At 45.0% G+C, this 243,793-nt stretch overlaps 2 protein-coding genes across 4 annotated transcripts; both read right to left on the reverse strand.

The window, feature by feature from the left end:
• Nucleotides 1-45,478: 45,478 nt before the first annotated feature.
• On the reverse strand, nt 45,479-46,812 carry RASSF10 (Ras association domain family member 10). The gene has a single exon (XM_066186815.1). The coding sequence runs from the start codon at nt 46,810-46,812 to the stop codon at nt 45,487-45,489; it is 1,326 nt and encodes a 441-aa protein (XP_066042912.1). The 3' UTR covers nt 45,479-45,486.
• A 38,001-nt stretch (nt 46,813-84,813) lies between these two features.
• Nucleotides 84,814-240,820, reverse strand: TEAD1 (TEA domain transcription factor 1). Of its 3 annotated transcripts, XM_066187197.1 has the most exons (14): nt 240,811-240,820; nt 184,703-184,956; nt 128,169-128,233; nt 125,379-125,441; nt 125,228-125,290; nt 116,805-116,816; nt 115,405-115,539; nt 115,162-115,208; nt 114,763-114,824; nt 112,689-112,813; nt 103,120-103,293; nt 92,487-92,627; nt 91,453-91,605; nt 84,814-90,797 (listed from the first exon to the last, which is right to left on the reverse strand). In XM_066187197.1, the coding sequence occupies exons 2-14, from the start codon at nt 184,848-184,850 to the stop codon at nt 90,684-90,686; spliced, it is 1,302 nt and encodes a 433-aa protein (XP_066043294.1). In that variant the 5' UTR covers nt 184,851-184,956; nt 240,811-240,820; the 3' UTR covers nt 84,814-90,683. The 3 variants fall into 3 exon arrangements, with proteins under 3 accessions (XP_066043294.1, XP_066043293.1, XP_066043292.1); XM_066187196.1 differs by lacking the exons at nt 116,805-116,816; nt 125,379-125,441; nt 240,811-240,820 and adding an exon at nt 186,761-186,950; XM_066187195.1 differs by lacking the exons at nt 116,805-116,816; nt 240,811-240,820 and having other exon boundaries at nt 184,703-184,936.
• Nucleotides 240,821-243,793: the final 2,973 nt, after the last annotated feature.

Below are 243,793 nucleotides of genomic sequence, written 5' to 3' on the forward strand. Positions count from 1 at the left end.
AGCTAAATGTTGTTGTGAGCAACTTTACAATTTGACACAGAAGTTGTCATCTTGGATTGCACCACTGGCAGTCCTCGCAGATGATTGAGCCAATTCCCTTTCCCAGAGTGTCTTAAAAATAGAATATCTTGTCTACTAACATCTTCTGATTAGAAAGGATTGTTTTACAGCAGTAAAAAAAAAAAAAAAAAAGAAATTGTTTAAAACTCAGATTGAAAACACATGTTCAGCTGGAGAGAATGCAGGGATAAATTCAACAGCTGTGGATTTTCCATATATTTAGGGCTATGGCCATGAAAACAACAAAAAAAGAGTAGAATTTTTGGTTTGGGTTTTGTTGGTGTTTGTTTTTTGCCTTATTCCTTTTAGATAGGCAGATCTCAATAAAAAACCTCCGAGTTTTTTTCCTCTCCTTAAAACATTCATGATGAATGTGACACCGTGAGGGGCAAACTGGTTGCAGTGCACATGCTGAGGAGGGAGGCCTAGGCCACGAGTCAAACATTCCACATCAGCCTACAAGATTAAAAATACTTGTAGCTGAGCGTTTTACACGGTTTTGATTGGAGTCTCTCCAGATATTTGCATGCAAAGAATTGTTGCTCAATGACAAATTGCGTTGATACAATCTCGTGTGTCGGGAAATTTCCACTCTAGTATGGCCGTGTGCCAAGTATGATACCTCTTGGGAATGATACAGTAAAGGATGTATTTTGGCCTTGAAAGATCACTGGACAGCAAAAACTAAGTTCTATAACCTGGAAGAACCACAGTTTCTATATCTCTAATCAGAGGTGATTATCATATTTGCAAGCTTGTGCTAAGATTTTAATACAAAAAAAAGCTGAAACCATGAACCCTCTTGCAAGGTTTGTAGAATACTCCTACCCTTAGGAAGAAGGGTCTGTGCAAATAGCATTACTTGGGTTATCTGTGCTCCAAAGTGTGATTCTGCAAACGTGCTGCTAAATAGCACCTTCTTCCTAGAAAGATCAGATACCACTGAGAATTTTTCTGGTAGCGAACAATTCCTTTGAAAACCTGATCTTCTCCCCTTTATCCTGTGTATATCCTACCTGAAACCAGCACAATTTCCTGCTCTATAAATACTATTGTGGAGTTTGTTCGTGGACACGTGTTTCTCAGCCTCACTCACCTGCCAGAGCTCTCCTTCTCATCATGACAAAGCTCCTGAAACCTTGGGGTGACAATGACCTGCTCTTAAAAGTAAGTGCAACTTGTCTGGCAGCACAGAGAGGTTATTCCATGAAGTTTCGAATGAACCCCGGAGAAGATGCAGTACTGTGAGGAACACTCTGATGCTGGAGTAGAGTCTCTGTAGAAATATTCTGCTTTAGAAAGCCTGAGTTTGCTGGCACTGGTGTGTATTTGACAGAAGTCATTCGAAGGAATGCAGATCTGACTGCTCAGGATTTTAGCACCAGCTACTGAAAAGAAATAAGGCAAGATCAGTCAGGAAGTTTCGGTGTGAAGTACTTGAGAGCTCCTCAATGAGCCAGGCTTAGAGCTGGTAGTAAAAGGTTTCCTACAGTTTTCCTTTCTCCTCTTTCCTTTGCAGCAGAATCTGCATGGAGGAAACTAAGCCAGAAAGAGATACGTGAAAATTAAGTGTGCTTGTTGTATATAACAGTAGCAAGTAGCATTCGTCTGCCTTTTTGATAAAGGAAACATGTCCATCACATAAAAAGCTAGTTTTCAAGCTGACTGGCTACAAACGAAGGAGTCTCAAACTTTTCAAATCGAGTTTTGAGGCTGAAAATTTCATTTTTCTTAACTGGACAGGTGGTGTCTGGAATTTCAGTACTAACTCCAGCGGGAATCTTCCAGATTATTTAATTCACTCGTACTCTTTGCAGAGTTTTTTTTTTTGATTTGGCAGTAAACCAGCTGTAGGAACAAGGATTACTTTGTGTGTTTTGTGATGAGATTACACTTAGCATTTATGGCATTTCATGTTTCTGTTGGAATATCACTGACATCATGAAGCAAGTTGAAAAGGCTTAACTTTTAAAAATGACAGCTGAAGTCTTAACACCGAAATCTCTTGGATGATTAGATGAAATGCTTTCCGTTGAGAAAGAGCGATATGGGAAAGGAGAAAGGTGCTAGGGGGATTTAGGCCTCTGTCAACGTTTTAATTGCACAGCTCACGGGTTTTAGTCACCCTCCCTAATCTTGCTTTGTGCACAGCTTCTCTTTGCTTCCGTTACATCCTCGTGTAGCTGCTGCCTGCTGATCTCTGGGCAAGTCGCACTAACGCAGCAAACAACGGTGTGAGTGCTCCTTAAAAAGGAGCCAGGGTTTGTTTTGCTCTTGGTTTGGTGTTTTTGGGGGGGGGGTTATTCTTTTTTAGGAACAGGGAAGGGAAAAGTTTTCAAAGTAACCTCTCAGTAGTTGGCAGGCAGAGCATTATAAACGTTTTGCGGAGTCCTGTGTGAGCTCCCACTTTGTGGACTGTTGCTGTGTGATGAGTTTTATTTTGTGGGCTGGTCTGAATGGTGATAGCTCTTTTGTGGTGTGTCCCATGGTTGCATTTGTTGATTAAAACACAGGCCTTGTGAGGAAAAGAAGTGTCTTTGGTCTCAACGGTTAGTTTTGTCTCTACAGAGACAGTGATAACACGTTTAACCTGTTCAATACCTTCGTGAAAACAACCCCCCAGCCCACAGGTGGGCTCTCTGCCCGTCATGGAGCACTTTGGCTCTGCTAAGAACACAGAAACAGCTAATAAATCTGTCAGGCTCTTAGGACACTGTTTTTAATGATAAATATAAGCATAAATATGTGCAGTCCTGAGTCTCTTCTTGAAATCCTGAAAGGCTGGAAATACTCACATTCAAACTCAGTAAATGCATCACTTGCGTAAGTGGAAATACAGTTTTAGTAGCTCTCCAACTGTTCAATGTAGTTTATTTACACACTGAACTCCACAAACAATTTCATCTATTCATAAACAGGATGTAAAGATACTGCTGCAGAAATCTCTGTGAGAGTGATGGAAAGTGGCTAAAAGACAGAAGAAAATTAGAATGATGGTGGTTTACTGTGTTTAGTAGCTTAGAGTCAGTCAATCTCATCATTCTGATGATGTGAGCACAAAGAACTTGTATTTTCGCAGGCTGGGCTGAGCTTTCTTGTAACACAATGCGTTCTTCCATTCATGCTGCCCTTCGAACTGTGAATTTTTTTTTCTTAATTTGCATTGCTTTTTTACTCTGTTATCTTAATTTTTCACGTCTTCCCCCCAAATCCTGCTGCCCCATTATTTCTTCCCCAACTCTTGTCATTCCTCTGTGTCTACTGAGAAGATTTTGCTGTGTGCTGGTTCAAAGGCTCATGTGAAATGAGTTCCTGACTTTTCCACTTCCTTCCAGGCAGCGGTCACTTCCCAGCTGCCATGGACTGTGTAAATAAAATAGCTGGGAGCTCTAGGAACAGAGGGAGGGAGCAGCAAACCTCCATGAGCATGTGGTTGAGCCCAGGGTGTAGGAATTGGGTTTTTTTTTTGTCTTTCCATCTGCTTCAGGAGCTGGAGTGAGCAGCCTCGTGCCTTGCCCTCCAGAGCGTGCAGGCTGTGAAAAAACCCAACATCCAACCTCCTTGGTCTGCAGATGGCATCATAAAGTGCTGGGGTATCTCCACGTGGTGTTATTTCACAGACATTGCTGCAGGATGTTTCAGTAAGAGGCATAATAACTGGTTTGGGCTGATTGTTTTAATATCTGGTTTTGTTATGGACTGAATGACCAGCTGCAATTTTCTTTAATTGCCTGCAGTTTTCCTTGGACTTACACAAGCTCTTTTCAATTAGTCTGCTTTCTGAAGATTTTTCAGGAAAAAAAAATCTCTTTATGTGCAAGGAGAACAAGAAGTCAGATCTGCGAGAAACTGAGAAACAGAAATCCCCCAAACTCTTACAATAAACCAGCAATAACCCAACATTTTGTGTAATGCAAAACACTGCTGCTGCTGTTTTTGCTGGATATCGTGGGAGGATGTGACAGGGATACATAAATCAAAGATGCTTATTTTTCAATAGCAGATCTCATAGTATTTTTCTTGGAGATTGAACTCGTCCTCCTCTTGCAGATAATTATTTTTAGACAAATACCTTAGCTGCTTCAGCATACAATTTCTTCTTTAGTGGGCTCAACCTAGAATGACCTAGCATTTCTTCCTGCAGAAGTTGGTAACGCTATCAAAACTTCCCTCGGTTACTCACTCTTATGAAGAATTGTTGCTCTGTTTTTTCTTCCCGCTGTGGGGGTTTGTCAGTGATTCATTTCTCTTTGGAAGTATTATTGGGCTTGATCTCATCCTTAATTTGCTCTGCACTTCTCATAAACTCACAGCCTGTTGGTTTCAGAAAGGTGCCAGTGTTCATTTTTCATTTGAGTTGGTTGCTGTTTACAAGCCAAATGCTGACAGATGTGGTTACGAGAGCCTCGCTGTTTTCTTTATGCACGGAATGTTGATTTTTTTCTCCGTGGTGTTTACGGGTGTATTGATACCAGGCCTGTTGGTGTGCACAGCAGAGCTTACACAAGGGATGCAGGACAACACCTCCACAGACTTCCAAGACCTTTTGAGAGAGCTTCCAGCTCCTTGACGAAGGCCTTGACGAAATTGCTCACTGGTAAAACTTCCACAAGTGGAAACTTGTTGGGAGGAAAGCAGATCCAGGTGGCTATTGTGTAAATGTGGGGAGACCTTGTCTGAAAGGTTGTTAAATGGAGGGAAAATTAGCAGAGGGTAAGTAGATGTTTTAGCTTGTCCTCAGTTCCAGGCTGTTTGCACGTAGAGAGAGTTGTCTGTGAGAAATTGGATACGAAGGTAATTTTGCACTCGTGTCTGAATAAATTTAATTCAAGCGATCTATTCCTCTTTCTCCCACAAACCTTTAGTCTCTCAGTGTGTCTGTTGCAGGGCCATTAGAGTAGAAGCATGTCATATATTCCCCCTTTCTCTTTTACTGGAATGAATACAAATGCCAGATTTCACATGCGCTCCAAAACACCGAGGACATGGGAGTGATCACTGATGGGGAAATGGCTTCTCCTTGTTCCTGTCTGTTGGATAGAGCAGTTTCTCAATTCCTTTTGATCAGAAATTTTTGGAGGAAACTTTTCTTACTACTGAATTTTTTTTTAGGATTAGTTGGAGAGATCATACTGTTTGTAGGGTTTTTTTAATTTTTTTTTTTTTTTGAGAACTACTCAGCTTCATCCCTCAGTGAGGTTCTGTTCCATCGGGGTGGTTGCAGTTTCATTTTGTGCAAAATATGGGTTTTTACTTTGGTCTGTTCGAGGAAGTGTCACCTCACACACAAATACTCACATCAGCTTTAAGGCAAAATATCGCTTTACCTTCCAGAATCTTAGAGTCAGAGGATGATACTCCTCCTGCCCCAGCCACAAAGCTGTCAGGACTTCAGCATTTTCCTTACATCTGTGTTGTTGATTTTCCTTCCTACAGCATGGAGAATTTGGATATGAAAAGTCTTCATTCCTAAAAGAAATTTTGATGAGTTTTGTATCGATTTGATTTTGAGGGAATAAAAATGCTTGAGTAAATGAAAAAGGCACCAGAAATATTTTTTTTATAATAGATTTCTGAACATATTCCAAAGTATTAACAAATTGACTTAATTTTGGCTTCACACAACGAATTAATAGTGAGAGAATGTATGAATGTTGACTTTGTTAATTTTTTAAGCATTCTGAGAGCGGAGTTTATCCCGTGATATTTAGTAGCAAACTAGTTCTGCCTTTTCTTCATGTCTTTTTGGATTGTGGAGTAGACTCCCTGTGGCGTTACCTTCAGAGACCTGTGGGCTGTAGATTCCAGGTTACCCCACTCTGGTTTGGGTTCATCAGCTTCACTTTTTGCTCCTGTTTATCTTGCAGGAGGGTGGGGAAAGGAGGAACAGCTCCAGCTGTGCTCAGTACCTGCCAAATTAAAAGAAATCTCCCTTATCACTGAGATGAGCACAATTAAAGCACTCTGCTCAGGTTCCCCCCGGTTTGGGGTGAACCTGTGCAGCGTGTGGCTGCCTCTGTGCTGAGCAGCAGCTGTGGCATTCCCTGAGAACCCCAGTTTCAGGACAATAGCCCCGTGCATGCCATCTCACCAGTCCTGGGTGAGCTGAAATCAATATGGGCTCCGGCACTTTCGAGCAATATGCTGAATAAGGAACCATGCAAGGCAATCTCCTGGGGGAGGCGGGGAGCAGTGTTTGGTTATCACTCAAACTATTTGTAACAAGAACCAGAGGGAAAACCCCAGCTTCTCAAAGAACGCATTCACTGCACTTCTCGGTGGGTTTCAGCATTCCCTTGAAGGCCAGGGTGAAAATGATCTTTAAAATAGGGGGGGAAGAGGGAGGCACACAGAAGCAGGATTGTACCCAGTCATCTGAGACAAATGTCAACGGCTCCACGCTACACGACTCAGGTATTTGTGTTGTGATTCCTACATTAGTGAAAAATAACTGTTTTCTTTCAGGATGGTGTATACAAGGTACAGCAAGATTAAATCACTGGCTGCAATTGCTATTAAAAAAATAAATACAAGTGCAGCAAGACAAAGCACTACTGCACTATCCTTTCGTTCACGTCCCACAGACAAAAGTACTTCCGTCTGTTGACGCTAAAGGTTGGACTCACTGATCTTGGAGGTCTTTTCCCACCTAAACGTTTCTAGAAGTTCTGTGTTAAAAGGGATCATGTAATTAGATTTATAGAAACAAAGTGAATTTAAACGAAAGACATCAGCTGTTTCTCAAATTCTTCCAAAACTTGAGTTTTGAGGAGGTACAGAGCTGTTAACAGCGGGTAGAAATGAGTGCTCTTTCATCTGATAATCCCATTTGAGCCTTGTAGGAGCAAACTTGAACACTGTCACTTGAGCAGAGATGCAGAATGCAGGTTTTTATAGCTCTGAAAGGGCATTTTGCTATGGTAGTAACTACTGCAACATGCAACTTTTATTTCTTTTTACGGTGGTGGTTTTGAATCCTTTTCGTTTGTTGTATTTCCGGCCGTACTCATGCTCTGCCCTTCAGACAGCCATTCCCCAACAGGCAAACACGTGGCTTGCGTATCTGATGCAACTGGGAATTTTTGACAACAAAGCTGTTTTCTTGCATCAGGAGAACGAGTTGTTTCCAAACAAGTTCTATTCACACAAATGGCTCGGCCTTGGAGATAGGTGGTGTGGCTGTAAATTTACATTTCTGGCTAACTGGTGAGTTCCCACTGGACACAAGATGTGGAACTGTGGGACAGCGTCTCCGTTTGTTACTCTCCTGAGAAAACGTTTTTCCAGAGTTGATGTATCCGATCAAATCTGAAATTTTCAAGAAAATTTTCTTCCAGTTAGTAAAAAGCCACTTGATTTTTCAAAACTTGTTCTGGGCATTTGGGGAATAAAAAAATTTCATTTGAACGTACGGATTTTCTTTTGTGAAATATTGGAAGGCAATATGTAGAAGCTGGTACTGTTCTCCCTGTGATTTTTCTTATGCTAAGACTTCGGCTTGTTTCCAAAAAATGTTTTTCTATTTCTCATATGTGGAAATATTTCAATCTGTTCTTTAATACATTTTTTAAATTATGCTGGCTCACCATCCTCTTTTTCCCTGGAGGTCACATATTTTAGCTCTTAGATACTAAATTATGTCTGTGTAGACATTCAGATCATGCTTTCTTGTGTTTGTCATTGCATGGGAAAATATGGGGTCCCTGTTGATAACTGCAAAAATTTACCACAGCTTTGATTTTGGAAAGTGGAGAATTAATTACTTCATTTCTCTCGTGAAACTTCTCCGTTTTGTGGTGTAAATGCTTTCCCTATGTTATTCATACTGCTTTGAGAAGAAGAAGGATCAATTAAGGATTTGAAAGATTGGGACTTCAGTGATAGAAGCATCTTCCATCAGCAAAAATAGACTGGCAATAAGATAATCAATATGACAACCAAATGCAATTTGTTGCAAAAGAAATTATTCATAAAATAGAACCTTAAGCCAAATAATTTCTATTCAGGTTCATGAATAACTTATGAAAATACAGAAGGACTTTGTGATATTTGGGTTATTTCAGTTGTGAAAGTGAGATGAGTGAGTTCTTAATGGGTTCTTTAGGAGAGAAAAAAATTATTATGATAATGCGAATATCGGTGGTTTGAAAGGAATCCCGAATGTGTTGCTCACGTCATGCTCTTTCTCTGTGTATGTTTTTGGGGGTTAGATTTTCTCACTATTTTCTCTCTTCAGTATTTCCAAATATTAAGTGTTTTTCACAAATTGACTGCTGTAATGCAGTCAGAAATATATATTCTATACTGGTGTTGTTGGAATAATAGAAAATTGGAATAATATAAACCAGCAAATATATGTTTTGCCTTGAAATGAAGTTCCCCCTTTCATCGTGCTCGGCAAACATCAGAACGTTTTTTCCCAGCAGTCTTGGACATGAAGCTATAAAATCATGAATTCTCATAGGCATTTCCTGCTAATAATCTTCAATACAGCTGTATCAGGAAAATAAAACCTTTCCTATTAGGTTTGGCAGAATGGCAGAAAATAATCTAGTGAGTATAAAATCAGCTGAAGTGTATTTATGTAGGTTAATTATGTAGGTTAATTTTTAGGAAATAAAAGATACACTTTGGTCAGGCCGGAAAATTAAAGGCAGTGTGCATGCATGGTGCATCTTTTGGGGCTTGTTTGGCTTTTTTTTTTTTCTCTCATTCATCACAGTCTCTGGGTCTGAGCATTAGTTGTGTTTATCCTTTAATCCTACTGTCTAGGTTTGCTTATGTAAGATTTATTATATAGCCAGGGTGGGTAGTTAAATGAAAAACCAAACCTGACCCTCAGTCAGTGCAAGAATACCTACAGATTGCTTTGCTTTACATGGACAAGTTAAATTTATTCTCAATCCATTATGTAAGAGCTGGGCTCCATATTTCCTGAGCCACCAAGAGGCTAAAAATTGCTGCCAGTTGCCTCTGTCTTTTTGCCCTTCATTCTCTAGAGCAAGGAGAAAAAGAAGCTGGGTACCTTCTCTACAAGTATTTCCTTGAGACGGAAACTCACTTGGTGGCCATGTTTCATTGTGCAGTTAAGTCAACACACTGTCATAATTGAATGTGCTTGCTGCTGGCTGTGTACAAATCTTACCCAGCAGGAGGTTTTTTTTTTGGTCCCTGGTAAACTTTACAGAAAAGAATTGATAGATACCAGTAGCACAGGGCTTGGGTGAACGATTCTGAAAATCACCACATTGTGAGCGCTCCCACATTTTTTGGACACAGACCTGCTTTCAATATGTATAAATACATTCAATCCCTAATATAATTTATTTTCAAATACTGGTTGTTGTTACAGCTTGTTCTGCTAGGGCACTGTAGTTGGAGGATGGCTTCCTGGTGCTTTCCATTGTTTTTCCCCTTTATTTGATGAATGTGCTGAAGCAGACTGGAAGTAACTAGATTCCCTAGTTGTCTGGACAGTGACTGAATTAACAGTTGTGGAAATCACAGATGTTTTCACTCCCTGCGTGTTGTATTCTGTACTCCCAGGGCGAGCATAGAAAAACTGTAGTGGGCTTGTCCTGATGTGCTGCTGGGAACTGCAGATTCAATTCATCCTGGTTTAAAAGACCTACATGAGGTTTATTAATCTCTAAAATCCCACTTAAATCCTGTTTTAATGTCTTAAGTAGGATTTAAATGATGTCTAGTTCAGGCCATTTGTAAAAAGGGGAAAGAAGTGACCCTGCAGGTTACTAGGAACAGAGTATTTTGCAGTTTCATCAAGCCATATATAACAGGATTCCAGGGCCATCGAAGGACTGACCTTTTGTGAAATCCAAACCGCATATTTTATGAGGAAATATATAATTTCTGCCTCAACAAAAAGCCTAAGGGAATGCCAGTGATTAAATGACCAATCTTAGGCTCTTAAAAAATGCTTATTGCCAGCTCCAAATATTTGGCTACTCCCTGTGGCTCCCTGCACATTTATTTAATTTTGAAATGTTTCAGCTTGGTTTAATATAATGTTTTGGGAGTTTTCTTGTTCCTGGGAGTTTTTTGTTGCTGCTTGTGAAGCATCTCTCCAAGCAAAAGACAAAGTACATTGATTCCAGCATTTCTCCTGCAGTTTTTAAAGCTGTAAGAAGTAACTTGTGTAAAAAAAAAAATAAATGAGGAATTCTCCTTTCCCCCAGCTCACTTGCTTTCATGCCTCTATCATTGCATATTCATACAGTTCGTGGAAAATCGAGGTGGAAATGTCAGTTTTCAGTCGTAGCGCCTTTTTTTTTTTTTTAAACTGGGGTACAAAGAGGCTAAAAATTCTGGAGAACACTCTAAATCTGAGAGCAAATATGCAGCTGTGCCCTTGTTCTCGGCTGTGGGATTGTCTGCACGGGGGAGATTTAGCAAAAGCTTGTTCTGAAAATCCATTTTGACTCCTTTCACTTTGTGGGGTGGCGTGGGTGTGCGGTCCTGTGGTCAGGGCAGGAGAGTACAGGCACGGCAGGAGCTCTGACTCTGCTCCAGCTCTGCCATTAGCTCTGGGCAAACCACCAACCCTCTGCTGCCCATTGCAACTGCACCAAACGCTGACTGCAGAAAGGTCCAACCACCTTACTGAGCACACCTTTGGCATGCTGAAATTTTCAAAGTGCGCATAATTATATATGTAATGCGGGCTATAAAATTTTCTGATATCCCAGCGCAGCTATGCAGTGAACCACACTGAATTTTTCTTGCTGTATCAAGAGTCGGTAGTTTTGGCTTTCAAAAGCCAGAGTAGTGTTTGATTGGCAGTTTTGAGAAATTAAACACTAAGGCCCCCATCAGTGCAGTGCATTGTTACTATTACAAAAAAATATTTGGGTTAATACTGAGTACTTTTTGTCAGCTCATGGTTCATTACAAAGTAGGTCTAATTAATTGCTGTCACACTCTCTAAGGTGCGCATGAGTGCAGGTTTAATTAATTTCCCCCCATAGGCAAAATATTTTTACCTAATTATGTGTAATTTTCTACTTTTTTTTGCTCATCATCTTGTACTAACAGACAAACCAGGACATATGGTTGTCAGAAGGAGCGTGAACTGACAGGAGAACAACAAATCGGTGGGTGGGGAGGTGTGGAAAATGGGGTTTTTGAGACTTTCTAGGCAGATAGATTTGAATTCCGCCCGAAAACATTCCTGAAGTAATGAATCAATCTTGAGGCATAATTTAAGGGAGGGTGATTTTAACACAACGTAACAGGCCTGCTAGGAAAACTTGGGTTTGGGGGGGATCTCCAAAATAAAAATGAAGTATGGTGGGATTTTTTTTTCCTCCAGGAATTATTCTGCTGAGATGGAAAAATATACATTTAATCAAATTGTCACTAAGGTGTTCCTTTGGTCAGGGCATAAAATAAGAAGAAGATGAAGCCATTACATCTGCAGAGAGTGATTAAATTTACGTGTTACTTGCTAAATGCAAATATTTTATGGGTGAGGTGGGGAAAATGTTGCTGACAAGTATTATTAAAACAGGAGAGTAAAATAGGTGTTCTCCACCGCTGCCTCTGTTTGCTAATTAGTTAGAAAAGTGTGTTGCTGATTGTCTTACAAAATTGGGCTGTAAATCATTAAAGTTTCAGATTCCCAGGAAGCCCATGTTCTAAATATGGGCTGTCATTTGCAGCGTCTCTGTTTGTGCCCTGCGCGGCAATCGAAAGCAATTTGGATTTGGAAGGCTTGAAGCTGCATTCCCTCCGTGACAACGGGAACCTACAGCTTCAATTAGTGCTCAAGCCACCCTGGGAGCACATTTTTGGGAGTAAGCACAGAGTAAAGTCTCCTGCCTCTGCCTTGAGGAGCCTAAAACTGAAAATGGACTGGCAGACCACGGGCAAGACAGCAAAGTGCTGCAGACGGGGGGTTGATACGAAATGCAGACGTGTTCGCAAGAAAAAAATTGTTTTATTTTCTGTTTTGTTATAATTTCACTAGGGCAGTCAGTCTGTTGGCACTCATGTGTTCCTGACCAGGGTTGAGTCGAGGAAAATGAGAATGGGGATGTCAGGAAACACAGATTTTGGGAGGGGCAAACATTTAGTGAGATCTGATGGCACTGATGTCCTGAGCTAGATGGCAGAGACCTTTGCATTGCATGGTTAGATCAATGTCATTTCCACAAAAGGTCTGACAGCAGCATTAGGGTAAGAGGGAGATCTTCGATTATCCAGCAGATACTAATAATTTGAAATCCAAACTAATAATTGGAAACCAGCTTGACATTTTCTGGGAAAATGTGGGGGTGGCTTGGATAGCAGAGCTCCCCTCAGTACCAGGGAAGGTTTTTTATACCATCTTGCATCCTCAGCAGGCGCCATCTCGTTTGTTACATGGACTTGCTGAGATGATTCTGAAATGCACATCCTGGTTGGCTGGCAAAGCCTGTTCAAGATTTTGCTGTCAGCGATCCTTTGCCAAATGAGAAAGTTGTTTTGTTGGCATTTCTGCAGGGTTTCCCTTTTGGTTCTTGTACAGTTCCATGGTTCCCTTGATGAGAGGGATGGTAACATAGAAAGGGTGCTAATTAATTGACAGGTGGCATCATGCTACAAGCAATTGGAAAAAACAGGAACAGCTTGGAAAACAATGTAGTAAAATAACATTGAGAAAAAGAAAACAAAGTTATTTAGAGAAAGTGTCAGATTATGCCCTTAGGAACAGCTAGATGGTTATTTTGAAGAAAAAATGCATTAAGGATTGCTGGGGCTTCTGGTGGATTGTGATGCAAACAGCGTTTAACGTATTTTTTTTGTAAAAATCACAAATCGGGATGTTTGAGTAGATTTCTCATTTGTAGCAGATGTAATCTCCCCCTCCATTAAGTGCTCCTACAGCTTCATCTGAGCTACAGTTTCCTGATGTTAGCCTCAGGTAGCTGAGACAGGAGGGGGTTAAACATGGGGAAAGGTTTTTGTTAATGCTTAGAGCAGTGTGGTGCTGGAATGATTGCCAGGTTGTGGAGCTCCCACTGGAGATCCCCAGAACTTGTTACTTCTTTGCTAGCCAGGTGTGAGTTGACTCCACCTGAAAAGAAAGGGTGGGGGCAGCCCAACTGAAAATTTAAACCTCCTCCGTCCCTGTCTTCTGTGGTTCTGGATATCATTCATACAGAGGTATGAAAACCCTGCTGTGGAGTTATCTTTTTATCCCCTGTGTGTGCTTAGCCCGTTGATTTGTGATTTTAGCAGGATGTAAAGTGGGAATGCTGCCTGCATTGCCAGCAGGCACTGATATTTTGACACTTCCATTCAGTAACATTGCCTGAGAACATTTTTGAGGAACGAAAGCCCTACACACCTTGGATTGCATACGTATTTACTGACTCTGCATGGTACAAGCTGGGTGTGTTTAGCTCGTGGCTCAGTGCATCGTGGTACACAAAGTTCTTTCATCGGTTCTGTGATGCCTAAGAACTTGCTAAGGGAATCCACCAACAATCACGTTTTTTTTCTGGGGTGTGACTGTCTGGAGAAAGCCGGAATCAGAACCAAATCAGGTCTGAAGTTGGGATTTCGTTAACATAGTGACATACGTTCCAGATAACTAAGATTTGCTGCATTCTGAGGAAGGTGTGATTCTGTATCTAGTTCCCGTGGGAAGGGAATGGAAATTTCCTTATGTTTTCGCTCAATCTCAAGTGTAAATTTTCAGGTATTTCAACAGAGCAGCACTGAAGTTGTGTCAGGGGAGGTTTAGGTTGGATAGCAGGAAAAGGTTCTTCAGCCAGAGGGTGGTCAGGCAGTGGAACAGGCTCCCCAGGGCAGTGGTCACAGCATCAAGCCTGACAGAGTTCAGGAAGTGTTTGGACAGTGTTGTCAGGCATGTGGTGTGACTCTTGTGGTGTCCTGTGCAGGGCCAAGGGTTGGACTTTTGATGATCCTTGGGGATTCCTTCCAACTCAGGATATTCTGTGACTGAAGGTCTCGTCCAGCATTGATGATTCTGTGAAATACCATCAAATAAATTGTAGTTTTCAACTGTAATTTCATGCCTCCTGGATAATCCCAGGGGAACTATGTCATTTCAAACAGTGAGGAGTTTCTGAGATGTTTTCACATCGCGTCTCTAATATCAGCCAAGAAACTCGAGCAGAAATCCTTGTAAAGAAAGAATACAAGGAAGGCCAAGATGTGAAAAACTGGCTGGATGGTGGCTGACCTGACAAAGCTCTCGAGAGCTCTGTCTTGTGCCAGGGAAGGGGAACTGCTAAGAAATTGTGTTTAACAAGAAGCCAGAAACTCTTTCCTAGCTCTGCGTCAGGTTTTTAGGTGGAGTTGCACGAACTAGTCTGTCATTGTGTCCCTACTGCATCCTCCCAACCTTCTCCATAATCCAGCCCATTAATTATAGATGATTTTACAGCCATTGTTTCAAAGGACTCCTTATCCCCTAATAATTACCTGCAGACATGCTGATACATATTGAGCTCTAAACACAAAAAAAAAAAAAAACCAAACCAGCACATGGAACATGGATATGACCTGAAGGAAGAAGACCTTTGGGCTGCTTTCATTCAGGTTACATGGGGTAATACTCTGCTGCATTATGTCAATTGTTAGGAAGCTTAGGATGACACCACTTCCTAGGGTTTAAATGATTAATTAGTAGCCTGGGTTCAGATGTAAAATTAAATGCTTTTACCAGTACAATCAGCTTTACTTTTTGCGCACTGGAACTGTAATGAGCTGCTTCGTAAGGCCAGACATTTCCTCTAGCAAAAGTGGAAATTCAGCTGGTATGCAGCGCTTTGGCAAGAGATTAAATAAAACCCAATTGCTTAAGTTATATTTGCAAAATAATTCTAAACCACAGGACTGTTTCCCTTTTCATTTTCGCTACAAAATTTAAAGCTCTTTTGAGTGGGGTTTTTTGTTCCTCTTATCCCTTTACTTTTATAATATCTGATACATGTTTAAAATGTCGAATTTCATCATCTTTATCTCCATTGAGGTGGCCTTGATTTCCAACATGGAAAGCCAAAGGAAAGAAAACTGGAGAAAATGAATGAAGAAATTTCTTAAATTTTATTGAGGCTTATGTTTTCCCTAGTTAATTCCTAATGGGAAAAACCCAATGGGAGCTGATAGTCACGGGATTTGCATTTTTTTGTTTCTTTTTTAAATCATTATTTTATTTTACCAGAATAAAATAATATTTATTAGTATATTTTTGGTTTTTGTTATATTTTATTATTTTTATTTTTACTATGTTTTTTATATTTTTATTTTAAATTACATTTTTATTTGATCAGAAATGACGTCTAGATCAGGCAACATAAATTTCAAAGGAAGTATTTTATTTATCTCTTTTTTAAAAAGTTGGGATTTTTTAATGTACACAATGTGATGATGCTGGTCACGGGTTTTAGAGGTGGCCTCTCCAAGCAAAACTTTGGACAAGTTTTCCAGGACACAAACACGGCTCCTTTTCCCTGCCTGATGTTTTCAGTGAAAAGCTAGATGAGGGCAGACGGGTATTCTTGTCATGCTGAGGAAGGGCAGCATGACAAAACTAAAATCCATCCCCATTTAGTCTCTTCCCAACATCCCCCCCAGCAGTAAAGGAACCTAGCCGAAGGTTTTTCTACAATTACTAGCTTTTTTCCAATTTAAAAATCTACCTTGAGCTTCCAGGCAAGCCTCATTCAAACGCAATATTAAACCACACTAGAATGTCTGTTCCCGTTTAAATAACCACAGAAGTAGCACACCAGAAGGTCTGCACTGCAGAAACGGTGATTTTTTGAACAAGTAGTAGTTAATTTACATGACTAGCTTTTACCAAACTGCCCCAGGGAAATTATCACTAGCAATTAAATATACTTCATGCTAGTGAATACATTTTCAAATATCAAAACGTTACTTAACTATCAGGTATGCTTCATTTAGTGGCTCTTGTTGAATTCATCAGCTAAATTAAACTTCATTAACTGATTCTTGCAGTATCATTCAGAAATATTATAATTATTTCTCTTTTAAATAGAGGGAAACCAAGGTAGACAATTCAGGTGGTTTGCTGATGGCCACATTCAGAATTTACTCTATAAACAAAATTGAAGGTTAGGTTCCCACGGCTTCTCCTCCGGTATTAAAACCACTAGCCCTGATTGAAAACCTATTAAAAAAAAAACAACAAAAAACCCCCCTCCAAAAAAACCACCAAAGGAAAACACCACTGCCAAGATATGACACAACAAACAGAACCCAAACACACTCCACAGAAAAACCCCAACCAAACCAACCAGCCTTCAAACTTTCTCTACAAAATCATCAATTTCTGTACTGGCTACTCTAACAATATCTGAAAAATATTCCAATTAAATATGTTTTAGGAGTCTTTGAAACCCAATAGAAATTAAACCAATAGGCTTTTGGTTTTCAGACCTCTTTTTATTAGTTCATGGTTTTCCCGTTTGTTGACCCTATAGTGTTAGGCATCTGGCTTTTAGGCTGGAAATGGAACAGCTTTTCTGTCAGGAATATTTCTGTAAAGTATGCATTTTAACCTTTCCCAGGTCATCACAGTAGTGAATCCAACCTATTTCCCGATTTTAAAAGTCCCTGTGGCTGCATAAAAACACCCACCACAGAACTCACCAGCACTCTAGTGGAATGACCTGCAGAACTGGTAGTATAGAAGAGCTGAGAAACAGCATCCTAAATTTCATTTCCCCTACCACCCCTTTCAGATTTCCAGCTTGCTGTAAAAAAGACAGCAGGACTGAACTTGTGCAGGCAGGCTGATGTCTTTGAGTGGGGCAGAGAAGTGCTGGGGAAAAAGAAAGATGAATAGAATTTCTCTGGTTCTTGCGTAAGCGCATCAGACCCGCTGGTATGTGCTTCCGCCAGTCCCCGGGCCAGCTGGGCCAGAGGAGCACAGCTGGAATACTCCCCCTGCTCAGCCAGCAGTGGCAGGATTGCCTTCTGCCCCTGACTCTCTCTTCCACACCAGGAAATCCGCTCCTTGCTGAGGGCCTACTCAAAAGCACAATTTAAACCACAAATCAAGGCTGAGTCTGTCCTTATCTAGTGACTAATATCGCTGTTTTCTAGAGCAGGGGGAGGCGGCAGCCTTTCAAAGCCGAGTCATTTGACCCCAAACTCAAATAAAAGTGTATAGTCATATCCTTAAGTTTTAGCTCTCATGTTTTCAGATTCTGTGCCGCCCAGGGGTGCAGTTCTGAGCCTCATATTCAGTGCTAGTAAACTCCCTTCACAGAGTAGGGAGATAAAACAAATCCTTTTCCTGCTGAGGACCAAGGACAACTTTCAGGCCCAAAAGCACAAACAAGGGTGGGCTGAAGGGAGGAACAAGAAGGATGGGACCTCACAACCTGAAGCTGGAATTGGACAATTAAACCCCAATATGCAAATGGACCAAAACTTATAAAAATGTAAGACCTTGTGACCGGTTGGGCATTTTGTGACAGATATTGAATACTGCGTAGAAAACAATAATCCTTTCTTCTCCTGACCAGTGCTGCCAGTTGAATATTCCCCACGTTGCCTGAAGCTGTTCTTGCTCCAGCTGTTTACATGTAAATCATTTTATGCTTTGTTATTAGTGGAGATGGAGGGGGATGAGGGGACAGCCAAGGCAGACACAAGACTTGTTTTCTTCTAAGTGGGAAGGAATTTTACTGTTCTCGGAGCCCTGGGGTTCGATACTTTACAGTGTTGACATCTCCGTATTTCAACACTGCCCTTCTTATCAGGATGTTTTTCTTCGACACTGATGAGGGTAAAGTATCTGGAAAAGTCTATCACTTTGTAAAAAGTCATCTGAAAGAGAACTAAGCATTTAAAGGCTTCGTGGGTAGATTGGTGAAACACAGCTGCTATGCCTCTAGTAGAGATGCTTCTCACTCCATCATGTCTTTGTCAGTGCCTGTTTCTAATGAAGGGAAGGAGAACTTAAGTCCCACAGAAATTACTAATATTCTTTTGCATGGAGTTCTTCCAGAGGTAGTGCTTGTATATTAATATGATCCCCTTAAACCTTCCCAAAAGGCACTTAGCAGACCTCAGCTCCTCTGACTTGTACAGCTAAAAATGAGAATACCAAAGACCTGGAGTGTTTCCTCACGCCTGATACCATGACTAGTGACATTCTAAATGTTACTAGTGACATTCTAATTATTACTGCAGCCAAGATGGATGCAGCACTCGTAATTGAAAGGAGCTACATGTTTGCAGACACAACGTTTACATTTCCTTAAGTGTTCTGGAATAATGTTTCATGCATTAGGAGTCGTGGTGTGCTCTTAGGAAGTCTGCAGACTTCTGCAGCAGACCTGTCTGGACCAAGGCAGGAATACTGAAATCCATAAAGGATGTCAGTGTTCTGGAAAAAAAAGGGAAATAGCAAAGTGCGCTTGTTCAGCCCCATTGCTGCTTTAGTTGTCTGATATTCTGAAGCAGCCTGAAAAATTGCAGGTTGCTAATTGTCTGTATTTTTGTTCACTGTGTTTCCACAGTGTCTGACATTTGATCTTCAAAGACTGTTGGATGTTAGGTGCTCTGGTGTTAGGTGAAATCCCACTGCTTTCATCTCCTGTTGCTTCCACCATGTACAGGGATCCCTCTTGCATGGCGGTGTGGTTGAAACACTTCAAACAGAAGCTGTGGAAGATGTTTCCTAAGCTTCAGGAAGAGGGTGCTTTGCCTCCAAGGAACAAAATGGTTTGCTGCCCTTTCCTTGCCAACAGAAACGTTAGAAAGTTAAAATGACGTTTCCTTTGCATCCTTACCCTGAGTCAGTGACGTACCCAATTGATGATCTTGAGCTAAATTGCTGTAAATAAATCAGCTGCCATAGGACTGGGGACAAAACTTGGTAGACGTCCTAGTTTCTTTCCATTCTCTTTCTATTTTAAAGGAATTAAGCAGTCGGTGTTTTCCATCTGACTGAAAGTGGCCTTTTACACATGCTTTTACTGTGCAGTTTCGATTTAATGAAAAAGGAGTAAATTATTGTTGTTGTGATTCTGGTTTCTGCTGTTAAAGCCAGGCTTGCAGTGCCGAGCTGAATCAAAACAACTTTTCTTTTAAGTAGCTGCTTGAAAAATCCAGATTATGAAGTGATATGCGGTATTAAATGTCTCAGAAACACCTGAAGATGCTGCAAGAGCTGATTCAGATGCCCTTAAATCTGACAAGTTGAATTTGCTCTGTTGAATGCCTTGAAGAAGAGCTGTCAATCCTTTCCGTCTGACTGGATTGACTTGGAAGGCTGTGAAGATCACTCTTAAAAGACAAGTAAAAAGATATTCAGGTTGAACTGTAGGGATGAATTGCTTCAACAGATCTAGTTACAAATGCAAGTTCCTTCTATCTGCATTATTTTTGAAGATTGGAGGTCTCAGCAGTTGGAGCTTAAAAGCAAACCCCGTATTTTTTCTTCTGCATGGCTTTTCAATGGTTTATGTGTTACAGCCGAGCTGTATTTCTTAATAATTCGAGGATAATTTTGGAGGATGCCACTTGCAGAGGAACTGTAACTTACCCAGCCATCATTACATGTTTATGGACAGGAATCCTTTCCGTGCCCTGATTACTACGGAGCAGTTAGGATGAGGCAATAAATGCTGTTTGCCCAAAGTTTACTTTTGCTTGAATGTTTGTAGAAAGGAGTAAGCCAAAGGGGGATTATCTGGCACTCTATTGATCTTAAAGCCTGTAGTGTGGCACAGAGAGCACGAGGACTTTGCAGCTGGCTCACAGTGGGGTGCTGCTCTGGGCCTCTATTTAAGCTCCTTAGGTCACCACTTACAAAATAATGTCACCGGCCTTCTGCCCCCGAGGGTCCCCGGGCTTTGTCCCCTCCTTACTCAGCTTTTAGGGCAACAAAAGGCAAAGGAAGGCGTGGAAGCTCCTCGGTGTGTCCCTAATGACCTGGTGGAACTTCCCCACTTTCGCCTTTGTGCCTGGGCTCTCTTAGGAAACCACTGGCCACCCCGGGAGGAGTGCCAGCAGCCAGGGTGTCGCAGTGAGGGTGGCTGTGACAAACCTTTATGTCCCCTGACTTCAGGGCAGAGGGTGGCAAGAAAAGAATTAGAAGCAGGAACAACGGTTGGGGCTAGAAAAAGAACATTTTAATAAAGGGTAAAAGAAAATAGGGACAGTGCCCCAAAACCAGGCACAGTATCCAGGAGAACTCCATGGGGGTAATCCAACCAAAGACCTGGAAGTGAGGAAAACATGACAATAGGTAGGGTAGGTCTGAGGGTAAGGGTCCAGCCAGGAACTCCAACTGGGAACAAAAGCGTACTTGTACAACAAAACTGATCAATCATCACAACATAACCTTACATGGAACCTCTTCATTAACATGCAAACTCCCATGAACCTTTGCTACTCGCCACAACTAGAAAGGGTTTTCCCGTGGCCTTAGGTTTAGAGTTGCTTCAGCTTGGTCAACTCCCACACCAGAGGATGGAGAGGTAAAACCAGGGACGTCAGCCTGGAAAAACTGATTGCTCTCATGTCTGCTGATGGGCGTGTGCACATGGGAGCGTTGGACCCTACCTGTTGTAAGCCAGGCTTTGGCATCGTTGAATCCCTTTAATTAGCTTTGAGAATCAAAAATACTACCCAAGAATAAAATAGAATCTTAAATAAAGCGAATAAAGAAAATACTGCTATGAATCAAAGTTATTTTACGTATTTGGGATGCAGTGTGTTTGTTTATTGTTTGCCCTTCTAGTGCTGGTAGTGTTTTTCAGAAGTTTCTAATGAAGGCAGAAAAGTTTTGGTGGCTGTAAAATATCTCTCAAAAGCTGTAAAATATCTCAAAAGCTCAAGGCACTTTATGTCATTGGTCTGGGAGGTGGGAGCAGGAAAAGGAAAACACCTGTCTCGTTGTCTTAACTGAATAAAGGACAAAAATAATGAATGAGCATGGGAAATGGAGGAGTTTTTTCAGCATTTTAATTTTAATAAACCCATGCTAGTGGTATTAGAAATTATTATTGTACAGCTAAGATTCTGATTTGATTTTATTCACAGAATGTTATGTTCAGAGTGAGAAGACTTGGAACCAAAATTTCATCGCCATTCTTGCTTCTGTGCTTTGGAAAAAAAATTGCCATTAATTTTTAGGGAAGAGTTACCAACTTCAGTTTGTTCTTTCTCGCATAAAAATAAATGCAGTGATTGTTCTGTGGAAAATATGTCTCTGGCCAGATGCTGTGTTTCCAGTTCAAGGTTTTGGAGGCAGTCTCCCTTGCATAAGGACTGTAGAATTTCGATTGGTGTTTAAAGCATGGCTATATATATAAATTGTCCTGCTTGCATGCAAAGCTTACGATTGATTTGTTGTCTTTGCTCCAAGTAGTTCATCTGTTCAAATATCTTTCCAGAAATGGAGCTCTTTGATATTTAATATATTATTCATTATACTTCTCCAAGAGCAAATATTTCATTTACATAACTCATGCAAAAAACATAGAAAATAGGTGGTGATTCTTCTGATCAAGTGTTTTGAGTTAATTCTAGTGAAGATAAAATCATTCTGGAGTGTTTTAAATTAAGAAATGAAAACCAGACCCTGGCCTTAATTTTAAAGATAAATAAACATGAACACGACTTATGGAGCGTCTGTGAAAACTCCATCTCTTTATATCAAGAAGTCCTCTCTGTCCACAGCAGTGCCATTCTCCACCTAGTTAAATCAAGTTAAGTATACTCAAGTCGTTGTGCTGTGAGTTTTATCTGATTAAAGACCTGATGTGTGACCTCGGACACCACTTGAGGTATTTTTAAAATTATAGTAGAGAAAACACAATACGACTGGCAAAACTTTGTAAATTAGACAGTCCTTCTCTTTCAGTCAGACTTTCTTAGGGGGTGAGTCAATTCTCAAATCGTTCACTTGTTCCTTTTCAGTTTTGGAAATTGGTTCCCACGGCTTCTCCTCTGGTATTAAAAACACTAGCCCTGATTTGATACCTATTTTAAAAAAAAAAGACAACAAAGAAAAACACCACCACCAACACACATCAAAACAAACCGACAAAACCCAAACACACTCCACAGAAAAACCCCAGCCAAACCATCCGACCTTCAATCTTCAATCTCAATAAATGGTTTTTAACTGAAACTATTACAATAGTTTCAAGTCTGGTGTTTTTAGTGGTGTTAATATTGTTGAACTTGGATTGTTGTTTACTGCCTGGGTGCAAAGTAGCAGCAAGAAGGATCGGCAGGCACTGGCACAGCAGCTCTGGCAACCCAGCAAACAAATGTGCCTGCATTCCTTGTTTCTCCTTTAGAGAAAGGTGCAGAGCTTGTTGGCTGGGTGGTGTTCACTGCACGAGGAGTGTCAGATCCAGGCTCTGGATATCCCAAAAGCAATCTCCTCGAGTGGGTTGTTAGTTCATCACCACCGTGGCATTCATGAGCTGTTAGAGTGATAAAAGCTCAACCCATCCCCACTCCCACGTGCTGCCTGCAGAGCGTTTTGTTCGGCAGATCCTTAGATACTGTGAGAAGATTCATGGGGGTGGCCGGGGAGGGCTCACTAAAGGAAACCCATCTTGGGCATTTTCTGATTCTCAGCTGGGTCTCAGGAAGCTGCTGTCTCTGCAGGAGGCAGGAGGGGTCTGTCCCTTCCGGGGCAGCTGTGGCCAGGGCAGCCTGAGGTACTGGGCAAAGAGTGACTCTGGGCACCTCTCTGTGCCACACTTCCAGTAACAAAAAGGAGAGGAAGGATCTGACACTGGCAGAATCTGCTGGGATGTGCTGAGGAGAGCTGAGAACAACGGGCGCTGTTTTTACTGCAGTTCTCCCCCCACATGCAAGCACAGGCAGTGGTGGTGGGATTGAGGCAGTGGTGGTGGGATTGATTTCACAGGTTAGCAATGTTGGTCAGAGGCAGGTCTCAAGTAGAAACACTAGGAAAAAAAAAAATACAGATCTGGGTTTCTTCCGTTATAAAATTCTGCTCCTAAGTTCATTCTCCTGGCTATTCCTCGGTGGCAGGGCTGCAGGCCCTTGCCTACTGCAGAACCATAGATAGGTAGAACCACAGAATCATTGCTCGGTTGCTGTTTGCAGTGTTACCATGAGAACACTCTCAAACGCAAAAGACTGAAAAGAGCTGCGTGAAATGTTATCAGTTTGTCATCATTCTGTCATTCAAAATGACTGCGTTTGACACTGGTCTATTCCACAGACCACACTGGGACAGATGAATCCTGTAAGACCTGTTGCTTTATCTTAGCATTAGTTCACAAATTTTGCCTGATTTTGAAGTATTTGTGGCAGAGATTTTCTTTCCTATCTCTCTCAATCCCTGCTGCTAGGTGATGAAGGCTACTGACAGTAATCTTATGTTACGATGGGCAGAATTTCTGCGTCAGTTCACTTCTGATCTGCACGTGAAGATGTGCCCAACTTGCCTTCAGCACTTGGTTGTCTAAATTACACAATGTGAAACCCAAAGAGCTGAAGAGAATGTACCATCCTGCTAGAGAAGTGTTAACTGGAGTCTGCAGTATGTTTTTAGACTAATCTTTGCTTGTGGGTGATCAACTGTGACAATGCAGTGGCCTTCCTGAGGTAGCCAACAAGTTCTTCATATTGCTGCTTATTAAATGCTCAGTGCTCTACAACAAACATGACATTCGTTCTCTTTGCTCACTCCGGGTTCTCCTGACAGCTTTCACTCCTCTCTGAGTGGCCAGCCCTTCTCTGCAGCTGTTAAAAAATGGGGCATCAACTGCAGGAAATTATCCATAGACTCAGTCACCACAACTCTACCAATTTTAGCAAATATTACAATTAAAATGCCATTCAATGTGCTAATGAACTCTTAACCTGCTAGTGAAGTTGCTGCAAACACCATTCTTATCTTGAGCCTCTCTTACATGCGTTAAAGAGGGTTCTTTAGTGTGTGAAAACAATGTATAAATTATATAGTCAATGTTGTGTCTATAATTCACAATTTCCTGTTTCACGCTGAGCTTTTGTTGCATCTTTGTATTCATGTGCGCCATTTAATGCTTTACTGAGCAATATTAAAATGAAAGAACCATCCAACAATACAAATCATTCAGCAGAAGCAGCCAGAGCCTGTTCACGTTTCACTGGAACCAAACATTTCCCAGCTTGTTTGTTACCAGCTGTTTGTGATGCTTCCAACCTCTGTATGGCATCTATTGCTATTTGTATTTGAGTGGTATGCAAGAGAATACCAAATTTAGCAGATGTGGATGAGAATTTTCCGACCAAAGTACAGAAGACAGTTTGCATTCTCTCATTTTCTGTTCTTGAGGTGTTTACATGTTTCTTGGCGTTTTTGCTTATTGGCCTTCTCTGTGTTCCTCCAGATTCACAGGATTCGTTTCACACAGAATCAGTAAGATTAAAATATCAAAATCAGCCACTGTTTCTAGTTTTTTTCACTATTTCTCAGGAGCTGATCAATAAACAAATGAAAGCTGACCAATCTTTACAGCTGTTGAAATCCAAAGAATATTTATACTCACGCAAAACATTCATTCTTTCAGGGTTTAAGCAAAACGCTTGGGACCAGCCTGTGAAAACATCTCACGACAACTGAAACGAGTGAATTGATTTCCTACTTCATTTCACACAGCCGCGAGCCTCATGCCAACCCTGACTGTGACATCTCCATCGCTGTTTCCATTTAACCTCAGCCAAGGGTTTGTCACAATGGAACAGCTGGAGCAGACTTCATCTACGTGATCCTTGCCACCATCAAGGCCACCAGTGCCACGTTCCTTTCCTTGATGGAAAGTGCATCCTTTGTAAGAATCAGGGCAGCGGAAGAACAATGTACACACTGTGGCCTGACAAAGACCTCTTTCATCACGCTGTAATGCTGTGCGTTTCACCGTGCTGAAAGGGTTAAAAGTAGCTGTTCTCCGCTGCGAAAACAAATCAGAAATTTCTTGCTCAAAAATTATTAGAAATTTCTTTAAAGAAACCCCTCCAAAAAAAAAAAAAAAAAACCAACCTCCTTAACACTTTGCCATTCTGGGGTTCTTTTTGTGTTTCGTATTTCAAATGGAATATTTTTGTCAGAATTGGCAAAATTAGCAGAATTAATGTTTCAGAATTTGCAGTTTTGTTCTGCGTGTAACAGGACTTTTATTTCTTTTGCACATTACTTGGCATTCTCATTTATTCATCCCTTTTGTTTTTTCCCAGTTTCTTTCATTACAGTTACAGCCATTTGTCACCTGTTTGTTTCCAGAATCTGCACAAATCCCAGGCCAAAATGTTATCAATCGCTTTTTTTTCCTAACATCAGTGAACAAGATGTTGTTCCAATATATCCATTTTTTTCTTACACTCAAGGCGAAAAGGAGATTTTTGGTGTCTGCTGGATGCTGCAGCATCCAAGTTCTAAGCAGCACTGAATGAATTCATCTTGGGAGGTTTTAGGAGTCTTGGTCTAAGCTCTGGGCTTGCTCTTGGAGAATGTTTTCCTGGATTTCCTGGATTCTGACCAGCGTTTCTTTTTTTCCTGTTTTGGGGATTGACAAATGTCATACCTGAAGAGTGGCACTTTTTTTTTTTCTCTGAGATTGTACCATGCATCTGATGTTTTTCCTTCCATTTTGAAACTCCCTTACTACAGAGTACTGCAGATGAAAACACAAGAAAGGTGGGGTTTCGGTTTTTTTTTTAAAAAAAAAGGCTTGGAAATGATTTTGTGGGAAGATATCCAGTTCCCGAGTGTGAAGGGGTTTATTCAATGCAAAGAAGTAATTTCTGTTGTTGTATTTTTTAACAGCCATACAAAGAGTGAGTGATGGGGGAAAGCATGTGGCTCCAGTAAGAAATCTGGGACACTGACTGCTGCTCCTGAGTTACCTCAGCAGCCACTCATCTCTGTTCTTCGTTCTGTTTTTCCTGTTTTTCCATTTGACAATGCCTTGCTCACTCAAGGAACTCCATTGTGACTGCATTTCTTCAACCTCTTGTATCCACTACTTCTCCTTACCAGGTTTGTCTTGTCTGTGCAAGCATCTTGAATAGATGAAAAATATGACTGAAGGCAGGAGATACTGTTGGAAATGACCTAGTACAAATGGATTTTAAACACTGCACATCAGTGTATTTGTGTCAGTGACTTCTGAAGCACAGGAAACAACCACTTTTGTGATAATGATGTAAATTCAAATAAATACATCCCCCAGGTTCAGTAGAGAGGTTTTGTGTAGAAGGCTTCAGTTTTGCCTAGGACTGATTCGAAAGATTTGTTCTATATTTTGGAGACCCTCACATAAACTTAGCTCTGATCTGGAGAAGTAGGTGCAGGAATTCTGGGTGTGTAATACCTAAAATGCTTTGTAATTAATAATCAATGATACAATCAATCAAAGCAGCCTGAAAGCAAGATAAAATCAGGCACGCTATGGCAAAACATTGATCTCTGAATGAGAGTTATTTCAAGCTCTCGGTTTCGTAAGGTTTTAAACTGGAGATGGGGGAGGGAATAAATTGCCAACGCTTCAGATCTCATCTAGAAGTAATTCTTTCAAGCAGGTCTGTACTACCCTGGTTGTGAATTCTAACTGCTGGAAGCTGATCTTCATTACACCACAGCTTTATTAGACAGATTGTTCTAGGATCTGAATGTCAGCTCAGTGTCCAGGGCAGGACATTTCTGCCTCTGTACCTGCCTCATTGTAAGAGTTGAAAGGACGGTTGTCTGTTTAAAATCCTTTCCCTTGCTCCTCTATTCAGAATCATCTTGTCCTTCTGCCATGTCAGATGGTAAGATTTCAGTTCCTGGCCATTGCCAAATGAAAGGTATTCAGACAAGTTGTGGACAGTTACCAAGCAGAGGAACAATGAAATATCTGTTCTCTGGGTGGGAGCAAATGGATTCATCCTCTTTCCTTTGTCAACTGGAGAAACACACTAAGCTCTTGCAATTCAAATCTTGTGCTTTCTCCTTTGTCAGTAATCTTTTAAGTATAGCAAGAAAGAAGCTTGCTAGAGAGTTCATCTACATGACTGTGTCATTTGGACTGAGTAATAAATCTTTCGAGCCTGTTAACATATTTGTTTATGGGCACTAATAAAAGAGTACTACAAAGGAATAAAACCCCCCCTTTTGATTTCCAGTGTACAAATCCTTGACAGGAAAAGCAGTGAACCTACTGGGAAAAACTGGGTTCTGTTAAGATTGAGACATACCTTATTCAAAATGTCTTTCTTTTTTTTTTTTTAATAGTAGTAGTAGTAGTTTTTTATATTCGTGTGGGGGCCTGAACTTGTACTCAGTAACAACAATTTTGCCATTGACTTCGGTGGGAACAGATTAGTACCAATAACTATTGGAGCAGATCAGTACATTTGATGGTGGATGGTGTCAGTAAACTGGGAGAAGTTCAGTGAGTGAAATATATTCCTGAAGTTTTCAAAAGATGAAAAAAAATCGGAAGTCATATCTCACAATACCTATATTTTATTATGGCTGCTAAGCAGAGCTAAAGGGTAAGCACCGAGTCCATTAGTGGTACTTAACCCTTGACCAGACTTTTTCAAAACAAATTGGAGAAAAGAAATGCAATGTGTCCAAAGGAAAGCTCTCCTGTTGTAAGCAGAACACTTCCTTGTCCTAAACGTTTTGTGGGCTTCCTCACTGCAGTTACATCACTTAAGGAGATTGTGTCTGAGGTAAACTGAACTTACACTAATTAGCAGTCTCCATTTTGCATTCAGCAAAGCATATTGGCACAGAGAATAATCAGCCTGTGCAATTCGATGCCCTCAGAGGTGCTCCCGGGAACCTGAGAGCTGCTTTACATTCCCCCCCCTCCCAATAAGACTTGATGCAATTAACTCCGTGGGCTCGGATCTCCCCCAGGATGGCAGCTCCAAGGCTCCCTGGATCCCTGCCGGCACCTCTGCTCAGAGCCAGAGTGGTTTGGAGGTGCCATGCGAGGCGCCTCGCGTCTCTCAATCCATCAGTCCCGTGAATATCGTCCGGTTTCGTGCTCTGAGAGCCTTTAGAGTATTTTATCTGCAGAAAACCTTGTTATCTGAGCCAAGGGCTATTTCCTCTCAATAGGAGGGTCCTGAGGCACACAGCAAGGTGAGTTGCAGAACTGGGGGGGTCTGGAGTGGAGTGCGTGAGGGCGCCTGGAGCTGGGGAAAGAGCCCACCCCAGGGCTCAGGCCCTGTGCACAGCCCTTAGGAAGAGCCATCAGGAAGCCCTGCGTGAGGGGTGTGTGTAAAACCACACCTCAGGGCGTGTGAGTGGGAGAGCAGGAGCAGTCCCAGCTTTGAAGTCTCATCCAGAAAGCAGGTTACCCAGGTTTAGGGCCCTCCTTTGCCTGAGGGGATCCAAACCCACTGCTCCCACCTCCTTTTGGAGCTCCTTAATCTCTGCGCTCCTGGGTGGCAGTCCCCTCCACCCTTCCTGCTGAAGCTGTGCCCACACCAGGTCCTCCAGGAAGCATCCTGACCTTTCTCTTCTGCCAGGCCTTCAGCGAGGACCAGAAGCTGACCCTATCCCAGTGTCCTGGAGGAGGTGGTTGGAGATGGCCTCACCGAGCAGGATGCCAGCCTGGGAGGAGTTGTAGCATGGCAGCTGTGCATGGAAAAATTGGGAAAAGATAGCATTTACGGGCAGCACAGTGTTAAAGGCATCCTTCAAGCATCTTTTTTTTTTTCAGTGAAAAAGATGTGACAAAACCAGAAGTGCTCCCCTTCCCGAGGCCTCAGAAGAACGAGCATTTTTTTGCGAAGCATCTATGCAAACAAAGCCTTTTGGCTTCTTCGCGTACTGTATCCACACAGAGATGCGGCTTCGAGTACCTTGTTGCTCAGGTGGAACCCTGCAGTCTCAGGTTATTGATGCCACTGTGGGAAAGGAAATACATCCAGCACCTTGTTCCGAGCACAGAGTTAATGTAGGTCTGGATACTGAATGCCTTGGATGGGGCACTGGGTGAAAACTTTTGCCAGTAATATTGCTTAAACCATGACATTGAACTCACGGTACGGCTGTTCTGGCTGATATTATACACATATTAGGCTGCTCATGTGAAGACCTAAGAGTGCTACACAAACAGTAACTTATTTGAACTTTCCTATGGCCTGAGAACTTTCAAACTGCAGCTTTTTAAGAAATAAAAGCCAGAAGGTATACATTTCTCTAGCAAGTAGTTCAAACATACAACCTTAGTGACGCCATGGCAAAGTTCTATTTTGGTTCATGTTGAAAAGAAGTACATAGTGAGGGAAAGGGATTCTTCTTCCCTTCACAACCATCCTCTTAAAATCAGAAGAGGTTAGCAGTTAATTGTGGAATATTCTGTCTGATTTCTCTTGGCAAGAGCCACATATTTCTTCTGTCCAAGTTGTATCTAATTCACTTCTGGGCCCATGAACGGGTATCCAGCCTTTTCCCCAGGTGGGAGCACAGAGTAACACAATAAATGGCTTAATAAAAGGAGTTCTTGTTCCTTCTTGAGTTTTTCTTGCTGTTACTTCTCTCAGGTCCTAGAAACTCCTGCATGATCCTCAGGGATGTTTTGCATAGTCCTATAAGCACAGCCTGTTTGCATGGCTAGAGCTCATCTGTGCATGGCAGGGATGCAAATGTTCAAAATGAGAATGTGTTTTGATCGTAAGATCAAAGTGTGTCTGGTGTAGAGCAACTAAAGGAGCTGGTATGCAAACTGCCTGTCACAAAGATCTCGCCCAATGGCCAAGGATTGATTCCCTGCCTGTGCTCAGGGAGGGGAAAGGCAGGGCTTGTTTTTATAGCAAGCTGTAGGGAGAGGCTGCTTCTTCCTTTTTTTTTCCCTTGGAGCTGAGTTTATTGACGGTCTCTAGCGTGAGAGAAGAAATGTAAAAATTTCTTGAGATTAATTGATAAAAATGCGTTCGCCTAGACTACTGTGAAAAGCCAACACAACTGGCGTGCATGTCCACCTCTTTTCAGCTCTCTGCTTTTCATGGCTTGCGAAACAGCACACCCCAAAAATCACCAATCCAAGCTATGTCAGGGAAGGAAGGAAGGAAGGAAGGAAGGAAGGAAGGAAGGAAGGAAGGAAGGAAGGAAGGAAGGAAGGAAGGAAGGAAGGAAGGAAGGAAGGAAGGAAGGAAGGAAGGAAGGAAGGAAGGAAGGAAGGAAGGAAGGAAGGAAGGAAGGAAGGAAGGAAGGAAGGAAGGAAGGAAGGAAGGAAGGAAGGAAGGAAGGAAGGAAGGATATATCCAGCCACTAGCCACTTTTGTTTAAGCTACATAAATATTTAAGCTACTGTGCTGAAATCAAACCAAGTTAGAGTTATGGATTGGTTTTATGGACCATAAATTCCACCTTGGATATATCCTCGAGATTGATTGGGAGTAGTGCCAGTGCCAGCACTTTGCTACTGAGTTCCTTTTTTTTAGGTGAATCTTTGTGATTGGTTCAAGAGCTGCCACCTTTGTATCATATTATAGTTAGCAACCATTGTCCATCCTGTGAAAGAAAGGGTCATAACTTTTTGGTGCAGGAGGGGAAAAAAAAAGGAATTTTGGCTAAAACCATAAGTTGATTCAATAATACTCCTAAGGCTTGCTTTTCCTAAGGAGGTGTATTTGAAAAATGCTCACCAAGACATGTTATATCATCTTTGTAGTTTCCTGTGGTTTCCCTCTCAACCCTTGCAGGAATGAAGTCATGAGACTGAGCTGCAGACAGCGCTGCTCCAGGTCTGGAGCTCAATTAAGTGCCTGGTAAATTGCTCAGTTATGTGGTTCTGTTCCTGGTTTTACAGCAACAAAGTGGAGCTAAAAAGCATCTTAATGAATAATTAACATGCTCCCATAAATGTGGAATCTCCTAGGGGGAGAGTCTCTCTTCAGAAGAAGAAATATTGCTATGGCACTTGCACTGTGCTGTTCCAAGGCCTTGAATTTCTGAAGAAACCCAGTGCTCCGGTCGAAGGAGCTTCCCCTCCTACTGCTCACCTTCCCACAGGTTTCCTGCCTCCTTCTCCCCGCTCCCAGTCCCCCGAGGTCACTGGCACCCAGTGGAGTTTGAGCCAGAGACATGCTGAGGGAACTGGAGACCTGCAGCTGGAGAAGGCCTGGAAAAGCAGGGACCGGAGACAGAAAGGGAAAACACGTAGGAGGGAGAGACCACGCAGAGGAAAGCAACTGCAAGGAGAAGATGCAGCCATGTGAAGGCAGCAGATGTTATCCCTGCTGGCAGGGTGCTGGATGAGCAGATTCCATCGTTCAGTGGAGATTGTATCTTGTAGGAAATCATCTCAGCTCCTAACCCCATGTCAAAGTTCCCTGCAACACAGCGGATGTTTTATGTAAAAAGGTTAATATGAGTTTGTTTGCCTAGTAAGGGCCCTTGCCAAGATGCTGCAGCTCCTTTATGTCTTGCCTTGGCTTCCCTGCTGAAAGGAGATGAAGAGGAGGGCAGCTGTCAGTGTAACACACTCATGACGAAACAGTTGGCCCACAGGGCTGCTCCGTGCCGGGAAGGAGGAGGAGAAGTCCTCGGACACGCTGTGTTGGAGGCTAGTTCGCAGCAGCTCACTTTCGTCAGAAAAGCCAGGACTTTTTCCAGGCACTGGAACAATTAGCTGATGAGATTCCTAATAAGGAAGGAATAGTTTGAAACATGTTAATACTGCTGCTGTGAATCCTACCCTGTCGTGCTCCTTCTCCACATTTCCTCCCTTGAAGAAACGCTGCTGTGCAGTTGCATGGGAAGAGGGCATCAAGTCCCACAATACCTGTTGGCCACTTTTTGCTTTGCTGCTATGAGGACCCATTTCTTCCCTTGTGGCTCCTCTTAGGACAATGCATCTTCTCCAGGCTTCCCAGGCTTTCTGCTCTCAGCCTCAGTTCCCCTCTCAGCCCAAGGGAATGAAGCACAGCCTGGATTTGGCCATGTCTGTGGTGCAGTTCCACCTTGAGTTAAGTGTTTGTTGTTTAGAAAGGCCAGGTTGGGCGCTCCCTGAATGTTTGTTTTCAGGCTACAAATGTTTGTTCTTGCTGAAGATGAGGATTCACGAACTGTCAGTATTCATAAAATTGACTAGTTATTTATATATGAATTAGTGGTGATATGTCTTGCCTCTTTTAACTTGCTGACATAAACTTCTGGCAGTATTTTTTCTTCTGTGACTTTTTTTTCTGAGCTAAGAGGGATTTTTTTTTTTAAATGTTTCTAGAAATCAGTTTTGGCTAGAAGTCCATCCAGCAGTAATGACTAAGATTCTCCTCTTCCCTTTGCCAAGTGATAGAGGAAAAAGAAAAAAAAAAAAAGGAGATTGATATCAATGCCTTACATCTGAGTGTAAGTCGATTTCTTCCCTCTAGCATAATTTACCAGCGTAAGATCAATGTCAAGGCTTACTATAAACATCTGTTTTCATGCAGTTTAACACCGTGAGCATCTCAAAACTATCTATGCAGCACATCTTAGAGCTCTCTGTGTGCATTTCTCCTTCCAGCTTTCACGCAGTGTAGTAAAGTCAGGACAAAAATGATGATGAAGATAAACGTGGCACGCTACATAGCGTGGCTCTACAAAGTCAGATGGCTCTGGCAGTAATGTGTGGCTGTTGTGGGGATCCATTCCTGATCTCACTCCTTCAAGGAGGGTGGATCTGCCTACACCGCAGAAGCAATTCTGTTATCAGTGCCAGCACTGAGTGATGCTAATTGCAGCAGGTTAAAACCATAGCAGGCCTGAATGCAGGATTGCACAGCTGAGGTTTCTTCCTTGATCAAAGGCAGCGATAGGTTTCCAAAGCCGGGGAACCAGCGGCTGAGGGTTCATGTGCAGTGCTGCTGCCTCCAACCACCTTTGGATATGTCTCATGTTCATCCTGGTGGACTATTAAACTGATGTCCTTAGTTAGTTGTGGCAGCTCCTCACTTGGGTTTCGTTCTGTGGAAGTGAATTGGATGCAGGAGCACTTCCTGGAAAGAGGTCAGGAATTGACCAACTGTGACAATTGTTGGGTTTTTTTTCCTTCCTGCAAATTTCACGTCAGCTGAGCATCAGCTAGGTCAGGGAGCTGGGTTTGTGGAAATTTAGGCTTTCACAATAAATCTTTGAGATTGTCTTGCTCAGTTCCTCAGTGGAGCAGGTGAGATGTGGCATGAGATGTGGATGCTCAGCCAGGAGAATGCTACAGTGTTGTGAATTGAACAAACAGTTCAATGGGACAGTGTTGGCTTAGTTCACTTTCTACTCATGTATTACTATGACCTAGAAAATCTAGGCCGAAGGAAATAGCCTAAAAATTTCCATGTTTAACTTCAGTCTCTGTTTTAATCAGAACTGGATGCACTTCTTCAGAATTGCAAGAAAGCCACGAGTGGTAGCTCTGGGCAGGTTTCAGTGCATGAAATTGCAGAAGTTTTGTCCTGGTCTAAATCCATATGCTTCCCTTCTTATTAGTTTACAGCTTTAAGTAAGCTTTAAGGCGTTTGAATTCTGTAGCAGGGCTACAGTTTTCAAGAAGAGTCAGAGTGATTTTTTTTTCAGACTGTATCCACGTGTGGTTTTCTAAAGCAACCCCCTTTTGGGCGACAGCTCTCACTGAAAGTCCCAGGCCCTTAAACCTGAACCTCTCCTGCGAGCAGGACTGGGCTCCCAGGGGAGAGGTGGCTTTCGGTGCCTCATCCACACCCTCCCTCCCCTCGGCAAATCCTGCAAAGGAAGCGCCTGCGGGCCCGTTCTGGGGTGGAGGTGATGTTTGATTTGAAGGCAACGTCTGTCAGTCCTGCCAGGCTGGTTGGCTTGTGCTGATGCTGTTCCAGAAGCAGGGCCGTGCTTAGGCACATCCCCCGAGTGACGGTGTTTGCTCAGCGCCACGGACGACGGCTGAACGGGGACTGCTGTGCTGTTAGTTCTTGAAATGAGTAATTGCCTCAAAGCTCAGGGGGTACAGGGGATAACGCTGTTTGCTGAAAAGAAGATTGGGCATGGGCGTGTGCCCAAGTGGCAAGTGAGTGACAGACTCCTCAAACAGCACGGGAGAAGGTCTCGTTGCAGCCTTGTGTTTGTTTATGGATAGACCGTGCTCAAACGTCAGCGCACGACGCTCATGGATGGCATCAGAATTTTTTTAGGTTTGTACCTTGGGCTTGGATTTGACCCTCCTTACACCTAGTGAAACATGCAGAGGATTGTTCAGCTGAGTTTCATGCCGCTGGGGATTTTTAAAAATATGAAACAACTCCCCCAAAAAGCTCCCCCAGACAAAAATATATTTTTGGCCAATGTTTTTGTACGAAAAATTCTTTGTATTTGAATGCGGACTGGAGCTGAATCTTTTAGACTTCGCTCTTGTACATGTTTAGGCTCGATTTGCCAGTGCACATAATAATAGATTATTTAATTAAGAGTCATTTAAACTGAAGACTGATTACACACTGCTTACAAACATTCCACTCTGAAATTAACTCAATTTTGCTCCTTAGTAATTTGAATTTTTACTTGCCCTTCATTGACATACTTTTTATCTACTGATGTCTAAATGATATTCATACTTTAATTATGACATCAGGAAGAAAAATCAAATTAACCTTAGTCATCTTGTGTTTACCTGAGTCGATTATGAGCATGTGTTCTGTTTTTTTGCAAACATTACACTGTTGAAAGAATTTGTTGAGAATTGTGAGGTACTCCTGAAGCCTCTTTATGCAATTTGAAGTGCATGTTACCATGCAAAGAAATTTTTCACTTCTAAAGAAGTCTTTGACCACCTGTCAAATTTAAAGCAAGGGATAAAAATAAGATCTTCTTTTCATTTCATCTCTTCTTATGACTGAGCATGGTTTTAGTTCTTTTGCTCAATAATTGACTACATCACGATTAATATGAATAGTTATATTAATGCTCATGTTCAGTTAATCAAGATTCAGATACGTTTCTCGTATTTGAGGCTAATTGTTTATAAAGCTTTTGCAAGGCTCTAATCTCTTTTAGGCAGTGTCTCTGCTGTAAGAGGAGACACGAAGCAGTAGGAAAAGGGCATATGCATGTCGTGTGCTAAATATTTATAAAGCCATGTGAAATGTTGAAAGAAAGTTCCAGTTGCATCCTTTTCCCATGACTTCCATTATTTCTGCTTTTCCATCCAGTCAGTAACTATTAAGGGCCTGCTCTTATTAAAGCTCATAATTCAATATCTGAAATACTTTCAGACTTAGACACCGGGTTTGGTACTTTCCATTCTTGTGTCTGATATTATTTTGTTCATTAGCAATTTGAATAAAATGTAAATTTCTCCAGTTAATTACATACTTTGTATCACAGCTACCTTCCCACGTACAAGCTTTTGGTGAGGGACCAAACTGTTTGGAACTTGTGGAGCACTAATCACAGTGGGATTCTAGACAACAGAACCAGCCCTAATGTTCACTTATACTCCATAATAGCTAAGGCTTTCATCTAGGCAGATCAAAAAACACATGATAAAATGTCTTTGGAGCTCTTCCTTTTGAGCCCTAATGACAGATGCATTCTTTCTCAACATCAAATATTTGTGTAATAAAGCCTTTTGTGGCAATGCAGATCTCCCTAGCACTGGCCTTCAGTAATCTAAACCACTCTGTTTATATGGGTTTTTTGGAAGTAAAGATGAAAACCTCAGGACTGAGCTCAGTTCAAAATGCTGCACTGCCAATAGACTGCCTGAAGGAGATAATCTAAAGTGCCGTAGTTCTCCTCACCTGAAACTGCCAGGTATGGCATATGGAAAAGGAGAATCTTTTCATGTTGGCTGCCATGTCCCAGGCAGACAGCGATGTCTGGAGAGCTCACCTGAGAGGAAGCCAGGCAGGTTTTGGAGCAGTACCTGCCCACCAGGTGAAGCACCTTCGTCAGAGCCGCTCTTCACAAAGTGTTTTACTTCTGTTAAATAGGAAAATTAAAATACACTTATCAATATTAGGAAAAACATCGTTGGAAAATTTTGCTCGTGGACAGGTCTTTACAGTACGTGTGGTTTTGTTTATTGCAGAAAGAAATGCAGATATCCAGGAAATGGAGAAGGGGACCCCTTTATAGATAGAGCAGTGATTTAGGCCACTAACACATAAATGAACCAAAAATATTCCTGAAATCATAAATTCTCAGGCTATAAAATTTTGGACTTGAGACTATCAAGAAATGTGGATGTGAAGTGCAGTAGTCTAGGGCAATGCTTTCCTTACACTCCTGTATTCTTCAAATATTCAAATATTCTTCAAATATTCTTCAAATATTCTTCAAATCTCCACACCTTACAGGGGTACTGCTACTGCGGCAGTAAGGGGTGGAGACAGATTTATGCCTCCTCCTCCACTGCCTGTACCACACCACAGGCTGGAAGTGTGGGTCTAGCAGGGAGGAAAATGGATTTGGAACTGGGAGAGTCGGGCAAAAGAGTGGAGCTCGTGCCCTTTTGCATGAGCCAATTATCTTACCCGTTTTTGAACTAGGAAAACGCCCATTCTTCCCATTCTTTAGTTTCATAAGTAAAAGAAATGGCAGAACACTGGTGTGGCATCCTAGGCAGAGCAGCTGTGACTCAGCACTCATGAGCCTTGAGCTGAAAGTGTGTGGCAGATTTCTGAACAGGCTGTGTCTCTCACCCCTGCTAATTGCAAAGGTGAAGCCCAGCTGCTGGTGGCTGGAGGAGAAGAAAAAGGCTTGGAAGGGGAAATGAAAGAGAAGTTAATGATGAAATCCACGTTCTATAAAAGTAAACTCTTCCTCCAGGTGTGCTAAAGCTGTAGAGTTGCTAATTATGGAGGTGGTTATGAAGGTAAAATACAGAAAGGAATATAAATAGAGGCCCAATTAATATTGTCAAAAATGGTAATTGTGTTCATTAACTAGGTTTGGTGATGTACATGTGAATCACCCTGGTGACACATGGTGAGAGACTTTAAACAACTGAAATTTCAGTCTCGTTCAGCTGGCTTGTTTTACCCAAACTAGTTTACAAAACATACTTCCAAACCACGTGCAATGGCCTTTCTAATCTGCCTTGTGTAAACTGGATAATAATAGGTCTGGCTTTGCTTTTTTCCTTAAGCTTGCCCATTAAATTAACCTAAAATTGCCCATTTTCTTAGTGCCACACTTTTTTGGCAAATCAGATAGGTAAGCAGAGCAACATGACAACATCCCAAGTTATAAAAGCAGCAGCTCTATGAAAGGAGTGTATTGCAGAGAAACTGATGATATAAACTATGTATCATCTAGGGGAACACTCATTCCTCCATATTTACCAAATATAACCCAAAAGAAAAAGAAAGAAAGAAATTGAGAATGGCATCTCATCCTCAAATTCTCAGTACACTTGTGTGTTCCAAATTCAGCAGCCACTGGCCTTTACAACTGGGTGAACAGGACCTCAGGAAAACACAAGCGTTTCAGTGATGCCTCTTTCCCCCTGTGTTTATAATTTTGTTGACATGCAGCGCTGTTATGCTGTGGAGATGCTGTGGCTGGCTCTCCTGTCCCTCCCAGTCACATGGTGACAGTGGGACAGCTCGATAACCACAAGGTGTGGTGGCTGTGACAAACTCTTTGGTATTGTGTAGGAGCTCGCTCCTGCTCCCTGCTGCTTTCCTATTGCCCAGGCTTCCTGTGGGCTTTCGGTCCTTTCTTGTTGGTTGCCTTCAGGAAACTCTTCTCCAGCTGGTGAGGTCTGGGCTCCGTTCACTTCTCCTCTGACGCAGTTTCACTCTCCACACTCTTGGCTCTGTCCACCCGCTCTTCACTTAGGCAGTGCAGAGGCAGGAAAGCTTTCATTCCCCACCAGAACAGAAAGCAGCAAGGCCCATGCTCATTACCACCCTGACTGGTTCATAAATCCCCCTAAGCCAGAATGCCATTTTCCCTTCTAACTGTACACCTGACGGGTAGGGAGCAGGAGATTCTGTTATTAAAAATCCACAGCCTGAAATCAGGGACTCTGTCGAAATGAATTCAAAATATTCAGATGATTAGATTACTTTATTTCACACTGGAATCACCTGCTGGAGAGCCTTAGCCACCCCTGCTAGGGCTCAGAATGAGCAATTTACAGTGTAGTGACTTTAAACCTTTGTCTGTAGGAGCTGAGGAAAGGCAGTTCTGATCAGCTCATTCCTGTGGATGGTGATGCCTTGGGAGGGCTGACCTGAAACAGAGACTGGACAGAGCTAGAGAATAAAGGATTTACTGAAAGGCCTTTAAGGGTACACCTGGGGCAGGACAAGAGCCTGGTGTAGGGCTTAGAATGGTCACAGAAATGGGTCCCCCGTCACCAGGTCTTACACTTTTATAAGTTTTGGTTCGTTTGCATATTGGGTTTTAATTGTCCAATTCCAGCTTCAGGTTGTGAGGTCCCATCCTGCTTGTTCCTCCCTTCAGCCCACCCTTGTTTGTGCTTTTGGGCCTGAAAGCTGTCCTTGGTGTCCAGCAGGAGAAGGATTTGTTTTATCTCCCTACTCTGTGAAGGGAACTTACTGGCACTTAATATGAGGCTCAGAACTGCACCCCTGGGCAGCACAGAATCTAGAAATCATGAGAGTTAAAACTGAAGGCATCAATGGGCAGAGCTGCATGGACCATTCTGGGTGTTGCAGGACGCCTGGAGCTCTCTGTGCTCCGTCTTCCTTGGAAGGATGTCAGAATTTGAGTGCCTGACACTATTTCCTGGCCAGGGTAATACTTTTTTGAAATGAAGGATGGAAAGTCAGGGACACAGAGAATGTGCAGGAACAGAATTAGAGAAAAAGATGACAGCCTGGCTTTGAACTTTTAACCTCCTGGTGATTCATGATTCCTGTCATCGGTCACTCCAAAAAGGAAACTGGTAATAGAATCATGGAGAAACCTCTCAGTGAGGAAGTGAGGAGCAACTCTGAAAGAAAGGGAAACAGAAATACCAGATATCTGCAGTTAAAAGCAAGTATTTTTCTTCTATGCTTGTGGTAGGAAGAACAAGCGCCAGTGTTTTGAGAAGGTGATCCATGTCTCTCCTAATTTCCAAAGTCACTTTTCATCTGTTCTTAGGATGTGTCTGTCAAGGGGAGATTCAGTGGAAGGCAGAAAATAACCATATAAGGCTACACTGATAATTAAATGCATAAACTAATAGCCTGATTACATGTAAAAAACTACACTGTAAGAGATTGAAACAAGGGGATTAGATCAAATTGAAACAAGGATTAAATATTTTTCCTAGAGGCTTTTAACACATATTTCATGAGCACAATTTGACTGATGAAAAGAACTTCTTTTGGATATAATAGACTAAATAATCACATAATTAAGGCATGTGAAGTGCAGTGCTAGTAAGCTGATGATAGTATGTTTCAGACATGTAAGAGCTCCTTCCATGAGTCATGGATAATTTTTGTTCTTTTTTTTTTCTGTTGTTGTTGTTGTTTTGGTTCCTTTTTCCCCGGTAAACTCGATAAAATGCTGAGAGTGACTGAGCAGGACAGGTGTCCTTAAATCACCACTGAGCTGCTAAATGGGAAAGGCTGTTCGTAACCATCCAGAAAAGGGCAGAGCACACACTCCAGAAAAGGGGAGCCGAGAAGCAGAAGACAGGCATTGTTAAATATTTTCACTACAGCGGTACCTAGTCTGCCTTGAGCAGAGCAGGCCTCCTTCTGCCAGGTGGTGCAAGGGATCACACGGTAAATGCCTGCATCAAAAGCTTTACTCTGCCAGGGAAATAAGACACCACTCCCTGCTCAGGTTATTCTTCAATAGAAACTGTATCTTCCCACCCCAATGCTCCACAGCAATGTCACCCCGGAGTGTCACCCGAGGAGATGTGCTCCCTTCCTCTGTGAGAAGGGCTCGCCTCCAGGTAGGAGAAGGGGAAAATTCCAAAGGTAGCTTGGAAATATGTTAAAAAAAAAAAAAGTGAGAGGAGAGGGGACAAGGGGGGTTGAGCAACACACATACCAGAGCTGGTGGGAGTGTGTCCTTCCTCCATATGGCAGCTACAAAAATACTGCTGAGCTTGCCAGGTACTACACAGATGTGGACTTCTTGCCAAGACACAGAAACACACGCAGTCTTTTCTTTTCTTTTCTTTTCTTTTCTTTTCTTTTCTTTTCTTTTCTTTTCTTTTCTTTTCTTTTCTTTTCTTTTCTTTTCTTTTCTTTCTTTCTTTCTTTCTTTCTTTCTTTCTTTCTTTCTTTCTTTCTTTCTTTCTTTCTTTCTTTCTTTCTTTCTTTCTTTCTTTCTTTCTTTCTTTCTTTCTTTCTTTCTTTCTCTCTCCCTCTCCCTCTCCCTCTCCCTCTCTCTCTCCCTCTCCCTCTCCCTCTCCCTCTCCCTCTCCATTTTCTTACCAAGTAGGATTCCAATTCTGAAGCCACGGAGTTCCAGAAATTTGAACAAAGTTATACACGAAATTCAGAGCAGGTGCTGATGAATCAGGGAGGAACAGGTTGGATGGAGGGATAAAAAAAAATGTTATTGAGAGTGAAAATTCTTTTTTCAGGGAACATCAATGACTTTCTGGAACATTTTTGAAACTGAGGTAAAGGGATTGTATTAAAACTTTCCAAATAAAGCTTGAAGTGTAAACAAGCTGACATGAAGGGAGTGTGTAGAGGGTGCAGAAGCTGTATTTTGAGGGTACACTGTAATGCCCCAGCAGAGCTAGTGCTGTAACACTCTAAGAAATCAATGGCCAGCTCTGTGTGTTATTCAACATGTGACAGACAGTGTGTGACAATCCTCCCTGCATGGAAGGTTCTGCTCTGATGCATTTACACAAGTGATGTAGTAAATTATACAAGGAGTGTTTCTCAAAATACTATTCGACAATTCTGCTTCAAGATAGTTGGCTAATTTGAGTGCAGAGCCCAAATTGTCTTTGAGTTTATTAATTTTTTTCCCTTTCTGTTAAGCTTCCAAGTTCATTTAGCAACGAGAGTTTGTAGAAAAGGAGTGACATCCGTGTAGGCTCCCTGCATTTTGCCATGCTCATTTCTCTAAACTTTGTGTGCCAGCTCAGGAGCAATAATATCAAGTGACTTCAAAGAACAACTGCTCCCAACAATCCACAATGGCTTGTATTTCAACTCGTTAACCAACACAGCTCACCAGACCTGTTATTTCAAGGCCTCTGCTGCTCTTTTCATGTAGTGAGCTACATTCCCAGCTCAGTGCAAATGAAAGGGGGGGAAAAAAATCCCAAAGTCGTGTAGAACTTGGGAGGGAGGTCGATTTCTGCACATGTGTCTCCAGACATAGGAAGACAGACTATTTCTAAAGCAAAGCTGGAGCATATGTTTCATGCAAGGAGTCAATAATAAAGCTTAATGACACGTTTTCCTTTTCTCACACCCACCCATCTGCCTCCCTCCTTTGACTGTATCTTGTCTGAAACCTGGACCGTAGGTTCTTTGGAAAAGGATCTGTCACAACGAAACAACCAGACCGTGATTTGGCTGCCTACATGCTGGTTTGGAATCTATGGCAATAATTAATAGGCCACTCATTTTGCATGTCAGTGGTGTTCATTACAGTAAATGTGTTTTCCTCCCCGTCTTGAAGGCATCAAACGATATCCCCACAAAGTGCTTATTCAAACTGGCAGATCTCTTACACAGGCTGAGAACCAGAAATAGATCAAATTCGACACGGGGTTTTCATTCTGATAATATTTCTTGATAGTGGGGTTTTGAAACAAGGTCGCGGCTAAGAGCTGCACTATTTGGCTTATTTTGGGGTTAACAGAGGTGAGTGTAATTGATGTCAAAGAAGTTTCGGCTCCAGCCTCGGTTTTCTGCTCTCCAAACCTTCACTTAGACTGTGAGTGGGGGATATTTACAGCCTGGAGGAAGCTTTTGCCAGCGTGAGAGTCAGCATAAAACAGTGCCCATTGCTGAAAGGATCAGTTCCACCTTTCCAAGGGCCTTCAATTTCTCATTTTTAGCACCGTACCTTGTCGTTGCCAAAAACATTTGTGTGACTGTGCATTGAGCCCCATCAGGGCCTCGCCTAAATTAAAGTTCATCTTTTTTTTTTTTTTTTCACTACTTGGTCCCACAAATTCCTATATAGGCACAACAGAAGGTGCCATGTAGGGTCAGAAAAAACGTGGCCAAGGGCAGGAAACACGCACAGGACCTGTGTTGGAGCGCTTTGAAATGCTTGTTTAAAGGAGGCCTGAAACTAAGGCCTGCTGCTACTCTGATTTATATCTCCTGGACAAAACTTTTGATTCCTGTAGCTATTGTCTGAGAAAAGCCTGGTGGCCTCAGTCCGTGATGATTCCTTTGAGAAGCAGGCTGCTGAATAAAGAGGGCAACCTGATACCATACATAATTTACATAAATTGTTGTGCTGTTAGGTTTTTATTTAATTCATGGCTACCCGTATCTGGTTTAGGAAGACAGAAAGATTAGGTTGGAATTGACTCTGGAAGATAGAAGAGAATGGTATTGAAACATCCCCAAAGCCTGTGTTTGTTGGATCTCTCACCTCTCTCCTGGTGGTGCCGGAAGGTAGATTTCCGTCATCGTGTTGGTCAGGGCTTTTTTTTTCTTCTGCTATCTCCCTCTCTCATTCCGTCTGAACTGCAAAGGAGATAAAAATCCTGCCCTTCTACCTGTGATTCTGAATCAGCTCTCCTAACCTTTGACTATGTGCCCAGCAAAACCCTAGAGCCAAATTCCCTGACAAGCATCCTGTGGCTTGTCTCTATTATCTGAGTGAGGATCCACAAGCCCAGAAGAAGGGAAGGGAGAAGGGCCTGCTCCAATGCAAACAGTGATTTCCTCTTCTGTAGGAACGTTTTAATAATGGTTTGAGAGCGATAGGGATTTGTGAGGATGTTGGAGGTCAGTCCATGGGCCTATTGCACTTGTAACTGTTTAAACATCGAATAAATTTATTGAATTTGACCTGCACGATACGGGAACACATTAGGTTCCTATGGGTGCTCCCAAGAATTCACTCTAGCTCCCACCAAACCCTTGAGACCACAGTGGCACCTGCATCATTCTCACCCCTGTCCTCACGGGATGGAGCCAGCAGCTCTGCAGGGCCATGATCTTATCGGGGCTGTGGGCAAGCCAAGAGCAAGCACCACAGTGCCCACAAGCATGGCCCTCAGCAGCCTAAGGCAAAAATGGGTTTGCCCTGATTTTATGGATTTTCCTGGCTGAGGATGAGTAGGCAGACTCATTTACAACTTTGAATCCCCTGCCTTCCTTCACCTCCTGCCTCACAGCCTGCCTGATGCCTCTATCAGCCGCACAGCCTGTTGCAGCCCATTTCTTTTTATTTGCTGGGCGTGGTGATGGCAGAACTTCGGCAAAGGCAGCTCGGGTTTCTCGCTCGCATCAGCCCCTGGGGAAGCTGCGAGCAGGTCCCTGCACCTCCCACCCGTTACATCCACACTGCTGAAGGCAAGGCAGCAGTGGGACTCCCCACACCCCAGCTTGTTCTTCGGCTCTGCATCCACGAAAATCCAAATTCCTCACTCTGGACTGTGCTGATGATCCTAAACGCCACCGCACTGCTGCCTGTACCTGAGGGAGGCCCTTGTGCCACCAGAAAGTGAAGGGACGATACTGGTCATCCCTTGGTGTATCTTTCTACTTGCTTTACACACAAGGTAACACCACAGAATCCCGGCCCTGGCACGATTTTAAAATCACACTCAATTGGGAATACTTGGTTAGCCTTATTAAGAGTTTTATTAGCTCTAAAAATAGGTTCTTAAATATTTTCCAAGGTTGGCTAAAACATGAAAAACAATTATATAATCAGTGTTTAAAATAAACCACAGTTTGTTACAACTGAGACCCATTCAGTGGAATAGCATTTATCAAGAGTCATAGCATGTAGAAAATTGTACAGCCTCTGCAAATCCACAACAGTACTTCTCTGCTTGCTTTCAAACTGAGCAGCTCCTGAACCTAATTTTCTGATGTCCATCAGAATTCTAACCAACAAGAACACCGCAAGAGTGGAGCACAGTCTTTGGGTGAGAAGGCTGCGAGGTTTTTAATGAAAATAAAGAACTGGTCTATTGGTGTACCCCTTTTTTTAATATAATTTCTTATTGTTAACTGAAAACTTTTATAAATAATCTTACATAAATAATAATCTCAGAAGATTTAAAAAGTTCACGCCATCAGTCGGACCTGACTCAACATTCTCTGGTCTCTCACTGCTTAAACTATTTCTGCAATTATTCTGGAACACAAGAATCCTTAATGTCTCTTACTGCAAGAGCAGATCATATATTTCGGGCAAGAGTTAAGCTGCAGAGGAAGATTTGGCAGTTAAGTGAAATGCATGTTACAGCTGATGGCTGCTTTTTTGTTTTATGGGAATAACTGAAAAGATTAAGCTGTAGTGCAGGTAGGGCTTGAGTCATGCTTTTATCGTTGCATCTCTTGGCCTGACATGAACTACGTTATTAGAAACGGTAGCTCAAGCTGATTCTGTACTTTGTTTATCTACAACCAAGCTCAGCCAAAGATCAGCTAGCCGAGTGAAAAAACGTTGTTGAAGGCTGTGTACATACAGGCACTGCTAATTGCCTTCCACGGCTGTCAAACGACTACAGATACTAACAGATTTCTCAGTATGCCTTTAAACAAAGCACTCTTATCTATGCATAAGGAAAAGCACTACGCAGAGCAGGGTTAATACGTGTTAACCTACGTCTCGATTTAGTCCGTTCTTTAGAAAAAGGGAAAAAAAAAAAAAAAAAAAAAAAAAGGAAGTGATTTATCACCCCTTTTCGTTGCCAAAAGGAACTGCAGTACCGTCCAAAGGCTGGGAGACCCCAGTGTCAGCGGGACTGACGCCCCTTCCCCTCCGCGGTGTTTAAATCATCAGCAGCTTTGGTGTCGCGACTTTCTGCCTGTAAAGGGGCCGGGTGTGTTTGTGACGGCCAGTAGAGCCCAGTACAACCCACCACAAGCCACCATCTGACTCTGCAATGCCGAGAACCTGTTCGGGGGACACTGACCCCCGCTCCGGAGAGCGTCCTGGCCCTTTGCTCGTGAAGAGCTTACCCGGAGAAGCCTTGGACTACAGCGAGGAGAAGGTGAGCAGCCGGAGGATTAAAAGGCCCGGCAGCAGAAGCTTCGGAGGGAAGCAAGCGGCAGGATTTAAGGAGCGAGCAACCCCAGACGTGAATGAAACACAAACACGCTGTGGGTTTTCTCCTCCACGGATAAAAAGTACCGGCGAGCCAGCCTAAACGCTGCCCGCGGATGACTAGTCAGAACAAGTTCAAACTCCAGAGCTCAAATTAAAATGTTTCCTCTGTGTGACTGCCTCCCGCGCCGGGAGTTTCCTCGCCTGCCCCACACCTGCCCGCAGCGCTCCGCCGCCCTCCGCCCCGGCAGCCCCGCTCCTGCTCCCGGGGCGGCTGCGGCGGGGCCGGGCGGGCGCTACACGAGCGACTCGCAGACGGGCAGCGAGTCCGAGTCCTGGCTGTGCATGGAGCTCAGCCCCGTGTCCGAGTCCTCGTCGTTGTCGGCGCGGTCCTTGCGCAGCGCCCGCGCCTGCTCCACCCAGCCGCCCGCCGCCGGCCGCCCCCCGCCCGCCGCCCCGCGGGGCTCCGCCGGCGCCTCCGCCACGTCCAGGGTGCCCAGCGTCTCCAGCAGGCGCTGCAGCTCCCGCTCCTTGTCCTCCCAAGCCCGCTGCGTGCAGTCCAGGTCGCTCTTGACGGCCTCCAGGTCCGTGCTCAGCTTGAGGCCGATGTAGAGGCTGGTGCTCAGCTGCGTCTTGACCCGCTCGTGCTCCAGGTGCAGCTCGCCCTCGCCGCCGCCGCCGCCGCTCAGCTCCGTGGTGTCGCAGTCCGTGTCGGCCAGCCCGGGCCCCGCCGCCAGCTCCAGCTCCTCCCGCCGCCGCTTCATCCAGCGCTCGTTGAGCTCCTCCTGGATCTCGGCGGCCAGGTGCTCCAGCAGCTCCTCCTGCTGCGCCCGCTGCTCCTGCAGCTGCAGCACCTCCTCGCACTTCCTGGCGTAGTCCTCCTCGGGGCGGCCGGCGGCGGGCTGGCCCGGCTCGGGCTCGCCGCCCGTGCCCACCAGGTAGGTGTCCTGCACGTAGTTGACGCCGTGCCGCTTCATGCGGTCCAGGTGGATCTTAGCCTCGTACCTGTCGATCTCGCGGTCCAGCTCGCGGAGCCGCTGGATCTGCTGTCGGATGGTGTGGTCCTGCGAGAGCACCAGGTGCACCAGCGTCTCCATCCTCTCCGCCGACGAGGCCTCCCGGGCCAGCGGCTGCTGCCGCTTCTTGTTGATCTTGGCCAGTTTGCGGAAGGCTTTCCGCACCACCCGCCGCTGCCGCTCCTGCGTGAGCGCCAGGCTGGCTCGGGCCGCCCCCAGGCCGCGGCCGGGGCGCTCCTTGCTCAGCACCACCCGCGCCTCGGCGCTGCGCGGCCCCGCGTTGGGCAGCGAAGCCTCGCTGCGCACCAGCACGAAGCGCACGTTCTCCTGCTCGTCCCCCCACGCCACCCAGAGCCGCAGGATCTTCGTCTTGTTGGGCAGGATCCTCTCGAAGCCGCGCCACTTCTCCACGATGCAGTAGGAGTGCGGCGGCCCCGACAGCATCCCGCCGGCGGGCTCGGGCGGCGCCGGCCGCTGCCGCCGGTGGTGGCTGTCCTCCAGCAGCACCCGCACCACGTCCGAGCAGGTGGTCCGCCGGGAGAGCCCGGAGATCAGCTTCTCCTCCTGGCAGATCCACACCGAGATCTTCCGCTCCTCGGGCTCCATCGGGGCCGGCTGCGGGCGGCCGGCCGGGGCCGCGGGCTGCTCAGGGCTGGCCGGGCAGCCGCTCCATGGGGAGCGCTCGGCGGAGGCGCGGCGCTGCCCGCCCGCCCGGCTTCAGCGCGGCCGGGATGCCTTGCCGTCCCCTCCCCGCCCGCGGCACCCCGCCCGTGCGCTCCGCCGGCCGCTCCACCCCTTCCTGCCCGGTGCGGCGGGGCCGCCGGGGGCGGGGGGGGCCAGCCCGGTGCGCCGGGAGCCGCCGCGGTCCCGGCCGCTGCCCGCGCCCCGCCGGGACTCGCTGTGCCCGCGGCTCACGGCCCGCGGAGATCCGCCGGCGCGGACACTTCGGGGCGGCTCGCCGTCTCCTCCGTGTCCTCCTTCTCCTGTGCCGCGGACGGGGGAGCGAGCGGCGTCGGGGACCTTCCAAAGTGCCGAGGGACAAGAGCGAGTCGTGGAGCTTCAAAGGGAAAGCCAGAAGTAGTGAGGAATTTCCAGTTTTAGTAAATCATCCGCCTGTAATTAGGAAATTCATGTTTGTGAAGCGCTTCGCAGGTGAAATATGCAAAGGACGGGAATGTCTAAGTGTTATTAAAATACTAGCTGAGCCAGATTTTAATGGGAGCTTGCCGTGTACTTTGATGGGAACGGGATCTGTCTCGGAGTGCGGATTAAAACGAGAAGATGTGAAAAATGGTAATAAAACGCAGGGTTGTGGCACCGATTTTCACTGATTGCATCACAGGGTTCACGGACCTAGGCTTTTCTAAACGATTAAAGAAGTGCTATAATGGGCAAAGCAAGAAAACTCTCTCAAACCTGAAGGCTGATGTGTACCTTCCCAGGGAGTTTTAGAGCCAATAAAATCGGCGTGCCGTGTAGAGAGGGCTTTTGTCCGGAAAAGGTTTGTGTTCCAGCCAGTGGAACGGAACGGAGCCGTGGCACTGGAGCCCAACTCCTGTCATTCTGCTGTCAGGAACAGCGGCGCTGGGGCACACCAAACAGCGAGGGAGCAATCATGTAGCCTAATGTCCTCTTTCCCCCTAAAGTAACAGGCTCGGCGTGGGCAGTGCCTGTGCGAGCTTCCCCTGTATTTCCATGGAAGGAGCAGTCCTGGGGAGGAAAGCCTGCCCCTGCTGTGGCTGCGTAATTCAGCTAATTACGAGGGTGGTTTGTGACGTGCAGCCTCCTGTCCCCTGAGGAAGTGGGCTGAGGGACCACCGACTGCCAGCATTCCTGCAGCTGCAGGTCACAGGGGTCATGCTCCTGCTGCCGACGTCCCTTTCCTGTATTGCTGCAGGTTAAAGGATTCCAAACCCAGCTGGCCACGGCGTGCTGCAACAAGGGCACGCAAGACAGGGGTGATGGTAACAGGCTGGATTTGCTTCCTGACCACAGCCACCTCAGTTAAAGCTGTGTATTTCTGTCCGACGGCAAAGCCTGGCACTGCCAGTTCCAAGGGCAAGGAGCTTTGCTCTCAGGATGTGTCAGAAGAGCTGGATCGCTGTGCTTTGTGCAGAGGAAAGCGTTTGCTGATGGCAGGTTATTCCCGAGGTGTGCAGGTTTTGTGCTCAGCGGGCTGGTGATGCCTAAAAACATCATCCACTCCAGGTCGGAGGAAGGTGGGTCCAGCAGTGGCAGTAAGAGAACAAAATGACCTTAACAACGGGGGTGGTCAGGACTCTGGGACACCCCTGATGGATCACACTGCCCCAGAATAATGGGGTGTTGAACAGGACGGGGATGTGAAACGGGACTCTGGGATTCAGCTTTGACTCTGAGGTTCAAGATTTAAAAAAAAAAAACCCTTCAGGAGAGTAGAAACCTTGCTGCTTTCATCAGGCTGGTATAAAGTTGGAAAAACAGACCATTTCTTGTTGTCTTCCGAAGAATCAGGTGCAGCAAAGGGATTAACTAGGCAGTGAGAAAATCTCCAACTCCTTTACTGGTGGTTCCTTGCCTTTCCCATTTAATTTTGATCTTGTTTTACATGTGTTTCCTATGAGGATGTCTGTACCTATTTTCTTTTGGCAAAGAAACAGTACAGGTAGAGCAGGTTGTGATGTGAAGAGGCATCTTATGCTCCCCACAGGTCAAGCTGCTCCAACTAGTCTGACTGCCTGTATCTATCCGGTATCCCAGCCTGGCTTTGTGCAATGAAATTGGAAGATGATCATTCCATCTTTCCTTGACCGTATCTCTGTGTATGGAAAGCTGGCTCTGCCTCCCCACTGAAGCCCCCAAGGCAGCATTGCCAGAGAGAGGATGAAGGTGTTGGCAGTTTGCTTGGAAGCAGTAAGAGTACAATTAAGATTAAGAAAGACAACCCTTGATTTTGGTAGGATATCCCTGTTAGATGTGTGTGTATATGACCCATGGTTAAAAAGATGGCATTCAAAATTCACACTGCTGCATCTCAAGTTTAACCCTCAGGAATTTGGGTTTAGTCTGTCTGCAAACTCAGGAAACTGCTGGCAAAGCTTCAAAACTTTGACGTGCTGTATCTGAAGCAAAGTTTGGGCCCTGCTGTGCTGAATCCCAAAAGGCAACTGCTCTTATCTAATTTTAAAGATAAGAATGGCATCTTTAAAGATCCCCTGGCATAAAGGAGTCGAGTGCCTTGCCTAAAATTGTACAGCAAGGCAGTGGCAGTGCCACGAAGCAAATCAGGTTCCTTCACTCTGGCACCATTAGTCACTGAGCTCCATCCTCTCCTCCTCTCCTTCTTTTAATTACCCCATGAGAAAGGGAGATGAGGAGGAATGCATTAGTTGGACAGCTACAGATGGTGATAAAAGGAAAGTGCAGGCTCAGCAGACAGTATTTACCTGTGGGGAAGCAATGGCAGGCAGTGGCACACGGGCTCCTTCAAACCTCCCCTCCCTGAGGGAGGCAGGGCCCCCTGTGCCTGCAAACCAGCAGCACTCAACAGTGTCTATGGAACATCAAACTGGAGGGAAGGACAGCTGCTCCTCTCTCCACTCCCTTCCCCACAGAGCAGTGGTGCACGAGTCTTCTATAACTTCTGCAACAAGCGTATCACGTCATTAAAATTTAAAATGTAGTAACTGTGGTCTCTGTAATGCGGAGGCTGTTTCTGCGCTGCCTTATCAATGCACAGCTGACAGCATGCTCTTTTTCAGAAGCACAAACTTCCTTGACAGAATGATATCCAGAACTTACTCCGTGGCCTGTATTTTTTTGGTTGGTTTTAAATTGCAAAAATTCGAAGTTGATACTCTTAAGAGCTGCCTAAGCCCCAAAAGGAGATTTATGAGCTTAATATTTTCGGCTGTATTGAAAAGTTCAAGTCCAAGTATAGACTGGTTTATTTTTATCCACTACAGGAGAATTACAAGGCCAAGTGATGAGAAATCAGATATATTTTAGCATTTCACATGAAGTTCTTTCTATTCTTTCCTTTTCATTGAAGTGTGCAAATAAATTACCCAGTCTTTTGTAATAAAAAGAGCGTTCCTATTATGGGGTTGGATAGCAAGGTGTCTGTTTTGTTGGTTTTTTAGAATTTGAGCTGAACTATCAGAATGAAATTGCAGCCCTGATATTTTTAAGAAATAAAAGGATGCAAGACCTCATCTTTAATTCTTTGAAACAAAACCAGATAAATACAAATTTATTTCCCGCTTCCATTATTCATGTGGCAGGAAAGAAGGAGAAGTCTTAGAACACTCTATTTGAGACACAGATTTCATTTCTTTCAAATGCACCTAAATGGAGAAAGCGTACAGATTCACATTTAGGGTGCTTTTCTTTTTTTCCACAGTGAAGCTGCTTTTACCTTTTAAGCTCACTCTCAGGACAATTTACTTATTTTTCCTGAGGTTACAGTTCAAAAGAATACAGCCTAGGTGGATGAGCAAAGGCAGGCTGGAACTGGTAATCTTTTGAGCCATCACTGTCTGGAGAAGCTGCTCTTTGTTGTGATGCTGAACAGCAACGCTGCTTTCCCAGCTCCTCTTCCTCGGTTCCTGTTAATCTCATTTTGTCAGGTTGAGCTCTCAGTCCCTTTTATTTGTTGCTTTCTAACATTTTGCCCCAACAAACACGGATGAAGTCCCAGGACAGAATCTGACTGGGAGTGCTACAAACTTCTGCAATGGCTGCTGGCCTTTACCGGTTGATGAACAGGGAAGGGGCTACTTGAACTTACAGGTCACTCTCCCACGGGTCCTTTTCTTTTTCGTACCCAGTTTTTCCTGATGGTATAAAGCTGAATAACCAAATCATGCTGTGAATAACCAAATCATCCCTAGTTAGCAGGCACGGAATGAAACACTTGAAAAACTACCCCTGTCTTAGCAGCAGTGTGCAGACTCCAGTCCGAACAGTTTGTAGTCTTAGACTTCGACTTGGAAGAAAGTTGTTCTGTTTGTATCTGAGCAGCTTTAGACAGGAGAGTGCTTTACACTTTCAGTTGTTCTGTTGAAGACAATGAAGGAACTGGCATTTTTGTTAAAGATGACTTGTAAGGAGTGTAATGGACTGTTGAAGAGCTTCTGTAAGCAATAAATTCTGCGACCTCTTGACCCATTTCCTTCAGTTCCTAGCAGCTGATTGGTGCTGTCCTGCTTCTGAACGCCACCTGTGCAACCAGTGCAGGTGGCGTATCGGGAAATCTGGAGTCATGCCTTGCCTCACATGGCTGGTGGTACCCCCATCCTCCTGAGATCCATTTGGGAAGACTGTGGTGTGGCCTGTTTGCATAATGGCAGCCAATACTGGGTTCTATTGCTATGACTGCTTCATTCAACTTCTCCTTCTTCCATGTGCACACACCCAGAGTACAAACAGGTATGTCAGGAGGAAACTATCTCCAGTGAAATCAGTGGGGGCTGCATGGGTAAATCCCTCTGCAGTGTTTCAAAGGAAACATATGTCTATAGACTGCCATTAAAGAAAATTGTCAGGACGTATATTTATATTGAAGTGCAGCCTGGCAGTCTTGATGTGCTAGATGTGATGTGAATGCATGGGAGGAGACTATCCCTGCCTCGAAGGCTCAGCCAGTGTCATGCAGCAGGGTGGGGAAACAGCAGAGGTCGGTGCTAAGAATACAGATTTCCAGCTTCTCCTCTTTGAACAGAACCTTTAGCAATTTGGGTTTGTTTCTTTGTTATGTATGCTCTTAGGACAGAAAAGAATCCTTCTCCTTTCACACCTTCTGTTTCGGATTTTCTTTTGATATAAATGAAGAGGACAGAAATAGTTGAACAGAGCAGAAAACTTGTTTCCTTCTCATGTGTGTAATAGATACACAAATAAATACACAAAGCTTTGATCCTAAGGAAGTCAGCAGATCTGCACCAGTAAGCTTTGGGGAAAAATGCAGAAAAGATCTGACTCAAATGATGGCTATAACCTTCCTTTTCCAAAAACTATTAAGTATATTTGAAAATGGTTTACTATTACTCTAATAGATTGTTTTGGTTTGAATACCGGAGCCTTGGCTGCAGTCATCATGAGATGGTGGAAGGCAGCAAGGAGGGTGTGCTGCAAGTTCAAAATCCTGGATTTCAGGAGAGTAGAATTTGGCCTTTTCAGGGATCTTCCTGGTAAAGTCCCATGGGACAAAGCCCTGAAAGCAAGACGGGCCCAAAGAGACTGGTTAATATGCAAGGATTGCCTCCTCAAAGCTGAGGTGTGATGCATCCCAACAAATTAAAAATCAGGCAAAAAATACCAGGACACCTGCTTGGATGAACAAGGAGCTCCTGGACAAACTCAAATGCCAAAAGGAAGCCTACAGAGGGCAGAAACAAGGACAGGTTGTCTGTGAGGAATGCAGAGAGACTGCCCAAGCATCCAGGGGCCAGGTTAAGAAAGCCAAAGCCCTGATAGAATTAAAGATGACCAGGGACATCAAGGACAACAAGAAGAAGTTGTTGGAGCTTCTATAGGTACGTTGGTGATAAAAGGCATACTGGGGAAATGTGGGTCATCTCCATAAGAAGAAGGACAGCTGGTTACCCGGAACATGGAGAAGGCATGGGGCATCCAGTGACGCTTCTGCCTTGGTGTTCCCCAGAAAGAGCTCCAGCCACCCTCCTGAGCTGCAGGAGGCAAAGGGACTGGGGATGATGTTGAACCTCCCACTGCAGGAGACCAGTTTCAAGACCATTAAGGAACCTGGAGGTGGGCAAGTCCACAGGACTGGCTGAGATGCAGAGACAGGTCCCAAGGGAACTGGCAGATGAAGCTGTTCATTCACTGTCCATCAGATTTGAGAAGCCATGGCTAGTCCAGTGAAGTTGCCACTGACGGAAAACAGGGAAGTGTAACCCACATACTCTGCTACTAAGGGCAAATTGTGCCGGAAGAGTGACTGTGTCATCTTCTACCTGGGCCTGTGCAGAGCACCTGACTCTGTCCCACACAGCACCCTGATGGCCTTCCCCAAGGGTCAGTAAAGGCACAGGTATCATTTTACATCTTCCTTGGCAACATGGGCAGCGGGACTGAGTGCACTCTCAGCAGGTTTGACCACAACACCCGCTGTGTGGTGGAGTCAGAGGGCTGGAGGGAAGGGATTTCATCCAAAGGGACCTTGACAGTTTGAGGAGTGGGCTCAGGCATCCCTTTCATCCCTTCCCTTGACAGCTTGAGGGGTGGGCTCACGCAAACCTCCTGAGGTTCAACAGGGCCACGTACCCAGTCCTACAGGGCAATCCCAAGGAAAAATACAGGCTGGGAGGAGAGCAGCCCTGACTTGGGGATGCTGGTGGATGAGAAGCTCGCCAGTAGCCAGCCCTGTGCACTTGCAGCCCAGAAAGCCAAACAGTCTGGGCTGCATCCACAGCAGCCTGGCCAGCAGGTGCAGGGAGGGGATCCTGCCCCTCTGCTCTGCTGAGATCCCAGCTGCAACACTGCATCCAGCTCTGGGGTCTCCAACATAAGGACACGGACCTGTTGGAGCAAGCCCAGAGGAGGGTGGTGATGATGCTCAGAGGGCTGGAGCACCTCTTCTATGGAGGCAGGCTGGGAGAGCTGGGGCTGCTCAGCCTGCAGAAGACTCCAGGGAGACCTTCCAGAACCTTTCAGGGCTAAAGGGCAACAAGAGAGCTGGAGAAGGACCTTTTACAAGGTCGTGCAGTGATAGGACGTGGGGTAATGGCTTTAAACTGAAAGAGAGTGGAATTAGATGAATGGAAGAAGTTCTGCACTGTGAGACTGGTGTGGCACTGACACAAGTTGCCCAGAGAAGCTGTGGCTGCATCATTCCTGGAACTGTTCATGGCCAGGTCGGATGAAGTTGCCAGCAACCTGGTCTAGAGGAAGGTGTCCCTGCTCATGGCAGAAGTGTTGGAATTAGATGGTCTGTAAGATCCTTTCCAACCCAAAACGTTCTACAATTCTGAAACACTCAGTGCAAATATGATGATTTTAATTATTTAGTGCTTGTAACTTCTTTGCTTTCACATTAAACAGTTCTCTAATGCCTTGAGAACGTGCTCACTTCTTGAGTGCTTCTTTCTTTAGTTTTGACCACAAAGCTCAAAAGATATGAACTAGGTCTGTCATTATCTTCTTGAGATTTATCATGAAGGCTTTAAACTACTCCAAAAACTCTTGTGGATTCCCCCCACACCAACTTGTGAATGTCCTTTGGAATACACCTTGTCTTCTGAGAAAGGAAACACTGTGTTCTCAGTAGCACAGAGGATACAGAGTTTCCCATATAAATACTCAGATGAACTCTTTTCCATGTCACTTTTACACTTGTGGAAGGGACTGGAGCTTTCTGGCCTTAATAGGGGTGGAAGTGAAAAATTCTCCTGTTTTGGGTTTTTTTTTTTGTTTTGTTTTGGTTTGGTTTGTTTTTTTGGGGGGGGTTTTGGGGGGATTTTTTGGTTTTTTTGGTTTTTTTTCTCTAGAGGCTGGGTAGAGGAGCTGCTCTGTCTGCTGGGATCAATGACAGAGCTCTTCACTTTTGGCTTTAGGCTTTGCTGGGAGCTGGCCCTGGAGTGCTGAGGGCTGGAACCATCAGTTAGGCATGAACAAACATCTGTTTTCATGCTGGCAGCGTGAGTAATGTGGCTCCCCAACACCACTGCCACGAAGGAAGAGATCACCCTTGGCATCGGGTCCTGGCAAACGTGTCCAGCCCGCGTGTGCTCACAGGCAGGCTCTGTGCACTGCATTCTGTGAGGCAATTCCTGCAGGTACAAAGAGAGGGTTTGGGTTTAATTATATATTATTTGAGCTGGAGAACAGTCAGTGACGTGTGTTCCTGTCTGTGACTCTGAAATGTGCATGCTCATCCTATCACCCCACAAACCCGCTCACGTGGAGATCTGTAAGGATCAAAAGCTTTGTGTGCAAACGGGGCCCTGTTTCTACATCATGTGGGGACCTCTCTTGTGTTTAGATCAGTGTCACCCTTTTCTCCAGAGAAATATCTCACAGGAATCTTTCTAAAAGCTCTGAAACCACCCTGAAGCGAGTTATGGTACAAGCAGGATGTGTTATTGCAGCACGATGTTTTGGCAGACTGGAATGAGGTCAAATGAATTCTCAGCGTTTGAATGAACAGAACTTTCAGTATTGCCACGAAATTGTTAGAAGTCTGTCCTATAAAGGTAGTGAGCAGGCAATCTGTTTTACCTGTTCTGTTTCTATGATCAGTAGTTGATTTCAGCTTTTATAGCACAGAGGGGCATTCAGATAAGGTTTAAATACCAGCTATGAATCCATAGGTAAGAGGTGTAATTTACTCTTCAGTTATAAAGAAATCCTTACTGAATTAAGACTGTGTGGTTATTATGTTCTCCAGCCTCATTCTCTCCATTTGTGATCTTCTAACTCTTTGCAGAAAACATTCCCAAAGCCTTTCCTCTGAACTTGTGCATTATTTCTTCAAGACATTTGTATCTTTGACCCATTTCAAAACACTTTTCTTTTTTATTCTTGGCAGTTCATCATGCTAACCCTTGAATCAAACCTTTATGAGGAGTTTGAATGAGTAAATAGAATCTGTAGGTGAATAAATAAGTACGCTTTAAAAATTATTTCAACAAAACATAATGCAAAAGGGCTTAAAGAGAGTATTAACTGGATACAGACAGTGTATATTCACTGACCCCATTCTGACACTGACAGCGCCAACAGAATTAGGACCAGAGGCCAGAAGTCTCTTTAGAAATCAAGAAGACTTCTATGATGCCTTTCTTTCCCTTGAGCAAACACGTCCTGAATGGCAGAAAATAAAATGCGGGGCAACTCAAGCTGGTGAAAAAACCAGGAGTGGTAATATGCAGCATGAGAAAGGAACCAAAGTCATATGGGAAAAGCCCTGGAGTTGGGTGCATGCAGCAGGGAAAATAAGAGGTGTTATTCTTTGAAGCATGGCTTTCCTGAGAGCCCCAAGAAGATGGTGAGATCTCAGGAAATTATGGATTTTCCTCGGGATGGCCCAGCACAGGCCTGAACAAGAACATTGTAGGAGACACCTGAACTGTTTAGAACTCGTGGCATTGCTATTTAGAATAAAAAACATTTTGCTTTGTCCTTTAGCTTAATAAGACAGCGTGAACCCTAGCTGAGGTGTAGGTGCGAAATTGCAATGGAAGTGAGGGAGAAATGACATGAACTGCAGTGCAAGGAAAATAAGAAAAGAGAAATTCAGGGGATGTCAAGAAAATCAGTCTGCTCTGACACTTTCTAGAGCTTTGTTTTAAAGAAAGTGACAGCAACATTGATGGGAACAAGAATTGACACAGCCCTGTAGAACACAGTGAATGATCTTGGCAGAAATGGGGACCAGATCGAGAGCCTGAGTGTCTGCAATGGCAAATCCTCACAAAACCACGCAGGTATCACATGCAGCAAGTGAAGAGGCTGATCACCACTGTGCCTGCATTTCTGTGCAACACTGGGCTTTTTCGCACAAGGGTCTTTTCAGCCGGGCTTACGAACTGACGACAGCGTTAAAAGGAAGAATGTGTCCACCTCATTCACTTGTCACTGGGGAAAGAAGGATGCTCCATCCATCACCAGCTCCTCGAGCCGCAGTGGTCTCTGCATTGTGGTTCCCTTGTGTTTGTGAAGAGGCTCCAGCCTCAGCCTTTGCTTTACAAACAATTCCCGGGGAGTCCCGTGGGGCTTCTGAGGTGGGCGTAGGTTCTGCCGGCAGCAGATTGCTCTGGGTGCCTTGCATGCATTTCTTCTCAGTGCTTATAAAGTCAGCTGTCAAAATCTGACTCTTCAGTGGGAAAAAGTAGCACCAGAAGGCCACATTTCTGGTGCTTCCTGGCCATTAATGACTGAAGAGCGGTGATTTTTCAATGATTTAATATGTGCCATAAAAGCAAAAGCTGCTGTTGTAACGGCCCATATATATTTTACATTCAGGGTGGACTTGAGACTTGTGTGTCACTTATGAGTACATAAAATAATAAATAAAGTTAATTTGGGTGCGTTTTATATGCAGAGAACAAATGAGTCTGTTCCTTCTGCTAGGAATATTCATCATAAATCAGATTTTTAGTAGCTTAAAGTCAATTAACTTCTTAAAGCTGTCATGGCTTCCATCAGCCTAAGCTTTGGCTCAGGCATCTTTCTGAAGATGTACTGCCCACAGTTTTTTGTTGTAACTCATGGCAACTTTTGAATCCCATGTACTTCGTTCTAGCAAGGAAACTTCATTTCATTTATCATGGGAAAAGGCAATTTTCACTCCAAAGCTCGCTCAGCTAGTTGTTTTAAAGTAAGAGGCACTGTATAAACTGAGACTAAAGAATTCTTGACCTCAAAACTTAAATCCCTCGTTGTTATGACAAGTCCTCTATTCTTTTCAGCCTTTCATTACTCCATTTCGTTTCTATCCTCCTTGTACCAACATCAGTCATTGGTTTTGGCAGAGTTTCTTAACCTTTGAACAGGAAAAGCTAAGTGATCTTTCTCCATCTTAGAATTTTAGCACTCCTGACAGCTCGAGGCCTGTTTTTCCTAAGGAACTTGTCAGTGTTCAATGTTCTGCTCAGAGGCACAACCTCAGGCTTGTCAGGTTGTTTATGGCTTTGGAGCTCTGTGCTTTGGGTGTCCAGTCTCAGAACACACTGTTCAGTCCCTGCTGTGCGTGATCCAGCTTCACTCAAACTCTCCTCCTGGGGCCTGGGAAAGGTGCTACACAAAACCAACGAGGCAAACCAATCAACTAAAAAAAAAAAAAGAAAAAAAAAAAAAAAGGGAAAACTGAACTGAAGCCTTCACTGTGGGGTTTGGGTTTTTTGAAAAGAAAAGGAGGATGAAAAGAGAGAAGCCACACATATTTGGCAGAAAAGCTGACATTAGTAGCATAGGAGCAGTGTCAGGAGTGAAAAATAGACCTCGTTGAAAATCCCAGGAGAATTACATTCTGAATAACTGAAGGCTGGATCCTGGGTTGCTGCCACGGGCTTCAAGGAAAGCTGGCGGTGCTCAGAGCTATGTGGCACAATCCTCCAATCTTCATAGCCTAGGACAGGTTCCAGTCTCATCTTTCCCTTATTAGAATACCTGCTTACTCATCCTGCAGCCCAAATCAGTGATATGAAGCCTTTTGGCTGGAAGCTGCAAGGAAGCTGAAATCCTAGATCAGCATGTTTGACACTGAGGGTCTTAGAGTGCAGCAAACTAAATGCTGGGAACTGGAGCAGCTGGTTGGTGCGGTAGAAATATCTGGATATCCACAAAGCTCCCACCGTCTTTAATTAGAGTGGATTTGGATGAAAACTTTTAATCCAAGGATTGAAATGAAACCTGAGAGCAGGATTTGCTCAATTCTTAAACTTTCTGTTGGATTCCGTGTTTTTTTCATTCGCTGATAGGGCCAATTATGGTTTCCAAATGGGAGGCTGGAGGCCTCCAGGTAAGCAGAGCTCTGGAAAGGTCATGGCCAAGGCCAGGGTCCTGTCAGGCTGTGTAGGCAGAAAATTGACTTGAATTCTCTCTAGCATTATTTGGCTCCCACCTCCCTTCTCCTTTTCAATCAGTACAGTAGGAAGTTTGTTTGAAGGGAGATAATTTTACAAAGTGCTGAGTTCAGTGTTCCAGAGCCTCTGGCATTCAGCATGAGACCTGCATGCTTTTCATCTATCTCCTGTGCTCCAATATTAAAGGAAATGTGTTTAAAGTGATCTGAGCAAGTTACCTGTGTGAAACCTGCTAACGAAGAATAGGAGATGTGCATGTGACAGTTACTTCACTTTCAAAGTTTGCCCTTAGGAGCAGAAAAGATTTCTCATTGCTAGAAATACTTTTGTTCTCTTAGGAAGAAAAAAAAAATTAAAGAAAAGGAAGAGAAGAAAAGAAAGGCTCTTGTATGTGATTTTTCACTGCTGTCTCTCCTCTGCTGGCTTTAGTAGTGTAAGCCTCCCACCAAGGTCAAGGCGAGTTCTGGCTGATTTACAGGCTACAGGAACTGGGAAGCTGATGCAGATTTAGTGACTGTTTCCATAGGACCAAAGGAAACAGTGGAGGCAAGGAGCAAATCTCAAACCCAGGAACCTCCTCAGCCATTTCCTCTTCACCAGTGTTTCACTCCTTGAGACAGAAGATGCCCACTGATCTGAAGGGTGAATCCTTTGAGAGATCCTGCCCATGACTGCAGCATTCTGCACTGAGCAGATCAAGAGCAGATCCAGCCACTGGCTGTGGGCTGGTGAACACTCCCTTTTCCCAGTGGCTTGGAGAATGCTGAAGAGATCCAGGCAGTCGTAGCTCTGAGCTAAGACTTTGCTGAGCCCCAGCACTCAGCAGGATCTCATTTATTCCGTATAGTGCAAACCTGCAGACCTGTGGCCAGTCTTAGAGCACTGTGATTCTGAGTCCCCTTTAATTTCCTTAAGCTGGTGGAATCCTCTCTAGGGAGCAACAGTGGGGCACAGAGCTGTTTGCTGCTCAGCCTTGTCCTTCTGCTCTCAGGAACTCCCTCTGCTGCCCTTACCTGCCTGTGCTCAGCGCTGTGCTCTGCTCGGGGCTTGTCTCACGCTCCAGCAGCCAGGCTGAGGCCAGGTTTGGCTCCGGAAAAAGCGACGTGGCAGAGCCCAGGAGAGTCTTGTGTGTGACAGAGGTGGCCATGCAGGGAATGAACAGTCTGATCAGCACAGCGTGATGCTGCCCCTGCAACTTCGGTATAGTCGTAAGAGAAAAGTGAAGGGTCCACAGAGAAAAAGAAAAAAAAAATAATAATAAAAAGGGAGAGAAAGGGATATTGCTGCTTGGGAATTTGGACTATGATCTTCTGCTGAGTGGTGTGTAAGCACTGTTGTTTAACTATTTTTGCATGAGTGATTTGATCTTTACAGTTAGTTTTGCCCAGGTATAAATGTGGTGACAAAACGTGGCAATGTAACTCATCAGTCCTTCCACCTGGAAACATGATTTCCTTATTTCACTTTCCTTCAGCACCTCTGCTACCACTGTTTTGTGTCAAAGTAATTTTTCTGCAAGTCTCTTCCATCACGAAAGCTCCTTCTAATTTGAACAGCTGCTTGCACTGGTTGGGCTAAGATTTAGGCCCACAGTAATAGGATCTCCTTCCTAACAGCTACTGGGAGAGGATTTCCCCCATCTTCCCTTCCACTCTGTTGGACCTGGCTCCTTCATCCCACCTTGTTCTGCTCTGTTGTGTTCAGCTCCTGCTGTCCGGATGTTTTTTTCACATTGGCTTGGTGTGAGTTAAGATAGACACGATCTGCTCCGTTTCAGGTGTCAGAACAAGTGGTGTCACTCCGTGGCTCCCAGAGGGTGTTGACCTCTCACCAAGCCTGCTCCCAAGCCTGGCGTGGTCACTGCGAGTCTGGGGGTGGTTGGATCCACAGTCCTCCTGTTGCTGTGGAATTAATACATCAGTTCTGAGGTTTGTGTTTCAAAGGTTATGAAATGCTTTTACTGGTGTGTTACAAATTACACTGGGACGCCCTCAGCGGACCTCACTCCCCCTAATTTTCCAGTTGTGTCCCAGCCAGGCGTAGGGCGGGCTCCCAGCACCACACCAGCGTGGGTGGCACTGGCATGTCTCCCTCCCAGGGCAGGAGGCAGCGGCTCTGGTTGCTGCTGCTCTCCAGCCCCTTCTAACACCATCAGCCAACAGGTTCCTCTGACCCTCTGCTCAGAGGGGTTTTTGCTAATTTGGTGAAATGCATTCCTTACAGATGGGTGGTGGGAGCTGCCTTCCCAGGGGCAGTGCCCCACAGATCTTTAACTCGCTCCCTGTCCTTTTGAGATTGCTGATGGCTGGATCCCCGCAGCTCTGATTTCACATTCCTGACAGAGTTTTGTGGCTCCTGCCTGCAGCCCCTCGTTTGCCTCCTGCGGAGTCACCAACTCCGTGATCACCCATGTGATTCCTCACGGTCGCTGCTGTCCTCAGAGGTCTGGAGGGTTAGATGGGACTCAGAGGTCTGGAGGGTTAGATGGGACTCAGAGGTCTGGAGGGTTAGATGGGATTTTGGGAAGAAATTCTTTACTGTGGCTGCGGCGAGACCGTGGCACAGGTTTGCCCAGAGAAGCCGCGGCTGCCCCATCCCTCGAAGTGTCCAAGGCCAGGTTGGATGGGGCTCTGAGCAACGTGGAAGGTGTCCCTGCCCATGGGAGGGGGCAGGATCTGCATGATGTCCCTTCCGACCCAGCCTAAGGGTGACCCTGGCGGGTGCCAGCCCTGCCGCCGGCTGTGACGACGTCGAGCTGTCAGCGCCCGCCTGTCGCGACAGCGGGAGCGGCCCGGGCAGCGCGGTCTCTGTCGGCCCCTGCCGGGCGCTGCGGGCTCCGCTGGCTCCTGGGTTTCCCTCCTCTGCTTCCATCCAAGGGTAAAAACAGGGCAATGCCCTTCAAAGAGGAGCGCCGGGCAGGAAAACCTGCACACCCACACCCCGTGATGGACAGCGGGCAGGCGTCGGTCCGGGTCGGGCTGAGCCTTTGCAGCGCTCACAGGCTGCGCTGAAACAGCAGGAAAAGTCGTTTCCTGGTGCGACGGGAACAGCTTTTCCTAGCAGAGTGCCCAAACTTCAGAGGGCTGGTTCCTTGGTTTCTTTTTCAAGGCTGAGAAAGGCAGAGGATCAGCCGACAGCCAAGGGAAGGGGTGACTTGACGTGCTGGGAGAGTTCCAAACTCTGTCTCCTCACAGGACCCCAAAAGGGTTTGTGTTGGCTCAGGAGGCTCTCTGCTCAGGTAGAGTTTCCCACTGCAACCCGGCCTGGAGAAAGCTCTGGACGTTGAAAGCTGTGTTTTGTCCTCAGTGTATCTTCATGTTACTGAGAATAAACCTTGAGCACGAACCACATCATCTTCTGGCATCCATGAGCAGCCACAAGGGTTAACTGAAAAGAGCACATTTCCATCCAAACTCTTTCACCAAAGACGTTCATTCGGAGGCCTTGCAAGGATGGGTAACTGGCTGCAGGTGACGAGGGAAGGTCAAGACAGTCATTAGGGCACACTGGAGCCAGCTCTGCCAGATCCCAGAAGCAGGATCCACCCACATTCAGCAAATCAGCTGCAGGTTCCCACAGCTCCATCAGGCACACACCGACTGCAGGGAGATTGGCATCCGTTTTACTGGTAATGAAGTGGAATAAAATAAAATATATGAACAGGGAAAGAAATTAAGGGTGGTCAATGCGATTGCAAGAGAGAATTTATTCATGGAAGTAGAGAAGTGAAGCAAATCCATTTCTCATTTCGTTTTCCTTGTGTTTTGCTCTGGTCAGCTCAGTTGCAGACTGCTTTGATGGTAAGCTGATTCTTACTTTACAATATATCACCTGTAAATCAAAGTGGGCTCTTGGAATTTGTGAACCACATATTAAAGTTAAGGATTTGGTCAAATATTTTGACAGGAAGCCACTTTTTATGGTTTTCTCTTCAGCACCTGTAGGTGTTTTCTATGTGTTGAAAGTGAACTCTGTGCTTCTTAGAGCTCGTGGTGGTTAAAGGAAGTGATTTTACTCTCCCAATCATCTCTCTCACTCATTCTTCTAAGCCTCTCTGACCTCTGCCATATGGACAATAATATTTATGTAGCTCCAAGCTTCGTGTCCCTAGGGAGTTCTATATAATAAGAGTCGAAAAAATTTTGAGGATTTCTCCCTCATACAGTATCTCTGCGTAAATCTGGGTACAGCAAAGTGATGGCAGGATGTTTCTTGGAACTGGTAAATGGAGAAGCACCAGAAAAAAAAAATCTTTATTTTGTTACAGAACAGGTGAGGTTTCCAACCGTTTCTTACCCCTTCTCCAAATCAAACACAACTTTCTAAGAAACTCTGTTTAGGATCTTAACTCAGGAAAGGACAGGAATATCTGCAAAGACGTATCAAGTGACTTTCTCTCTACAGTTAAAGATTTATACTCTGGTGCCTCTCCCAGATAGTGGAATGTTTCTCTCACAGTCCTTAGCTATGGCGCAGATCATTTCCTTTGTGCACACAGGCTTTCATCTGCTTCCAAATCCGTCCTGTTTTGCGGCAGTGTCTAACACCTGACAGTGGACTCGCTGTCACACAAAATTAACCTCTCCTCTTCCATGTGTTGTTGTGGAAAAACACAGAACCGAGCAAATTTCGTGGTAACTATTCAGATGTAGTACTCCACGTGGCCAGGGAGTACCCCTTCCTTTATTTAGCTGGCCCTTTCCCTGCTTTCTGCTTCTATTAATTTTATTTAGATTTTCTAACTGAGACAGGCGCTAGCAGTGCCTGCTGTGCTGCATTAGACTCTCACCTCCTCTAACACTTCCCTGCTGATCATTATCCTTTGTTTATAGAGCTTCTGCCAGTTTTCCATCCTCTGACTGCTTGTGTCTGAGGCAGTTTGAACCGAGTACAACAGGGAGCTGCTGCAGGAAATGCCTCAATAAAAACCCCGGCTCACAAGCCTGTCCTATTCTCTGCACCCACTAATTTTGCAGTCCGGTAGAAACTGAAGTTTGTGCAACAGTATTTCTCCACGAGTGCACTTTGTTCATTGCTCAGAGCAGTCTCTGCTGGAGGGTTTGCAGATTTTGGTTCCAGGTACTGCTGATGTTTTTTTGTAACTCCGGGGACTGCTGGTGCTGTCCTGGCTTTGTTCCTCTGTGGCTCGTGCTGCAGTGAAGGTAATTTCTGTAGGGAGATTCCAGAGAGATTTACAGTGATGCACTTCAAGGCTGGTGGAATTTTTAGGAGCTGACATTAGTGTGAGGTCAGAATTTCATCCCCTGGTGCACAAGTGTTTATTTCCTGTGAATTTTACAGCGTTTTTCACCTGAAACAGTTTTGGACGTGAAGCAGAATTCCCACGCTTGTGCCCACAAGCCTTATCAACAGTTCTTATTCACAATTTTTTGTTAGTTACTCTGTTGGGTGGTTTTTCATGACCATCTCACAAGTGGTCAGACACAAGCAAAACAAGCTTAATAGTCAGACACGCAGAGAAGAAAAATCCCTGCTGTTATCCCGTGATCTGCCCCACTTCAAGGGTTTGAATTATTTGATACTATTTTGGCTCATGTACTTCTCATCTGAAAGCACTTTATAAAAGTTATTTATTCCTACTGCTGGTAACCAATGTAATCTTTTTCTATTTCCAACCCCTTCTTCTCTCCACCCACCAAGACATGGGGATCAGTTGAAAGACTAGAATAGGAGCTGCAGGGACTAAGCAGGCAAAATATTTGCATGACAGGTTTACCAATCTGCTCTGCCAAGAAAACACCCACCCTTTTCTTGGAATATAAGGCACAAAGGTGAAAAAACTGAGTGCAAGTTGCTTTGGTTTGGTGTCACCAGAGAAAAGTCTAATAAGTACATTCTTTGATGGCTGGCTCATAATTTGCATGGGAGCGAATTGCTCAGCTTGTACCTTAAGGCAGACACAATTTCATTGTGGCTGTCGCTGCTGCACCTTTATATAAACCCCCTCTTCTGTTTTGTTTGTTGGGGGCTTTTAAAGTAGAAATTGGGCCTTGCTAAATTAAACTTGGGTAAAAATAACCTATACTTTCTTTAAAAAAAAAAACGTTAAAGTTGTGATAAAAGACCTAATTATGCTAAAGGAAAGAATATTTCCTGTGTGTTTGTTCTGACATCGTACCTCGTCAGAGCTGGAGTGGGGATTTGCTGCTCTCTTTCTCTGCTGACATCCACAGCAGGATGTCATAGCTGGGGATGCCTGTGAGGTAACTGTTCCTGGACACCTGGATAGGGCAGGTTAGGGAAGAGAGTGGGACCACCACTGCTAGGAAAGTTAAATAGATCATCAGAGCACAGTACCTTTTTTTTTTTCTTTTTAACTACAGCATCTCTATTAGAAAACGCAACCTATTTTTAATTTATCATTTGTAACAAGGTCAAGTCATAAATGCTGGTATGCTCTTCCAAAGGTTTATACTTGCTTAAGAAAACTGTAATGGACTTTTAGTGCGGAAGAAATATGCAACAGCCTGTATTTAGCTAATGACCCATCACAGCCCAAGTGATTTTCAGTTTCACTGCTTCTTGAGAGGAAATCTACTGTCTGTAACACTTGGACTCAACCAGTAAAACTCCTGGGTGGTACAACTGGGTTCCAACACCTAATATTAAGTTAGATTTAACTATGAGCCGTGTTCTTCTCTGTAATACCTCAAGCATGCTGGCTGTAAGGTTTTTAGGAGCTCTGGGTAGGACACCTCTGCAGTCTCACGTCTCGTGAGCAGGTCAGCTGTGCAGAGGAGCCTAAAGCCCAAGCCAGATGCACCTGAGCAGTCGGACTGTGCTGTGTCCCTGCAGGTGTGAGCTTGCAGAGGCCGCTCTGCAGGGTGCCTGGCAAAGCAGGAAAGCGAGCATCCAAATCAGCAGGCAGTTGCTGTGAAAAGAGAAGAACAATGCATCCTGCTTGACGTTTCGGCTCAGATTTAGGATTTCACTCCAGAGTAAGAGAGAGCAATGCCATGTGAGATGTCCGACAGTCCGTGCTGTGGTTTTGAAGTGAGGGCTCAGAGTGCAGGAGTGTGCATGTCGTGCTCATTTCTTCCTGCTGTTATCACCTCCACCTCAGGAAAAAACTGCCCTGCACCACAGTCATTGAGCAAGGGCTCCTTCTGACGTGGTTTCCCCATTAATTCCCAGAGCACAGCAGTGACTGGACATAGATTCTTTCAACGCCCACACTTGACAAGCACGAATGATTTCCCTCCTGGAAACGAGGACCCTGAGGGACATAGGCAGGCTCCAGCACGTCAGAGGATGCTGCCCACTGAAAACCTGCAGCATCTCAGGGTTAGGAGCTAGGAATGTCCTTTTAACCCTTCTCTGTGTGCTCACCCAGACAGTTTGCAGAAGGGACAGGGTGCTTTAGAAAGCGGCCCAAACCTGAGGATCTAATTGCACCTAAGCGGACTCATGGAAGGAACAGGCTGGAGTGTGCTGCTGACGGGTCAGGGTGGGCAGTGGTGGGAGCAGCCTCAGAGTCACACGGCATGGGATGCAGCATTCTGCAGGGTTTCCATGGTGTTTTGTGTTTCTGTTCCCAGCTTGATTGATTCCTGTGTGCATAAACTGTGGGAGGACGGGCAGACCTCAGGCGTTTGGAGAGCTCAGTACAGTGAGTTCTTCATTTTTGGGGTTTTGTTTTTGGAATTTTTGAACATTAGGCGTATCTGTATGTGGGTGTTGGGAGCTCTTCATGTCTTCCTGACTCCGTTGAAGTCTGCTGCGCTGGTGCATTTTGGTCAGCTCAGAGAACTTCCCATCTTTCAGCACAGAGAAAAAGGTGGGAAAACTTTTCTCAGGAAAAACATTAAGAGACACCACCTTTGATGTTTCCTTCATCAAGCCATGTAGTAACCACGGGGCTCAGTCCAGCCCCCCTCACTGTCCTCCCCTGCACGGTTCAGGGCTCTTCACAGCCTCAGCTGCATCACAAAAGTTGCTGGAGGTGGGAGGGAAGAACTCTCCCTCCCAGCCCTTTGACTGAAGAGCCTCCGAAGGGTTTTCAGAGGATGACAGCTAGCAGGCCAAACTCAGAACCCAAATGCAGACGTTTACCGCACGGCTCCTGCCGAGGACAGACTCCGGAATTTGGCACTGCTGCCTTGGGCTCTCCAGGATTTCAACAGATGTAGTGCATTGATTTAATGTCTAAAAGGGAACCCTGCTGTGGCTTCCACAGCTTGTTTCATCGCTTTAGAAATCAAGCAGTAACATACAAACAATACAAGCAATTTTGTGTTATAAACAACATCCAATGCTTGGGGAATTTGGATTAAAATAAAACATCTTCAAGACTTTTGGCATTCTCCTGCCCTCCATCTGTAGATCGTTTTCTTTCTTCCAGACTCTTCCCACTTTTGTCTGTATTTGAATTTTCAGTATTTTCCCTGCAGCTTGGAAATACCTCAGTTTGCTCTTTTTTAAGCCACGCAACAACCTTGATAGGGCTTGTTGTTTGCCTCAAGTAATTCAGAGCTAATAAAAACTCTTAACTTCACACCTCTGAGAGAGCAGGGTTTGTGCAACGTGCAGTCTGTGCACACAGTGCTCCCTGCACTGTGCAGTGTTCATGTGCCATAAGGCAGCCCATAATAAGACCGTTTCTGGGTTGACATCCGTGCTTTTGTTTGTACATTCTGGGACCTGATGCTCATCCTAGGCTCCCACTTTGTATGTGGGATGGGGAGGAGGTCATTGTGCTTCTGAAAACACTTCCAGAAACATAAAAGTGTGGTGATTTACCTGATCTTCTACTATTTGGTTTCAAGGAATCGCTTTTCAGAAGCAACCAGAGGAATGTGAGGAAATAAATTGAGGTTCCTTTACCTCTACTGCTGTGCTATTGACATGATTGCACCTCCAAAGAAAGTCTGCAGAGCTCGAAAAGGTACAGGCAGAGAGAGTAGTAAAAGATATGGCCTCCTTTCTGTGTTGACCATTACGTGAAGTTTTTACCTTAGGAAAAAACCAACTGAATGGGCGCGAGATAAATGGTATAAAAATTCATGAATGGGGTACAGGATGAATGTGATTAGAAAAACATCCTTTAGGATTTCTCGTCTTTCAAGAAATACGTGGCAAACCTGAAAGAAATTAAGACACGCTTTTTGAAAAGCAGTGTAGGTACACTTGTCAGCATTCCTGCCAGGGGGTGTTGTCAATGCCAAAAGTTTACCTGGATTCAGAGTAGAAGCAAACTCCACCGAAAGCTATTAAACACACGTTGCTATCTCTGGTTCTGAGATTATTACCTTGTGTATCTTGAAGCAGAAAGAGTTTGTCGGGGAGAGAGTGCATAAACTTCTGTTTTCTTACTCTGCCATCAGTCATTCAGCCCTGCTGAAACAGGAGACTGGGCTGCACTCTGCTGTAAAGTCCAGCAGTTCTTATGTTTTTAGTCTAAAACTTCACTTCCTTCAAGTCAGCTTATTTTCTCATTGTCTTATGCTTTTTCTATCACTCCTTTTGGGTTTCCCATCTGTCAGGCTGTGTTCTGTGCCACCCTAACTACCTCTGCTATTTTCTACTTCCTTTAGGTCCTCTTCAGAGATTAATTTTTTGCTCTGCAGTATATCCCTACTGTGAGACCTGGAAAAGACCTAGAAAAGATTTTTATCAGCTTGTCACCCGTCTACAATTTCTAGTTACCAGTGATTTGGGGGTTAAGAATGAAGCACCTCAAAGAGCAGTTGAAGCATTGCCTCCCTGACAAAGTAGGTTTGTTTAAGGAGTTTCTAACCACTTACTAAGTGCCATTACTATAATGGTAATATGCAAGAATTTTGTTGCTGCCACTATTTCACTTGTTCAAGTGCTTGTTACATTTTATGCCTTTGGCTGAGTGGTGGTTTTCAAAAAGAGAGGTGTTGTGCCTGCAATATTGGGCACAGCGGGGATCATGAGAGATGCCAGATGGAACAAAATTATTCTGATTTTTGATCCACAAAGAGCCTAACTGTCAGTCATGCTGGGCATCCAGCAGCTCCCATTGAAATCAGTGGCCCCAGGCCAATGCTGCAAGAAGTGCTTGGTTTAGTTCACTGGATTGGCATTGCTGCAGAACCTGCCTCACACCACAGCTGAGCTTTTAGAATACAGAAGGAGATGATAGTGTCAATAAAATCAGGACATGCAAAGAAGCCCTGGGGAAAGGCAAGAGGCTGATGCCCTACTGTTCCCTCCTTTTTCTTTTGAAGCTTTTTTTTTTGCATTTTTCATTCAAGTGCTGAGTGTCTTTCCTGTTAACCACAGCTCCACTCTGTCAGCTCTATTTTGATTTAGTCGGGCCTGGCAGGAAACTGATTTGGAAGTATAAATTTGCATCTCGGGTCTCAATCTGAAGTCATACTTCCTGAATCTTTTCTCTATTCTGTAGCACGTTCTTATGGGGGGGAAAAAAAATCCTTGTGATCATTTTTACTTGTGGAACACTGAAGGGCACGGCTACAACCAGTGGAACAGTTCCTGAAAATACACTTGGGATTCACTCATGAAGTTTGTTCAGGGGAATGATTAGTCTTCTGGTTTGGCTTCGAGTGTTTTTTCAGCCAGCAGCTCATTTTATTCTGAAGCACATCAAAGTTCAAATCAAAGCACCTGAAATTAAAATAGCAAACTTCCAACCCAAAAGTGAGATTATTTGGATGTTTGTATCCATGTCTGGATTTAGCCCACTCCTGAGCACAGCAGAGCTGTGAAGCACATTTGAAGCCCAACCTACTGGTTTTATTTGAATCTCTCTCTGTATTAAGACAGTAAACAAGTTACTGATATGTTTAGAAGAGTAGGAGTGCATTCCCTGTTGAAGGTGGTCCGCTGCTCTCTCTGCATGAAAATAAAGTGTTTGCAGAACAGGAAGATCTCTTCAAAAGATTCACAAGCAGCAGAGGATAGATGAGCTTCAAAGAATGAGGCTGGAATAATAAAGAAGGAGAAAATGAAAAGAGCAAATAACCTGAAAACCTTGGTCCCTGCAGCTTCTGGGTGTAATTCTCTTCCCCAGATGCACTCCATTGTACTGATAGGTTCAGACCCTTTGCTAACAGAACTGTAATCCTGTGCCTCCCCTGTGAGCAGGGAAGGACGCAAATCTACAACTCAGTGAACAGAAGGCTTTCTTTTAGTACAAGCTGGTTTGAATTCTGCCATCCACACAGCAAGACCCTCACCTGGGATGATACCATCATTCCATGGAACTCCTGCAAAAGCGTTAAAGCGGTGGAACAGATTTTCACTACATTAGGATTTGAATTGCTTACAAATATAGATGTTTAAGCTTCTGCCTTCCAGTCTGGACCACAATGCGCTTAGGTTTGTGAGGCAAAAGTCTCCTGTTTTGTGTCGCTTGGTGGGGCTGTCTGGAGGGTGACAGAGGTGCTGCCAGCCCAGGTGTGTGTTCTGCGTGTGCTGGAGACCAGGGCACCGTGGCAGGGGGAGGCTGCCACCAAAGCCAGCAGATGGGATTGTCCCCAGAGCAAAGCAAACCCTGAAGCCAGGTGGCTGAGAATTCCCAGCTGGCCACCTGTAGCTAGGGATGGCCTGGCTGGAGGAGCTAAACCTGCTGCTTTATCCCAACGTTTTTTGGAAGCTCACGTGCAGCTCCACAAAAGGGAAAACTAGGGGGAATCAGCATGGTAGCGGGTTTGTGTTTTGCCAAGCTGTTTGCTCTATTTTTTGATGTCACAGAACATTATGAACAATTTCTCCAGATGGTCAGACCTCCTTCCAACTGTCCTTTGAAGGTGGACTGTCGGAGAATGGGATCTTCTGGCAAGCGGCTGCAACACAGGAAGCCTATACTGGAAACCTCTCACTGTCCATTTGCAGCTTTCAGCCGCTGAGCTCACGCTGGATACTTTGGGTGTGCTGGTGCCAATTTGCAGCTTGGTGTCAAAACTCACCTTGGTCTTTAGCTTTCCTCCAGCCTTGCTCTGAATCTGGAGGAGGTGGTCTGTGCAAACTGCTGTTGTCACAGTGTTGCTAATGAGCTTTTACTCCAGTGGGAGGCATTGAAAGGGCCGGGCTTTTTTTCACCTGGCTTTAATAAGTGCGTCTACAGATGGAACACAGATGAGAGGTGTGATGGCTAAAGCCAATTTACAATACTGATAGTTGGCTGCAGATAAAGAGGTGATGTGTTCAGAACAAGGCTTTGTATCATCCCAGTTTGGAGTTTATTTTTCTACAGCAAATGAACAATTTATGCTACCAGGCAGGCTTTTATTTTTTTCTTTTTGTGGGGGCATGATGCAGCATTTTCACTTTGTGGGCAGTGTTTTGAACATTCAGAACCATTTCTTCTGACTCTTAGCTAGCTGAAGTTTTCTATGTATAATAAGTATCCATCCAGCCAGCTGCCACGAGTGGCTGTTGAAATATCCAGACACAAATCCTGAAGAGAGTAAACAGAGAAAAACATGCTCTTTATTTCATGAATAGATGAGCCCTGACCTCTTCACATAGCCAAGTAAATGTGGCATCTCCTTTGAAGTGCTCTAGCTGTCCTGCTTGCACCGACACACTGTACTCTGACTATTGCTCTGGGCTGATGGTTTTTCGGGCTCTCAACACTGAGTCTAGAGCTTGGAAGAGGCACTTGCCGATGAACTGGCTGCTGCCCAGCAAAGAAAGGGGGTTATTTGTGTCTGCCTGCATGGGGTTGTTTGTCTCCATAAATGCGCACTCTATTCAGTGCTGACAATTCCCACAGTTTTATGGTGTGGCTCAATATTTAAGAGCCAGGCCTTAGGGATGTTGTGTGGGATGTGCAGAGGTCATGTGGTTACAAATGTAAAATGGAATGGTTTCCATTCTGGGGTAAAGTGATTTGGAAGCACCAAAAGGTAACAGCAGAGTTTTCCTTGAAATTTTTCATTGTAAAATTCTACCACGCGTTTTTTGGGGTGCATGAGATGGTTTCTGACAGGGTGAAGCTGACAATACTTCACTCATCTGAAGGGCTTGCACTGGCCCCATCCCACGGTGGCTGCAGCTTCTGCTCAGCACAAACGAGGCTGCTGGATGTGATTGCTTTGAGGGCAGGCAGGACACGGGGAGAGGGAGGACAAGGCCTGCTGACCTGGTGGAGGAAGCAGTGCCACTCACGGCGGGAATTTGTTAGCTCCTCAGCCTGCAGTTCGTGCCAGGAGGATGAGGGTTGAGCAGGGTGGCCAGAGGGCACGGGGTGTACTGCAGTAAAGAGAGTGAGCACCACAAAACACGTCTGTGGGCCGTGCAGGGAGGGTTTCACTCTTGCGAGGGGGGAGGCAGGAGCTGTAAACCTGCCAGCTGATTCACAGCTTTAAGCCCTGTAGCATCCTCAGCCATAATCTAACCTGATTTCCCGTATAATACAAACTGTGGAATTTCCCTGCCATAGCTCCTGCCTCGTGCTCTCCCTCGATGCCAGCGAGAAGGCGCCCGTTAGAGACGTGTCTAGTGGCGATTTCCACGCTTCCCCGTGGACCTCGCTGGTCGCGGGCAGCGCGGTGTCACTGCGGAGCTGCGGGAGATGCGGGAGACGCGAGAGATGCGGGAGATGCGGGAGATGGGAGAGATGCGGGAGATGCGGGAGATGCGGGAGATGCGGGAGATGCGGGAGATGCGGGAGATGCGGGAGATGCGGGAGATGCGGGAGATGGGAGAGATGCGGGAGATGGGAGAGATGCAGGAGATGCGGGAGATGCGGGAGATGCGGGAGATGCGGGAGATGCGGGAGATGCAGGAGATGCAGGAGATGCGGGAGATGCGCTCAGCCGCGCTCCGCTCTGCCGTTCCCACTCTGGAGAAGCGCCCAGCAGGGAAGGTTTTGAACAACAGGGAAGCGCTGCAGAGGGTTTGCACGGTCCGTTTGTTAGGTCCATGGCCTGCTCTCCGTTGTTCCAGGAAGCTCAGAAATTGTCTCTTTTTCCAACACCTGGTCAGGAGATTTTGATGTGACGTTTTTGCCAGTGTCGTGATTTTTTGACTCGGAAGTCCGTCTGCTTTTGCACTGAGGTAGTTTATCCATCACCCCTGTGATGTCGTAAAGCATAAGACGGGATAATAACCCGATGGGGAGCACATGCTTAGCCCATTCATTCCCAGGAGGTTTTCCGGCTCTGAGTAGCAGTGAAACAAATGTCTCAAGTGACATGCCACGTTGGGGATGCTGACGATCCGGCTGCAGAGGGAGCCAGTCTCCAGGTAAAGCTCTTCCTCCGCACACCCTTTCCCTGTCAGGTTGTTCTCAATGACGCAGAGACTACTGAAAATCTAGTTTTCCCCGAATATATCTTGTCCTGCTCCCCACACGACCGTTTTCCAGGCCGAGTTGGAGGAGTGAGGCTGTTTGTTTGGGATTTTGCTACAAAGGAGGGGGTGAAGCAGCAGCTTTGAGTGATGAGCCAGTCAGCCAAAGGTCTTGGCTGAGCACTGCAAATGTGAGCACCAGCACAGAGTGCAGGTCCAGAGGGTCTGGAGCAGCCTTGGCTGGGTTGGACGGTTGCTGCACAGATGGCTGGAGCTTGCCCAGCACATGTGATGCAGTCAGAGCTAACCAGACCCACCTCACGTGCTCCAACTTCTGTGGGCAAATGCAGCAACTTGGAGACCCACTGAGGGCCACAGGGGCAAGCTGGGGATCCCAGAGTCAGCAGAGCTCGGCCCTCTGGGCAGCTTCACAGTTTCTTCGCTTCTTCCTTCTACAGCGTGGTGGTGGCAACTTGCTTTGTGTCCCTCGTCTTAGAACCTGGTTGCTCCACAGCCCCAGTCCAGAGCAATGTGTTTGCTTCACTAGCTCTTAAAAAGCAAAAGGAGCAGAAAGCAGAGAAAAGTGCTCTCAGCTGGGCAGCTCTCAAGCTGCGCTCTTAGGGGTGGTGGTGGCTGCCAGCTCCATGTCCCTGTTCTGCATCCTGGGCTCTGCTCAAGCAGAAAGCTGTGGAGAAAGAGTCTGTATCAGATCCCAACCCACGGCACCAGGCAGCACTTAGTTTTCCTCTGGCTTTGGTTTCTTGGCTCCTGACCATGTGTCTGTATGCAAAGCGTTTTAAATCTACGTGGGCTTGGATTCCTCCTCACCATGGAAACACCTAAAATGACAAGTGAGCAAAGGCTGATAGTGCCAGCAATAGGGAATAAGGTGCAAATATTTTGTCCTCAGCTAGGAGGGTGCTGTTCCTGTTTGACGAGGCTCCTGTGGCCCACCTGAGAGGACTCAGTGCCGTAAGGTCGTGGTCTGCCCCACAGCCAGCGGGCCTTTGCAAACAGCGCACTGGGAGGAGTTTGAGGTATGCTGGGCTGAAGGGATTTCTGTGGTCACACAGGTGGTCAGAGATAAGAGCAGATCTCTGTATCTCAGCCCCAGCCCGGTGCTGTAGTTCCCACTGTGTGCTTGTCTCATGGCTTTGCACAGGTGAGCACAGCTGTGCTGGGATTTCAAAACCTTCCCTCATGTTCTTCCAGCATGAGCAAGCTGATAGAACCTCTTTTCCATTTTGTCTCAGTCCCCCACCCACGAAATCATCATTTTTGTTCTGTGCTTTTTAACCTCAGCTTAAACTTTTGCTTAAAAGGGTTGAAAAAAAAACATAATACACATGTCACTATTTATCGCAGTCTAGTTTTCTGTTTATATCATTAATAGCGATTAACTATTGAAAAGAAAGCTTTTAATGGAAAGGCAAACAGTCTTGGGAATAGTTTGTTTCAGTCTGTGGTATTATATGTATGTGTGAATAGAAACCTGAATGCAAAGGAGTTGAAGCAGGAGACCTCGGTGGACAAGCACGCCTCGGTCACGTTGTTAAACGAAACCCATTTCTCAGCGAGCCCTGCGCTCTGGCTGGTGGGCAGAGCTCGGGGAGCACGAAAGGAACTCGGCACAACCCGCAGCACTCGGGGAGCGCCGGGCTCCCGGAGCCGGGGCAGCGCTGCTGGCACCCGCTCCGCGCTCTGCTCCCGAACAAAGCCCCTCGGCATCTGCGCCGGGAAGTCACCAATTGCCATATGTCACCCTGCTCTGCATATGTTCGGAGGGCCCAGCCACCGGCGCTGTCCCACACAAAGGGGCCGGGGCCGGATGCTCGGCAAGCTGCTCGCCCGCAGAGCAGCCGCGCTCGCCGCGTCTCCGAGTTGGGGCACGGCAGCAGCGCGGCCCCGGCCCGGCCGGATGCTCGGCAATCTGTCGCCCTGGGAGCCCGCTCCGGGGCCCGGCTGTCGCCGTCTCCGCAGCCCGGGAAGGAGCAGGAGGGACGCGACGGGGCAGTGCCCGGCTCGGCGGCTGCGATGCTCGGCCGGGACCGCGCTCCGAGCGCCCGAACCGCGCCCCGAGCTGATCCTGCCACTGCCTCGAGGAGTTCTCTTCGCGTTTGTGTTTGCTTCGCGCATCACCGAGTCGCTCGGACTCCCACAGCGGGAAGAAACGGGATATTTCCCTAAGTTACCTGAAGCACATCCCATGCAAACGGCTGATACAGGTGAGGTGAAGTCGTGGTGCAATGTTTTGCCCAAAAACAGGGCTCGCTGCAAGACTTCCCTCCGAAACCCCTCAGTTCAAGCCTAGGAGGCATGAAAAGTGTCAGCATTGTGCAGTTCTCTCCAGCAAGCCTTCGAGTGGCACAGCCTTGCTGGGGATTGCAGGCCGAGCTGCTGCTCAGAGGAGCCCCAGGAAAATAAACACCTGAAGGATTCACATCCCACAGAGATCTTCCTCAGGAAACAGTTAATGGAACCAGGGCCACCTGTTGAGCTGTGAGGTTTGATAAAGTATTGAAGTTCTGTGCCTTCGGATGTACTACCCGCCCCACTAGCATCCACTTGGAGACTGTAGAATAGTGTGTGTATACACAGAACCGAAATTAAGTCGCGGAAGAGAGTTTTATTTGACTATTTATTTTGTTCTGTCTTTATTTTTTTAAATCTAGGGAGGACTGGGTGCTTATTTCACAAACTGTAATTGCTTATGTTAACTTCTCTCACTTTGGCCCTCTGGACTGAAGTGTCATTTGACATACGACTTGTACAAAGCCATAAAAAACCCCTGATGTAGCAGCATAATTTTATAACACTCACACATCTGTTTCCACTGACGGCTTTGAAGCCCAGTAATATGGCTAAGATAGAAAAGAAAAAGAGGAAAAAAAATACCACCATGTTTGTAGAAATGTGACTAATGCCCAGACCTGCCTGTACTTGTTAAAATGTGCTAGAATGACAATGTTAACAGCTTGGCCAAACATCAGAAAAATCCCTGCTTCATCTGATGCTATTAGCTGGGCTATTCAGTAAAGGCAGAGCTGGAAAAGTAGTGATGCTTCCCTGGGCCTCAGGGTGGAGTGGCAGAGAGAGATCTCTCACTGGAGACTGAGAAATGCTGGTGGGAGCCTGACCCCTTGCCCACGCTGCCCGTGCTGCTGCCACCCTGTTGTGAGTGTCCTGGAAAGCTTCCTGCATCTATCAGTCAGGAATCTGGAAGGTGTGCACACGAGGGGCCCTTCCTGGATGGCACCCCCAAAAAAAGCCAAAATGACACTTTATATTTTGCTTGTGAAGCCGTCTTCGGGCTGCACGAGGTAAGCTCCGGGTGAGTGGCCAGCCACTGAAAATGCATGCCTGATAATCACTTTCAAATTGCCCCACTTCCCCCAGGGTGGGATTGTGTTCATAAGTCCCCATAAGCTTCTGTGGTGTATTTCTGCAGCGTTGACACCGACAGCAGGGCCTGTCTCTTTGGTGTTTATCTTGGCACACCTTCGGGAGGTGAAGGAATAGGTCTTGGGATTTTTGCCTCACAGTTGTCCCTCAAATGCTGTGCTCTGCCTTCAGGTGACAGGCTCTGTCACGCCTGTCTTCCAGTGAGGCACAGCTCCCACCAGCCTGGCTGAGAGAGGGGACATCCACAGGGCTGTGTTTGTGCTAAATGCTGTCCACCCAAGTGTCGTCCCCTGAGCACAGAGTGACACCGCAGAGGGGATTTGGGATAAAACCAGAGGTGCTCTACACTGCAGCTTCACCTTTGCTGGAAGTGGCTCTAGGAATAAAGGACAGCGTTTCAAACAGCCCTTGCCGTAGGCATGTAATTCATTATGCTCTTCATGCAAGGACACATTGAAATCCAGTTCAAAGAGAGAGGGAAACCCTTTTGCACTGAGCAGAGATCAGATTATTCGGTAAGCACAAAAACCTTTTGAGTAATAACTTCTCTGTGGAGAGTCAGATGGTTTCTATATGCTTAGTAGTGCTAGTTTCCCTTGAACTGTGTAATTCAATTGAGGTGTCTAGTTCAGCTGTTAAACCATCCCGTGTACAGCTGCATTCCCAGGCTGGCAAAGCCACTGAGCATCTCTTGCAGGGCCAGGGTCTGTGGCATTTGGCCTCAGCCTTGGAGGGGTGCGAGGGTAGTCTGACTCAAATTGAGGTCAGTCTCCTCCAGTGACCTACCTTACCTCCAGCGGGAGGTAAACAGGCACTTTAAATTTCTTTTTATTCATGGAGGTCTCCAGGAGAGGCAGAGCCTCTGTCACTGTACGTGCACAGGGTATCACACAGGCCAGGTGACAGAAAATTCGGATCGAAGCCAGCAGAGTACGTGGCTTACTGTACTGGCAGTGGAGAAATAGAGAGAAATAAGCAATTGACCTGAAATAGAATTAGCAGAAGTCAAGAAGTCAAGAGGTTAAGGGAACTGGTACGGTTTCCCCTCTTTTTTAGCAGAGCTGAATGTTTAATTCATTTAGCAACTGAAAAGTGACTGAAAGGGAGGATACTGATAGTTCAGAGGAGAGATTTTCAAGAGAATGGGAAAGACAGTGTATTGCATTTATTTATATTGGTAGCCTCCTAAAAATACACATAGACTGGGGTAGCAGATACAAGCTGTTCCCAAGTACTAAACTCTGTTTCTGGCCCAGGTGAGAGCAAGAAAGGGGAGCACAAACAGGCATTTTTGTATTTTTTGTTCAGGTGAATCAAACCATTCCAATCTTGGGGCCTAATTTATGTTGATGGATGAATTTCTACTTTATGTATTCAGACTGTGCACCAGCGAAGACTGAGAAGTCGAAAAATCTTACCAAATCCCTTTTGTTGAGAATCCTACTTGATAGTCTCTTAATCAGGCAGGAAGGAATAAGTCCCTCTCCTAAGGAGACTCAGAAGGACTTGCTGAGCATAATTCTTCATGATGAATGCCGCAGCTCTTCTTTCTGAACACAGATCCAGAGAGGAGAAGGAGACAAACTTCCAGGTTTACAGCAGATCAGAGGAGAGTCAGCGGCTGGCAGGAATATGGGAGGGGGGAAGAAAGGTGAGAACTTAAGAATCTCTCAAAAACCAGCGACTTAAAAATCAGTAGCCTCTGCCTACAGGTCACAAGCATCCCTAAATTGGTAGTTCTTTTCTCTTCTGCTAATTAGTTGTGGCTACAGTGGAAGTGCATATTCTGTCAGCCTGAATTTAGTTAGCTGAGAAGGTAGACTGTGCCTTTTAGGTGTTCTTTTTAGGGTAAACTCTTCCTATTGGGCATGCTTCATTATCCCGGGATCCATCCTTCAACGACCTGATGTTGTGGCAAATTTCCTGTATCCCAGCTGGGATCACAAGTGTGTCCAGTAAAGCCTATTGCTTTCCAGGATGTCCTAGCATTGAGGGCACACTGAACACATGGGTCATGATTTGTTTGTACAATCTAGATATATCTTTCTGTATAGTCCTATATATCTCTACGCTTCTTCTTTATCTTTATATATATTTATTAATTCGAAGACCATTTACAATGATTCCCTTTACTTAAACCTCCTCTGGATTCTATCCGCTTGTTTGTGCCTCCAGGAAAATCAATCTGTGCGGGGCGCTGAGCACAGCTGCAATAAAGGAGAAAGAAATAAAGCGGACAGTGAAATACGACGTGTTCTCTCCAGAAGGGAAAGTAGAAGCCTCAAGCCAAAGTCCAAAGGTTGCACATGCTGGTAATGCTCTTATCTAACCTGGTTATACCTGGTGCTCGCAGGTAAACAGATTGAGCCATTCTGCAGCCGTGAGACGAGCGCAGCAGGGAGGGCCTGATGAGCCCCACTGCCACCCCGTGCTCTGCCTGACACTGCAGGGCAGCAGCACACACCAGAATCCTTCAGGGTACAGCTGCTGTCTGGGGCCACATCCTTTCCTCGGGTGGGAGGTTTTTGTCTTCTTTTCTTCATGTTAGAGACAGGATTAATACACGGGAGTCGCAGGTTTTGTCTTTGGACTCAGTGTTTATTAATTCTTATCTATAAAACAGCCTCCTCATGAGCAGTGAGCGCTCACAATGTAGAAAATGGAGATGTCTCTAACTCTTTCCAAGGACTTTTAAGCATAAACTATCCAATAATGAGATGGCAGCTATATTATTTATACTTTTAACCCAAAATCTGACCATTCAAGGGCCGCAATGCAGACTTTTTCATCCAATTAGAAAAAACCACACAAAACCATAAAGAAGAAGGTGAAGAAGGACTTAGACAGTGCCATAAATCCTCCATATTGCCCCATATATATTACTATATACTAAACCCTTGAATTTTAAGTTTTTCACCTTCTGAGATCACACAATACTATTCAAACTATACACCCACAATCTCAGTGCTGTCACTCAATTTTGGAAGCCTGTTCCACGGCCTCAAGTCAAAAGTAGTGTTTCCTTGAGGGTCAGTGCCTTTTAGCACAGAAAGCCTGAAATTTTCAGCCTCCAGGCTTCCAACACTTGGGCATCCCCAAATATCGGGGCCTCTTCAGTGGAAGGGCTGAGGAGAAAATGTGGGGCCTTCTGGGCTCCTGTCTGAGGGACTTCTGTCAGATGTTCGGATCACAGACTGATGCTTCATACAAGCACTTGACTTGGTTATCATATGGAGAGATCAATCCAGTTGCTACAGGGATTGATACAAACTAGAAATGGAAGGATGGAAGAATGGACGTTTCTTTTAAAGACATTTTGGCTTGTTTCTTGGTCTGACTTTCAAGCTTTTTCATTCACTTGCTGGCAGAGAAGTTTCTACTCCTTTGGCTCTTGCCAAGGCCTCTCTAAGCCTAGTGTTTCCTATGCTATATTTTCCTACATATTTCCTGTATTTTCCCTTGCGTGGGGCTGTGCACACTCTCAACACCAGGGCTGTTTCCTAGTTTTCAGCAGAGCTGAGCAGCACGTGCACTGAGTCCAGAGTTCCAGCTTCTCCTTGGGTCCTTCTCTAACGGCTGAGCAGCATCCTCATGTCTCACCTTTGAACAAAAAAAGCTTAAATATTATACAGAATTCCTCTAATCCTACTTGTTCAAGAAACTGGGCACCCCCACTCCCCCCTGCCTGCTTGCATGCCTGTTATTTGGGCGCTCCGAGGGTGACAAAAACCCAGGGACCATCTCTTATGCAGAAATACTCGTCTGTCCTGCTGATGGGCGGCCGAGCACGAGCTGCAGGCGACGTCTTGTTCCTTGTCTCCACCCCCTCCCAGACCTTTCTTACCTGTAAATCTGTCTGCTGCTGCGTCCACAGCTTTCCCATGCAGGGACATACCCAAGAAAGCCTCATTTTTGCAGGAACTTCTGATGTTGGCAGTGGTCACCTGCAACGATCCCTCTACTCAAACACAGGGAGCTCTGCACCCGTTCTCTCAGTATTTCAGGTGTTATCTGATGTTCTTCTCCCCTTCCAGCACTCTGGTTCCCTACCGGCTTATTGGTCATACCCATATTCATTCATAATAATGAGCACCCTGTACTCTTTCCTCAGGCAGGTCCTCTGGGTTCATTGCTCTTTCTCAGATACATTTCCAGCGGCCTCTGGCTGAGCAACACTGACTTTGGCTCTGCCTTTTTATGCATCTGACCAGAAGTAGTGGAAAATCCTTCTCCTCTGCAGCTTTCTGGAACGGCCTTTACCCTATCTCCTGCTTCATCAGCTTCAGATCATGGGTAACTCTTCCTTTCCATTACTATTCCAGTACCTTCAAGCTAAATTCCTCCACTGTGCTTGTACTTATTCCCTGGGTGCTACAGGTTGCAGGGGTAGAGGGTTCTCCTCCCACCTCCTCCCCAGCTGAGAATCCACACTGGCCTGGAGCAGAACACATGGAGAGCCTTCCTGGCCACCTGTGTGGGCCCCCTCAGTGGCTCTTCAACCCTTGGCCTTGCTCTCTTAGAGTTCCCGTTACCTTTGCACCACTTCCAGCACTGGTGTTCTCAATGGGAAGATGTTTTGTTTGCATGGGATGAGAAAAACGCTCAGCTGATGCCACAGCTCCGTCTGAGTGCTCTGCATGCACTGCAGTGAAGAGGAATTGTGGAGCCTGGTGATCAGGGAATAGCCTTTCAGAGAAGGGCCCACTTGCAGAGAGAGATTCTGCAAAAACAGGGAGGAGGGGGCTGTCCAAGGTCTCAAGACACCTCTTCCATGTAATTACTGCTCACAGGACACTGTGTCCCTTGTCATCTGGGAAATGTGTGAAAGCAGGCCAGGACAACAAGAGTCTGGAGGAAGTTTGGGGTTTGCTTGTTCCTGTCCCACATCTCCCCGTTCCTTCATGCTTACCCAGAGCCTGTCCCTGGCGAGTCTCGGGGCACCTCCCAGGTATTACTCACCATCTCCTCCCTCCAAGCAGGAGATCACTGCAGGAGATAGGCAGTGTGAACCCTGCTGAGACTGGCGTTCCCTCTCCTTAACTCTGGAGGTGAACTGCTCCGTCGAGTTTCCACCCGTCGTGGTGTTCTGGCGATAGAGCTTAGCTTAAACCTTTTTGATAATAATCAAAAGTATCATATAATCACAGCAAAACCAATAGAGATATTTCACAGAGAAGCCATCAGATCCTCTGTGATGTGTGTGCAGTGTGGTCCAATCTAGTACTTCGCCGCCTGAGTTTTTCACGTGGGTTCATGTTAAACCTAATGGAGGGGCCAAACAATAAGAAGACGCCATTCCCCACTTCATCTCCTCCAAGTAACATTAATCTGTGTCAAGAAGGAAGTGGTTATTACCTGGATGCTGTTCTTGTCCATTTTGCCAAGCAGGAACATTCGTTCGCTAAGAAGTTCAACATCACAGGTGAAAGGATAAGAAAAGACAAGTATCTTGGAAAAAAAGAAATTAAATCTCTGATAACACTGCAGAGAACATATGAGTTAAGCTGAAAGGAACTTTTAGAAGTCTTGGAAAAAAAAAAAAACTAATTCTTTGGTCTCTGCCAACAGAAAAAAAAAATGAAGAAGTACCTTTAAATATGGCTAATAAACTCACCTGCTTGGGGCAGGAAAAGAAATCAGTTTGTAGTTTGTCAAGCCCCTGGCAAAGTCAGCTGCTCATGCAGCTCAGTGCTCCGTTCAAAGAGAGGGTAAGTTTGAAAGCTGCTGCCATACCTTGTCTGCTGGAGGTCCAGAGGGCAGAGCAGCACTAAGGTGCATTGCAAGACAAGGACTAATCCTCTCATCGACCTGCACAAGTAAGAGGAATGAAAATGGACTTAGAAATACTAATCCCAGTTTCTGAACCTTTTTCTCTGGTGGCCCCAACCACCATCCATAGTGGGACACTGCCTTGAACAGAGCTAGGAGACAGCTATGATGCCAAGGGCTCCAAAACTGTGTGTGTGGACATCTCTTGAAGCTGATAAAGAGGTTTAAAAGCAGATTTATGAAAAAGAAAAACATTTGTTTTTTGGCTTTCTGCTCCCGTTTGATAACATCAAGGTTACACATTTATGCTCTTAGCTCTAGGAACTGAGCTGTATGGAAATCAATATTTTTGAAATTTATCAACCTAAAACCTATAATGGACTCTGTGCATGCACCCAAAAGCCACACATCTGTGGGAAGAAGGTGGCTTGAGAAGTCCCCAGTGATGGGTAACCTGGGAGCAGTCACTTGCACTCAGGTGTCTTTGCGCACCTGGTTGTTTCAGATACTCTTCTGGCCATTGCTCATTTTGCTCTTTCTCTCTCCCACAAATGGAGCTGACAGCTCTTCATCTGTCAGGGAGGAGGATACAGGGTGCCTTGCTGAGCTTTTCCGGGCTTTATTGAGCCTCCCCAGTGAAGCCGACAAGAAACAGTCTCCAGCAGCCCTTTCCCTTAAGCTTAGAGAGGATATGTCCCTTACTAGAAAGGGCTAATAAAAGGAGGGAAAAAACCCCCCCAAACCCAAACCCAAACCCAAAACCAGCAAATTATATTTACCTAAGTGAATGTTTGTCTGTTTTGTTGTAGCTTTTATTTTACTCTGATTCTCCTGCCTCCTCCTGATGGACAGCGTTTTGATGGCGGTGGTCTTTAAATGCTCCTTTTCCTCCCTTTTTCCTACTCTGTCCTGCCTTCAGCTTTGCATTTTCTTTGAAAAGCAATGCCCTGCTATTTATTTTCTCACAGTCACTTGCACGCTGGGTTTGCACAGTTTTCCTTTTCCTTCCACTCCCCGCACAGTGCTTCTCCCCACTCCCTTCTGCCCTTACCACCTTCTAGTGTCCCCAGCACAGCTCTGAGGGAACATCAGCAACCCCAGGACAATCCACGGCCGTTTACCAGTGAAGTGTCACACCTCCCCACAAGGCAGGTAATTATTTATGAGCATTTCCAAGCTGCCTCTGTTTGGGGTAACAGATTGCTCAGCTGCTCCTGCTCAAGGGGCCCCTCACAACAATGGTGAGGCTGCAAAAGGTCAGGGATGGAATGAACAGCTAGAGCTGTGTGTGGGGACTGCAGACATCTGCTAACACATTGCTGAGCTCTGAGCCCTCCCGTTACTGAAATGTCTCCTGGATTCGCAGGCTCTACCTTGAAACAAGAACTAAAAGTGCACAGAAGAGTCCGTGGACCACCTATGGATTGTGTGCTCCATAAAATGGCACGGAGTGACGGCTCTGGCTTCTTTGTTCCCTGTCCCTGCAAACCAGCCTGGTGCCACACTCCAGCAGGGAGGGGCTGTGGCTCCCACCGAAACCAGCTCCCCCAATAAACTCCTGGTGACACGACGTGGGGACTCCCAGCCCAAAACGCTGCATGTTGTTTTCCCAGAGGTGGAAGATTTATGGGTTTAACCTACATTAATTAAGAAGCAGAACCTTAATTAAGAAGCAGGTTGCTTCTGTAACAGAGAACACACTTCAAAGGGCTGAAGCCATATACTTAATGGGAACAAAGAAGGGAAAACGGGGTCAAAACAGACCATATCTGTGCCTTGTTCTCACCCCATTCATTCATCTTGCACGGGGAGGGGAGGGGTGCTCTGCCGGCATTTCAAAAATAGCAGTGGAACATCTGCCACCCAAAGGAGAACTGGGGACTGTGGGAGGGACACGTGGTTTATTCAAAAGCCATTGCTCCCCCATGGAAGCAGAGGATGAGCCAGATGTACTTTTTTTTTCCTCTACCAAGTCCTGGTCTTTTTCCCATTGATTTCATTTGATCCAGGATATCCCTCTTATTCTCTTTTTCTTTTTTTTTTTTTTCCCCCCCCAGCTAGGCGGATTCACTTCATGAATGCAGGAGGCAAATTGATCCTGTTTCATCCTCTCATCATACCAGGTACAGCTGTCAGCTGAGGGGCAGGTGGTTTAAGAAAAACAAGAAATGAGTCTCTTGAAAACATGGCCCATTTTTAGGACCTCTGTTCCCACAGTGCTCACTTCTTCCAGTGTCCCGGAAGAAACAACCTCAGATAACTCCTGTGCTCCTCAGTCACTTCTAGTTGCTCAGTTAAGGATGTATTTGTACCATTTATTCTGCAATATTTTGAACAGGTCATTCCTGCTTCTGGAATTAAGAGAGACGGGTGGCTTTTCCCATTGCAACGGTGCGGTTTAAAAGGTGTCTCACGAGAATCCGCCACCGTTTCTTTAGGAAGACACACAGACAAGAACTGGGATGCTGGATTCTTCATTGAACACAGCTTCCAGGTGTGCCAGCCTCGAGTGCCGTCCCTCCAGGCTTCTGTAAATCCTGCTGGATCTCCCCTGCATCTTTAGGAAGGTACACAGGCATTGTCTGGCCTTGTGCTATTTTGGAGAAGGGTTTTGAAAGGTACACGCAACATGAAGAAGAGATCGATGTAAGAGATTACGCCCAATGCACAAAACACTTTCATTTTTCTTTATTTTCAATTGATACTGTATGAATACAAAGTTTCTAGAAAGCTACAAAAATTCTACCACTTTATCAAGAAGGCATCAAAATGTGTCACTTTGCAAAGACATGAAAACACCTGCAGTAACCGACACAAAAATAGCATTTTTAGAGTGATGAAATAATTGCACTTAACTGTCATGGATATTAAAGTTATCACACATATGTACCGCGAAAGCTAGAATACATTTTTTTTTTTTTTACAAAGCACTTTATAAAAAAATTCTCTGCACACAAAACCTATAATTTTCATATTACTATCATACTAAAGATAAATTCACTTTAAAGCCAACACTTAAAACATTTTAAACAAAAAAAAAAAAAAAGGTACCAGTACCTACACACAGACAATAACAAATACAAGAATACTGTACTGCCAAGAGGTTTGACTGAAACTCCTTTTGAAAGCTTCTGCAAATATGTTAAGAAAACATTGGAGAACATTCAGTTTTTTTCCAAGAGCCTTCCCTCACTGTCTAACCTAGAGGTACTTTATCATCAAAAGGCAAGTTCTACATCAAAAGTTACCAGCAGCAGTACAATATTAAAGTAACCACTGACCATATATGAATATGCTTAAGTCACAAACCCATTTTATACACATTACACAAATAAACATAAAGTGAGAATTCCATTAAGTCATTTACAAATGTGAACAAATGCACATGGCAAAAAAACCCCAAAACAAAACAAAAACCCAACCTGTTTTACATAAAATGTACTGAAGAATTAAAGGCTATTCAGGTTTTCAATGTTATAAAATTCTTTTGTCTTTTTTTTTTTTTTTTTTTCAGGCACATATTGTATTTTTTGTCTGCAGTCATGAGCCTGAATCAAGAGGCCCATTAAACAAAACAAAACAAAAACAAAAACACATATTCTGTAAGGAGGTAACAGGGATCCATCTCCTTTCAGTCAACTGAGTGCATTTAAGATTTAATTTACACACTAAAACTAATTACATGATCTCAGCAAGAATGACCTGAAAAGTTAAAAGATGAAGATGTCCAGAGTGTTTCTTGTACTTTGACTTATCCAGCCTCAATCTTTCTTGGGGGGGGGGGGGGAGGGCTAAATATCTGGTTATGAAAGATAAGAGGGGGAAAGGAGATCATCCTGAGCAAAGGACAAAGCCGGGCTCTACTCCTCACATCCGCCTGTGCCCAGGCACGTGTATCCTCACGGGAAAAGGAAAGGGGAGGGGGGGGACACAACATCAGGGCTCTCAGTGTGAGTGACTGAGGGCTCCAGGAAACTCCCCGGGGCACTGCTTCAGGCAGCAGGCGTGCCCCGGGACTCGCAGTGGAAAAATAAATAGATACGGATTAGCACATAGTCAAATGTCGTATCTGCCTCGGACTGGCCAGTTACTTACATTCAACATTAATGTACACCCTTCATTATTCCCAGCAGCCCGTCCCGTGGGGGCTCCACGGGACAAGCTACTGCCAAGCTGAGCTGTAGCTGTGGTGGAGAGGGAAAGTGAGAAACAGGCATTGGATCTGCGATTCCTTCAAAATAGTGGTGCAGTACCTAAACAAAATCAGTTTGGAATTCAAGTAAGTCAAACTACATTTGTTAGTAGTAATTTTTTAAGAGCCCCAAACGGTACCATTATGCTTGTTTGAACGAGACAGAGGTGTCGTTTATCACAAACATCGACCAGTACAGCCAAAATGTTTGGCAATAACTGGAAAAGTATGTTCTGCTTGTGGGCCAAAAGTGTCTTCGCCCCACCTCAGTCTCATCGAGTTCAACTTGTCTTATTAGAGGTAAGTGAGATTTAGACCTTGAAGGAATAACAAAAATAATATTTTAGAGAAAGGGAATTTGAATTATCACAATATTTACCACACAGTGTCACAATATTTCTCTATATAAAAAGTTAATCTTAGTTTTCATCAAATACTTTAAAAATCAAGTTAACGTTGTATTCACAACTATATAATCCCTCTGACAGCTTTTGGTTTTGCTGATATTCGTTCTTTCTAAAATTGTTAACATGTTGCTCCTCTTCCCATCGATTTCAGTTGTGGTGGAGAGTACGGCCCCCGTTCACAGAAGGTATCAAATACAGACACATTAATAAGAGGAGCTAATTTTGTTGGGTTTGTTTTGGTTTTTTTTGTTGTTTATTTTTTGTTTTTTTTTTCTGTCCCCAAGACATCATCTGGGAGGAAAACAAAACAACCCTGCGTTTTGAGTCGTGCTGGCCAGAGTTTCCCCACCAGCACCTTCATCCACAACGCTCACACTCAGCATTTCAATGCTTAAACCCACACGATCGCATTTACCCTCGCTCAGTTCTCCACGTTCCTCTTGTTTTATGCATCTGACCTTCAGCATGCACAACTCTGTAAACAAAATCTTCTGTCTAAGCAAAGAATCTTCACAGATACCAAAATGTCATTAGAGGAGATCGAAGAAGCCGTGTTCGTCCACTGAAATTCTGTAGGATACGGATCTCTCGTTATGCAGATGCGTGACCGGATGAAGAGAATGTAAATGGGAATATTTTCATTTTTATGTCACAGACGAATCAGTTGCTGGTTTGCAATGCTGTTAGGAACGGCAAACAGTAGATTTTTCTTCAGCAGGCTGATCATTAGCAAAATCCCTTTGCTATGAATGGTGCTCTTTTGTGAATGGAGGCCTGTAGATTCAACTTATTCCAATAAACCAAAGGCATTACGGTGATAACTAAATATTTTTGGTCTCTCTACAAATTGTCATTATTATGGCAGCACTTTTCTAAGCTGGAATTTCAAACCAAAGGCACTTTCATGCTAGAGTGCAGAAGAGTCACAATTAATTATTTGGTCATGAAATTTAAAAAGGCAGCATTCATTAATACAATTCACTTTTCACGGAGAACTAGGGATCTGTAACCTTTCCTTTTGGTATAGGCATCTCACTGCAGTGGGACTGACTTGTACAGACAGCTGGTTTAGACCAAGCAGTCAAAGAGCGTTTCTGCGGGGGAAAAATACGGATATTTTAAAAATGGAACCAATTAATAAAACAATGTATAAAATTTAACGCTAAGAGGCTAAAAGGTACTTCTAATATCATGCTAAGGCACTGCATATTGTAATGCTTTGGCAGCTCTCAATTAAAAGGTTCCTACAAAAAAGTAACAGTAACAAGATAAGTACTTCCAGCTTACAAAAGAGCTCACAGTTTACAGGCAGCCTGTTGGACTACACACCCCACACTCAACAGTTGAAGGATTAAGGCTTTTAAGAATTAACATATACAGGGTATGGATCATTTACAGAAGTGTAAAGAAAAGACGATGGAAGCAATTTCCCTAACATGACGTATGTGAACACCAATAAACATTGTGACCGTTTATACCCTATAGTTATGGCATATGTAGTGTGCCAGATCCTACTAAAAAAAAAAAAAACACAAACAAAAACCTGTACCTGGTTTTGCAAATTGACTTACATACTTTATATGCCTCAAAGAGTTTGCTTGTTATTTAAAAAAAAAAAAAAATTAAAATAAAAAAATCACCAAACCCACAATTCAAACCCTAAGTAAAAGACAACTTTAGAACAAAAACCAAGAAGTAGTTTTTGACTTGTAACACCAAGTGCTTAGAATAAAGGGCTACCGTTAGGCTGTTACAATGCAGTGCTTTTCCTGACGTGATCGTTAGTGTTAAAAATGAGCGTTAAAAGAGACCTTGCCATGGACACGTTTCTCTGTTCACTTCGCAGAGCATCAACTGAAAGATCATCAGCCCTAGTATCAACAAGCAGGTAACAGCTAGACATCACAGCAACCATCCAAACCATCCACCTCATGGAGTCGGATCAGGCTGAGGGATTAAAGCAGTCTCCCTTCCCCTCGGTGGTGTTTGCACCCTCCTCAAACCCAAGATCTCACGAGTGTTAGGGATGGCCCTGGTCTGACCCACGACCTCGCCTAGACCACAGCCTAGTCCAGACATTCCAACAGCGGGCAATTCTAAAAGAAAGGACTATGCAGGGATATAATTTAAAGACAAGAATAAGACTTGCTTGTTTGAAGACTACAGCACTGGGCCCAAAGGGGAGTACATTCTACACTTAAACCGTGCATGGGAACTGTGCTGGTTTTGTGTTAAATCGGCTGTTGGTAACGAGGAAAAAGTATGATACTGGAGGAACGTATCATAAGGGGTAGGGAGGTGGGGCCTGCTAAACGTGAACTTCGAGTCAGGACTGCAAAAGCCTCTGCTAAGAACCCTCTTTGCTGATAACTCGTCACTGATCCCTAAGGTGGCTTGTGCTTGGTCAGCCTTTCAGACAAATGTTCTGCCTGAGAGGCCTCTGCTGGCCCAGCAGCTGCCCAAACAACTTCTGCTTGGGCGACGAGGGGCGGCAGGAGGAGAGGAGCTGAGCACCACCCTCTGCCCTGAACGGCAGGGGTGAGGCTGCTGCTGTCACTAGTGCGGACCCCAGACAGCCGCTCACACCCATGGCTGTGGTGAGAAGCCTTACAGTATGAATACATCTCCAGCTGTGCTTCACTTCCTGGAGTCTTCCCTGAATTTATCAGAAGGATGAACACTACCACATCCAAGAGGACAGCAGACCCCACGTGGTAGGTGTGTGTTTGTTTCGGATAAGGTCCTTGCCAGACCCGGGGAGACAACTGGGAGAGGTGTAAGAGCACCGTGATTAAGAGGAAAAGGAGAAAAAAAAAGGCAATTCTCCACTTTCCAATCTTCTTTGCCTGATGCTGGTTGCGATTTTTCTAGCGTCTCACAGATATTAAAGCTGCTGATCCTTTCAGAGGTGTTACGCACTTCTTTCGAACACATCAGTGTTTTGCTCTCTGTTTGCGAATGACTCGATGCTGTCACAATGTCAGTTGTTTCCGTACATCTCTTGATTTCAGAGCTGCAAGTTTTTTGCTCAACTTATTAGAAAACATAGTTGTCCATATAAAATATAACCGCACACACGAGACTACATATAATGCAAGTCTAAATCTTCAGTATTTACCTACTTATTGCAAAATGAGCCATCTTTATCATTAAATAATCAAATTTTCATATTAGTACAATACAACTTTATACTCTTTTAAAATACACTAGATATGTTAGGGGTAAGGGGTGATGTTTTCTTTCTCTGCAATACCTGTTTGAAAGTTTAATGGATTAGAAGATTAGTTTTAGCGTTGAGAAAAAAATACAAAATTTGCCTAATTTTAGGACCTGTCTGTTTCTATCAGGCATTTCTTAAGGCTATATTTTTCATTTGGTTTCAAACAGAAAAATGTTTCCTTTTAAAAAATAATTTAGTGAATTACATTCGTCCATATCTTCCACCCTAATTAGTTACAAAGATAATTCTATAGAGATTATTAACTTTGTGTACTCATTTACAGTTATAGCTAAAGATTCATTTCAATTCCACTTGCATTGTAAAACAAGTATTTCGTGTTGGAAAAAAACCCAAAATAAATTCTTATAAATGCTGTCAGTTTTTCCCCATGGCAAATGCTCTGTCATACATTTTTCTATCAGAATTAAAAATAGGCCTCCACAGACAGAGGCGTTAGGTTCTTAAATACAGTCTTCCCAAAGAACTGCGGTTTACAAATTTGAAGAACACTTAAGTTTTAGAAATAATTTTTACAACTGTACCAGAATTTCACAGCTACAATTATATATGAACACATTAAAAATGACTTCACTAAAACAGGATTTAGAAAAATGTGGGTGAAAGTTGGGCCAGAGGCACTGCCACTTAGTGTTGAGGTTTACAGTCTGTGTTTTGATAAAGAAGTGAAATGAAGTGTATATATAAATAACTGCTCAGTCCTTTACAAGCCTGTAGATGTGATGCTGTGCTCCATGTTCGCTGTTTGACACTTCGAATACACAAGCCATGCAGAGCAGGGTTTCTTGTGTATCCCTGTTTGTTACCACCTGTGCGGGGGAAGGAAGAGGCAGACAGAACATCACACACCTGGAAACAGCAGGGCTGAAATAAGAAGGGACCCGTGTCACCTCGGTCCTGCCCCAGTCCCCGGGCAGCGGCAGCGCACAGCTCTGAGAACTGGCTGAGGTGCCACCACAGAGCAACAGGGGAAGCAAGCTGGGGCACGGGATGAAACCGGCTCAAAGGCCTCCACGTGGGCCATTCCCTGTGCTTTAGGTCACCTGTTGGGCGTTTGCTGCCTGTTTTCTCCGCCCAAGAACTAATTAACACCACTAACCTCTGCAGCACTGTAACCCAGCCCCGGCAAGGACACATTAGATGAACACTGATGGTTCAAAGTCACTGCCTCAGGCTCCCTACAAACCCCAGACTCGAATGGGGAAAAAAAACGGAATAGTAAGCTGAAATTTGTGGAAAATGACAAAGATGTTTGCTCACACTCCCAGCCAGCTGAGCCTTTTCATCCTGAGCGTCTATAGCGCCCAGTTCCAGGAGAATTATTCTGAAGTCAGTGGGATGGTTTGTTTGGCAAGCAACAGTGACTAAGGGGTTTGGAAACTGGTTCCCGACATTACGAGCTGAGCAAGCCACACAAAGCCTGAGAGCATCTTAGAAGTGGAAAAATAAAAAGCCAGTCCATACCAATAAAATTGTGAAGTTTTCCAAGACGCTGTTCATCATGTATTTCTCTGGTAAATGCTTCAGCTTGTGTATGAAGTTGATCATATATTCACACATGGGAGAGCGGTTTATCCTGTACACAAACCGGCCGTTCTCAAACCTTGCATATTCAGTCTGAAAAAAAGATAAAAACCATTCAGAATGAGATAATTCAGAGACAGAAAAAAAAGTAACTGGTAAATCTGTTTTTCCCGTTTTTTTGTGTGTAGACAGGAAAAAAAGAAAGCGGCTCAGACACACAGACACGTCTGCTTGCTGACACCCTGCCTCACCTATGCAAGGCCTTGCTAAAAATGCAAGGGATCTTAATTATCAAAAGTTATAATATCACTACTAGTTCTCTAGCCTGCAAATTAACAAACTAAATAGATGAGGAGTATAAAGTCCCAAACTGAGTAAAAATTAATTAAGCCAATAACTGTGGCGAGATGATTTTACAGGAGTTTTGAACAGCAAAAATAAGCTTATATATTTACGCTTAAGTGCGCACATACAAGCATAGATATATTATTTCGTGACTTAATAGGCAACTTATGAACTACAGAAAGATGTAGGACCACAGCTACAAGAAAACCAGACTGACTGAGGGAGGGTATGGCTGAAAATCTTGGACTTCTGCTCTCCAGCTACCAATCGCTCAGATGGTGGTTTATGGGGATTTTTGGCTTTCCCTAAACTTGGAATAATGGAAATTATTAAAACCTTTTTTTTTTTTTTTTTTTTTTTTTAAATGGTCACCATGGTTAGAACACATACTTAGTTTAAGAAGGACATAAACAGTGACCAGGACATCTGTAAAAGCTCAGCCTTCAGCTCTAGGCTAAAATTCCCCCACAAAAACTGTTTTGTAGGTGACAGATGTGGGCCTGGGGCTTAATCCCCATCTGCAATATCACTGTACAGCAAACCAACCAGAGACCTGACCACACCACACAGCTCTGTGTGTAGGACAGGTAAAAAATGATTAAAGGCACATATCCCATCACAACACCCACCTCTACTTTTTCTACTACTTGCTTTCCAAACGAGCAGACTTTGGTGGAACAGGTGATTGTCATGTTTTCTGAGCTCTCGTACTGACTGGTGACTCCGTAAAACGCTCCTGTATCATCTTGGATGTTGCAGTTTAAGTCAGCCTGTGGGGAAAAAGGAATGCATGGTGAAGACTGGATTTTTCATTTGACAGGGTGAACAGCTTAAGCTGTCACTAGATCACCATTCTTTTCAGAAATCAGAGAGGGAGCTTAATGGTGATGACAGCGACAGTAGAAAAAGCCTGTCAGGGAAGTGGCCGCCTAATTGTTGCAGTAAAAACCTTAGGAAACCAACAATTTATCGAAAACTTTAGACAATAAAAGGTGTCCCGGTATTTCTGTGAGCTACAGGTGACGTTCTTGTCCGGCAGATACTCCGGACTCCCTGGAGCAAAGGAATGATCAGCTGCGAGGAGCCTGGCTCCACAGCCCACCCCTCCGAAGTGAACCTGCCTCGCCGTCCCAAATTCAGCCGAGCCACCTCACTCCAGAGAAGCCACAGCTCACTTTCTCCTTTTCCCGTCTTAAAGCGGTGCAATCCTCGTGGCAGAGGGAGACAGCTGGGCACCGCAGGATCGGTCTCCGATAAGGCTCTGCCGGGCCATATGGCATTGGTTCAGCAAAACACTCGCCTCCACGGAGCAGAGTGACACAGCCCCCCAGGCTGCCCGTGCGCACAGCGCCGTGCCCACCGCCAGCAAGCACTGCTGGAAGGATTTGCTGGCTCCCAGCACTTCCCTGCAGCCTCAGTAACCCCCCAGCCGCCTTTGATAGGCAGCATCAGAGACCAAGACGCGCCGGATCAAGTGAGGAACAGCGCTACCTTCAATTATTCATGTCTGAATCTAAGCCCCGTGCACAGCAGGATTAATTTGGCTACAAAGCAACCGCACAGGTCACCTGCTGAATCCAGCCTCCCCGGGCCTGCAGCAGTGCTGCCGCTCTGCTCTTTGACATCATGGACCCATTTTCAAAAGCCCTCCACTTAAAAGCACGCTAATATGGACACAGGCAGGCTTTAGGGATATGCACAGCTGGATTTGTTGATTCAGGCATTAGCTCTGCTGACATCTTTGATGCCCAGGGAGACAGTGGGCAGGGTTTTCCTTTTATGTGGAAATAGCTGATCAGCTACTGCAGCGTGACAGCAAAGAATCACCTGAACATGAAAGTTACGCCGAGGTGAGCATTTTAGCAGGGAAAGGCACTTCTGCAGCTGTTTCACTTGCAAGTCTAGCTCTGCTTGGTTCTATTCCAAATAAAGAAATGGAACACAAAATGCTTGACTGGCACCTTCATGTTTACTGTCAGACTTTTTAAAAATCCTGCTTATTGGTATGCTTACCTATGCCCCATCCCTGGAAGTGTTCAAGGTCAGAGCGACTGGGGCTTAGCGTGACCAGGTCTGGTGGAAGGTGTTGGATTTAGGTGACCTCTAAGGCTCCTTATGACCAAACCATTCTATGATTCTATTTCGGAGCACTACCCGCTGTTCAGGTCATTTTTAACTCCTACTTAATTTTTAACTTGGCAACAACTCATTAATCCTCCTTAGTGTCTGCAGTCCTTGTTTGTGGTACGGCCTTGTCAGGCAATATTCCAGCACACACTGAGCTGGTCTGTGGCGCAGAGAAGACACAGGTCTAAGATTACTTGGGGCTGGCTTTGTAAATTAATCAGTGGAGCAGCCTCCTGAGGTTTGCAAACAGTGACACGAACAGCCCCACACTCACGTATTTTGCATAAGAGGAAGAAATCCTACCGCCGTTCCACCTTGCTTCTTGCACCTGCCTCGCACCAGGTCAGCAGTTAATGTTTAATGTGCATCTAAAGCAGGGCTGTCACAGGGAGCCGTGAGGAATTGGTCAGGGCTGAGAGTAAATATGCCATTTTCCATCACAGCTGGCCTGCAATCAAAGCGTGGCAAACATCTAAACACGGCAAACTGCAGCACCAACGGCCACACCACCACTGCTCCGCCGGAATTTCTGAAGAAGAGGCATTTCTGGTAAAACAATTGCACTGCTGCAATTAATGATAATAATAACAGAAGTGATCCCTTAAAAATTTTAGCAAAGCATTTTCTTTCAGATAGGAGCAAAACATTGAAGAAATCAAAACTAAATCGCCCCTCACAATTTCACGTGGTCAAAAATCGACCGCACAGACCCTGCATTTCGAGCTGCAGTAGCAAATGTTTGGAGAGTTTAAAAAGGGTGACTTTTTATCTGCTGCCTTCTGATTTTTGAAGCCCATTGAAAAAAAACCCAATCTAATTGTTCTATTTACATGCTGACATTTAACCTGGAAAAGTAACACATGTGGCCATCTGTCACCCTGTTGTTCACTCCCACCGCTCTTCCAGCCCTTGCTGAAATCGCCGGGAGGTCTGTGCACACAACACATCCTGGCTGGGGCCTGATGTTACAGTGAGGAACCCTTCAAACGATCACTCAATTGTCATGATTTACTCTTAAGCAATCACAACATGGTTGCAAAAGTCCCATGACGATCATATAGATGAAAATTATCTTTAGGTACTTGTTTGCTCTTCAATTTTTTGAGTCTAGCACACAGTGAAGGTGTTTTCAAGGAAGGACAGAATTCTCTTTGTAAACAGTTCTCACATTCAACTAATTGCTGAGATTGCTGAGACCTGAAGACTCTTCATAAAAGTCTAACACCAGCATTAAAAAATCATAGGAGTTGGCAAGCACATGCTCTTAAAGGAAGGCTTCGCCAAAGCCTCTTTTAGTACTATGACAATTTTCTCTTAAGGACTTAAGAATATTATTATGGTTTAAACAGTAAGGGATTTGTCTAAACATACACATCTGAAAGCTGAATTGCATTTTTCAAACTGACGAAATTAAAAAAAAAAATTTTGCTGTTTTTTTTTTTTCCTTCTCCAAAAGGTTATGACAAAAAAAAAAAAATAAGCTACCTTTTTGTCTGTGAGACTTGGGAATAAAGTGATGTGTTATAAATGAATGCCCTGGCATTCAGCTTTAGCTCCTTACTACAGCATTGATTCCAGGGCTCGTGTCTACATTTTAGAAGGGATGTTGGAAAATTGGAAAGTGTTCAGCAAAGAGTTACAAGAATGATTTCAGGTCTGGAAAACATCCTTTGTACTGAATGACTAATGAAACTCCATCTACATACTTTTTCCAAGGGAAGTTTTTCCACAACCTTGTCATAGCCTACAAGTTGCTACATGGGGAAGAGCCCTCTCCTAGATTAAATCTTGCAGAAAAGGGCATTAAAAGGCAGAAAGCTAAAGCTAAGCAAGAGCAAAATGAGCAACAAAGCAGGGGCTGGTAACCCTGACGGCCATGGAATGCTGACACAATTCTCAGGTGAGGAGAAATCCCCTTACTTGGGGTCTTTTTTTGACCCAACTGAGTATCTGACAGGGATGCTCTAGTTCCAGTAGGCTTGGTGTTGTCCAAAGGCAAACATTACTTAGCGAGGATCACTGCCTGAGCTACATGACAGGCAAGACTACATAAATATAATAACAACAAAAACTGAAATGCAGAAATACATCTTATTAGGCTTCTCCCTGTAATTTTCTGTTTCAATGATCCTGGGGAAAAAGGTGACAACAGCCAAGCCTCTGGAGTGCTGCTACCAGCTCTGGCGCATTATTTCCGTGGTGCTCTGTCTCCAGCTGTTCTCCTGCATTTCAGGCACAGGTTGCAAGCTTTCCTGAGCTGTGAAACAGCTTTCCCTCCTGTACAGCTTCTCAGGCAGCGGTGCTCTGGGCTCCAGGCACTGGGGAGCACTGTTGCTGCCTACAGAGGTAAATAACTTTTTGAATGGTGACTTCAAATATATTGGCATGAGTTCAAATCTTATGGCATTTCAAACATTATGGGATGATCACATGTGATGAGCAGGAGTCTGTTTACTCACTGAGTTTTAAAGATCGATACAATTTAGGGGGGGGAAAAAACCCCAAAACCACAAATGGAATTTTAATTTTTTTTTTCTCTTTACTTTCAAGAGTAAAACTCTAATTTAGATTTATTTCTGAGCACTGAGTTTTATATTAGCTGAATGCACTTAGAGGTGGAAGAGGCACTCAGATTTCTGGCACCCTATCCCCAGTGCAAGAGCACGATTAATTCATTAATAAAGCACAGCTTCTCAATGGGTGACGCTGGAAATATTACATATTAAGAGCACCAAGTCTTTGACCCACTGGATGGAGAAGCCTCTGCCAGTGTGCTGGAGCCTGCACCTAAAGAGAGATGGCTGCAACCAAAATAAAGAGCAAAAATAAATTTAAAAAACCATCTTCCCATTCCCTTCCCAAGAGCTCTCAGGCTCTGTGCTAGAGGCAGGGGCAGAGGGTAGAGCGCTTGTGTAATAATAACAGCTTTGGCTAACAGAAAAGCAACTCCAGCAAAAACTGCTGAGAAGAGTCTAAACCCATCCTGCTGAGCAGAAGGAAAACAGCACCTACTGGAAACTGCGGGATGTGGGGAGGGCCAGAGCAGTTTGCACTGGCACCCAGTAGCTAACATTAAGCACACAAGGTCGCTTATTAACAACATATAGGTCTGAGCAGCCGCTGGCTGTGGGGAGGTGTGCTGCTCATGTGCCTCCCCTCCTCCTCTCCAGAGCTCCACCAAAGAGCAGGGATTCCAAACTGTGAAGCAATTTTTTCCAGCGGGAGCATCTGGGCCGTTGGCACGTTGCTGCGCAGCTCAGGAATTGTGTCCAGGTCTGCCACATGGTTGGGCTGGTGATGGACAGGCCAAGCTGCTCCGGCCTCCCAGCCCCTTTCCACTCGTAATCCAGCATCAGTCTGCACAGGGGTCCTCCTCAGCACCACGCCAGCTCCCTGTGCCAGAGGGCTGAGATGGGGAAAAGCAAATGGGTGTCTGCTTTCTTCCATATCTAATTTGTTTTGCATACATTTGCATGCTGGCCATGGAGCCATTCATGTTCCGGGCCCCATTTGTGAGCTGCAGATCATTTGCCAGTCAAGCTGCGTGTGTGTGTCTGCGTGTGGAGGGAACTCCAAGATTCTGGATTATGCAATATAAATTACACGTAAAAATAGAAAGAAAGAGGGGGGAAAAAAAAAAAAAAAAAGGCAGTACCACAATTGTGTGTGTGTGAATGAAGGGCACAAAGAATCTCTGCACCTTTTTAAGACGGCTGGAGGCACATGGGGATAAATTCAGGAGGGGGTGGGAGGAGACCACAGGCACAAGCCATTTCTGAACACTGATTACATGGGTAAATTGTTTGTTCCAGTGTATCACAAAGAGAAGGAGCATTATTTTTCATGCCACAGCTGTTTTGAATAAGAATAGGAATAAACTTAACTATCCTCCTCATGTTACTTACCACTAATTATGGCATATATTTACATCTATAAAACAGTGAAATTTTGGGAGACATAATTTAATGCCCCTTTATTGTGTAGATTCCTTTATTTCCATCCCACATTTGAATTTCAAAAATGTTTAGGACTTCAAAGCATCTTTAAAAGCTTGCCCTAATTATAATATGCATTACTTTCTGAAACTCCTAGTTTGCATTGCAGATTCCTGCAAATAGAGGCATTCATTTTAAACATCAATTAATATCATCCACGCATCTTCAGATGAGTTTGGGTCTTTGTTTTGGAGTTGCAGTGAGCCCTGGCTACGCTTTCCTCAGTTAGAAGAATAGTTCAAGCTACTGCAAACACTTAAAATTAAGCCAGTGGATCAGGTCCATAGAAAGCCTGACAGGCCAACATTCATTTATATCCGCTGTTTTTTCTCCTGTGTCACCAGCGGGAGAACTTCCATCTTCCTTTCAGATGTTCCCAAACCTGTCCCTGTAGCTGCAGAAATCAGAGTTCAGGTTGGCGCAGAGCACTCGGCAGCGTGAGAGACACAAAATGCCAGTGTGCTATTGCAAGGTGTGCTTACACCAGCATTAAGGATCCCAATGGAGGCAGGACCCACTGCGCAGTGCGGTAGGTTACATGGAAAAGTCCTGCAAAATTTGCCCCAAAATTTGCAGCTGGGGGGGTGTTGAGGCAAAACCTGAGAGAGAAATAACGAAGTAGCAGCAGCAGAATTTAATCTAGGAGGCCTAAGTGTATTTAGAATTAGAGGATTCAAGAATAGTAGTGAGCAATCAGTGGGGCTAGCACTAGATGTGAACATGGATAGAAACAAAAAAAGAAACCAGCACAGGCACCCCGTGTTGACTCAGCTTTTGGACAGGCTAATTGGAACTTCAAAGAGCAGAAAACTCTGGGGCTATTCCCAAGTCACAAAAACAGTTTAAACACAAACTGACCACCAACAACATTGACCATAGTCAGATGAAGGTTAGATGGCACAAATCATTCCTGGTTGTTTTCCAGAGATTTGGCTTAGCCCCATAAGGTGAGGGAAGCAGGACTGCACAATCAACTGCACCCGGGGAAAGGTTTCCTCTGCAGATATTCTCCAGCCCTTCCTGAATTCTGCATCAGTGTTCTAGGACAGCTTTCACATTTATTTAGGAACCTTTATTTTTGCTTTCATTCTATAACCCTGTCATCTCGAGCCTCATATCCCTGTCACACAAACTTCCTGTGCCACACCATTAGGACGTTGTTCCTTATTTACAACATACCAAGCAAACTCTCCCTGTTATTGTAAAAGTCTGTCTCTGCGGCAATTTCTCTGAGCTCTGTCGTTCCCAGTGACTACCGGGGATAAAGCAGAGGAACAGTCACTGCATTGCAGGTGCAAGACAAGGACCAGAGCTTTGCATTGCAGGGCGTAAGGTTGGTTGGTTGAGGTGGTGGAGGAGGAGGAGGAGTCTCTTCCTTTTGTACCTCCTGCCCTGGTAGGTAGGAAGAGGCCCAAAAGTGTGACATCCAGATGTGTCACCAGGACCAGGGCCAGAAGCTCATCCATTCCCAGCATCAGCTTGTGTTTCCCATGAGATACAATCTGCATGAACCAATAAAGCTCTGCAAAGCAAAGCAAACTTTGCTTTGTACTCCGTCCCGGCGCTGCCTTGCTAAGTCAACTCCACAGCTGGCAAGTGTCTTCTTGCAAGATCTCAGACCATTCCCTCCCACTTTTTTTGTAATCAGACCTTATTACCGAAACCAGGACAAGAGAGAAAACTCTGCTGGTGAGCAGCCTGAAGGAGAACTAAATGGGGAAGAGCCAGAGGAGTATTCTTTCCAGCTACCAGAGCTCAGCTGCTTTCTGCCTTAGTCATCCTCAGCACAAGTGCTCATCTGTGGTCCTCCTGTTTCCCATGTACCCATTCCACAGCACGATTAATGACTGAACAAAATACCCTTTGTGCTGCCTCCAGTGGCACGCTGACTCCCCTTAAGTCCACTTGCAGGGTGACCATCCCTTCTGGCACCAAATCCTCACCTTCACTCTCAAGTTTTCCACGTCATGACACTCTCCCACTTTCCTTCTCTGGTTTGCCTTGACTTCTTTCCCACAGATCCTGCCTTTGCTTCAGTGATTCTCCTCAGAGTGCTTTCACACCTGTACTGATTTGCCCAACAAAAATTCACTTTCCTCTTTCACCCACTGAAACAAAAAACCTGCCACGATCACCTGGGATGCAGCAGCTTACAGTGCTGAGCAAATGATCGACGGCTACATGGTAATGGAGGAGGAAGACAACAGAGAGGATGGGAAAGGGGAAATGGGAAAATAAATGGTGAGACAGAGTATTGGGGTTATTGCAATAACCGCACATCATGAACAGAACCCGGGGGGAGGTGAACTCAGAGAGTAGGAGGAGGCAGCAGATGAGGAGAGAGTAGATGCTTATTCAGAACCAGATACTGAATTCAGCCAAAATTAATCTGTCTTCATGTGAATAAATCTGAGGCAACTTATAGGGCCAAAAACACTGTCAGCAACCTGTGCCAGCTTTCCCCTGGTGGTATTATGCCTGTTTAAAACACTTTTTCAACACTCCCCATAAAAATGGGAACAGCATCCTTTTTTTTTTTTTTGAAGAAATGCCCCATTGGGGTGAAAGAAATAAAGGACAATGAGCTGACAGTTTAGGATGTAATTCTCATACCCAATTAGACAGCTATCTTCTGTTTTTCCTATACATATTTCTACACATGTTTCGGACTGGGGGCCACTGGTGTGAAGTTTATTCCTAGAAGACCACTCACTGTGACTCTTGCAACACTCAAACACTACCCCAGGCTCCTTCTCTATGCCTCACTCACTCGATGATGGTCTATTTTAAGATCACGGCTCAGGAAAGTGTTCTCACCACATTTTTAATGTATAACTCAGAAGGATGTTAGCACTGCATGTTTTTTAATCTCTAAGTTAATACAGCACAAAATTGTATTAAAAAGCCATTATGTTGGAAGGCATGGTGAGGGTAGGAAATGTTGGATTGAAGTTGCCTGCACATCCTGACTGCTGAACTTATCTTGTCGCAGGCTTTAGCTACACAACTGCACACCCGCCCCTCTGAACATCTACACAGCGTTTCTTTGTCCTCGCTGTTCACTGTGGCCCGGTCCCTGTTTCCTGAACACTGCTCAGAACCTGCACTGAGCACAGAATTATACATTTCGTCACCTTGAGACCTTCTATTTGTCTGATCTGTCAGTGAGTACTTGAGGTGAAGGACTGGTATCACCCCCACGTCACAGACGTGGGACTGAGACAGGAGTGTTAAAGGTGTGCACTGCCTGTAGGAGACAAAGCAGAGAAGGCTGGCACTCGAGTTTTCAAATCCGAGAACGACAGGAGAACAACGCAGACCTCAAAGATCCAAAGAAGGTCTCTACTGGCTTTAGGTATGCCTCTGAGCATCCAGCATGCCTGAAAATCGATTTCCACATGGAGAAAAAGCAGAACATAAAATACATCAATTACCATATCACAAATCTCTGCTGTGTCCACGTCTAGTATAAAGTCTGAGACTTATCATCCTCTGTGGGAAATGAGAACAGGCATGTGAGGTGACATTCATTTTTGCCGGTGTGTTTTGCAAATATTTATTATGCGGAGTGGGTCAGTGAGATGATGGTCTTCAGCTCAAGACAAATTCCACAAGGAAAGATATTTAGTGGTCACAGACCCTTAACTCTGAGCTCTGTTCGTCTACAGCCAGATTTCTCCTGCCGTTACGTTTGTCCTGTTCCCACCTCTCAGAAATCTTTTTTTTTCGCTGTACCTCATCCCTACGCTTCCCTGCAGGCTCCTTATCCCAAATGCTCCCTCTTCCCACTGCCTCCCTCTTTTTGACCCCACATTCTCACCAGGCCACTGGTGCTCACTGTGTTTCAGCTCCCACTCCTCTGCTGTCTCCTCCTTCTGGCCTCTTTGCTCAGCCAGCCCTCAAATATTTGGTCTACAGCCCCCAGGCCCAGTTTTAAGCCCCATGAATTTCTCAGTGGGATTCTTCCGCAGTCCAGCACAAGCTTCTGCTCAGTGGCTTAGTCCTTCTACATCTAGATTTGAGAAAAAAAAAAAGAGCTTCCCTCATTCCAGTTTCCACTCCTGAATCTGGTGCCACAGAAGCTCTTGGAAAGATACGAAGTCCGGGGGATTTATGAGCTGCAGAGTATTTCTAATCCCATAGATAAATGCCAGGAAATCTGATCATAAGCAGTGGTTCCAGATCAGCCTTTTTTGGTTCCAGCCTCAACCTGTCCACCCTGTAATTAAACCTTCAATATGCCCCTTCTACTGAAGTTTTAAAAGAAAAAAATTAAATACTTAGAAGTTAATTGATGCTGTATAAAAGTAGTAAACCACAAAAAAGCACCTCAACAGATTAGTGAGTTAAAAGCTTTAGTACAAGCATGAGGCTCAGCCTGCAGATTTACTGATCCTTTTGGGTGAATCTTTTAGCAGTTTAGAGGTGGACTTGGCTGATGGTTGGACTCCACGATCTTAGAGGCCTTTTCCAACCTAAGTGATTTCATTATTTTGTGATTATATCGCTAACACGAGATTTTGCAAATACAATAAGAAAAACCTGTCTTATCAACGACATGTATCACGACTAGATCAACACGCAGCATCCCAGCCCTCCATCCAAATTACTTTTTTTCACCCTTGCTCTGAATATGGTAAGTTATGGAGCAGAGTCCGATGGCTGACTAACGAAAAGGCAAGGAGAAAGCAGATGTGCTCCAAGAAGACCCTCCCAGGCTCACAGCTCTCTCAGCTCCCATCCTGCTTGGTCCTCCCTGCACGAGTGTGAGCGGATGGCAGGACTGATCCTCTCACTACTCGCACTTGGCAGAGGCTGCACCTGGAAAACGCTCAAAGGCAGGCTCCATTCCCTTGCTTTTCCTTGGACCACTAGATGGCAGTTCCCCATCTCCAAAGGGGGCTCTGGGTACCTGCTGGCTGCTGCCCAGCAGCTGCAGAGCCAGGCAGAGCTGGGGCACATCTGCCTCTGCTGCCCTGGCTCCTGGGGAGCTGTCAGCGATGGGGACACCAGAAGGGCAAACAGCTTTGCTCCCGTGCACGGTAACAGAGGGAATATCCACAGGCGCCCCCAGGGTGCTGAGCACCCTCACACAGCCCTCCAGGACAGGAGAGGTCCCCCCCCACCACGCCTTACTCACCCAGAATTTTACGAGGAAGAAAGCGTTTTGAGGCCCCTTCCCAAAGAGCTCCTTCAGGCCGCCCTTCTTTTCAGGGAATTTGTCATAAATCTGACGAATGTCCACCGACTCGAGCAAGGGGTCGCTGTAAGAATGGTTGGCGTGTCCAATGTGCACGAAGAGGTGTTTATTGTACTGCAAGGGAGAAACGGGAAAATCAGCGCTGTGGGAGAAGAGGAGCGGAGGGTTGTGAGGGCGGGGGGCTGGGCTTTGATGGATTAAACGACTCGCACGGCGCTCCCGGGACTGGGATTTTCTGCAGTTATGGTTTCCACGAACAGCTCCACTGATTGTGTCACGGACCCTCGTGAACAAGGGTCAACATCAAAAAAGAGAACAACCCTGTGTCCCCACTGCAAACCCCAAAGCACGGGCCTCTGCAAGGGGGTAATTTACACTGCGAGACCCAGTGGCAGCACAGCGATAAAAAACCCTTCGCTGAGCATAAAAAGATGAACGTGCGCAGGAGGAAAGCCTATTTTTGCTCCTTTAAACAATGCCTTTTAATGGCCTGTGTCCTCAGAGCCTGAATTTTCGCTCGCGCCGCAGAGCCCACTCATGCACGCCGCCTGCTTGTCTACTAAAAAGCCCCAAACCTCTATCTGCAGCACATCTCAACTAAACGAGACGGAAGGGATTTCCTTTGAACTGCAGGGTGACAGTAACAAGAAGGCCAGTTACTCTGTGATGCTGTTCCTACAGACAGCGTCCTCCTGTATTTTGCCCCATGTAATATTAAAGAGCCCAACTTTTCCCCCTTCCCTTGGGAGCCGGCTCTGTAGATGGCCACCCCTCCCCAAACACATCCAGCTTCAATTTCCTATATCTTAACTTCATCCCATCACACCTCATTATAATCACAGGAATCACCTGGGCAGTGCCACTCCTGCCTGGGGGAAATCCTTGGCCCAGTGAAGTCCACTCCAAAGGAGCCCAACATGATCTTTTAGGGGCTGCCATTCCTCCAAGAGAACCTTTCAGCACCCGAAACCAAAGTGGAAGGATGAACACCAACACCCTCCACCAGTCAATCAGCGCCTCCCAGGGTCATGAGAGCAGAGTGAAGGAGCTCCAGGGTGGCGGGATTAAAACACTGAGAGCTTTTCACCACGCAGATCACAAAACATTTGGCTAACTCAGTTAAGGGAAAGCTGATACGCAGTCAATGAACACTAGAGAACCCTGTCACATTGAACAGATGCTGTATATAAGGGGCAATTCCCAAAAGCTAGGCACAAATAAAATATTTAAAACCCCAAAGCAAACCTCATTTAAGCTATTTTGTTTACAATGTACCTGCTGAATGAACAAATTGAAGTGACAAATCTAAATGAATTGGGCAACCACTCAGAGCCTTCCTTCGGTGTGAGCAGAGTCTTCCCTAGCAGATGTCCAAAACTCTGGGGACAAGGAAATGGACTGGCTAGATTTCTGCACTTAGGAAATGAAATTGTAATCTATTAAAAAATCATCTAGCACAGTGAAATCTGAATTTAGAACCAGAGAACACTCATCTGGGTATGGGACCAAAATTGAGAGACGGCGTGTGTTTTTTTCGCAGGGTTGTATTTCTCTCTAAATTTTGCGGAAGGGGAAAGGAAAACGTAACATCTCATTAAGTCATTTCCACAAACAAAAAAATTCGGGGATTGTTTCTTCTCAGTCTTCTCTGCTGGAGTTGGTCCAGGTTGTACAAATAACCACGCTTTTATTTCGAGGGCTCGGATTCTCCTGTAAATTGTCCTCCTCCCCAAAAGCATTGTCTCTCTCTCCTAGCCCAAAGACGGCCGCGGAGGGAAGGGGGAAGGGAGAGCTGTATTCTACAGTTTGGCCACTGCAAACTCCCAAGACAATCCACACACTGTACCTTATTCTGCAAGCCAGGCAAATATACAAATTGCTCAGTATCCCAACTTCAGGAAAAGCAAACACGTTTACAGGGGCTTGGCGCGTGAAGTCTTAATACTCTTTAAATATAAAAGCAGAGCTGGAGGCAGCTGCAAAGCTGCCACAGTTGTCTGCTGAGCTCGCCAAAGCACCAGATGCTGCTGCAGCAAAATTTCTGAGCGGGTACAGTAGGACAGATGGTATGACATCACCTGACAACATTCTTAGGACAGAAATGTTTATTTTGATATTGCAATGTGTGATTATTTTCCCCTTATGTTGCTGCAATTCCTATGCTAAGTACAATCATTACTAAGCTAATTAGACACGACATATTTCTGCGAACTAACAAACGAAAATGCAATCCTGGAGCAGGGTAAATGGATACTGAAACGATCCCTAACGTTTTTAGACAAACACGCGCCACGACAGGAATTGATGCGTAGATAAAGGCAAAGGAGCAAAGTTTTCTGCCTATATTTTTGAGCCCATTAGTGTCTGGAAAGCTTGAAAACATCCTCATTACACTGAGAATTCATTGTTGATTCAGACTGAGTATTCCAGAGTCATTGAAGTACATTAGTTGCTGAGGAATTTACTCACTCCGCAGCATTTAAAGGATTTGCATCTGGCATCGGGGCAATAATGTGCTTTAGACGCCATAAACCGTCACAAGTCCAATCCTGTATTTTCTAATTTTCACGAGCGCACAAAAACAGGAAGAACATTTTCAGCTCTGTCTCCTGTGTCTGCACTACACGATATGCCCTGGAGATGGCCGCCTCTTAAAGCTGAGCCCCTTCCCTTAGAAAAATCCTAACTATCCAAAGAATGCAGTAAAGCCATGAAATATGACTGTTGTCAAATAATACCACGAGAAAAATTATAATCCACTTAGGAATTTAAAAGAACCAAGACAAATTGCCAATGGCAGGCGATGCAAGCATTTAAGCTGGTGCAGAACAAAGACAAACCACCTACATCTGCTTTGCCAGCCAGCACATATATCTGTGGGAGCTCCTCACCGGTTTTGTACTTATATCCTGGCACAACCACACAGATCAGCACATGGGGGGGGTGAATGCTTCCCCATCCACAGGGTGACGGAGGTGCTAAGCAAGGTGGAAAGCAGGCGGCCTGGGAGGGGGCAGCTGTTTCTGCGGGAATGACCTTGCCCATGGGCACAGCACCCTGCGGCACCCTCCTGCTGCCCCCGGGGGCACAGCCATGATTTAACCCTCCCAAATCCCACTGGCACGACTGGCAGGATCTGCCTCAGCAGTGATTGTGCTTCTGGGGGGAACGGGAGCCAGGTGGGGTGCGCTGCCTGGAACCCAGGCACTGGTGTACCAGCAGTTTGTGTGCAGCTCTAACCCAAACCCTGCCCAGCCTCAGCCCTGCTGCCTCACCGTATCTCGTAAATCTGAAACTCTTTAATTTCCTGCTGATGTAAGAAAATCACTCGGTCTGCCAACAAGTTTTCTTATTTCTACCAAAACACTAGTAACCGAATATTTAACTCTTGCTGCTGTTGTCCTCCACTGAAGCAGACTGGGAGTTATAAACATGGCATTTTAATGCTATAACTGGAGTCTGTACCAAGTCAAGGTTTTTAACACTTTCCTGTGAAATGTTAACTGAACTTTCTGTGCTGTATGCTGTGACACAGCTGCACGGGCGACCCGGTCTTTCATGGACCTCCCTGCCTGAATCCGCCCAGGGATTGAATCAGAAACGCCAAGTAAAAGGGGATTTTGGGTGACTTTATGGTTGCAAATGTGGAGAGGTAGGTGATGAGGGAAGGCAGTTCCCTGACAGCTTAACGTTGCCCAGCACCTCCCAGCTACTGCCACAGGAGTCCCAGGATGAAACCAGGACTTTCTGGTTGGGCAAGGTGCTTACACAACGTTTCCATCAGCTTTTCTGCAACAGTGACCAGGCATCGTTCAGTTCTGCCCTGTCTGATCTAAGACCCTGCAGTCCCAGTTCCAGAAGTGCTGAGTGCTCAAATGGGAAAATTATGCCTGACTATAGGAAGCTCTCAATAACATTAAGTATTCCGCAAAATCAAGCTCATGACAAATCAAAGGGGACCCTCAAAATCAGCGGCCCATTCATTCTTTTGCACCTGAACTTCTTGGTTTGTCAATTGTGAGTAATAATGCTCCTTCATCCAAAAAGACTGCGCTAGCACATCTGTGAAATGCAAATGGAGGGAATTAATAATTCCATTTGGAAGGGAGGTTAGACAGTGCACAGCGAGCAGGGCACGGGGCCACGCATTTCAACAGCAGAAGAAAACAAACTACTGAATAGTTGCTTATCAAAGAAGGGCCATCTACATCTCCACTGAATGCGGCAGAGGAACAAATAAACACGTGAGCATGTCATTATCTGCTCTCGGCAGAGCAGAGCAGAGCAGAGCAGAGCAGGGGGATGTTTCCCAACCTCTGAGATCCCGGCTCTGCAGCCGGGACGAGCGGGTTTGGGGTGGGTGTAGGGGCGGGGGAAGCTGTTGGACGAGTTGGGGAGATGCAGGGCAGAGGCACAGCCCTTGGGGCGAGCCAGGATGGGTGCTCAGGGCAGGCAGAGTGGGGAATTCACAGCCACAGCCCACCCCACTCTGGTGCCAACCCAACCCACGCGTCCCCTTGCACGTCCAATTTCGCCGGGAAATTTCCCCGGCAGCGGATCTGGGGAAAGGACGAGAGGTCTGTGAGGGCAGCAGGCTTTCCACCCTGGGCTGACTTTGGGGGATAAATGGTGCTGGTCTCCCCACACACCCAACCACGCTCTGGCCCCAGCACCCTCCCTGCAAAGTCCACGCCCAGCTACAGCTGGGCTGGGGAAGCTGGCCTGGCATTTCCATGGTGTCTCCATGGGGTCCCCCAGGAATCCGGCGGGATGGGAAGTCTGCTGCCACGCCACAGTTTCACCACAGGAGCCTGTGTCAATACTGGACCTCTTAAAAGTGCTTTCTTGGGACTTCTAACTACAGACACTCGAAAATGAACTCTTCACGGAGTATGACATTTGCTTCCCAGGGGCAACATGCAGCTCTCCAGCACGGCAAGACAAATGAGCCTTGTGTTCAGCAAAACTTTTCCTGATTCCAGATTAAAATGACCTCAAATCCTGGGTCTGTGCCTCTGAGACATTCATCCTAATGCGGGTTTGCTTTCTTGTCCTTTCACATCACAAAGACACTAAACCAAGGACTTCCTTGCGAGTGAAATGCTGGACTGATTTTTATACTGTGTACAGGGAGTATGAAAGGATAAACAATCCTTGCAACAATAGATATTGTTCAAGGACGGAAGGCTTCTTTTGAAAAGATCTCATTTATTTTTCATCACTTAGGTGGTTTGATTAACTTTGGTGAATTTTACTGCATTTGGCTAATGATGGCAGGCTGTTTTTATGGCCCTTGAGCAATTGCTTTCCCTTTCTGGTTCTCAGGCACAATTCTCCCCGGGCTCACAAAGTCCTTTTACAACAACAATAAAACCTGAATTAAAACATAAAGAATGTTTTATTTCTTCACCACTTTTTAAAATACATTTTGAGATTTGGACCTAACGCAATCTGACAGTTTGGATGGGTGGACTAATACCGAAAATGTCCATCAGCCATCTTCTTCATAGCTCCGTATAGATATTTTAAATGTACAGCTGTCTGAAGTGCTCACAATTTAAATAAATGTGACAGCAAGAGCCAGAAACCTTGAAAAGGAAGAGAAGAAAGGGATTTTTTTGTTGGGTGGTGATAGGGTTTTTTTCTCTGATTCAAAATCATGCTTGAGTGTATATACATACATACATATATACATATATATTCAAAAGATTATGAATGATTCTTATTTCAGTCACAGTCTTTGAATTTTATATCGACTTGTGTAGCAGTCAGTTGCTTAGATCCTTTCCAACCTGCTTGCACACTCAGTTCATATTTGTTAGGGAACATGGGATTGCTTGGTTTAGGTATTTGTCCTGAACTTTCACAGAACCACTGCAATAAAAATGGAAAGCCCCCATTAAGGAAAACCTGTCTTGGAAGCAACAGATGGGCACAAAACCTGCTCCATCTGCTGAGAATAAAGTTATACAGGGCAGGCAATAATCAAAGGTAACTGAAATGCTGCCGCATGGACCTGCAAGGGAAACTTCTACGCACCTTTTAGGAATTGTACTCAAGCACAAAATGCCACGTAAGGAAAATACAGCTGGACATTTGCAAGCTGAATTGATTTTCATGTCGAAGGAGGGGCAATTTTACCCATCCTCAGCAGCAGAGTCAGTACCCCAATATTTTTGCAACTGTGCCATCTTGTGTTCTCCAGACTATCTTCTGCCATGCAGAGTTACAGTGAGGGTTGCTTATTGCTTCCCTCCTATATTTTTCTCTTTTGCAAACGGAACAGTTTTGAGTCTGGACAAGGGAAAAGATCAACAGGTGTCCACAAGTGAGAGGACTATGGAGCAGATTTCCAGAATGCCCACTCTAAACTAAACTTCTAAACTGCTTGGCATTGAGTGTTTTGTTGTTGTTGTTTTTTTTTTTTTTCTACTTTTAAACACCAATTGCCACTGGAGGAGCCACAGAAATGCTGAATGCCCCACTCCTACCAGGAATTCCCCGTGGGTGGACCTGTGTGCCCATGCACAATCCCACTCCAGGCCATGGGAGTCACCATGGCTGACAAACCTAAATTTCTAATTTCTGCAGGAATAGGGACTGCAAGGGGCCTGCCAGGACCATCCTGTCCCCAGATGCCACGCCAAGTACACCTTTTTCAATAAAGGTATTTCAATAACTTCCAGGTTACATTTTAAGGTGGAATTGGGCTACTTGCCTCTACTACTATGAGGCTTTCTGGCCTGATTTTGTGTTGGGAGAGAGAGGGAGGGAGGGTCACCTTTCTTTTTTTAAATGAAATGTTGGAAGCACATCTGACGAAGATAATATTTTATGCAATTTTCTGTGAAAAGTCAGCAATGTAATGAATATATAACTGTCCTATTTCAGAAGATCCAGTAGAACTCCTGTAGCAGCTCACCAATACATTCATTTCTGAGGTCAGCAAAGGCACAAAGAAGATGCTGCAATCACAGCACGTGCCTACGTGACCTCATGTGCACATTGTGCAAACACACACACGCACGTCACCTGCCTCGCTGATTTCATCTGAAAAGTAATAAAACCCCATCCTTCCTCTGCTGTGCAAACCATACCTGCAATAAAACATCTCAGCCACACGAAGATAGGTGTGCAAAGCTGCAGGCAGAACATTTTCTGCAATGGCACTACAGGAGGCACTAGAGTAAACCACTACAGGGTTTGCTCTCACCTCCAAGAACTCTTGGTGCTTGTTGGAGAGGTCTGTTCATCAGAGACAGGGCAGGCTGGCAGGAGGCACAGAGCTGCCCCTGCACACCAGTGCCTCTACAGCAAAAATCCTTCTTCCTTTGCCCTGGGAAGTGCCCACACTGCCTTGAGGGTTGGTTTTTTTTTTTTCCCAGTGCCATTTCAATGCCGAATAATCAAACTTACTTAATTCAATGTAAGCAACACTTCCCCTTCTCCTGACTCCCCTTCCCCAGGCAGCGATGCCCACACAGTGCCATAGGGGCTCATCCCGTGGGTCCCCATGGCACCTGTCTGGGTGCTGCAGGCTGTCCCCACGCAGAGCCCTCCCCACTTGGATGCAAGAATGAACTAAATTGGGAACCGCCTTTTCCTAGAGTCTCATTTTTGCAGTGTTACAGCACACGAGTAGCTGCTTTTTTTAAAAACAAGTCCGGGTAGTTTGACGCTCTCGCTCGTCCTGTAAACCCTCTTGCGCGAACGCGCTCGAAAGGTGGGTTTCTCAGCAGTCTTCTTGCAAGCTGGGACAAGACCCAGTGGGCCTCTGCACCCTCAGGAATTCCAAATAATATCAGTTTCCTCCAAAGAAGGCTTTACACTACCTGTGGGGCCATCCTGGGTAGCCATGCTTCTGTTCAGACCTCCGCTCTCTCCCTGCGATGCCAAAGCTACTCAGTTCTCAGCCCCTGCTTGCTCCCTTTAGCACAAAACCCCACAGATACAGGGGAACTACACCACATCATCCCACAACATCTAGATTTATGCTCCAAAAACCTACAGAAAAGGGATAATTAGGTGCCAAAACAGCCAATGGGACCGCACAGAAATGAGATTTTGTTCACACACAGACGGCAAGGCAAAGCGTCACATGGACACATCCTGTTTTCCCGGTAACCTGGAGCACACACACACACACACATCCTGGCGTGGGGCAGGCTGGGGATGGCAGAGCCCCGAAATCAGCAGGACGCGTTACACGGGGTCAGCAAGGGCTGGGAAATCTGTGCGTGGCTGAGGGTGATTGACGGGGAAACCTGGATGTTGTGCTTCGGCAGCAGAAATCCAAACTGCTGCCTGGACGGACTCGGGGCTGGGCGTGGAGGAGACCTTCCAGAGCGGTCTGGAGGACACTAAGGTGAAGCCCACCAGAGCCAGGAATGCCACGACACCATGGGAAGGCAAAGGGGTTCCAGGGAAGCCGTGAATGCCCCACAGTCAGGTGAGCGCTGAGAGATCCGCACCTGCTGCCAAACGTTCCCTGCGCCTCAAAGCTAAATCAGCCTGGCAAAGTGTGACACTTGGCAAATCAACATGCTGCCACGTGTTTGGTGCATGAATAGCTGAGATATGGTGCACTTTCACAGGGATGTGTCTCTGCCAGGAGCATTCCTCTGTTGTAAGGTTTCTGGGCTATGTCTCCAATCCCCATTGTGCGGGGTAAACACTCCTCGGATAACATCCCTGGCCGGAGCCCATAAATGCTATGGTTTCCAGTGCTGGATTATAAAAAAGAAAATGATAGCTTCTCTCTTCTCCAGGCTACTGTGTTTTACCAGGAATCCGAACAAGAATGGCCTGTCCATATCACCCATTCAGGAAAGTATTTGCTTTTCAGAAATTATCTCGGAAAAAAATTCTCAGGTTCGAGCTGAAAGAAGTTCTTTCCGTCTATTTGCGATGCAGTAGAACCAGTGCTAGGCTACTGAGAAATGCTCTCGGTAAATACATGGTGATTAATGTCAGGGTTCAAGGCTTACTGGAGTAAATGAAATATTACAGCCAGCTTCAGAAACTACCCTCGCAGGTACAGTGTGCAGACTAAAAATTAAAAGTAAATTAAAAACTTCGTAAGGAAAAAAAAAATCCAGTACGCAATATGCACGCTTTCTGTGCGAGTCCTTAATTTTGTTTTGGTTAGGAAACAGATTAGGCTTTAACTTAGAGTTCAAGCACTGAATTCTTGCCAAGAACACAATGCAATTTGGTACACCTGCTAAACTAGGTCAGCAGCGAGGCAGGCGCCGGAGCAAACCCTGCCTGCTTTCACAGAGGCCTCTCGCTGCTGCAAATGGGCAAAAAGAGGGCAAGAAAGGAAAATACAGTCCTAGGGTGAAAGGAGAATTGCACAGAGCAGCAGTGAACACGGAGACACCGGGGGTATCCCACCAGACATGATGGAAGGCAAGCCCTGAGGGTGGCGGGCAAAGGAGAAAAGCTGAAGATCAGGAGTAAAGGAGCAAAGCTGAGCATCAGTGGACACGAGGGCAATAAATACTTACTGATTCAGGATCCCTCTGCTGCTCAAGGAAAGCTGAAAACTCCACCAGCCTGAGCTTGGTCGTACCAATCGATCGGCCCTGCCACGCAGGGACTGAGGGAGCTGGAGCTGATGTGGGCTCAAAGCCTGAAACAGAGGAAACGTGTTCATGAAGAAGCTGACGCTTCCTCGGTTTATATTTTCTCAATTAAATATAATTGGGAATTATGCACGTAGCCCTTGGATATTTATATTCATTTTAGCGAGTAATTAATTCAGAATGAGTTAAAATTGGAAAAACTCAGGCCAATACGTAGAAAAAGAGGTGCCAGCCCAGCAATCTAATAACGGCAGAAAGAAAAGATCTACTACTTCGTTTCCTGGGGGATGTAACTCACCGTAGAATTTTAGTTGAAATTATATACTAGATTACAGAGATTTATAGAGACTTCACCTGGACCTACAGCTGCACCCTTCCTTGGAAATCGACATTACTGCCTTGGGAGTCAAGAGAACTGGCCCCTACTTCTGGCTCCTAATGTGCCACACGTTACAAGTAAATCACCCCTCTTTTTGCCTATTTCTACTGCCACTCACAATTCCCCTCTCCTATTCAGAGGACAAGCTTTCCAAGGCAGGGACTGTCTCTTACTATGTATTTGCACATTGGGTCTTGACTTCTTTTGGGGCTTTTAGGCATCATTATGCTACAGCTAATAATAAATAATTACTGTAGAGAGCTGAATCATACCCTAGAAAGAAAAAAATAAAAGGTTTTAAATTGAAAATAAAGAGAGAATGACATGATCTAGATAGAGAAGGGATGTTAACCACCCTCTCTAATTCACCTCAAGAGAAGGAATAAATGCTATCTCTTGGTCCTCATTGCAGAAAATTGGAGGAGAAGGAAAGAAAACTGTAAAGGAAGAGGAAAAGGCAGCAGCTTAAAGGCAAAACTCATCTTGGGAGAGACACAGGCACAAGAAAGGCAGGGGAGAGGCACCAAAGGTATGAGAACAAAGATTATCCTGAGAAGCAGGGACAGGTCAGAGGCAGCGTGTGTCCATATCCCATAATGGGAATGTGGTACCTGACCCCCAACCCTCAAATTTAGGCAATGAAGGTGTGAGGCTTGTGCAAAGCAGGGAATTACAAATGTCACCGGCTAGACACAAACGGGAATTCTAATGCATGCAAAAACTCACGCACGAGTTTTGTCTGATGCAGAAATACTAATATTCCTATTCTGTGAGAAAACATGGAAGGATAAAAGAAGGTGACAGAAAAGACCTGTCTCAGAACATAATGTTATAAATTAGGGGCGTCAAGAAAAAGACATTCTCATGAATGCAGAAAAAATAGCTTTAGTGCAGAGCATTAAATAGCGGCAAGTTAGAAAATCATAAAGAACTGGGTAAGGGTCAAAAACTTGCAGCACAGAGTCAGAAGCATTGGGGACATTTGGCAAGGGAGACGTAACGTGAGAAAAATCATCTGCAAAGGAATAAAGCCCTTTCCTGAAATCAGGCGTGGAAGGAACCTGGGAAAAGGAGCAGGGAAGTAGCCATGGGAAGGGCTTGATCAATCTGAGCAATGGAATTCAGAATAAAATTAAGTGCTTATCGAAGTGGTACCGGGCAAAAGCAGGACCTCCAGGAGGGGATGAGTTATAAACAACCTGACACATAGAGAAGTTTGATACTTAAAGACTAAGGATATATGATTTTGGAAAGGGTTTTAGGCTCAGTTTAAAAAAAAATAAGGTGTATTCTTGGTACATAGCTATTCTAAAAGAAACCATCATCCTATTACTCATTTTTTACAGTCATTCCTACAATATGGGGTGCTGACTGGAAATCACACATCACAACTCCCTGCATACGCATTAGTGCTCCCTGCCTAAAAAAAAAAACCCAAACACAATGATTTTCCCTAAGACCCAACCACGTGATGATAGGACACTGGGATTGGTGTTTCCTTTGGCTGGAGGGAACGTGAGATCCTGAGTAGTGGCTCTGCCCAGGTCAGAAGTTAATACATCACATTCAGTACAAAATTCCAGTATTTTTAAGGCAGAGGATAAATGGGAGAATTACCTGAAATGGGAGCTGTGACTGATGGCTGTATAGGATAGGCCTGCTGAACGAATGGCTTGACGCTGGAATAAAGAGGTACACAAAAATCACACACTGTGCCATCCACAGGAAATTCCATCAGACACACACAGTCTAGGAAAATAGGTGGCACAGTGACACTGAACTACAGGGACACAAAGGAGGGTGCCCGTCCGGTATTCAGCCTCAGTTTTGAGGTCTGGGATCCCTTATAACTGTTTGGATGTGAGTTCACATTACTATAAAGACTCTTTCTTTCCCTAAAACGATCTTTACCTCCTTTTTGGAAAAATTAACAAGTTCTTGCCTCCCTGATCTCCCGGAGTGCACGAGCCACCCTTCACACTGCGTAAAGAAATACATTTGAATTTTCAGACTTACTCTTGCGAGGATCCAGGCTGCCCCGTTTGAATCATGCCCGGCCAAAACTGAAAGAGGAAAAACAAACAAACAGGCCCACAGTTGTTCTCTTTGTTGGAAGGAACTTTGGGTATTTTTCAACAAGCGTGATTCCTTTTGCAAACTCAAGTCAAAGCAGTAATCCATTCATTCCGTCTTAGTTTTCGACTGAGCATTTTTAGGGAATACAGGGATTTTTTGGGGGGGACTTGGCTGATGACTTACCCCAGGTGCCCCAGGAAATGTAGGACGAGGAATTCCTGGCAGGCCCAGCTTGTTGTGAATAGCAGTAGCTGAGACTATCTGAGCTGATGACATTGCTGCCATGTGCTGGAGTGCTTTGTCCTTTGCTGTCTGATCCTTTAATATGACAATTACATGGAGTCTTAAAACATTTGGCACAACAAACAACGTTAAAGAACTGCAGCTACAAGCACACAACTAAAAACTTAAAAAGCCACACAGAAAATGCAAAAATAGCAAACCATGCAGGGGGGAAAAAAAAAAAATACAGCACGGAGGCTAACACTCCAACTACCTCAAGGCAAAACCTCCTCTCAGACATGCATGGCAGACCTGAATTCTCACAGTCTGCTCTGCCAACACACAGGAAATCTCTGGGAGAGCAAACTACTGCCCACTTGTTTATCTGGGCAAATTCTGATTTTAAATCAGGCTGGGCTAAACAGGGCGTGCTCCTGAGGCTCAGCTCTGCCTGCAGGACGGGGAGCACTGAGATTTGAGCTCTACCATTTCCATCTAAGAGAAGCTTGCCTTTCGTACTGCACCGTAAAATGAGAACACAGAACTGCGTCTGACTCGCAAACAGGGACAGAGTTTTCTTCATGCTTATGGGCTTAGAGACATTTTGGATTCAGCTTTATGACAAGCATTTCGAAAGTTAGGTCACAAACACGGAAACAATAACGTTTTTAAATTTTCAGTTGTGGCGTTTTACTGGTTTACAGTGTTCTCAAAGAAAGACATCAGGCATAAAATTCCTGCTTTTTTTTTTTTTTTTTTTTTTTTTTTTTTTTTTTTTTTGAGCACACAGGAATGAGTTTAGGAAAAGGTGGGTCGTTATTGGTTACTTGCATTAGAGCAGCACTTGGAGTCCCAGCCACTGCCAGTCAGGTATGGTCACAGGACAGAAAGGGAAGGCCTCTTAATGCAACAGAGTTAACCAGGGGGATGTCTCAGGCCAGGGAAAATGAGTAAACACAGATTGTTACACGCTGGTAAAGCAGGGCTCCTCATCCAGAAGTACTGGATTAATAAGTATCAATATTTAGGTGTGTCACTTAGAATGAAGGAACACAAGCAGTATTAGGCAAGGATGTTTTGGGGTTGGTTTTTGTTTTGTTTTGGTTTTTTTTTTCTGGTTTTACTTTACAAGCAAAGTAGCAAGCATGCTGGCAAGAGGTGCATGCTCTTATGTACGATACATGACTTTGCACATATGCTCCCTCTTAAGCTTGTACGTAGTAGTACTATAGGTGAGCAGTTTCTCCCTTTGAATAGCTCCTTTAGAAACAGCACAGGCTGAAAGTACAGGAAAAGCTAGCCAAAAAATTCTGCCAAGCACAGCTAAGGTACATAATACTTGGTTTAGTCAAAATACTTACCATGCTTGTTACCTGGATACAACAACAAACAGTTTATTAAAATGCTTGTGTAGAATAGCAGACTCTTAGCAAAATATGAACAAAATAGTAAGAGACAAAGGAAGAGCAGTTTGCTCAGCATTAAATACCAGATTTAAACAAAAGCATTATTTTCACCCAGGGTCTGATTCATTAAAAGGGGGAGAAAAAAGGATTAAAAAAAAAAAAAACCACACCAAAAAACCAACAAAACCCCGGGGAGAAACAACCCTCAGGGCCCTGTGTGAAAGCTGTGGATACAGAAGGAGAGGGATTGTTGCTGAGTGTGTTTCCCTGAGCTGTGCAAGGAGCCCCTGTGGGACACAGCCTGGAGAGCAGCAGGTGGAGCAGGGCAGGAGCTGCTCCAGCATCATTCCCTCTGCACCCTGCAGGGTGTGAGCCTGAAGAACAGCCCTGTGCTCAGCTGCCCGAGCAGCTCCAACACCCTGTGCTGGGGGGACGCATCCCTCAGTGCTGGGACAAACTCAGTCCTCCCTCAAAACTTGCAGCTTTGCAAAATAACCACAACCAGCTCTCCGATTAAGAGCTGGAGGTCAGCCCTGGCTCTCAGCCCTGCCTGCCCCAGGGTGGGAGGGTGTGCACAGGAGGTTTGCGCACGGCGCGTTTTGCTGGCTGCCTTTGGGTGTCTGCAGTCCACCAGGCTAAAAAGACGTTTTGCTGGGTGCTGAGAAGTGGCAGAATCCTAAGGTTCATGCAGCTCCTACACCACTACACCCTCACACAGCAAGGAGGAGCCCCCATCATGAAAAGATGAAAGTGAGATGTCCTGAAGCACTTACGGAGATCTAGCCCTACCAGATTTCTGTTTCATCCTTTTGTTTGTAAGCAGAGCCGGCTTGAAAATGCCAAACCGTGAGAATCTCACACAGCCTGCCGAACCCTACCAAACACCAACATTCAGGGGATCTGTACCCTGTGTGTGAAATAAATGATACGAGAGACACATGCCTCTGGGTCCTAGTAACCTCCAAAACCGTGTGAGTGCTGCTTTTGTGACTGCTCTTGTAATTCTCCAGACATGCTGGGCACTACAGGCTCCTCTCCTGCACTGCCTCCTGCCTGCCACCAGCCGTCCTGTGCCACCACATGAAGACGCAGCCAGTGCCTGTGCCTCTGCCAAGGTGCCAAACTCCTCTGGATCCACTATTAGATGGAACTAAACTAAGGGAGAATTTAAAAGTAAAAGCTTTGCCAGGGCTATTGAAGTCCTCTTCTGGGAGCTGGACGAGCCCGGGGTAGGTTACGTGCCTATGAAATTGTTCATCTTGCCTTGCTTTATCCCTCTAAAGTCTCTGGCCAATTCCCTGCTAGTGTTAGTGCAGCTCCAGGAGAAGCTGGAGCATTTCTTTCTGCCTTGTGAGGCACTGAAACCAATTAAAGTGCATTACTTTCTGTAACGTTATTGCCATCCAAGGACTAGAATAGGAGCCTGGACACCCAGCAACAGTTACAGCAGGCAAATCCCACCCCAACAGACGAACTAGGCAAAATTTTTGAAGATTTACACTTCCTTCAAAATCTTCTGGGGAGCTCTTAGTCACTATTACAGTGAATCTGATGATCCTGAATTTTAGGGACAGTGACAGGGATTTTCAGAGGGAGAAAACATCTTTTGTTTTGTGACACGAAATGGTTTGTGCCTTCCTTCTTGCCGATTGCTGCTTTTCACCCTAGAATGATCTGTGTTTTGTGGGGCCATTCATCTCATCCTCTTCGACTGATTACATTTTCAGGAGGATGGGGAGAAAGGAAAAAACCTTTCAGAATGACAGCTCAGAAAGGCAATCCTCGCAGCAATTAGGGCTAGTTTGGAGCTGTTTCAACAACCCCCGCAGAGTTTCCCACTGGTGACAAAGTCTGATCTGGGACATCAGGCCAATACACTGCAATGGGAAGTTTCATCTTTTGTAGGCTTAGGGATCTTTAGACAGTGGGAAGGTCAGCTTTTCTCAGAGCAACTTTCCATTCAAACGTGACAGAAATCAAATTCAATGCCAGATACAGATACTTATGAGATCCTGAGTTGCATTGGAAAAAAAGCAGCTCCAGGTACTTTTGGAGAGCTGCAAGGTGGTTGCCTGTGCTCGTATTATCAAGCAGACTTCATGGTCTCCAGACATAAATGGGATAACCACATCTTAAAGCTGTTTATTTAGATTGCAATATCAGCTTGTCTGCCACTTAAAAACAAGTACATGTTGGGGTTTTTCATGCTGTAACAGAGAGCACTCGTGACCAGGAGGGAACGAGGCTCTACCTATCACCGCGAGGCGGCCGCTTCTGGGATGAAACTCGGTAACTGATTAATAACACACAATGGTATTACATCAACGTTTAGGCAGCAAGAGAAGTAATATATCCAATTAAAACGGCAGGGGTAATTTACACAGGCAGATTACAGTAATTACCCAAGTTGGAATTTGGCCAGGACAAATGGGTTAACACCCCTACTCTAAAACAGGAACGTTGTGGGATTTTTAATGACTGCAAAGAGTTAAGATTTTGATTTCCTATCTTGTCCAAGACAGAAGGGGGTTGGTTTAGCTCTCACTCGTACTGGTTTGTAAAGCTGGAATAATTTCTTTCAGCTCAATGTGGTTTACACTGATGTAGTAAAATCAAAGTTTGGCCCAGCGTGCTGCAGTCCTGCGCTGAGGTTCAGCAGAGGCTTGGGGGCACAGCATCTCCTACTGAATTATTAAATCCTGCTGGAGCTTAAGGTATTCCTTGGATAGATCCCATCTGGCCCTGACCTGGTTTGACCCTACTTAATTGATGAGCTCAGATGGGATTGCTGCTGCCCAGGAACGACACTGGAGTGAGCAACAGGCTCCAGCTTCACTCCCACCCCTGCCTTCCCCTCCTCTTCTAAAAGTCCCCTGCACTGTGGCACATACTGAGTAATGAATGTTACCAGGGTGGATTTACGGTACAGCCAGTGGAAAACTGGTCTAGTTCCACTAAATCCCTAAAGTATCATCTCTGTAGTGGAGATCAAGATGTGTCTCACGTTTTAGCTGACTGCTCCCGGCTGCAGTTGCCACACACTTTTGTTTCTGGAAGATGTAAGCTCTAAGCATCTCATGCAAGGAGAATACAACTTTTAATGAATCAGGCCCTTGAGGTTTGCTTTTCACAATTTGCTTTGGAATGCAAAATACATAGTTAAATTAGATAATAATAATTCCCCGGTATCATCCAATTATAAATCTTAATATCTATAAAAGCCCCACATGAAACAAGCGTTCTACATGACAAGCACAAAAGGATTTGTGCCTGACTTTCTTTTAATCCAACATAAACAGAAGAATAATTCAATCAATCAGTTCAAACAAGTCCTTAAGCAAAAAATAAAAACTGTTATGCTAGAATGATAAATGGGGCTTTGAATACCATGTTATCTATGACTTTGGGAGAAAAAAAAAATATCTAAGACAGCATGAGGAAAAGTAAGCACAACAAAACAGTATTAATCAAGAAGCCCTAAAACCTCTACGAGTATTTAAAATGCAAACTTTTCATGAAAGAAAAAAAAAAAAAAGACATAAGAAACAACAAGTTGTTCACAAAATGGATGTTACAGTAACACTAGCATAAAACAGCTTCCTAATAAGCAATTTTGCAGATGTTATTTCTGCTCAGATCTCGCATTGATTCAAATAACCTTTACAATAATTAGCTGTAGCTCAAAAAAGATAAACAAATCATGACAATATACAATTGTTCTGGACAAAAGATAGAGAGCACTTCAGTGTTTCTAGCCCTGATCTCCAATTTGCTTATTATTAGAGAAGACAGGAGTAAATACAAAAGCCGGCTATTTCAGCCAGGCAATAGCTAATGCCAAGAAGAGAATGCGCATTCAAAGCTGTCCCAACTTGCTGCCTAATGAGTAGCAATTAATCCATCTTATTGTATTTCAAAATGCTGAAGACTCCATTCACATCAAAGGGAATTTTTCAAGGCTTTTATCATTGTTCATTTAAAGAAGTATAGAGCTATCTTTAGCATTTTATAATTGACAACAATATTTTCTTTCTATCCCTAAATGCGGAATGTAGAATAATGGATTTAAAAACGTGTAATAGATGTGAACTGTAGGCATTTTAATGTGAGGGGTTTTGTCTCTAATTAATCTTGCACTGTGAAAAAAATCTGATATGAAAGCCTAAGATGGATGCACATCCTGCTGTGAACACCTTTGCTCTCTGTTTACGTACGACTTCCAATTCATCTTTTGTCCTGAACGGACAGAGGTGACTTCGGCTCCCTGTCAGTGCAAAGGTGGGAAAGGCTGTGACCTGGCACTACGGACTGGTGTATTTGACACAGAAACACAACACTGGAGTGTAAAACTCTGCTTTGCCTCCTCCAGCCTCTGTGTGAGAGGAAATGCCACGAAGAGGAGCCGCCTTTCGGATCTGTCTCCAAGGACAACTTTATCTCAGCCTCTCTTCCCGTTCTCATGAGATTAATATTTCTCCAACTTCAGGAAGATTTTAATAACCCCAGTATATTAAGATTAAAATCTCTAAAATAGGTGCGTTTTCCTGCTGCAAAGAGAATTAAAATGTAGGACATCCCTGGTAGGGCTGAGGGGACATTCTTTGTCCTGGTGGTCTTGAAAGGCAGCAATAGCATTTATGGGTGAAACTTCCCTTCCTTGCGGGCTAAGGATCTATACATCCACAGCGACTGCAGGCACTTCTCTTTGTAGAAAAGGGACTTTGCTGGACCAAGCAGACTTCATGGCATGCAGGTGAGTCTTCTGCCTCTAAGGAAAGCTTCCACTGCCGTGTGTGCGGGTAGCTCTGAGGCCCTTCCATCCTTGTGGACTTTTGCAGAAGATTAACACAAGGAGATTTGCCCAAGTCCCCTCCTCGCCATGAGCAGGTTTCAGACCAAGGCAGGACAGTAAGATCTCTTGGTACAAAATAAATTCAGCCGCTTCTTGGGGGAAAAGGATGGTTTCTATAAACACTGTGTCAAACTAAGAGGCCAGGAGCTGGGGCCGATGAGACAGATCAGATCGGACACATCTCAAAAGAAAATTGACACCAGATGCATATGGGATTTTTTTTTTTTTTTAGAGCAGTAACTGCTTCCTTGGGTGCCACCAATCACAGGTTTTACAAGTGGCAGCTCGCTGTTAAAGGGGTGAGTTGACCTGGGTGGGAAGCATAGAATCATTGAATGGTTTGGGTTGGAAGGGACCTTAAATATCTTCTAGCTCCAAGCCCACTGCTAGTGGGACTCTTTTAAAAGGTCACCTCCCACTAGACCAGGTTACTCCAAACACCATCCAGCCTGGCCCTGAACACTGCCAAGGCTGAGGCACCCACAGCTTCTCTGGGCAACCTTTTCTAGAGCCTCACCACCCTCACAGAAATTTTTTTTTCCTCCTAAAATCTAATCTAAACCTATTCTCTTTCTGTTTGAAGCCATTCCTCCTTGCCCTGTCAGTACGTGCTCGTGTAAAAAATCACAGGTGTAAAACACTGGGCATTTTATCTTCTCCTTGGTCACCCCTTCACCAGGCAATGCAGACAGCACTCACTCCAGGACAGCAAAAGCCCGTCGTCTTCCCAAGGATATTGATGGAGCTTTTCAGGCTGCTGCCAGAATTGGTCCCCGTTGAAACAATGAGAACTCAGAGGTGCTGGAGTGTATCCATCTGTCTTCCTCTGGCGCCAGTGATGTCCTTCTCAGGCAGCTTTTGAAGTCCTCCGCAAGCTCCTTTGGCAGGTGGGAATTGGACTAAATGATCTCCGGAGGTCTCTTTCAGTCCCAACTAGCTCATGATTCTGGGTGACTCTGGGTGACAGTGGGCCGTACAAATGGTTCAACACGGGAAGAAGAAATAGGAAAAACGGGCAGTGTCACTAACAAAATGTCTGCAGAAGCAAAGTTCCATCTTGGGTTCAAAGCCAGCAGCTTCTACCACCTCCAGGGAGGAATTGCAGCAGGCAAGAGGAATGAGAGCTCTCTTCTTCATACAGCAGCTCCCTTACGGCACCTTCTTCCATCAAAGTTTCACCTCTTCTGCGTGGGGAGGAAAAAGACCTGTGGGAGGCTGCCCCTCCTCCAGCAGGGACCAGTGCTGGGGCAGGTGCCATGCCACAGCTCCTGGTTCACTGAGACCAACACGGGCAAGGAAAAGAAGAGGGAGGTGGGGAGAGCCTGGCTCCTTCACCCTTCCTGGGCTGTGCAGGAGGAGCTGGGGCAGTGCCAGGGCTCCTGAGGGAGCTCATCCCGTGGGCAGCATGGGGACTCAGGAGCAAGGACAAGCAGCTCAGGACCCGCAGGCCAGCAAGACCCACTGGGAGAGGATCCACTGCGGGAGCAACTTCTGCCAGCAAGGCCAGGGGCCAGCAAAGCTCTGTCACCCGTGTGCCCTCTGTCCTCGCCGTGGTGTGGCAGAGAGGTGAAGCAAACACCCCTGTGCAGAGTGTCGGGGCCTGGAGCTGGGGAATCTTCCTGAGGCCGTCAGCTCCTAGCAGGGAAATGGCAGCTGCTCCACTTCGCAGTCAGTGCTGGGGGAGCTGCAGCCCACGGGCAGGCGGGAAAGGGCAACAGGGTATGAAGCCCTTACAAAATACTTTGTCGTCCGAGCAGATCTTCCCTTCTTCGGGCGACTCCTCAAAACGAAAATTCCTTCCAGATCTCTGTTTACTGCAAATGTCATCTCTAGACTAGATGAAATAATCTCAGGGTTTGGCTACTTCTGTTCTTTGGAAAGCTTCAACATAAATCAGACAGCAGGTGCAGTACTTAGAAATGTTTTTTGCTTTGTAAGTGGTGTAACATTTTAAGGTGTTTTGGTCTTTCAGAAAGAGAAATGTTTTAGAACAGTAAATCCAATAATTTTGTTCGGCTCCTAGGCCTGTATTTTGTTACCTACGTGTTCTTCCTGATTTTTGCAGCCCTGAGCTCTCACCAGTCCTCTAAAACACCAGGAGCTGCTGGTGCTGAGCACCTCTGAAAGTAAGGCCACCTACTTACATACTTAATTTTAGGCACCAAGGCTTGACAATTCGAGCTTAAAATGCTACATATCTCTGTCTTATTGCACCCTCGGTTAAAAAGCAGTACGTTTAAGTTGTCTTAGCCGTTCTTTACGAACCCCAACTGCTCAGCCAGTGCAGCTAAAAAGCCAGCCACCAACAGCCAGACAAGCTTGCCAGCATGCTGCCCTTGAAAAACCCAGTGCTTCTGTCAGGGAGGCCTGTTACAAAGCCAGGCTGTTATTCCTACACTGCAGTTCCAGGATGGGGGTGAGCATCCGCAGCGCTCACCGCTCAGGACCGGGAAGGCACTGCCCGAAATGTTTTGCCTTCCAGCTAGAACAAAAACGTGATTTGTTCTCGCATCTGAGTGAAGAAAAAATAAAAAAAATAAAAAAAATCCACTCGCATTAAATAAGGAAAAAAAAAAAAAAGAGGGAAGTAAAAGGTTTACAAGTTCCTTCCCTTTTTATTTAAAAAAAAAAAATCTACAGCAAAACCTGCAAATTTCCCTCTTCCACTTTTACATGGTGTGGAAAAAAACCCCAAAAAACCTCAAGGTCTCTGCTGGAAAGCCTGAAAAACCAAGCAATCCAAGAAAGCCCTATGAAGCATTTCCAAGAGGTTCGTTTTAGCCTTAGAATATATTTTATGGAAGGCAGAGAAAACGGGGACATGCACAATTCATCATGTCAGATTAAGCAAACATACTTAATATTCCCTGAACAGGACTCTGACTGAGGCTCTCCAAAGATTAAACATCAATAATTTACTTAAAAAAAAAAAAAAATGAAATTTCAGGGGATCTTGCAAATAGTGTGCAACTTGAGGTGATACTAGATCATAGTCTAGAAACACCACAGAGCAATCTGGACAAACTGTGCTCTCTGGCACTTGGAATAAATGATCTGGTTTAAGTATTCTTGACAGCAGTTCAGAAGCACAGACAAAAAACATTTGGGAATGCAAAACAATTACTCCAATTACCCCTCTGGAAAAAAAAAAAAAAAAAAAAGGTAAAAAGATAAAAAGCATCTACACAACTGTGAAAAACCCTGTGTATTTAAATACGCTCCTAGCACTCAACTGTTAAAAAGTAAAACAAAACAAAAAAAAATGGACTAATGGGTTAAAAATCAGATTTAGGCGCTGAGCTGTTACAAAGAGGAGTTCACTTGGCATTTGGACAGTGTTAAAACAATGTTTTTAATGTGGATGCTAGTGCAGAACCCGGGGATTAAACACAAAGAGACACAGACAGCTCCCACATGCAGGAAAAGGAGGTTACAGGCACAGCAGCCCCAGCGCTCGCCCATCACCGCGGGGAGGAGGAAGGGACAGGCATAGCAACCACAAGCCCAAAAGCAGAAAAGCGCATACCTTCAGCTTGGAATGAAAATCACGAGATTTCCTTCTGGCAAGAACCTGAATGTGACTAGACACCTGCAGGGTAGGGGAAGGGAGGAAACAAAGGAAAAGCCTGTAACCATGGAGATGAAAAGCCCCCTACAACTGGGCAAGCCAAACGTACCTTAATGGCGGCTTGAATTTCTCGAACTTTCTTTCTTGCTAAGACCTGTATGTGACTAGACACCTACATTGTTCAGGTTTATAGGGGGGGGGGGGGGGGAAAACAACAAACAAAAGAAAAACAAAAAGCAAATCAAATTTTAAATGTCTATTTTTTTTCTTAAAAAAAAAAAAAAAGAAAAAAAAAAAAGAGAAACTTTTCTGAGGGGAGGAAGTTATTTGCATCTTCAGTAAGCTCTGCTGTTAAAGATACCACATTCCCAGCCAGATACCAAGCTCTTAGCACCAAGGCTTAACAATACAGGTCATCACTGCAGTGATTTGATTAAGGAAATAAAAAAAAAAAAAAGAGAGAGAGAAAGGGGGAAAAAAAAAAAAGTGTAACCCACCAGGTTGTGCATTCAGCTACAAGACAGAAGACACAGCTCACAGCTGGACGCAGCCCACATGCTTTGGTACCGATCCCATCCGTGCCCAGGCCCTGAGCTTTCATGTGGGGAACCCAAAGGATTTCTACCCCATCTGCTGGGGATGCAGATGCCCACTCTGACCATTTGCCACTAGGCTTGAGACATAACTTGGCGCCATGAAATTTTATCCATTATTTATTGTGCTCTGCAGCTCCAATGAGGAGGTTCAAGCTGCATTTTGAGTCCAGTGAAATGCTTTAAATTCTGGCACAAATGATAAAATACTGGCACAACAAAGGTCCCTGAACCCCTGCTGGTTTCCTTGGTAATTTCAGCATCAAGTCTGCCCACAAAACATTCGTGTAACTGGGGACCAGCAACTTGACATCATCTCGAGTGATGCCCAAGTCTGCCCCATGGCTGTTTTGCTCAGAAATTTGTGCAAACCCAGTCCTGCACTACACCAGTTATTGCTCAGAAGTTGCTGCCTGTGCAGTGAAGGGTCTGCGCCCAAATTCACATTCCTGTTTACCCAGGGACATACTGAAATCCATGCTGTTGCTGATGAGGGGTTAATGATGGTGCCCAGCATCACCTGGTGGCACTCAGCATCCTTCAGCCTTCTGTGTGAAGGTTTAAAACCTGCAGTGATGGCAAAAACCACTAAAGGGAAATCTCTGACTCTCATTTGACCCACGGCATGTCGTATAAAGTGGCGCACATTTTCCCCACATTAGTTAAAAATGCTGTCTGGGAAAGAAGAAGGCAAAAGAAAAGGAGAAACAATGATTTCCTCCTCTGTAAGACTCCTCTGTGTCAATAGCACCAAAAAGCCCGTATTTTAGTAGGGAAGCAAACAGTGATGCATCAATGAGCACAGTCCCCGAAGGCCACCTTCGAGAAGCAGCTCAGGAAGCAGTCTGCAGTAATTCAGAGTTACACTGCTGCTTACTGAGCGATTTTGCAAACACCTAGACCGAGTTTTCACGCACGTTCATTCGTTTTGCTTTCAGTGGAATATTAGTGGCGTTAAGGGTTACACGAGAAGAACAACGGTAACATTTAATCACTCGGTCAAAACTCCAGAGCAGCGACAAACCCAACTTCATTAAGCACTCAGTTTAAAGTGATTTTTGCATCACTGCAGAGGGATGTACAAGTACGGAGGCAGACGTTGCCACACGTAAGCCACCACAGCCCCCCTGCTTTCTTGGCACGTGCTGGCCGAGGATCTAACCCCAAGCTCTGCATTTTTACCCCTGAGGCAACTTTATGACCCCAGCACAACTTCCAGCTCCTGGAGCTCGCGTGGGCAAGGCAGGGCAGAAGTGGGGACTCTGCCTCTAGTTTGGGAATTTTTTTGCCAGTCTTTGGTTTGTTCCTTCTCCCCGCTGCAGTTCTCCTCCTTTCTGCTGCCTTTTTTCATCCCTTACACAGGTGCTTTCTTCCCGACTGACAAGGGACAGCACCCAGGGCAAAACAGCACCCAAAATGCTTCGAATCCAAGTGCTGGCAGCTTTGTGTGACCCAGTGCCACCTTCCCCTGCACTGCAGGACATGCAGAGCCTGCCCTTTGTCACACACGTGCAGGGGGAGAAGGTGAATCTCACACCTGACAGTAAAGTAAGGGACCTCTGCCATTTGCGGGGCGTTTTTCAACAGTGCAGTAAGCGCTGCATAAACGACACACAGACTGTGCTTTTCTGCAAGGCTGCTGATTGCTGTGAATATTATGAATTAAAGGGTTTAGCAATATGAGATAAATTAATGGTTATGTGGTAATCATCTAAAAAAAAAAAAAAAAAACTTAAGGTGGTTTTAAGGTTTATTCTGACTCTAGGATGAATGAAATCTTACCATGGCCAAAGACCAGGAGCCTGCAGGCTCTCAGGGAAATTTTAAAATTATTTTTATATCCTGTAGCAACTACTGGCCATCAGCTGAGAGCACGATTATGAGCGGTTCATTGTTATATATTTACCTCTCATATCCAAGAATCATAACCTCTTTTATACAGCCAAATTCTCTTAACTTTTAAGAAGTTCCATTATTTACCATCTTAAAATAATAATTATGGATCAATATGATAGAGAGAAATAAGGCACGATGCTTGATGGTTTTCCTTCAACTTTTGAATTTTTTCATGAAATATGGGGGGAGAGTAGCTTCATTTACAGACACATTAATAAAAAAACGAATCCTCACACCACCACAACATAAACCCCAGAGTTTCGAATACTCTCTGAACAGCATGTCTTTAATCTGAACAGTGAAGTCAATACATCATCCCATCAGAGCTGAAGCACAGACAGCCACTGCAGCCAAAAATGCCAAGTTTTGTCATTCATTGACATGCATACTTCCCCACAGGGTTATTTTACCTGCTTCCTGGTCCGTGTCTTCCCTGTTCTAAGTTTGATGTATCTGGCTATCAATTCATTCCTACCTGAAACAAAGAAAAATTCACGGTAAGGGACAAGCAGCATCACACCCAGGAACACCATCAAAATCCCACACTTGAACACACGAGCCCCTCGCCTATCGGGTTTGTTTTCTCACACGTACTCCACTTTTCTTTGCAAACAATTTGGCAGTATTTCTCATTGTTCACCCGTATTTCTCTTCCATCTCCTCCACAGGCACGGCATGGGCCACAGGAACTCTGCAGAGCACCACGAGTTCAGTGCTTCCCCACCAAAGTCCTGCAGCGGTTTACAGGCAGAGAGGCAACTCCTGGGCCAGCAGCAGTGCCCAGAATGATCTCTCACAGGAGAACCTCCCATGCTGGGGCTGACACAAGGTCTGGGCTGCTCTGGTTTCGCTTCCAACTGCTCCAGGTGCTGTTTGTCCCCCTGGACCCCCGTGGGGAGGAGTGGCTGCTCTGGAGAAGGTCTTGTGCTGCCTGAGCCCAAGCGTCAATCACCCAGATGTGCCAGCTTCTCTCCAAGTTTTAATTCTGCAAGGAAGACAGCAAAATCTGTCCTTCCTGCCAGAAAGCCTCCCCCAGAGATGGAAATCACTGTCCCAGTCCAGCAGGTTATCAATCACAGCCTTAACTCTACTGGTAAGAATGGCTGCCCTGCAGTGCTGATGTTCCTGTGGGAGCTGGGCCGATCAGCGCGGTGGTTTGTTATTCAGAGCTCTGTTTCTCTTGGAAATGTGAAATACTTCCCAGTCTCTAAAATGGCTATTTGACTCTTCTTCAGTCACACATTATGCTACCTAATGCAAACTAACATTTTCTATCCAAATAATTTCCCTCCTAAGTATTGCTGACATGGAAGATAACACAAGTTTTATGTGGTGTCCTGTTTATTTTCACTCCATATTACGTTTCTTGCCTGTGAGTTGTAATAACTTAAATATACTTGTTCAACAAGTCCTAAGTTACAGAGCTATTTGCATTCAGCACAGGGGAAAAGCAGCCTGCGTGCAGAAAATGAGAAAGCTGATTTAGCAGTGAGCTGAAAACGGGGAGGTTAAGAAAATACCGTCACCCACCAAGCTATTTTGAAGTGGATGAGTACATAACTGGGGAATGCAGAAAATTATTTTATCAGCCAGGGTTTCAAACCCCTACAGCTTTAATGTTGTGGGGGAGAGATGAGGAAGTTTTGAAGTAGCCTGCATATGCTTGAAGTGCATTTTATTGACTGAGAGATTGAACACATTTAGTCAAACTAGACTTTTTTTCCTCCGTCTCCCCCTCTGAGCCTTGTTTTGCACCCTTTGTATCAAATGCCTCATGGTTCCTGCCTCCTTCATTTTGCCAAATGGGTACCAGAACATGAAATATCAAGGTGCTTCAGAGCAGAGCTGCATTTTTGTTTTGGTCTGGACCGTGTGCCACGTTTCCCACAACATGCCACTGGTTTGTAACTCTCCAGCAGGTCTCTTCAGGACAAACTTCAAGAGGTAAATTTTGCGTGAGCAAACAGTTACACAAACCAGCCACATTTCTGCACACAAATGAGGGATTTCCGTATGCAAACAGAGGAGCAGGTAGTTACCTAATTTCATGCAAAGGCCCTGTCTTTAGGCTGAACACGAGTTCTGCAGCCTGTAGTGCTCACAAAATACTTGCCATTTGCAGCGAACAGGTGCCTTTGTGCGCATGGGGCGAAAGCAGGGAATGCTCCACCTCTGTATCCCCCTGTTCTCGTGTTCTTTCTCATGACCCAAACAGAAGCCTGCAAGGGCAACCCTCTGCGGCCTGGTGAGGTGCAGAGATCACCACGTTCCTGCAATCACCAGCGTGATAGCTGGTATGGACATTTTCGTATTTCTAAATTCACGTTTTGATTTAATTGGGGAATGTCCCCCCTGCCCCACGAAAGTACCTCCTTGGCCTATGTTTAAGTATCTGCACAAATTAATACCCAGAATGGGGGTTTTTTTTCTGCAAAAAGATCAGCAGCTGGTGACTGTACAAGGTCAGCGATGCTATAAAGTGGTATAAAGGATGTGATGCCATCTCTTGTCCCTCTGTCTGTGCTGCGGATGTTTCAAATACCTGGGCACAGCAGAGGTCACTGCAGCCACCCCTTGCCCATTAAGGCAGCCCTATGCAGCCACAGCTGAGGTTTCACAATTCTCCTCCCAGACAAGAGAGCTAAAAAGCTATTTTTAAATGAAAGCTCAGGTTCCCAGGCAGCTACTTGACAAAAAAAAAAAAAAAAGCATCTTTATTAAAAACACCAAGCACTGAAAGTCTAGACTGTATTATTCGAGTGCTGTCTCTGGTTGAGCCCCAGTCCACCCATGAAATACTCTGGCTTCACTCAAGGGAGGTTTTTGTAGCCGTTATCTACCTGGCCAGGGCTATGACGAACAAGATTGCAGTTCTGGCAAGTGACTGCTTCTCTTAAGCTGAAAGCTACCCAGGGCCTAACTTCAGAAGAGTCAACAGGGTGGAATAATTTGCCTTAACTTGCGGGGAGGAGGAACTCCACAAGGAACCGTAAAAAGTGGCCGAGGTAAAAGCCTAACACACGTTTTCCTTACCATCGTGTTTTCAACACAGCAAAGACACATGCATCAGGTTTAGCCAGAGCAGGAGACACTGAAGGCTCACTAAATACCTTCTCCCTGGCCACAACGATCTGAAAAGACATAAATTCTTTCTTGGGCTACCAAAAGCCATAAACACGAACAGAAGCACTGCCTGATGTAAACAAGATAGATGCCCCCAACTAGAAGTTTACAGCCTTAATGTTATCTACCAAACACTGGTGCTCTTCTTTACCAACTCTGACAGATAGGGACAGAAATTATCTTATCTCCGGATCAACTAAAGCCCAAAGAGGATTTTAATTTAAAAGGAAAGCTCAGTAATCCTAAAAACACCCTTTCCTGTTCTTGGGAATGAGAAGAGCCTGAAACAAAAGGCGGCCCATGGAACTTCTTTACCTGGCCATCAGAAACCTTAGGGTGAAAAATGCTCATTAATAAATAGATCTGTTTTCTCTAGAAGAGCTCAGCTGTGGAAATTCTTTCCATACACACCCTCCCTCTGTCTCCTTGTCATATATATCTGAGAAATTGCCTGGCAGAAGAGAAGAGGTCAGATTTATGAACTGTAAATTTTCAGCTCTTTCTTCCTGTCATTCGCTGTGACAGTCTCCTGCCTTGAATGTTTTGGTTCAGGTATCAAAGAGAGGCATGGGAAGGTGCCTGGTTAGATAAAACATCTTCACGGCACAGGAATCTTTTCTAAGGATCTTGAAAAGTTCAGGAGAGAACCACAACAAATATTTTACATAGGGTGCTCCTTAGAGTTTGCTTCTTTCCCCGTTAATTCAAGCTCTATCTGTCGTGTCCTCCTGTGTCGTCAGTGCAACTGCAAACTATAATTCTCCCTGGACTGATGCTGAGGAAGAGGCATTTTGTGCAAAGGAACATCTTTTTTAATCGTGGCATGCAGCAGAAAGGGAGTTCGGCTAGAAAACGGCGCAGGTGCTGAAAACCTGTGAGGCTTTGTGGACAGCCAAAGCTCTCAAAGCTCCACCGTGGCCCCTCCAAGGGCACAGCTGAGTCCTCAGGGCAGCCCTGCTCCAGCCAACCCTTGGCACACAGGCTCCCACCACCTCCCCAATCCACCGCCCCATCCCCGAGCACCAACACCCTCAACAGGGGAGCGTGTGGTGATCCTGGACACCTCTCAGGCAGCAGAGCGCTGACACTCCTGCCCCTCTTGCTCAAAACAAGCAGGAGCAGCTGCGAAGTGGGGCAGCTCCCACCGCCTCTCCCCGGGGGAGGCAGTTGTTGCTCTAACAGAGGGCCCTTGTGCAGGGAGCCTCCCCCGCCAGCACTTTTTCCAAGAACGGCCTAAAGCAGCCGAGCGTCAGCCCCCACAAAGGTCTGCCCGAGGCTCCCTGGTCCGCCCTTGAGGCTCAGGGTGTGTTTGTCCCCACTCACCCAGCGCCAGCAAGACCCTCAAAGGTGAAAATCCACCCCTGACTGAGGAAGGGTCACTGGCAACCCCTTGCTGGGCCAGGAACAGCACCACCACCTCTGCAGGGGAGCCACCACGGGCAGCTCGACCAGCACCTGCACCAGCTGTGCACACGCTCCTGGCCACCCCATGTCCCTTTTTCCTGTTTCCTGGCCACGGGCGTCAGTGCTCAAACCCAGGGAGTGGTGCATCGCGTCCCTGAGCAGCCGCGAGGCCGGCGGGCGTCTTTATTTAGAGCATTAATGACACAAATCAAACCTCTGCCCTCCCAGCTCCCAGTAATAGGCACTGTCCAAACGGGATAAAAATAGGCAAGTCTGGGAAATAAAGCTGGCTAGCAACTTGCAAATGAGCAGCTAGTTTTAAAGAGTTTTCATACTCAGCCACGTAATTGAAGTAATGATCAAGTAGAAAAGCCGGGTTTTTTACAGACAATGAAACAGCATGAATTTCTTCAAATTCTACAAGACTGTGGCTTGGAACAGGTACTTCCCATCCTGACTGAGAAGTCTGGGGACAGACCCGCACAATTTCATCTCCCAAATCGTTCTCACAGCCACAATTACAGCATAGCAAAGGTTTGTTCAGCCAGTTTCGGTAAACTCCACTTCTGCTTGGCCTGGTGATCACACACTGCTGCCCGCGTGCCTGGGGGCCAAATTCGGAGAGCTGGTGGGGCTTTTGCTTGATGGGGAAGTAGCTGTGAGGGCTCTCCTGGGACTGCCCCTGTGAGCAGCACCCAGCTCTTTGTCCAGCTATGGGCTGGATGCAGATCCCAACCCAGGCATGGACACGATCAGCAGGGACGTGCTGCTATGAACCCCTTCCTCACCAGAAGGTGGGCACGGGGCCCTTGGGCAGCAGAGAGGGGGAAAAGCTGCTCTGTCATGGAGCTCAGCCCCAGCACTTTTCCGTTCCGTTCTGCCAGCGGAATATCCGGCTTTGGGAGATCTCGCCTCAGATTCGGCGGCGCCGCTTTCCGAAGGCGCCTCACGGCTCAACTGGCCAACAAAAAGCCTCTCGTAGATAAAAGGAGTTCTGCGAGTCAACAACTGGCTAAGCAGTTTAAACCTCTAAGCAAGGCATCCCCTATTTAAACGTTGTAGGCAAATCTAATTTGAGCTTTTAAAAATATTACGGGCAGGTGTTTAAGTGGCGGGCACACTGGGCCTTGCCGGGCTGGGAGGGGGCTGGGCGCCGCTTCCCAGGCGGGCAGCATTTTGTTCAGCCAGGCTTTTCTGCAGAAGGGCCACGTGATAGAGGCCAAATAAACAGCATCTGGGGATTTTCAATTACAGACCTTCACCCAGCATGCCTGCACTGTAATCTCTACCAGATGAGGCTCAGGCCTCACTATTTTCAATAATTCACACACTGTGTACACATAACATGACAATAAGGGCATTCATGCAACCGCCTGATTCGCACATCAAAGCTCCCAAATGGCCAGCTGTAAGCATGCTTACTGCTGAATAATTCATTCTTTTCACAGGCTTGAAAAAACGCTCAGCGGGAGTTGGCAAGCTTGTGTTCTTTCCTGTGTGGTATGCTAAACTCAAATTTTGAAAGAGGTACAGCCCCGCTAAAAAAGGAGTCAGAGATACAACTATTTAAATGTGCATTTGCGAGCTTTCGGATGGCTGCTCCCAGAAAAAAAAAAAAAAGAAAAAAGGAAAAAAAAAAAAGAGAAAAAAGCAGCTCTACATTTCCAAGTGGATAACGGAGATAAGAGGAAATAACCTACATGTCCTCTGAGGCAGGTGGTTAATAGAAATAAAGTGATAAAGCTGTTTTCTGGCTGGTAAAATATTTTTTACACATATTATTCCTGGCTAAAAAACTTGGATATACCAGGCGCATAATAGTCAACAAGTTCAGCAGACTTGAAATTTCCTCATGCTTAGCATAAATTTTCGACTGGATGGCAAAGAGGGTTTTTGTTAAGACTAACACATATGAAAAAGGCAAACACAGAAACACCAGAGCTAATTCTGTAACTCCTATTTACTGTTCTCACCGATACGGGTTGAATACTAATTCCTACATGATATTTTAACAACTCCAAACTTGCAGCTGTGTCTCTCTGAACATTGAGCTTGCAACAAGTGAGAGTGTTCCAGATTTTGTAATACTTTAACACAACAGAACCATCATTTCTTTAGGAGATTAAAAAAAAAAAAAGGGGGGGGGAGAAAAAAAGAAGGGTCTGCTCCATAATATCAAGTTTTCTTGACTGTCAATCAGTGCCTGAACCAGCAGGATCAACTAGTCATGACCTCTCCTTATAGCAAACACATGCTGCTTACCAGCTGTGGGCTGTGTTTTTTACATCCTTTTCTCTATCATTCAGAATGGCTTCCTCCTAATCACAATAATCCCAAAAGTGCTAAAACATATCAATCGTCCTCTAAGCCCTGCCTACAAAAGGCCAGCCGTCCGACCTTTATGGGCTTGTCCAACAGCAGCTGATACTTCATTCAACTACAAATCCAATTTAGCAGTTACAAGAGGTTTAGCATCACTGGAAAAATATTGGTGTTGATCCTGCACTCTTAAGTCAGCAAATATTCCTTTGCCATATTGTTTAGCTTTTTCTGCCATATTTACACTTCTGCTGGATTTCCCTGAGTGACTTCAACAGCAGCATTTAACCTCTGAACTGGTAATATTTACAGTTGATCAAACGGCGATTTTTAAAATACGTTCACCACAATTACAGAAACGTAAGCCTATTTCAATTCTAACTGTTCTAACTTTGAAAACAACCCCAGCCGACAATGCTAAAAACAAACACAGTCATTGCACTCAAAACCATCGAGCACACTTTATGCACCGGTTATGCAGGATGTTATTTATTAGAGCCCTTTGGGCAAGTTCATGGCAATTCTCTCACTTATGCATTTTTAATTGCCAAGCGAGCCAAGGCAAACACTCCCTTGTTCCCCCCCGTTTTCTCTTTCTTTTATTTTTTTCCCACTATTTTCCTGGGTTGTTTCGTTATGGTTTTTTCCTCTTTTTCCCCTCTTTAAGCAGCAGTATGTGTTGGAGGGCTGGGGCCCAGGCAGGTCTCACAGTCCCCAGGGAATGGGATGGGAGGCAAAAAAAAAAAAAAAAAAAAAAAAAAAAAAAAAAAAAAAAAGAACTGTGTGTCTTTGACTTGTGGGAGCTTGTTGGTGCTCTGAATCCTTTAGGAGCCAAGGGTCCGGCTCAGAATTTAGGTAAGGACCATGCACAGAAGAGGCCACGCAAGGACAGGACCGGGAAGGGACAAAGAACTCAGGGCTCCTAAAACAGGTTGCAAGGGCTGCCCCAGTGGGGTGTGTGTATGTACATATACATGAAACTACAAAAAAACACTTAAATATTATTATACACAAATTAACTGCTTGCAAGGCGCACCCTAACTGGGCTGCCCAAAAGGAGAGGGGAAAGAAAAGATCCCAGACACAAAATAACCTAAATAATCCCTTCAGATGCTAATGAGTGAACAATTACAATGACTCATTTTAGTTATATCATAACGATACTTCCAAAGAAAAGAACTTTTTGCGCATTGTATTAAAACCAACAACAATAAAATGATCCCAGGCTGAATCAAGACCCACAATTTAATTTACACAGCAAAAGGGAAATGACCTAATAGTAGCAAAGAAAGAGATTCTACTCATGACAAGTCTTAATCTTTGGGTTTTATCCCAGCTTCAGTTTTAGAGAAAACAATGAAAAAGACCCATAGACACATCTGGTTCAGAAGTGTTCATTGACATTAATGCAATGCATTGGATTCTGTTTGGCAGGTCTTCATGCTGGGAAATATTCCACATAAGCAATGTTTATTAATTTTCTTCTGATTTTTTAAAAACGGAGGCAGAATATATTTCAAAAAGAGAGAGGCAATCCAGAGAGCTCTCTGAATATTCATTAATTAATATTTTGTCAGTGTTGGTTGTCTCAACAAAAGAAGGTTTTACAATTTACTCTAAGCCTCATTTAATTAAAATCTAAATGCTACAAAAATACATGGCTTTTTTTTTTTTTCTTTCCCTAGCAATCATTTTCTACTTGCAATAAACCGTATTCTACTGCAACCAAAAATGCATTTCAAAACAAACAGCAATTTTTAGGCTTCGGAATATACAAAGAAATCCCCACGGGAGAAAAAAAAAAAAAGAAATCCCCAAACTTTGACCTTTGCCATCTCTCTGGATCAGCTACGGATGTTTAGTAGATTATATAAAAACCTAGATGTCCTTAATCTGACACTGTGGGGTGTTTTCCCCCCTGTTCTGATGGGAACAGTCAGTAACCTCTCTGCAAAAGCCCCGTGCCAATTCCCTGCGCAATTCCCGGTGGTTGCAGTTTCTCAGGGACAGGAGCAGTTCAAGAAAGGAGCAGACTCTTGCCCAACGCTGCTGACAGAAAGTCTGATTTGGACAGGAATCCTTCAAACACACAGACAATGGGGCTGGCTGACCTGTCATGCATGATGGATGAGTTAAGGGGATTAAAACCACTATTTGCATTCGAATAGATAAAAATTAGCAAAATAGAATTTCTCAGTAGGTGGCTTCAGTTCTGCTTGTTCTCGTAGGCAAAATGAAGCCCATTTTTAAAGGAATTATGATTGTTTAAGTAACACTTATTTGCAGAGAAGAAATTCTGGGTGTTGGTTATTCTTTAAGACACTCACTTTAGCTATCACAAAAGTATCCTTTTCTCCCCATGTTTATTATTAGAGCATTACACAACCGCACTGCTCTAACCACTTTAAATTCTACGTATACCTTAATGCTTACATGTTTCTAAGCTGCATATACCCCCCAAAAAAGTGGTCTGAGTTCAGGGAGAGGTGATCAAAAAGGCCAAAAAATTACATTAAATTGTGCATTGATGCTTCAGTGAGGTCCTGGGTACGAGCCTGTGACTCAGGAACCGTAAAAGACAGATACTTGAAACCCTGCAGGTTCCTTTTGACCAGATTCATACTGCACACAGTGATGGTACTTAAAATACTGAGAGATGGCTGCACGAAGTGACCTAATGAAAGGCTGGCCTGACAACAGCAATATATTGTTTATGCAGCATATCCATGAGAGAAATCCATACGGACAAATGTCAGGAGCTGCAGAAACACCCACGGACCGTCTGAGAGCAACCAAGATCTGTCTGGCTGTCTGTCAGGCCGGAGCTGTGGAGGTCCTGCTCCTTGCAGGAGTGTTTGGGGTTTTTTTCTTCTCCTTTCCTTTCTTTTTAAGCCGGATGGGAGAGGGCAGTGCAGCACTCCCAGGGGCACAGTGCTGATCGTGCTGATGTTGACAGTGCTGATCACCTTAGAGGCTGACTGCAGCCAGGAGCCTCCAGAAATTCCAGCCCTTTTGAAAACACACTGCCAAACACGTTGCTGAGCTCTGCCTGTTGTACCAGTGAACTGCAGGCAGAGCAATGACAAATTGCACCATGCCCTACAGCAGCACCAGCAGGAAGCAAAGCCGAGGCATCGAGGAGGCACGTTTCTCCCAGAGATGACATTAACCAACAGGAAAAGCTGTGACACGGTTTCTCAACTCAGCATCCACTGCAATGAAATTGTAAGAGAGCACGTCTCTTCTCCTGCTCAGGGATGGGGGTCTGGCCACATCCAGAGGTTGTCGAAAGCAGGGCAGCGCCAGAGCCTGCAGCCACGTAGTTCTGCGCATCCACAGGCGAGCCAACACCTGGTGAGCTGCCTACATTTCCAGCTCTGCACTGGGATTTCATGCAACTCTCTGCAAAAACTGTTTGTTTAGCTTACGACTTGCGTGCTGTCTGTGTCCCATGCAGTTCAGATGCTTTATTTGCACAGCAGGTGCAAAGAGGTATTTAAATTTTCATTATGTCCAGGGTATTTGGCCTGGGTTTGTGTTAGATGACAGCTTCTGACACCAGATGGGCCAAGTGGAGAAACGTTTGACCGGCATATGAAAGAGCTTGGGATGCATCCAACGCCAACCTTGGTTTCCAAGTTATTTCACAGGCACAAAGTAGCATTTTGTGGAGATTTTATAGCTAACAGTGTCATTCTAGCTACAGTACAATAATTTTTTGCACCAATTACGAACCCACAAGAGAGACCTATAACATACTTGAGTTCCAGGGCAAGTCATTTCTTGCAAACTCAGGCTGAAAACGTAGTTTAAAACTGAGACTACTTTACGTCTTTTTTTCCAGCCTAGAGAAAGACCTGTCCATAGTTCCTTCCCATTAGATCAGCTGCCCATTCCTGCCTTTCTGCAGAAGCCAACTGGGTCACTGACGTTTGAGCTAAAGTGGAGGAGAACAACGCTGCTGCACTTCTGAAGGATTCCCAAGACACCAGCCCAAGGGCAGAAAAAGAAACCTTGATGTCACCATAAACCCCGCTGCTGAAGAACAGAAGACAACACTGCTTATTTTGAAGTTCAGCTAAGTGATGCAACAATGAAAAGTTGAGCACTTTATGCACCATAATGCCTTTTGCTTAAATTTGGAAGTGTTCCTCATAACCTACTCATTTGTCAGAGAGTAAAAAGGCCTGCCTGGCTCTCCCTGCCCCACTGCCCCAGGCTCCAGCATCCAGGATATCCCAAGCAGGGGAAATACCGGGCTGCTGTTTCATTCTCTCTCAAAACCCCCATTCATGCCTTTCAAAATCTGTAGGCTTATTTTAGAGCATCATAAGAAAATCTTGCTTTGTGTAGCCACCAAATGTTTTAGAACCCTATTATTTGTAATCTTTTAATCTAATCTAACAATAATCTAATATTATATTTCTAATAATCTAATAAAATAATCTTTACATTATTTTTTTTTTTTTGTTAAAGTGGTTGCTTTCGTTGATGGGAGGGCTCTTTAAAGAAAAATAATTTAAGGCCTAGGAGGTGCCAGAGAGCTGAAAGAAAATCAGTTATTTGTAATCTTTTCACCACTTATTTGTTTTAATGCTTTTTTTTTTTTTGCTTCCCGGCTCATGGCTTTACTTTACATAACATTTGTTCAAAAAGTGTACATTTGGAAACCTTTTCTTTGTTTGTTTTGGATAAATGAGTAATGAAGTGTAAACACAGTTTCACACGTAATTCTTAATCCCACTTTCTTTAGGCCTGATGCAGTAAGAGAGAAATTTTGCAGGTTGTTTTGAGTACCATGGACGTGGGGCTGGAAGAGGAGACTGGGCTTCCAGCTGCAGCTCTGTCGAGCCCCTGTGCTCCCCTCACAGTTTTGCCTGTTACAGACGTTAGCTCTCTGCACATCGTGGTGAAAAAGATTCATGAACGATGCCTGCCCCCCACCCACATCCAGGGTTATCCCACGGCGCAGCCCCAGACACCACTGGCTCCCAATCCTGACAGCAACAACGGACAATTCACAAGGAGCAGAAGGACTTTCCTCCTCACTCCCATCACAGACTCACAGATTCACTAAGGTTCGACAAGACCTCTGAGAACACTGAGTCCGTTAACCCTGCCGTGTTCACCACCAAGCCTTGTCCCCAAGTGCCTCATCCACGTGCCTTTTGACCACTTCCAGGAGCTGAGGGCTGGCATTAGGACCAGGATGGGGGCACATGTCCCAGCACAGCCCCCACTGCTGGCATCACCCGACCCGCTGGCAGGAGCCGTGAGCAGGGCAGCTCCATGCAGCAGAGGAGCAACGTTTAAATACACACACATGTGGAACTGCAGTCAACATTTATTAATGTAGCTTAGAGATTTCTGCCCCTACCAAGCTCCCAGTTTGCTCAGAAGACTTTATCATCTGTGTAGTCTAACCTGCTGATATGGTAATCAGTCATCTCCGGTGCATAAAATTGTTTCATTTTTCTTCTAATAGTTGGCACTTTATGCATTCTCCTCTCCCCTCTTTCAACGTGCTGTCTCTCCTACTATCTCCCTCCCTTCCTTCTTCTCCCCCTGCCCTTCTTCAACGGTAAGGACAAGTACCACCCAGTCCTCCCCCTTTCCTGGCTGCTTCCAGCACGACCCTCCAATCCATATGGGATCATCCCGGAAGGACACTTCCCCTCTGCCTGGCCCACAGTGTGCAGTCTCCACACCACAGCAAGTTTTAGGGGTGTTACTGTCCACTGGGCTAAGTCCTGACCAAGACTCCTGCATCTGACTTCTACCTTGGCCAGAGGCTGGCTGGATGCATCCTGACTCACGGAGAAGAGTTTCAAGTGAGGAAGAGCGCCTGAGCTTCATTACAGCTGAGACCAACAAACGAAAAAGGGTTTGAAAATGTTACACACTCTATACCTGGATTCAACCAAATGCTGCCAAAACACAAGCAGTGTACAGAGTACTACACTGTACCTAAACTTCTGCCAGCTCCACAGGGCACCAAATTTCTTAAGTTTTACAAACTTCGAAGCGCTGCACTATGTTTTAAACTTCATATGTTTTGGTGGTAAAGGCATTTTCCCTGAGGCAGCTTGGCAAATCCATCCCAAACCAGGCCATCACACCAGCATCATCATTTTAGCATACACAAGGTTCTTGCTACTAACAAAGAAATGGTCACCGGGTCAGCCAAAGGAACTCCATCAGCCTCAGCTATAACATGTGCACAAAGAGAATAAATCAGTGCTGCAGAGACGTACCAAGAGTGCTTGAAAGAGTGACACCCCTCTCATCTTCGTGAGATGCACATGAATGTGTCAGGACTCACCACTCCAGACAGTAAACCGAGCCACAGCCTGATTTTCCTTAAAGACTGGTGGACATAGTAATGTTTGGTTAACAGTTGGACTCGATCGCCTTAGGGATCTTTTCTAACCTAAATGATTCCGTGAGTCTATGACATAAGAACAGGGAGTAAAAATATACTTACTTACCTCAGAGGCTCACAAATGTTTATACGAAGCTATTAAAAAGCTGAGATTTAAAACAACACATCCATTTAAAAGAAAATGAAAGGTTGTTTCTGGTACGGCCGCCGATGCAGTTATATGTTTTCTGTTGGGGGAAATTTACAGCCACATTATTGCTGTCAAGGAGGGTAGTGAGCCACAAGGATTTCCAGATGCCATGTGTGAAGTTTCTCATTTCCCCTACCATACTAAAGTACATTATCACCCAAACACAAACAAGCTTTAAAAAGTGTCTGTCACTAAAACATGTGTGGCCCCCTTTCCTCTGACTTCAGAGATTTGGGGTTTTTTTCTTCTCCTTTCCTTTCTTTTTAAGCCAGATGGGAGAGGGCAGTGCAGCACGCCCAGGGGCCCAGTGCTGATCACGCTGATGTTGACAGCAACACTTTGGGCTGCACCCAGAGTGAGAGGTACATGCTGCACCCTGTCAGAGAGAAACCTGCCTCTGCCAAACAGCAACATTTCACTGGCTGAAAGTCAGGCAAAGCAGGGGAAGAAATGCTGCCACAACATTTCTCAGAGCAGCTATGAACGTGAAAACAGATTTAAGAGGAACACAGAAGCGCACTGGGTTCTCATGGCCAGGTTTCGGCAGCGTGGGGGCTGCAGGGGTGGCTGCTGTGAGGAGCTGCCAGCAGGTTCCTGATGTCCAGCACTGCCAATGACAGCTGGCTGAGAGACGGACACGCCTCTGGCCAAGGCTGGGCCAAGCAGAAACGGTGGCAACGCCTCTGTGATAACAGATTTAAGAAGGGGGAAAAAAAAAAAAGAAAGTTATTGCACTGATGTAATTGCAGTCAGACAAGAGCAGAGTGAGAACATGTGAGAGGAAGAGCCCTGCAGACAGCCGGGTCAGTGCAGGAGGGGCAGGAGGTGCTCCAGGCGCTGGGGCTGAGATTCCCCTGCAGCCCCTGGGGCAGCCCTTGGTGAGGCCGCTGAGCCCCTGCAGCCCACGTTGGATCACTCTGGGGAGAACTGTTGGCTGTGAGATGCACTCACACTGGAGAAGTTCCTGGAGAACTGTCTCCTGTGGGAAGCAGCCCAGGCTGAGCAGGGGAAAGACTCTTCTCCCTGAGCAGCTGCAGTAACAACCTGGGATGAAATGACCACAACTCCCACTCCTTGTCTCCCTGCCCCACTGGGGGAGGAGGTAGAGCTGGGAAGGAGGGCAGGGTGTGGGGAATGTGGTTTTAAGATCTTATTTTACTTCTCAGTATTCTGCTCTGGTTTCGTTAGCAATAAATTCAAGTAATATCTCTAATTAGAGCCTGTTTTGCCCATGACAGAAATTGGTCAGCAATCCCTCCCCGTCCTTACGTCAACTCATGAACCCTCTATTTTCTGTCTCCTGTCCAGCTGCAGAGATGGGTGACAGACTTTGGTGCGTGCCTGGAATCCAGCCAGGGCCAACCCACCACAAGAAGATAAAAAGAAAAAAAACATGTTCAGGTTTCTCCTGTACTTACAAACTACACTCGCCACACCAGCAAGCAGCTGAGGGACCTGTCCCATTGTATGGGCACCAGTGGGCATCTGGGACAGCTGCCTGCACAGGAGACCACCCTCACACCTACAGAGAGGGGAATCTCACGTCAAAAGGACTTTCAAAGTCTTCTGCAAGCCTGAACAGAACGACCTCTCTCAGGGCTGTCTGGGACTGCTGCACGCAAGTGTGAGGCTTTCAAGGGGGGATAGGAGCAAAGAAATGCCTTGCAATCAATCACCTTTCCAGATCTTATTAGCACAATGGTAGGAGAATTAAACCTAGAAAATCTTATCAGTGAAGATTTTCTCCCGGTTGGAGTTGTTTTAAGAAAAGGAACCGTGGAATTTATGCAAAGGTCCAGCACGATGGTGCTGAAAAGAGGACAGAGGTGGAAATATCAGAAGGCTGATGTCATACAGCCCCCAGTGATTTTTTTCCTCAAAGTAGGTGTTTTGTTACATGATGTTAACTTGAATTTTTGCTGAAAACGAAAACTAAACGGAAGACGTTGAGTCCAAAGCACAGCTGACCCCTTCCATCTCACACCTGGGAACACACCAGCAACAAGATCCTGAGTGGGAGCAGGAAGAATGGTTTCGCTCCAAACCCAGAATGAAACAAAGCTAAGGAAAGAGGGCATGCTGGAATCCCTCACTCCAGCAGGAGAACCTCCCCTCCCCTACAGGGCCACAGGCACAAAGGGGCACCTGTTTCTGACGTGGGCTCAGCAGAGCAGCCCCACGCCAGTGCCAACCAAACTGACTGGAAGCCTGTTTAACGACACAACCTTTTGTCCATCACTTCCAGAAACATCTCCCATGCCTTCACAGTCCTTTCCAATGGTCCTCCCAAAGAGGGTATTTACAACACAAGCCGCAGCTATCAAAAGGACACTCTTAGAAACACTAAAGCAACTCCCTGAAGCCACATTGATCACATCAGACACTTGGCTTGAAGTTGGAACATAGCATTATCAGAAAGAAAAACAGATTGAGTAACAAAAAGGGTCCCTCAGAAACTCTCAGGCTTCACATTAATACTTCAGAAAAACTGAATTTCTGCTACAGCAAGTGCTGCAAATAGCTGAAGGTTCCAGAGCAGAGTGTGCATTTTGATGGAACAGAAACAATTAACGCACTTATTTCCAGAAACTTGGGACAAGTCAATATGGACAAATCCCTTTTCAAACCTACACAGGGCGAATCATTCCCTTGCTGATCTGCCTGAGACTTCACGGCACTCACTTACAGAAAAAGAAACCCACCCAGAGTGTCTTCTGCACCTGTCAGTGCTTGATACTCAGACCTCGTTAAAAAAAAAAAAAGTAGTTCATAGATTGAAAACAAAAGTGTTATCACAGTGCTTTTAAAACAATCATCCGGGCTTCTCCTTCATTATTTTTTTTCTTTATTTCCACTAGATTAATGAAAGACTTCAACTAAAACGCAAGCCAATGTATAAAAGATTTTAAAATTCAGTAACTCACATCTTTTCATCCTAGCATTTATTTTCTATTGTAACATCTGCCATTCCAGCAGGCTTTTGTTTCCATCTTGTCCCGTCCTTACCTGGACAAAAGACTTTTCTTTATTCTCCAGATTAAAATAAAAGTGAGGATGACAGACATTTCTGTGTGCATAAGTAAGGTCATTCAGGAGTTGAAGTCAAATCATTCAAGAATGTGATCTAAATACATTTAGCAGCTATAAAAATTAGACCACAGACTTCTATGTCTGAATTATTTGCAGATTCTCCAAACACCGCATCTGAGAAAGTGAACCTCCACTGAAATCAGACCTCAGTCAGTTTTCTTTCTGTATATCCTTCAGAAAGACCCCCAAAAGAAGACATCTGGGTCAACTACTTGTTGGGTTTCTCTCCCATCTGCCCACCTTCCTTGCTTTCAAGAAGTCTCTAAAGATGTTCCCCAAGGAGCATCACCTCTCCAGGTAACGTTAAGTAAGGGATTTGCAGAAGTGACAGGGGGGAACAGGCAGGCAGACACTTGTGGACCACTTTGGAGCTGTGGGCAAAAGGAAAACCCAAGCAAGGGAGTCTTGTTTCACGGCTGCATTCAAATTTGAAAGCCCAAATCTAAAGCCCAGCGGCTCATGGCATTTGAACATGAATGCAAACAGTGGGCTCAGAGAATTAATCTCAGCCATCTAGATCCTCTGTCCCTGTGGTAAGCAGTAAAGATCACAGGAAAAGAACAACAGGGACCATCATGGATCCAGAAGTTTTCCTCTTCTAAGCTTTGAGGTTTCATGGCTGTGCTTGAACAGAAGAGATAACAGAAACCTGCAACAAAGCTCTTTATGCTGGAGACATTGGTGGGCAAAAATAAAAAAAACAGTCCCATTTCCTGCCTCTGCTCCTTTATATAGCTGATGGTTAAACTCAATCCGTACATTTTACTAAACTGGAGTTTAAAATAGTTTGGGATTAAGGAGAAATTATAAGTATTTTACCATGTCAAAACGTTTATGGGTGAAAAGTTTTGAGTTGATAAAACTGTTGACTTATGAGGTTAAATAAATATTTACCTGGCTATAGGAATTAGTAAATTGCATTAAGTTATATTAACTATTATAATTTATTCTAAGTTGAGAAGCTTTAAAGCAGTGAAAATTACATAAATTAGGCAAACTTAATCGCTGTTCTTAAGCTTCCTTAAAGTCAGTTGCATTCCTTAGTATTTAAAAAGGTTAAATTGAAGTTGTCACCATGACATCTTAAGGTGTATGTAAAATGAAAACCTTGACTTTAAATGCAGGTTAATTTTCATTGCTGTCATAAAATAAAATACACTTTAAAAGAGTTCTGTTTTCTTTCATATAAATGTCTTGTCTTTTTCCTAAAATGTGGGAAATAAAACCAGCCAGCATTCAATACTCGGTTCAGTAGAAATCATTGGCCTGAAAGTTCAGCATTGCCTTCTACAACATAAAATCCAATATCTCCAATAGCAGATCACATTAAATTTGACCCAACCTGTGGGCAGTTCTTTACCCAGAAATAACATCCCTTTGCACAAAATCGGTGTTTTGAAGGATCATAATCTTAATGTGACCTGTGGGAAATACACCACCTCCTCTGTCTGCCTGGGAAGATCACACTTCCAAAGGACGCTCACATCCAACAAGGCAGGCAGACACACCACTGAGCCATGCAGGACTGGCCTCATGTATAAACACCCAAGGCTGCTTTCAGGAGCAAAGAAACTACACCACTTCATCCAGGAACAGCCTCATCTGGATGCAGTTCAGTCTGTACAAACAGAGAAATGGACCCGTTTCCCAAGAAAAAGGATCCATTCCCAGGAGACTTGCTTCAGTCAAGATTTTCCCATTTTTTCCTGTATCAACCCACTCAACCTGCAACACAAATGCAGGTATCAATTCCAAAAAAACCCCATACCAGCATGCTGAAGGCATCTGGGAGAGCAGTAAATTACCAGCAGATTGGAAAGATTGATTTGTGAAGAAGTTACAAGGAAGTGGAGACATTGCAATCAGCATGTACATGGTGTAAAGGCCGAGTTTCCCAGCAATCCCTGAATGCCCTCAATTCCCACTAGAAGACTGAAATCAGTGGGAGCTCAGGACATTCAACAATTCATAAAAATTAAAGCAGGGCAACGACTGGTTTCATTGTTTGTTCTTGGCAGTACCCACCAAGAGCGCGACGCTGAAGGAATGCATGATCGATGTTGTGACAACTTCGCAATTTGGAAAGATTTAAGCAAAAGGGATAGGGCAGTGAAAAGGGGTGTAGCAGCGAATGAAGCGATCAAAGCTGATGGTGGCTGGCATTCTTTATTAATGCAGCAAACTCTGCATTTCAGGGAGAGATTATTCGCAGAGCAGCTCAGCCTACCTGTTATCGACATCCTCATTCCCAACAAATCCCCACAGAAGTGCCTCTCCCATGCTTCAGAGGGCCATGGGATGTGGGGAGGTTTGTGGGGCAGCTCTGGCAACGGCACTGCACTCACGTGCCCACTGCAGGTGGAATAAAAGAGGCTGATAAATGGGGTGGGAGAGCAGCACAGGGGGCCAGGGGCTGCCTCGTGGGCACGGGCAAAATGCTGCAGTCTGCAGGGGCAGGGAAGACATCTGAGTTGCATAAAGCCAGAAAAGGAATTGACTCTTAATTTTTTTTTTTTTTTTGGCGTGAGAATATACACAGAGGAATCATCTCGACAAAACAAAGTTTAAATTTTAAGCAAGAAAATACCTTCCAGATTTGAAACAAGCTCCAAAGAATGCCCCATGTTGAGGCACGAGAAATGAAATTGGCAACGCACTAGAAAACATACTGAGAGGAGGAACCTTTGACCAATTCCTTTCCCCCTCTGCCCCTACTAGATGTATGTTTGATATTTTCTGTCGGCATGACCTAAAAAACCTACACCTGTGAACACAGCCCCAGGTGACAGGTACACCATGAACTGTGTGACAGGGCTGCAGGACAAATAGCCCTGAACCAGCCCAAACAGAACCTCCTACGACACCAGCACTGTTCTTTGCTTCGGCTCATGTGGTTTAGTTTTGGGTAGTCCTGTGATGAGCAGGGAGTTCGACTCCATGATCCTTACGGGTCCCTTTCAACTCAAAATATTCCCTGATTCTGGGTCTCTTTTCAGTTACATTCCTCTAAACCCGAGCCACGCCCAGCAGAGCCTCCTTGCTTATCTTTATGGTTTTCTTACACAAAAGGGAGAGTTAGAAAAGTAGGTGATAAATCACTGAATGATTACTCTTCAAGAGGAGCTGTGGCCAGTCACTTTTCTTGTTTATCTCACTTTTACTAACAAATTACACTTTTTGTTTGAGCACAGGCTTTGCATTTCTTGGATACCTGGAATATGTAAAATTAATTCCACAAGTTGTCTCCTTTCCTGGGAGGGAAAAATAAAATAAAATAAAATCAGAACTTTCTGCAAGGGTGAGGGGCTGCCCTACATTTAACTTCGTTCTAACACTTAACACCAGGCTTAAAATTGTACCATATCAACACAGAGAAGCTGAAATACCACGAGCAGCCCTTCCCATCTACTTTGCTTTACACATTAAACCACAATTCAAGCAGAGTCCATTAAGGCAAGGCATCTAAATGTGACTTACCACATGTGTTAATTGGGTGGTGGGGGGAAAAAAAAAGGAAACACAACCCTTGAATGTGGACATTTATGTATTCTCATTATTCAGACCCTGCTGATGCCACAATCTCCCACTTCTATAGTTTATAAATGTTTGATTTAAAATATAGCCATTTTATCATTTGTACCACATTTACCTCATCTTACCACTGTTCTGACTGGATGAGAAGCTAATGTAGCCTACACTGTCTGGTCAATTATTGCATGGACACCAGGGACCAATTAATGCCATCCATAAAAGCCTGAATCATTCTGTCAATTAACTAGAACTAACTATGTCATCAGATATATTACTGGTGAGCAAGTCTATTTGGTTGCAATATGTCTTGAAGGAGAGCAGTATCAAATGAATCACAATTGACTTGGACAACTGCTAGCATAATTTCAGAAGATGAAAAGACAAATGTGGTAGTTATTAGTGGTCCCCTGAGGAATTACGGCCAAGCAATTGTAATGTGCTAAGACTGTACTAGCAGGTGCCCACAGCACAAACCAGGCAGAGGGTTAAATCAATATTTTCAATTTCTTGGGATCAATTCAGTGTTTGAACAAGATGGAAACTTGTTAGCAATTGGCAGAATGTGTAAATGAAAAGCCAAACTTCTTATTATTTGTTAAAAAGGAATCAGTGCTCTGCATCATGCCCTTGGCACAAGGTAATGCTTTCATGATCCACTTGCTTGGGCATTCACTAAAAATCTAGCAGTTCTTAAATTTTAATAGAGTGCAAAAGGTTACTTTAATACATGCCGAACATTCAGGATCTTTAAAAATGATTGAAGTGTCAATAGGAAAGTTTTTGAGCTGTGACAACAGCATAGTTATTAACGATTAGTGCAAGAAGCAGAAGAAACCTTGATTGCTTTAGAAAAGTCTCACCAGGAATGCAGCTTGACATCCTCGGTGCAACTTCACATTTATTCTGTTTCATGCAGGAGAACATTTGGATCATCAAGTGATCCTTTACCAATTAAATAAAAAAAAAAAAAAGAAAAGAAAAAAGCCACCTTACACAAATTGATTTCATTTATCACTGCTGAGTTTAAGGATGCCTGTAGCAGGACCTAAAGCACTGGCATCGTATTCTTCCCTTTTAACACAGAGGTGTAAAAATGAACTGTTACGTCTTAGTATTGGTTTACAAAAAGGTGCCTCCAGCCACCCTGACAAACAGGGTTTGGAAAACATGCCTTATTTCGAGAGAGGCAGGCATACCCTTAAAGCAACACCTTAGACAGGGCAGAGTAAAATCTCCAGGATCTGGAAGCAGAAAACTGGCAAGTTGTGCTATTGTACCTGGGGAAAAAACACGTGGTCTCAGGGAAAGCTATTTCCATGGTGCTCACCCAAAGCTTTAAGTCCATTATTTCAACCAGATCAAAAACGTGAACCATTTTTTTATGCTACAAAACTACAGCAATATTTATTAGGAAAAGAAAAAGGAAAGCTCTGGTGGTTAATTAGAAAGAAGAAACTCAACAAAACAGTTCTGAAAAATGCCTAAAGAAGGCACCTATGCTTCAAACAAGAATAGATTTCTCTCAGTGTTGGGCTGGTATAGGAATTCTTTGAATTGCCTTCAGTCTTTGGACTTTAGCTCATGGGCACAGACAAGTGAAGAGGTAGGTGAAGCTCCTCTTTCCCAATAGCTTGGCACAGAGAAATTCTTTTCAATATACTTTGTTCTTTAACTGTGAAGATAACAATATTTACAACATAGGAAAAACGGTTCATCTGTCTGAAGCATTTTCATCCAAAGGACCTCCAAGCACTCTAAACACAGAGCAGGGAAACGACACCTTGCCCAGCATATGGTCAGCCTGTAAATTCACAGTGACAGAAAGTTACTACCAGCAACTCTCTAGCTGCTGTTTTTAAATAACAGTAGCAGCCTTCACTGACACAAGCCAAAATAAAGAGCACTTGAACTTCAAGAAACTGCAAACCCTCTTAAATTTTTGCATTAGCTGCTGTGGATGAAGTAGGAGATATTTCTCATTTCTCAGCCTTTTCACAGGAAAAGAATGGTGCCGAGTCAAATGAAATAATGAAAAAAAAAAATAAAATCAAAATGGATTTCCCTGTTTCAGGGTTGGCCCAGATAATCTATTGTCAGTGTCTAACTCACTGCAGCTTTGTCTGATTTGCGCAATACACTTGCCAAGAAGACCTTTCACTCGAAATGCATTTAGCACAACATGGGGGATATGCTCCACACCACAGGATAGCAGGTCCAGAGCAGGCAGACACACCGTCAGTGTCAGACCATAAAACAGAGGGAACACAAAACATCCCACTGCTTCCTACTGAATTGGCCCACATTAATTAAAAAAAAAAAAAAGAAAAAAAAAAAAAAGAGAGAGAGAGAGAGAGAGAGAACTCATTAGAGTAATGGCACAGTGATTTTTTGAAGACTAACCCAGGGAAGATAAACCCTTTCATCCAAGACACACAGCCAATAGATTTTCCCTCTTCCAGCCGCTCTACCTACGCAGTGGGTGTCAGTAACGACACGTTCCTGGCTCCCTGTACACACACTGGGTGAAACCATCCCCCTGTACACACACTGGGTGAAACCATCCCCAGCCTTTCTGGAGGACACAGAGAACGTGTACTTCCTTGGGGAGCAGAGGAACCTGTGCCTTTAAGAAGCGCGGAGAACCAGCGCAATCATTTGAAACCAAGGGTTCAGCAAACAGGAGACAATGAAATATGGAGTAACTTGAAACCAGCCCACGAGCTGCCCAAGAGAAACCTCCAGCTTGTCTGGCTCTCAGACACACCCTTGCAGCTCTTCTGGAAAGCTGGGCCCTGTTTGCAAGACAAGGAGCTAATTGATTCCATCGTCTTCTGCGTGTGCATGTATAAACTGGAGCGCACAGAGGACAGAGGGACACAGAGCTCAGCTGACGGTGCTAACAGACCCTGCTGTCTGACGGCAAGCACACACTGAAGTGCACAGAGGACAGAGGGACACAGAGCTCAGCTGACCGTGCTGCCAGACCCTGCAGTCTGACGGCGTGCTGGGCGCGGAACAAGCGCCGCGATTGTTCGCCCCAGACGCCACGGGACCCACGGTGCATAATTCCAGTGCCTGCATGTCCGACTGCAGCATATACTGGCAGCGGGATAGAAAACTGGCTTTAAGTTATTGTTAACATTTCTCTCTGCCATCCGTGGAGCTGCTGAGGCGTTGCAGAAGCCGGGCTGGTTCATCCTCTGCCACCGGCTCGCACACCTGCCAGAACGTCTCCTCTCCCTGCACGCTGAAACAGATTTTTCCTCTTCACGAAGTGGCTTTTTATTTTTTTTTTTTTTCCCGCCCCCCCCCATCTAGGAATTATCTTCATTAACTTCCTCTGTAACAGGCCCGGAGTTGTGGTTTCCACAGAACCAGAGTAAACAAAGTCAAATCTTTGCAGACTGAAACTGATACGCCACTCAGTGCATCCATTTGATTTCCTTCACAGCCTGATTCATCACAGTCTTTCTGGTTCTGACCCAGTAAATCTCACCAGGCTGGAGGGAACTCTGACTCCAGGTGTATATGAAAGCTCCTGGTGAGGCCTTTGCCAGAGGAACACAAGGAGAACGAACACCTCTGCAGCGCTCAGCCCGAGGTAACACATGCAGGGAGGGCGCTTTCCCATTTCATCTCGCCTGAACCAAGCGCTTAAAAGCAAAATGGCATGACATGCACTTCAAGCAGAGCAAGAAACGTGCTAACTTTGTATCCACGTGGCAATCTTTCTGCTAAGCAAAGGCATCAATCAATTCCACTAATGATTAAAGGGAGAAATTTTATGCCAGAACCCATTCTGCAAACACGGAACTCAAACACTTCTCTTGGATCTCAAACACAACAGAACCCACTGTTAATTGAGAATAAACTACATAAAGCCATATACCAAATAAGCCTAAAAACACGAGGCTCGTGTTATCTTTGAAATGTTATTTGTTTCTCCAGAAATAATCATCTGAAAAAATATTGAGCATATATTAGTTTTGTGTATGAAAAACCGTATTGAAAATTCTGAAAATCTAAGGAAAAACATCCAGCAGGAAAATATTTCCAAGCCACTTTACACACAGTCATTGAGCTTCTCACACAAGTTTTTCTGGTTTAAATACGGAGCAGTTTCACCAAACACTGTAACAAAGTCATACTGATGTAAAACTGCAGCCTGTCTGTATTAATCTATCAGCATTTATCAGATCTCCCAGGATGATCAGATTTCACAGATTTTGGACACACAATTTATAATCCCCATTAATACAATTTTGTAAGGAACCGTCAGCTCTCTAGCAGTTAAACAGGAGCTATGGTTTTGGTCAAGCTAGAATTGTATTTTCAGGTCTTGGCTGGATAAACTGAGCAAATACTAAAGACAGTAACAAACTAGTAGCCCATGAATGTCACACCCAACAAGAAGCAATTCTCAAGCTTGCTGCTACATATTATCCAATACTTCTCATGTTTATTATTGTTGTTACCATTGTTTCCATTGTGTTGCCAATATGTTTCCATCATGTAAAGAAATACACTCAAGTAAAAACATTTAAATACTTTGTTTCTAACATTACTTGTTTGAAAAGCAGACTCCCAGCTCTGTACACTCTTCTTCAACTAGAATTTCCCTCCCATAGTGCTGTAAAGTGGAAACTGGCATTTTACCACGATCTGTTAATTTTGGTTGGATGTGGTGCTGCTGTTAGCTAAAATGAAGCGCCTCAGTAGTCCTGATCATCCCTCAGAAAAGACACCGGAAGCAGGAAAATCATCGCAGCTACATAATGATGAAAAAACTAAACACAACCGTCTTGTGATCAATTTTACCTCTAACATTTAATTAGAATAGCCATAAAAATGTATCTGATTATTAACAATTAAAATCTAGCATGCAAGGTCGAAGTGGCACCTACTGCCACTGTAGCTGTAGCTTTGAAATCAGTTGAGAAGTTATTCCTGCTCCTACACAACCGATCCTGAACCCTGTATACTTTAGTTCATGCACTCAGTATACAAATGCTGGTTAATTCTTATTTTATTCACAAGGCAGTGCCAGATTTAAACAGATGAGCTGCAAATTATTTTGATGAGGATGTTGAATTGCTGCATCGTGCTTATGATGTGCTGCAAGACACTTGTGTATAGCCTGAGTGATTTAGGCTTAGCATAATAAATATTATATTCTTACGTTAGATAGGAGTCCATCAATGAAACCTGTTCTATCTAAGGCAAGGAAAGCATCTGCCTGGGTTATTTATGGAAAGATGAGTCCAACCACTTCTGCACTCATGCAGATTTTATGCTTATGCAGAAGAGATGACTTCCATAATCCACAATTACAGGTGCAATACTATTCGCTGAACAACATGGCTTTTCAAATTTAATTATAAACCCCAAACCTACTTAGCTAATCGGATCAATCGCAAGTCACAGCAAAGCACATTCTAATTTTCAGGACAGATGAAATTTTGCCACCTCTCAGCTGCTGTGAGAGCCAATGTCAGGTGAAAAGTAGAAGAAAACAGACAAGCATGTTTTCCAAGAACCATTACAGCAAATTTTATGACTGTGTTTGCAGACATGCTCCCTGCAGACCTTTGATTTGCTAAGGCTGCTTTTATCTTGCTGAGCCTCTGCTGAGCAGCAACCACCATTTCGAGGAGGCAACAATGCCTTTTTTTGACAGGTCCCATTATCCTTTCTTGCCCCACAAATGCAGCAGGCCAGCCCTCAAAAGCCTCTTTTACAAATTTATGGGGATGAAAACAGAACTTCTGCATAGAGAAACATAGGTTCAATCCCAAAACAGCCCCTGAAAGGCCCTGCTCCAGCCACAATTGCTGCACTTACCCTGACAGACCTGCAGCAGGGACTGAAGTCAAGTCTTTTCCTCAGGGACTTGCTCCAGCACCATGAGGAGAATGGGGGCAAAGTCAGGGTGTTGTGACTCTGGACCCTGAAACCCTTCTGGCTTCCCTTATTTATTCTGTCATACAAACCCACTCTCCTTTCTGCAGTGCTGAGGTTCTTTCAGAGGAGCGCCATCTCCTCCCTGTGATGTGCAGTGATCAATATAATGAAAAACAGAGCTTAGAGTATTCCAAGGTAGTCACCTTTCCAGTGCTTCAGCTACCTAAGGAACCACCAGAACGTGGGATATTCAGCACCTCTCTGCAGAGGCCTAAGGTAATTCTGCTTTGGTTGCACATACTATCACCCATGTGAATGGTCTTGAGGGTATTCCAAGCCAAAAAAAAAAAAAAAACAAAAAAAAAACCAGGCAAAACTGAGCCCAAAACAACTGGTTTGGAATGGCTCAGATCAATATCGCAGCCAGACTACTGTAAATAGAAGGCATAAATTAGTATATACAATAATCACCAGTTTGTTCTACAGTTGTGTTTCCTTTTGCTGTAAACAGAATCACAAAAGCTCCTGATGACACAGCAGCTGCAAACTGAGCTGCTCAGATCACAGCCACGGCACATTGTCGGGCTGACCCTTAGAAGGAACTAAGCATCATATTAAAATTGCATAGCTATAATATTATTTATTATTTGCAACATTTGCAATTACTTTGAAGTGTCAGTTCCACGGTCCTGGCTGTTTAAAAACACGGCGTCTCAAAGAGCTTGCTTAGCAGAGAAAATCAGAGACTACAGGTAGGTGTAATGGGCTGGTGAAAGGCACAGCAGAGAGGTAAGAGAAACCCAGCAGCTGTGCCACATAAAGTAACCAGTATTTCCCGCTTTTCAAATGAATTTTGGCACACGTAGGGGCAGGCAAATCAAAGCAATTCAAACACTGCCAGAGCCCTATTGACATCTATACAGTGTGCTGCTTCTCCGTGGAAAAAAATGAATTTCCTCTAAAACACTCCACAGCCTCCAAGGACAGGGAACGTGCCCCGCCACCACCCTCCCTCATCTCTAACAAACAGAGGATGTATGGGCTGGGAGAAAGGAACTGAGCCAGGATAGGACCCTGAGGGAAGACAAACAGGTGGGTGATGAGGAACAGAACAGCAAGGAGACCCCCCTTGTACCAGAGCACTGAAGAGCAAAGCGGTTCCACACACGAACGAGATGCCAGACCTGAGCAAAGCCCTGCCAGGGCAGCATCTCACCCCTTCCCAAAGGAGGGTAAATGCAGGCACAGCTCAAGACAGTCCTCCTGAATTCAAATAAGTTGCACTCAACCGTGTCCTGTGTCAGAAGCTTCTGGATATAACAGGGAATTTTTGCTTTCCAACCCTACGTAAACAGACGGTTTCCACTGTATCTTTCAAAGTGATTCACAGCTGCACTAGAGCTTGTCCCCAGAGCTAGTGCCTTTTGTTTGTTTTGAGCCTCTCACCTAAACCTTAAAATTGCTGCAGAAGAAGCAGTGAGCAGCTGCTCCTCATTCACCTTCTCTGTGCAACTCAGCCCTACAGATTTCAGCCCTGCCTCCCGGGAGTCACCAGTCCTGGACCAAAGAGGTGCAGTCCACTGAGTCACTGCTTGTGCTGAAGCTGTTCTCGGGAAAATTCTTTGATCCTCCTTGTTACACTCTTTGAATCTTATCCAGGTCTGCTGCTCTCCTTTTTGAGGGAAGGAAATGAAGTGCACGGAGTATGCAGGGCAGCCCTGGCTTCCACACACAGCCCACCCTCGCCCCTGCAGCACCAAGGGAAAGCCAGGCTTCTGAAAACAAAATCCTGCAGTGCTGCCACGAAGGTTCTAATTTCTATTGCCTAATTAAATTTAAGGCTAAAAAAAAATCAAATAATCGCTTGCCACTTTAACTTCTTTGCTTTTTTTTTGTATGTTTGTTTGTTTGTTTACTTGCAAGTATGGGAACATTAGCATGGACTGGAGCGTTCCAGGTTTTGAAATGTGAAGTCCTCTCACAATATCTTTTGAAGTTTTATGGACTGCCAGACATGCACAGACCACATGCTGAGTAACACTGCTGTTCAGGGCTTCAACAAACAGCCAAACAGGAGTTGAGGGGACAAAACAAGTTTGACTCAAAGTGCCCTCCTCAGTGCGAGTAACTGCTCAGGAATTCTCTGCATATATCCAAAACCACTTGCGCACAATCTGATGCTCATTTCCCATGCCACAGCTCACACGTGTGTGCCCAAGAGGGGGTGCAGTGTTTTAGACCTTGCAGAGGATGGGAGGCAAACCCAAAAACCACGGGGTTCGTGGCTGAACTGGCTCTGACCCCCCCAGACACAGCATGAAGGATACGGCCAAAGCCCTGAGAGACATGGTGCCTGCGCTTTGGGGGCAAACACTAACAAACATCAACTATTTTCTCACAGTAGCTGACCTATGTGCAATATTTCATGACTCATGGAAAACTTGGAACAGCTGTTAAGGAGCAGTCAGTAAATTTAAGCAAGACCAGAGTGGGTCAGCAATTGTACTGAAACAAAAAGCTACAAACCTGAGTGATAAATTGCATGACGTGCCCATTATGGAAGGCTTGAGGCCGCTGTTGCAAAGGATCACCCATGAAGACAGAACCACTGGACAAGAGACAAAGCCAATATATTCCTATGGATTTAACCATTTTACTGCTTCTAACTAGTCCTGCCCTGTCTAACTTTCTGTATCATAAACTGCAGCAATTTCAGTTGAATTTTCTTTATGACTGAAAGAATGAACATTTCACGTTTGCTTGGATTTATTACTAACTGACATCACAATTTCAGCAATTCATAAATTTCCCCACTGGTCAGCAAACTATGACCCAGAGAGAAAATGTTATGCTGACCTCACTGCAACAGCAGTGCTAAAACGGAGACAAAGTCTTAAAAGAAGACACAGAGTTATCAGTACTTTAGCAAAGGCTTTTAGAGGGATTCTACTAGTGGAAAAGCTAGTATGATACTCATAAGTAAATGCTGGGGTTATTCAAAATATGAAAAAATTAAGATTGAGTCTCTCTATACTGCGGACAAATGCATAGGATAACAGCTCCTTGGGAGAAAGGCTGCAGAGGATAAATAAGATACAATCCACGTATCTAGAGTTTATAAATACTAATTTTGTACTATTCAGACTGTTAGTAGATCTAAGGAAGCTGCAAAAAAAAAAAATTATGCTGAGAAAAAGTTGGGTGAAAGAAAACAATCCAAACAAAATCCTCAAACTCTACAATGGAGGAGCATGGTAAGGCTTTTAGCGTTTGATTTCACGTAGTCCCCTGAAAAGTTAAGAACTCCTATTCTGCCTCAGTCAGCAGGTCCCCGTGTTTAATACCCCGTTTCTGTTAGTTGTGAGTCAGTTTTACTGCACGGAGAGGGAAGGAGATCTGAAGGCTTCCCAGCCCAGGAAACCACTGCAGGCACTTTATTCCGAGTGCACACCAACACTCACCCAGCCATAAATAAGGGTGAGGGCAATCAGTGAGAGCACAGATGCACCCAGTAACAAAGCCGCCATCCCAAACGGCAAATAATTAGGCAGAAGTGTCTTTGGGGACCAGGGGACAGAACCATCCTCAGGAGCTCCTGGATGCGCGCGGAGGAGGGCGGGAGGGGAGCTGTGTCCCGCTGGCTCCCAGCGAGCCAAGCCCAGGCAGTGCAGGGAGAGGGAGCACCCAGCTACACCCCCAGCAGTGCTGTGAGTCTCCAGTGGCACCCCTGTCCCTAGCCCCCACCACGGGGCTGAGCACTCCACTGCCCTTTCAGAAAGGTTTATACCCATTTAATTACAGGCACGTGCCAGGGGAGAGCTCAGCACTGAGTTTTCCCCTTTCTTGCCTTGCTATATTTTGCAATACTTAATGTTCCATAATTGATTAGATGCAATTTGTCCCGGCTGCAGCTACAAGGTTCTGCAGGTCCACTTGGGGTGAAGAGGCAGTGAAATTAGAAATGCTCAGACCACCGGTGCAATTCAGTGAAAACGTCTGCCAAGAAGGAATCAAAGAATTAATGCACTAGAGACTAACCTTTCAGGAACAGGGCAGGTTTACTCTGAGCATTAATTCTGAAAGTAATGAGGCTGTGGTTTTTGGTTCAGTCTTTAATAGTCTTCATCATAAAAGCACTACAGTTAATACCCCATAATCAGCACTTTCTGATCAGGAGAGTCCAATAAGCAATCTTCCATCACATACTGGAACTCAGCTACTGCTGCCATCTGAACAAAACAAACAAAACGATGCTCCAGTCTACATCTAGCAACAGGAAACACAGACAAAGCAATTTAGATATTTCGGCTGTGGAGCCATTTGCAGGCCTAGCCACATCTTCCATTAAAATTAGCAGCCAAAACCTCCAGTTCTGCCTGGGAGTCTTCCTCATTTAGAGTTTTCTTAGTGTGTACAAACATTATCTTTTACTGTTGCTTAGCAGTGGTGACTCCCTCGCTACCACTCTTGGTTCAGAAAAGTAAAAGTATTCCAATTTAACGCAAATTAGCTTTTTATCTGTTTTCCTGGAAAAACTGTTGGGAAAAAAAAAAACCCAGCTTGAATTAAAATCAGTTCAGCAGGAAAGTTCAATTTTATATCCCCTCCTTAAAATCAGTGTATATGTTTATTATTAATTTCTGAATCACACCATGTGCTCTTTCCTACAGTAATTGCTAACTGAAGTCAACAGCAGTACTGTCATCCATTTTAATGGGCTGGGATCACGCCACAAGACACAAAATAAAGACACTTCTTGTTTCGAAATGCTCAGGATCAAAACAAGAAAAACACAAGAGACACACTGGGAAACCCAAAGGGATGAATTACTAGGAATTTAATTTCTCATTTATTGCTAATATTATTGTTGACTCGCTTGTTAATGTAATGTAGCACTTACATTAAGGGATCTGTGTCAGAGTGACCCACTAATGATGATTTGTATCTGCTGCCAGGGTAGGCAGACATAGAAGAGACTATTTCGGCGGTGTTCAGGGGCTATTTCCCTGTCATTTAGGGGATTTAAGGCTCTTAAGCAGTTACAGGCTTGTTTATTTTTTAATAATTAGAGCTGGCTGAATTGTAAGTCAAAGAGGACAGGCAGGGTAAGGGGCCTCTGCTCTCTATAGTGCAATAGCTGCAAAAACGAGTAGGCAGGAGGTACAGGGCTGGTTTTCCTCCCCTCCTCACCAGCTGGGGAGGCTGGGAGAGCCTCCCAAGTCCCTTGCACAATGCCCCAGCCGGCACAGCTACGTCCCTCTGCAGGTACAGCAGCCCCCCATCACCAAAGCACAATGAAAAACCAGGATTTCCTGAGCCGCAGCTCTCTCAGAGTGCGTGGGACTGGTATTTATTCCTGACACAGGAGCCACCAGAGCTCCCTGCTGCACGCTTCCTGCACTGCCGTGCCAGGCGCTGTCACCAGCGATGTCCTTGGCCTCGTGCTCACCGTGCTGCTGCGACAGTCAGCTGGACAGGGCTGCCACAGGAGCACACCCCGCAGCAAGGAGCTCCCTGCTTGCAGATTCCATGCTCTTTGTGCCGTGCTGACACATCCTCTCAGCTTCCAGGTCAGCTTGGCCAACCACTGGGAAGCCCTGGCAGTGGGTCGAGGGTGACTGGGGAAGGGACCGTGGGGGGAGAGGAAGAAACCTCAAGTTTGCATATCTGAACTAGACTCGAAATGGGATCTAATGAGGCCACAAATACTGGCAAAAAGCGAATTTCAAAAAAAAAAAAAGCCCTACAGCAGATATATCTTGCCTGAAGCACAAGCATCAGGTGGTGGCAAATGCCCTCTTTTGCCAGAACAACCTGCGTTCCCTGTGGAGGGCTCAGCAGCACAGCTGTCCCAAACCTCTCCTGGTGTGCATGGACTGAGAGAGGGGATACACCTCCAGCCAGGCTGTTCAACACCTCTTCCACCACATTTATTCTTTGTTAGGGGTCAGTGATCCTGACTGCACAACAAAAGAGCACAGGGGGAATACACATTTAGAAACATCAGTTTGTAAGACGAGGCAAAAACAGCTGCTTGTCATAGCAGGCATGGCTGGATGCACAGGGAAGAAGGCCCTCATTCCAGTTTGGATTGGTCTTGTCTGCTCGCTTTTCCAAACGCTTTCCACCTAGGAAACCGGTATCGCTTCCTGATGGCATCTGTAACCCTTTACTACACCAAGCATTCAGGGACACCAGCCTCCAAGCAGAGCAGGCTGACGGAAATAGGCACAACTAAAAACATTTGAGCGGCCAACAAACAACTGCTCCTTTCAATCAATGGTGATGTTTCTATCTGTGCAAGTGGGTGTAAAATTCTTCTGTTATTAAGGCAAAGCAGCGAGGAACCAAGCCTGTGGCTCACCCGCGTTATCCCGTCTCCCATCCCTTGGCCTCTGCTATGTCGGCGAGAGCCAAGCCCAGCAGCGCATCAACAACTCCCTACCCCTCACATCTGGGTGTTTGTTTGTTTGTTTCCCAGTCAGGATCACACAGAAGCCCTCACGTATCTACAGCAAACACTGGAAGGAGAACGGGGCGAGAGATATTATCCAGGCCCTTGCAGGGCAGACGCAAACCCACAGCGTTTCTTGCTGCTCTCCCCTTAGCTGGGCTGGGGCTTTATCCACTCCATCTCTGACTATTTAGACTGCAGGGCCAGGGACCACCTACTGCGTGCATGTTTCTGCAGTCTCCGGAACAAGACTTCCATTTTTGCTGCTTCTCCCTAGGCTAGACCATAATAAATATGATTACTTTAACAATAACACACATTAATAATCGTTAATGCATCGCTTGAATTTTCCTTTGAAATGCAATCTGTGCTCTCCTCCCTCTCAGCAGTTTAATCGCTGGCTGAACTTTCTCAGTTAACTGAAAGTGCCATAGGTAAGATTTTTTTTCCCCCCACTATCAGCACTTTCAATCTTTGAGTAATTTAAAGCAAATACATCTTTCTTTGTGAATGCAAACAAACCCAACTGTTGGGGGTTTTCTTCGTGGCTTTTGTTTTTGTTTTGGGGTTTGGTTTGGATCGCTTTTTTTTTTTTTTTTTTTTTTTCACTTTTCTGAACTTTTAAGTTATTTTCCAACAGCAACCTGGCCTGGCAGCAGTAAGGCAGACATGACATAATGCTGGCTGTTAACGGCTTCCTAACCCTGGCTGTCAGCTCTCCCAATAAGTGCGTGCTCTTGGAGCCTCTCGTGCCTCCCAAACTCACTGTGCTCCTGTGCTGGGCCCAAGTGCCATCTCTGTATAAGAATCAGGGAACAGTTTAGACTGGAGGGGACCCTTAAAGCCCATCTAGTCCAACCCCTCTGCAGTAAGGGACCTCTTAAACTAGATTAGATTGCTCAGAGCCCTGTCCAACCTGGCCTTAAGTGTGTGCAGGGATGGGGCATCTACAGCCTCTCTAGGCAATCTGTCCCAGAGTTTTATCACCTCATTGTAAAGAACTTTTACTTTATAGTTAACCTAAATCAACCCTTCTTTAGTTCAAAGCCATTACCCCTTTTCCAACCCGCTCCTTTTAAAGCCTGTGTGTTCCTGGGCTCAGGAATGGGGCTCTACCTGGTTTCAGAGCTCCAGAGTTCCATGGGCATCTTCCAGTTCCTGGGGCTGTGGGAGGCCACACCACTCTCAGCTTTCCAGCACGTGCCTGCGGGAGCGGATCCATGCCGGGGGCGTCAGGGGCACGGGGGAACAGCTGCCTGCTCACAGTGATCACCTTTTGGGGCAGCCAGAAAAAATCTGCCTTGTTCCCAGCCTAGCTGCCGTGCTGGGGAGAGAGGAGGAGAGTCAACCAAAGCCTCCCTGGCCCTGGAAATCGCCCCACTCCTGGCACTGCTGTCCATGCCCCTCCGTGCCGCGGGTCTGCTGGATGCCAGGAGGGAAAATGGCCAGGCCCCTCCAGGAGGAAAAAATCCAGCATTTGAGCTGGCTGCCTGGGCTTTGAAGAATGATTTTTCCTCGCACAAAGAACACCCCTCACCTTACTTCACATCGTCGTGATTATTTATCAGATGGGATGGGATAGGGAGCAGCGGCCCCGCCACGGAGCAGAGCCCCACTGTGCTGAGCACAGAGATGATCCTTTCCCCAAAGAGCTTACAACTAAGCATAACACCGAAAAAAAAATCTCATTATTGACAGATTAACGGCAATCTGTCAGGGCAATCGCTCCTATTAGGAGTTTCTTGAGCAGAAAAGTATTACAGGGGCCCTTATAATCAGCTACGGATACCTAAACTGATCCAAAAATTGAACAGTTAAAATTAAGGACTCACCTCCATTTTAATATTACGTTAAAATTGTGAGTGTGGGATGAGTACACAGGAACGTTTTAAACAGAACGTACAGATGGGGAACCCCCAGGGAAGAGGTCAATGCAGAGATTTCTTTTGTGAACTCCATAAAAACATGCAGCATGTATGATCTTAGAACTGGTGTTTTTAAATAACATCTGAGGATTTTCGTCTTTCTACCCAGCTCATTAAGTTAGTTTTAATACTAATTCTAGAAAAACAGTTAAATCACTGGCAGGCTGGGAGTTGGGCTTGTGTGGGTTTTTTTCACATTAGTGCCACCTTACATGTATTTGTGAAAAGAAAATTTTCCTCAGATTAATTCTACTTTTGCTTGACCCTCTGTAATTCATTCATAATTACTAAATATTGGCCAAACACACTGCTAAACCTCCTGAGTCAGAGAGCTTTCCTAATTGCAAGAAGTTAGTGCAGGAAAGGTCATAAGTATTTGTTCTGCACGTACAAATCACATCCACACGCGGGTCTCACAACAGCTTAACTACCCTTGTTCCATCTCCCAGCTGCCATCTGAGATGGAGCAGCCTTTTGATATTCAATACAATATTTGACAGGGCCAGCCCTCAGATGATATCCAAGTATATGAGTCAAGAAACACAACCAGAGGGAGCTTCAGAAAGGAAAAAAAACCCCAAAAACCCAACAACTCAACAACTTCCATCCTCCTGTGGTGTAAATGGGCAGGCGCTCATGCATGCCAGTGAAAATCATGCTGATTTACATGATGTGAGCGTCTGGCTCTCTTCCAAGGGTAAGGACTTACTGCCCAAGGGCAAGGAACAGTCCATGGCATAATTTCACATGGGCAGATGATTTCCCCTGCGTTATTACTGCGCAGCTCCCACGTGCCTTCTCCCGCCCTCAGGAAGGAATGATTCTGACCTCAACTTCAAATGGGATTATTCAGATGAAAATGAGCTTGTCCATTAAATGTTCAGGCCCCCAGTTAGGGCCCAGAGTACTACAGTTGTACCATCAATGCCTGCCTTTGAGCATTAGGACTTCTGAATTTTCACACATTTATTGTGACCGGGCTTGCTCCTTATCCTGTTACACAAGCAGCGGGATACACGGGTGCTTAGTTCTAAGGCTGCAGCCCTGACGTACAAAACCCCACCACAAGCACCCAAAATTCTGTTTCAATACTGCATTTAGCCATTCACTGCACTATAGACTTGTAAAAGTTGGCTAAAACCCAACATCACAGAATCAAGAAAACTCTTTCGGACAGAAATGCAAAATAAATGCATTTTCAGTAGTTTAATAAAAGCAAGGCAATCCTTACAAAGTACTCCCTGGCCAATAGGGTGAAATTAGCCTGTTAATATGACAAGAAGCTTGAAAGTAACTGAAAGCACATGACGGAACACCAATGGAGCAAATTCTACTTCTGTAAAAGTTAAGATCTGTAAATTCTGGAAATGACAGCCATTGGTACTAATAGAAATCTACTTATGGCTTATGCACCGCTTAAAGAAACTTCCAAAGCTGGATAAACTGTTCCAGATTTCATACAGTTGCTGTATTCTACCAGAAAATGTCCATTTCTGATGTTTTTCATTGGCACACACTGATATACATTATGCCATTTGAAAAAATGGCAGCTTTGTCTGTACTTAATAACTACAAGGCGTGGGTACGAAACAGCTAAAGCATAAAACCCTAAGGACAAGGCTCCATTGTAAGCATTAAATAATTATTACAATGCAAAATTAGTCCGAGTAATATCTCTGTTTTACTTCAAGCCTTGTGAGGTCTGATCCAGAGCCGAATTTACAGTCAACTCCAGTTACAATGGCATTTCACACTGTACTTTTTGCTTCCATTTAAAGGGACAAAATCCATTTTAATTTTTAACTAACCGTTTTCATTTATTAAATCCAGTTTCTGGTGATTAGTATTTTTAGACTTCAGACTTACCATGGTTTTATTTGTAAGTGTATTCAGATTCGTTTCTTCGTACGTGAAAAGCTCTTTACCATAAGAAATTGACTACGCAGGGGAGAAACTGTAGGGTTTCTGTCTGACTTCCCCCAAAAGTGACAAATAAATACTATTAGGAGTTACAAAATTAATAGTTTTGAGATGAAAATAATGTTCTTTTAACTACCCATTATACTTTTTACACATACTTGCAGCTGACACTATACTTTCAAATAATGCCTACATTTAAATTCAGTCAGCCTCTATATTTGCCAAAAGAAACCTGCTACATAAATTCTCCTTGGCAGAGGAGCTGCGGAAATGATTCATGAAAAATGCTGAATGTTAGCATTGAGGAACCAGTTACATACCTATCTGATTATTATTTATATTAAGCAGCACCCCCATTTCAAACCCAAGAGCAGAACCTCGCTGCGCTAGATTAAAAAAAAAAAAAAAAAAAGAATAAATACACCAATTGTCAGGGCCTCCTACTCCTGCCACAGCTATAGAATAGAAAAGCCCACAAACAAGTGGAAACGAGGCAGAAAAATCCTGTCAGCATCTGCCATGTGTGGACCAGCACCCAAACCCCATAGCGGAGGGTCTCGCCCTCCTGCAGCCTTTTTCTGGAGGAGAGGAAATGCTCCCTTTCCCTGGAGTGTACAGATCCAAATGGGAGACAGCTGAAATACGTGTCATTCTAATGGGTTCTGTCATAGCTGGGCAAAACACAGCAATGTTAGAAAGCATTCATCAAAGAGATGACAGGGCTTCCCAATTATGCTGCCTCTCAACCCACTGCTTAATGAAAATGTGCAAAGTGATAGAACGCTTTACCTCATCAACATCACCGGCAGCGCAGACTTCCTTCACCGAGCACCTACTCAAAAGTAACTTGACTGAACTCCAGAGTCATAATTACAGAAAGTGGAGGGGTTCAAAGAAAAACCCACCTGTGCAACGAAATAATCATGTAAACTAATTTATCCTTAAAGCAAACATTTCAGCTTTAATAAAGTTGCTTGCTTTCCTTTCCCAGTTTGGGCACATTGGCTTTGTGCCAGTCCTTCTGCAGCTCCCATGCAGAAAGGGGGAGCCTGGCCTGAGCAGGGGCTGGAGCAGGACAATTCCTCTGGATTTACCATCCAGGCTTGGATGGCAAACTCTGTGGAGCTTTCAGCTCTGCTCAGTGCTTCTTACCTGAGACCTCAGCACAAATGAGAGTAAAGAACACATTACTGTAAGCCTTCAAAAGCTTGCTACGAAGCCCACCCTTTTCACCCTCTGCACTCCAGAGTTTTTGCACTGATTTGAGCAGGGTCGGGAGGAGTTTCAGAAATTCGGGAGCCACCAAAGACACTGACAAGTTTCCTCTAAACTCAGCTACAGAAACAAGCCCCCATCTTGAGCCACCCTCCAAGCACACACCAAGCACTGCTCAGTTTCCTCACACACACAAGAAATCTCCCCCAAAATCTGCAGATTTCAGTGAAACCAGGAGCTCACCAACACTGGTTGGTTTTGATAGACTGCAGGTCGGCGAAGTATGCAAGAACCTGTCTAGCATTAGTTGCTTGGAGGTTTTCTGGCTGGCTTTTGGGATGTGAAATGACCTCAGCTACAACCTTGTATGCAGCAGCTGTTTGTAAAGCTCAGGTTACTGAGGTGGCACAGCAACGTGCTGTGAGCATCTTTGTCAGGCAGATCCTTCCTAGGTCTTGCCTGTTGATGGATTTAGAGGTCTAGATTTAAGCAATTTTGTATACGTATTTTTCCTCTTGGGTCTGAATATAGCTGTTACTGCAAATATTCGCTGTGATTTAAAGTGTTAAGGAATACAGCACTTGAAAAATCCAATTATTATCTTAGTTTTTATATATTAATAACTCCACTGCTTACAAGTACTCATGTTTCCTTACCTAGCAACCCTGCGTGTTATGGACATCTTCCCTCTGTCTGTTTAGTATCAACCTGGAGTCAAGAACCCTAACACCAAATTTCCACTGCTTAAGCTCCAAATGCCTTACATTTCTCTCATAACCATTTCACGCCCCGTCTCCTACTTACACTACAAAAAATAAAGTCAAAATCCATGAAATTTCCTCCTCCAGTACCCTATTTCTTTATTTCTCTGTTTCTACACACAGACTTGCATTTGCCTCTAAGTGATACATCAGTGCAGGAAAGTCAGACAAAAAATGCGCCCCTCCCTGGCTTTTCATTTTTTCCCCTGGGTACCAGCTCCTGTTATCCCAAGCTCAGCTCTTTTGCAGATCCAAGGATGCACTTTTTGTCCCACCGCACCTCAGCACTTCAGCCTCCACCACAGCCTTGGTATCTAAAGTTTCTGAACCAGGAGGGCGATGCTGGAAAATTAACTCACCAGTCACGTGCCTCTTCCTGGCTGATTCCTCCCAGAGCTCCTAATAAACCCCATTATGTTCAAACACACACAGAGTGCTCAGGCACACACCCCTCTTTATTAGGCACAGTGGCTTTGTTTTTAAGGCAGCATGTCAGAGCCTTGCAGGGAATTCTGAACCCCTGAACCAAACAGTTACTTCTTTGGCCAGAAAAATTAATTTGAGCCTCCCTTTTCAACAGGTTGCTGATTTCCTGTGGGTTCTCCAGGGGTATTCCAGCTCAAACGTGCGTGGCACAGGTGTTCAGTCCCAGCTGCCTGAAGGGACCTCCAGCAGAGCAGCAGCTACCCAGACACAGGATCACTGTGTCAAAAATCAAATTCAAATTCTGATTTGAATTGTGCAGAGCGGGCTCATGCTTACAGCACCCTCGTACCCACAAACCTCATTTGGATGGAATGCCATTGCAAATAACCCATCACCTCAGCTCAGCCTTCCACGGCCACGCAGTCCTGCCTGAGAGCGGTCTTTTTCTAACATTCTATCCGTGAAACAAAATAAACCCCCCTCACAGTTTTCAGGACAACGTGAAATCCTGGCTCGCGGCTTGCCAAAACAGAACAGTAAGAATATATGCAAAAAAATCCTTGTCAGCGCTCTCCCGACTGCAGTGGCTACAGGCCAGATTTTTCATGATGCAGTTCCCCAGAGGAGCTGCTTTCCTGGCCAGAGCCTCACCTTGTCTGTGCTGAAGAAACTCCAGGGGGGGCTGCACAGGTGAATCTGGCTTTCCATGTGTAACCTGCTATTACGTTTTTGTCCAGAGAGTTTTGTTCTGTATTTCAGCACCATTCTTCTTACCAGCCCGTAAGGACAATTTTCTACAAGGAAAGCTCTTATTAGGCTTTATATCTATGACCTTAGGTTATCTTTTACAGTTTAATCTACACAACCTCAGAAATCAAGCTTCGCCTGTGGTAGCCAGCCCAACAATTCATTCGATTGTCCAGTACAACTTTCAATTCTCACAAGCAATTTGACAATTGCAAGTATTTTGCACTGCATATTATGAAGTCTAGCGCTGCAAAAATAAAAGGACCTGGAGTTACACACAGCACTGAAAGTCTACCCATTTAACGGTGAATTCTCAGGTCATTTAGATGTTTCAATAACAGGCATGCTATAGGCCAAGCTGTCATATTACTCTTATCACAAAGATGTCACGTGCCTGTTCCCTGGCTTGCACACATGCCAGCTCTCAGACTCCCATCAAACCTTCCCTAACTCCAAGGACACACAAGCAAAATACATTATTTTAATGGACGGTTTCATAAACAGCAGAGCCCTAGAGCTACTAAATAGTGCTCTCAAGTCATTTACTATGGTTTGTAATTTATTAATAGGGATATATGAATCTTCCTTGAGGGGGAAAAATGGAAGAAGACAACTTAGCCTGCTGGAGGCACGGAGCTGGATTCTGCTCCTGGTGGCTTCTGCCTCCAGCAGGTGAGAAGAGGGACACCCTACCTTTCCCTCTCAAGGCCCCTTGCTTGGCCATGCCGGGGTCAAATGCCCACACGGGCTGCAAAGTTACCATCCATGGCCATCCATGTCAACCCTTTGCCCGAGGTTTGGATACTTGCCACAGCTGCTGATGATCAGAGTGGCCACAGCACACCTTGTGCACATCCACTGCTGAGAAAATAACTCCAAATTCATTTCCAGTCAGGCTCACATCAGCTTCCACCAAAGTAAAATCCTGCGATCCCCCTGTCACGCCAGCAATAGAAACAGATTCTGCCCCCACATGTCTTGATGGGATTAGCCTGCACTGCGCGCCAGTGTCTACCAAGGCTTTATATTCTTGTGGTTCTGATGTGCCAGGCCAACAAATCCACACAGTCCAAAAACCACGATTTTCCCTAGCCTCTACCTGGCTAGAGGCAGGGCCCCTCTAAGCCTGGCTATCCTTCTTTCCCTGGGTAACTGGAGCTGCTTCCATTTTGCTGGAACTTCCTCTCTGAGTCTTGCCTTCCAACAATTCACGCACTCATTGTGCCAGAGCAGCAGTAGATTTTCCATCCTCTCTCCTCACGTTTTCTCCACAATCACGCAGGAGGGACCACATCCCAGCTCGTGGGGTGTACCTTCTCTCTCCATCTGGGGGACGTCTGCGTTTGGTGCCAGAACCTCTGACCGGTAATGCAGAGATTTGGAGAAAGCCCTCTTTCATCTGTCATCTCCTCCCTGAGTTTCTTGTGGTTCTCCTCTGTCCTGTCTTCCAGTTTCTGCAGACATGTTTCCACAGCTGCAATTCTTACACGTGTTGGGCCATGCAGGGCACCTCCATGTGCTCGGAGCTCCTTCGCCCCATCCAGCACGGTCTCCTCCCCGTCATCCCACTTCACTCTTGCTCAAGCAGAAGAGTACTCTTGCGGCCCAAGTAGTTTAAGTTTTTGCCACACCACGGGTGTTCGTGGTGCCAAGTCTGGGTTCCCTAGTGTTTAGGTCATCAGAGAAGACCATCTCTGCCACTGCCACTTCTCTCCAGCGCTGAGCCCCTTGTGCAGGAGCTGGGAGGGGGCAGCGGTGGCAGGAATGGCTGGGGCCTGGCTCCCCACTGCAGGGCAGCAAGGCCCCATTACTGCTGGGAACTGGGGGGACGTGGCAGGATGGGGTGCCCAGGAGCCCCCGGGGCCAGGCTCCCAGCAGCAATGACAGCCGCAGGTGGCAGCATCAAAGGTGACAGAAACGGTAACTGGCCCTAAGCCACGCGATTCACGGAATGCCAAGAACTCGTGAAATGTCACGCGGTTACGCGAAATCATGAAATAAATCATAAATAAATAGAAAACAATCAGGAAGGCAGCCACCCGGCTGGCCTGGCTGCACCCACGCGGGGATGGCCGGCTGTGCCGCACCACCAGACACAATTTCTCTCCCACTTCCTCCTCCTTCACCCCCTGCCTGAATCAATCACCACGTGCCCCAGTGGGTGGGAGAAGGGACAGGCTGGCTCAGCACCCGCTCCAGAAACGTGACTTCACAACTGTTTGCACGGCACAAGTTTAGCAACCTGTAACAATACCACAAACCCTTCTCACTGCTGTATTTAAAGTTAGCTTTCCTTCTTGCTGCTTTTATTTCTGCAGCTTGGAGCCCGCGAACTCCAAAGCCTCACAGTATTCTATAGTAAGGGGTTAACCTGCGGCAGCTCCTTAAATTACACAGATGGTTTAATACAAAGAAAAATGAGCAGGTACAGAAAAGCCAGTCTGAAAGCAGATTGTGAACACTGCATTGCTTTCAGCAAGTTCAGTTCGCTTCCAGTTCTGACCCGATTCTTTTATAGATTTAATGAATCTGTCAGGTTGATACCATGAAATGGGACAAGTGAGCAGTCAGCTTTGTTGTTCAGGCTTTGTTTTCATGTTTCCAATTAAAAACAACAACAACAAAAAGAATCCAAGCAATTAATGGGAAATATTAACATGTAAGAATGCGACAGCTTTTAAACATATGGGAGATTTCATCTGAACAAGAATTTTCGCTGGAAAAGATTGAGGTGAGCTCACAACTTTCAATCAAAGTTCTGTGATTCAAAAAAAGGTTGAGGTTGGTTAGGGTTGTCACGTCATAGATGAATTTACACAACTCTAGAGACTGGCTTTACTAGAATGAATTATTGATGTCTCGTAAGTGAATGACTTGCAGAAACCGGCACAGAGTACGTCCCACTGCTGCAAGATGTGCAGACTTAATGCAGCTTTGGCAAAGCGAGCCAAATTCTTTCTCTGAATTGCACATCAACAAAAACAAGACTATAAAAGATACAGTTGCTTTGGAAGCGGATCTGTCTTAAGCATTAAAAACAACTTCTGTGCCTGAACCCCACTGCTATTTCTGTGGTCTTATAGCTGTTTTTCCTGTTTTCAGAAGTTTTTCTCTTCCCTGCTAATTGACAGAGGCTGAACATCTCTTTCAGTGGAGCTCTGCCAGTTTATACAAGCCGAGGATGTGGCCCATATTTTTATAAAGGGAGGTCCTTTCCACTGTTTTGCCATCTGCCAAGCTCTACTTTGAGCTAATTAAATAACATCAAGTTCTAGCAGGCTTTTGCAGGCCATTAGAGTTTTCCATTTCTGGACCCCTAAGGGTACCTAGCAAGTCTGGCTTCAGGAGAACCGAGATGCAGATTCAAAGGTGCTGACAGTGCTAAGTGCCAATGAAAGCTGGAAAATACCCTGACACTTTGGACACTCTCCGTGGTTTCCACACAAAGAGAGTTCGTGGAGGACCTGTGAATGTGAGCAAACAACCTTTCACACTCTGAGGAAATGGGGGATTGACTTCAAGCATCTGTTGTTCCAACCATGTCAGTGACCAAGAGGGACAGCCTGTGTGGCAGCCTGAAGGTGCAGGCAGCTTGCTCTGGACAAACACTGAGGCCATTTATCACGCTGAATTTTTTTCCCCACTTCAGCAGCCCTTTTGTCGCCAGCCTCACCCACCCTTTGGTCTGACACCTCCTCGAGTTGCTCTGCCCACCTCCCTCCCCTTCCCAAGCCCTGTGGCCACGGTGCTGGCTGTGGGGATGAGCAGCAAAAAAACAAAAGCATTTCGTTTGCCTTCAACTCCACAGCTACAAGCGTAACAAACACCATCCAAAGTCCCTGAGATACAGAAATGAGCAGTCACCCCACCTAACCAAGGATGTCCTATCATTCGTAGCATTTTCTCTCCCTGTGATAAACCCACTTACACTACTGGTCTTAAAACAGACCGTCAACAGCTGGAGCAGAGATTGTCTCATCTTGTGAGCACAAGACCCACTACAATGGAGCCTTTATCGTGCCTGCAGACTTCCAGCACTGCTATAATTCAAATACCACTGATTACAATGGTGAACGTGGAGTAGTACGAGCAGGACATGAACATGAGCAGGGAATAACGCTCTATGAACCAGAAGCTCTACAGGAATCATGGACTACACCAGCAGTACTGGCAGCCTTTGCAAGCTTCCTGCTTTTTATCCTGAGAGAGCCCAAAACACCTTCTCATATCTGCGGAGAGACTGTTTCAAACAGGTCGTATTGAATGAAGCCTTTTTATCAAGATGCAGCAGCCCCACATGCCATCCAGGGCTGAAAGGGAAGATGACCTCTGCCAGCTGAAACTGTCACTGGGAAAGGGAAGGGAGGCCATGCATGGTGGTGTGGCTGAATGACAAGTTCTGCTTTCTGGTCCGCCTAGGATAAAATGAGAATTACCCCAGTCTAGATCAGCTTCTCATCCACTCTACTGCCAACTAAGAGAAGGAAAAAGAAAAAGAAAAAAAAAAAATACAGCGAACAAACCACAACAAATCAAGCATTAATGAGCAAGACAACAGTTCTTCTCACATGGCCTCTCATGCAGTACCATCCTGGTGTCAGGCCAGACACAAATGTTGGATTGAGACACCAGTTAAATTTCACTGTCATTTCAATGACACACTCACACCTTCCAGTAAGCCTCTACAGAGGTGTGTGGACACGTGGACACACCTCTGTCTAAAGTTCAGACGTGATTTAAATATGTCATCCTACACCGGCAAAGTCATATTAGCACAAATCTGAGCCCGCTGTAACTGCCTGAGTCATACGAGTACACAACAGGTATTTTAACACCACTGTGATGGCTGACGTGAATAAATCCAAATCTCCAGCGAGATTAATGACCACAACAGATCTTCCTCTTCCCTTCCTAACTCATTTATCATACGGAACCACCGCTCACAGATTTCTCTTGAAATGTTACTAATGTAAAGAAAAAATGGACAGGACTACAACGATGGACACAGCTGATCAGGGTACAGCAGCATCCTCTTAATGAGCAAGCCGGAGCTGCCTGAAAGAGCCCAGGTTTGGAGGGAGGCAAGTTTCCTGATGGCTCTGGATGAAGGTCTGTGCCTCTGAGGGTCATGGGTTTGAGAGGATGTTACAGGCAAGGGAACAGCACGTAGGGCAATCTGTACAACAGGCCCAGAAGTACAGCAGTATTTTAAAATGCACTATACAGGCAAGTCATGTGCCTTAAAACGGGACACAAATCATCTCAGACTTCAACTTTAGTTTCCACAGAACTTTTTGAATGTTTTTGGTTCCGCACACAGGGCCCTGCTCAGCATCTCGCTGCCACGGTGTTTTTCTGCCTTGACAATTCACTTCCGTGAGCAGGCATGTAGCCAACTCAAATGAGACTCAACGCAGCGAAAAGCCCTTCAGGTAAACAGTGCGATAAGCTAAACTGCAAAAAACGAGACAATGTTTTTGTACTATGAGGCAGTTGCTATGGAGACGGTTGCTAATTAACTGCATTCAGCCAAGAGAACAAAGGGTTTAAGGGCAGACAGGACTCTGTATCTTAGAGCGAGCAATGCATAATGTCTTATGCAATCTGCACATCTATCATATCTGGAATACCTGAGCCTTTGCTTAGGTTGCAAAATACCTCGGTGATAACAGGGGGGTTTATTCCTTCAAATTTCAACTAATTTTTAAGTAGTTAATGACTTATCAGTATTTTAGAAACAAACAAAACCCATAGTTAAAAGTCACAGCTACCATGAATCAATGCATCACGTCAGGACTGTACTAAAAATTGAACTGGTTTATGTTCCTTCAGAGCGAGTGTTTTCACAGAGTACCGGCTTTGCACGGCCAGGTTTTGGCAGTGGGGAGCTACAGAGGGGGGAGTGCTGCGAGAAGCTGCCAGGAGCTGCCCTCACATCTGACAGAGCCAATGCCGGCCAGCTGTGAGACAGCCCCGCTGCTGATCCATCGGTGACAGGGCTACTGCTCCTCAGGTGAAGTTCATGGAGAATTGTGTCCCACGGGAATGATTCCCCACTGGAGCAGGGGAAGAGTATGAGGAGCCCTCCCCGTGAGGAGGAAGGAGCAGAAGCAAAGGTGTGTGATGAACTGATCACAACCCTCATCCCCCTGCACCACTGAGGAAGTAGAGAAACTGGGGGCAAAGTTAAAATAATTACCTCTTCAATCCATCCCTAAATAAAACTCATAAAAACATACCTTGGACCTAAATCGTGTATTTAAATTAAAATTGGCTTTCCTGAACAGATACAGAATTCCATTATTTTAAAGGGATCATATTTTTTTTTTCAGTTTGGTACTGTAACTCCTTTCGATGTCTACAATGCACTGTGGGCCTACAGCACTCTAGAAAAAGCATAAACTTGTCAGAAGTGCCCTAAACCCCGCAGCTGCACATTTCCAGCTCACTGAGTGTGTTCCTGGGGAAACTGCCTGTGCTCACAGCATCCCCTGCAGCCCCAGGGAAGGGCTAGGGCTCCCCCAGACCTGCCCAGCCTTTCCTGGGGGTGAGGGCTTGCACCAGGCACCTCCAAACAGGATACAGGCACATCCTAACTCACCTCTGAAAAACCACTAAAGCTGAGCTCTTTTCCTAAGTGGAAGCTGAGAAAAACAATGAAGAGCCCATTAGAAAGACCCTTCCTTTAGAGACGACAAGCCAGTGGGTAAAACAGATCTGCACGGACACAAGATTTCTTTAGGTCCGAATAATTAAGGCAGTCTTTTTCCTTTTCAAGTCATTGCACGCACGATTTAAATAAAAACAAAACTGGGAATTTTTTTTTAACGTGATTTAGACGCTGTAAGGACGTAAAGAGTCACAATCAATTTTGAATTTAAGTCCTTACTAAGGGGAATGGGATGAGTTCACACCTCATATGAGGGTATTACTTCAGCAAAGCCTGCTGCACACTGAACACACAGTATATTAATTTACTACATCAAGGCTGAAGGTTTGGGGTGGCTTTTTTTTTTTTTTTGACATTTTAAATTATGAGGCATCTGCAAACAGATCCTAAATCTGAATTGCACATGGATTTTCCACACCAGCCAATTCCGATTGCCCCTAGACATCCCCTCCAGCATTAATCACTCACCCACACTACTGTAGTTCATATTTCTTTTACAGAAACAGAGGTCTGCAAAATTCTTAAACTCTCGCCTAGAAAACAGGAATTATTACTTCTGTGGCAAACTAAGTTTTAAACATAAGGGACCCAATTCTACCTTCAGTTACACTGCCATAAATCTTTAACAATTCCGTTAGATTTATAATAGTGTAACCGAGGAGGAAATTGAGCCCAAGATGTTTTCTAAATCGGTAATTAAATAGCAGAATTTTAGTTCGGCACAGAGTAAAGACCTCTTAGATTACTTCTTCGGATAAGGCGACACACTCTTTTGTTCCTTGAATAATGATGTTGTGAACAAATGAAATTTTTTTTTTCAGCAGCCTTTTTATTCTGTAGAAGGACCACATCATCAATATGAAACATCCATATGGGGCTAAATACTGCCTCAGTTCCCCATCCACTTTCTCTTCTCCAGACTCCTTAGACTCCCTGTGGCTCCCCATTATTTGTACACGGCATACAGCACCTCAAGGACCATTTCTTGTTTGGTTCCAAGGAACTACTATTTTAAGAAAATGTCTAAGAGTAATAATAAAATGGCATTTTGTCAACTCCCTTATTAGAGGAGCAAGGCATCCTGTGGTCACATTATGCAGAGATTGTACTCCCCAGAAGACGCAGCCTGCTCTCCCTGCACTCAGGATGTGGTGCAGGAACAGGGATTTGCCACAGCTGCCCTGAACTCCCCAAGGGTCACTGGATAAGCTGTGAAAGGACCCCCTTCAGCACTAAAGCTTAGATGGCACTGGGGGGTAGAGGGCTCAATTCCCAGCTCTGCTGTAAAACCCCTGATGACATCAGACAAGTTATTTAGTCCCTCTAGGCTCCTTTTCCTCATTGGGCAAGGGCAGCTTGTAAAACTTCCTGTCTCGTAATTTTAATAGAAGTGGGTTTTTAATGGCCATTTTACCTCATTTTAATTTTTGCTCAGTGTTTCCAGCCCTAATGCATCTTCCCTGTTACTGAGCACTCTGCTAAGCCCACATGCCAGACTCCCCACCAGCTCTGCGGGTGTCACGCTCACAGGGGTCAGTGGGAGGCTGGAACCTGGGACAACTGCTCCCAAATGGGGGCTGAGAGAGATCAAGAGCCTTCGGGGCAGCCAGGCCAGAGGGCTTTCTGAGCTGTCCCACCTGTTAATGGCACTCCTCTGGCCACCCAGCTATGCAGCTCCAGTGGCCTTTTCCCGCTGCCTGGCAGGATGGAAAATTCTGCGGGCGGCTCCTCCGTGCGCTATCCCTTACAGCAATTCTCCTCGGCACGCTGGTGATTGGGCCTCCTGCGGCTAAAAATACCCCGCGCAGCCTAAATATGTAGCACACAATGTATGCCTGCATACCTCACCTATCTAAATATATGCCTACGTGCCTACCTAATAACAGCTACAAATATGAATCACGCTATTTCTTCGCAGAGCGCTCTCACGGGAGGTTGCTTTCAGTTGCCAAAGCAAAGGAAGGCCCCAGCCAAGAGGTAGCCAATTCCTTGTGCGCAAACCTCCCGGCTGAGGACTCCTAAATACATTTTAATTGGCTGGAACACATTTTATTCACACACGCAAACCTATTTGCAAACATTTAAGTATGTGTATATATTTATATACAGTTATTAGTAAACACTTCTTTCACCGTTAATGGTACTGAAAGGTTTATCGCTGACAGTCCATCCAAGGAAGAAGTAAACAAATGAAAATGCCATTCTTGTTCAAAGAATTAAATGCTGAAGTTACCAGGCCACATGAAGGCGCCTGCTAAAATGATCCAAAGACTACTTTCACTATGGAAAATGATTAGTTGTCAACTGTACCCAGCCTGCTGTCCCCAAGCCCCTGAAATTGGGACCCAGCTGGGCTAACATTTTCCATTTCTCAATGTCTAAGACAGCAGTGTTATCTGCTAGTTTAGGGGTAAAACTGGTGCTGAATCCAAGCAGCTGAAGATGCGTTTCTCAACCGTGTTCCCTACTCACTTGCATTGCAAGCATGACAAAAAAACCACAATTTAAACTGTGATTTTTATTTAATTAATCCTTTTCTTTTTCCATGCTAACCAAACACCAGTTGATGTTAAGGCAGAAGTAAAAAAAAAAGTGAAGCAGCTTCAGGCAAATAAGCTTTAGATGTTTCAGCTATGCTGCAATGATTGAGCTCTGCTGCAATGATGACAAGTCAGGCAAACTGAAAAAGGATTTTCTTTATTATATGCAAGCTTGGCATACTCTACCTCACCTACTTCCACACAGATTACTGGAATACGCTCCCTAACACCTCCAGGCATGTTTTCTGTGCTGTTGTCCCCAAAGCTGCCAGGCATCAAGAGTGATGTGGTTGCCTACAGACAAACCAAGATTCAACCCAAGCCGAATCCATCCCTGCCTCTTGGGTCCCCTGGGTACCCCCTCCTCCAAGGAGGGCAACCAAACAAGGAGTTGGGTTGACGACCTGATCTTTTCTGAAGGCCTGGTAACCTCTGGCAAGCTGACTGCCCCCTTCAAGACAGAAAGGAGATCTCAATACAAGCATGAAATCCAGGAAATCCTCAGGAGGCCTGACCCAGCTGGAGAAGGCTGTAATTAGGCAGTTGCAATAGTGACGCTGACTTCACACCCCAAACAAGGTGCATGGTGACCACAGCTTCCATTAACAGTGCCTGAATACCCTGTAGGTAAAACTGTGATGGTGTTTGACTGGCATCCCAGCAACTCCCACAGCACCTTCTCAGGGCTCCAATTCCCTTGTGAATTTGGGATGTACTGCCGGCCCTTTTACATTAGGTTTAACAAGCCGTGCCACTTCCGTGTGTTTAAAAGAGCATTCATGAAATGGCATTGGCACATTCATATCCCCAATTTGTATTATTTTTGCTTACAAAAACATGTTCCTTAGTCAAGCAGTGTAAACACTTTGTGCGCCTAGAACGAAACCAGAAAAAATTGCACAGGAGCCTTTTCCTACTATCTAAACCATTACTTCTACTGAAAGTCTGTAAATTGTTAATCCATTAGTGTCTAATTTCTTAAACTCAAATTCCAGACTTGAATCATCTGGAAGCCCAGAGCCTGAAGTGTTTCTGTCTGATGTTCCAGACCAAATGCCCCACATGAAATTGTTTGTAGGGTAGGAAAATATTCCTACCATGGTATTAAATGCAACTTCTCAAGGGCACCACAGAAAAAAAAAAAAACAAACCAAAAAACCAGAAAAAAATCCTTCATGCATCTGTTAGGAAATCCCCATAAGACTCAGATAAGACACATATTAATTTTGAATAGCAGGCCCTCGGGGAATTGTGTAAGACTCATGTCACAACCACCACAGCATTTACTCTCCAACATTTAGCCCAGGATCACCCCTGTGAGGTGTGGGGTGGGACACAAACCTACTTCTCAGGAGGCTGCACGTCCCCAGAAAACCAAAGATGCTGTAAAATTTCCTTGTGTTCCCACTGCTCCTTGTTCCCCACAGTGTTATTTGCTACCACACCTACATGGAGCAAGCCCCCTATGGGAACAATGGGAATTTTAGGATGAAATTTCCTTTCCAGCATGGTTCAGACGCCTGGTTTTCAGCACTCATCTCACTGGCCCCTAGTCCATCTTGAACAGCCACCTGGGACTTCCCAAACTCAGCACTCTTAGGTGACAGTGCCAGCAGCTAAGGGGTCCATTTCTGATCAATTTTTTCTTCTGTTGCTGGTCCTGTAAAATGCTCCCTGCACTGTCCAAGTCTCTCTCTTCACCAAACAACAATTTCTACGTTTTCTCACCTCTTCTGCTTCTGTGAGGGTGCCCAGAAAAAGAGTGTCAACGTGGGTCTAACTTACCCTCCCCATCCCCTTGTCTGGCCTTGACTGGGGATGCGAGTCACTGCTCTGCTGCCACCACCACTGTGTGACATATCTCAGCTGGTGTCTGAAGGGCAGACACTTCTACTATGGTCCCATACTGGCCCCATGAAGAGGAATTCAAACCTTACAGCCCATCATAACCCCTAAGTGGGCCTTACTTGTCCAACCCCAGGTGTCCCAGGGTCGCCTGAATGAGAAGGTGTTTGCCCTAGGAGCGACCCCAGTTCTACAAGGAATGAGATCAAACAAACAAGTCAGTTTTCTTCCACGCTGTCTCCGCATGCAGGGTTTCGAATTATCTTGATCTCTCAGTACTGTGCAACCAACTAACACACTACATCAGCCTGATCAGGACTGTTTTAACTACCTCCTAGCACGACAGCTATTTCTCAAAGCTGCAAAACTCTGCCTTCTGCAATTGCAGGATCACGAGTTCATCCTGAGAAACCAGTGCTGGGTGAAAAACAAGCTAATACAAATGACACTGGACGACCACCTCAATGTATCCCGGATGTTCCACAGTGAGGCTGCATCACTTCAATGCTCTCATGTTAATGTGTCGTCAGTCCTAAACAAGGGTATTACCAGAGGAACAATGTCATAAAAGACACAGTCTTACTCTGTTTAGTATGGCTGTTTAAATAGGATTAGCCACACTCTGAAGCGGACAAATGCCTGATCTGAACCTGCCCTGGTAGCATCCGCTTCGTTGCAGGCAAGAACTGATGTTGCCAGTACCTCCTCCATGCAGTGCCTACTGAGCTCTGGGAGGCCGGGGCAGCAGCCCCACTGCTGTCTTTCCCATGAACGGGCTATGCACACCTTTCTGTCAGATCCCCTGTATATGGGTGACTGAAGAGAACACGTTTAGTAGAGAGAGGACAAAGCCCAATTGCTAAAAATCACTTTTAAAGGACGCCTCACTCTTTCTGATGCATTATTTTTCAGCAGAAGTTTCTAGTATACGTTCCCATTTCCTTTGGAATACGTCATCCTCCCAACCCAACACAGCCAACGGAATACTTGATCCATGGCTTGATCCATGTACCTTCCACAACATTACTGACACTTTCTGCTGTGGTGCTTACCAGCACCTCTGAAGGAGGAGTTGATCCCCTTATCACACACAGCTCTCACTGTCCCACCCAGATTTTCTCTTTAGGATAGGAGGTTATGGCAGGGAGGAGGGGAAAAAAAAAAAAAAATTCTCTGTCTTATGACGACTCTGTCACTTTATCTCGAAGCACAGACAATTTACTCTTGAAAGCCCAGGGAGAAAGATTAAACCCTGTTCCCCCACATTTCATAAATCCTCGAGGACAAGCAAGCCCAACAACCCCTCCTTTCCACAGGCTGGGCTCACAAAACCAGATCTTGCCCTCCTGCAAGCACGGCCTGCTGATGTTGCAAGAACATCACCACGTTGCAGAAACGATCTCAGGCAGATTTGCTCATAACCCAAGCAATTTCAGCAGTAACTTCCCCAGCAGACGCCATCTCTCTGGCCCTTCCTGCCCTTCCCTGCTGGCTGAGGGCTCCCACCGAGCAAGCCCAGCTGCCAGAGTGTTCCTGGACACGTTTGTTTACAACCTAGAAAACCCCAAACCCCCCAAAAAACTCCTATTCTGAAGTGGCTTTCAGAATAGGAGTCCCATCTCCACTGCATTCATTTGGTTGCACGTTGCTGAGAGAACAAAAAAGGGGGGAAAAAAAACCCCAACAAAACACAAGACCATATCTTTGCACAATGATTGCAGGAACAGATGAATAAACATGAAACCTGATACTTCACATCTGGTATTTCATCACTCCAAATACCTTATTCACATTCAAATACATTTAACACTGTGGAAACTTTACAAGGTAACAATGTCTTTATGGAGGCAGCAACTTGCATGGAACTTTGAAAATTAAAAGCAAAAGTAAAAATAATTTGTAACATGTTACCGTACTCTTCATAAAGCTATTTACCTCACAGTTTCCTAATAGAAACCAAGAAAAACACCAAATAATGGCAGCTAGCTACGGAATCAGCCAAGCCCACCAAATAGGATTCCTTTTGTCAATGTTCTAGTCCAAAGTTCAATTTTAATACCCAATTTACACAAGGTACGTTGGAAATGAAGACTATGATTACTCATTGTACAAAAATTCTACTATCCGAGCAGAAATTTTTATGAAAGTGTCCTTTTCCCTTAACAGTACACGCCAAGAGATTTTATGTATAATGTAATAAACATACACAGTTCTGAAAGGCTGCCGTGCAATTTCTCACGTTAATTAGTACTCACTCTCCTCTGTAAAATCACTAAACATGCTAAAAAACTTCCTTTTAATAATCACGACATACTCATAAGCAATTTTGTTGCAGAGATTAATACCTCCAATGCAAACTCGACACTGAAGAGCTGTTTAAAGGTCTCAAAAATTAATATCAAATTACTTTCTTGTCTGAAAGGCAGAAGGTACCTTTGCTACATGGAGGCTAATTTAGCAGTGCCGACAACAAAGTGTCTGCAGGCGTATTCCACTTGCTAGCTCTTATGGCACTTTGGCACTGTCCCTAGAGCTGCACTAAAGCCACATCTTGCTGTAGCAAAAATTAAAAAAATAAAAATAAAAATAAAAATAAAAATAAAAATAAAAATAAAAATAAAAATAAAAATAAAAATAAAAATAAAAATAAAAATAAAAATAAAAATAAAAATAAAAATAAAAATACAGAGCCAAATCCAACCCCGTGGTAACTCCAGTGACTTCAGTGTTACACCAGGGATAAAAGTAGGGCTGCGTTTCACAGCAGCTTTCGTTCTTGTAATCTTTTCCAAAACACTCTCCCAGGAGCAAAGACAAGCGCAGGCAAATATCTTGCCAATAAGTGAGTTCACAGGGATTGCTACAAGTCACTAAACTGTCAGCAGTAAAAGACCAACAATCAGAACAAAGTACAAACACAGGACAGCCAATGCCCTCTAATGGGCTGGAGTTTTACTATGAGCTGGATAAACAAGGACACGGAAATTCATTGGAACGGATCTCTGAGATGGGAGGCAAATCATAGGGTGCCCTACTTTGTACCCAGAGCATGGTATTTGTGTTTGATCAATACTCCTTTTGAAACAGTACAGGTGAAATAAATCCTACCAATGCCTTGGCAAGACAAATGAAAATGGGTCTAAGAACTCAGTCTTTCCTCCATGGCCTACACTGCACTGCTTCCACAAAGAGTGTGAGCATCAATTTGTAAATGTGTTCCCCTATCCTCCTCCAAGCCTCCACATTTATACCCTCCTCATCTTTTCAAAATTTTATTTACTTTTAGTCAATACTGTGCTAGGAGCAAAACCAACACTGTGAGACCCTTCGCTACCTTACTCACAAAGGAAAGAGAAAAGGAGTGGTGGACAGAGCTTTCCTGCAGGAAGCTTATCACGTCCCTTGGCTTTACTGCGTATTCCCCTTCTCTCTGAAGAATTTCAAAACTAGTTTCTGGAATTTGCCCATCCAAACCAAAACAAGTGTCTTTGCTTCTTACCCAACCATCTCCTAAAAATTTAAAAACAAGAGTTCCATTAAGCCTTCGTTTTGTTTTCTGAGGGTTTCTTCAAGGAGCCATAACCCTGGGTCAGCAGCAGCATGAACTGCTCCTGGTCTTGCACAGGTCACAGTTTTGTCCTTGCAGCCTGAGGATGCCCCAAGGCAAGAATAAAAATGTTAGGACATCCCCTTTCCTCTCCCCAGAGAGGGGCCCCTGCAACCCTTTTTCTGCTGGGGATAGGATCAAAAGTCTTTTGTTCTCATCATCCTTAAACGCCTGAAGTTACATTTTTGGGAAGGCAAGGGGAGAGGAAAATGCCCTCCCCCTTCCTTTCCCCCCTTTATCCGAGGTCTCAGCTGTAGGGGAACAGCTGAAGTGATTCAGGCAGTCCAGAGGAGTCACAGATGTCCCTCAGTGCCACTGGGGCAGCTCTCCCATCATGAGCCACCCTCCTTCTGCCCAGGTGGCACCGTGGACAAGGAGCCCCGTGGCCACCCCTCACCCACAGACCTCAGAGCCCTCAGTGCTCCTTGAGCAACCCTCCGGGTCCCCTGGAGCCAGCTGAGCACAAACCTCTTAGAAACACCAATTTAAGGATGATTTTCAGACCACCACAAAGAACAGTGAAGACACTCTGGCTGCCTTCCTTACATGAATGTCGCAAAGCTCTCAGTAAATCAAAGGCAGAGACTTAAAATATTTCTTCCAGCAAAATCTCTGCTCTTTTTAAAGTCTCCCTCCAAAGATCAAAAACTACAATTGCTGAACTTAATCCACACAGGGTGATCATTACATTTGCTTCCATAAAGATCAGATTTGTTCTGGTGCCTATATCTAAAGGTAATTTCAGTCAGAAGATGAAATGGTGCTCCCTTGACTTTTTGTCTTACATGGCCCATGAATTACTGACACATTACAATATCCCCCAACTCTATGGAGGCTTGGCCATATTGCAACGTCTCTCTTGTAAGTGAAATAAACTTGGTATGCCACTAAAAGGCATTAAATTATTTTCATTATGCCACACAGAATGTAAAACACTTACACTGTTTTGATTTCAAAATCCTTGGAGAACAATTATGCTCTCAGGGCCATAAGACTCTATTAGAAAGTCCTCCGAAACCTAGCATGGTTTCAATAAATCCTCAAACACTACAAAGCAGTCACTCAGTTTGAAGAATGAAAACATGAGTTCATCCACTGCAAAGTCAGGATGTAAATCCTGCTCATACAGTACCCTGCGCTTCCTAACACATTTCTTTCTGCTCAGTCAGGGCAACACTTCAAGTGAAGTTTTCAGCATCAAGCACGCACAGCCTCTTTTCTGCCTGAAAATTAACTCTATTTGATTCAGGATTAGCATAAATATGAGAAGTGCCTATGCTTATGGTGTTACTAGCCCACACTATTAATCAGCAATTAGATATGCCACAAATAGCTTTATACATATATAATTTAACAAATGCTAACATTCAAGATTAGGAACCATTAAACGAAATCAGTGATTGTCACAGTGAATGGATAAACACGTTAATTTTTTAAATTTATACAATGGCATTAAAAAATGCTTCAAAACACCAAAAAAAAGCAGATTTCAGGGGTGACTAGTGTGGTTGTAGGGATCCTGATTAAAAAAGAAAAAGTGCAGCCACCCTTATTTTGGCTGATGGGCCGTTCAAGCCTAAGTAAGGCTTTAGAGCATAAATACACAATAAGCCTGTTTGTATATACACGCTTATGTACTCCTAGAAGGAGCAAAACCTCCTAATTAGGCAAATCATCTGTCCTTTTCCAAAGCAGAATAACAGCACCGAAAAGCCATCAAAACAGGCGGAAACGGGCGAGCAGGAGAGGACAGGAGAGATTAAATCCCCTTGGGCAGGGGGCGAAGGGGCGTGCAGGAGAAGGAGGAGGCGGGGGAAAAGCAAACACCCAGGCAGGAAACCCGGCCCGGGAACTTTTTGCCCAGGGCAGCAGAGATGCTTCGTCCCGACTCCATTTTTTTTTTTTTTTTTTTTTTTTCCCCGGACAGGACGCTCGGTGTGGCCGCGGGGGTGACACGGCAGCTGCCGAGGGACCGGGTCACCCGGCAGTGCCCGTGACCTCGGGCGGGGCACAGCTGGTGGCAGCTGCGGCACCATCTGCTCGGGGCCGGGCCCCTCTGCCCCGCCAGGTAGCGGCGAGGATCGGGGGAGCATCCTCGGGGCACGGTCACCGATCCTCGGGACACTGCCACCCACCCCCGGGGCACACGGGCAAGGGCTCTGCCGGCCCCAAGGAGGAGTTTGGAAAGTGGAAAAGAGAAAGGAAGGGAGGGAGGGAGGGAGGGAGAGAGCTGGGAGCAGCCCCGCGGAGCACATGGAGCAGTCAGCATCACTCCGCGGAGGAGCAGCGTGTGTTTACGGGATGCTGGCATCCGATTGAGAGCAGTTTGCACGCAAGGAAGGGGGCGGGGGGGGGAAAAAAAAAAAACAGCGAGGAAAAAAAGAAAAGACACAAAAGCACCCCTAAGTTGCCTCTTTTTCATGCAGAGGCTCCTGAACGCAACAAGGACTTCATCACTTTGCAGTTCAGTATTGCATGATCTGCCACATCACCACGCAGACTGCACTTCCCACTTCCCTGTCTTCACTATTCAGTGAAAAATAAAGCAAAATACCTATTTTTTTAATGCTTTTTTTAAAACACATTTAAATACTTCCTTTAAATATTCACATTCAGTCACAGCATAGAACCTGTCAAAGGCCACTATATAAGGTAACTAATAAGACAGTTCTGCATCAATATTGCTTTCCTAGTGCCAGCGGAGAAGGAACTGGGTTTGGACAGTCCTGAACACCGTATCAGCTCAGCTGAGCTCTCTCAGCTTCACAGATTTCTTCACGATTTACACCAAAAGCACCAAAATCAGAACCAGGAACACTGCGTAGAAACAAGCTGGGCTTCACAGTTCTCATGCTGGAACAATTATTTCCAAAGGCTAAATGTGTACCACTTACCATACATTTTGCCTTCATCTGATAAGATGATTTTCCTCCTCCCACACGGTGGATAGATAGCTAGAGCCTCCTGAAAGCTCTGTTCAATGTCAGGGCTCCAGACACCTTCTGCATCGTTGTCAATAGGTTTATCTGCAGAATCACTCATTCTTTCAATGTCTTCGGCAGGACTCTCGCTGCCGCTCCAGCTGCTGGGCTCAATGGTGATGGCTGGGGTCTCCAAGCCTAAGCCTGGAGTCTTCAAGGGAATGAACCTGCAACACAAACAACCAACCCCAAAAGGCATTAAAGGCGTGGAACTGCAGGCTAACATTTCTGCCCTACTTCTGATGCTAAGCGAACAGCAGCTGGGCAGTAACGCCAGCACGGGGTGCACGCAGGAAAAGTGAAAAATTCACAACCATTCTGCTTCAAACGAGCAGAGGTGGAGCAATAAGGCTGGGGAACTCTACTACATTTTCTCTGTGCAGTTACATGAAAGCATAGAGAATCAGATTATTTTTCACAAATACTCAAAGTGGGCCAAGACTCTCCAGACACATTGCACGTGACTGAGGACTGGCACCCTTAAAATAACAAGCCAGATCCTCAGGCAGGGGGAAATCAGTGTACCGCCAGTGGCTGGAAGGGAAGCACACCAATTTCTGCCACAGTGACCACCAGAGCCTAAAACCATTTGAACCTAAAAAACAAAAGCAAAAACTATTGTTCACATTCATCTGGATGTCAGTGGATTAAATGGAATTATACCAGCGATGTCACAGCTCAATGTAATTAACTGGAAAAGGCTGTAATTTTCAGATGTTACCCAAATAAATAATATAATCAGAACCCAAGCTACGTACAAAAAGAAATCCTTAAAATGATAATACCAGAGCAAGGAATTACAAGGGAAGATATATGCTTTGCCTGATTTAAAAGGTCTCTGCCACAGAACCGTAACAGAACAAAAATTACAAGCTTCAAGTTGCTGAATCAATTTAATAAGAAATAATTTAATATAGCTGCACCTGCTCACACCAGCAGAGCCGCAGATCTGTCAGTGTTCCTTTTATATTTTTGAGAGAAATACAACTCTGCTGTAAAGACTTGCTCCAGGCAAAAAAGCTGCTATACCAGACCACGTTCACCTCTGGTGTAACTCTTCGGGAAGTCAGTGAAACAACACCAGGACCAGATTTGGCTCAACATGTCTAGGCACAATGCAGTTTTATTTTGAAAAAAGAAGAAGTTTGGTGACTCTAGCTGATCTAAGTGGATGGGAGTGTTCAAACATGCACGCACGAGCTGCAAACACACTTAAAAATCCAGTTTCCTGGTTAAACACTCAAAACCCCTAAACTGTAAGATTTTTATTCTGCTAGGGCAGAAGAGAGGGGCTTCCCCTTGTGCGGACCTCTGTCCTCCTGCCTCTCGCTGGGGTCTCGGGACGTGGCAAAACAACTGGCGAAAAAGCAGCAGAACAGCGTTCACGCCGCGGAGAAAAGAAGGGGAAGGGTGTACGTGGAAGGCCGTGACACCAATGACTAAACACCTTGGGGCTGGAGAACTGCCTGAAAGAGGAAATATTTACAGCAGCCCTCACCCGAGCTCCCCAGCCAACCAATGGCTGGAGATAACCAAAACCTGACGGTCCGGTCCTTCGGAGGCCACGGTGCCTTGCAAAAAAACCCCGCAGCTGCAGCTGGGGTAAACCGGCAGCAGGCTCAGCCTCACAAACCAACGTTACCAGTCTGACATCCAAAGCACGGCGTATTTCCACTTCTCCAGGCTCTTAACAGGAGCTCAGAGGGATCGGTCCCTGTGAAACAGGCTCCCGTGGACTCGATTTTCCCCGCTTGCCTGTCTGTTTCTGCACAGAGGCACTTCTTGACTTCGCATTGGTCTGAACGTTTCAGCACAGCTTAGGGAAATGTCAGTGCCTCCCCACCCGTAATAGCCAGGCTAATCACTGTCTCAAACGCCTTTTAATAACTGATAACGAGGGAGCAGATGGATTCACGGGGAACCACACGCGCATGTAAGTGGGTGAGAACTCCGGCCAAATGCACCACTTACTGTCGGGGAAATCCGAAGCGCACAACGTTTTCAAAGTCGTCATCACACAAAGGGAGATGCAAACCTTGGTAAAATAGCGAAATCCCGTGCTTCACAATCCTCAGAAGGCTGAAGGATTGATTCAACCCCTGCAAGAGTTGAGTCTTGCACGTAATATTTAGCCCAAGCACGAGCACAGGGATACTGGGAAACTAGCGACGAAAACAATATCGCGTCCACTTAAGCCTTCACAAAGAGGGAGAGTCTTTGGTAAATGAGAGGTAATTGAATGTTGATAGGGATAATTAGGGGGAGGGGCCAGTTTTATTGCAGTTGTGCAGGGGGAAATGGCTGCTGGAGGATTTATTGGCCTCACATGACCGAACCATGAGGAATATTTTGCCAGGACGCATCACTGGTTCTGTTTTCCAAAGGTGAGCACGGCAGGAAATCCTTCACCTCCCTGAGCCCAGGCCCATGGCTTGCAATGCACAGCACAGCCAGGGGCAGCTTCTGCTCAGCTCAACCACCCTCTGCTTACAAAACCTGCCACAGTCATAGCCTCAAGTCCTGTTATCATCTTCTAAACCAGCCCTTGTTATCACATTATGCTGAAATAATAATTAAAATGCACAAGGAACACAGTGAGGCTCTAAAGTAATTAATGTTGCTTGATAGTCGTGTTATATCTTGCGTTGTGTTGACTGGCGAATTTTCACAAATGCGCTATCTCCCTTCCCATCCCTCTTTACCCACTTGGATAGCATCTTGAGGCACTCATTGCTACTATTCCAGCCTCTAAAATGTAAGATAACCGAGTGTTCCTTGCAGAACATCTGTACAATAGGGGCGTGGAGCAGCCTGCTGCAAGAAAACCTCTGATATTAAAGGTTATTTGCAGTGATTTCCATTTCAGGGAATGCTGACACTGCAGATCAAGCCAGACTGCCAAGGAGGAAAAAACCTTGTATTACAACTGCTACATGGCTCCCTCTTACTTCAGGAAAAGAATGAGCTAACTCAGTTAATCATTGCCAGTTCAGCTCTATGTATCAAAAGGCAATTCCACCTCCTCCTTAGCTTGTATTCTAAGGACTCAACTGTGATTAAAAATTTCAGACCTGTTATGCTGGAGTTCAGAACGATTATCAAAAATAATACAAGCTGTCAACGGATGAGCTTTTTTGCACATTTTTAATGAGCTGCAAATCTCATGTGAAAAATGTGGATTTACAATCCAATTTAAATGTATTAAAAAACTTTAAAAAGTGACCCTACTTTACATGAGCAAACTCCAAATCTTGCAATGCCAGCTTTCAGCAGAGCTAAACTCCTGGGGGGCAATTAGCCCCACCTCCCCTGGCCAAAATCAGAGCTTGTACACCTGACAGACCAACTTGAAGAGTTCTGTATTTGCTTTTTATCACGCTAACTTTCAGAACACCAATTCCCTGCTTGCACTTTCTGTTAACAAAATTAAAACACATCAACACTACCTAGAAAACCAACCAACCGAAAGAAAAAAAAAAAAAAAAAGGGCCCCAAACCCAAAAAAATAGAGCAACCAAAAAAAAAACAACCCCAAAAATACCCAAAAGATTTTGGCTCACCTTTCTGTACATTCGAAGATTGCTTAAAGCACATTTCTCTAGTTTAGGTGGTCTCTCTTCAGTGTTTTCCTTTTAACACCAGAGCCTTACACATTTCAAGACAGCTTCCCCTGTGCATAAAGCTCTTTTAGCTGCAAACCAAATGCATCTGTCTTGCAGTTGCTTTCTACTCTGTGCAGTTAAGTCAGTTCTAAATATATCTGTTTTCCTCATGCGGTCTTAAGACACTTTTTCTCTGCGTGATGGAGGTATGTGCCCCCGTCAAACACTGCAATGTCATGCTTAGGAGCAGAGAAACCATTAGGGGCTACAGAGGATTTTATAAACGTGCTTTATAGACAGGCCATTCTAGACAGCTTGGTGAGCTGCAAGATACAGCTTACTGTCATTATGTTCACTTACTACAGCAAGTTGAAAAATTACTTTAAAATCTCAGGGAAACAAGGCTAACTGTTGTCAGAGCCGATCAAACTGGTGTGTTTAACTCGAACCAAATGACAGCCTGCAACGTCTTATCAAGGGAATGGTTTCTTTACCTACACAAAACATTCTCTTATGCCTTTCACTTTATGAGCAATGCAAACCTGGGCTTGCCCAGAAAGCTGCTGCTCACAGACCAACAACTGAGATCAATGGCTCCTCACAGGAGCGTACGACAAGCGCAGATCCACGGCCTTGATTTGTTTCATAACCTTCAATGTTAGCACAATGAACTAACACAGAAACGCTGTCTTTCAAAAGTCACCAGAGCTAGGTCTTATTTTACAGTGTCCTCCAAAAGTGAAACCGTTTTCCCTGTTTGTTTGATTAATTTACTTCCTTGAATTTCAGTGTACAGGTGCTGAATGGTGCCTTCTCTGTGCTATCAAACAACCCCTGGAAAAGGATTCATGCTCTGCAGGTACTGGAGCAGGAACACAAAGATGAGTGAAAACATGCCTTGATTCTGAGAGCTGTGTGAGGAAAAAGCCCACGATGTCTCCCAAGTCTTCTAAACTGTGTCTGCTCAGAGGGGATCAAGTGCAGGTATTTCTCATACTGAACACCAGTGTTGTTATCCACAGTGATCTTCTCACCATGAATAGATGCAGACTGCTACCAAATCATTCTTACAGCCAGATCAATATTTCTAAAACATGTCTTTCAGGAAAAAAAAAAAAATCTTAATTCTTGAGGTAGATTTCAAGCGTTGAAGGGGTAAATTACACTTTTAAGAACACGTTATATTTTTAGTTCGTGCACACCCTCATCCTAGCCTCAGTTATGTAAAAACAATGGAACGAGAGATCCAACAAGCTTTCTATAAACATTAAGATGGCAATGAGCAGATGAGTGCAAACCAACTAATTCTAAATTTGCAGATGGCAGATTTTCTCTGAAGGCTTGAAAAGTTGCAGGCCCGTGGGATTTTCCTTCTGCTCTGTTCAGCAGCGCAAATCCACAGCTGGAGCGCCAAAGCTCTGGAGAGGATCCAGAGGAAGAAAGTTATCAGATCTAGAAAACATGACCTACCAGGAAAGGAATTGGGTTTGTTTAAATTTAGAGAAGAACTGATGTGAGAAGATAACCACTTTCAAATAAGGACAAGGTAAGAGCAAAGCGGAGAAGCAGCTCTTGGCCATTCCTACCAAGGACAGGATACGAAGCAAAGAACTTGAGCTGCAGCAAGGAAACCACAGTTTGGGCATTTGGGGGATTGTCCTGACCCCACCGCCAGTCACACACCACACGTGATGAGCTCCTGGGGGGACAGAGGTTGTTCCTAGCAGGTGACACAAGCCGTTTCTCAGGAACCAGCTCACACTCTGTGGGGCAGAGGCGTGAACCAGACGATGCCATGAGACTGAGCAGTAAAAGGCCCCAAGAGAAGTCAGCCTGTAGTGGGAGCACACCCTTGGCTAGGCACGGGGGAATCCAGCTGCCTGAGAGGCTTCCCAGATGTCCCAGGGACCAGACAGCTTTGTCAGCTGCAGGGCAGAAGTCCAGGCACAACCAGGCTTCCTCTGGCGGATGCCTGAGGAGTTCCTCTGCCCTGCACAGCTGCTGGACACTGCTGCAGGAACACCACGGGCTACAGCCACCTGTGAGGCAGCCTGTCAAGGCAGCCAGGGTGGGAAGGAAGACCGGGCTGGGCAGGAGAAGGCTCCATCTCCTGCTGGTGCTGTCCGTGGGAGCTTTGGGAAAGGAGGCTGCCTCATCCCCAGACACCCCATTCTACCACACATCTGCTGAGCTGCCTGACCCTCCCCATCACATCCAGATTTCTCAAGCTCTTTGTGCACTGATTAAAGTGAAGATGGAATTGGTGGGAAGCCTGAATTTCTCTAGGATTTTATCTTTCTGCTTTGCCAGTGAAAGTATCTTCGCAGTGTTTATGCAAGTCAAGCAGGCAAAGAAATTACTTTTTTATTTACCAACAAATTCACAGTGGATTTTGTAGCTGTGATGTGTAACTGTGTATGGATTTTTCTGATTCTCTAAGGCACTCAAATGGCATTGCTTTCAGGAAAACACTGTATCTATTCAAGCCACTTTATATATAATTTCTTTTTATGAGGAATGGATACAGGACAGTACGAAGAATAAAAATGTAAATAATTTACAGAGCATCCAATGGTGAAATCATTAGATTAAAATTACTTTATATTGTATTTTTGTTACAAGTTCTACTTATCAGCAATTATCCCCTCTAAGAAGAAAGAGCACAGGAGAGAGAAGCAGCCTGTTTCTAGGATAAAGCGTTCCTTTAAAACTCAGTCAGACTAATTCAGCCATTCGCATTTGCCACTGAAATTAAAAAAAATGAGGGTTTCTCTGACTGCGAGAACACTTCAGGAAGAAATTCTGATGCTTCACTTTTCTGGTGATCAAATACTTCCATGGCCTTCCTATCATTCATATAAACTAGCTTTGTTACCCTAAGACTGAATTTACCATTTCTTGCTTGGCATTGAAGCTATTTATGAAGTGCCAGCTACCTGTTTCAGATTTGTCTCTGGGATCTGTGCAGGAATAACACGATCAGTCCAACTACAGCCACAGGGCACCTGTGAAAGGCACATGATGGTTTTTTCTCTGAGGACTGGATGCACTGAGGTTTGGATGTTTTCAGGTTTCCCTGGATGCGCTTCTTTCTCCTCAACTACCACACTCAGGGTACAAACAAAAGTAGTAGGAAGGCAGTGCCATGCCAGTGTGTAAAATACCAAAATAACTTAATATCAGTAAAGTGATGGTTTTCTTCCAACAGAAGTCGGCAGCCTGCTCACCTGAGAAGATTTACAGGCATACTTTCACAAACCGTGAGGAAACCGACTGAACAAAGGGTGACTTACATCAGCAAGAGTAGGCAGCACATAGGCCTAAATGTGAAATTAGGATTATAGGAACTATTTATAAAGAGAAACAATGCATTCTCCTTGAATTGCTCTTTTTTTCATTTTTCCTCATAGAAACAGATTACTCAGCAAAGAGTGGGTTGATGCTAATACATGGGAATTCTTCCCTTTGGAAACAGCTTTCATCTCTGCACTCTTTATGCAAGTGAAAAGTCTATTTGGTACCACTCCGAGCTTAATTTATTTATTTTTCCAAAGGCCGCTTTTGTTGATAGATATGATTATTGTCGTAAGGATGTTGAGTCATTAGCTCCAACCCAGTTTTCTTGTCCATTAGTTTTAATTTCATACCATTAATAGAATGGTTTATCTTCTCAGTGGGGAAATGACTGAATTCTGACTGTGCCTACACCACACTCACGGGCTCAGGAGGCTTTGTGCTGCATCACCAGGATGCCTTCCGCAGGTAGCTCCAGCCTCAAACCACGTGTTATCAGGCTAGTGACCAGCATGCCAGCGTGCCAAAGTGCTTTCTAAGTGGCTACACATCCCTCGTGGTCCATGGTCTGTGCTGATTACCACGTTATCACCGGGGAGGAGAATCCCATCATACCCCTGGTGGATCCCTATCTCATTACGGTCACAGCTGCTCCAGATACAGTTCCTTCCCCATGTGATGCTGGAGCAGCCACACTCATCCTAGGTGCTAGTGCTCATTTACACCCAGCTGGTTTCAATTATAAGGGTGTTCCTGGGATTTAACCCAGCTCCAACACCGTGCTGTGGTGGTGACCAACAAAGATTATTCCGAGCATGACTTGGCGCTCAGTGGAATGAAGAACAGTGAGCAGCACCATGTCTGGCTTGCTTCTGCTAACTGTAAACACAAAGCAAAGGAAAGGATAAAACATTCACCAGCTCTGGGAAGGAGAAGCTGTTCTTCCTGCACTAGTCCAGCTGCTGTGCTGTGCAGCAGGCACTGACTGTGCACCTCCTGTCACCCAGCAGGGCTGGCTCGAGAGCAGCAACATGCCCTGCCAGTGCAGTGCCGTGGCCTGCTCAGCCCAGCTGTGCTCCAGCTGGGGCTTCTCCATGACAAAAGCTGCTAGACTGTGCAGTGGGAATTACTGATATTTCACTCGTTGGCCAGTTATGCAGCTTTGAGAAGAAGAATGGTCCGTGACCGAGGTGGGTCTGTCCATTTGGGGCAGGGGGCTCTGCTCCCAGAGCAAGCAAAATGGCTTGGGCTAGCACAAGGACTGTCCTTTGGTCTTGTTAGAGGGTAGAAGTGAGCCAAGACACAGACTCCTTGTTTATCACAGCACGAAAAGGGCCCTGGTTTATTCCTCTTTCCAGCTCAGTCATCCTGACTCCAAACATTCACTGACACTGCCTGCAGCAAGCTCCTGCTGGAGGTTTCCCCTGCAGCCTCTGACTGCTGGTTATTCCCTGCTGAACTCTGACTGCAGGGATCAGTTTGCAGGCTCTGCCTGCAGGCTTTTACCTGGCTGGACTGCGACTGCAGGTTCCAACGACAGGCTCTGACTGCAGACCCACACTGACCTCACAGCAGTGATTCTCTCTCCTCAGGAACCTTCTTCTTCATGGTCCTCTCCTTTCCACTTCCTCAAGGTTCCTTCTCCTTCATGATCCTCTTCACCAGCTAACCCACTCCCTTTCATCACACTTATCTTTATCGGATGGAGCTATGATCCATCAGGGACAAGGCTGTATTGGGTAATTAACGCAGCTGTTACTTATCGGGGACAAGGTCACCTGTATTCCCTTCGCCTACACTTCGGCACTGAAAAATGGTCTGTAAGAAACATTCCCAGCCCCAAGACTGGTAGGGAGAGGTCACAGAAGGTCCCTCAGGGTAAGGTCTGCAGCCACTGCTTTGCTCGGGGCATGTTGATGGAGTGTGTGTTTGGCAGGTCACTGTAACCCATTCTGCTGCCAGCACACATGAACAGGAGATAAAAACTATTATGTGTGACTGTCAAGGACAATCAGTTTTTTTGATGTACAAGAACTGGGAAATGGGACAGAAAGATAGGTGCAGTTCTTGTTTACGTGCAATAAGTTTATTTTTTGAAGGCCTTAAGCTCAGTCACCCTGTGGAGGCTGAGGCAGGGGTTCAGTGTGCAGAGGCTCTGTGCCTTCCCAGTGACTCCACAAATTACCAGTTACAGCACTAAAGCCCAAAGAAGAGAGGCACTGGCCCTCTTTCAGCTCCAGGGCTGCCCACCTCTCCACAGACACAGCTTTGGGATCCAGACCTGCATCCAGGCACAAACACACTCAATACCACCGGAACTCTCCGTCCTCTGCATCTGGTGCTTTCCCCATCTGTCCCATCTCCCTGGGAGTAGGTGAATGATGCAAATGCAGTGCACGGCTTTCACACAGGCAAACAGAGGATCTCTTCTTTGTAGTTTGCTGTAACCGCCTTCCCACAGGCATCACTGAGCAATTATTTTCATTTTGTACCCCAAAAGCCGAACTGGAACTATTAATACCACCTACCAAGTGTTATAAATACCAGAATGAGGTACACCCTTGATCTCTGGTGTGTTACTAGCTTCCTGTTGGGACCACATATGATCCAGTGCTCACACAAATGATGGACTTGGCAGCAAGTCGTTCTGTCTAGATGTAGCTCTGAAACCAAATTTTCCCCCCCGACTCCCTGAGCCTCTCCAGTTTTATTGGAGTTCCCGTGTCACACAGACATTTGCAAAACCAGATGGAATCCTTCACATTCATAGCTCTCTTACTCTATTTCTGGCATATGACTAACTGGTTTTGTACTCCAGCTTTAGATTTCTCTCCTTTCTTTCTTTTTTTTTTTTTTTTTTCTTAATAACTTGTTTTCAGGATGAAAGGTTTTTTTCCACAATGGCTGCAAAAACATGAGTGCTCACTCTAACAGCTCTGAGCAGGGTGGGGAAAGGGAAAGAAAACCACCTGCTTGAACAACTTTATGTAAGTTCAGTCAGGAAAGGGAAAACCAATGCTATTTGAAGGGTGGTCCAACATCTGACTGGTTCACATGTAATATAAAACTTTCACCTATATAAAAAGTATTTTATATAATGATTTAAGTATTCTGTTAAACAGGTACAAAAAAGGCACAGTAAAGTAAAAGGTTCATTCATTTACTCAGGTGCATTTGTTTAAACAAGAAACAGCCACGAGATTTAACCCTTTCCCTCTTCCAGGCTGAAGAAGGGTCCTTCTTTTATGGAGCAGGAGAAAAGGAAATTTTGGATAAACTGCAATATCCAATTGGCCAAAGCCAACCCTGGAATCCTGTGCTGGCACCTTTTATCCCTCAAGCCCACTTGTTCTCTGCTTTGCAGATGTTATACAAACACTCCTTTGTGTAAGTGCAAACACACACACGCACGCACAGAGACTTTCTCAAACATTTGTTGGAAGAGCTAAATTGCCGCTGAAATTCATTTTGCAAGTTTAGAAACTCTACCGAGCACACTCTGTGAGCTCCATCCCCCTAAAGCTGCTGCAGAGCTTGTGAATGTCTCATGCTCATGTGAATGCGCTGGTTTTGTACCAGGCAAAACCAGGAGAAAACCATTTTGTTCTGCTTTGGTGTTACTACTTGAGCTACAGCCCCGGGCTCTGATTCTGACAACACAGAGCCATTTTGTACATATGAATAATCACTCCAACTTTAATGAAGCTCCTCACATCTCCATTAGCAATTGTTTTGGCTGCAAAAGGGCCCTGCCTATCAGCCCTGGAGGAGCCTGGAAACAGAGGAGTGATAGGACTGGGAGGCTCACTTTGGGAAAGGCTGTGATGGGACACAGAACTGCAAGATATAAAAGAAAAAAAAAACCAAAAAACAAACAAACAAACAAACAACCTGAAAGGGTGAAATCACAGTGCCACAGACCTCCTCGAGGCTGAGATTTAATCCCAACTTTTTTGGCCTTGCTCTCACGAATTCTAAACAGAAAGAGATTTCAGAAACCAGCATGTGAGATCAGACAGGGCTTGGCGTCCATGTCAACCAGTCACAACATGTCTTCAACACACGCCAGCACTGGAAAACCCACCTGTGGGTTTTTGTGTAGACAGAAAAACCAAAGCAACAATTATGTTTGCAAGTGCAGTAGCTGTCAAATAAAAGTATTTAAACTCATTTTGTTTTCCAACTGCTAGCAGTAGCGTTATGGGCAAATTACCCGCCAAATTAAATTTTAAGTCTGGGTTGTTCGTCTGTCTATTACAAAGGAAGCCTTCTCTGCAAGGAAATGAGCATTGGTAATAGAACACTTCTGCACTGCAGCTTCTTTCTTCCATCTCCCTCTTGCCTCCAACACCTGTCCTCCCACAGGTGGGGAATGCACTGGCTCACTAATGTCCATATGACTGTTTCGCAGAGATAATGACAGATCTATGGCTTGCACTTTGCCCATAATGGAAAATTCATTTCTTGCATCTCATCTAAGATTCCTCTGAGAAACAAGGATGCTTTTATACAGCAAGACTCGCATCTTCCGCATGGGAGTGGTAGGAAACACTTTTCTGCAGAGATCCTGAAACAATCCCAAACTGTGGCAATCTTTAATTGCTGGACATAAGTAAAACCTGCAGTAACTGGCTACAGCATTTTCAAAACTCAATATAATAGTTATGCAGTTATTCTGTATTTCTCTTGTAGTTATTGCCTGTTGAGGAAGCAATTTCTGTCTTAAGCTCTGACTTATATTTCCAGTCCATTTCAACTCCTTGTTCACTGTAGTTTAATCCTGCTTCAGGGGGCGTCAATCTTCCACAAAAATAACTTTGCTGGCAACCATTAGGACTGTGAATTCACTGGACGCCAGTGGAGCTATAGAAGAGATGGCTGGGCTCAGGCAGCAGAAAACAGAACATCAAAAAAAACCCAAACAAAAAGCACAAGCCTAGGAACTAATCCCGGCAATTCTCCCGGACTTTAAAAATCTCAAATTGAACAGAAATAGCGATTTCACAGCACACTCATTTCTGCCACAGCATCCCTTCCTCCCCTGCGCTCACCATTCGCATTTTCCTGGGCAATCACCACCTGCCTAAAGAACGGCTTCCCTGCTCCCAGTTCCCAGCTCTGACTCCAGCCCTGGCTGCCCCTCTCAGGAGTGTCCCATGAAGTTGTGATGCCTTCTGGAGAGGCAGAGACCATCACCCTGCCCTGAATCTGCGTGAGTTTGGCAGACCCTGGGCCATCTTGCCCTGCTGAGCCACCCTGCTGCTGCTCCACCTGGATGTCTGTGCTGGGGATTTTCACCAGCAGGAATCCTTGCGGAGAGGAGCCTCTCCAACGAGATAGCTTTGTGGCAACATCAAAGCACGTTAAATTCTACAGATTCCCCAGGGAAAAGGAGAACATACAGCAAAATGCCAATGATGCTTTCGAATGACAAAAGAAAAGCGTCTCTGCCCACAGTGGTCAAAAATACTTTGCTAAAACCAACCAGTAGTCGAAATTTCTGGTATAAGTAGGATGCCTCTGACACAGTGTTACTTAGTATCTGAAAGTTACTATCAAAATATGTTTAGGAAGAACAGTTAATATTCATCCATGCACACACTTCCATTCGAAACGTTTAGTCGAGCTCAGAAAAAGACCAGCTCAATTATTTACACATTTAAATTACGTTAAGTCGCACCAGCTCTTCAAAATTACCTCTGTTTTTCATGAAATCTACGCACAAGTGTTCCTCTAACTCCATTTATTGTGGTGAAAACTGAGCACCTGTAGCATGCTTTCTCCAGTATGTTTCGAATTAGAGGTTTAGGGTGGCCTCATGTTGACAGCTGAGACTTCAAATTTCACAATTTAATTCACCACCACCAAACACCATTAAAACCTTACACTTTTGTTTTTTGTTTCATTTTAAATTTCAGGCTGCAGGCTTTTCAGTCCTTGCAGGGCAGACCTCGCTTTAAGCCAGAACAATTTCTGGACTTGCAGGGTAAGCAGATGTCAGAATGGGAGATCTGACAATCAATCCTGAACTACTCAGTGTGGTTTCTAGTGAATCTAACACTTCAAGAAAAGCATTAGAGTGCTCTTGGTTCTTCTCCTGCTCAGCCATTGATTTGCTATATGGTTCTTTAAACTTTTCTGTGCTTTACCATTTGTCACATCCTCTTCATTGAGGAGCTCAGTCAGGTTGTGGTCCAGTACCCTCAAACCTTACCGCTAGTTAAATCTTTGGAAATCCTAGGCAAATAGATTTCATTTGACTGATTTTGCCACTATTAATATTAAATGAATACAAATAAGAAGGGGAGAGTGACCCAGGCAAAAAAGAATGACCCAGAAAGGGAATGAGCCAGCAAATGACCCAGAGAAAAGAAAGTATTTTGGCTTTCTTCCTCAGAATGGCTGTTGGTTTCTCAAATGACATTTTTTAAATTTCATTTGAAAGCATTAAAAAAATGCTGATGAACATTACAGTGGAAGCAAGCTTGGCTCTTGGTAGAGAAACATTATGACCTAGAGCCAAGGACTTCTTTTTCACATGTGAATTACTTTTTGAACAGCATTTCCTGGCTCAATGTCACTGCACCACAGATAGATATGACAGCAGATAAGTGTATGAGATTTTAGATCAACAAGAGTGGTACTTTTACAATGAATACATTTATAGTCAGAGCTCAAAAGTGGGTTTATTTCTGCTGTGCATGAAAGATGTATTGCACACTGTTTTATTAATGCACTTTTCTTCTTAAAATGGAATGTAATTCAAATTTTCTGACACTGCAGCTGCAATTTGATGGCTGGGTTTCCTAACCATGTGGATTTACAGTAACAAACTCTTCAATTTTCTTTTTCCCTCTTGCTCACCTTTCTGCCACCTTGATTTATTTCTGTTTCACAGCTGTGCCTACCCCCTCTTCCTGGAGCTGATCCAAACTAAAACACAGATTTTCTGGGAATGTGAAATTAAAGAACTCTCAGAACAAGAATACCACGTCCAGAATTGAAGAGAACAATTTACCAGAGGGTGGGGGGGAACAACCTGAAGGCTGGAGGTTCAAATTAAGAAAAATTTAAAAACTCTCAGCTTAGATTCCACCTTCAGTAGTCACTACAGCACACCAGGAACTCTTCCCTTCTATGAAATATACCCACCTCTGGGATTTACAGCACTAACCACCATGAGCAGCAATTGCTTGAGTTACATAAATAAAGCCCCGAACCCTCTCAAAAAATCAGTGTTGCCGCTTTTAAAACTGGCACCAGAAAACCTTAGTAGCACAAACATTATCCAAAAGGCAAACCGGTCCAAATAAACAATGAAAGCCAGACTGAAGCAGAGAACAAGGGAACACACCGAGGACCAGCAAAATGAAAGTAATGGGTAAAATAGTGAGGAAAACTGAGGGAGCCTGCCCTCAGCTCCTTCCCCTCTCCAGTGCAGCAGAGACGTGAAGGAGAGCTGGGTGCTGCGTTCCCCTTTCCTAGCGTTTCACAGGGATTCAAAGGATGGAACCACAGCCTGGTGTTTATGTATTAATTACTGAAAAGTGACTTAACCTTGAGCCTTATCCTCACCTAATGAGCTTGGGCATTCCTAAGTCTCTCAGAAAGCGGGCTGAAGGAAACCCTCTGGCTTGTCTTCACTCAGGAGTGCCCTGGGTCCTTGGTTGGGGGTATTTGGACACTGCCCACCAGGGAGGGGCTCCGAGAGAGCAGCAGAGTGTGCAGACTCCAATCACAGGGACGCCTCGCTTCCAGGGCAGCCCAGCTGCCAACCACGCGGAGATTCGCAGCGATAACAATTATACCTAAAAGCCTCCCTACACGTCTGAACGCATTTACACATTCTCCTTTTACTCTCTATTTATTATTAATGGCAGCTCAGCTAATATCAAGACCCCGGCGTGTTCGGCACCGTGGGCGCACAGAAGGGCGGCAAGTCCTCGCTCGGAGGAGTTTCCAGCCTAATTGTGAATGACGGCGGATGGAGGGCAAACATTGCCAGCCCCTCCGCTCTTCGTTAGGAAAACTCGACTCAGCTAACGATTTATAACCAAACAGAAACAATGACAAGTTGGGCCGCGTGCCCCAGCCCAGGCTGCAGGCGTATCCCGGTCGGTCTCACACGCTGTGTGACAGCGGCCAGGACAGATAAGTGGGTCCCAGGAGATTCCAGACCATCACCTGTATGGAGATTTTGCAGGAAGCAAACAGGAAAGCACGTATTTCAGTCCCCATCTGTTCACCAAAAGACTTCATGTCCTTTGAAAAATGCCCAGAAAATGCATCTGATGGCACTTCGCCCTTCCTCACATTTTAGATGTCGTTCCTGAGTCCACCTTAAATTAGCTGCCTGTGTAACTTCATATTAACCAGCTGTGAAGTCATTAAAGTCACAAGTTACCCTGATAGATCTCCACAAAAAGAGGATTTTGGGGCCATAACTGATAAATTTGTCCACCTGAGGACCACATTGGTAATTCACCAGGAAGCTGCAGCCTCTTGTGTATTACACATCTTGAAACTCTTGCTGCGGTAGCAGACCCACACCAGAAGCACCAGGGTCTGTGGGACTGAGCTGCACATGGACACTTGAGGACCCCTCAGCTGTAGGAAAGCGCTGGGGACTGAGCTGAGCTGACAGCATGTGGGGGAACGGCTCCCATGGACAGCCCAAACATTAAGATATAGGAAAATCCTGTACAGAGGCCCCGTCGGGAGAGGGTTCAAATGAGCAAGGTGAGCATAGCTCACCTTGAGCACAGCTCATGCCCTGGGTGGCAAACACAGCTCTCCGCTCGCTGAGATGGCCTGAGCAGGATGTTTTCGCTTTCAGCCCTCTCGGAGGCCACACCTCAGCACTGAAGGGCTCCAGAGACCCACCAGCTGTGCTCTAGATCTCAGAGATTCATGTCACCCCGAGACTTCATCTGCCGCATTTCCTACTGCTTTACAAGAAGATTTGGAGTCTGGCTCTGCAGCCTGTCCTGCAGGATTGGCAGCTTGGTGAGACCTTCCCGGGGCCCTGGGAGGACACCCTGAGAGCTCCTCTTGTGCAGAGCCTCTTGTGCAGAGCCTCTTGAGGAGAACCTCTTGTGGAGAACCTCTCGTGCAGAACCTCGTGTGCAGAAGAATCTCTTGTGGAGAACCTCTCGTGCAGAACCTCTTGTGGAGAACCTCTTGTGGAGAATCTCTTATGGAGAACCTCATTTGCAGAACCTCTCGTGCAGAACCTTGTGCCTGCCTTTGCTCACCAACAACCAACCCTCAAGTGCAGGAGGGGCCAGGCACCACAGGTTCCACTGAAGCCACCCAGTGCCACATGGGACTCACCACCCCAAATTCAGGACGAGAACTGGATTCGCTAACACGAGGTACAGAATCACGGCGCCGCTTCCCGGATCTGACAGAAAATGGGCATGGAAAGTTCAGGTTCCCACAAGGGCACACAGCTGTTGTAGGGAAGCCAGAAGTACCTAGCAAGCTGCTGATTAGCAGCCACGTCCATGTAGAAGAAAGGTTATTTATTGCACCACGCTGTGGGGATGACTGCATCAGCAAAGAGTCCTGGGCTTAAAAATCATTTTGTTCCCATTAGTAAATTCACAAACAACTCATGGAACAGGAGCAAAGGTCTGATACCACAAGAAGCAAACCCTTCCTTGGTTATTCTCTGTTCTCAAACAGGCGAGAGCTCACACAGGAAGACGGGCAGGTCTCTCCAGGAGGCTCTGCTCGCCACAGTGCAGATGCAGGCAGGGGGGAGCTCAGTGTTCACACACACTGAGCAGCTCCCCAGGCCCAGCGTGTGTGGAGGGTTGGCTCTCACACGCTGGCTTCTTCTTGTGGAGCTTAAGCAGGGAGCCCAGCTATTGTTCTGGAGTAATAGTACAAATTCGGGATACATTTCGCAGCACAAAAGGGTGAGAAAACCATTTTGCTACTGCAAAAAATTAAAGAGTTTACTTAGAATTGGACAATTAATCTTCTCGGATTTGGTCTTGTCAAACACAACCTCTGTGTCTTACAGAGATTCTGCAACCTTCTTTTTGCCACAGCCACATGAAATCTGAGAAGAAAAGGAAGATAACTCAGGGAAAAATACTTTGTATTTCACACTTCTCCTTCCTAATAAGCAAAATCCTTGATAGAAGACTTTTGTCCCAGCCAGGCTACAAGAATGATGTACAGAGGCTGCAGAAACTCTGAATGTCGCTTGAGGATCCTGACAATTCTCCCTCAAAGAAACCACCATGCATCACGAGAAGAAATTTGAGGGGTAGACTGCTGAATGTCCAGATTACACTCCTTCCTAGATATTATTAAGAGGGGGGAATAAAAGTTATAATACCCTTGGATGACAGAATAATGATTTGAATTATAAGTCTCTCCTCCCAGGCAGCATCGGGACTAGACAACTGATGTAGAAAGCAAAAGGTTTGAGGATGGCTTGAGACTTTATCACAGGAAATTTATGGCAAATTGTGCAAAAATCCTCAAGTCACCCTTGAATCTTCTGTTCCTTTCTTCAGATTATTTCAGATATTCCAGCAGGCCAGGGGAGAAGGCAGTGAGTGAGCACTGGTGACTTCAAGGTTGCCTGCACAGCAAATCAGCACCAGAAAAAGAGGGTGAAATCTCACAGGCAAGGAGAGTGCTTTCTATCTCCCACGCTTAACGTAATTATAAACTAGATTTTCAGCGGGGCTCCTGCCTCTGCTGTAACACCCACAGCAGATCGTGGCAGTCCAGGAGGGATCCAGAGGCAGAGACCCTTCACTCCAGCTGCTGTGGGCTGAGAGGGATTTCTCACCAGAGCCTTAAAGCAGAGCTCCACGGCAGCACTGGGGGATGCAGATTAAGGAAGCCACAAGCGGTTTCTTGTTGCCCTGCACCCTCCACTACATCAGTCAGGAGCTGGCAAAAAAACCTTCCCCTCTGGCTTTCTCAGGCTTTCAGCATATTCCAAGCAGGGCAAGGGCACCCTGGCTTGCAGCCTGGGCTCCTCTCCCTCCTCTCTCAGGTGATGGAGCTCCTGAAGGGCTGCCGGCAGCCAGTCGGAGTCACAGCATCAGCCCTGGAGGAGCTGCCCAGGGGGTGGCTGCCACTGGGGATGTGGGACAGGGAGAGCTGATCCTGCATGGTTCCTCCCCATTCCAGTGTGAATTCTGCAGCCGGTAGGACGCTTCTGAAAAGCAACCCAAGAGAGACACAACACTCCGTAAGAATGGCCTCAGTCCTGGGGACTCCACACCCTCACCCAACCTGGGAAATCACGACTGAGGCACACGGCCCTGGCAGCACACAGGAGGTTTCTTTAATATGGGGTCTGATTTCATGGGAAGCAAAGGAAAAAAAAACAAAGACATGCAGACATTCAAGCACAGCTGGAAAATGTGAGTTTAATCTTGCAAAGTGTCAGAAAGTGTCAGATCTTGTCAGTGACTTCATACTCATCGTGAAGCACTGAAGGTTTAATTTCTACGTCCTATTCCAACAAAGCCGCTCTGATTTTCAGGGAGTTTGGCTTTTACAATTGGACGAACACGATTATGAACAATTTGCATGAGGGACTTTCCCAGGCATGCTTTATAAGCTCAGTCAGACTGCTGAAATTGTGTCAGTCTTTTCTGTCTCACAGTAAAACTTGTAAGATTTCTTTCCCAGGCACGTGAAACTGTGTGGACAGTATTTTGATATATAGTGAAAACCTTTCCTATTAAAAAAACCCCAGAGTATCTGGATTGCTGTATCTTCTTCCACATCTTCCTAGAGTCTTTCTCCCACCACGTTAATGTTGTAAGTTCTGCAAACAACAGTTCTTTGGGCAAGAATTAGGAAATGTTCTTTCCAGGCATTTAGCACTGAATTGTTATCTGTGTCTATGAGCCCTCTGAGAGTTTCACATAAATTCCAATTGCTTTTCCACTTCATTCTTTTTTCCATTCTTGAAGATGGTTGCTGCATAAAGGTCTTCAGGATTCTATTTTTTTTAGTATTATTATTGATTTTTTTTTCCTGTTCTATAAATTATCTATCTGGTAGTCTTTTCCTTTCAATGATTTACTTTCCTGTGAAGAGGAGGAAGGAAAAAGCAAGTTTCAAATATGCAAGTAAATACCTAGATAACTGCAGTAATGGCCCAGTAACTACGTGCCACGAGATTGAAATCAGAAATAAAAAATAAGAAGAATTATGTAGATAATAAAAACTGTCACTTGTCAGACACATCAGCAGACTGCTGTGACCTCAGGCCTGTGGTCACAGAAGCCAAAACCAGTTAAAAACCTGCAGAGAGCCATTGCAGATTGTATTCAAGACTTCCACTGAGAACTCCACTTTAGAAACTCTGCTATTATTTTAATTCTCGATTGATGATTGAATGTTTAACTTCATTTGGGCTTTTGCTGTTTTGAAAATGAAACCTAGCTAATGGTTCCATTGCAGTCTTAAGGAAGGCTTTGCTTCATGTGCAAAGCAAACACTTAGCGAAGCGTACGATTAAAGCCAGACAAGTAAATGTTTTACAGAGACAGTTTAGAAGCTACAGCACAGCAAAGCAAGCATTTCGTTAAATGCTGAAGATCTGACCTGTGTGCACAGATGCCCCTTTTTTCTCCCCCCCCCCCCTTTTTTTTTTTTCTGGTTGGTTTTCTTTTGCTTGGGATTTTATCCAAAACCACGAAGAGATTTTTTTGCAGCCCCAAAACAAGTTCTGGTGCCCAGTTTTTCAAGAGGATGTTGCCAGTAGTGAGCAGGCTAAACACAATTTACTGAAACTGCCTTCAGCAAGTATGGCAGAGTGCAAAAAGGGGGTAAGGGGGGGGAAAAAAAGAAAAAAAATCTGTGTCTTGAGACTCTTAGCAACTGCTGGAACAGCAGAGCACAGTTTTACCTTAAGTGCTCAGCCAATAACTCACCGGGAAGCAAACAGGCATCTCAAATGCACATCTATGCCCAGACAACAGGCTAGCAGAGGGCATTTGGGTGAGGAGCACCCAGCCATTGTGCAAACACAGGGAAGCCAAAACACGGAGAGCTGCAGCAGACCCGGACCTTTCTCCCTGTCTTTCACCTTTGCCCAGAGCAGGGGACGTTTTGGCAGCCACAGCACAGCCCTCAGCACTGGCACCCAGGGAGGGCTGAGCTCCAGCAGGTACCAGCCTGGACTAAGCCATGTGTGTTGCTGCACACCCTGATCCTTCTGTGCAGGAAAAACGCCCTCAGCATCCAAGGGCGGGCTCCTGCTGAACGGGGGAAGCAATCGCTGTGCAAAGCCATTTGCTGCGCTTTTTACATCTAAGGGGTTTTCCTCTCTCCTCAAAAAAAAAAAAAAAAAAAAGAGTTCCCAAGAAATCCTCGCTGCTGCTCTCTGTAAGTGGTAGTTTAGGAAGAGGAGGCAAAACACAAGACAGGCAGTAAATCAGCCGCTAAGTGATCCAGAGTCCATGACCAAATGTTTTTCATTACATGTATGGCTTCACTAATTTCTGCAATGCGTTGTAGGCTATTTCTGGAAGCTTTAAAAATGCACGATGCTTCTGCATTTTAATACTTAACAGTATGGTTATTTCAGTTTATTTAAAATAAAAAAAAACAGGGGATGGGGGGGGATCTGCTTAACTGCAATTGGCTTTCATGTCACAAAAGGACTAAGCCAGCGCAAAAGCATCCAAGCAGGAACCCTATTTAAGTCCAGCATGAAGAAAACCTTTCCAACCTCTTACACCAATTAGGATAATCTGGGTCTTTTGATGTTAAAATCCCCGAGAATCATATGGAAATCATAAAAGCCACAGTATTTAAAACAGACTCAGAATGCAGATAAAATCATTTTTCCTTCCCAGCGTTTGGGTTTGCCCTCGGACAAGGGATGGTGGGGGAGGCTGTCCCTAAAAGCAGCCAAGCATAAAACAACGGAGCACCTGGGAGGCAAGGCTGGGATGCAGCTGGAGCTGGGCCAGGCAGGCACGGAGGCCAGCCCCAGACCCCGGGTGGAAACTGCTCCCAACCAAGGGAAAAGAGACTGAACAAGGACACAACGTGATCCAGAGGACGGTCTCTGGAATGCCAGCGCCTGGATGCCTTGGTGGGCTTGTACAGCCTTCCCTGGGTGATTGGCGTCCTTCACGACCATAAACAAGGCTGAGGGAATTGAAACAACGTGCTTGAATCTGTGCAATCCATTATCTTTAGGCGAAAAGTCCTTCAGCCTAGCATTGCTGCTTTATATTGGACTATTTCTGAGGCATCTGAATTTCTCCAAGTGTCTCGCTTCCAAGGAATCTCAGGGCAAGAATTCTGTTTGCCTTGACGATTTAAGAAAAAAGACAACGGGCAGGAAAACAAGAGATGTTTTGCTGGATGCAACTTTGCAAAGCTGGAGGGGTGTTCTATTCTCTTCAAATCAAATCCTGGTCAACATATTTTGCTGTGAAATCTGACACACGCCAACAAGCCTTTATCAAAGCCACATCCATACTGAGAGAGACAGAGAAGGTGACTTTACAATATTCTCCCAAACCGTAACATTTTATTTTCTGGAGCTGGTTACGTGTTTCTCTACATTTGTGTATGATGTTGTACAAAGCCAAGAGGCAAAGGGACAAGGAGGTGACAAGAGCTGGGCAGAGGTGGGGACACCCAGCTCAAGAACCCTAAATTGGCATCCGAATAAACTGAAAAGTAAGCAAAACTGTTCGTGTTTATACAAGCAACTTGACTGTACTCTAAGAGAGGACAAGGGTATGAAACTATGTCCTTATAAAGTAATGCTCATCTTTTACTTATCTAACAAAAAGAAACACAGGAGAGAGGTCAGAGGCTGCTGAAGGAAAAATACCCAAGTGTTAAGGCCAGAGAAATGGAAAACAAAGTTTAGCAAAGATAGGAATGTTTGCAGACGGAGCACACAGAAAACCCCCTTACACACAGCTTCTTTTTCTGTAAAAATAAACACGGAATGTTGTTGTCAGTGGCATGCACACCTCTGTGAGAAGCTGCTATTTAAATTGTCAGTTTGACAACCAATAAAAATAACAGTAAAAAAAGAGAGTACATTTACAGTTCTAATACATCTATAAAAAGAAAACTGGCATTAGTGTAAAATACGAATGTGAAATCAGCCTTCTAGATAATCATCAGAATTTTTAGTTGCGTTACAAAATTCTCATACAGATTTTGGATTTCCTTTTATGTCTTAGAGTAATACCAGAATCGTAATTAATATTAATTACGACTCCCATACTTTCACAGCGCCTGAATTGCTTGCTATTCCTAGTGTTTGTCGGAAACAAGCCACGCAGTTCCTGGCACAAATATTATTCCTTATTAGTTTTGCAGCTGAATGATACTCAGCCTGTAACAGAATCCTCCTAGGACCGAAAAGTACTCTTGTGCACACGGATACACGCACAAAAACAACAACTGAAAGCTAAAAGCAAACTTGCCGAGAACTTCTGGGTCAGCTTTTGACATCACCCATAGGAATGAAATCAGACACCGACCAATCCGGCACCATGAGGCTGGCAGCACAAAATAAACAAAAGCCGGGCCCAGGGCTCCACAATGAGGAAGGGAAGTGGAAGAGACTATTGTTCCGAAAGCTTTTTAAACGACGGTGCTTTGTTTATTCCTTTTGACAATGCCTGCACTGAATCTTTAAAAAGGGAAAGGGGCCTGTCCGCCCAGCCCCCCGGGATCTGTAAAAGCAGAGTGTGGGGGTTCCTTTCCCTATAGTGGGCTGTTGTGGTGGGTTTTTTTTCCCCCTGTGGCTGTTCGTAGCCGCGGACGATGCTGTGCCAGCCCCGCACGGCGCGCAGCGCGGTCCCGGCGTGCGGGAGGGCAGCGCCTCCGCACAGCCCCGGCTCCGACGCTGGCTGCCAGACCTTCTGAAAAGCCGGGCAGCCCGGGTGCTAAGCTCTTTTCAAAGCCTGACCCTTATTGAGGTGCCTTCCAGGAAGCTGAGGTCTTTGGAAATCTTGGCAGCGAGCTAGCGAGCGCTTGGGGAAGCTGGGGGCGAGAGCGGCGCGGTGACACCGCTCGGTGCGGCGGCTCCTCCCGCGACAAAAGTGACAGAGAAAAGACTCTGTTGGGTCTCCGGGCTCCGTGCAGCGCCGGACCTGCCCGAGCGGAGCCCCTTGCTTGAGTGTAATTATTCACACGAGTGGGCCGAGGAGGACGATGCCTCGGCACACAGGCGATGGATGATTCACGCCTTGGACACTCCAACCTGTCACCGAAACTCCAAAGATTTAGCATTCTGCCCGGAGTTCACTAAAAGCACACATGGCGTGGGGCTTTTTTTGGTTTTTTTTTTTCCGAAGTTCAGCTCAGCTGAACAAAGCTGGCTGGATGACTTCAATCGTCTCAGTGCTTCCCCAAGGAAAAAAAAAAAAATTAAAAAAGCAACATGTGTCTGCAGTTCAGACTGAACCTGCTGCCCCTTTTCCCATTCCTCACCACGCTGCACAGACAAGTGTACAGGGACGAGTACATGCATTCCAGAGGGAAAAGATAAACCTGGACCCTGGAGTTGCACAGGTAAAGGATATCAGTCATTCTTAAATCTTTAATGAAGTAGGCCTTTTTCTACTCTTGCCAAGAAAATTAGTCCTAAGGTGCACACAAATAATTACATATTGTGGAACAGTAAATTATTACAAATGCCACAGAATTCAAGCAGCCCCAAGTCTGGGCCAGATTTTCAAATGTTTTGCAGATGTTTATGGTTTGCTGCAAAACTTTTGTCAGGTTACCCACACAACACAGCATTTACTGAAGGATTTTGGCACGTGGTGATTCATTTTCTTTGCACAGGTGTTGCATTCCAGAAATATTTTTGTCTTCTTGTAGAAGACTGCTGGAATTCTACTTTAAAAAAAATCATCATGAAAGAAACCAGATCCTCTCATCTGAGAGAGGGGGAAAAAAAAGTCCTCCCAGATCAGTTTATTTGCCTTTTCTTCCTTTTCAGGTAAAGAAAACCTCTCTAACAGGTAAAAATATGTTCAAAATATGTTGCAGATGCCTGGTATTCCTGCAAAACTCACAGACTGGGAGAGCACAGTCTGCTGCAGGGCAACTGGCCTCTGATAAGAGATATTGGTCTCCCAGGTCCCAGCAGAGCGCCGGTGGTTAATAATTTCATTTACTGAGAGCTCAGCTGGTGGGACTGCTGAGGTTTGCCATTCCTTGGCCGCAGCAGAGAGCCAGGGAAGGGGACGGTGCCCAGCAAGGCCCAGGCAGAGGGGCAGGAGCAGCGTGGGCAGCAGCAGCAGCATCCCCACGTGCCTCCACCACCTCGGCCCCCTGCGCCCACCACAAAGCCTTTTGTCCCCAGCTTTTATCCCAGCCCGCGTGGGGCAGGAAGCAAAACACAAAAACGGGGCTCCCGCAGCACTTTTGGACCTTTCCTCGACTGAAAGGTTGCCCGGAGGCGAAGCGAAATGAAACCCTTGGGACTGAACAAGTCTCCCTTTTAAGCATATGGAAATTAAACATTAAGCCTAAAAAAAAAAATTTCCAGGAGCAGATATGAATCCAGATATAATATTGCTTTGTAGATATGGAAAAATACAACCAGCTCTCTTCAACTTCCTAGACGTGCAAGCCACTAAGTTTTCCTTCAGGGTAGGAAAGCAAAGATGAAAATGCCAAAGGACTGTTAACCTTTAGAGACACATTTTAAGAGATAACATGACTGAACTCAGATAAATGGGAATTAAATTTAACCAACCTCCCACTCTTGAGCTACACGATCAGAAGAGAAAAATCTACAATTAGGGAAGAAACAGAAGGGAATTCAGGCATCTTAAACCGAGCAAGCTTCCATCTCTGCTGTGCAACTTCCTGATGATACTAAATACTGCAATTCCCATGTGCAGTATTACAGACTTGCTGTCTTAACAGTCCTCTTATGAGTAATCAGTGGAAGGGAACATTTAAATAATGTTTTGGAGTGCATATTATCTAGATTTGGCTGTTGTTCTCCCATTTAGAGCAAAATGAGTCTAAATTTACAATTTAAATACTTTGCAGTCAAATCCTTAAACCACCCATCTCGTTGTTCTGTGAATGGAGCTGTTAACATTTTTGTGCTCCACTACAGCACCTAGGAATAGATAATCCTTTAATCTTTCGCTCTCTGACTCCACCCACAAGTCCCCGGCGCTGATTTCAGAGTACAGACTGTGATATTTCTAATGAGCTAAGCACTGGAGTACGATGGACAGTCACAGCCAGGAATGGGTGGCCAAAAGGGCTGCCACGAAAATAGGTGCGAAGGTACCTACATGAGGAATCTGGGTTTCTAAGGGATGGATGAGGAGTGTTCCAGCACCGATGTTAAAGCCTATATTAAAAGAAGTCTAAAAGAAGTTTTAATATACTTAATTAAAATACCGACCCTCCTATTCACAGCATTTTTTGGTTTTTTTTTTCCCCAAATTAAACTATTAAGTTATGATAACCTATACCACTCCTATCTTATCCTAAACTTTTTTTTTTTTTAATGTGGTTTTATTCACATGTCACTGCTCACTCTTAATTATTTGGAGAAAGCTAAGCCTTTGAGTGGACACCTTTCACTGCCTAAGCATCTAAAACAGCTTATTGAAGCTTTGCCCTGGGTTTGTTTTTTTTTTTTAACAGTATTTTTTTCTGCAAGTTACAGCAACGGCTCTCCTAATTTTCAGGTGGTTCGTTTACAATTAGTTCACTGTAAGTTAGGAAGACAATTAGAAAAGCGGGAAAGTTTGTTTTTCCTCTTTGTATTCATGAATAAAATTGAGATGTGCAACCAGAGACTACATAAATGGCTCACCAATTTTGAGGCACTTGGTGCTCAGAACCAATGGGCTCAATGCCATAATGCCTGTAGATATCAGTTTGGTGTAACAGACCAGCTTTAAAAGCACAACGTATGTCAATAAAAAATTTTGCCTTGTATTCTGAAACATCAAACACAGACCACTAAAGCAGTCTTGAGACATCACTCTTGAGTATTTTAATTGAATTCAAACTGCTATGAATGAATCACACGAGACTAAAAGATCTATTATTTCTACTAAGAAATGTGAATCACTGTTTTCTAGCAAAGGGAGCGTGTAAAAATGTGAGTAAATGTCTGTAAGCAGTGCACGTGTGCTTAGAGAAACCCAACTGTGTATAACAAACAGCTCTGGTTAGCAAATTATATTGACCAATAAAACTGAGCCTTTGTTTAGGAAAGTAACTGGAAAGCAAAAATGCAAAACAAGATTACAGTTAATTATTTAAATCAAAGCGCTCTGCTTGTTGATTCAAATTGTGATTAAAATCAGGGATTTAAATTAATCCACTCTGGATTGCATAAACACCACCTTAATAAGACGGAGCAGTAGCTTCATCACCCAAGTCATTCAGGAAGAGCACTGTGATGGAGGGCAAAGGAGGCTGAGGAAGTTCATTCATGGACATCCCTCTGCTGCCCCAGCTCCCCCATTTTCCCCAAAGAGAGAGAAAGCCAATGCGTGGGTGGGAGGAAGTGTGGACAGGAGTGTGCATGCACAAAAACCTGCAAGGTGCTATGAGGTAAAATGATGGCGATCATTTTCCATTAAAAGCGGGATCTCTCTCTCACACAAAATAAAGCAATCACTCATGCATTCCAGTTACCCTGTCTTCTTTTAGCATTGAGGTGCCTAGGATGGTCCATGCTCACACTTGTCCGTGAGCAGGAACACAAAGCACACTCCGTGTCTGCCTGATACTGACATTTAGCCAGTGTGTCACCTGAACAGCAACCGGTACTAAATGTTATTATACTGGAAAGGAGTTAGCTCTGCACTCAGACACCCGCACCCAAGCCCTGTTCCAGCTTCTCCCAAACCCTGGATTCAACAATTCTTCCTAGATAGCAGGGAGGTGAATAGCACAAACCAAAGAGTTCCACTTACTGCTAAGGGAGATCTACTGCAACTTCACTAAATGTCCACTGCACTGCCAAGGTGATCAAAACACCAATATAATGACAAAGGAGCCACAAACTCAGGTACTTGACACTGCAACCAGCAGCACATTTACTCCAAGGACGCTTTAATATCTTATATGAGAACATCCTCTCAAATAATATGATTTAATTTTCAGCAGAGGTCCAATTACAACTAAATGAAAGCAGCTAAGCCTTTCTTCTTCCTGCTTCGCAGCTCGATTTTGAAGGACAAACTACTCTGCCTGAGCCTACTTCTAAGGAACTACTTTTCTTCTTTGATTTTACAAGAAAGTGTTTTACAATCCAGAGAGGATGAGTCATCAGAAAATCCTTGTCTCGCTGCCAAAAACCTGCCCCTCTTCATTATGAACATAAAGATAAAAGCTCTTACAGTACATTAGCTGGCATACGCCTACACAGACAGTACAAATAAATTAATTGTGCCTAGCCTCAAACATCCAGAGAGGTGTACTAGGAGCTTCAGTCCATCTTGTTTCATTAACAAATTAAACCCTAATAGAGCATCAACAGTTCTCTCATGTACAGAAGCTTGGCTGTTGTATGGAAAGGTTTTGCAGGTATCATGAATCCCTACAAACGTGCATGGCAATGCTTCAGCTACTCACGTTAGCTTGCACAGACTACATAAACAGCAACAAAAATGGTACACGCTGGAAAAAACTCATGAAAGTTGGAGTAAGGCTATGGGATGTTGGTCTATTCAGAAACTGCACAGGGTTTTGGAACCCAAGACTGAGGAAGTGGTGTTTGTTAAGAAGGGAATGTTGAGTATGACATTTTTGCACGCATGCAAGATGTACAAACTCTCTTGCATCTGACAGGAATGGCAAGTGTATCTGGAAGCGTGAGTGGGCTGCGTCCACTCTGCTACATTCAGGTTTATAATCCAGAATTTGAAAATTCGCACTACCTGCAAACATCAGGGTGATTTCATAAAAATAGACACACGGGTGTATTGTACAACTCAGACAATGAGAATATAGATCAAAAGGGAAGCCACTGCGTAAAGTACTGTACATGGACATGGGGCCAGAATTACTGGAGATAATCAACATTCACCATCAAACCCCCGCTACAGATGAACTGTTTTCCTTCTGGAATGCTCACAATCTTCAGCATGAGAAAGTTATACACAACCAACTTGAAAAACAAGTTTAACTCTACTTAGCCACAAGCTAAGATTACACCCTCAAACACACCTTTCTAAGATTTCTTATGAGAGGTTTGTTTGTGCAATACAGTTAAGGGCAATTTGTTAAAATTGCTCTGTGATTTTCTTTATCCTTTAACTGCATAATTTAAGCAACCTGCATTTTATAAGTTCAAAGACATTTTTTTTGTAATTATGTATTCCTGCTTTTACCTCCTGAAAATAGAAAAGCTGTAGAGAGAGAATACAGGAAAAAAAGAACCGGTGAGAGAAGCTGAGCTCAATCTAGCACAGAAAGCAACTTCTTAATTAACGAGAACAGAGAGTTAACGTAAAGCATGAGGGTTCAAAAATATCTGCAGTGTGTGCTACTACTGCTCTACCTCTTTGGCCTCTGCCCCCAGGGCTGGGAAAAGCCAGAGAGAAAGGCAAGGCACAGCAGTGCTGGTGGCCCAAGGCCAGCACCTCCCGCCTGCCTGAAGCCCCAGTGATCCATCCCTCTACAGAGAATTTCAGCCCCTGTGCTTTGGACAGGCACTTGTTAAGGTCCCACCCAGGGACCAGCAGGGTCCATGGCTGTGACATTCTGGACAGCTCTCAGCCAGGGGTGTGTCACAGCAGAGCTCGTCCGCAGCTGGACAAGATAAATCTGGCCGTAACAAATCTAATTTGGCTGACTTGGCTCACTCTAGAAAAGAGGTAGAACAAGTCACTGGGTGAACAATGATAGGACAGATTTGAACCCGAGCGGGGACCCTCAGCCAACCCTGTTCAAGCCTAGATGCAGAAACACCACTAGCCAGAGATTTGGGTGGAGAGAGATCCCAGCTAATCAACTCTCCAGACCCAGGAGGTTCAAACCCCCTATGAAAGGAGCCGCAGTAATAAATTCTTGGCTGTTTGTTGAGGATGCTTGGTGAGTTTCTGTAGTTTCTGTCTCCAACCAACGACCCCTAAAGTAAAAGAGCTGTGTGGTGGTTTAGCTACACTAAATTTAGAAAACAGAAATTGGCGAACGTGAAACTGTTCCAGCTCCATCCCTTGACTTCCATTTCAACCAGAGACAGTGTTTCCTTTCTCCTCCTGGCTGAGGGAAGCACGCCGCTGCTATCTGATGTCTGTAGCTCTAACATGGTATTGCCCACGTGGACACAGCCCCAGTGGCTCCCAAACAAGCTCCAAACTCCGTTTGCAGAGGCCAGTGTTATTCCTGAGGTGTGCCCGGAGACACGGATGCGCACCTTGGAGCGGGCTGTGGCTCCCGCTGCGCACGCACTTTGGTTTTTTCCAGAGAGCAGTTTCGACAGGCACCAAGGCTAGTGCAGACACACTGGCCCAGACTCGTGACATCACCTGATTAATAAATCCAAGGAAGGTTCGGCAGCTCTGGCTACGGGCAGCCAGCCCGTGGGAGAGCGGCGGCCACGCGTCAGTGCAGCGCTACCTCACTGCCCTGTGTGCTGCTTCAACCAACAAACAACTTTCTCACCAGACCCCTGAACTAACCATTTCTTTTATGGGGCCTCTTCTGCAAGCCCCAGGGACCCCCCAAAGTGGAGACCAAACCTTGCTGTCAGAGCTCCCACTCCTGGCCCCGGCCAGCGGGACACACGGGGTGCTGAGGATGTCATCCTCACATGGCAGTGCCACCACAGGGAGGTGACAAAGAGACTGCGACTCTGCCTCACTGAGCAGAGCCCAGAGCCTGCCCCAGCACCACAGCCAAGCACCCTCCATCCCACCACAGCACCGCCAGGCTCACGGCCCTCAAAAACAAGGCCACTGGAAGGCCTTTTCTTTCCCCCTTCCTTGATGAACAACACCTCGTTATTGCAGAATGATAGGAGCACTTAATTAGCGCTACGGGTTAATCACCCTGCCCAAGGAGTTTCCCTCTGCTCCATGAATAAAGGGAGCCACCCCAGGTTCCCGTTATCCGGCTACCAGCACGGGCTCTAATAAAGCTCCATCCTCAGCCAAAGCCAACCGCAGCCATCACACAGATACATAACGTCTGATGTATAACTGGTGATATCCTCCCTTTCATGGGGTTAACACTTGCCCTTGGGGATAATTGTGCAGGACTTTAGATGAGAGATTCCCATAAAAGGCAGTAAGAGTCACCCAGCTCAAACCACACATAACTCAAGCTAGTTTACCCCTTTGCATTATTTAAATGTCTCTCTTTAATGTGAACGCATCAATTTAAAGGCACAGTGCAGCCAGCGCTCCGGGCAGGCAGTTCTTCTCTGGCGACCAATGTGCCTGTCCAGAGTGTAAATCTCCATGCATTTCAGAGATGTGCCTATTCTCGGGGGCCTCCTGGCTGACTGGGAGCACGGGCAGGATCCTGCCATTCCCACTGCTCCCAGGGAAGGCCAGGTGGCAGATTTGCTGTACCTGGGTGCCAGGCAGGTGGGGGCTGAGTCCCTCTGACCTGCTGCAGACACTGAAATCCAACACACCGGCATCTCAATCCCGGGGTGGTGGCAGCTCTGCCGACTCCAGGGGAGCACCTGGACACTCCATGAGCGGTGGATCCAGAAAAGGAAGAGAAGCCCCTGGCCTTCCCACGCTCTGTTTCTCTGGTCCTGGCTCGTGTGGTCCTTGCAAGAGCTTCTGCTCAATCAAAACTGACACCAGTCCATGCAGGTAACCAGAGACTTTTCTCAATCACTTACAGCTTGGCCTTCCATTTTAAGATTGCAATTCTTTTTTTCGCCCAGGTTTATATCTGTACAAAGACTACCACAAGGTTCAAGTTACAGCAATTAATGAAATTTAACTAGATTAATAGGGAGAGAGCCTTTTAAACGACAATTTTGGTTTTATTGTTTTAAAAAAATGCAGTAGTAAGAGCAAGGTAGAAATATTTTCATTGGATTGCCTGTTTCTTTCTCTGGCTATACGTATGAACTTGTTTCCTGGTCAAGGGGAATTTTTGCAGGTAGAAAAAAATAATTCTGCCATCCACTCAGTCCTTGAGTGCCTTGTTTTTACGAGGCAGAAAGGTTTTGTCAGTCAGGTTACCTAGGAGTGAAAGTTATGTCTCATAATCCATAATTCTATTGCCCATTACACACCATCTGGTGACACAGTCAAAGATAATCTGATTCTTGTCTTTTAAAAACATCACATAGCTGTTTCATATGGCGCATGCAATATGATAAATGACATATTTAAGTGTGCTATTTCTGTACAGTTTATAATTTCATGGTCACTCTCAGCTAACATGAAAGCAGTTTTGAACAGGGATTTTATTGATCGTTATTTCAGATATCTGAATCCTTAACTGAGGGGTTTTTTTACCTGTTTACAGTTACACCGAAAATTGCATGATTAAACAGCTACCATCTAACCAACCTTTCAGAAGCTTTTATTGGAATTGAAAGTTTTGCATCTATGATGGAGCAAACATCACGACAAAGCTGTTCCATGTCCCAAAAGCAGTAATGTCTTTTCACAGGAAAAGCCTGATATAATTTAATTCCAGACTACTCACTCAGTCTAATGCAGGAGTTCTCAAGTATTTCCACGGATTCTGGGAGTCTACCCAGAAAAAGCTCCTTGCAAGGTAATCGTCCCTCAATACATCTGCAGGCTTGCTTTCATCACTTTATTTTCAGTCCCCAAAACAGTTACCTGCCAAAAGTTGAATCCTCACAAAATAAATCAAAAAAAAGAGACTCAATCATGCTGGGCAGAAGAAAACTCTTACACAACCAACCTGGTGAAGGGAAATAGGACATTTGCTGTTGCCCAACTCCTTTGCCAAACTATTTCAGTGGCCCTTACATTCTCCAAGGCCAAACCTTCAAACAACAATCTCATCCCCTTCTGATGCACGAGACACACCCAAGACATTTTCAGGAGGGGTGGAAAGTAGTAAAAGAAGATTTCTGTGATTTGCAGTCAGGTTCTTCTGGGAAGATTACATATTTCTAGGAGGCCACAATGTACACATGCATCTGTACCTCTGATACAATCACATAATCACCACTCAGATCTAAATAGCTATTTTTCCATGAAGATTTTTATTACTTTCTGTTCCTGGACTAATTAACCACTTTCAGATTTTTTTTTTTTTTTAAACGTAGGAGAAGAGTTAATTTTCACCTGACTCTTCAATTACACCTCTGAACAATTCCCATTTTCCTTGCAGGCTGTCGGGCCGCTGTGCCTTTTGCACTGGTAGGTTTTGTTCACAGCAGAGCCTCTGGGCAGAGCACAAGCCTACAACAATCTCGTTTAGCGATCCACCTGCATCATCACTCACACCAGGATTTTCCAAGTCTCAGGCTTCTTTTGGATTGAGGAAGGCAGCAGTGCTCCACCGAAAGCCAATTCCTCCCAGAGTTTCATGTCAGGGGAGGCAGGGAGCATTCCCCAAAGCTGGCAGGAATGGGATGGCCCAGGGAGCTCCAGGTGCCAGGTCGCAGCAGTTCTGTTTGGCTGCTCCTCCCCACACCTGCAGAGCCCTAAAAGCACCAGACCTCACCCACAGAGCAGGGGAAGCTGGTGCCATTTCCTCTGCCCTCCAAATCCAATCATCCCAGCCGTGCTCCCTCTGACCAGGCTGTCCAGCTGCCCGTGCCTGTCAGGTATATTCTGCTACTAGGAGGGATTTGGATAAAGTATTTAAGTATCTGGCAAGCATTTTCTTCAATGAAGACATGCTAGGAGAGCTAGGCAATCATATTTTTAACTGTGCTGCCTGCCAGAAAAGTGCACAAACTTCCAATAGCAAAGAAATGAGGTAATTTTGGTCATCTGCCAAAATCAGCACATTTCCTCTTTTGGTTCTGGATGCTGCACTTCCACACTCCACAGTGTGTGACAAGTCGTGAGCGGGAGGTGTAGTCTCTCAGGGAAAAAAAAAAATAAAAGTCAACCGGTGGATATTAGTTTTTGGTTTTTTTTTCTTTAAAAAAAAAAGGGAGGGGGGAAGGAAAAAAGTGGGGGAAAAAATCACGAAGTGTCCTGATGTCACATGACCTCCTCCTGAAGATCTATTTAATTGGAGTGTGGCCTAACCTTCCTAAGAAGATGTTAATACCTTGTCCTGATGTTACAGCAGTGTAAAGCCTCATCCTGTTAAGGAATTCGAAAGGCTTACAGCAGGGATGCAGCTTTTGGTTAGAAGGCTGGACTGGAATTTAGCAGATCAGGATTAAACCCTGATTTTGCCACAAGGTCCTGTGAGGCTTTGAGCAAGACTCCTAAATTCCCTTGCCTGACATTCTATCTTGATCCTGGTCTTGGTCTTTAAAAACAAAGTTTTCCTGAGCTGGGAATATCTCTCTGCAGAAGAGCAGAGTCTGGAACAGTGGATTTTGGACGCTCATTTGGGCTTCTTAATGCTAATGCAGCATAAACCAAAATGACAGCAGTAGTAGTAATAATAATAATAATTATCTCTCAGTCTTTAGTTTCAAGTTAATGTCTGCCAAAAATGTTAGAGAAGTTTCTCATTGTGGCAACTACTGTATTTATGGGCATAATTTACAAGCAGCTCATCTGAATAATTTGAATTTTTTATTAAGATTATTTTCTCATTTTCCATTGAGAAGCCTTCTTAGATACTGACTCACTTTCAGCCTTGCAGGGAAAAGTGCCAAGCATTTGTTTTTCTTCTGTCTGCAGTAGTTATTTGACTCCTGCATTAAACTCAGCAAAGCCAAAACTGAATAGGAACAATCTTAATTGAATTATTAAATATATTTCAAGCTTCACTGTGATTTTAAAAAGCACTTTCATGTGGGGTAGTGGAAATGTGCCAGGGAAATCTAAAAGAACTGCATGCAATCCTCTGTCCCCACCCCTCCTTTCTTCCAGCCTCTCTCAAAAGGAGGTTAGGTGAACCCAAACCTAGCGGAGTCAGGGTGAGACAGTTTCGCTTTAGGTTTCCTTGGCAAAAAGTTACCGGGGCATCCTGCCAAGGCTGCCACTTTTGAGATAAATATGACTTTTTTCAGGGCAGTTTTATGAGGGGCACAGCAAGAGGCTCATATACTCTGGCAATTCACTTGCAGATTGAGCTATGCAGCAGCTGCCGCCGCTCCATTATAAACAACCGCTCGCTCTGAAGTTCTCTTAAGAAGTTGACAAAAGGGACAGTGTATTTATCTGACGTCTGTTACAGTGCTGGGCAGATACACAGATGGCCTTTGACTCTCACCTTCTGCATCACGCCCAGCCAAACCCCGTCCCACAGAAAGGGCCAGGCTTTAAATTTGCCTGCTCTTTTCCTGACGACGCTCCCTTCATCTGTCTGACAATCAGAGCCAGCTTACTTTCCTTGGGAGGGTCAGATTGGCAGATGAACTACAGTGAGGAGAGGAAACATGTTAAGTATGAAAACATTCTCCTAAGCTCTCACAGGAAAAGGATGTAGCTAACAATAAAGAGAACCACGCGTTCCTCTGCCAAACTTTATCGTACGACATTATGCATTTCCAACACTTACATTTATACCACTTAAATGTCAGTCCTGTCGCATCCACAGGAGGCACATTCCAAAGTACCCTTCCTACACTTGCCCACGGTCGGTCGGTCGGTTCTGGAGGTTTCCTTTTGCGGTCAGCGACAGGCACATGGATCAGCACAGGACCCTCCCATGGTGGGCAAGGGGAGTGTGACCCCCCCCGGAGTGCTGGGAGCTGCAAAGCGCAAAGCTCCACCACTGTCTGACCAGTGCCATGAGTGATCCCTCAGGGAGCACCTCCAGGAGCCACAGGGCTGTCAGGGACTCCCTTCCCCAGGTCCTCACCCCTGTGCTGATGGGCACAATCCATCACGCTGGGCACAAACGCCCTTCGCTGTGCAATTGGAAGGATAATTACTTAAAAGTTTGTCCTTCCTGCTCTGGAGTCCCTTGCACTTCTTCAGTTTAGCACAGCTGGAACAGGAAAGCCGAGGAGCTGACAAAAGTATGGTCTGGGCATGGCTTTGAACAGCTAGCCTTTTCCTGGCTCAGTGACCGTATCATCTGCAGTTTCACTGAAAGGCTCCAGCTCTGACTGTCCTGGCCAAGTTTCATGGCTTTTTGCACCTCTCCAGGGAGCAACCAGAACGAGCTTTTTGATGGCCCATCCCTAGCCCAGGAACCCCCAGAAACACACCGGGGCCAGCACAGACCCACTGGCGTTTCTTTGGTTTCCCCAGTCCCACCTGGGCAGCTGATTTTGCCTTGCTCCTCGCTTTGTTCACCGGTGGAAAAAGTCTGACAGACTTTTGCAAGCAGCCCTTGGTTTACATCCAGTGTCTGACCAGTGGAGTGAATTCCCAGGTCAACACCTGCACTCAATTTTACAAAATTTAAAAAAAAAAAAAAAAAAAAAAAGCTGCTGGTGTCGGTCATTCTCAGAAGGGATCCAGGGCTCTGGAAGCTGCTGCCTTCTCATGGATCTGGAATCACTGCCTGAGATGAAAGCAGCCTATTAACAGTTCATCGTAAAACATTCTCTGAGATTTTATGTCCTAAATTATGTATATGATTGTTTGGCCTGTTTGGTGACTTAGTGTGGTGGGAAATCTAAATCACTGTTGTTACATCTCTAACTAAGGATTTTTAAACAATTATATTAATGAAAGGGGGGGGGGGGAAGGGAAGACAAGTTCTCAGAAAAAAAAAAAAATCAAACTTCAAAAAAGCTGTGGTCATTCTTTGAGCAGCCTGAAATATGAACTTGATGTATCTTCTGGTCCTGTGACACACCAGTGTCAGCATGTTATTTCTGCAAGGACTGAGACCCATGCAGTCATTTCTGCACTTGAAAATGGTTCTTCACATACATTTTCATAACAAAGCACTTTCTAACTGTTCCCTAATTATTGCTTAGACAATTAAGTAACAAGGTATTATTACTCCAGTTTCACAGAAGGGAACAAATCATGGAATCCGAAATACTTATTCTGCTTTTGCGTAGGCTTTCTCGTATTAATTAATTATGAGACTTAATTACACTCAATCTCACCACTCCAAGCCAATTACAGAAAATTGGGTAAAGAAGCAGGGAAATCTGTCATGGAGACAATCACTTACACTGACACTTTCCACATAGGTATGTAAAATGACTTTGCAAATATTAACCTGCCCCCTCAAAAGCAACAGGATGGGTTTTTCTCTGATTTTTCCCAACTGTCCCTACACCAGTAATCTGAGCTATGATCACTTCTCGCAGCTTCCTCTCTCAACTCTGCCCCAGAAACCAAATGCAAATCTCTGCTCCCTGACTTGTGCCTTAATCACATGATCACCTTCCTTCCCAGAAGCAGTAAAATAAAATCTCCAGGCATGTTAAAATCACCAGATTGGAAGAGCTCTAATCCAATGATTTAAGGGTCGGTCAAAATTGGTATATGAGATAGACAGACAGATAGATAGATAGATAGATAGATAGATGGATGGATGGATGGATGCAATAGTTGCAAACTATTCATAGCTTTCACTTATTTTGAATCTACAGCAACTTTATTCGCTGAGGTTTTTCCCACAAGGGGAATGGTAAAGCATCACTTTAAAAGTTTTTCTTACGTTGGAGTATCTACGAACACCCTCTGCTGAAACACTAATTCACTGTTTCCCACAGCACACGGCCACAGGGACTCACAACACATTTCAATGCCTTCAACAGCAGCAGCATTCCACAGGGAACCATTCTCCAATTTCCAAGTCGTGGCTCTTACAAAGATGGACTAAGCCAAGGCAAACCGGCCTTTTTATATTAGTACCAACTGATCCACCCATAAAATGTGCACATTTAAAAATCAGAGGAGAAACAAGAGCAATTCTCTTTTGCAGTTTGTCTAAAGAGCGCCGAGTTCAAGTCTACTTTATTAAAACTGGGGAGAGATATTGAACAGGCTGGATTTTTCCCCTAATTTTTTTACTCTGTTTGCCAGTGAGTTGAGTCTTCTATAAAAGACTTGGTGAATAAAGGCATAAATGCAAGCGGAGGAGACTCCATGCATTTACGACTTTGACTTCTCTGGAGCCAAGATTTCACCCAGTCTTCACAGTTGTGACATTTTGTGCTCAGTCTGGCCCATTCCAGCAGAACATTCAGTCTGTGCTCGTGGCAATTATGCCTTGTTTGCATCACACCACACGACACGCGTGCTACGAGAGTTTCACACGCCGCAGCGTACCACGGTTTATTTTAAATGCTCTCCAGTTCCCCCAGTGAGCCTCATGGCATGGCAGCAGAATGAAATACAATGGGATCTGGCAGGCTGCGTTCACAGGACTGCGTTGTAAAAAACAGGCAAAATAAACATTAGCATTTCGCCTGTTCCTCGTAGTTTTTTCTAAATTTTCTAAAGTTAAACAGAAAATACTCTGCTGAGCCTGAAAAACCAAAGGAGTTGCAGATGCAGTCAAATTAGGCAGTTTTCAAATCCACATTCTTCCTTACCCAGCAAAGCTTTCCCCCCTCTTTGCCCAGTGACATTTCCACTGGGCCAGCAAAGGGCGGCTACAGTGTAAAACATTCAGAGACAACCTGGGCACTCAAAAGACTGAGATGTTCAAATCCTCACCTAATGACAGCTTTACCCTCTCCCAGGTAAACTACTACACCTCCTCAGGCCTGCCCTCATTCAGGCACAGAGCATGGGGGCCAGGATCCCCCTCTGGAAGCCTTCAAAGGCACACAGCTCACTCCTCTGAATATACTGACAGCTAGAGACTTTCGTGGCTTACCATGCATCAAAAATCCTGCGATAATTTCAGCACACAGCCCTCTTAATTTGGCTCCCATCTTCCAAGCTTCGGAACAGGCACTTCCCTCGAATACGCAAGATCCAAATTGAATTGTTGAAACAAATATCAGCACAAATTCCGGGTTAACGAGAATCATGTCTCTTCCGTGCTTTTAATACGAACCCCTGAGCTTAATTATTATATTTAGTGTCTAGGGCAGCAACACTTCCTACTCAGCACCTGTCATGGGTCCAGCAATTAATTGCATACCACTGACCTTCACAGAACACCATGGAAATTATATTACTGTACAACTCAATTGCAGTCGTACAGCACTGCCCCAGAACTATGTCTTATTACAAAAAAAAATCACGTGCTTACAAAAGGGATAGCCGAGCCAACTGAACTATTTATAATTTGCGAGAATAAAAAACATTTCACAAGGTTTGCAACATACGTACACAAAAAAATACTCGCAGCCGTAATACAAGACGAATGTTACCGAGATTCACGTTATAGACGAAGGTGGAAGGGAAAATATTCCCTGAAGTCATAATGGCAGGGTTATGCAGTATGCTATTTAAAAGCTATTCACCAATGTCTTCATCCTGTGATCCAGAACTCTATGGTAGAAATTCAACTGGAGAAAGTCAATTAATCGAAATTGCGTTTCCACAGCGGAGGGATTGGATGTGCAAGATGAAGCAGCGGAAGGAAAGGACTACACTTGCACACCCAAATCAGTACCAGGCCCAGGTTTGCCACCTTGGAGTTACCTCTCTGCTGCTTTGAGGGGGCTACATCCAGCTTATGTCATGCTGCTGTGGCTTAACCCCAGCTGACAAACCCAAAACACAGCCCCACGCCAGTATGATGAAGAAAATTAACTCCATCCCAGCCGAGAGCAGCACATCTGCCTTACTCTCTTCTCGGAAAAAGCTGCAACTCAGCACATTTCTCCCAAGTTCAAGAGTCTCCTTGCTCCTTTCCAAACCAAAGGGTTCACAAAATAAATAACTGTTGCATGACTACTCTAATTCCAAACTGGCATGGCTAATGTAAGAGCTTATGGAAGTCGGGGCAAGAAGACTTTCTCCCTGGTTTCAAGGGTTGCATCCAGGATGAAATAACTCGTCACGCCCCGAATTCCAGTGCCAGCTTCCAAGTTCCCAGGCTCGAGTGACCCAGCAGGACACAGCCACAAACCTCCACGCTCACAGATCTGCACCTGCTGCACACTCAGGCAGGGAAAGGGATGGTGCAGGAGGTGTCTCGGGCTTTGTTGAAGGCATACACGTACAAGAGCTGCTGTTTTTATAGCTGGAACCATCCCTGTGCACTTCCAAGGCATTTCCCAAATTTCCTGCCGGAGTGACTGACAGGCAGCAGGCTGGCAACATGCCCACGTGCATGGTGAGGCAAAACACCCAACTCCTAAAGTCAAAACCCAAAGGGCACCAAGAGATAACCACAGAGCAAACTGGAGGCCACTGCCAAGGCATCGTGCAGTATTCTAACGCAAGTGTGATATCTTCCTGAATTTGCATCTCCTGAACGCCTTGCTTGATTTCCCACAAGCAATGAAAAATGCTTCCCACCATGACAAATCCCTCACATCTCAGGCAATGTGTGTTTAATTTCACCAAAATGCAGGTACAGGTGGGTTCACCACGTCAGTCCAGTTTCACATCTTTTTTGGTTAAACATTTATGATCTCTTCTGCCAGCAAGATTACCCAGCAAACAAAGCTCACCATCAATGCTTTGCTTTGAAGAATCACCTGCACATGGAATGGATGATATCTGCAAGGCAGTTCAGGGCTCTCTGATGGTTGAGATTTTGTTGTGAGGGTTTTTGGTTGTTTTTTTTTCCTAAAAAGTTCATTAAAATTTTTCAGTTGATATAATAGATTCTTCCATCTCTTCAATACAGCAGAGGAAATGAAGTGAAACTGCTTCATTGTAATGGAAAAGTGATTTCATAATTCAATTCACTTTGCTCCCTAATCACAAATGCTCAGAGAGCACGAGGTAGGGAAGGAAGGTGTAAAGTGATGCTGCAACCTATCACCCACGATTAAAAATCTCCTTTCCTGGAGGAATCTGGCTTGCAAACCAGAATGGAGCACACATGGCATTGAGATTGCTGAGAAGTTGTGGGCAAGGCTATGGTTTAAGAGGCAACAACCCTGCTCTGTTTGAGACTAAACCCAAAATTCCCGCTGATTTTGCTGACACCTGGGCTTAGATATTCTTGAGGCCTGGTCACAGAACATATTAATACACAGAGAGGGTGCCTGGCATGACTTGCTATACAGCCTGGTGTAAAAAAGAAGTTACAAAACGAATGCAGAGATGACAGACAAGCCTCCCCTCTCCCAGCCAGGAAAGCTTTTATTGCCACCTCTTCAACACTTTCACTCCTGCCAGAAGTCCCCTCTGCCCGCCTGGCCCCTCCAGCTGTCCAAAGTGTCTCCTCCAGACAGCACTGCTGAGCAGGCAGAGCATGGATTAAACAGCATTACGTGTTCTTTCTGTCATTCTGTTTCCAGTAATTTAGAAAATCATTTTTCTCATTGCGGATATTTTTAAATAAGGTAAGGGAGATGTTACTCACAGAGAAAAAAAAAAAAATCCTCAAAATCAGAATATATCAGAAACCTGACAATACTTTAACAAGTCATTGTGACCGTGAATATGTACAGAAACACACACAATTAAAGTCAAGTATTTTAGAGGAGGTTTAAAAAAATAAAGCACGTTCAACAGGAAGTCTGTTTAATGTACGATTTAAGCAAGGCTCTTCCATTTGCATAGATCACTTACAGCAACAGCAATTCATTAAATTCTCCCATAAAATCGTGCTATATTTTGTCTAAGGCGACACATTCCTAGCAGATCACAGCGCCTTTCTCATGCTGTTAATAAGATAATCTGTTACATGAGGCTTACAAATCCATTTAAATTGATTTTAATTAATGAATCAATCACTAGCCACTGATGACTTGGTCTACAGAAAGCAAGCAATTCAAAGCCCCAGGCTTCTAATCCAAAACCAGAATCCACATTAGAGCAACAGGACATCTCTGTGATCGATAGCAACACAAAGATGTTCAGTTCATACACATTTAGTGTATGAACTCGATCAAAATGTATCTCCAGATCTTACGCATTACAATTCCGAAATTCAGGACTGTTCAACTAGAAAAGCAATATTAATTCATTTACATTTCTTTGCAAGAGGAAAAAAAAAACAAATCAAGCGCAACTATAACCTGTTTCTAAACTTCAGATGCTTATTCCACTTGAAGGCTTTTCCCTTTGTTCTTAGACAATCTGTTGTTTAACATTCATTAGCAGAGAATTGCATTTATTATGATCACAAACAGGAACAATGCTTTTCACATTCGCTTTGATGCCGCTGCTGTTCTCCAGTGCTCAAGTGCACACAGTTTCCCCTCCAACAGAAAACAGGAAAGAAGCGAGATTTCTGTCCCAAAATCAGCAAGCAGAAGCAGCGGGAAGAACATCCTTGTTATTGCAGTAAGCTAATTATTATAATTATTGTTATTACAAGGAGTTAATTACAATGCAGCAAGTTAAATCCACCACGGGCAGTGTGATGCCCGACACTGCAATCCCTGGAGCGTCAGCATCTGGCTCCCCGTGGCACAGGGGACACACCTGAGGGAGGCTTCTGCTCCTCTGTGCACAAACAGCTGGGGCTCCAGCACAGCATCTGGGACTCAAGCACCACTTGAACCGGCCCAGAGAAAGGAAGGAATGGTGCACGCCACCCCAGGATCCTCCTGCAGGGATGCAAGCATCTTCCAGAGGAAGAGACGCTCCTCGTTCAAACGTGGCGGGGCAGGAAGGGTGAGACAGGCCAGCTTGCCCCCAGAAGAGCCTCGTGTTTGTGCAGCCACACTGTGCCAAGCCCAGGCCACCCTGCTCACACCAGGCTCTGCACTCACTCCTCAGCCTCACATTAAACCTTGCCCGCAGAAGCAGAGCAGGAGGCACTTGGAGATCACTATAAACTACCTGTGCCAGAGAAGCTGGTGCTGAGAATTGCAATCATGGAGCACTTACACTGGTTTTGATTTCTTTAAAAGCACTCTGCGCCTTTTTGGCCCATTAGCATCCCTTTAAATATTCTGAGAGAAATCCTGATCCCTCAGATTCAACAAAGCAGCTCGCTTGGATGCTCACTGTCATGCCCAAAGTCCCAGTTCTGCCTGTTTAAATGAAGAGCTCTGTGTTTGTTTTCAACCAATACTGCATACGCAGTTTAACTACTCTGTCAAAAGTGGACTTTCTTTTTTTTTTTTTTAATGTAGTATCTACTAATCTGTTGATCTCCATACTCTTATTCTTCCTGGTTTGTTAAAAACAAATGATGTTTTGGAGGGAGGAATAAAAAGAATAATTAAAGAAGGTGGGTTTGGCCTTGATGTGCTGCTAATTAATTAGAGTAAAATTAACCAAATGATAAGTACGAGACGCCAAACTATCTTTCATAATATTTAAGAAAAGCATAAAGGGCTGAACACTTTCCAGGTGTAAACACATTAAGATCAACATTGCACCAAGCCTGAATCTGGCCCCATTAGCTCCAAAAGGTAAATAGTTCGTCCCCTTGCAGAGATGTCAGAGCATACAGGCAACTCCAAGTTTAAAGGAGAGATTCTGCAGCCAGCAATGCTCCACTGACACAGAGACAATCAATGTGTCCTTGATTATGAGGAGGCAAACAGTTTTCACTAAAAAAAAAAAAAAAAAAGGAGACTGAGAAACAAATCATGTGTTTTTGTTTTCTAAGTTCCAAGTTTGGGTTGGGTTTTTTTTCAAGCCCTTTTGGAGCGCTGAAACAGAATAAAAATAGCTTGTTGCACAAGCATATAACAAAGTAACTGCTAAATAAACATTTTAAATCTACTCCTATGCGCTCAGTTCTCACTCCCATTAGTCTTCAGGAGTTGGACGATCTCACAAAAAATATCTTCCTGTTTTCTGGAAAACTGATTAGATGGGTTTTGTCCAAGAACTGTGCCATAACGTGTTCCCTTTTATTCCACATGCTGAATATGACTGCTGGAAAATGTACTGCAGCACAGAACGCAGTATATGCCAATGCATCCTGACATTCAAATCAAGACCACAAATTATAAACAGTTTCAGCAAATTGACTCGAGTGCCTTTGTTCCTCAGACATACATCTTCCTATTGCTTACAAAAGCAGCATATACTAACCACGAAGGCTGCTATAGCCAGTACTGGGAAAGGAAGTTATTGAAGCCTGGATTTCCTGCTTTCAGCCCAAGCCAAGAACTGTGAGGCTTGTAGTGGTTTCAGGAACTGACTCATCTAATGATTCATGGATAAGATACTGGTTCTAATATATTTCTGATCATGAGACTCAAACTTCAAAAACAGTGATGCTTAGTTTTTATTTTAAAGTTTAAAAAAAACCCAACACATAAATTGAACGAACGTTGTCATGGGACAAACGGGCTAATAATTATTAATATGTTTTACAGCGAACTCAGTTTAAAAAAAAAATGGTGTGTTAAACATCCTGGAAATTCATTTCAAGAGAATGTTGACATTGAATTAAAAATCCACTGTCAAAAACTTGAGTGCTTTCATTGCAGTCCTGATAGAGCTGAAATGCAAGTGGAGAGCAGCTGGGATATCAATGCATTTTTAAAGATACCCTTAGGTACAGGTATGACTGCTACATCCTAATCAATGAATCCTAGAGCTACCATTGTTAATGCACCTGGGTTTCTTTAGCTGTGGGCAGCAAGCATCATCAAAGATTGGCTGATCACAAACACTCAGGGAACTTTTGTTTCGGGAGTGACTGAAACTGCCGAGGACAATCGTAAAGCAATGACTAACACTGGATTTTAAGTGCTCTCTCACACACACCCCCCTGCATTTTGTGCTAATTCAGAATTCAAGCCCAGCCGTTTTTTCTGCATTGAGTTCTTCCAGAGGAAAGCACGCCTTCCAGAGCATCAAAACCCTTTTTGCCCACAACGCAAATCTCATCAGTATGCTGTAACTTGAACTGCCAAGCTCTTGCACCTAAAAAAATAGCTGGTGATGGAAGCAGAATTCTGCCAGGCTCATGTATGGAAAAGTACTGGTTTACTTTTTAATTTCTGAACTGCAAGCTGCAGCCACTCACACCCTCGGTGCAGCACGGTGGGGACAGAGGGGGACCTTAGCATTTCTATATTTCACCCTGTGCTCAAGCAGCACAGAGGGGAAAAAAACGAAAAAAAAAAAAAAACAAAACAAAAAAAAAAACAAAAAAAAAGAAAACAAAATGCATCTTGCTCGGAGGAAAAGAAAAAAGCAAAGCAAAGAAAAAACCAGCAGTTAAAACACTTGACAAGAAAAGGCCAAAGTGCGCTCCGTGGCTGGCAGTCATTTTATGGCTATAGTCCTACAGCAGATTTACTTAGATGACGTCAGTGGCTCCAATCCAGCTTTTCTTTGGTAGCATTTACCACTTGCCTCTTGAAGCCTCCACTATGCTACAGAGCAGTAGACCATAATCAAAATTCCCTTTGTGAAATAGAGTTTACCTCAGGGCACAGAGGCATTGCGAGCTGAATTGCAGGCTCTTCACCCTGTACTGCATGCCCAGAAATAAATAACCTACAATACTGTACTCTCCTTAATACAGAAGGACCATTAAAAGCAGCCTGCTACCTAAAAAAGGGTCCTTTAATTTGTTTCCAAAATCTCAGAAGCCAGAATATTAGTTAATTTTCCAAGCAACCAAGAACTACAAAAATTCTGCTACCCTTTGGACTTCTTCGTATTGTTTTTAGAGCTTTTGGACGATAAAGTTATTTATGGGTCACCCTTTTACCAGCAAAAAAATTATTACTAATGCTAGAGGCCAAAGCGAATCTGTAGAGGAAGCTGCATATTTAAAACTGTCTCCCGAATGTGCCCCTTCAGCTGCTTATCTACAGCTGCTCTGTAAGGATAGAGCAAAGACGCCAAGAAGCAGAGCAAGAAATTACTGTGCATAAGTAATAGTCAATTTAGTGAGCAAAATGCACATTATTTGGAGCTGTGCATTTCCTATCACAAAGCAGTGGCTGAAACCGACGGAACACCAGGAAAGCCAAGCCGAGGAGATACCAAATAAACTAAAACTTCGCAGGCTCTGAAGCTGAACCCAAACAACCCCCAGAGCCCTACGAAAAATGCGTCTTACGGTACCAAATAAATACAGAGTCGTTACGTTTTAGCAGGCCCATCAATCCGAAGACAGCCCTGCTCATTACGGGTGGTAACTAGATACATTAGCGAAGTGAAAATCGCCTCTCGCAGTTAAGCACTTAGGAATAACTCAGAGGGAAGAGGCGCGCATGCCTCAGGGAGCAGAAAGACTCCATCCCCTCCTTTCCCAGGGTCTTTGCTCACCCTGCCCCTAATCACACCAGGATGAGAGATCACAGGTCTAACCTACAATGGGCCAGAAGCCAAAAAACGCTACCGGCACCCAACTGCATGAATCCCAGCATGGACCTGAACTCTAAATCTGAATTCAAAACAGATTTAAAATTTGGGGGCAAGCCCCAAACCTGCTCGAAGTGGACAGACACAAGTTTCATGTGTCTGCAGAGAAACCAGAAGCCCTTTAGCAGCCTCAGATGCCAAGCCGAGGGCAGGGAGCCTTCCTCATTTTCTGCAGGTGCCAATACGGGCTGAGGCAGAGCGGCAGGGTGGGAGCATCACCTGTCACTTCAGTGCCCACCCAGTTGACCCCTGGGTGCTTTGGCAGCTCCTGCCTTTTCCCAGGCACCTCATCTGGGTGGCCTTCAGTGAAACGGTGAAGAATGCCACTGCTCAAATTGCTCACGTTTCTCTGCTTCAAATGGACAGGAGAAAAACTTACTTCTCTTTGACCTCTTGTCATTACAAAAAAAAAAAAAAAAAAAAAAAAAGTGGTGTCAGCAAACAGATTCAGAAGAAGATTGTAAATTTCTTTGAGACAGAACCTAAGTCCCTTTTCTTGGTGATTGAGGATATGGGCATGAAAGGCACAGCAAGCACAAGTGGCCCTTTCTTTTCAATATCCAGGGCAAGGAAGGGCTGGGAGCAGCAGGAAAGGGACCCCACAGTGCCACCACGTCCCTGAGCAGCAGCAGAGGAGAAGGGGTAAGGAGGACCTGGCAGGATGGATCGCAAAAGGAGAGAAACAAACAAACAAACAAACAAAATCACAGGGATCCAAAGGCGGGAGAAGTGCTGCCCCATGAGCAAGTCTGTGTATTCCCGAGGAAAAGGGAGGGTCCAGGCAGCCAGGGACAGCTGTGGTGCCCTGCAAGAACAGCCAGACCCAGCCTGTGGGGCAGGAGACAGAGGAATGTGCTGCAAGGTCAGAGAGCAGCACAGGCACATCCAGCCCTGAGGACACCACGGAGGCACTGAATGGAAGGCTGTTTTTATGGCTGGAAACTTCTCCTGCAACAAAATAATTACTCCCAAAGGAAGACGGGGCTAGGGGGAAGATGAAGGAACTTCCATTGACTCTCCCAGTCTTCTCCAAAGCCTTAATGATCGTGGCAAAAGTGGGGGAAAAGATGATCAGCTGACAGCAGATATAGGGACATGACCGTTTTTAAAGGTTAATTGTTTTTGAAATAATGAAGGGAAAACCAGGGATGTGGAAAATGAAACTGTTTACGAAGCTTTGCCTTTTTGTTTTAAACTGTAAACCAGCTTTTGGGGGGGAAAAAAAAAGTCTGCACTGATATTGGTGATAGATTAAGTGTGAATAAAATTTCTTTTCTCCCATTAATTATTGTCCCAGATCACCATATTTTTTTAAAAAGTGAGATAGACATAACAGAAGCTTTAATCCCCTAAACCTCTATGAATTTACCTTTTCTTCCAAAGTCTGTTCTGACATTTTCTCTCCTCAAAACCAAAATGTCATTCCTGAATTATAATCTCCCAACAGAAAGACAACCACGTAAAAAGGAAAAAAACCCAAACAAACCAAAAAACAGAAACCAAACAAACCACGTTAGCTAATTCCAAAAACAAGCACCGCTGTTCGCAGCACCATGAGGTGAATGAATGGTGAGAGATTCCACCAAGGGAATAATTGTGATGTCTATAATGCTGAGGAATAATTTGGCACCAGAAGTACTCAAGGCCATACTGGTTGGCGATTCAAACACGAAGCATATCAAAACACTACTGATAAGCTAAATTAACAGATAGCTTATCTGAAGCATATACCGGCCATATGGTGCCACAACTTCTGTTGCCTGTTGCTGGCATAACAATAGGCTACTGCAGTCTTAGACTGGAAGCACTATTTGACAAACTGTCAACAGCATTTTTTTTTTTTCCAGAGCTCTAGGGCAATGGCACACTCGCCCATTTGCATTTTTTTTTTTTTTTAAACAGGTGAACAAAGAGTAAACCAGATGTCGACTTTAGAAATCGAGCTGTCTGGATCAGGAGATTTAACAGAGGCAGGCATACTGCTACAGCTCAAATCTAGACAATGAGCTTTTCTAAAAACACTCTGGCCTAGGGGAGTGGCTATTTAAAACACTTGGCTTCTTTTATTTCAGCACTATGGAAGTGAATTCTACTCTTAAGTGCCAGCTCAAATGAAGTCATTTTGTTTCACTGGGGCTTTCTTTGCATTTCAGAAATGTAGCATGTACTGTAGTAACGGAAGAGACAAAAAAATAGGGGGGGGGGGGAGTGTGTGATGTGGAAACCAGCAATTTGATCACATACAAAGAAAAAAAAAAATCTTTGAACGGACGACTCAAGTGCACGTTACATGAAATTTACTTTTCCCTCTTAAAAAAAAAAAAAAAAAGAACACAAACAAACGAACGCAACCGAAACAAAACTAACAACAAAATATAAAACCCAAACCACTTCTGAGTGCTTTAGAAAGACCTGATATTTACAACCCCCTCAAGCTCCACAAAGACAAGCAAAACTGACCAGTAAAGGCCATTTCCAAGGGGACTTGAATCTGTTACAGAAACACATTAATACCAAAATATCATGAAAGTCGTCTTCCTGCTTCTTTTAAAAAAAATAAATCTTACTATTTGAGGAGAAAAAAAAGATCTCTTCATAACAACACAGCGATCTACTCAATCATTTCAAAAATTGACAAAATAAAAACTACTGTCAATCAACATATAGTAGGTCTGTCTATGATATTCAATTATGAAAATGTGCTTTTAGCTGCGTTCTGTAGGAGTGTGAAAGACATTAATGAGAAAAATAGATAACTTTCTGTTCTAATACTCTGTTCTGCTTTGATAGGCAGTTATGGGAACATATTTATTTTCTGATTTATACCCAGCTAAGTATGTAGCATTTTTAGATTATCTTTTCAAATTGTTCTTGAACATTCTCAGTTAAAAAAAAAAAAAAACCTCCTTTCATGTTAAGTTGAGATTGCACTTGAACTCTTTCCAAAAGCCAGAGCTGTACTGAATTATGATAATTAGAAAGCTGTGCGCATAAAAGGCAGCACAGTTGATGCATTTAAAAAAGTTCATGCCAGAGAATATAAGTTCAATATGTTCTCACATAATTAACATTTCCCATCATTAGCAGCAGTTTTCAGTTCATGTATCTGTAAAAACAACAGCACTCGTCATTGTTTTCGATTCCCAGTCAATAGCATTTTAATAGTTTTACACATAATCCCAAACTTTCCTTCCCTTCCCCCTCCCCGCACATGGAGATTTCACATTCTACCTCCTGGCCTGCCAGCAAATAAACTTGGATTCTGTGCCCCTGCCGCCACACAGACCGGCTCCGACCCGAAAGTTTAGAGAAAACCTAACAAGAGCCAGAAATCCAAGAGGGCCGCTGCAAAGGTCCGGCAGGACGCAGGGGGAATAATCACATTGTTCCAATAAACAACGAGCAGAAGACAAAGAACAAAAAGTTGTAGGTGATACCTCGGACTGGACAGGAGCCAAACTAAAACAGGCTGCCTCTGACAAGGCAGGCACAGGCTGGAGGGACCAGGAAATGGGGTCACAGCCCTGCGCCAACCGGGCAAGCAACTGCAAACCCTTCCCACACTCCGCGGATTTCCATCGCGTCCCGGCCGCGTGTGCAAAAATTCCCCCCCAGCAAACGAGGGCATGTAGCGCATGATGGGCCACTCTGTGAGACTCCCTGGGTAGAGTAACTCCAGTTAGTCGATAGGAGCCAGATTTGACTACGATCCCTGTGTTTTGAAATTAATAAAATTGTGGTGGGACATTAATAACCTGATCCGACCTATAAAATTGCTGAATCTGCATCAACACAGGCAGAAATTTTGGCTTTACCAATAACGAGATGAAACTCGCTGTGATTGCAGTGGAATCGGGGCTTCACACAAAAACGAGAAGCTTGTTGTATGAAATCGGAAAACACTTAGCTGAATTTTATGTGACAGATCCGAGGAGCAGATTTGAAGTTGCTGCCTCGAAGGACTTAAGTCTGCAACTGTTCACTCTCTTCTGTTTTGGAAATGAGCAATCGTTAAAACCAAACACAAAATTATTCCAGGAAATATTATTCCATCCTTGTTCCACTTGCAAAAGTCAAAAGGAGTTTTGTCCAAGAACAGAGTAGAGCAAGATATGGTCATAAAGTGGGAATAAATTGCAGAGATTTTTCTCCTAAAACTGTGTTGTCAGCATAGCTTAAGAGTCAGTTGGCTTTACAATTAATAACGCCACTAATCTGTTCATATATCACAGGATGCAATTTAAATTATACAGCACTCGAACAAACTGCCACAAACTCAAAAACAGCCCTTGCTTGCAGGGAGTTGACTTACCTCCCAAAAGTCCTAAAATTTTGTTGAGATTCAAACAATTTTTTAACAGTAAAGGGCTGCAGTTTAGGAACATGAAACATCCCTGCTCGCGGCAAGCACTAATGGCGAAGCGCAACACGGCGACACAACAGAAATTAAACCTCAGACCCCAGAAAAAAGGACCATTTCTCTCATGAAAAGGTAGGTCCCTCTGTGACGAGCTGGGGACTTCAAAATAAGTTTTAAAGGGCCAGTTTTCCCCCTCATTACAGCCAGTGTAATCCAGCAACAGGCCGTACGAGGTTGCTGGAATTAACCTGAATTTAGGCCAGATTTCTAAAAAGTCAGCCCTCGCCTCATATTTGCACATGCTCTGAATAACAGCCTGAATGAAGGGAATGATCAGCTGTTAATAGAAATTTGCCTTCAAGTCTTGGGCAGATTACAAGTTAAGCAGAACATAAGCCCCGAGCAGAAATTTGAAAAAGTATGTGTGTCAAATCAATATTCTTTTAAACCCAAGATGTCCTTCTTTAGACATCAAATATCACACTAACCGTGCACATAAAGCACATGCTGTAAATATCTTAGTATTTGATCCAGCAAATGTTTATTCCTATGAGTCACCCTGGTCACTTTAACCTGAGCAAGGATTGGATCCAGCCAATATTCTCTTCTAAAATAAATGGAATCACTGCAGAAAAGACAGCTTTTAAACCATCCCTGTAGGGGTACAGGGTTAATATTAATGACATGAAGAGATGCCAGCTAGAATGAGTGAGATATATATATATATATTTATATATATATATATGGTATGTATCCAGTAAAAAAAAAAACATGTGCTCATAACAGGTTTGAAGGTAACCTTCTCCCAAACACACACATCCAGAACTGTACAGTAAATCTCCGTGTTTTGGGAAAAGTCTTAGGCACCTTCTAATAAAATCAGATTACTCCTGGTGAAATTCTTCCAGCAGTGTAACCATCCTACTTTACAGACTGACAGCTGTATCATGATACATGACTGCATGTTTTTTGCCTTTCCCTTTTTTTTGAAATTAAAGATGCCAGTATTTATCCACAGCTCCAGTTTTTATTCCTGTATTGCCTATACCATACCTTGAAAGTTTGCTTACAATATTATCACAAAGGCAGCTTAAACAGAAAGAAGGAAGAAGTATTTTGTTGTTTTTTTTTTTCCTCAGCATGTGACTCAACTGAACTTAACTTTTTCAGGCATGGACAAACAAAGCCCAGAAACCACTTTTAACGCTATCCAAAACCACTACAGCATCCAGCAGCAGCAGCAACAACAAAAACCCACTGGTTCCAAGTGACACCAAACACGCTACACACATGCTCTCACATCCCCACACACCACGACACACTATCACTGCTCAGCTGGACACTCGTGGCCAGGGCCACTTTGTAATTAAGTTTCTGCTGTTCTTTTCTAGCTGTTTAATTAAAACTCCTTTAAGCGCACTCTGTCTTTACTGAGACTCCCGTCAAATCAACGTTTTTCCCTTGCTTCAGTGCTCCTGTACACCCCGCTCAGCACCGACTAAGAAGCTGTGGAGAATATAAAACCACAGTTTGAGCCTCAAGAGCTGTTGTTCCACTCTCCTGGCTGAAAAGGCCAACAATATTTACTTCACCAGCATTTACCAACAGGATTGATGCTCAAAGTACCCCAAACGTGTTTAGCGATAAAGTACTTTCCAAAGGCATTTCTAGATTGCTAAGAAGAAAAAATGGAAAGAAATCCTTTGCATGCTCAACCTACCACAGCATCCAAAATTTCTGCTTGGTCAGCTGATAAAATCCTGGAGCAAACAAAATGCAGAATTATCCCTACCGGTAGAGAAAACACTTTATGACCTAATTAAACACCAGTGCAGTGTGAAAAGATGTGTCTTACCACAAAGGCAAAAAAATAAACGCACCTCTGAAACGTTTACCCCTTGTGAAAATAATTTCAAAAAGTTGATTTTAAAAACTTGCAACCTCAGAACGTGATCCAAATATAAAACCTTCAGTTTTGTGTTTCAAGAACATCCACTGTATTAATTTCTTTATTTCTATTCCCAAATAAAGGAAGCGTTTGTGTCTATATAAAAATATATATGTTCACATACAAACAAACATGCAAGTTTCCCTCCCATGCCCAGAAGTAATTTAATATCCCGGTCTGTGTCATTTTTAACAGCACCGTCTTACCATCAGTACAATCTAAAGTTCTGTAATGGTATTCCCCAACTATTTATAGAGATAGGATACATCACACATTACAGACACACATTCCCAATCTAGGGTTGTAAGAAGAACCCTACACAATTTTAAATTAAGTCCTAATGTAATTACAATCATTTTCGTTTTCATATTCAGTTGCAGGTAGCACTTAGTTATTTACATGAATTTTCCTGTTAGAGGCATTCCCACAGTGATTTCCGTACTGGATGTGCTGCAGAATAACTGAGCATGCAGCCAGGCAGAGCAGCACGTTATCCACACAGCTCCCAACTTTGCCACCACCCAGCTCCGTGAAACCGCTAACTGGCAATATTGCATTTCCAAACTTTATCAGCACGAAGAGAAAGCAAACATGCTCCTGCTAACACAGCTGCATATGTACTTTTTCTCCCTGAGGCTCTGCCATTTCGACTTACATCTCTTACAAACGCTGTTTTGAGTCAGAAAATACCAGTACAATCTGATGTCTCTTGGCCTTCCTCGCCTAGGAAAGGAACAGTTAAAAAATACCGGGAGCCATTTACATTCAGAGAGCGCAGGGCAGAACTGCTCCCTAACTTTCCAGCGCTTCTGGAGGTCACTTTTCATTTCTTCATATCAAAGGCAGGCACTTGTTTCTAATAAGTTAACAACTCTCCTGAGAAACGTGGGTGGCTGGTATTTCATTGTTTCATAAATATTTTTACACTGGTAACACCGTTCAACTTAAAACAGATTTCAAGAGGAGGAAAAAAAAAAAAAAATCACGACCAGGACCGTGCTCAACAGAGGCAGGAGCGCAAACTTTTTTTCCTTGGTGAAAACAGAGATATTCCCTCCCCTCCTCTCGCCTTATTTCGCCTCGCTGTTTTTGTTTGCTTGTGTGGAGGGGGCCGCTTTGTTTTAATTTGGGTACAAAAGGCGCACTGTATAAGTTTTCCCTCCCCCTTGGAAGTGTACTTCCTTTGAAAGCGCTCCTCTGCGAACAAAGGCTGCCACCGGCCCTCCGCACCAGCGCCGGGGACAGCTGTGCGATGGAGCTCTTCAAAACCTCGCCGAGAAACGGGGCGGGGGGGGAAAAAAGCCACCAAAAAACAAAACCCTGCGGTTCCTACCGAAAGGAAGTTTTCCAGGGACAATCTCCTCGGTGTTGCTGTAACTGCGACTTTGTCTTTTTTGGATACAATGTTTCTGCTGACTCCCGAAAATTTTCCACTTGAATGTGCAATTAACCGGCAGCAGCGGCGGCGGCAGCAGCAGCAGCTCTGGAGAAGGAGAAGAAGCAGCGAAAAAGGACATTCCTTCTTTCATCTTTTAGAGGGGAAAACAAACGAGGGGAGGGAGGCAGAGCTGGGGGCAGCGCGGCGAGCGGAGCTCCGCGCCAGGCCGGGCCGCCCGGGGATGGCTGCTCAGCGCTGCGAGCCTCCGCGCCCAGCCCGGGGCTGCTCCCGGCTTGCTCGCTGGCTTCCCCGCGGAAAGAAAAAAACAAAAACAAAAACAAAAAAACCCAAAACACACACACACACACAAGAAAAACCCAACAAAAAAAAATATGTGAAAAATGCCGAGGATCCGTGCGCGCGTGTGCGAGGGGGGAGAGCCTCTGTGTGTGTGTGAGTGTGTGTGTGTGTGTGAGTGAGTGCGAGCGGCGTGTGAGCGCGCCCGGTGCCGGGCGGTGACTCAGGCCACTGAGTGCGAGCGGGGGAGCGGAGCGGAGCGGGGCGGGCGGCAGCGCCTGTTGCAGCTCCGGCCGCGGCCCCGCAGCGCCACAACTCCGCGGCGAGCAACTTCTCCCCCCCCCCCAGCCGCGGCCCCCGGCCCGCCTGCCCCGGCACCTGCGGGGGCTCCGGCCTCCCCCCGGGCCGCCCCCGGCCGGGACGGGCCCCCCGCCCCGCCGCACAAAGCGGCGTGCGCGCCCCGGCCGCCCTTACCTCCGCGCCGCGGGCCCCTCCGCGCACCGCCAGCGCGCCGCGCTCCGACGGCAAAACTTCGCCCGCCGCCCCCGGGCCGCCCCGGCTATTTATGGCCCCGCGCCTATTTTTAATCCGCCGCTTGGCTATTTATACCGCGGCCGTAGGTTGCCGCGGGCCGGCGGACGGAGCCCTCGGAGGATGAGTTGCTGCCCGGCCGGCGGCGGGGCGGGCCGGGCTCCCGGCCGGGCTGCGCGGCGCCAGCGATGCGAGGAATGCGCGGAATGAGGGGAGGAATGAAATGAACGCGGGAGCGGGGCGGCCGCGGGGCGGAGCGCGGCCCGCCGCCCCCTGCGGCCGCGGGCGGGCGGGCGGGGCCGCGGGCGGAGCCTCCGCGCAGCGCTGACCTCATAGGGGAGCCCGCGGGAGGGGGCCCGGAGGCCAGCGGGGGGAGCGCCGCGCCGGGAGCGCCGCACCGGCCTCGGGGGCACCGGGGGAATCGCGGCACCGGGCTCGGGGGCACCGCGGGGAGATGCCGTCCCGCCCGCCCCGCGATGGAGCGCCGGCCGGGTCCGCAACAGGGCGTGCGGTGCCGTGGAACGGAGTTCCAAAGGATGCGCTGGGTGGGGGTCCGCCCGGGGGTCCGGCTGAGGAACGGCTCGCCGGGGAAGCTCGGCGTACACGCGCTCACATCCGACCCCTGCCAAGCCCGCTGCAAACCCGCACCGATCGCTAAGAAATGCAGGTCTGTGTCCAGAAGGCAGCACAGAGCCCCATAGCATGGCATGACAAGACATCACGCCCCAAATCGACATGGACACAGCATGGCCCGGGGGTTCAGTCTTCACCCTCGGTCCAGATCCTGACCTTTCTCACAAAACTGACCCCAGATCCAGATTTCACAATGCCGGTTTTGCACCACTGAGCCTGAGCTTCACTGGACTATCCGTACCCTTCTTGTCTTGTGCAACCCATCCCCCAGAAATGCATCACAGGCACGACTCCTTCGGTTAACAATCCGCTACCTCATGGAAATAATTGCAGGGAAGGCACAGCTGTTGTGCTTGTGAAAATTCATATTTGCATAAGCAAAACGGATAACTGGACACCTTGGTGTTCGTGAAATAGATTGCCTGCTTTGATGTGCAAACACACATTTCTACCTACCTTTGAAAGTTTGCCCAGCAGGGCCATCGCTCTTGGAGCGGTCACAAAAATCACATTACAGCCTCAGAGGAACAACGTGTGGGCGTCACCAGGCAGCGCTCACATGTTCACATCACACCTAAGTTCATGACAGGCTGGTGGAATCCCCAATAAATGCCCTGCATGATAATTCTTTGCAACACGGAGAAGGGATGCCCAGCGTGTCGTTCTGTGGATACCAGGAGCAGGCTCATCCCGGTGCTTTCCCAGTGCCCATCCTGTGAGACAGCCATGCTGTTACCAGACATCCTAGCAGCCCGTGGCTGACCCCAGAGCCTCTTGAGAAGGAGCCACTTGAAGCTCGCATCGCAGTTTACAGGGAGGCTGCAGCTGTTTTTTACCTTTGTAGAGAAGGCACGGGAGTGTGTGTGACAGGCAGGAGGTGCAGGGCTCCCACTGGTCACACACATGACACTGACTGAAACCTGCTGAAAGAGCCCTGCAGAAGAGTGTGCAACAAGTAACAATATCAAGCCAAGCCAAAGCCTGAGCAGGTCTTGGTCAAAAGACTGTGAGGATGCAAAAACAAACGTATTTTAGGAGATTTTTTTGCCCCACACCATTCCACACTGGCTGAGAAATTTCTTCCCCGAAACAGGCTACAAGAAACCCCTTCACACATGCAGAATTTCTTTTCTCTCCAACTCCTTCTTTCCAAATAGCTCTGGTAATATAGTCTAATAAGTGTCTGAGTGCCTGCACAATTGGTAAAATTCAATCACTTTGCAGATGTCTGCACAAAAGCCATAGTCTCCTGAGTGCACTTAAAGATTACCAACTCTTTTCCAAAGCTGGAACAGAAAAATGGGACGAAACATTGCCCCCTAACACCTATAACAGATTTCTTTTTTTTTAGTCACTAGGCTTTAAACTCCCCCTGCTATCCTTGCTGCATGCACGGAAATGTGAAATGTCTTTAAATAAAAGTGATTTTTTTTTTCCCCATAAGGCTTGCAGAAGAAGTATCAAGAATACTGACTCTCAAATTCTATGAATGTGCAAGGCCCCAAAAGTACCACAGCTCTGTACATGTGGAGGGAGAACAGTAAATCATTGGACAATGGAGAAGAAGAGTTTGGAAACTTCTTACCTATAGCAGTTCTCACAAATGAAAGCAATGCAGCTTTTGCAGGATCGTGCTCTCCTTGTGGAAAAGAAAACAAACAAACAAAAAAAAGAGGTTTGTTTCTGCAGCCATCACTGCGGATGAACACAACTCAGACTCAAACAAGGCTGTAGCTGTTTGCTGTATCTGCAGACAGACAGTTCTCTAGCTCTTTAGCAATTCAGAATTCAGAATTGCGGAAGAATAATTAAATTTACCTGACGCCTGCACATTTTCCCATTAACTGCAAGCAGCAGGGAAGGCTCACGCAATTCTGTCCATTTCCCAGGTTCTGAAGTTTCCTGTTAGCGTCTTTCAGAGGAAGAAATGCTCCCGTGGAAGAAAGGCAAAACCAAACGCTTGGGGAAGTCTGGATGCCTTCCACTGGCACAGTGTAAAGGTTCATCCACAATCCGCAGTTTTCAGCTCAAGGCTGGGTCCTGACAACATCTTGCTCCCAGGCAACTGTACATACCAATGATGCCGCCAGACCTGAGGCCAGGATGAAGAGCAAAGCGCGTGTGGTGACTTAACCACGGCCCTTGCAAAGGACAGCCAGCAAGCTCCTGACAAAGCCAATGTCCTCCGAGCACTGAGGGAGGGAAACTGTGTCGAGTGTGGATGCCTCTTGCCTCCTGGCTCATGTACCCTGGAGACTGCCCTGTCATGCCTCACCACGTCGGCCGTCACCTCAGAAAACACATACCTGGAATAGCCATGGCTTTCTGCCAGGAGGAAAAGGGGGGAGAGAGAGGTCTGTGCTTTTTGACACATGGTAAAGACGTGGTAAAACTGGATCAGGATCAGGCAGCCTGTTAGTCCAGCCACTCTCCGTGCCAGGGGAGGCTTCGGAGGCCCGATGGATAAAGAAGGAAAGCACATCGGCAGCACGTTCATAGACAGAACTTTGATGAATCGTCTGGCCTCTGTTTATTGATGAATGGCTTCTCCAGGCGCACAGGTGCGCTGAGAATTACAAAAGCTGGAGAAAACAAAGGGACATTGGGACAAGCCCAGGCAGGGGCATTTCCTGGGGACAAATGCTTATCTCAGCTAGAAAGGAGCGGACAAGTGGGGAATATGTGAAAATGTGGTAAGAAAGGGAAAGAATGAGATTCAAGAGACAGACTGTCAATAAAAGAACTTCTGGGAGAGAGACTGGGGAAAGAGAAAAGACGGAGAAATGAGGGGAGAAAGTGAGAAACGTTTTTGAGGCTACAGACAGAAGACAGGAAAAATGAAAGGAAGTTTAAAAAGGGTGATAAAAATGGAGAAAGGAAAAGCTGAAGAAGAAAAGGAATTGATGGGGCAGGAAGAACAGCTGAAAGGAAACCAGCTGGGAGAGCAAGGGAGACTGTAGTTTAGGAGAAGACAAAATAGGAAGTGGTAGAAACAGGAGACAACAGTGAGGAAAGGGAATTAGCTTCACCATGAAAGGAGTAAGGTAAGGAAGGACAGAAAGAGCAAGCAAAAAAATTAGAGAATAAAGGTCTGCAGCGCTATCAGGTCTTGCATTTGTCAGTGAAATACTGTTTAGAGTGCAAGCCCTATTGAGTCTGGGGCAGAGGCAAGTGTGAACATGCTTAGAGATAAGGTGGGGGCTGGACTGTGCTTTACATACAGGAACCACTTCTGCCTTTATGAATGAGACTGCTGATAGCAGGGGGCTCTGGGTACAGCGAACACGACTGACACATTTCAGCCCAGCCACCCAAAACCAGATGGTGCCTCTAATTCTCTGAGAGATGAAACAGCACCCAAAGACACAGGGTTAACAGAATTCCTTCTTGCTCTAGGAATGAGTAAACCCTCATCTGCCTAGAGAGCACTGGCAGATGAAAACAAGATATTCTTTGCAAATTCTAGATCCGGAGCCCATTTTGGACTTGGAATGGACCTCAAAGCTCAACAACACTCGGACTCAGTGTTTTGGTTACAAACACTGGAAGAATTTTAAAACTTTGTATTTGGATTGCAGTTCAGATTAGGAAAACTGCAAATCCCAGGAAATGCTTAAAGCACTGCATAGATTAAGGTTAATCTGTAGTGTGCAAAGAATTAAATATCCAAATCGATGTGCTGCTGAACATGCCAACAAAAAAAATTGCTGTGGGGAGGCTGTAATGTGATGGAACAGAGCTCTCTATATTATAAACCTAGCTGCTGAGCTTTGAAAAGCAGCAGACAGCGTAAAGAATGAAAACAAATAACAATTTAATAATGAATTACAATTATTGAGTCAAGAGGAAGCCAGGACGTGAACCACAGCCTCAGAGCCCAACCGAATTCAAATAGTACAGAGAGTGGAAATATATAATTTCAGACAATCCTGGGTGCTTATTTCCAAAGGTGAACTGAGAGCTTTTTCAAATGACACGACCAGAGTGCAGGGCTGTGTGTTTCTCCCACTGATGAAATCGCTAACACCAAAATGGTGAGGCTCTCGTCCTGCTGTAGAGCAAACAGTGTAGGCACAGCAGCCCGTTCCTTCTCCTGATAGCAATAATTCCCAGTGCCACTGATTGCAACGAATTGCTGTCGAAACCACTTGTGTGGTTGGGCTTTTAAAAATATATATTTTGCACTACAAAATTCGCGGTGTTACTGTCCTTTTGTGCTGGGAGAGAAAAAAATAAAAAAAAAAAAGGAGAAAAGAACTCCCGTTCAAATTCCCAAGGTATCTATTTGATTCATAAAAATTCCAGGTTTCTGAGCATTTCTCAGCCTGCTTAAGATGCAAATGGCTTATTTTGTTCTCTCCCTTCACTTTGGCCCAGATTTCTAATGGTGTTCAGATGTTTGATGTTAGGTGCAGGTATTTTTAATCCTCTTCAGGATCTAAGCACTTAATTTATTCTGGTTTCAATGGGGTTTAGGTGGAAATTCTATTCTGGGAATTCTTCATGCTTCTCCACACATTTACAACAACAACAAAAACAACCATAACAATAACAATAATAATAATAAA

This window comes from Chamaea fasciata, unplaced genomic scaffold (assembly GCF_029207755.1).
Source record: "Chamaea fasciata isolate MVZ Bird 193981 ecotype frontalis unplaced genomic scaffold, bChaFas1.0.hap1 SCAF_7, whole genome shotgun sequence".
Lineage (NCBI taxonomy): Eukaryota > Metazoa > Chordata > Aves > Passeriformes > Sylviidae > Chamaea > Chamaea fasciata.

Excerpts from the sequence above, each read along its gene's own strand:
- RASSF10 (XM_066186815.1), bottom strand. The coding sequence starts at position 46,812 with ATGGAGCCCGAGGAGCGGAAGATCTCGGTGTGGATCTGCCAGGAGGAG.
- TEAD1 (XM_066187197.1), bottom strand. The coding sequence starts at position 184,850 with ATGAGTGATTCTGCAGATAAACCTATTGACAACGATGCAGAAGGTGTC. Across the intron at positions 112,814-114,762 it reads AGTCACAGCTCCCATTTCAG|GCTTTGAGCCCACATCAGCT; the intron begins GTAATTCTCCCA and ends CCTCTGTTTCAG. Across the intron at positions 91,606-92,486 it reads AAGTAGTAGAAAAAGTAGAG|ACTGAATATGCAAGGTTTGA; the intron begins GTGGGTGTTGTG and ends TCTTTTTTTCAG.